Source organism: Catharus ustulatus, chromosome 4 (assembly GCF_009819885.2).
Source record: "Catharus ustulatus isolate bCatUst1 chromosome 4, bCatUst1.pri.v2, whole genome shotgun sequence".
NCBI classification, from domain to species: domain Eukaryota; kingdom Metazoa; phylum Chordata; class Aves; order Passeriformes; family Turdidae; genus Catharus; species Catharus ustulatus.
Genome location: NC_046224.1, coordinates 19452050 through 19740407, shown reverse-complemented (window position 1 = coordinate 19740407; position 288358 = coordinate 19452050). Strand labels below are relative to the sequence as shown.

The window sequence follows — 288358 nt, the reverse complement described above, 5'->3', positions numbered from 1 at the left end:
TAGATCTATAAGGCTACAAAATCTTGGATGATTACTATGAGGTAAAAAATCAATAATATCCAGCTGTAAATATAACTCTTCTCTCTCTTGTACTAATTGTCATCATAGAAGAACTCCACAGTCTATTTCATGAGAACTTTAGCAAGCAAAAGCATCAGAAATTGCATCCATAAAAAGAAATAAAGGATGCTTCATGTAGTCTCCTGCACGTAATTACATTTTGATGTCCCTGATTAATGTACTTGAGATCATTGTACTTCTAGTGGATTTATTTTGTTGTTGTTCATAGATTGCCAATGAACAGAAACTGAAGAAATACTAAAGAATATTATGTTGTGTGAGGATTTTGTAAAGGGATGTCTCTAATGGAAATACTGAGCTGTTTTTACCTAGGCTAAGGGCTAAAAAGTCCAATCAACCTATATGCCCAAACCTGCTGGGGAATAAAGCAAGTTCCCACAATAGATCCAAAAGTGTTTTCATATTTTCAGTGCGTCAGCTGGAAACCCAGCCAAGTAACATAGAATAGCAATTATACCTCTTTTTATTAAAATGTTCAGACTATTTCATGTTGTACTGTTTTTTATTTAAAAAACCCATCTACTCATAGATCTTCAATGCTTATAGATCAATGGAGTTTTGAATCAGAAAGCTGATCAAATGTCTCTGCAGGTGACAATGGGTGCAATGGCACACCAAGTGTGTGCCCAACTGCATGTAAAGTATGTGCAGCCAGTGGACACGTGGTTCACAACAGCAGTGTACACTGAAATGTCCTTCATTTTGCTATCAAGACACTGTAAATATCTTTTGTGAATTAGAACAAAAATAGCAAAATATTAGAATAAAAATTTTCCAGCTACTACCTCAGTAATGTAGAAGTTGAGTTGATTTTGTTATACTGCAAAAAGTACTGACCCAGCAAACTGTCAACAAGTAACAACTGTTGATATAAACCTTCACCTTCTGGAGGAAATTTCTGTTTCTTATAAAATATTGCTGTTGAAGCCTCATTGTCACTATCACCTACTGAACCCCAAATGCCAGACTTACTCTGTTCTGTGATGCTGTGTCATCAGGTGTCTAGCTCAGGATAACTCTCTGTACAGAGGACGTTAGCTCCTGATCTGATAGATTTCTTCTAGACTACACTAACAGAGGTTATTATCCTGCATCCTTCAGCACCAGTTCATGTCTTGGGAGCAGTCCAGTGGATGCACTGACATCTATTCTGATTCTCCAGCCTCTAAGAGGCATCATCTGTAGAGCTGACACTTGAATTTTATAGGGAATTTCTTCACCTCCTGGGATAAGGATCTTGAGTACTTTACAGATCAACAGCCTCTTTTGAATTTACTTAAGCTGATCTACTGACTACTCCTAAATAAAGCAGGACAGAAGCTGTTTTCTAGCTCTGAGTTTGTGTCCTATCTAACATTGGTCAGGCATTCAACCTTCTCAACCACAATTGTCACACAATATTTAGGAATAGTTTCTGACACGTACAGCACATCCAAACAATGTCCAGATATAATGTGAAAGAGGAGTAGTTTGCATGAGTCAGGTTTGTGTTAAGGGACCATGCTGATATTTAACCAGTGAGGATGTTTGTGAGCTGTGGACTGTTTAGTGGTACAAGAGCCTATGCTCAGTTCTGCTGCTGTTTAAATAGATCTCTGAATGGGCACCTATGTGATCCTCCTCCCAAAGTACTGAAATAATGAGAATATTAGCATAGCCCCAGAGCCCTCAGCTTGACAAAGCCTCTAAGTATTGGGCCCCATGCAAACCTTTTCTGTGCAAAGCATGTCTCACCACAGTGACTCAAGAGGATTACCTTGTCCTTCCATGGGTGGTGAAGCAAAGAGAAACTTTAGCCTAAAAAAAAAAATTTAGTGATGAGAGAATCTTGTGTCAGCAGAACCAAGTGAAAACAAAACTGCATTGTCCTAGATGGCATTACTGCAGATGTTACAGTGAGGGCAGAGCAATAAATTTCATTTCAACTTTGCCTCTCTTAGTTAGCACAGAGCTGAAAGTCAAAACAAGTTAACAGTCTCCCATTGCAAGGACCAGGACAAAATAAAATAAACTAAAAATGTAGGCTTTCTATATTTGCTCTGCAAAATGTGCCAGTGAAGACACTGAAATTCTAAGAAGGTTCCCTCAGTCAAAAATATGTTAGTACTGCTTCCTGGCTGCCAAGGCCATCCTGTCACCTGGCCAAATGGGGCAATTGCCTTGGGGACAGGGAAGCTGTTGATAAAATTTGCACAGCAGTGCTAGCTGTGACAGTGCAGAAGGCACAAAATGATTTCTTCAGGGTGATGAACCAGGCAAGGTTCATCCAGGGGTCCTCTGTGGGTAGTGCTCTGTAGCCCATTGTGCTTCTTAATCTAGAGTAAATTAATGAATGCTTCCATTGTCTAATAACTAGAAGATAATTAGAAACAATTGAAATTGTATATACAGGCATATCCTTCTTTGGCTTACTTATTTCAATGATTAACATATTTTTAGGCATTTGTAAAGCAGTTAAAATAAACACATGAGGTAAGGAAAAGTGGCTCATTTTGGCCACCATAATGAAACTCTTTAGTAGCATAAATGGAGCAAGATTACAATCTAGTGTGAAGGTCTCTTTTTCTGCCCTTTTCCAATAAATCATTGGTCAACTGGTCTTCTTTTTACTTTGCTTCTAAACTGATATATCCAGGGAACAAGTACATAAGTTTGGGTATGTCTACTCTAATAAAATCTGTAAAAAAGAAGCTATAGCTCACAGAAGCTGTATAAACTAAGCTTATAAACTAAAAATCGGTGCTGATGAGAACAGAACAGAGATAATGTGAACAACAGTAAAGACAGAAAAAATATGTGAGAACTTCAATTATAGAAATCCTTACTTTGTGTTGTGTGTTCCATTACCTCTTGTTCAACCAAAGCTGGTTGCAGGAGAGTAATAGAACCAGAAGTAGCAGCAGGTGGTGGGTCCTCACAGTATGTGTTGGAAATTGCCTAAATTAAGCTCTGAGTGTTGAGTAGCAACAGCTCTTAGGTTTGAAGTGAGGTGGACAAGAAATTGAAGAATGAGAGTCTAAAAATTTTTGTGCTGCTTATGAATGGCAAATTAGCTGCATGGAAAAAACTAAACCAAACCTGATAAAACTCAATGACTGTGTTCGGGAAGAATTTTCTTTGCCTTCCTCAGTCCAACACTTAGGCATTTTGCACAATTGGCATGACAAAACAAGCAATTTATGATATTTAAATGGTTTTATTTGCTTGCTCCTAGTTTTTTTTTTGTTTGTTTTTTGATTTTTCTTTTTTGTCTTTGGACTAGTTACTTACCTAACTATTTCTATAAGGCAAGCTAGCAGATGTTAAGTATGCAGGAAGGAAACTTGCCATTAGAAGCTGCAGGTATTCCCTCCTTAGGAAATAAAACCACACAGCATCATTCTTGGAAGACATCTACTCTCCTGTAATATAGATTACAATTTAGTATGCAAAGCGTGGTTTTTATCTCATTAATCTATAGTGAATTAAATACCAGAATTAGAGCAAAGCTTGGGGCCTGTTCTGAAACTAAGGCTGTTTTTTCTTGTAAGTCAATGCCATAGCTGGTAATCTTCTAGAGAAGCCAAACTTTTACTTTCAATGATTATAGATGACATTTCCTTAGAAAATGAGGAGAATGTGCATTCTCAAGAAAGAACATTTCAATATGCTGAATTTCTGAATCTACAAATACTTTGTACGAAATGGAAATTTTAAAATTAAAGTCTGTATTAACCAGTAGTATGGACTAGTAGGAGCAGACGTGCAGAATGAAATAGAGATGAGGAAGTATTTTACAAATATAGATTCTATGCTTTCCTTAACTTGAAGCTCACTGTAGTATGCTCCATTGGACCTAGTGCCCACTGGTGACTAGAGGGCACTTGGTTTGATCCTGAATCACATGTTCCAGATTAATATCATCCAGAGATTTAAGCTCAAGAGCTCTGATGTATGACCAATATCCTGACTGTCAGAAACACACTCCTTGCCTGAAGTAAAACATTTTTGTTGATGAGTTCTAAGCTAACTTTTAGGCTAGGTTAACCTGGCCTGGGTTGCCAGCTGCAGAACCTAAAACAGTTCAGAGTTCAGTATCAGAGCCTGCAATACTTTGTTTATTTACTTCTCAGAAGCAGTACTTTAGATAATAAAAGATAGTAATTCTGTCATCTGTAACTTAATTTTTTTCCCCTCTTCCCCTATAAAGACTTTATGGGGCATATACTATTTACTTATGTGGAACCCCAAATGAAAAATATACTTCTCAGATAGATAAAGACTATGTAAATGAATACATTTTTTTCAGATATGATTCTTATACATTTTACGTGTGCTACACTGATTTTTGTGTCAATAAGGTTGTGATTAAAATTGTCTAGTCAAAGATATTTTAAATTTCACAAATAAAATTAGAAAGTAATTTGAACTTGGACTAGTATTAAAACAATTTTAGAAAAGCAAAGTTCCGAGGCAAGGCCTCAAAACACCTTGAAAACCTTATTTCTTGTCCTGGATTAGCAAGACTTCATAACACCCTGTCTGCACTTGCAAATGACAGAGACGGTCCTTTAAATAGGGGAATGAAGAAAGTGATTTTTGCAGATGCCTTCCAGCTCTACTTGTTTGAGTTTAGTTGCATAGGGTTCTTTTGAGAACTTCACATTTAGTGTTTATCAGAATAAAATTAATGGGCTTTAAAGAAGTCATATCAGTGAGGCTTTTTATAGGGTCTTAAATATTCACTTCCAGTTTATATAGGGATTCATGCTTGATCTTTAATTCCACTGGAAGATGCAAGTAATATAGGTTTTTGCAATACCAAAACCAAGCAAATCACAATGACACAGATGTAATATGACAAATTTTTCTGATTTTCATAGAGACAAGTATTTTGCTATTGATCTCTCCACCATTCCCAGCCAATGGACTTAGGTTCATGTGTATATTAGCTATAATCACACAGACTTCACAAAGCATTATATGTGGTCCATATGGACACCACGTGAATGTTTTTTGTGCCCATACAATGATCACCTACCCTAAGATAACTTACATTTAGTTTTCTCTGGAGTACATGAAATGTTGACAAAGGGAACAGCATGTGCTGAACATTAATTGGCACCAGACAAACTCATTATTCTCTGAAAGATATTGTTCATCAATAGGGAACCATCTGCATTGTATTTACATAAGTAACTATTAGTTTCTCTTTTAATATCATGCTGGATCTTTGACAAAATAGCAAGATGTTCCTAATACAACCACTTTGATTATAAATTCAGTCGAACCAACGAGGCAGTAAAGATGTATAATTGTGAGTTAATTTTCTGATGGTCAAATGAGTTTCTGTCAAAAACAGTATGGAAAAAATGTAGTAAAACATAAGAATGTTTACTTTGGTGAAGAATCCTAGGTCAAAAATCTGTCCCTGGTTGTGACAACTAATATTTAGGTAAAGGATATAAGACAAAGGTCCTCCTTCCAGCTTTAGATATTTGAATGCTTAGAGATTTCTTTAAAAAATGATGGGATCTATGACACTGTATTTGATAATCCATGATATCATTTTGCCTACATAGGCTTTTTGACATGAATGAGAACATAGTTTTTAGGTGTTTCCACTTTGCTAGAAAGTTTCTTTTACTTTGCATAATTATTTCCAACTTCAACTACATCTACTGCTGCATCATGAGCAAAATGCCCTTGTGCATGGTCTTATGGACCTTATTGTGTAAGCTTGAAAAACGCTCATTCAAATGTTATCTAGTTGGATTCAGTCCTACACTTCCCTCTATTTGCCGGTATTCAAAGGTCACCCCCAATTCACTCCACCCTTATCTAGGCAATTTATTAATTATTCCACTCTTTCCTCATACAGGTGAATCTTTGCCTGGTTTTCTCTGGCATCAGGAGCCCATCTACTTTACATCTACTCCAAGTTTGGAATTGTAGGGGAGGATATTAGGATAGCTTGATAGTAGAAAAATCTTCCTAGTAAGTGTGCTTAATTTTGTTTTCATCTAAAAAGTATAAAATCCCTTAATAGTAAATTTTAAAATGTAACCCGCTATTTCTGAGCCTTTAATATTGATTGAGACAGTAAAGAATTTATCACCCCATTTTTGAGAATAGGACATACCTCTTTTTTACTGGGCTTATTATGGACAACTTCTATTTTAAGTTCATGTCAGACATGGTACAAATCATAGAGGAAGGTCATGTTGACATTTATTGACATCCCAGTTCATTGGACAGTTGGAAGTAAATTCTTATGAATGAAAAATTACTGCACAATTGGCTAGCACCTTTTGATTTTCTCAAATAAGCTATACATTACATCTAATGTTAAATTCTATTGATTAGTTGAAACTTTTTTAGGGTTCACTTTACTGTGAAAAAATGTGTAAACCCTATACAGCTTATTGATTGCTGTCAATTTTTACAAAAACATCCTGATGGCTCCTGAGGGGAAAAATGTCTGAAGACGCTTTCAGGTTCTTTACCTTCATTTGAGTCCTGGTGCTCAAAAAAACAAGTAATAAAAATGTTTTTAAGAAAGAGCAGTACAGAGAAATTAAAAAATCCCTGTCAGTCTGCATTACTTACTGTGACTGTACAGTGCTAATGAAATTAGATACTGACAAATATTACAGATACAATGATGAGCTACATGGCAGAGTTCACACTGAAAAAAACATATCCTAATTAGCAATGTGTGTACACCAACTACACTTGATAGGCTTGGCATGCCTACTATTATGCTAAATGCTTGACATTTGCCTTCTGTTAAAAGGCATGGTTTTTCATTTGGTACTAGTGACTTCATTGTGAGCAGAGCCTTTTCCTCCTGCTTTAATATGATCTGGATCAGGCATCTTGTGTGGTTCACACTGCAGCTGCACAATGAACTTTGTGGAGCTAGAAGACAGAAACAGGCATAGAAAGCAGAGGTTTGGTTGTTTACTGTGCCACGTTACAAATTTTTATTGTGGTGGTGGAACTACAGCTTTGGAGTTGTTCCTCATTTCACTGTTCATCTCGAATCCTGAATTTCTAAGCAAAATACGGCACAACATTTCCACAGAGCTTAACAGGAAAAGTAGCTTAACAGTAATTTAAATTTGGTATGCTAATAAAAATAACTAACATAACAGTTTTCAATGTTCAGGTATATCCTTTTGAAATTACATAAATGCACCTCAGAGTCATGACACGGCATTAATACTGTACCTTGTCCCCTGTCTTTGTGTGGGCATTAGGGAAAGAAGTATTTTGTCCTAGACTTGCAGGAACAATGACAACGTGTTTTTGTAAATGATGCTCTTTAATTAGGTCATAACTTTGTCAGTCTAACTCCCCCAGGGATCACCTCCCAGTGTTGCTTAGAGTATAGGTCTTTCTGTCTTGCACATTTCCATCTCCTAGCAGGTGGGGGAGTGGGCAGCTGTCATTCTTCACCACTCCAAACCCAATTTCAGTTCTTTATTTTGACTCCTACAGTCTTCCCATCTCTAGAGGTTAAGAGGTGAGAAAGAAAGAGACCATTATTTCATTTTCCTGTGTGAAGTGAGAAGTGCTGCTTAATACTGTTATCTTTGCCTGAATATGAATGAGCAGTTGGAAAGAATTGTTACTTTAACCCAGACTTACCTGTTTTATTGCATGCAATGAAATAATGGATAGACCCTGTTAATGGGAATCAAACCACTAAAAAAATGCAGGGTTTTCTTACTCAGGATGAATTACAATGGTGATTTCTGCTGCTTTCCATTACTTCTTTGATGATGTTAAAACTATCTTTGACAGGACCACTGATGAGAAAAGTGTTTTGCAAAATTTTTGATGGAGTCTAAGAATCAGAGTATTCAAGACTTAAAATTATCTGTCACAGTTAAGATAAACAGGGCTACTATTACCACCAGCCCTTTAACTGGCATTCCCACCAGTCCTTTATACGCAGTCTCTACATGCCTTCTGTTACAGACCTTTTCCTCATGCAACTCTGACTTCTACTTTCAAAGACCTCTATCTGATAACTCTGACTTCTTGTCTTGTCAGCAGCTTCACACTGTACTGATTCCTTTTCTTATAGGCATCTCCACATAGCTCTGATTCCTTCTTTCATTCTGCATGGCTGGCTAACCCCAAGATGTCCCTTTCCCAGGCACCTAATCCTGTCTGTCCCTCACACATCTTCTCACCCTATCCATCCCTTAGCTCCTCACAGCACAGCCAGCAGCCTCCTTCTCTTACTCCAGCAGGCTCCCAGTCACAAGCCACAAGTGTAAGTGCAAGTGCCTGTAACTGGGGTCCAGCTATTCTACTCCTTTATATCCCCCAAACCCATTGGCCAGGCACAGATGCTTCCACTCCTTGGTGATCAGTACAGCTGCAAGCCACTGGAGGAGATTACCTCTTGCACTATCCTTTCAGCCTAGCTCTCCACAATTATCCTTATAAATTTCTTCTCCTGTAAAACTGCTTTTTAGACTATTTAATGTAAGTCAAGTTGTCTAATCTTAGAGAAATTTAAGGGTCCAATTCCATCTTAAATGAGCCTAGAAGGCAAATATCTGGTTTAGAGTTTGAAGAGATTTTTCTTACTGCAAAATAAGTTATTTATCTTTAAAAGGCTCATTTTTGTAATAAAGGTAGGAAAATGATTTTGTGGTTATACCTAACTCTTACTTTTGAGCATTTTTTTCGCTAGTGCATGTATTCTTATTTCATATGCATGAAAACGAAATAAGGGGTGAGCATTGAGAAACATTTATTTTTAGGAGAGAAGAAAAATAAATTTACTTATGCAATTTGAATCTGAGGGGCAGAAGTCTTGGAGATCTTTTGCAAACAAGGAGACTTGTATGATGGTATCTGCTTTTGGTGGTGGTCATGAGAAGCTGTGTTGCTGATTTTTGTTTTGTATTTATGATACAAAGCAAAACTTGGTTATATCAAAATGCTATTTTAGTTTGGCTGCTACAGGCTTCTGTATAAATTGTGAGTTTTAATAATGCCTCTTTTCTCCTTGAAACACAGAAAAAAGAGTATAAAGCAATGAAATAAAGAAATTGATCAAAATGTTACCTTCTGATTTTATTGTGTCAAATTTTGTCCTGGAGTTCTTGTAAGCTCTTTATCAATCAACTGAATTTGAACAACATAAGAGGTGTTTTTAAAATGGGACTTTTTTTTCCCTACAGCCACTATAAATACTGAAGCATATAAATTCAGTGTTGATAAATGATTCCCTGTTTACAATATTCAGTGAGTAGACCAGGTTGCTCAAATCCCCATCCAACATGGCCTTGAAGACTTTCAAGGATGGGACATGCACAGCTTCCTGGGCTGCCTATTCCAGTACCTCACCACCCTCAAACCTAAAAGCTTCCTCCTAACACCTGGTCTAAACTTACTCTCTTCTGGTTTGAATTCATTCTCCCTTGTTCTGTCACTACATGCCTTTGTAAAAAAACCCTCTCCATCTTTCTTGTAACTCAGAATCATCCTGAGTATCAGTTGTGAAGGTGTTTTTATGAACAGATTACAAGAGTTGGATGTGTACGTACAAGATATTCACAGATTAATTTTATAAATCATGAAGCAATGCAGTGGGTGGACAGCTGAGGCATCACTAATTTTTTATTGAAGCTCAAAGTTTACACTGGAGAGCATCAAATGGCCTGAGAAATTTTCACTAGCTTTCAAACATGCTTGAAGTTTATTTATCAACAGTGGTATTTGAAGAAACAGCTCAGAAAAGTATGTGCTGCCTTTGCTGCTTGGATATGAAGTCCTGTGCTAGCTAAGCTGATTCTTTATCAGGAAGCAAGGGCGTGCTGCTGTCTTCTAATCCTGCTGACACCTCAAAGCCAGCCTGGTGTGTCCTTCCTGAAAGCAGAGAAACAGGAGAAATGTTCTGCCATATCACTTCCATTTCCAAGGATGCCTATTTATGTTAACTGCCTTCTTCTATCTTCTCCTAAAAGGTCTAACAGAGTTTATTCTACACAGGGAAGAAGCTGCATAGCTCACTCATACCCACAGTACTTTATTTAATTAATAGTAGAAAAAAGGTCAACAGAAATGTACTTTCATTTAGTTTGCTTTTTCTCATTACTTGCCGCGCAGTAGAAAGCTCAGAAGTAAAGAGAAATCCCAGTGCCTGTTCCTACTGATTACATATGACAGTGAAGGTTTAGATGCAGCAGTGCTCTGCTACCCTGGCAGAGCTCTTGTGGATTCTGCAATACGAAAAATAAGGCCACTGACAGTCTTTCAATCTGTTTAAGTGCCTCTGTCCTAAAATTTTCTACAGGCTGTATTTCCCTGTTGCTGTTTGAAGAGGCCAGTCTTTTATCATACACGTCTACTTCTTACTGGACCCTGGGAGCTGTAAAGTTTTGAAATAAGGGGTATTTAATCTGTGCAGCAATAGGTAGGATTGGAGATTAAAGATCTAAGTGCAGTTTAAGCAGCATGTCTTTTATACCTGACACAGTAGGAGAGAAATGGTAATACAAGTTAGGCCTGAGGCTCCTAAATCTTTGGAAAACCTTTTAAAATGTACTTTTTCTGTTGCAAAGGGAAAAAGCAACAGAGTGATTCTGCCGTTTCATATTTCTGTAGAAGAGCCTACAACAAGTATGGCTGGTATATTCCCTTTCTGCAATAGTATGTCTCCCACAATATCTTATCTATGTCTTTGTCCCTCCTTTGCTTTTAAGTCCTGCTTAAAGTCCTTTTACTCATAAGACTCTTGCCCTTCTTTATCCCTTCCTTATGGGAAATTCAACATCCCCTTCTTCTGCCTTTTCTGATAGAACAGCACCCACTCAGTTTTGCCTCCTTCCACTAATGTGTACCAGCTGAGACTCCCAGGTAGCCGTGGATTTTGCCAACTGTGGTTGGATGGATATATTTTCTTATTAGAGGGTTTTCTGATTGGGACCTAGGTTGGGGCAGGTCGAACAGTGTTCAGTGCCTCTCAGGGGCTAGGAGATTAATGCACTTTTAAGATCATGCATAGAAAATTTATGTAGGCCTGTGCTAGACTGAAGGCTAACTGATGTGCAGATACATAAAAGGTTGAAAGGTAGGATACCTGTCCCTCTGTTGAGAAAAAAGGGAAATTTGTAAAATGGGTGGGACTGAGCATGAATAGAGACAGTCTTTACTCAGAGAAGTAGGAACTGAGAAGTTCCTACTGAGATGCTGAAAACGCAAATTTGGAGTAAGGTACAAGTTTTCAGAGCTGCACAGTGCCAAAGGACACATGTTAAGCTTTGAAATTTTTTTGATCCCTGTGTATCCTCATACAATTTTGGTTAAGGACTGCACTGCAGAATATTTACCACTGATAGTGTTTGTGATGAATTCACAAATAGCTTACAACAAAGCAACCATAATGATTATCAGACATGCATCCCATATTAGCAATAGAATATCCAGGACATACTGCTGTAATGTCTTAGAAAGGAAATATTTTGAAAGTTTTAATGGTGTTTTAGCATGTAGATGTTTTACTGTATACCATGGTTGAAGCCTGATACTGAGATTGCATTGATGACCTTTAAAGAAGATAAGATTTTGTTACTAACATTAAAATGACTGACATTCCTGAATATCTCTAGGATTTTATTTGGACAATGAATGGGTATTTTTCAATTTGACACCAGAGTCCTCTCACTTTTCAATGTAAAAATATTAGTTAAAAAAACGTTAGTACTGAGCCCACACTTTAGGAGTTGCAGTAGTCCAAGCAATAGAAATTGTGCACTTGCACATACAAACTAAAGACCTTGCTTTTTGTTGCCTGTCAAATGCAAGGACATTGCAAGTTTTATATAGTGGGTCTGCTCCAGCTGTAGGAACATTTCTCTTCATCTGTTACTGCCTTTGCCACACTCACATCAGAGATTCTTGGCAGATATATTTCAATTAAAAATTTGCAGACAGCTAACTCTCCTCTAGATGGTTCCTGTTCCTCAGATATGCTGACTTTTCTGGGCCTGCTGCAAAAGACATCACTAGGGATTTTGATGTAGACTCAGAATATTCTTCCTTCCAATAAAAGAGAATATGTGTTCAGCTCTGTGTCTGGCTTCTTGAGCTTCAGGCTGATTCTTTAACTTAATTTTAATGTGTGATTAAGTTCCATATGGAGGTTAGAGGCTTTCAGGGTTTACATTTCAGTCCAGCTAAACACAATTAATGAAGCAGAAACCATGTTAAAAATAATGTTTGTTTTGTTTTGGTGGTTTTTTTGGTGTTTTTTTGGTTTTTTTCCCCCAGGAGGAGCAGAAATCTAATTATCTTACCCTCTACTCCCATTCTTGCACAATGGAACAGTTGGAATGGTGATTCTTTTCTTCCAAAAAAAGAGCTGACCTGTCACTTACTGCACATTAAGGATTGCTTAGGACATTTGCTCCAGTCATATCCGAATAATGTAATGCTCATTTTTGTTATAAACCTAAAGCTATTTGAAGGCTGTTTTGCCAACCACTGGGTACTGCAATGAGCTCTGTGGGCCTGATTATGAGATCCTGAACTTGTACCAGTCAGGAACAAACCTTACTCTGCATTTTTGCAATGCATTCAAGGAATAATGAAAGATCTTTATTACAAAAACTTTCTTTTGTTAGATTGAGGAAAAGAGGGAATTATTTTTAGGCAATGCCACTCAGATAAGGACTGAATAATCTCCAGCAATTTCCCATATATGTAAACTTATGAATATTTTCAGCCTAAAATATGCTATGCAACACTATATACATTTACACAAAATAACCTGGTACTTGAGCTGTGTAAAACTGCTATTTTTCAAAAGAGCTATCATTTGTGAGGAAGATAGAATTGGCAGTTTACCACAGAAGGGCTTACTTTGTGTCCATCAGCCAGGTGAAATCTGATATATTGCTATGACTAAATGTATACATCCATAATGCAGTGAGGCGGCTTAAAAAACTCAAGAAGAAGGCTTTTCTAATATTTTCTTGAATTTATTTTCATTATCTGAATGAGTATCTTGCTTGAAAAAAGCTTCTTTGTCCAATGTAATTATTAAAATCCTGTTTATGGGAAAAAACATAGTATACCTACATATGAAGGAAGGATTTATTGTTAGTAAAAATGAAATCTTAGCAGTCTAATTAAAGAATAATCGCTAATCAAATTGTTAGCCAAAGTTATTTGCAATTATTGGGAAAAAAATCCAAGGGAAAAAATGAAAAATCAATTGAAATTGTTATGCACATCAGTTTCTGTCCCTCATGATCGTATTATGCTCCATATTCTCCTGTTCACTGTAGAAAATGTGCTGTTCATGGTACCAGTTTTTCCTTTCTCATTCTAGGTCCATCTAGAATAATTATAAATACTTGCTGGTGCACTTTCACACTTTTGCTCTTCCCTGGTGTGCAACTGCATGTTACACCTGAATTTACTAGGAATGGCATGATGGTGCCATTTATATTTGTTAGATACTATGTGCTCCTTCTTCTTGTTAATTCTAAAACCAGGTTTGTCTAGCTCCAGATTCACATTTCTGTTAGTTCACCACTGGCAAATTGGTTATAGTCATGAGGTTTTCAGTGTCAAGTTTATGTCCTACTTCTTATCACATGAATTCCATTTTGCTAAATAAATTGCTAGGTAAATGTCTCAGCAGCCTAAAGCAATGATTTAAGTCAAGTAAGGTTGAAAAAAATGCTCAGTTGAAATTCTTATAATTAATTGCCATTTTTAAACTAAGTTTCACTAACTGCCAGAACAGTTGGCTTTATTTGAAGTCATACCTCTTTGAGCTGTTTTTTCAGCAACACCAAAAAAATTTATGGGATTTTTACTAATCAAGGAAATATGAAAAAGAAATGACAACCAAACTTTTTTGTTTTGTCACTTTTTTCCTATTCTTTTGTCTGTTGCATGAACAAAAACCAGTTTCAGAGCAAAAAGCAATTTGGACTTCTCTCTGCGGACAGTTTGCTGAAGTTATTTTGGCCTGAATTCTTTCATTTCTGGAATATACTCACTTATCTGGGCTTAGATGTCTGCAGAGCTACCTATTCATTTTTTTGCCTCCTCTTCTCTGAAACCATTATAAACATGGCTTGGTTTTGAGAACTGTGCCAATTACAAAAAAATATTCAAAAGGCATCTTAATAATAGTATTAAAAAAATCTGTTTAAATATGACTTAAAACTGATTGCTTTTGGTTGGTAACTTCTTAGAAGACAAAATGAAGTGAGGTTTACCTATGACTCAGTAGGATCTTTATTTTTCCAAAAAGCAAGGAGTCAAATAGCAGGAAAGAGTAAGAGATAAATAGGAAAGATAGGAAGGGAGGAGCTCCTGTTTTTCTGCATGTGTGGAGTGGATGTTTAGTTTCCATTCCTCTTTAGTTTTATCAACGTGCCTTTTGACTTTAAGGAAAGTAATGTGGTTTGTGTGCTAAAATCTCAATGTCATTTTAAAGTGGAGTATATTTCCATGCCATTCAAAGTCTGCAGCTATCCTGCTATGTTTAACTTGATCTTTATAGAAAAAACATGGCAATTCTGTTAATGATGAGTCTGATGATTGGCACAGAGACACTTATCAGAAGAGTTTTTTCATTTGCTATCAAAGGTCTCATCTCCTCAGCCTGAGAAAATCTTAAAACTCAATTCAGTTTTCAGCTCATATAACCCATATAGATAATTTATCTCAAAACTTTGTAATGTACAGTAATTTCACGAATACAAGCCGCACCAATTTGACCAAAAGTTTGGTGGAAACCCGGAAGTGCGGCTAATATTCGAGGGCGGTTAATACATGAACAATATTCTAAAAGCTACCAACACGGAAGTGAGAGCCCGCGGCAGCCCCAAGCCAAGCTGGAGCCCGGCCGGCCCCGGCTGAGGTGGGAAAGCCTGGCAGAGACGGGGCCAGCAGTGTGGGGGGCGGGCGGCTGAGCCTGAGCCAGCAGGGCGGGGCAGGGGGGGTGGCAGAGCCCGGGCCAGCAGGGCGGGGAAGCCTGGGAGAACTGGGGCTAGCAGTGCAGGGGAGCATGGCAGAAGCAGGAAGCCCGGCGGGTGGGGCTGCCTGGCAGTGGGGGAAGCCCAGCAGAATCGGGGCCAGCAGCGTGGGGGAGCCCGGCGGTGCGGGGGCCTGCAGTGCCGGTCAGGGCGAGGAAACGCGGCGGCGGTGCAGACGGGAGGGGGCGGCCGGTGAGCCTGGCGGTGGCCACCCTGCCGGCAGAGCCTGGCAGTGGCGGCAGCCCTGCCGGCCGGGCGAGCAAACATGGCGCTGGGCGACCGGTGTGCCTGGCAGCGGCGGCGGCGGCTGGCCCGCCGGCAGGATGAGCAAACGCGGCAGCGGGGCGGTGCTGACGGGAGAGGGGGGCCAGTGAGCCCAGCGGCGGCTGCAGCACCACCCGGCCGGCCCCATCGGCAACCATGAGCGGGCCGAGCCTTCCTGGCCCCGCCCCGAGCCAGTAAAGCCCGCTATGCCGCGATCCTGTTACTAATTGGCCAATTTGTGAAAGCTGCGCACGGATTCTCGCGACGAACGAAAGTGCGGCTAATATTCGGGGTGCGGCTTATCTATTGACAAAGACAGCAACATTGTCGAGGCACCGGAAGTGCGGCTTATACTCCGTGTGGCTTGTATTCATGAATCTACTGTAATTCCATAGTTATAAGTAAAAAATGGCCTTGTTGTTTTGCTACCAGAAATCAGGGTATAACAGAGCAGCCCAGAGGACCATGTCTGCTTGTAGGCCTTGATGCATTTTTGTGATGGTCTGATACTGTATGTACCAGAAGGAAAGGCAACAATTTGAATGGAGGAAAAGAAGCTATTAATTCAATTTTTTCTAGTCCATTGGAAATTTAAATAACACTTTCTCTTAGACAGGTGGATCTCAGTCCAGAGGAAAAGTTTGAAAGAAATGCTGTCAGACAGTTCTTTTGAATGAAGCATTTTGTTTCAGTTCTGCAGGGATGATGAAGTAGCAGGAGAATTCTGTTCTATCCCAGGCCAGAAATGTACACCTACATTCCTTGCTAGGCAAAATTTCCACCAAACATGCTACTTCCTTCAAAGTTTATCAGTGTGACTTTTTTTTTGAGAATCATCTATAGCTTCTGAAGTAAAAATTCCATGGCAGTAGTCAGGAAGATTGAGTAATGGCAGCCTGGTTAATGGTCATTGCTCAGTGGAAAAGAAGGAGCCGTGGGATATCTCATCATGGGAGGTGCTACCGAGTGAAACAGCACAGATGTGATACATGGAATTACCCTTCTACATTTCATCTAGCCTCACAGCCCTCTACAGTAAATATTTTCCAGTAACATTTATGCTCTTTTTAAAAGACCTCCATGCTTCTTGTTTTAGTATAAGCTCTAGCTTGAGTATTTTAAAGGACTCTTCAATTGTATCAAGGGGAATAATTTAGGAAATGTCTTTTTTTGCTGCGGTTTTATTTACACTCCAAGTTTGGAATACGATGAACAAGAATAAAACACTCACTATAATTTTCTGTATAATTAAATTTTGTAATAGATCAATTAATCCCATTAAAGTAAAAAACTACAAGAAAGTATTTCTTTTATAATGATTTTATAGCACTGATTGTATATTGAATTAGATGCCATAACTCCTGAGCACAGTTTTCTTAACTCCTGATTAAGAGTCATATGGAAAAACATTGATGGAGTTAATGATAAACTAATCTATTCAGGAGGACAGAATGTTTATACCTAATTTATCAGTGACCTGCAACACAGTGTGAAAATTATTTATTAGTGATGTGCAATGCACAGGAAACAAGCACAACTATTTTTAGATTCTTATTAGTTTACTGTGATTATAAACGTGTGCCTCTTCAGTAGCTACTGAAGACATGTTTTATAGTGTGACTGAGCATTGTTTTTACACTCTCTCCTTTCTGTTTTTAATTATAGTACCATCATGTGAGTGTATCTGGAATTAGAGGACTGCAGCTTTAGGCCAGCAATAGCTTAATTGTCCAAGATCCTACATAAACTAATTGTTGCTTTCTTTAGAAAAGATTGCATTTCCAGACTGAAGGAAGCAGGAAGTAAATGAGAGGATGCTAAAAATAATTGTAATAAAGAGTCACAAGCTTTCTAAATTAAGTTCCAGAAGGCTATTTAAAATCACTCATGCGCTCTTCCATTTAACACTGCCCTTCTCACAACTTTCATTTTACTATATCAATGATAGTATATGTCTTATGATGCCTTAAGATTTTCAATATTCAGGACAGACATTTCAGACTACTGATTTTGGTCCTGAAAATGAACATATATGTACTTGCTTGGAATTATCTAACACGTTAAATTTAGTTCTTAAAATTGCTGAAATCAGGAAAGTATCAGGAAAGCAATCAGTTACCACAGAAATTTAAAATTTAATTGAAATATTGAAAAGCTTTTTCAAAATATTTAATTGCTAAGCAGCAATAAAAATAGATATTTGCTAAATACTTGACACCTACATTTTGCCTGTCCTAACTGAACCCATAATATTTACAAAACAATTTTTAAGGCAGGCATTGTATTACATCTACTGAGCATTTTGACACTTCAGGCAATACCTGGCATTGCAAGATATTTATAAAGCATATTAAAAATATTTCCAATGAAAAACGTATTAAAATTGCACTGAATAAACAGAAATAACTATTTATATTGTTTGGAGGTAATAAAAGATATGATTCATCACATACTGAATATGTAAACATGGTTTTCTCTTGAGAATTGTGACTGAAAAATGTGTCAAGGGTATTTTTGTGAACATCTCTGAATGCCAGTTTTTTGAAGGTCTCAATCTTTTCAGTTAAAGAATATCACTTTTAGTAACTTTGATTATTTGCTGGGAGCCTGTTATCTTCCTTGTCTGAAAGGTTAACTGATTAAAATGACTAATTTTTGTAGCCTTGTGATCAGGAAATCTGGCCATGGATGTATGGGGTAAAGCATACAACAGAAGATACACTTATTTCTACTCTTACCTAAAAGTACCTTCTTCTTTGCTGAAAGATGTGTGTGAGTTGGAGGGAATACAACACATACACTAACTAAATTCCACTAAAGAACTACCCAATCATTTGGGGAATACAATTGTAAGGTACTGTTTGCATAGGAATGTTTTGGAAGACCAAGGCAGCGGCTGTTTTGGGTTAGAGGAAGTTTGCTGTTTTGGGTTAGAGGAAGTTTGCTGACTGTATATCTGTTATTGGTTTTCCACTTCAGTGCTCAGGTTCTTCTGCTCAAAACTCCAAGCAGAGTAGGAGATGAGCCCTAAGCCAAGAAATTGTAGCTGTAGAGGAAATTGAGAAGCCAAAACAGAATAATGGGAAGAAAAAACACAAGAGTGTGAGTAAAGTGTTAGTTTGAAGATATTGCATAAACTTCTTGTTGTATGAAAAGTAAGAAATGCATTTTTTTCCTGTTTGGAAAAGGGAAAGAACTGATTTTCATCTATTTTATTATATCAAGTAGAAAAGAAAGTAAAAGGAGTGGAGATGCACAGGAAAAGGAGAAGGCACTCCTTTTTGTAGAAATCTAACATTCATCTCACATAAAGCCCTTGCTGAAACTCCTTATACAACCATTTATGTGAGCACACTCAACTGAACTAAAATTCAGCATCAGTGGCCTCTCTGCTTTTCCCACCATGATCTATTAATCTTTCTTTTCTGAAGTGCTTTACTGCTTTATCTAAGGGAATGACTTTTTCACTGACACTACCTCAAATGGCTGCCAGTTCCTTCTTCACACAGACCACTTCAATAGCAGGTTTTTTTTGGGTGAATGCTGTGTCCAGCTAGCTGAAGTGTCACCCACTGCCTCCTTCTCTACTCTATATTCTGCTCCTCACAATTCTGTGTTCCTTCTCCAAGATTTCATTCTCTCAGCTACATTTGTCATCAAGTTTTCTCTCCCATCACTACTTTCTGCAAGGTCAGGTTGACCCATTCAACTAAATATCAGGATTTCAATTTTTTTTTCATTTTCCATTATTTTTTATCTCTAGCATATTTGAATGCAAATGAATTTATATTCATGTAATCCACATCACTGGGAAGGTCTGTTCTGTTTTGAGAATCCACACTGGAGGTGTTCATGGACTGCAGGCTGTGGGAAGGACCCACGTTGTAGCAGTGGAAAAGTGAGATGAAGGATGAGCAGAAAGGAGCTCTTATGGTCTGACTAAAACCATCATTAACCACTGGGAGCTGAGAATGAAGGCATGAAATTGAGCCTGGGAAAAAAGAAGAGGCAGAAAATGTATTTAGTTTTTGTCTGTTTCTTGCTATCCAAATCTATTTTAATGAGCAATAAAATAAATTAATTTTCCCAAGGTCAAGTCTGCTTTGCCTGTGATGCTGACTTTCAAGTGTTCATCTTGACCCATGGGCCTTTTCGTGTTTTTTCTTCCTCTATTTTTTTTCAAGATGGCGAATAAGAAAGTGGGTGTGGAAGTGTTTGGCTGCAAGTCAAGGTTATCCATCACATGTGCATAAGCTCTGTAATCTCCCAGATATGTTTGTTGCCTTTCAACTTGGTTGAAAATGAAGCACGAGTGCTGTTGAAATGGAAGCATGACTGGATTCAATTTCTCAGCCTTTTGTAGGTGGAAAGATTGTTGATTGAGTTCTGAGTCCAAGCCCGACATTGAGTCTTCCCTGCCTTAGTCATGTCTCTTGCCTTCAACAAAGTTGCTAGTTTTCAGGGCTTACACTGTGCTTCATGAAACTTTATTGTATGCTACTTGCAATACTTTGCAATGTAAAAATGAAAATCCATCACAAAATTCCCCTGACATTTGTTCGGTTTGTGATACACAACACAGCTCCACTGCTGTAAGCATGGAAGGACCCTGGGTTGCTCACAGTTGCCAGATAGACACTTTTCCCTTACAAACACAGCTAAATAAAACACAAGTCTTAAATTTTATGGATTTTTTTTTCTCTGCCTAAGTAAATGTTAACATTGTCCTAGAGACCTACAGAAATTTTCCTATGCTTTTTTTTCCCATTGATTTGGATTTCTAATCAAATACATTGGAAGAGCTTCTGTCAGATTAAGAAACCTAAGATGAAGACCTTATTGGGGGATTTGGATATTATAAGCATATGAATGCTTGAGTGGGCATTGCTAATTATGCATTAATATGACTTGAAATTAGTTTCAGGATAGAGTCCTGAGAACCTCATGATCATGGAAAATGTGAACACTTACCCTTTTCAGATGATGGGAAGGGCAGAAAAGTCTGGGTGCCAAATATGCAGGTTGCATATGACAAGCCCTTATGTTAAATCTTATTTTAAAACCTGCAACGTTTGTCACACTGCTTGAAAAGAATATTTTTTGTTGCTCTCCTCTGAAAAATAGTTCTCCACATTATAGAGCTGCAAGGTCTTATGATTAGGTTTAAGCACGATAAACTTGCAGCAGGACTAGCATTCATATTTCTAAATTTAGCTATCTTGTTGCTGTTGGTTGCTGATAAGCTAAAATTACATCCTTTTGATTTGTCTGCCATTTAAAAATATTTTAGAGGATTATTAAGTTCATAATCAGAATTATCACTGTCTCTCCACACTGAATTTAGGTCCTGTAGCTGACGTGGGATTTCATACTTGTCTATCTTTGTTTTTGCAGACAATATGCTTCATAAATTTACTCAATGAATTAACTTTTAAAAGAGTGACAAAATGGATTCTACTTTTTAAAATTGTTAAAGGTTCTTCAGCATATTTTGTCAGAATAATGGAAAATATGACAGACTATAATTAAATGTCCAGAAAACCTTACCATATGGAAAATAGTAGCAATAGTTCCTATAATATTTTCTGGATGGCTGCTTATCTGTATAAATTAATAATGCCTTTGATAAATATGTGCAAAGTTTTCTTGGGCAGAGAATTTCTGGAGCGCGAAACCTGTTTTTATATCTAAACTATTTGCCAATGATGGACTTTTGTTCTTACTTTCCCATTCCTATCCCTTTCAGACATTTTCATAATCGTAACTCTGTAGGAAATCTCTAATAAATCATGTGCCTTTCCATTACTGACTGAGCTAAAAGGAGTCAGCAGAGATGTCCTGGAGGTCAGCTCTTTGGTGTTTCTTTTGTGACCCATTTGTTTGCCACCTTTCGCAGACAGGGTGAAAGCAGCCCATGCTACAGGGACAACTGATGAACCTGTGAACTCCTTAAGGTTACTGGGCAGATGTAATAGTCCATTATAGAATCTTTGGGATGCTGCAGTGTTGTTCATGACTTTGTTTCATCTCAGTGAACAGCCCCAGTTTGTGGAACTTTTGAAGTGGAAAAGGTGACAAATTGTTGTCTTCCTGCCACATAGAATGCTTTAGGTGGGATGGCAAAATAAAGAGGCTGCAACCCTGGCAATACACCTTTACCTAAATTTCCACTTCTTCATCCATGAATGCTAATGTTCTAATACAGCAAAAGATGAAAAGATTGTGTAATTTTCACAAAACATAACAGAGAAGACTAAGGCTCATTTACGAGAGACTTCCAGGCTATGTTTTCACAGCAGACAGGATTTACTCATAGCAGTCCATTTCAAACTATGTAATAGAATCTGTATTGTCACTTCTGAGGTGGAAGAATGAAATATGTCCATGTTTCAAGATATTTCTAAAAGCGTCTGTGATTCTACTTACCCTTGATTTGCAAGACTGTAAAGTGACTTTTCTGTTTTAGAGCTTCTCAAGCGTTTCTATGCCATAGAAGCAACTGATGGGATCTCCTCATCAGTTCAGGTCCAATTCTTAAATTTGTTAATAAAACAGATCAAGACTACTCTGTTTACAAAGGCCAGTCTGTCTACTCACCAAAGAATTAAAATAAGGGAGCATCTTTATCACCAGTTTCTGGGGGGTTTTTTTTGTTGTTTTTTTGTTCCCTTTCACACAACGTCTCATGCTAAAGTTTCCTGCTCCAGAGTTCTGACCAGGTCTAAATTTAAGAGGATGATTTCTTTCGCGTATATATACTACTAATAGTCCTTGATTATAAGTATACTGTAGGTTACATTGTCACAAATAAAAGTTCTAGGCTGAAAAAGGACAAGTAAATTACTTCAGGTGAAGAAATAAATTAATATTTAACATTGTTTATCTCTGGAAAGTAAAGCAGGTTACTATTTGTCATAGCTAACGTGGAATTTCTCAAGATATTCCAGATCATAAAACAGTCTAGCACAAAAGTCACCTGAAAATGCTCTTCTACCAAGTCCTGCCTTGAACGTGAACATACATTTCACTGGAAAATAATTCTCTCTTTTGTATTGTAGAAACATGTTTAGGTAAGTAAATAAACTTTTGAGCCTCATCTTCACTGAATAGAAATATGTTGATGTTGTCCTGGCACGAGTATGTCTGAGGTCTGCCTGTGAATCTGTACAAAGAACTCCCTTTACATGAAAAACAACTGAAGGCTCAGAGGAAAGAATTTAGCTGAGCTTAAATATCAGAGCCATTTGCTTGAAAATTAGTATTTTCTAATACTAATTAGAATACTTATTAGTATTAGTATTTTATAATACTAATCTGTGTTCTTTTGTAGTTTGGTTTGATTTGGTTTGGTATTTAAGGATTTTTTTTTTTTTAGTGCCAAAGTTTGCTATTCAAATCATTGTCTTAACACTGAGGCTGTAACTACTCAGATTAAAATATATATATATAATTATATAATGTTGAACTGTAAAGGGTAGGTGGGATAAAATAAAATTAGGGTTAGGAATTGTCATATATGTTTTAAGGCTGAAACAGAAATTTACAGAAATAGGGAGTTTTCTTCCTAACCTGTGAATTTATGCCATAAATTCTTTAGCACAAACTTTAAAAGTAGCAGAGCCATATTTTTTAAATCCAATTTTGAGGATATTTGATATGATTTGTAATAAATAAATGAAGGTATCTTGAAAAGTTTTCCCATCTTAGATCATTCTTATTTTAAGGCCAGTTGTAGATTTAATAATGAGCAGTAAATATTACCTGAGCACTGTAAAGAGTTTAAAATATCAGAATGATCTTTTCTCATTGTCTGTGCTCGGTTTCTGTTACAGTAGAATTTGTAAGTGTATGTGGCCTTTAGAGGGAGAAATATATATTTTTAATATATACTGAATACCCTGTTTGCTGCTGCTGCTTTTTATCTCCAAGCTTTCTCTCTCCTTAACTCAGCTGACTCAAGAAAGGTAAGCTCTGAATATTTTATAGCCACATCTTTTTAGAAAACATAAGCAGGCTCCACGTGTTATTTGGCTACAATTTCTGTCAAGGTATCTATGTCTTTCAGCTATTTTGGTTGTCTATCTTATTTTTGCCACACTGGAAATTAGAAACAATATATCTTTGCTTGTAAGCAACTTCTTTCTTTATTTTGTAAAGGCTTGATAAATAAGTGTCCTTTTCCCTCTCATATGATGTAATGCAACAGATTCTAATTATGTGAGGTAAAAGATATTTGCCTTGTTCTAAAAAGGCACTCATAGCCCAGCCAAGAGGCAGTGGTCATCAGTGTAAGGAACATGTACAAAATGTGAATTAATTTTGGATCAAAATCTAGGTGAAGTATGCTAGCTCTGATTTGACCTCACATACATCAAAAACTTAAAGCCATATGGATTTGAAGCAAGACCTTCAATATTTCTGCACAAAAAAAGCTTAAGGAGCACCAAGACAAGAGTGTTGTGGTGGGTGGTTATAGCATGAAGCCCGGTTGCCACTCTTGATGCCTTGGTGATTATGTCCTTTCCAGAAAGTTTTCAAAAAGGATTTTTGATTGTCCTTATGGTTTTCTGGTGTTTTGGAAGAGAGAACTGGATGATGCAAAGTACATTTAATGCATATTCTATACTAGCAAGCTCAGTATGTCCAGGTATATTCCTGAATAAAGGAGATGTCCTGCGCCTATGGTAGTATTTGTGTCCACCCCCAAAATGGTCAGGCTGCTCATGAGCTGCTCATGCTGAACGGTGGCCACCTGGAGGAGTGTGAGCTGGCCCAGGCCAAAGCTTGCCAGGGGCTGCTGACTGGCAGTCAGCTCAACTCAGCCAGTGTGGAGCATGTGCAGTGCTGGGGCTTTAACAACCCGTGGAGATGGATCTGTGCAGTGTCTGCTCTTGCATCCAATTCTCCCTCCCTCATGCTCTCCAAAATATTCAGCTCACTCACCAATTTGTGGCACAGCTGTAGGGGCTCTACCTGGATCTGGCCACGTAGCAACTACTTCCTCTGCTTGCCCTCTACTCTCCAATTCTACTGCACTGAGCCACAACAGAAGTCATCTGTAATTTATGTATTTTTGGTGACAATGGATTCTCAACTCCAACATCATCATTGACCATGCAAAATTAGGATGCACAGCTATTTTTCTAATGATGTAGGGTCAAAAGGCAACTAAGGACAATGAGACTGAATTTGCAGTGACATACTTATTTTTGCAAGAGGTTTTTTTTTGTTTTTGTTTGTTTGTTTTTGTTTGTTTGTTTGTGGGTTTTTTGTGCTGAAGAGTACAATAGATCAGTCAGACAACACTATATCCACCATTGTAGCCATACAGAGCTATGGTAGAGTAAATCCACACAGGTGAGCAGCAAATTGACCTCTGGTCAATTTGACCAGAGCTTTGGGCTAGTGTTTTGTTCTTGTGTATCCTCTTCAGGCTTAAATTTGTTATTAAGGCTTATTATTTTTTATTAAATTTGTTATTGAATTTGACTGGTGTATGGCCAACCTTTGCTAATGAGGCCTTTTATTCATCCTGAATTTACTCTTTTACCACTGTTGAAAGTTTGAAGTTTTATTTCTCTGCAGTGAAACACCTCAGATTGAATGTTTTCCTGCTGGTCAGGTAAACTTCCATCTCTGCTTCCTCCCTCCATCTGGGACTTTACCTTGCTTGTTCTTTCATTCCCTTTGATTTCTCTGCTTATCTTCTTAATTAGTTGTGATTTAGGTGAATGCAAGCTGAAGATGCTTCCCCTCTGGGACTGCTATTCTGTCACTGGATCAGGTGCAGATGGCAGAGCTCGTGTTAACTTAATTGATTATTAAAAAGCTGACATATGGAAGGAATTGCTTTCTTTCACTTTTCAGCTTGGGGAAATCGTCATTCTATGTGAATAAACTTTGGAAGTTCCTGAAAATAAGAGTTATCAATTTGTTAGAGGGGTGCTTTTGATCTTCTTATGGGTTCTCACCTCTCAAAAAATTGGAAGTTGGCACTTATTAGTGCCATGTGGAGTTGCATTTCTGATAAGTTATGTATGAAAGGAGTTTGTGCGCAGAATTAAAGAACTTCCAGCTGTCTTCAGTGTATTTGGATCCTATGAAGAAAACCAAAAAATTAAAGATGTAGAAGTAGTCCAGGGAACACAAGAAAGTTGGAGAAGAGATATTGTGGACAGAAAATGTTTGTTTTGTCACATGTAGCAATGTATGAAGTTTGTACTTCCTTACTGCTATTGAAAGTTCTGATTTTCCTCACTGTTTTTATAACCAAACTGACTAAAGCTGTCATGACCTGAACCTCAGTTCATAACCTGAACATTCATTGGAACCTGAATGTGTTGAGATTGTATTCATCCAGCTTTAATTTCTGGATAAGTACCTCTGCTCACATTATGCATATATAAAGTATTGTCTTCATTAGGACACTTCATGGACTATCCTCATGCATACACCAGGACAAGTTGCAGGCAGCATCTTCCTCTGATGTCAGCTTGGATCACTTGTATGTTGAATTTTCTATTAGCTTCACACTTTTTTCCCTGCTGCCTCCATACTTAGGAAGAACATTTTGTAATACTCGAAAACCTACCACATTATTTAAATTATTAGTGAAAATTTTCCTGTGAGAAATCTAATAGCCACTAGCCTCTCAGAGAACTGATGTTAGGGCTATTATGCTGAGATTTGTCTTGTTTTTATCACAGATATTATATTAGAAAAACAGACCATAAACTCCTTGGGGTGGAAAATAATGTCTTACATCTGTAGGTTTTTCAAGAGTTGGTATAGGAGGATCCTGGTCACAAGGTATTGCAAGAACTTAGAGCTTTCATCTTCTCCTGTCAACAAATGAATAGGAAAATCTACTCCCAGTGTCTTTCTTTTTCACAGTACCTAATAATTAAACAAAATTGACAAATTTAAATTGAAAATTTTTGTCCATTTTTTACTATGCTGCTAAAGGCAGCATATCCATGTATGATTGTGTAGTAATTTGAGTTGATGCTGGGTGAAAGAGTACCTGGGCAGTTGGAAAGGCAATCTAACAGTGCCATGTTTTCCTTATTCTGGCTGAAGCCTCCTAAGCAATGTTATGGAAGGGAGAAAACCCAGTATCTTCATACAAAATTCTGAAAGTGGAGAATTTGCACTTCTTACATTTGGGGGAGCAATGATTTCTTTGCTTTATCATAGCAAGTCAGTAATTTACCATCCCTATGGGACTGTCTTTAGACTTGGGAAAGAGGATGACTTCTGGTGTGCAGGAACAAAGAAGAAAGAACATGCTGGTATTGTGAGCTGGGAATTTTACAGCACTTTTCTCTTCTGTTATTGTCCTTCTTCTTTCTGTATGCTGTACTTGTTTCTACCATGTTGTATGTAATGACCTGCTAAACTCTTAAGAGAGTATAGAGCTTGTTACCAGTCTAATAAAATACTTCCTGACCATTTGCTTAATTACAGTATGACAATCAAGCCATATTGTCTAAATGGGACTTTCTGCAATTTGAACCAAAGCCAGATCTTAAATGTGGAGGTGTCAATGTAGAATATTATCTAAGAGAAAAACAGCCTCTTTTTATATTTGTGAATCTGCAGCTGTAGAGAAAAATATGGAAACATCAATTAAGCATAACCATGACTTGTTGGTAATAAAACCAGAAAGGTAATGAATGCTTTAATCAATGGCAAAATGCTGTATATTGACTTGTTAGCAAGCATGTTGGCTCTATCAGCTTATCTGAAGTTCCAGTGTGTTGAACACAAATCCCTACCTCTGTGTGATTGACTTAACAGTCCTTACTCAGTGGCATTGATACATTGGAGTCAACAGGCAAAACAACATCAAAATACACTTTATTTTCTTGTCCAAGGAAAAATGGGTGAAATTTTTATCAATTAATTTCTGGAGAGAACCCTCTATTCTTTATACTTCAGTGAGACCCAATGACATTGGGTTCAGTGCCCTGATTTTGAATGAACAGAGACTTTAGATTAATAACTATCATTTATTATTTTATTTCTCAACACTAATATCAGAGGAAATCACAGATACGCATCTTATTTAGCAAGTTGAAGAATGGTCATTGAAAGTTTTCCAAAACAAGTTCTGATCCACACAGTTGTTTCCAGAAAAAAAAAAATTGTGCATAGAAATGCTCTAAATTAATACTATAAGTACAACTGTTTTTTTATAGAAAGGCAAACCTCCCAAACCTCAGTCTTACCTGTTTTGGTCTTGCAGCTGGTCTATTTGTAGTGCATTCATGCTTGTATTCACAACTGTGCCAGCAGAAAAGTTTGTGTTGGAAAAGGTGTCCCAGTAAATCTCTTCTCTTGATGATTATTAGATATCTAAATGCAAAGTTCATTACGTTAGTGTAATTTTTAATAGGATTTATTAATGTATCGATTCATGCTTGTATCCGTGAAAGGTACGAGACTTTTAAATTTATTATATTGAAGACAAAAGTTCCTGTTGTAAGGGGAAAGGAGGGCAGTATCGGTTGTATCGAAAGCTAAACTATTAAGATGTGACACTGCTCATAAAGACAGTCTGGGTGGGGAGAAGGTTTCCTGATTAGTTTCTTGGTAATTTAAGTACCAAATATGCTCAGATTCAATAAAAAAGGATTTTCTAGCTGTTAAGCAATATCTAAACCAAACAACAGTTCTTCTGTAAATGTTTTCATCTGCAATAAAGGTACTGGAGATAACCCATACCAACTTCATTGTATCTTCTGACAGTTAATTAGCAAATATTTTCAAAATACAATAGATTCATAGAGTCATGGAAGGATTACAGTAGTTTCACAAATACAAGCCGCACGGAGTATAAGCCGCACTTCCGGTGCCTCGACAATGTTGCTGTCTTTGTCAATAGATAAGCCGCACCCCAAATATTAGCCGCACTTTCGTTCATCGCGAGAATCCGTGCACAGCTTTCACAAATTGGCCAATTAGTAACAGGATCGCGGCATAGTGGGGTTTACTGGCTTGGGGCGGGGCCAGGAAGGCTCAGCCCGCTCATGGTTGCCAACGGGGCCGGCCGGGTGGTGCTGCAGCCGCTGCCGGGATCACTGGCCCCCCTCTCCCGTCAGCACCGCCCTGCTGCTGCGTTTGCTCATCCTGCCGGCGGGCTGCCGCCGCTGCTGCTGCCAGGCACGCCGGCCACCCCGCTGCTGTGTTTACTCGCCCTGCCGACGGGCCAGCCGCCGCTGCCACTGCCGCTGCCAGGCACACCGGCCGCCCCACGCCATGTTTGCTCGTCCGGCCGGCAGGGCTGCCGCCGCTGCCAGGCTCTGCCGGTGGGGCGGCTGCCACCAGGCTCACCGGCCGCCCCCTCCCGTCTGCACCGCCGCCGCGTTTGCTCGCCCTGGCTGGCACTGCAGGCCCCCGCACCGCCGGGCTCCCCCACGCTGCTGGCCCCGATTCTGCTGGGCTTCCCCCGCTGCCAGGCAGCCCCACCCGCCGGCCTTCCTGCTTCTGCCATGCTCCCCTGCACTGCTAGCCCCAGTTCTCCCAGGCTTCCCCGCCCTGCTGGCCCGGGCTCTGCCGCCCCCCCTGCCCCGCCCTGCTGGCCCAGGCTCTGCCACCCGCCCCCCACACTGCTGGCCCCGCCTCTGCCAGGCTTTCCCACCTCAGCCGGGGCCGGCCGGGCTCCAGCTTGGCTTGGGGCTGCCGCGGGCTCTCACTTCCGTGTTGGCAGCTTTTAGAATATTGTTCATGCATTAGCCGCCCTCGAATATTAGCCGCACTTCCGGGTTTCCACCAAACTTTTGGTCAAATTGGTGTGGCTTGTATTCGTGAAATTACTGTATTATTGGAAATGGACCCCTGAAGTTCATCTAGTTCAAGCCCCCCTGCCATGGGCAGGATGTCATTCACGGACTGTGGAGTGCTGTGTCCAGCTTTGGACCCCTCACTTCAAGAAAGACATTGAGGTGCTGGAGGGTATCCAGAGAAGGGTAATGAAGGTTCTGAAGGGTCTGGAGCACAAGTCCTATCAGGAGCAGCTGAAGGAGCTGGACAAAAGTAGTCTCCGGAGAGACCTTACCACTCTCTGCAACTGCCTGAAGGAAGAGTGTAGCCAGATGGGGGTTGGCCTCTTTCCAGGCAACAAGTGACAGGACAAGAGGAAATAGCCTCAAGGTGCTCCAGGAGAGGCTCAGGTTGGAAATCAGGAAGAATTTCTTTACTGAACAGATTGTCAAGCATTGTAATGGACTGTCCAGGGTAGTGGTGGAATCACCATCCTGGAAGAGTTCAAGAAATGACTGGATGTGGCACTTAGTGTTCTGGTCTAGTTGACAGTGTGACATTTGTACAAAAGTCGGACTTAATGATCTTGGATATCTTTTCCAACTTTAGTGATTCTGTGATCATTAGATGAGGTTACAGGGTCCCATCCAACATAGACTTGAACACTTCCAGGGAAGGGGTATTCTCAGCTTCTCTGGGCACACTGTTCCAGTGTTTACTATGTGAGTAAAGAATGTCTGCCTAACATCTAATGCAAACCTGCCTTCCTTCAGTTTCAAACCATTGCCCCTTGCCCAGACACTGTTTGCTGCATAAAAGGTTCTTCTCCCTCCTTTTTATAAGCCCACTTATGGTACTGGAAGACCATAATGAGAACTTCCCAAAGACTTTTCTATTCCAAACTGAACACCTCCAGCTCTCTCAGGCTGTCTTCATAGGTGAGATGCTCCAGCTCGCTGATCATCTTTATGAAAATTTTTCGTATTTGCTCATTGGAAAGTTCCTGCTTGAAGGTGAATATCATCAAAAATAATAAATACTGTTAAAATGTGAGTGAACAAGTAACAGTGATTGACTGTTGCTCACGTAGTTATGGAGCTGTCATATATTCTCTGAGAACCTTAAAAACCTTGATTTCTCTCTATCTACTGGTGTTGTCAAATGCAAAATATAAAATTTCAGATACATGTTTTCCTTCCCTAATTCTTCCTAATAAGAATATAAAATAGTTAAGAGGACAGAGAACAGTTTAGAAAACCTTTTCTACAAAGCTACCCAAACTGTCCAGCTCTCCTGAGCCAATGGACTGGAGCTGTTGACAGAGGCTCCAATAGAGGCTGGCCAGGGAAATTGAGGCCCACTATTACACTTGGGACCCTAACCCATGCAAAGAATTACTAGTTTCATTCTAAGAAATGTTGCTGTGAAAGAATTTAATGCACACATGCCATGATATCAGAATATTCAAACTAAAAGCACACTTACACACTCAGTGCTGTAGGTGCACTGCAGGTATCCTGAGAGTATGACACCAGTCCATATCCCTGAAAACTCTAGTAGCATACATGCTAAATTGCAAACACTTGCAAACAAAGCTAAAGCCATTTTGTTCTCTCATGATACAGCCCAATCTGAAATGTGGCATAATTAGATATTTGAGGAATCTTATTCTCTGTTTAAATTGAATGGACTCTTTGTCATTGAGTTAAGTGTGATTAGTGTAAGACTTATGCTCAGCTGGAACTAACTCTTGCTTTGTTAGCAAAGGAAACTCAGTCTCCTTGATGTATTTTAAAACAATTAAGATTTTTTTGGCACTGAAATTTGAAAATAAATTCAATATATATAATAGATGAATTTTTAAGCAGTTTAGTTTAATATTTATGCAGCTTGAAGATTATTGTATTTTTGACGTATAGGCGTTTTCAGTGTAGTTACAGATTGAACTGTGCATGTTTTGCTGTCATTTACAATAATTTCTAGTTGTCTATGCTTTCTGGAGAAGAATAATTGCATCTGTTTTGAAGAGGAGAGGAAGTATCCTACCCAGAATCATGCAGCAAATCAATTATGAGCAGGGAATTGACCAAGCTCATAACTGAAAAGCATGCTCACCCTACATATTTAATAACTGATCTTTTTTTCAACTAATGGATTAGATCTGGTACTTATGGATACTCAGAATAAATCCATATAAATTTTTCCTGACCGTAAGAGGATATGAGTGTGGCCAAAGGCAAAAAAAACCCCAAAACTCAAAACCTTGCAAGGGAAGAGAAGAAGGGTGGGAAAGGCTTCCTCAAGCTCAGAAAACTTGTAACACACAGTAATTATATAGTGAGGAAAGTGGCAAAAGTATTTAGTGCTGGATATGATTTGCTATGGAGTACATTCATGGTTTTCATAGAAGGCAGATGCACACTGAGTAAAATGGACATGTATGATAGTGATTTAAAAAAATGCTAATAAATATTCTGTATGTTCTGTGGAAATGCTTTGCTGTCATTGTTCTTGTATTCTACTTCTCTCTCCAGGCTCACTTAAATGACTGTCTTTTATGAGATGTATGCTTCCATTTATGTGGAATTTCGTGAATAATTCAATTTACTTGACACATCTAGCCTCTTAACCACTTTAGCTTTCCAGCAGTATAACATGATACCTGTGAATTTGCTTGTTAAAACTCAAGTGGTTTTTCTTTGCTTGAATATATGGAAATAATGTTCTAACTTCACCAAAAAAACTCCTGTTTTGCTGTTTTCTTCAAATTTTATGTAATGTTATAGATTCAAATACATATTATGTTTCTTTTTGTAATCAGAATTAAAGTAAAAGATGCCAGTGAGTTTTACTTCTGATAGCTGGCTAGATTTCATAAAAAATTAAATATATACTATTTAGAAATATTAAAATCGTACCGCATTTTATATAATGAATATATAATGAGTAAAATCAGTGAAAAAAAAGTTGATCTTTTATCTTTCAATCATCTATCATCCATCTGTCTATCTGTCTATCTAATCTATCTATGTACATAATTGTTTCTTTCCCTTTACTGTTAAAACTCTCGTAACTTTTGAATTTGTCTTTTTATTCCTGGGGTCGTGTGTTACATTCCCATTCATACGAGCTATAAAGTCTGAGAGTTTATTTCCCTCTCAGTTTAAAGTAGTGAGTATATTTTGCATATTCATCACAGGGATACTGATATCCAGCTCTTGAAGTAGCTTTTTTAAGAAGCTAATTTAAAAGCGTGATTAAAAGATTAAAAGCATGTATCCTCAAATTAAAAACATTTATTGAAATCATCAGTTTCTGGGTTACGTTTACCAAGAGAACAGGACTTTCCTGAAAACCTGGCGACAGGACCAGAAGGCAACGCAAAAAAGAGATGGAGGAATGGGAGGAAGGGCAGAAGGAAGTGCCAAGGGAAAACAGCTGTTAGACAAGGCTTCAAGGGAAACATGAAAAGACTGACAGATGTGCTGCCCTTGTCAGAAAGCCCTCCATGGACTGAAATACAGCACTCACCTGCATAATAAGGGCAGACTGCAACTCAGCATGCTTTCTCCTCTCTTTGATAAGACTCAGGATACTTGAATCTACCCCTCTGCCACATCCATCTTCTTCTTTTCCATCATGTTTGAACATGCCAGAGTCAGACCATAGTTTCACCTGAAAACAAAAATAAGGGCTGATACTCAGCTCATGTTCCAAAATACAATTATTATTTTGCTTTGTTTGGGTTTTGTTTCTTATTTTTCTGGTGTGATACAGTTTAAATGACAACCTCTGTTACCAGGCTCCATTTTATAAATTATATTTTAATAATATTGTCTCTGTCCATAATAGAATTGACTTCTACATTATTCTTGACTATTACATGTAGAATGTACAGATAATTTCTTTGTAGCTGTTACAGTGTTGTATTTTGTATTTGTGTTGAGGATGGTGTTGATAACACACTAATGTGTTTTTTTGCTAAGTCATATTTATCCTAAGTCAAGACTTACAAGTATCCTAGTTTGTATAAATATTGAATGCTGATTTACTTCTGTGAAATTGGAGATGATTTTATATGTAGATGATTTCTAAGCTACAGAATTAAAATATTGTCCTAAGATTCTCATCAATCTACTCCATTAGTTGAAAAGGAGGTCTGATTTATACATATAGGGTGAACATCCTTGCAATTATGAGATTGGTCAATTCCCTGCTCATAATTGATTTGCTGCCTCATGATTCTGTGTATCTGTTTGTGTAGGATACTTCGTTTCTTCTTCTGTCACCTTTGTTGGTTTTTAAATTTTGGGGGGTTTTTTGTTTTTTTTTTTTAGAGCACTTTAGCTCTTTGTCAAATAGAGGTGTTGAGAAGTAGTATTTTAATTCATTTTTTCATGTTGGCCTTTTATTTTAAGACCGACTTCAACTCCAAACATACTCTTCTAAGTATATTAATATTAAAAAACTGACCGATAGATATAAATTATTACCAGTTGAAATACTGGATTAGCTAATCCACTGTTCAAAGGAGTTTGTAGAAAAATAAATTTAATATAATTTAAGTAGGGAAGTTTCAGTGTATCAGATTCTCACAAAATAAAGTAAGTAAATGGTGGTGAGGGCAAGAGGAGTAGTTAACTCCTTCTCTGAAGAAAGTTGGGGAAAGTTCTTCCTCTTCATTTGGAATACATGGAGCAGCCAAATATTTCCTCTAATCTTGGGCAGATTGTAAAACCATTCTTACAGTAACTACAATTAAAAACTCTGAATCTCCGAAGTCTACTTGCTGAGTGATAATGAGCTTTTATTCCATCTCTGAAAACTTTCTCACAGTGTAGCTCCATGCTCTGGCTCTGAAGCCCTTTAGTCCTTTGTGTACCATATCTTGCCGTTTTCTCCAGTTCATGCTCTCCCATTTGTGATGGTGTTCCCCCAAAACAGTCATGTTCCCCAGTCAGACAAACTGATTCAACTTGTTGTACAGGATCCAGAGCCAGGTTTGGCCTTGCAAAGCCTCTTCTCATTTATGGGAAGACAGTTTTTGATAAAGAATTTACTGAAGTACTTTGATATTTCTGTAAAAAAATGCAGATCTCTGTGGTAAAAAAAGTTATAAAAAGAAATTTCTTTTGTAAGGAGCTATGTATATTGAAGTTATAAAGATAGCTTTTATGTATAATAACATACTCATTTAGAAAAAGAAAGTAGATCAAGAAGTTATTTAACTTACCACAGTAGTTCGAAGATTGTCATGCATACAGGGCAGAAAATGTGATAAGGTTCTGGCACAGAGTGACTTTGTGACACTGGTTATTTTTTTCAGTCAAGAAAAAAATGCTTTTGTTTCTCTTTCCTGAGTTTTCAGGCATAATATACTGGCTTTTTTGCATTTATAAAGATGTGCTTGAACTTGTTGAGATATCTTTCAAAGAAGAGGTGTACTCAGGGGTAGCTTGCAAAAGAGACTCTCTGGAGAAGGATTGAAATGGATGTGTTAAATTTAGAAAAAAAAGATCACAATTTTTACACCTTTTGTAAATGCTACCCATATTTCTTCCAGGACATAAAATTGTTACAAGCTTGTGGAAACTATAAGTATGTGCCTGCACAATATTATTTTTATGTCAAGTAGTATCCATACCAGAGTAATAAGTACAGTGTGTATTTACACTTTTATAATAGTTTGAAATGAAGGTAGGTTGAATGCTAAGATGTAATGGTTTATTGTCAGACTGCCAGCCAACAAAACACCAATTTATTTTGGAGAAAATCAATGTCTCACTTGGCCCGCATGTGTCTGTGTATGTGTGTATGAGTGGGTGTTCAGTTTTGTTCTGATGGCTTATCAGTTTCTCTTTGATTAACAACAGTCAGCTAAGTTCTGTCTTTGCACCTAGAAGCCTCAAGACAAAGAATGGAAGGGTTTTTTTTCTTTTAGTCTTACTGATGTAAAGCAAGAAACAATGGACTTTACCACGTATGTATGTTAATAGGAAATACATGCAGTCTATAGCTTTGAACACATCACACATAGCTGCAGCTCTGTGGACATCCTGCCAGCTCTAGCAGCTGCTTTGTCATGTGTTATGTATGATCTGCAGGGTGGGGTTGTAGGACTTTTGTAGTCCTTCATTTGTCTTTCAAAGTGGAACTGGAGCAAGGTAGAGAAAGGTGCTAAAGGCAGGTGGCATTTCAGGAAAAAGGAAAACAGTGAAGCACTGTGCTCCTCCAGTGTCCTTCTGCAGGGCTGCTGTCAAACCACAACCTCCCCAGGGTGCCTGGTCACAGACCAAAAGGCAAAGCATGTTTGATTATATCTTATGTAGGGGATCTCCACACACACAGAGCTGCTCCCAGGGCTGTCACAGAGGGTGATTGGCCATCAGAGGCTTATCCACACAAACGTGAAAGAGTGCAGATATGCAGGGAGAACAACCTCAGCAGCCTGGTGAGAGGCAGGGACACTGCCCTGGCTCCTTCCAGGAGAGCTTCAGCACTGATTATCAAACACTTCAAGACCAGTCAACAAGAGCAGACCTTAGGAGGACTGTGCAGACTGAGTGACGTTAGAGGATACAGTGAAGATCATTTAGGGATTGTTCAAAGCTTAGTGAGAGTTGATCATGGGAGGGAACAGAAGTGGATACAGTGAGGGATGAGGGTGATTAGGGGAGCAAGGATCAGGCAAGAGAAAGTAAAAGGATAAGAGGTTAAAAGTGTCTGGATGTGTTTAAACTGGGCTTGTACCCTTGTCTCATAGTGTTCTGTCCCCAGTCACTGCTGTCTGACCTGGCATCTCAGTACACTCCTTTTCTATTTTCCTGGGTGAGGGGGTCTCTATTCCATTGAGTCTGTGTTAGGGGAGGTCTGAGTGCCAGCAACTGCAGTTGAAACAGCTATCAAAGGGCTGGGGCTTCTGGGACCAGCACCTGGAGTGAGGATATGCACATCTGGTGTGATTGCTGGTAAATACCAAGCTGGACTAGCTCCCCAGTAGGTTAAGTAGCTTGGTAGTCATGGTTTAATGTGCATGTTAGTCTAGGGCAGGTACGTGTGTGTGTCTGGGGAGAGGCTGGCAGCTGGAAGGACAGGTACATTCCAGCCACTGGGGAGACTCTGGAGTCTGGGAATTGCTTAAGACACTCATTTGTGTCAGCCATACAGTTCTGTCTCTAAATACTTTTTCCTAGACTTGGAATCCTAAATACTTCTGTCATCACAGAAGTATCTCTATTTATTCTATTAAATCTATCTCTATTTATTCTATTAATCTTTCTCTGCATCTCTTCACATTTCAATATATCTTTTCTGACCATTAGTCATTCCAACTGTGCTGGTTCCAACTGAGGTGTCATCAGTGCTTGCACAAGACACTGATCTTTGAATTGGCCTTTTTATGGTGTCACCAGGTGAAGATGTCAAATACAGTACTTTTTTCTATAACACCTCCCCCTCCCCCCACCAATTCCTAGTCAAAAATGTACCATTATATTCACCAAGAGGATAGCTGGTAAAATATTCTTCTACTAAAAAACTGAAAATAGTTGAAATTATTGCAGATTACAATGCAACTTTTAAAAACATTATAAAAATTAAAAAATCAGTTTGAAAATGATAATTCAAGTTTTCTATAAGCATTTTTCATGTTTCCAATAAGCAAATAGAAGTGTCATGTGTTGTGCTGCTTGCATTATTTTTCAGTGTCAACCAAAATGAATGAAACCTCTCCTCTACTACCAAAGAAACTTCAGAGTTAAAAAACAAGAGAAAGAAGAAGGTCATATGAGAATAGATTTGTCCTACTTAAAATACTTTAACAAAAATGAATGTCATTGCATTTTTTCTTGCATGTATAAAGATTTTGTCTGCTGCACAGCCTGTGGGATATCTTGATTCCCATTAGAAGGAGATAGCTTTTTTGGGGAGTCTGGGTCACAAGAACAAGCATCCAGCTACTACTAAGCATGCAATTTTGGGGAAATTAGTTTGTGAAGAGGTTAAGGTTCCAGTGTGGGGCTATAAGAGAGAACTCAAAGTAGGCATCACAGATGGCTAAGACTGGTCATTGCACAAATAATTGTAACTATAAAGCGTTAGTATTTCAAATTCCTATGGGTTCCACCAGAGACTGTTCACATGTGATTTATTTGCTCACATTTTTCATTATTTCCATCTATAGCTGATTGACATCAGAACAAATGTATTGATATATTTTAATGTTCAAATTTACCTTATAAGATAGGTGACTTCTTTTTCTTTGAGGGACAAAAATAAAAATAAAATAAGGTAAGGAATTAATTCATTTTTAAGGAGTACTAGAGGGCAGAGAGTAGGCTTTTTGAACCTCTAACTAAACCTATTTTTAGGAACTGGAATTCTTTTGCTTAGCATATAATAATACTTACTGTGAACTTGTACTTAGTAAGTGATGCTTCAGAAAAAACTCTTGACATACTTTTATATGAACATTCTTTCCTGTGAGAGAAGGCTGTAAGAATATTTCAAAGCTGTCCTCAGCTAAATAAGGGCTAAAATGTACCACTTAAAAGAGGAAAGAAAAAAGTCTTTTCATCTAACACATCCTACTGCAAACTGACAGCTGGAGAAACAACTGGGAATGAGAGGAGAAGCCTTGATTCTAATCCTCCCAGGTCCAAAGTATAGAAAGCCACGGCTGTACCTCAGATGGGAGGAGTTAACTTATTGCTGCTTCTTTCTCAGAGCACAGGTGAAGGAAAGGTGTTGGTTCTCCTTACAGCTCTTCTTTGGGTGCCTAAATTACATTCAGCTCAATTCTAGTCCCCTGAGATAGAAGCTATTCACTATAAAAAAAGTCATAATCTTTCAGAAAAATATACAACAGTATTTCCCCCTTGTTTCTATCTGTTTAAGGAAGAAATAAAGTTAATGAAAGGTTGAAAGAAAAATAGTGATAGAAAGGGAGGAAAGCCTTAGGAAGAGAGAGATATGCTAGGATAAGAAACCATGCTCTCTCAATTTACAGGAATACATGGGAAACAAAAACATTTAACAACTTTTTATTTTGGCTCTCAAACTTTTTAAAGTGCTCAGTTATGAAGAAATTGGAGTTTGTGAAAAGGATTAACCATCAGGTGTTCTTGCTAAAACCTCTTCAATTTGCAGAAGATGACTTTAAAATTGTTTTCCTTATCATTTTGGAAGAAGTAAAACCCATTCCTCCGAAGCTGTCACAATGTGAAGACTTGCTGTTCCACATCATATCTACATCTGCCTAGCCATTTTCACATGATAGCTGAAGTATGGAGTAGTACATGTCCTGAGAAATCTTGATTATTTTTCTTTAAACTGGCACATGGCTACACCAATTTTAATGTGCTCTTGGTTAATTTTCTTGCTTCTAGCATTGTATGCTAAACTGGAGTTTGTGCATCATCTCTTCTAGATCACATTTCAATTACAAAAAAAAAATTATGCACAATATTAATTATGCAGAGATGTAACATATCTTTATTGCCTGCTTGAATTCTGCATTTTTTCAGGTACATTAACTATAATTACTGTACTGACTTTTCATACCAAAATATCACAAAAATATGGTTAGAATTTAATAATGTATAAATAATCCTTTTAGCAAACACATTATATGAAAACAGAATTCCATGTGATACCCTACTAGTCCTTGCAGCCAGAATAAGCATTTCCATTGCAAGAGTCTTACTTTTAGTTTCCATAGAAACCTTTTGCTATTGAATGTAAATTCATTATTAATAGACTCCATGTGTTTTGTTTTGCAGTTTTGGGTCAGTTTTACAAATGCCATCCAGTTCTGAATTTTGCAGTTAAAATTCCCATATGGATTTCCTTTCTACATCTGCTGCCTTAAAAAGTGAAAGGAGGCTTAAAATATTTACTCAATATTCCTCTTGAAGCTGGAGAAACTGCCTCACCAGCCAAATTTGATGTACTTTCAGGGTAAAGTAGCTTCGTGAACAGTCTGACCCACTGTTCTGTTACTCTACTTGGTCTTCCTCTCTGTCATCTGAATATACATATTTGTGTGTGTTGTGTGTGTGTTTGTGTGTTTATAGACATAGCTGACCTTCAGCTGGAGATTCACCGAGGAGAAAAACTGCGAGGCAAGATTGCAAGTGCTTGGTTTCCATTTTCTGTGGATGATTCCAAATGTAGTTTTTCTTGAGTGTGGAATGGTTTCTTATTTGAATTCATAAATTAAAGAAAAGTTCAGCTATTGGGAACATTTGGTCCTTCCAACAGCTAACTTGAACAAGTAAGTTTGTCAAAGCAAAGTGTCATTTCTCAGTCTAAATATAGTGTTTTATTAGTTTCTTAGAGAAATGCCTTCATTGAATCAGCTGGCTATGCAATATTATTATTATTATTATTATTATTAGTAGTAGTAGTAGTAGTACCTGAAATTGTGTGTAACTGAAAAAAAGGAGTGGTCTTTTCCCTGGAGCAGGCCTGTGACCCACAGCTGGCCTAGTAGGGGTTAAACAGTTGTAGCTCAATGAAACATGCCTCCTGCCTAAAGCAGAGGTTAACTACTGTTGATTTCAAATCTCAAGAACAATTGCTCATACATTGACACTGGGCCTTCTGGGCAACTGCAGAGTAGATTGGTCTATCTGAGACATCAGCAAATAAAGCAGAAAAGAGCAATGTAATGGAATGTAAAATTAATATTTTTGCCATGCCTTTCAAAAAAGAAGTTTATAGAGCAAAACAGACCATCTCAAGCTTTATTTTTTTCCTTATGCTATGGTATAATTGGAATTAGATTTTAGATTATTGATAAATAGAAAACAGAATTTTTTAGTGCTCTTGCTCAAATAAAATGCAGTTACATCTTTTTGACAGATGTAGTGGAACAGGGTTGAGACGTAATCATGTTCAGTGTCCAGCTGCTCCTCCAGAATCTGGATCTGCTTGTTGACCACTGAGGCTCCCCTTGATGGCTTTAGGGACACAGTATGGCATATATGACTTGGATGTTAGCATAGCTTAAACTGATATCCCAGAAAAAATGTGATTTTTATGGAGTCTTTGAGATTATAAATAGACTTATTTTGGATGCAATATAAGTCTGAGTTTTATTTTGACTGAATTTGCCTCTTTCCCCCTTCCCATAATTGTTAAAATTTTATAAGGCACTAAGGGAATTTAAGATATATGCCTCCCTTTTGAAATTTACAGCTGCTGCTTTGTCATCCATTCAAAACAATGCTTGCCATGCCCTTGTTTTAATAAAAACAGTTTGGGTATTTGCAGTAGAGAAATGATATTACCTTGAAAGATGATCATCTTTCTCTGCAAAGGAAACCTGACCAATTCATGCACACACTTTCACATATTGTATTAAAAGCTTCTAGCAGCATTTCATGCTTTCTTTTAATAAATGTGTTACAGAGGAATTCTTGTTTGTGCTTGGCTGGAGTGAAGCTTGCCTGGATTAAACACAGGAAAAGTTTCAGCTCATTTGTCTTCAACCATCTGAAATTTTGATGTCTAATTTGCCCAATTTTTCTAGTTTTCCTCTATAACTAAGAGCTAAAAAGAGAAATTTCAGATAGTGATTTTTCTCAGATAAAATGTGTCTCAGATGAGATAGGTTGATTTGTGGACATACAGATGTATTTATTTTCCTCTTCTGTTTTACAGAGGGATGTAGACTAAAACTATTAAACTAGATATAGAACTTTTGGCAAACTGAAATAAGATGATGCTTATTTTAGGCATTCATCTTGAATTAATTTTGGTGTATAAACTAGACAGAATTTCTACTCTGTAGATAGTGCACTTTTACTCTGTAAAAGTGTTTCTGTGTAGGTGAAAACATCTCTTAAAGGAAATAACATTTGCAAGAAAGACAGAAGTGAGGAAAAAGAGGGAAGGGAGAGAATGATTTTTTTTTTTTTTAAATAGAGAATTAAGTAAGCCATTCTGTTTTCCCTTGTCCTCTCCATTTCCTGGACAGACTGCTCTGTACTTCAGCTGCACTTTGTCCTATAGGAATTCTGTGATTTCCCACAAGAGAGCTATGGTCAGCAGAAGAGCCAAAGTGACGTGAAGCAACCAGCCCAAGAACAGTTGAAAGGTTACTGGAACACACACATGAATGCTTTGTACCACACTGGCTACTTTAATTGGTTTGGAATACATCAGATTAATGAAAATGTCTGGTTTGCTCTCCAGTACAGTTTGGTGCAAAACATGCTCATTCCTTATCAGTTTGCTTCACTTTTAAAAACTTCACAATTCTGTCAGAAGTTTCTTTTTCACCTCTTAAATTTCTAGCTGCTTAAAATATACCTCAAGCTGCTTTAAGATGCTTAAAACTTCATTCATGGCAGAGATTTGAACAACTTCTTCCAAATACCAGCATGACAGACAGTAAGGGGAGCTGTGGTAGCATTTCTTTTTCATTTTCTAGGAGAAATGTCAAATTTTTCAAATAGACTGAAACACCAAGGAAAACAAAACCAAAGTAGAAACTGGTAGTATAATCACTAGGCATTAATAATGTGTAGAAATGAATAAACATCAGTAAATTTAAAGGATAAGCTTTTATACAGTGAATGTATAACAGAAAGTCTCATCAGAGTCAATGATAATTGCTTAATTTTTAACCAAGTAGCTTGTTAAATCCAGACGACATGTTCCTTGCAAGCTTTTATTCTGCAGAGAATGAATCAGTACTCAGGAAACTTGGAAAAGGATCCCAATTTTCTCTATTTTAATATATCTTATCTTTTTTGGTTTTATCAAAGATGAGAAAATCCATATGTGATCCTTAGGCATCTAAATCAGGGCTTTAAAACTTTATTCCACATAATGAATTTAGACAGGAGGGTTTATATACACCTAATGCTCTGGGCAAAGAATACCTTTAATAAACTAAATTTAAGAATAAGACACAGCTTTTCTTTGCCATATCTCTTAGCAACCTGATGTGGACACCAGCAAAATACCAGAAAAGCTGAAGTGGTAATGAAATCTGGCTGCTTGCCAGTGCCACTGACTCAACTCAGTGCAATGCTAAATCTTATGTAGGAGCCTATGGCACAGTGACAGAATTACTTTCAGCTTGGCAAGAGCAGTATAAACAGACCTATGGACTGAGACTACAAGTGCACAAGAGAAGTGTAAACAACTTGACTTCAAGAATCCCAGCTGAATAACATATCATGTTCTACTACAGTTACAATGAATGCAACCTTCACAAAGGATAAAAGCCACAGAGAATGTGGCATGTTTCACATTTCTTTGTGTATCAAACTTAGAGGAGGAAAAAAAGATGTTACTTTGAAAAAAACCCAAACCCCTCTACTCTCTTCCACTCTTGCATACACACACAAAAAACCCCAACAATAACAAAAAAACAATAACAACAAAATGCAAAGAAAAAAAATTTCTACAAATTGTCATAATTTGCACCGGTAATTAAAATATTAATCTATTTAAATCATATTCTAGATATATTCTATCTTTGCTATCTGACCCCAGGGACAAAAAAAATTACCTGCTTTCTCAAGAATACCAGGTAGGAAAGGGCAGCTAATGATGTCTGTGTTTTCTGTGTAATGATGACAAAGAATAAACAGCCAATTGTACAGCGACATCAGGAATTTATTTTCTTTTTTGTAAGCTTAACATCAATATGATACATCACTGTTTCATATTGATAACACACCCTTGAAACCATTTCTTAGGCTATGCTGCGAAGTGTCAACTTTTGTTTTGCCTAAACATTATGAAACATGTCTGTAAGCACTTCTGCATTTTATGATAATTTAATGATTCAGCAGGTATAGAGGGAATGCAAAATAAAGTACTTATTTTTAAAGAAAAATCTCTAGTTTTTCAGTACCAAACTGCAACTGCTATAGCTGCAAGCGTTTCTATTGAAACTACTGAGACTGAAAATTATTTAATGTGACCTGCCTGCAGGTTTAACTACCTAATAGTACATGCCTGCAGATACAGACAGCACCTGTTAGAAACCCCTCAGGTGTGCTGAGGCAGGCCACCCTGATATACATCCTTCAGTACAAAATATATGGGACTTCATGTATGTGTTCTGATACTGCACACCATAAGCAGTGCATAGACAGGAGGCTGAGAAACACTATTGTACTGCATCTTATTGGAAATATAATTAGCATTTTCAGACTTGAGGCAGAAAAGTAATGCAGCTAGGAAACTATTGACCCACTGGAGAGATCCTGTAGGCTTCTAAGAGTGAGTTATATATAATAGACTGCAACTGTTGGGGTTATTTTATCCCTTAAGTGGCATTGATATAATTTTAGTAATATATTTTTCATAAAGGGTTCATTATTTTTCAGAGTTTTACTTGCTAATTAGTTCTATAAGCAACCCATATAACTCATTTGGCCTGAAATAATAAAATTATAGAATGGTTTGAGTTAGAATGGCTCTTTAAAGATCTTCTAGTCCAACTATCATGCAATGAGCAGGGACATCTCCAACTTGATCAGATTTCTCAGAGCTCCATCCAACCTGACCTTGAGTGTTTCCCTTGAGTGAGGGATGGGACATCCACAACTTCTCTGGCCAAAACTAGACCCAGTACAAACCAGTAATTTGTGTTTTCTTCTCAAGTGATTGTGATAAACTGAAAAATAAGCTATGACTTGTCATAGGAAAATTAATTGTTAAAGATGATTTGGGGATATTATAAATGTCTCTAACCTATGCATCAAATTTTTATCACTATGAATTCTGCAGCACAAAAAGATGACTTGTGAGTCCTTGATGACTCACATATAATTTATGAATGCCTTACTGGAAATTCTGTTTAATAATTAGAAAATTAATGATCTACTGTGAAAGCAATCACTAAAATATTGCACATAATAGCAAATACATTGCTAGGCAAAATGCAGAAACCATAGAGGAAGTACAAGTGGTAATTGTTCTGCTATTAATTTGTAAATTATCTTTGCTAAATAAAGGCCACACATACATACGGCATTTTAAGAATGTCTTTGTGGATTGATTTTTAAATTATCACATCATTTTAAGTCACTTGTGATGGCCTGTTTACTTGGAGAACTGTTATTCTTCTCCTTCCCTCCTCTTTATTGTCTTTTTGACCACTACTGATACTCTAAGCAGTAGTGAAGGCTCTAAAACATGGCTGTAGGATAGAGAACTGATGGTGGAATTGGGATATTTTTCCAAGTTTGGCCACTCTCTTCATTCAAAGACAAGAGCTGGGGGCCTTTAAAATTTTTAGGACATTAAATTTAATATATGGAATAAATTCTACTTTTGCCATAGAAAGAAATTAATTCTGATTTTTAACTTCTGATAAGCAACACAGAAACTTGAGGAACACTTTTGAAGTCAGTGCAAGAAAGGGCCAGGAGGACATTCAGCTGTCATTGGACCTGGTGTTTCTTAACTCTTTAGATACTAACAGATTTCTGCTTCACTGTGCAATACTCACTGTAGTCCCACTTGCTTAGTATTTGTGCCCCCTTAAAAATGAAGTGCAATTAATTACATAGAAAAGTTCATGAGAGACGTTTAAAATAGGTACTTTCACATTTTCTTCTAAGCTTTGAACTGCAAAAAGTTCCATCTTCCATTTGCCAAAAGTCATGTGAGTTCTAACGGACAGGAGAAACACATCTTCCATCCTAAATTTTTTATATATTTATATAGGGGAAAATCAGGTTAGCTATGATAGTCAGGATTAATATCTAATGTACTACTGCATTGCTATGATTTTTAAGCTAACACGAGATATTTCTGTGTCTCTAGTATAATCTGTGAGACAAGAGAACTTATGAAAACATGTAAAGTCTTGGAGAACCTACTTTGCTGGACTGTCTACTCATTGTGATAGGGTTATGGAGCAGGATCTCAGGGATCCTCCTTTCAAACTCTTGGCACCAAAATAGGTCCTAAAAATTGAAGGAAAATATTTTTAGTTCTCTAACTGATGGTCAAGGGATGAAGGATGGATGGAAAAATGAAATTTTTTTCCTTCACTATAAAGAGTACAGTAAATTCACGAATACAAGCCGCACTGAGTATAAGCCGCATCTCTGGGTGTTGGCAAATATTTCGGTTTTTGTCCATAGATAAGCCGCACCCGAATATAAGCCGCTTTGTCGTTCGCAGCGAGGACCCGCGTGCAATTAGTAACAGAACCGCAGGAGGGCAGGGTTTACTGGCTGAGCTAAGGCTGTGCAGGCTCGGCCCGCTAGGGGCCGCTGACGGGGCCAGGTGGTCCAGCACGGTGCTGCAGCTCGGGGCCGGCCGCCGCTGCCACTGGGCTCGGTCACCCCGGGTCGGCGCTGCCCCGCGGTGGCAGGCAGGGACGGAGCTTCCCCTGCTCCTACGGCAGCGGCGGCGGGCGGGGACGGAGCTTTCCCGCGCCCGTGGCGCCGGCGGCGGGCAGGGACGGAGTTTCCCCGCTCCTGCCGCGGCGGCGGCGGGCGGGGACAAAGCACCCCGTCGGCTCCCCGAGCCGCGGCAATGGCTGCGCGGGGCTCCCGTCGGCTCCCCGGGCCACAGCAATGGCGGCGCGCGCTTCCCCCCCCTCCCCGGGCCACAGCAATGGCGGCGGGCGCTTCCCCCCCCTCCCCGGGCCGCGGCAATGGCGGCGCGTGCTTCCCCCCCCTCCCCGGGCCGCGGTAGGGGCGGCCCGGGTCCCCCCTCTCCTCCCCGGGCCGCGGCAATGGCGGCGCCGGGCCCCCCCCGTCTCTCCCCTGGGCTGTGGCAGAGGAGGAAAGAGAGCTCTCCTGCCTCTCTCCCCGCCCCCCGTGCTTCCTACAGGGAGCCAGGCTCCACCCGCAGTGCAACAAAGTAGCGATTTGTAACAATCGCAAAATGCCGACTTTGCAGCTGCTCGGCTCAGCACTCTGGCAGGCACTTCTGAGGTTGTATTAGCCGCTCCTGATTATTAGCCGCATTTCCGGTTTAGGAGCAAAATCTTAGTCAAATTGGTGCGGCTTGTGTTCGTGAAATTACTGTACTTAAACAGGGATTTCCCAAGAACACTCCCTTAGTTTATTAAGAAGATGGAAAATACCTTTGTCCCAAAATTTTGACATCACTGAATTTTCTTTCCCTCATCCAGAACTAGAAAAAAATGCTACAGCTCAAAAAAGTAAAAACTTTCTTATTATTATTGGTAAGATAATACGTGTGTCTGTGTCTTAACCCTCTAAAACAACTGCCTTTCTATTTGCTAAAGTTTGTGCAAGAGATAAAACTTGAGAAAGAGTTTTAGTAATGAAAATTTCGTCCCTGGTGATCAGGCAAAGTAATAAAAACTGAAGAAATTACATGTAATATAAAGTATTGGTAAAGTAATTTTAGCCTAGCAGAACCTTTAGTTCTGCCTGTTATAAATGGACACAACTGAAACATCTTGTTCCTTTTTTTTCTTCAATTTTGTTTTATAAATCAAAATTGAAAATAAATGTCTGGTACATATTTATGTTGTCTTATACTCTATGTATACATATATTAGATATAGCTGCATGTTGATTTTGTGAAAAATTGAAGCTGTCTCATAGTATGAGAAAAGACAAAACTGAAGAAAAATATATTTGGGGATTCTAGCAGGGTAGGAGCAAATTAAAATGAAATTTCTCGTATTGAAATTCACATTCCTGGTTTTATGCTGAAGTCAAATTAGTGTTGGAAGCTCATAGAGCTGATTCCAGGTGCCAGTTTGGTTGTGTCAGAAACCTCTCGAGACAAGCTGTGTTCATAAGTTTTGGCCTGACATAAAGTACCAGTATCAAGATTCACTTACACAAGTTTTTGCCCTTTCCTGTGTAGCAGAAAGCTTTCAAAAACTGGGCAATTTCAAAATGTATTCTACTTGGGACCTATATCAGGGAACCATGAAACCTAGTCCTGACAAACTTAAATCACAACATATTCCATTCAAAAAATTTTCACTTTTGCCAAAGATATATATCAGTCTTTATTATATATGTAAAATTATCTTGTAAAATTCCTCCTTCTAGAAATGGTAATATTTACATTAATTAAAAAGCACAGCACTGTGCTTGCTATTGCATGGACATTTTTTTTGCATGTTAAAAAGCAGTTTTAGAATAGCGTGTAGGAAGCAACAGATTTGTTTTTTGTTGTTGTGTTTTATTTCTCATGTACAGTATTGTAGGACTTGAAGCAAGTAATTATTAGGGTCAGGGTACTGGAGTGGAAGTTTTTTTGACCCAGTCTTTCAATCTATGGCAGAAATGTGATCTCAGATCATTCATTTTGCACTTGCGTGAAAACAAAGCAGAAAACCAGCAAAAGCTTATCTGATTAGTTTAACTTTTATTTTAAATTCTTCTTTGCATCTCTTTATATGAAAGCAGCAACAGATGCAAAGGCATAATGTACTATCACTTAATCATGGTATAAATGGCCTAAAATTCATTATTGAACCACAGACATAAATATGTAAAGTATTAATTCCCTCTCTTCCTTTTCTTATTTTTTTGGGTTTTTTTTTTGTCCTTAAGTGCAAATACTACTAAATACATTTAAAAAAATATTTTAAGGGTTGCCGTTAGGGAAGACTACACATTTGTGTCTTTTGCTTTGTTCTGACCACCTATCTTACTGTATTATGGGAAGTTACTTTACAGATCAGTTAGCAACATATTTTAAGTAAATTGAATTAATTAGTTGCGTAAATTTTTAGGTTTTCAGAGATGGGATTATTAATGCAGCCTGTGATATAAATTCAGTTTAATAGTAATGTTTTTCATCTAATGCTAATATAACAGTTATTGTAAATGGAAGTTTTCCCACAACATCTGTCAAATTCATAAATGAAACCAAAGCAGTGTTGTCAGATAACCTTCAGTGGTCTAGAACATAATTTTCAAACACGTGTCATAACTGAAATTTCCAAAAAGCCTTTGAAGTAGATTTCCCTCAGGCTTCCATCCAGCATGCAGGCTGGAAATCAAAGCTACGTAAGGAAAGATGGTCTTGCCTGTAGGATCTTGTGTCATTTCTTACAGAACTTGGTGGATATAAAACAGGTGCAGTCAGGGACTGCACAAAGCCCACCCTGTGAGTAATACAGTTAAATCCTGTCTCAAACACTAGGACAAAATCTTTCTTGGTTATGCCTTAGAGATGCTTTTTATTGCTTAAAAGTTGCCTTAAACTTTTTCTGAATGAGTTCTCTGCAAAACTGTTGGTAAATGATCCTTGAGTGCATATAGCCCTGAGCAGGGCTACATAGTTCTAAATATCCAGGACTTTTCATGCAAAAAAAGGCAAAATGTTTTGGGTTAGGAGGTATATAACAATTTGAGAAATAGGTTGTTGTTAATTCCTTCAGGAAAATATGTTCAATATATTTCCTTGCACAGATTTTGAAAAATAGAAAGAAAATGTTATTTTCAAGTTTGAACTCATAAAGAATTCTAGAGTTCTGGACCCTATTTACAGTTGGTAGGATTTTGGTTTTTTATCATTTGCTTCAGTTTGTAAAAATTTAATCTTACTTTAAATTGAAGGAATTGACTATTCTTGATTAGTTGCTTTGCAAATACAGCAATTAAGTGCTGACTGTGTTTTGAAACAGTTGGGGAAAACAGATGCTCATCCCAAATAAATATTATAGAAAGAGCTCTATGTAATTACAGCGCAACTTTCTAGTAATACATTGTGAGTTCACTACGAAGGCATTTCACTTCCAAAGCAAGTGCTGTATATTAATCAATTAGTTTGCTTGAAGGATTTTGAAGAGCTACCTAAGTGCTAATAGTAATTTACCCTATATAATGTTTTACTATGTGCCAGACAGAAGTATGGTTGCATAGTTGTGTCAAAAACTCGCCAAACTGTAATTGCAGTGAAAGAAAGGAACTGGCCAGGCACTCAGAAGGTAGATATTGAAGACCTTGTTTAGTATGTCATGCTTCGAAAGAATGAAGACTTATTCAGAAAATGAATAAGGAAAAACCTCCCAATGAAACAACCAAACCCCGCCCTCCCCCCCCCCCCCCAAAAAATTTCCACATGTATTGCCTGGTAAAATTCAAATTCTGCTAAAATTCCAAGACTTAGAGAACTGTTCAAAATGTATTAAAAATAGTGATACTGGAAGTTGGCAGATATCTTTTTTCCATCATGTTAGTACAAGGAGAATGACTCATGATTAAAGCAAGGAAGATCTAAGACCCTGAGACTTGATGGAGATCAAGAACTTGATGACATTTTGAAAAGATTACTTATATGTATCACAGCCATAAGAATACCCATTTTTAAAAAGAAGATATGAAGTGTAAAGGAGGATAATTGAATTATAGACACATTTGTTAAAAAAAAGGATGTAAATTTTTTACGCAGTACAAATATATAATAATTATTGAAGATTTCTTCTGGTTTCCCTTTCGTAATTTATTCCAAATAATTTTTTTTTTTTATTCTTCTTCACTTTTCAGCAGACACCATTTGAGTCACAACAGTGATCTTGTGATAATGCATTTGAATCCTGTAAGCCAAATTCTGCAAAGGTTACCTGCCAATACATTGGCGTTACTAATATTGACAGGAATATTGTCATGCTTGATTCTGTCAGAAAAAGCAGAAACCTTTGATTTAGGCATAGGATGCTCACTCACTCAGGTTATTTAATTTAATCATTAGGTTCTTTTCATGTTTTCCTGTTGACTTAATTGAGGTCATTATCTGTCAGTATAACTTATATTAAAATATGATGACATTGATAATGTTGGCAATATTGCAAAGAATAGAATTAAATACTGGATGAAGATATAGAGGGGAAATGACAATGCATTTAGTGTAGCTATACTGGACAAGGTTAACAGCTTCAATAATACAAAAAGGGCATATGAGCACATAAAAATGCTACTTGTTTTGCAAATATCACAATAGAATTGTTACGTATTAGTGGAGTGTCTTACAGAACTGTTAACATGTGTTAGATTGTCATTTGAATGATAGACAATTTAATGATGATGGCTGACATATACAAAGTTTTTTAAAAATACACATTGTGCTACACTATTTCCAATGTCTTCAAGCTTGAAGTATTGAACCATTGTGAAGAAGGAGCAACAAAGAAAGGAGAGATTTTATTTTCCACAACTCCAACAACTATAAAGGCTTTGTTGTTAATGAGAACATTCAACCTATTGAAAACTTAGTGACATGACCAAGAAAGTAATTTTAGAAAAATTAGTGCAAATATGGAATATATTTGCTGGATTTTATAAATTAGAAACTTTGGTTTTTTCTGGTTTGGAATGAGATATCATTAAACTATTCCTAGACTAGAGCAAGGTTAAAACAATGCACACTAAAGTAGCTGTTCATAAACTTCTTTTTTACCAAATGAAACAACTTTTATAATTTTTATTTTGGAAGAAAGAAACCAAATGTGACCATTAATGATTGATAGAACCTCTGAAAGTGACCTGTCATTTCTTGGAAATCTCTCTGAATACATGGATCTTTCAGCTGAACATTGCCTGATTTAACACAAAGGCCAAAGTGAGGTCAAAGTACTGAGGGAATATAAAACATTAATACTCCATAAAAAGCTAAAGATTGTTACAAATCTAAGAAATAGAACTGCAGAGGAAGTAGAAATGACTTAAAAAAATCAAATGAACTGCAAGATACTTCAGAAGACTGGATAAGGAATAACTTGAGTAATTTTGAAAGTGTACTATTCAGTTTTAGAATACAAGTGTTTGATTATGTCTTTTCATCTTTTTATCTTTGTTAATGTTCATCACTTGAGAAAACAAGAGAACTAACAGTTTTCCTTGCTGTTTTAATTATTTTAATTCTAACAGCATTAAAGAAATTATTTATTGATTTTGTTGACATTTATAGTGAATCAATTTTTCCAGTGTTTCAGAATAAATTATCTGTTGCAATGCACTTTGCACAGTAAAATTCTTCAAACAGCTAAAATAATGTGGGCCCATTACTAGAGCAAGACAGGATTGTTTCTGTTTGGAAAATACCAATTCAGTTAAATCAAATTTTGCAATAGAAATTTATTCCTTCCAGCAATGTATCTGAAAAAATTATTTTGAAGGTCTTGCGGTTTAACCCCGGACAGCAACCAAGCCTCACACAGCCACTTTTCCCCTTTCCCACTAGCAGGACTGGGGAGGGATCTGTAAGGGTAACTGTGAGAAAATTCATAGGCTTAAATACAGTTTCATAAGTAAAGCAAGAGCTGCACCTGCAAGCCAAGCAAAACAAGGAATGCTCCCCATGGACAGTCAGGAGCCATTCCCAGGAAAGCAGACCTTCATCACCATCAGTCCACGTTCCTCCCTTTCTCCTTCTTCCTTCCACTCTATAAATGGGCATGGTATCATATGCTCTGGAATATCCCTTGTGTCAGCTGTGGTCACTTGTCCAGCTGTATCTCCTCCCAGCCTGCCATGCAACCCCAGTGTCCTTGCCGGAGTGCCAGGACAAAGAGCAGAAAAGGCCTTGGCTCTGGGTAAGCTCTGCTCAGCAATAACAAAAAACCATCTTATATCATTAACATTGTGTTCAGCACAAATTCAAAACCAGCCACTATGAAGAAAATTGACTCTACCCCAATGAAAACTGGCACAGAAGGGAACACATTTTTGGCCAAAAGTGAGGGAAAAAAAATCACATATTAAAAATCAGTCTGGGGGTCATAAACCTGAGGTATGATAAACAAGATGAAATTCCTTTTTTCTCAAATTCATAGCATGTACTTAGATGTCTCACAGGGTGAGTACCCTAATCATTAGCTCTTCCATACACTGGCTTCCTCCTCTCTAAGGCTTTGTAAACTGTTCTGTAATTTCCCCAGTCTTGAAAAGAGACCCATATCAGTGTTTTACAGACTGGAAAACTTCTTTCCCATCCATCTTCATCTACAATCAAATTTTTAATATATTCTTAGGTTGAAAGTCTTTAAGTTTTTGAAACATGATGAAAGAGAGAAATCTGCAGGTATTATTCCATCCTCTCACTTTCCAGTAAGTAGACTCACCGCCACTTGTTTTTGGCATATGTTATGGGTCTAAAGAGGATTACTCTAAAAAGCTCTAAGAGCCCTTCCCTAAGTCCCACGGAAAACAAAAAAGTTCTTTGATGCAGCTGACTTCACAGAGCAGTGACTTACCATGACTGGCAGTTCACAGATATATAAATTCTGGGCAGATGTGTTGGGGGCTTGATATACCAAACCCTTAGCTCTTCTCTCCTTCGTATACACCAGCTTTTTACAGTTCAACTGGTAGTTGGTCATTTATTCTCTATTAGTAAACCTGCCATTCCACTATCTTCTTGACAATGTTTCCAGCTGAACTGCTCTCTGAAGTTAGATTCTTAGTAATTTAAGATAGAATTAGGAGAAAATATACACTTTTGGGATCAAGGAATGCATGTTCAGCAAATACCACTTGTAGGTTTTTATTACAATTTATAAATAATAAGTTCTGAGAGAATTAAGCATTTATTTTTAATTTTGGGAGACTGTAAATATATAAAAAATGTTTATTGAGTCCTTTTGGAGACACAATCACTATGTTTGTGCTGGGAAGCTAAATACTTCAGGAATGGGTTCAAGAGTTCCCTGTGTTTAACAGTACTGTTAATTGTTAGCATGATCCCTAGCTTGGTTTTGTTCTGTGCCAGCTGTACCTGGGCACACTTAGGGAGTCACTAGGGACAGGAGATCATTCCTAATAGGCCATTTGGACTTGGCCACTGTGTTCTGGGAGGGAAGAGTGCTTAGCTCTATGGACCAGTTAGAGCTGTGCACTGCCAGCTGGCCTCAGGTCCACAGAATGATCCATGGCCCATTTAATTTACTGGTGTTGATGTAGCCAGTAGAAATGTGGCCAGCACAAGAACAGATGAAGCAAGAAAGTTTCAGTAGTTCAAGATTTTTTTCACCTCAATATGAGCAGCACTTCAAATTGCTTTTTCTAGACCTGCATAAAAGCTTCTATTCTTGAAAATATAATTTTGAGGTTATAAAAAATGATCTTAGCCCTTTTAATTTAAACTGCCCAAGCTAGGGAGTGCTCTGGGGAAGCATTTATATGGTGCTCTGAGTGATTTCATACTTATCTGTTTAATTATCTTCACTTCATAATAAACTCTACCTTGTAACAGTAGGTAGTGCTCTACCTTGTTCTAATTAATGAATCAGTTATGGACAGTTAATGGACAACCTGCCGAGTCAGAGTATGCTAATTTAGAGAGCATCCAGTTAATTTGTTGAAATACTGATGCTGTTCAAGCTGCCCAACAACTGGAACGATAAAGTAATCCTTCCAGATAGAAACTGATAGTCACTGTCAGAAAAGCCAGAGTAAAAGACAAAGTACTGTTTCTTTAAATCTATCACAACGCTGAGACATATCACCCTTCAAAATGATGCTTCTTTAAAGACATTTAATGAATAATACATCAGAGACATGAAGAGGATACCTGTGATTGTGTATTAGGGTATAGTTCTGAGGCGTGTGGCTCTTGGTGCTGACCTGATCCTTGTGTACTGACATCCGACAGTTCTGGGATCCTGAGGCCACAGTGGATGTGCAGTAACTTCAGACAATAAACTGGGAGCAGAGTGCAGTGCTGACAAGCACTCAAAGTTTCTGTGCCTGTGTTTTGGAAGGGAGGGTATCATAGATACCAGGCAAGGCTCTCAAAATTGCTCCAGTCAAACAGATGTCTTCCAGGATATGGAATACTAGTGTTGTGACACATAAAACTGGTGATGAAAATGTGTAGTGGTGAGATGAAGTTGGAATAGCAAATAGCTAAATAGAAAAAAATAAATAACATTTAGTGCTACACTGTAAACAGAAAAGCTTCTAGAGATTTAATTGGTTGGTTTGCATGAACATCAGGGAGAGCAATTAAAGAGAACATTACAGGGAAGATTAGTTATTTCTACCCCTTGCAGAGGATAACCTCTTGAAAAATAATAAGGATCAGGTATTATCAGAAATAAAGACAAAAATTGATTAACTGATGAGCAACAGATCCTGAGCATGGGACTGTACACGTCTGAGTGCTGGAGTTTGAGAGAGAAGCTGCTGAGAGTATAACAGAGGTTTGTAACTTCTAATTAAAGTGATTTGTAGTTATTAATTCTCAAGTTTGTGTGACTGTTTGAGTGGATGATGCAGATATCTACAAAATTGCTAAAAGAAAGATTTTGAGCACTAAATACTGACAAGTTTTCTTTGAATAGCTGGTACAATGGTTGAAACAGTAGTTCAAATATAATTTCTAAAACTTCCTGGTGAAAGGAAAATAAACAGACTTGACTTCACACAAGAATACAATGGGGGCTTGGCTCTAAAGACTTTCCAGTGTATGCAAAAAATGGTAGAGAAAATAGCTTTGGAAACACTGAATGGGGTTTTCAAAGTGCTTTCTAAATTCCACATGGAAAGTCTTTGGGGCAACTAAATAACAATTGGTTCACAGGTTTGCAGTACTGTCATGGAGTAATAACCTGGTACAGGCATTCAAATTTCATCCAAAAAAGAGAGTGAGATTGCCTGACCTTTCATTTTGTTAACGTACAGTTAAAAATATTCATACAGAAGGAAAGAGCAAAAAGGTGGCAAAATCTGTATATTACACAGCTACTAATATTAACCAACTCAGGAAACTTCAGAAAGAGCTAAGAACATTAGAATGGCTATACTGGGTCAGATTATAAATCAGCTTTCTCCAGGACTCTATTTCTGATAGTAAACATGTAAGAAAAGAACATACCAAGAAGAAAGAATATTTCTCCTGGTATACCTTCCTAGCTTCTAGCTATCTGCGGCATAGAAACTTTAACAAGAGACAATATTCATCTGAGACTTTGTATTCAATAGATTCAGTGAATCCAATGAGTTGTGCAGCTTGATGGCAAATGGAATTCAATAAAGATAAATGCTAAGTAATGTATATTCCAGTAAATAATTTGATTTATACACATTACTGTATCAATTAGCTGAAGTCACTCTGGGTAAAATAAAAAAAGAATTTCTAAGGCACCAGTGTGAACCCTTTACTCTTCATCATTTGTATATTAATTATTTGTATTGCAACAAAATCTCCAGACACTGATCAGGCTTCCACTGTGCACATCCATTACATACAGAGAGTAAAAGTCTGTAGCTTGAAATACCTTGCAATCTGAGTGTACCAACAGACAGGCAGATGTGGGAGGACAAGGAAACAATGAGGCAGTATTGATCAGAAGGGTAAGCAGTGGTGTCAGATTAATTGACCTTTGCTCATTCTGCATTGGTGGTCAAAAAGGAAACAACATGTTAGCATGTATAATGCCATTACATGAATCAATGAGTTCTAATCTTACCATCTCAAAAGGATACAGCAAAGCCAGAAAGCATTTAGAGCCAGAAAGCAGAAATTCAGAAAATAGAAATGTGGGATTCAAAGTTTGGGAATAGTTAATTTAGATGGGAAATTATGGTTTCAAGATGTGAAATGATAACGGAATGAACAATAATGACACGTAAAGACTGTGTCAAGTAGATGTCCTTAATTATCTATTTACTAATGTAGGGCATAGCAGACAAAAATTTAAAAAAACAGCATTTGAAATGAAATTTTTCCTCTCATACTGCTTACTTAATATATGGAATGAGCTGTTGTTGTCTAATGTCACTATGACTGATTGTCACTTCAGTTCTATTCAGACTGGAGCTGCAGGGTTATCTGGATAATGCCATGTGTAATTGTGATTCCCTTCTTTTAATAGTGCACATCTCTATGCATCCGGACATCCTCACTATCTCCTTCCATGAAGGACAGGAAAATATTTTCCTCATGGACATTTCAGCCAATAATTGTTCAGCACTGGGTTTCTTGCTGCTCTCTCTGAAGCTCTTCATGCTAGATACCTAATGTGAAAGTAGCAGTCTGATGTAGACCCATAATTGCTGTGACCTTTAATGAGAAATTTTATTTAATCTCAGAATTGAGATTGTAATGTATGCCTATAGATAACGGGCAACATTCAGATTTAACCTGCATTTAGTTTCAATTCTGGCTCACTGCTGGACCGCAGAGATAATTTCAGGGATGTCTTTACTTCCGCCTCCTTTCTCTAGTACTATGGAAGGAGGGAGAGGAGGGAAAAATGGCAATGTTCAACTGATTTAGCTACAAATGGTATGGCTAACTTCAAGAACAATTAGAAACTGCACAATGAATAATTCAGCATTTTGTCACTTCAGGGGTTTCCCATTCTGCCTTTATAATTCAGAACACTTCCTCCCCTCCCCCTTCTCATTAAGGAGAAATTGTAGCTGGAGAAGCAGTCTCCAGGGCCTGCCTGCTGCTTACCATGCAGGTGGCATTCCCTGGGGGCTTGTGGGCAGCCCCAGCTGGAGACATGGACCCTGTGCATGTGGACCTCCATGGAACACAGGGCCTGGCCATGCTCACACAACCACCACACTTAAGAAGGTGTTTTCTGTTAAAATTGTTTTTCTTTCTAATTCCCTACATTGTTTGAGGATCAGGATGTAAAATGAAATTAAAGGGAAATTGCAGAGAGAATCCTGGAGTGCTAATAATTTACAACAAAGTTTATATGTATACGTATATATACATGTATATGTATGTGTGTGTATATATATACATATATATATTTTAATTTTTTTTTCTCTAGTAGAGGAAGCTATTATTCTGTAACAACAAGGTCTGATTAAAGACAGGAAAAGTGAGTAAGAGATGAGTGGGGAGACAGGCACATACTATAAGTGCAACGATTTTCTAGCACTTATTTTATCTGAGGAGCTGAAGACCTCTTGTTGACCTTCAAATGAAATTTCAGGCAATCAGTGATGTTTTATGTACAAAACACCCAAATTAACAAACAAAAACCTTCTCTGCAAAAAACTCTTTTCTGCTCTTGCTACTACTCTCAATAGGAGCATTGCATTGTAGCGACAAAACACTGAACAAAGAAAACCTGCACTTAAAGAAGAGCTTTAAAATAGGCTTCCAAGGACAGCATATTGTTCCCGCTCAGAATAGAACTCTGCTTTTTAAAAGTCAGGGTTTGCAAGTCAGTCTATTTATAGTTCCAAGGTTTATTATTGTGGTGTTCAAATTTATATACAGAACACTAAATATTATGTTATAAGGGGATAGTCAGTATGACCAGATGAGTGCTTATATTTTGTGATTTGTTTATGTATTTTTGAAAAATTGTACGAGCACAAAGCCTAGTTTCTAGCATATGTTTTAAGGAATTATTCAAGCCACATTTTGGTCCGTAACAAAAATGGGGCCAAAATCACTGCACCTGATTGCTGCAACCAAGATATTAATGAATCCTTATTCACTCTGATATTTTTGCGTCTACGTATATATTCCCATATAAACATCCTTCTCACATACTAATAAAATGGTTTGCCTTACTAAACACCTCTACAGAGCTCATGAGCCACTTCAGTTCCTACAGAGCACAGAAAATGTGATGCAGATTAGAGCAGATATATTTCTTAGCACCTCTTCTGCAGTCCTGTCTTCCTAATGTTTCCTTTTGGCAAAGCACAGGTAAAATACAATGAGTCGCTTTTTGTTGAATTATATTAGAGCTATGGTTTCATAAGCTAAGGCTGCCCTGTCTGTGAAAGGAACACACTCCTCCTTTGCTGCCAGACAAGGACTCTCAAACCACTCAATGTGGTCATCCAGATCATGAAGTTCATCCTATTAAGAATAGGTGAATCCAGTGGAAAATAAGTAGTTTTTAGCAGAATGGTCTCTGAAGAGTCTGATTGCTTGGTGGCACAGTGCGTGGGGTGGAGATGGACAGGAACACCACATGGGCTGGAGTCAAACTTGCATTTCAGATCAGCTTCCAACATTAGGCAGTTGTACCCTCAGTTACTTCCTTTGCTACATCTCTATTCCAGGACTTCACAGTGTTCCTAACACACCAACTAAACGGACAAGATGATTGTACTCTTCAGTGATGCCAGGCCTTAGTTTATAAGATGTTAAAACTCGTGAATACTGAAGTCTGAATATACCCCTGTGGCATTTAAACACTGCATTTGGTGGAATGTTATGCTGCAGAAAATGGCTTTTCAGAGCTTTTACATATTTGTAAGCTATTTGTAATGTGAATTGACTTGTCTAGATAGTAGAGAATAACATATGCCTTCAACATTACTGACAGTTTTGCCAACTTTTAGTATTGCAACACTTCTGCAGATAAGGCTATAAGAGTAGGTTGTTTCAAGAACCACAGAACAGATGAAATTAGTCATTAGCTGTGACTACCCAAAGCTGTGCACATTTGTGTTTGCCAGTCAGTACACTTGGCTGACTGGCCAGTAGGTACATGTGTTCTGCTGCCAAAACAAGACATGTAACAGATGAATTCTGCCTGTCTTTCCCTTTCTGGTGTTCTCCTTTAACCAAGCCATATTCTTCATGGAACTTGAAGGAATTTCATTATCTTTGACACCTCAACTTCTCTTTCCAATTCACTGAAAGTTAATCAATAATGAAAAATGTCATGAGTGTGGTCTGACAAAGAAATGTAGCAGTAGTTAAGCTGCATATGATTTAAGAAACCAATGTGAAATACACATATAAAATAAAATGTTGCAGCAATATTGCAGAGATTGAAACATAATGTTCAAATCAATTGTTACAGACTCGAGCAGAAAACAGTCCAGCTTTGAAAGGCTATCCAATAGCTTTCGTTTCAGTGTCTTATCTCCATGTCTCTTTTGTCTATACATTCCTATTGATGATTAACCACTCTCCTGTATATCTCCAATTGCTGTTTTTTACTGCAGATCACATAACTTTAGGCACTGACAATACTATTGTGCTAATATTGTTATAATATTCTATTAATCAGTATTATATAAATATTTCATAAATTAATTGCCTGGAATTACACATACCATAAAAATCTTATAAGAGGAACTCCATATGAGTAGAGACAATGCAGTCTGTTTTCCTGCTCTGAAAGATTTTGTCCTCAGAAGCCTGTCCATTGCTTCCCATTATGTCAGGTAACCTGATAAAAGATAATTCTTTTTACAAAGTCCATTCTTCTCAAGTGCCAACAACTATTTTGTCTAGAACACTCCTGTGTGATGACTAACAGTGCAGTCAGCCTCTGAGCTATGCTGCCTTATGTGGGAAAAAAACTTAGCTGATTTTGGGACCTCTGAGACAAAGATGCAGCTTAGGATAACATTTGTACTACTTTAAATTACTTAGAGAGTCAGATTTCATAAGAAAGCAGGTCCTTATTTTTTTTTTTCTGCAGTCCTAGCATCTCTTCCCTCACTTTTGTCCCAAATGTGTTCCCCCTTGTGTACGTTATTTTTAAAAGGTCAGTTTCATTCTCTTACATATTGCATCACACTCTGTGAATAGGTTGTTCCTAATGAAGTGCTAAACTCTCCTGTGTTTCTGATTGACAGCTAGTATGTGGATCTGGAATCTGTCTTTAAAAGGAATTAATATTTTTTCAATGTCTCCCTTAATTTTCATGTGTATTTTCATATTTATATATTTTCTCTTGACAGATCATCTTTATTTTTTCCTCATGCTTGAATAAAGAGCATTAGCATAGGCCTGTATGTGATAGGGAACTCCTGTATATTAGTACAACACTGGGACAATGGATACAATCATAGAATATCTCTAGTTGGAAGAGACCCATAAGCACCACCTAGTCAAAGACCCAACTATATAAATACACACATGAATGTATGTCTAAGAGAGGAAAAAATATTCAGTATCTTTTCCCTTATCTTGAATTTTGTTGTGATGATTCTGATTTTTAATTCCAAAGCCCTGTGAAATGTGTCAGTACCACTGACAGATGGCTGACGGAAAGACACCGAGATCTACTCAGAAAAAAACGTTTAGATGGAATGGCTGAATTAAGCATGCGCTTTGTGAAGTTGGGCAGAAGATAACAGAATGTTATGACTAGCACATTTCAACAATCCATTTTTAGAAATGTCAATTGCTCTGAGTTAGTCAGAAAACAACAGCCCCCGGCTGTGGCCAAACCCTAACCCTGAGTTTGAAGGACAGTCGTGGCTAGCAGTTGCCAGCAAGCAGTAGGTGTGAGGCTGAGCACCTGAGAATGTTTCTCATTGTGCGTGTGGCTGGTGTCTAACCATCACTGCAGGTTATACACCATGTGCACAGGGAGCTCACATCACACACAAAGTGCAGATTCATGTCTTAGGTTGTACAATATCTGGAATAACTTTAATACAGACCTGACATCCAGTGTCTCAGCTCATTCAGATTCTTTAAATGGTCCTGTCTTTCCAACATTGAATCGTTCCTTGTCACAAAAACAGAACTGTTCTTACTGAACTAGTCCTATTAGCACCACACTTTCTTAGTCTTGTGACTAATATATACATGTATATTTAAAGTAATTTGAGCAAGAAGTCATTCAATAAATAATTCTGCCCATCATGCAAATTTGACAGATCTCCATCTGCAGAAAGCAGGCAGGGGAAAATATGGGGAACATGCAGTTATTTCCCTATTCTTGCACGTGGTGGCCTGTTCTTGCCCTCTTCTTCCATTCTCCTGGTGAAGGCTTATGGTTACTGGATTAGGTGAACTCTTGGTCTGAAGCAGTTAACCTGTTCTTGCCTACTTTAACTGCTTAGTCCTGTGAGCCCCTGAGTTCTGTAGTTAGCTTTTAGTCTGATGTGGAAGTTCATTGAGCATGTGTGTTTTTCTCCAGAGTAAATGCAGAATCAGATGAACCTCCAACTCCTTCAAAAAATCCATTCTCCTTCAAGATTTCCAAACAAGCCAGCTAATCAACACTTCTCATAGTAAATAAGAACATTTGCTTAGGCATTGGGTGACCCTACTTCCTGGGCAACTTATTGTCTCTGACATTCTTGAATGCTTGCACATACTCAGTCTCCTAATATGTCCCTAAAGCTGCAGCTTTCTTTTTGTGAAAAGGAAAGTTTGTTTAGATGCCAAAAATATTTCTGCCCAGACTGTAAAAAATCCCTGATTTTCAGCCCTCACTAAGAGGTGGAACTGTCCTGGTTTGTTCAGGCTTTTCTCCTTGAGGCACTTAGCATATATCAACAGAAACCCGAAACTTTTTCTTTCTCTTTTCTCCACATCTACAAGCAAGCCTACTCTCACAGACTGTATCACAACTACCAACCTTGCAGCTTTGGAAGATTAACTGAGAAACCCCACAGAGCCTGCTAACATCATATAATTGACTGAGGAAGCACTTCTAAGGAGTAGTATAAGGAACTCCCTCCCCTCTAGACTCTCAGCATTGGCTGTTTGCTTTTGAAAAGCTTCTTTTTCAGGAACGGAAGGGTGCAGGGGTGGGAAGGAGAATGAAACCTTGACTACACTTTTCACTGCTTTCAGAAGGAAAATCTCAGCTGTATTCATGCAGGCTGTTCCTGTTTTGTCACTTGTCTGGATTGTTTGCCTTTGCTTGGAAGAATTAAAGCATTTTCAGAAAAGTAATCTCATCGCATGAGAAGGCAATTAGACATTTCGTAATCCTATCACCCCTGTGCTGAAATTACCATGCCCAGTTAGCAATAATTCTGCTTCTACGGACAGAGTGAGCAGCAGCACAGCATGAATTATTTAACTCAATGCTGCGCTTCCTGTTTTCTAGTCACTTGAATAATAGTGGCACCACAGACAGTAATTATCCCCAGCATAGAGCAGAAACAGTTAATGGAACCTGCCTTTTAAATCAATATTATTAATTCAAGGAAAGAAACAGCATGTACTATCTGACGCCCATGGAGTTTTGATCTGGGCTTGATGTCACGTTGAAGTAAGTGGTTACCATGGAGATTGGAGCTTGTGTCTGCACATCCCTCCCAGCCAGCGAGCTGCGAGGAGTGTTTTTGGAGAGGAAGTGCCCATCTGTAGTCAATCACTATTGTTCTGGCAGAGCCACATGCCAGCCTCGCTGCAGCCCTCCGAACTGCGTCACGACACAGCAGTGCCAGTCCCTCTGAATAAAGACTCCCTGTTGGACCAGATTTATCCACCCTACCATTTGCACTGTCACTTGATTATCTGCTTGTCTTTTCTGGCTGCGTTAATGCAGCCTCTTAGCACTGTTATCATAGGATCCCTACAGCTTGATACCTCGCAGTTCTGGATGGATCTTCTTGTGTTTCCTTGCTTTCTTTGTCACCCTCTTCACTTAATCAAGGGAAAGCACACATACTATATCAACCAATTCGCTTGTTTTCTCTCCTCTGAGATGCAGAAAGCCTGAATGTGCTTTCTCCCCTGTACAAATTCATAGCAATCAAAAACTGCTTGTAATAGATCCTTTTATTAAATCATCATTATTAACTGCCAGCATATGTTTCTGGAGCAAAGACTGGCAGTTTGGCACAGTCCACCATGATTATTGAATATACCTGTTTATTAACCAATTAAGTAATGGGATAGTATGCCAGTGGCATATGAAATCAGGTCATTATTACTAAATGGAAAATGTCAGACAAAATTAATTCTGCTACCTGAAGATAATGCAATGAGACATCTTCCTGAATACCGGCTTCAGTTTGTATTCTTATTTTATTTTCCTCTTTAAGTACAATACTCAAAGTAACATCTGAAAAATTTCTGCCAGAAATTCTGTGAAGTGACTGTCTCTAATACTCTGCACAAAATGAATCAACTATGATGGAAAAAGAAGATTTATTTAACTATTTTCCCCATTATTTTACTTCACTTGGCCCTCATTTTTCTCTTCTCTATTTTGTTTATCTCTCATGTCAAGTGAAGATGCATTAGAGCTATCTGGGGTTCTCAATGAAAGTAATGCAAGAGGTTTTCAGAACAGCCATTGTATGTATCTTCTGCTATCATTCTTGGAAATGACTGAACATTTTTATCAGAAACATCAAAATTAATCAGCTTTAAGCAGATACTTGGCATGAAAAACTGCAGGAAAAACAATCAAAGTTTAATAAATTCCAATAAGGATAAACATTTTGATTGTGAAGAATGTGCCTGCCAGGGATGCTGGGTTCTTACCTAGCCACTGAATATTGTCTACATACACTGCTACCAGTGGTAGGTCGATTACCACTTGCATACTCCCAGCCTGGGTTCACGTGTAGCATTCAAACATCAGCTTGCATTGTGTGCTAACTTTCCTAATTACACGATTAATGCAGTTTCATATTTGCAATCTGCCCTACTGCTGTAAACAACACAAATATTTCTTTAGTTCTAGATGAGGGGGTTCAGGCAGGGCTGCTGTGGAATTGTGATTGCCAACTGCAGGGATGCACAGGAAAAGAACAACAACTTCCCCTCACTACCATCCTCTCCAACATGTTTTATTTATATGCCTTCTGTTCCAGCTGGCATGCACACTGGCAACTCTGGGATCTCTGACCCTGAACTAAACTGCTGCAGGGCTGATCAGGGGACTTGACAGGTACTTGGTGAAGCTGAATTGCTCAGCAAATGCTCTAACTTTACTGACTATGAATTTTAAGAGAAGATTGTAAGGGATGTTTCTGAACACTTACCAGTTCTATAAGCAGCATGTTTTTAGATTTCCAGAAGACTTGTCACATCACATGATTTTTCATTGTAATTGTGGCTGTTTGCTGTGTTGTGAGGGTTGACTGATGATTTTTGAGCTTTTGAGGTAACCAGTTTGGATGAAGAGTCCAACCACACCTACACAAACAAAGCTAATTTGCAAATAGACAGGCAGTATATCTAAGCTAAGTAAGGAAACAAAAGCTTTCACTTCTGAAAGTGAGTGGCAAGTTTGATTCCTAGTCATGGAGGGAAAAAAAGGAAGCATTACTCTCCAGGTGAGAATCCCTGGTGCCTAGAAATCACGTAATGTTAGCAGGGAAATAAACAATGTTTGGAGAGGTGGATGAACTTATTTTAAAATATATTTAAACTATGCATCAGAAATGCATAGAAATTGGCATATTCTTATAGAACATATAAATGTTACTGAATTTTCATTTTTACAAGACTTTCAATTAGAAAACATCTACACAGATTTACTTTCTTCTATACAAGGTTGGGAATTTTTCACCTGGTTGACTGGAAATCCTAGCATATCACCTACAGGAGACCTTTGACTATTTGTTTTTTAATAATTGCTCAGAGTGACCACCTGACATCTGAGATATCTGGGGTTTACTGGATCTCCAGCTTTAATGCAATCTGCCAAGGGGGGAATCCAACTGTGTGGGGAATTCATAAATAATTTTGGTAACCAATATGATATTTTTGATAAAGCAGAACTTATACAAGTAAAAGTAACATAGGATTCTAGACAAGGATATTTCATCCTCTAAATCAGGAGTTCTCACAGGATACTTGTCACATTTGAACCACATTCACTGATTTAAGTTAAATATGTTCCTTGGGCAATGTTCACCTCTCGTACAAGAGATGATTAATTCCACAGGGAGGAAACTTTTTGTTGTTTCTCCATTTTTTTTTCTCTCCTATTCTACAAAATACCACCAGGAAAGAGGTACAACTGCTGAATATAATTATATTGTAATTATTTTAATTTTAATTTTGGGGGTTTTTTTTGGTTTTGGGGTTTTTTTTGTTTTTGTTTAATTTTTTTTTTCTTCCTTGCTGTCCATTATATAGCAGAGAACTAAGACTTTTCATAAACTGAAGGACTTTGTATGAAGGTTAACAACCAAATATGTTGGTGTTGGTCAAAAATTTTGTGTCACTGAGGTGTGAAACAACTTTCTAGTTGCTTTTTCAGAAATTTGACTACAGAATTCTTCTAGAGTAATGCAAAACATTTGAGCCCCTTTGCGATCATATATCCTGTAAGTCCTAGAATTCTGGATTCTAGAAATGCTCTCTGATAAGAAAGCTGCCCTACCTTTGTTGAAAAGCTTTTCTATTTCATTATTCCCAAAGAAATATTTTTTTAAAGCAATTTCAATTAATTTAAATACCATATTTTATGAACATTACCAATTTGTTAATTCATTTTATTTTTAGGAAGTTAATATTTTTAAAGACATGGACAACTCTTAACTTCTATATTACAAACATAGCAAAGACTTGAAGTTTGCTCCAAAATTAAAATGAATTAAGAATATAAATATTTTATTTTTTCCTTGTTTATACTATTTTTCTTAGTCCATTTGTACTCTTTAGAATCTTTTCAATGCACTCAGAAGGACATGTTCAACCTCTGTCAGCAGTCATGGCCTCTTTTATGTTCTGAAAAGACTTGCCAGAATGGCCCCCTCAAGCAACAAATGGCCCAATTTATTTATGACAGTGCCAAAAAAACTATTTCCAGGATGTTCGTAGGTCAAGAGCTCTTCTGAAATAGAGAATGCCTTAAAGACCTATTGCACTGTTTTTTATTTAGTGTGTGTGTGTTGCACTCATGCCCCAGGGCCACAATCAAAATCAAGGAAGTTGAGGGAGAATGAAAGAATGATGATCTTGCTTGCATTTTGAGACTATCCTCATAGATTTATCCATCTATGTACTGTCATCTCCTCTAAGTCATCAGTTTACCCTTCAAACAATTTTCTTTTTAAAAATCTTCTTTCATTAGCCACCTATTTCTGTTTTTTACCTGACAGCTGTCTTGAGACACCTATTTTACTGTAGTGGTTACATCTGGTAAAAGGATGCTTAAAATGGGTGATTCATGATTTCTCTTTTTATATTCCTTCTTCTTTTGCATGCTCACAAAATTGTACATGATGTGAATTGAGTATCTCAGCAACTTCTTGGGGTTTAAAAAGATTTCAAGATCACTTTATAGGAGGTCTTTGGGAAGGGATGTGCTGCTCTGTGTACAGAACTGCCAGGCACTGTTCAACTGTCCTAATGAGAAAGTCCAGCAGACCAACTGCTTGTAACAAAATCCACTAATTCTGTTTCTTTGTTTGACCATCTCCTTCCTAGTCCTCCTGAATATTCCTTCTGTTTGACCTTTCCTTCAGCCATGTAGTGAAATCATTCTCGGTGACTAAAACCTGCCTTCCTGGAAAGAGAAATTTTTCAGGGAAAGAGGAGAATTTGTGAGCAAAGCACTGATCATAAAAGTATAAGAAGGATCTATAAGAAGGATCTAACGGTAATGAATTTTTCAGATTGTATTTTTTGCAGGAAATAGAGATTTCTCTCTTTTTAAACAAATTCTTAGAAATCACAGTGCATATACTGCAACAATTCAATAATGTGAAAAAAGCCAATTTATAAGTATTTAATATTTGCCAGTGTTTGTGCGATATTATGGTACTTCTACTTGCATAGCCCAAATTTGTAAAATATTATAATATCTATTACGAATAGGATGAATTCAGGATGAATTTGTCATGTTTATTCTTATTGATAAACCCATTGCTAGGAATAATGTAACAAAACCAAACTTTTAGGTTCTATAGTGGAACAAAACATATGTGAAATTTTTCAGGTCTCCAGAATTTACATTGCCATTTCCTGCTTTTGAGGAGGAAAGATGGCTCTGAAGGGACAACAAGATGAAGGGGAGTATTTGATGTAATTTTGGGGAGTTAGACAAGCGATTGGGCAATAGGAATTAATCCATATTTGTTCTGGTTTAGGGATAAGTTTTGCAGGGGTTAAATAACATCACACACTGTTCATTCCTTTTTTGTGGAAATGACTGTTAACCTTTAAGTTATTTTTTCCTAGTGTAAAATTTTGTTCACTTGGGGTCCAATTACTCATCATGTCTGGAATTTGTATTTCTAGTTTGACTTGCTTGAAGTCCTTTTATGCTTACATTCTGAGTCGGCACAAGCAGGATGAAAAATGAGACTGCAGAGCACTGAGACCAGCAGAATTTTCAGCATCTGCATGCAATAATGTGATTTGACTGATTTGTATGGACCTCAGCCCAAAAACTACAGAAAGGAATCATTTAGACCATATTAACTGAGCTGTGGAAGATGCCCCTACTATAAAAGTTATGTTGATTACAATAGGCAATAATTTTCAGAAAAGCAGATAGTCTTGTCTTGGTTTTGTGCCTTAGCTTATGGTTCTCTAGCCAGTTTTCATACTACTGTATGTAAAACAGCCTGTACATCTTTAATAATCACATAAAATTGGTTAAGAAAATATCCAAAATTCTATTCATCTGTACTGCATGGAGGTTTGGTTGATGAGCTTCTGAAGAGAGACAGAGAGAGAGAGAGAGAGAGAGAGACAAAGCATACAAAGTGTACTATATCTTCAGTACAATCCAGGTTACTACACAGAACCTCCTACTCACCACACTTTAGTGACTCACACATGCTAAGCATAATGAATCCTCTATTTTTTTACAGTGCTTTCATGCTAATTTTCTCATTTACAATTATAAATGTTACATTCACTCTAAAAAATTTGACAAAATCAGATTTCCAAAAATGTAAAATATAATGGAATAATTTTCACTCATTCTCAAATCAATTTTTAAAACTTTTTGTACATTATTGTAGCTTTATCACATTAACTTTGTACAATTTGTGCCATGATAAAATATTGGGAAAGATACTATTGACTATATTTTTCAATGTACTTTCTGTGTGATTAAATTTCATATTACTGAATTTGAATAAAACATTGATCATTTAACTGTCGAATGAAACTTCTACTAAAATCTTGGGTGAAAAAGATTCCTCTTTGATTGCACCTTATTATTCTTCTTTTCCTCCTGCTTTGGAGTTATATAACAGACTTCTTTCTGCCTTTTTTGATGTAATGTTCTTTCTTAATATTCCAGGAAAATGAGATTATGAGTTCACTTGAATCCAAAGACTGATTTCCATGTTAAAATGAAACCAGAGAGCTATAGAACATATATCACTTTTAATGATTTGCAGTGATGTACAGAGATGTAGCTTTATAGTTAAAGAAAAACCCCAGCTCTATCAGCCAGAAGGAGCTTTTAGGTGATTTTTATGATGTGGATAAATGTGTACCTACAAAATCAGGTAAGGTGCTGAGAAAGGCAGTAGTATGCAAGCAGAAGGCAAAGTATTTTCTTTTCAAAGGTTGTCTTTGAAGGATGATAAAATTCTGCCTGGGTAAATGGAAGTTGTGCCCTGTTGTGTCTGAACAGTCTTCCTAAATATTAGAGAATTTAAATTCAAAATATTACAATAATGTAACAGAACGTAACAGCTTTGCAAACTTTAAGATACTATATTTTTTCAAGTTCAAATTTTCAAAGAGCCCATGGGTCTTGCTATCACATACAGTGAAATGGTGTTCAAAGGTGCCCAGTGTCGCTGTGATGGTAGCACTGAATTCTGTCAGAGTATTCTGTCCCCTTGGCATGAGGCCTCACAGAGAAACAGACATTCTGAGATGTTTGAAGCTATACAGTAAGTGATGTTTAGTTGCAGACTTGATTAAAATTAAGGAAAAAGTTTATTTTCTTTTTGGAAAAGACCTGAACTTGTTTTTCCGGTGTCCAAACTCAAGATGATACAAACAAGTTCTGGTCTGTGGGGGCTGTGGTTGATCTGCTTTGATAAGCTCTGATGGGTGCATGGCAGTGTTTGCTTTGGAGTTTGTAAACCTCCTGTTGTGATGAAGTGCAAGTAAAGCAAGCACAGGTCTAGACATCACACTAAAGATTTACAGTGCATTATGTAAGGCCAGGACTCAAATACACAGTAGCCCCTTGACCCAGAGGTAAGACTTTCAGAGATAAGGGGTTTCCCTTCTTCAAACAGGTATGGCTGACAGATAATACTAAATTAGAGAAAACCAAACACCATGATATATCCTTAGGCGCATTGTGCAATAACTCCCTTTTTCAGAGACTATTTGCACTCAGAAAAGACTTTGAATGAGCCTACATAACTCATAAATCAAGCATTATGTATTTTTTTAGGACCTTCATGGTAATAGCTCCCAATGTGTTCTGCTGCTTGTTTTCCCTTTGAAGTCTTTCTGCTGATCAGTAAATTATTTGTACTGAGGTTCTCAGATGCCCCTCAACAGGGGCTAAGTCAATACTGGTAATGATTCAGTGCGAAATAGTGCTAGGTCTCTTGGACCCTTTCACCACTTTTGTCTACCTGAAAATTGTTTTTTTTACAACCAAAAAGTTGTGCTATTTTCCACTGTACTCAGTATAGAATCAGTTTTAAAACATGTTAAACCATTAAGTAAGATTAATAGAACCAAGGAACTATCTATGCCCTTCTGTTGTCTGGAGAGGAAATTTAACAACTACCTTGGATTAGAAACTGAAGGCAGGCTTCAACAGGCTAAACATATGTATTCATGCAATTTCTTGCCCTAGAGTATTTCAGATGTCTGCAAAGCCAGTGAATATGTTTGGTGGTGTAAATAGAATACAGAAGGAGCTAGAAACTGCTTGGACAACACTAAAAGCATTAAATATCTGTGTTGAGACAGACTGAGAAATTAAACTTACACAAGTACAGGATGGTAACTGCACGTGAGCCAGCTGTTTAAATTTCTGCTATAATCAATGAGGGTGCAACTCAGTTGCCGACCACATTACCTGAGGTGCCCAGGGTACACAGCATAGCCTCCAACTGCTGTAACCAAAGGGTGTGGGCCACCCTCCAGGTGCCATGCCATACCTGACAGCCTTCAGCTGACATCCTGGGCTTCTGGGGAATCTCAGATGGTGCTCAACACCAAAGGTTATTGTTGCCTTCGTTGGGGGAGAACGAAGGCAAGTGGCGACCTGGCTAGAGCGGGCCACGGCGAACACACACACACACACTTTCACAATCCCAGTCGCCGGACAAATCACTCGCTACACTGATGCAGTCGACGGTGAAATGCGTTTATTTCTCGGCAAACACGGGCTTAAGTAACTTCGATACAGCTGTGATTGGCTAACGCCATGGAGAGGGCGGGGCCTAACTCCTCGTGCATAACGATGTCTTCTGAACGAACTTTCTAGCTCACCACAGGTTATACAGAGGTGAATGTCAGATCTAGTCCATATAGTGAGCAGAAGTTAGAAAGTTATTCATCTCACCCTGAAATAGTGACTCACTTTTGACAATCTCAGGAGCTCTCTGTGCTGCCCTGAATCAGATGACTAGATTAGGGAGGAATATAACTCAGCTAAGACACTGAATGTACACCTTGCATGTCTGGCTCTGGAGCTGAATCCACCCATAGCTGATGGAGTTCTGAAGTTAGGTGAGATGAGTCCCTTTCTCAGCAGCTATGACAAGAATACATGACAGGCAATTCTCCCACCCTCATGTTAGCACTGTCATCCTCAGTTTGAAGAGGCTTGTCAGGTTGTTAGCAACAAGCTGTTTATTTAAAATGTCAGTTATGTAACTTTTGACTATTTAAATAGCTTTTTCTTTATATTACAGCAAATTAACATCATTTAAGAATTACTCTCACTTCCCACTTTATTCACTCTGAAGTTTACGGAGTTCTGATTTTTTCTAAGATGTCAGTGAATACAATAATTTAAGCAGTCTGAAATTTCAGTAGCTGCCTTTTCCTCCAGTTTCTGTTTGGGTTTTTTTTGTTGGTTTTTTTTTGTGTGTGTGGTTTTTTTTTAAATTTTTATTATTGTTTGTTTTGTTTTTTGGTTTTTTGTTTGTTTGTTTGTTTGTTTGATTTTGTTTTTTGGGGGGGTGGTGTTGATTTTTTGTGGGACAAATACCAAATACAATGTTTGGCAAAAACAGATCACTTGTAATAATTCTATTGGATATGCAACTTTGGAGAGATTTTTTCTGCAATGTTCTCTGTGTGAAAGAGCCTGGGCATCCCTTAAATACATTATTTCAAAGATGAAAACCTAGCAGACTAGATGACAACACCCTCCCCCACAGTCTGTCAGGTATTGAACTTTACATTGGATTAATTCCAAAGAGTAAAATCATGTATAGCACTAGGACAAATCAATGGTACAATTCAGTTCATCTAAACACTAGTTAGTTGTCCTAGTTTGGAGGACAGGTGCCTGCTAAGAGAGGCAAGAACTTCTCTTTGAAATGGAGAATGTAAACCCCCTCCCTCCAAATTGTTACAATTTTGAAATCAAGAGGCTCTCAGGAAAAGATATGGGAATTAGGAATAACAGTTCTTTACTAGGGAAATTAAAATAGAAATACAATACTACAAAGAAACAAACTCCAAACCCTGACAAAGTCAGAGTACAACCTGATACCCTATCAGGCAGGGTGTTGGTAGCAGTCTCATTAAATGGTGGCTGCATCCTCCTGCATTGACAGATGTGGTTCTCTTGAAGCAGTGCTCCTGTACAAGGTGCAGTTTCCCTCTGAAGGTCCAGCGATGATGTGGAGAAATCCGGTTTTCCTCTGAAATCCAGTAGAAAAGGGGCTCCCTTGGTGTCCTAACTCTCAGTTTTTATCTAGGTAGGAAAGGCTTGGCTCTTTCCCCCTGGCTGGAGCAACTTCCAATGGGATGCAGTAATTTTATCAGTCACACAGTGGGTCTCAATGGGCTGTTAGCAGAAGATAACTGTCTGGAGAAAGGATGGGTTGTGAAAAGACAAAGAACAATGCCCCGCCTGGTTTCAATGGCTGGCCCATTAGCAGAATATCTGCCATGGAGATAAGGATCACAGTCCCACCCAGTCTCAACAGATGGTGATAGAATAGATACTTTTGGTCACATCCTGTATTGCAACCCAAGACATTAGTTCATACAGCCATTCTCAGAAAACAGAACTTTCATTAGAGTTACTGGCATAGGGATTGTCATTGCTATCAGCCTGAATGTAAATTCAATGAGTTAATTCAGAATTTTATGAATATAAGTGGAGAGAATATATCTGCTCTTGATACATGGGCACTTTCATTAGAGCAGTGATAAACTCAGAGGTGAAATAGAGCAGTCACATGATCAAGCAAATTAATTCTCTTTAAGACTAAAACTGCTTATCCTTAGTCATGCCCCCATTCTTGCTCAGAAGGGTACTTTTAAAAGTCACTTCTGATTTAATCAGGCTGTTGAAATTCAACATATATGTACATAAAACCAGAGTGCAGGTAAAAACTAAAGAACAGATTTAGCTACACAAGAGCACAGAAGAAAGCAAGGACCTGATCTTTTAAATTTATGTGTCTATCTACATGATTTGAAAGTGTACTTTTGTCTTCTCTGAAGAAAGGATGTAAGATGCAAGAAGCTGTCTTGGTTTCTTGGTCTACACAGCTGTGGTAGGATTGATGTATGTGATTAGCAGTATCAAATGAGACCTAAAAGCAATGGGCAAGTGGATTAAATGATGGCTTTTTAATTTCTTTCCTAAGGGATTGATGGACAAATGCAGCCATATGATACGCTGTGCTATACTACACTGAAAAACCTAGCTCCTAAAGCATAATAGAGTTATTTTTACAAACAGATTTCCTCCTGTATTTTTCCATTTTCTAAGCATATTTGTCTTCAAATCCACTGTGATGTGTGCAATAGTATTTGGTAAGAAGACAATATTCTACAAAAAGGCTTTTAATGTATGCATAAAATAGAGACATGGGAATATGTTTTGTAATCATGCTAAACCTGTCAAAAGGCTTGAATGATACCAGAATGTCAAAGGCAGAAAAAGACCCACACTGTTTATGGATGTAAACTGTGCTACAATTATCTCCGTATACAAACATCTTTCAATAAATTTCCTATCATTTGTACACACAGACATAAATTGGACTCTCCCATTGCAACAGTTCTGAAGTTGTTTTATATTTCATTCTGAAATTTCTTGATCATTATGCTCTCATGGAGTTGTCTATGAAAGCTTATCCTGCTTGTAACAGTTGTGTTCTGCTATACACTTTAGATACACAATGAGGAACATTTAAACTTTTAAACAAAACAGACAAAGAGCTGATAGAGCAAAACCCATTTCTGAAAAGCAACACACTGACCCCTAATACCTAAATTAAAAAATAAATTACATTTTATCTTCAAATTGCATGTTGAGAAAGAGTGAGGTGGAAGGAATGAGACAAGGCAGTTTGAGGGGTCTTGTTCCACAGAAGTCAGAGCTAACTGCAGCATTGTGTGTTTCTGTGTATATCAGACACCTTGGCCAAATGCTCTTATAGAGTGTGTTAGAGTCTAGGCTTCACAAACTCTTTCTCTGTGCTCTGTAGTACATTAGCTTGTACTAATGGTATTTGAGATCTAGTTTAGGTATCCAGCCAGCCTAAGCCAAGAGCCACAAAAAAAAAAAAATCTGTTTTTCAAATTAATAAGGTATTGCATTTCTTAGTAACCACAGAGTAAAATTTAGACTAATTTTATTCATTTTTGAAGTTACTGTGGTATTCCAAGGTTGCTCTGTATATGGAAAAAACCTGAAAACTGTTCAAGTAAAAAAGGATTAATGCTTTTCATACTACTACTGCAGAATATGAAATTTTACTTGCCCTCACAATACAAATTTGCCAGTTTTTACGGATAATTAGTATGGTGCTCAACAAACAAGAAATGAGGGACAAGTAATATGATTTAATTTAGGAAAGCTGAGATAACAATGGCACCATTTTCAGTTAAAGATGAAGAAGGAATATGAGTTACAGGTCCAGGAATGAAAGAGGTTGTAACTAACAAACAGAAAAATCATCAGTGAAATCACATTTACTTGGAGCTCTTAAAACTCAGTTTACTCAAGAAGAATCCAGAAGACAAATGTTTATATTTGCTCTTTGCAGCCATGTTTGATTCATGTATATATGAGAGATTGTATTTCTACTACAATATTTACCTTTTCATGTGTTACTATGACTGACCAGTTAAAATTAAAAAAAAATCAATGTAGAGGGAAGGAAGGAAGAAAGGAAAAAAGGAAGGAAGGAAGGAAAGAAAGAAAGAAAGAAAGAAAGGAAGAAAGAAAGAAAGAGAAAGAAAGAAAGAAAGAAAGAAAAAGAAAGAAAAAGAACAAAAATGTTTCTTTCATGATTAGTAGCATGGACAAAACTTTTTTTTCCCATTCTTTCTTGTCCCTCCTAGGTTTTCTCTTGTCCATTAAGGGATCAGTATTCTAAAAAGCCTCTTCAGATACTTATAAAGTATTATTCTTGCTTGCTTTCTTTGACTTTTTAAGGTCTTAATTTGCTCTCTATTTTCTGTGAAACTTACTTTTAACAGGAGATCAGATTCAAAACCTGTTTGGTGCTATGACTGGAAGCAGTGTGTGTGTGTGTGTGTGTATGGAGATATACATTGGGAATGCTGCTTATGAATTTTAGTGCCTGCTATAACCACAGAGACAAAATCTCTGTGGCAATCTTAGCCCCTGCTAATCTCTGTTCACTGGTTTTGACAGAGACCTAGCCCATTGCCTTTTTATTACTGTCCTAATTGAAAAATGCTGGATTGGATAAGGAATGGAAACATGGTTTTAGAAAGCAGCAAAACCCAGGAAATAGTGTGTCACCTTTTTCAGTGGCCAATATTTCCATCTAAATTTTTGCTTTCAGCTGACATTTTATGTTATGGAATTCTTTAAAGCCTGCAAAGACTCAACATACCCTGTATGTGTGTGGCTGCAGAGACACAGAGCAGTTATAAAGCCAACTCAGTAATCTGAAGTCAGTGCATTTATGCCCTTTAACTGAAACGAAATATTACTCACTGATCACAGTGAATGCCTGCTTGCAGTCCCTTATTTCCAGTGACATCCAGGGATAAACATAAGGTTTTCCATCAAATTGATTTCTACATAAATGCAAACTTTCTCCTCCCTATCTCCCAGTACTTCTGAAGTACTCTTTTACATTCAGTGGTTTCAGGAATTACTTTTCTGTATGCCTAATTTTGGATCCTGTTTTTGAAAAATTTGACAAAGAAATGGCTTATTGGTCTGAGCTCTGGCCTGAATTTGCTAGAAGCATACTTGCTGCAGCCATCACATCTTTCCAATACACACAAGCTTGCTGTTAACACGAAGAAGAGAGAAAAATTACTCATCACAGAAGAAACAAGCACAAGTGGGCCCCAGCAATGCTGGTTGCTATATTTAGCTTATAATACTAATATTGGAACGTCATAGTCATGCCCTCTTCCCTAATGGTAGCCCTGTGAGATTCTATCTAGATTTTATGATCTTATATGGAAAGTAATTCAGCTATTTGGGGAGCTATGCTGTGTGCATACAAACAGTGAGACTACTTACGTCTGTTCTCTGTGTTATCAGCACCATTAAAAAGTCACATCAGTTGGGAGGATATGCTGCTTTATAGTTTCTGCTTTTAATGTCTCTAAGGAAACCACTTTACTTATCCACACTTAACTGTGCTTGCCACATTCACAATTTACACACAGGCAGGGCAAGGAGAAATAGTACATCAGAAATTCTGTTCTTTATGTAAACGTATCAGTAAATGCTTTTTAAGTTGGAGACTCTGGCTTAGCAAAAGTCCTGCATTTATGTAGGTTTCCACAGGAGTGATCTGGTACAGAGATACTTTGCCACAGGCTTGGTCAGCCTTTTGGGGAGAATTTTTCTCTTACTGAAGGCCAGAAGGACTAGAAAGAGCTATGTTTTGGTAAGATAGACAATGAATATAGGGGGAAATGATGAAACAGTCCAAGTTTAAAATGTCCATTAAGACAATTTGAGTTTTCTCCTTCTTTTTTCATTTCATAGAAAGACTCCCTGTGTTTATGAAATTTAAGGGGAAACATTTTTTTTAGAGTAGAAATTCATACCCATGACAAGACAAAGAAACATTCTTTTCACCTAAATCTACTTCTCAATGATTTCTCAAGTGTCCTGAGGGACTACTTTTGAAAATGACAGCTTTTGCCACACGCTGCTGATTTTACATATTTCAAATTTTTTTAAGCTTAAAACATTTCAGGTCCAGCAGAATCTGGGTGTGCTTATTATGTGAATGAGGTAGGCAACATAACGACACTGAAGCTGCCATGGGCATTTTTGGAATAGTGTAGCAATTTGGACAACACTGTTGGGAGTTGGAGGGAGCTGGAGTTCCCTCCAAGCATGGCCTCCATGGTGTACTTCATTTAGCAGCCCAACTTTAATAAAGGCTAAGGAATCACTATTTTGCTGAAGAGAAGAGGATTTACTAACTTGTGACCCTGTCTTTAGGAGTCCTGAGAAGTCTTATTTGAGAGAGATGGTATCATGTCCCTTCACAACTTTGTCAGTTAAAACTTCTGGCTTCCTGATCTATTGATCAGAGATATACTTGAATTATGGTAAATATTCTATGTATATGTATATGTTTACCCAAAACACTGTCTGATTTCAAGCATTCCATCCAGACAAAAGATGTAGAATATATTGTACTCATGGAAGATACAATTTTAATACAACCCAGCAGAAAAGAATTTAATACCAAACAGAGATTTTCTATTTTTTTTTTTTTTTTTTTTTGGTGCAAGTTCAATTTATTTAAAATAAATTCATAAGTGTATAAACAAATATTTTTGTTTTAATAAAAGGTTTGGGGTTTTTTTGCAGAAAAAATATTACTGTATTTCGATATTTTAAAAATATCAAAGAGCAATACATCATTTATTAATGTAACTAGAGAGGGATTGACATAAAATTTTATTATGTAGGAAGAAAAATACCTTTGTTTCTGGCTAACACACAGCAGAAGTAGTTATAATAACTATGCATTGAAAGTCATCTATCTTTTAAGCAAACATTTCAAAATGGTGATAGAGGAAAGGCAGTACAACAGTTTATGTAGATTTCCTGGGAAGGGTTAATATGAAGCTTCCATTATCAGGGTGCATAGAAATATAACAGTAACATATGAAAGAATATTGTACAGGTAGAGATTACATCATAAGGGTTTACAGCTGCAACCTAGCTTGAGTGTGCATTTATAGGTACAATAAAACCCTTAAAATTGCCTTTGTAGTGTTTCATAGTACCTGTATTTAAAAGCATAAAGCTGACATAATATTAAAAATGTGACTCACAAACACATTTCTGAAAAAGAGTTAAATTGATTTCATTTGTGAAATATTATGTACTATAGGTATTCAGTCCTCATATAGTATATTTTAATATGCTTATGAAAGCCTACAGCTGAATGTAATTTGGTATGAATGATGATCTGTTTGAAAGTTCACTCATTATTAGCCATTTCTCATTTGTTATTCCAGTCATACTGTCAAGGAACCAAAAAATGCTGCAGTTCTTAGGTAAGCAGTCACAGCAAGATTCATTTTCAGCATGTGTGGGGAAAGTATGTCCCATGGGACAATCACAGATTATCAGGGTAATGAATCCCATGCTTGTAAACTATTATAATGCTTGCAGAAATAGGGAAAGGTTTCCTGATAACCTGAGAACAGAAATGCTTGTAATCATGCCAGCTGTGCTATAGCTATTGTTTTAACCAGTTTCATGTTCTAAGATGATTTCTACACTTTCTCTACACTTTGACTGTACAAAGATATTTTGGAAACTTCAAGGTCCTTGACGGAAGGAGACTGCATTAGCTGGTTTCTCCAGGTCCTTTTTCTACTCTCCTAGACATAAGACAGGACAATTTCAGTGCTCCAAAGTGAGACTTTGTGCAAACTTGTTTATTTGTGGCTTAAAACAGATGTAAGCAGATAGAGGTTAGCATGTTTTGCCTGGGACATGACATAGTCAATATGATTGTGTAATGCAGACCTTTTTCACAAGCAATAACATCGCGGAAAATATGACACCATAGATTTTTAATTGAACCCCATATCATTAAGCAGTAGAGTGAAAAAGTACATGCAGTATCCCTGCACAGTTACTTGATGTTATCTGTCTGCCCTTTCACATGAGCCAGGAGGAGAACAAGAACATTAACAAATAGCTTCTATTCTCACAATTCAAAGCAGGGGAAAAATAACAAGCTGTGTAAATGGAAGTAATATTAGACTTCGTGTTATTCCTTTCCTTTTCCCTCTCTTCTGAAGTGTTATTAGTAACTGAGGTAAGTAAAAATGTTGCAGAGTTTAGTGTCCTATTACCTGCTAATTCTTATGTCTTCCTCAGTCACTGAGATCTTACAAACAGCTATAAGGAGATTATTTTAAATCCTTTTCCGTCACAATGAAGAATATTCTTAAGGGGACCCTGGTAGGAGTTGCAGGTTCATATTTTGATTTGGAATTTTGGAATCTGGTTGAGAGTTGGAATTTGTAGAGTCTTTTCAAAAATAATTACTTTTTTCAGGTATTGAAAATAAAACCCAAAACCCTGATCTTATGAGTTGTTACATTATGTTCTTTGCTCAGCAGAGAGAGGATTATTAAAATAGGTATCTTTCTTTTTTTCCATACTACACTAATTTGGCTTATATTAAAGATTTGTGACCTAGGACTAAAAAAACCCCAAAATGTTACAGTAGGACACTCTATTATTTCTCTAAAATAAGAACTGTCCTGCATTTCCCAGCAGGATCTGCACAACTCTTCCTGCATCCCACCAGCCCTAACAGTGTCTTAGTCACAAGCAAATAAGAAACTCCATTGTCTCAGAGACTCCTGCTCACCACTAAAACCTGATGGAACCAGCTGAAGAACAGCATTTTCAGATCCTTTTTTAACAACTGGCTTCACATGCTCATTGTCACTTACCGTGATGACTTCTATATATACAAATAAACACAAACACATGAATACATGCAAAAATCATTTAACAGAGTTTTTAATAAAGAGATAAGCTATCATTGCAAAGATGGCCAGTTCATTTCCTATCAAATAGATGCTGTGGAACTGACTTTTGAGCTCACATTTGCCTACAAGACATAGACCTATGGCAACATGTTTATCTGTACTCTTTTTATAAAAAAATTATAAATGACCACTAATAAAAGTGTACTTTTATTTTTATGTCTTTAAAACAGAACTGATATGTGTAAAGTCTGCTTTTACCAGCCCTTGCCACTGGTCCTAAATTGAATGCAATATGGCTCCTGCTGAAGTTTCAGGTAAGTCCATCTTTTAACTGTTTTTTTAATGCCATATGGCCAGAAATACTGAAATATAATACATTGTCATTTACTGACTTTAGGGAACTCTTTCTCAATTTGATTAAACAGGATAACTTGCTAATGCAAGTGCTGCCTATTAAGCATGAGGAGTCTAAAATGATAAATGAGTTATAAAGGAGGCCCTTTGTGTAAGCTGAGAGAAATCCTTTTGACTGAAGAGATGGGCTCTCATCTGCAAATACAGTAATTTCACGAATACAAGCCGCACCAATTTGACCAAAATTTTGGTGGAAACCCGGAAGTGGGGCTAATATTCGAGGGCGGCTAATACATGGACAATATTCTAAAAGCTGCCAACACGGAAGTGAGAGCCCGCGGCAGCCCCAAGCCAAGCTGGAGCCCGGCCGGCCCCGGCTGAGGTGGGAAAGCCTGGCAGAGGCGGGGCCAGCAGTGCGGGGGGCGGGCGGCAGAGCCCGGGCCAGCAGGGCGGGGGAGCCCGGGAGAACTGGGGCTAGCAGTGCAGGGGAGCATGGCAGAAGCAGGAAGGCCGGCGGGTGGGGCTGCCTGGCAGCGGGGGAAGCCCAGCAGAATTGGGGCCAGCAGCGTGGGGGTGCCCGGCGGTGCGGGGGCCTACAGTGCTGGCCAGGGCGAGCAAACGCGGCGGTGGTGCAGACGGGAGGGGGCGGCCGGCGAGCCTGGCAGCGGCGGCGGCGGCTGGCCCGCCAGCAGGGCGAGTAAACGCAGCAGCGAGGTGGTGCTGACGGGAGAGGGGGGCCAGTGAGCCCGGCGGCGGCGGCAGCACCACCCGGCCAGCCCCGTCGGCAACCATGAGCGGGCCGAGCCTGCCTGGCCCCGCCCCGAGCCAGTAAAGCCCGCTATGCCGCGATCCTGTTACTAATTGGCCAGTTTGTGAAAGCTGCGCACGGATTCTCGCTACGAACGAAAGTGCGGCTAATATTCGGGGTGCGGCTTATCTATTGACAAAGACAGCAACATTGTCGAGGCACCGGGGGTGCGGCTTATAGTCCGTGCGGCTTGTATTCGTGAAACTACTGTATTTTGTATTTCTACTTTTCTGACAGCCAGGGGTGAGCTTCTATAGATAAACAGAACCTTTTAGCTGCTGAAAAACTGCTGGTAGCTTGCATTGGATTAAGATAGATTAATGTCTCTTTACTTAAATTCCTATTGACATTTTTTCAGTCACGTACTTTACACTTTACACACACACAAAAATGATACTCATAGTTTGCATTTTTTTTCCTGAAGTTTTGTATTTTGAAGAATCCCAGTTCAGGTTATTAGTGTCCATGTCACAATTTTTCTCTGACTGATTGAATGGGATCTCATGTGAATTATTGCACATGGATGCAGCAAGAGCATAGATTAAAGCTGACATCTTTCCTCTTCTTGCCCTGGTATCTTTAGTTTTCTTGATTCCTGTCCTTGAATCCCGAACTACATAGAATCAGAGGGCACATTAGGGTTTACCTATCTGGTACCAGAAGAGAACTAGGAACCAAATCTAAAGATCAGAAGGATCTAATTTAAAAATTGGCACTATAGTTCAAATCTCTCTTACAAAATACTGTGAAGGACTTCATTTTCAGGCCAGTACCAGAATAAAATATTAGAAATCTAAACCGTAAGAAATGTAATAAAATAAGAGCCTTGTCCTCCAGAGAGCTCTAGTTCAGGTATCTTCCAAGTATCTGAAATGTCAAATACAAATCCCTGGAATGGCCCAAAGTGATCTGTGAATATGTAATTACAGAATCACAGACCACTTTGGGGATATTCCAGGAGTTTTTATTTGGCATTTCAGAGAGAGACAAGCTTTCTTACCAGAAACAAGGCCAATGGAACTGGAATGTCAAGAAGTGACAAGGCATGAGAACTGGTAACAATATGGTGATGCCAAATATGTTTGAGTGGTTTGTGGCTTCGTATTTTCTAACATTAAGTTGCTTTATTGTCCAGTTTACATATGAAATAAACTGGTAGTATTTTAGCTATGTTCACCATGAAATTTGTCATTAAAATGAATGCCTCTTCAATGAAAATTGCACTTTGCATTTATTTCAAGGGGTCTTCATTGGAAATTGTCAGCATGGCCTTTGCAATATCCTTCTGAGAGTCCACAGTCTGTGCCTCGCCAAAAAAATCCCCAAAAACCCTCAGAGAAATGGCAGCCAGATTTCCACCACTGAGGCCCCATAAAGTAGGATTACGCATTTAGGGACTTAAACAGGAGTAATGGTTGCTACATCTGTCTCAGAATGAGGGCTGCCCCTGCTCGCCCCACAGTGTCTCTGACAGCATGAGAGCATTATTTCTCAGTGCCACCTCCTTGCATTGCCTTATGAAGAATTTATATGTTTTAAGTTTTCCTTCATGGCAGGAGTCCAGCAGTGCTGTACTATAAACCTGCCACAAAGAGTGAAAAAAGCGCAGTTTTCAGTTCAACTGGGGGCCCAGACTGATTAGCTCAGACAGGCTGAACTTCTAAAGGTTAGTGAGTCTGAACCTCAGCTGATTCACCAAGCACCACCAAATTATGTACTACTAAAGAGGTAGAAAACATTTTAAAAGACTAATTACTTGAGAAGGTTGTGGAGGGTGATTAATACACTCAAATCCTTTATTAGAGTTCTCTTGAGGAACCCTAATGAAATAACAAATTCAGAGAGAGGACAAATTATTTTCCTTTTTTGGCAAGTAGTTATTTGCGCAGAGCAGCGCTGCCAGCTGAAGGCATCATTAAAGCGGTGGCTTACTGTTGCACACCAAAACCCCTACTGTGATAAATGGCAAATAAAACATGTCTTTCATGCACACATCAAGGCAGCTGAGGACGGGCAGAGCAGGGCTAGCAGGATCAGGCTCTCGGTGTTACTAGGCGCAGATCGCCTGTAGAGGGCTCTCAAGGTCCTTTGCTGAGCCTCCTAACCCAGTTTCACGGGCTGCAGCTGGAGGTTTTCTAAGGTCACCGAGGTCCGCCTCAAAAGAGCGAAACAAAAGGATCCTTCAGCATAAGCATGCATTTTTTCCCCCTTTTCTATGGCCTTGCTGTTTCTATGTACTATCTCTAGCCACAACTTTGCCTGCATTATTAGCTTTAGCAAACAGATATTAGAAAGCCGCTGCTAAATATAACTCTCTCCTGTAACAGTAATTGTGAAAAAAAAAGAGGAAAAAATGCAACAAGCTTGGAATAGGAATGAACACTTTCAGTATTTTTTGCTTACTGACATCTTTGAGGCAACGGTGCTATAGACACACAGAACACAGATTACTTGTTTAGATTTAGTTAGCTTCTTTTGTTCAGTTCCTAGAATGATCTGGGGTGTGCAGGAACACAAATGTTGCATTGAATACCATTCTTTAAAGCTGACCTTACTGCAGAATGCATTTAATTTTTGACACGTAAAGTGAATAGCAAAACCAGCTACACAGATTACTTATTAAGATGCTTGTGTTAAAACCAAAAGCCAACCTACAAGTGCATGCTATACATGCACAAGAACATGAAGCCTGCAGCAAATTAAATTTACATATATATTTCATGGCAATGAAATTCTTGTCTTGTGAGTTAATAACATGTTTTAATTGCTTGTAGCCATGGTTTTCTTTTCTCAGGATACGGCCTGTACTGAAGGAAGAAAAATGCCCCTTCCCCTTTGACAATAGCTGTGTTTTAAATCCAAAGTTCTTGCTGTGATTATCTCTCCATGAAGATCTGGAAAATTCAGAAGGAACAGATTATTACAGCAACCTTAGTTCCTGTCTTTCCTTGTCTGGTTATACTGAAAGGAAGAACCCTCTAAAATTAGGATAATTGGGCTGTTTTTCATTTCTAGTAGATTTCCTTTATGGAAGGGGACATCCTGTAGAAGTCCTTGATAGCACCTTCTGGCATTACTTGTTTGTTTGCCTTTTCAGGAAAAAAAAAGGTTTTTTTCTATTTTATTACCTTTACTTCATGTTCCTATTTCCTTTCCTTGTAATACCAGCGTGGCTTTTGTCCTATAGCTAGGGCAAAAGTTGTATATGAAAAACCTACATCCTGTTTTTGTCCCAGTATACAGAAACACAGCTGTAGAAGTAGTCTTGTAGTTTTTCTTTCTTACAGGATCTCTGAATAAGCCATTCAATGTACCAGTTGGTTCTATTCTCCTTAACTGTATTGGCAGCTGCCACTGAGTTTCTGAAGCTGAATTTGCTGTGACTGTGCAAGTAACTACTGGAAAGAAAATACATGACATTAAGAGAAAGAATTGTAGGTAACAACAGGAAGCTATGACCATGTCAACAGGTGTTAGAGACTGCACATCTCAAGGCACTGCATGACATGCACAAAAAACCCCATAACTCTTCAGGTGTTCCCAGCTTTATAGACTTCTGTTACTTTTTCTTTTCTTTAGATCAACTAAGGGTAGAGAGCCCTTGCTCTCCATGTTAAATAGCTGTGGGCAGTGAGATCTGTATGTGGTAAGACTGTCAGGCCCATGCACAAACTGTTTCTTTGGACTGCTAAATAAGCATCTGTAAGTACCTACTGACTGGTACTGTTGAGAAGATTTTCAGTCCTAAGTCTGCAATATTGTCAAATTTTATGAAAAATCTCTAACTCCTGAAGTGAGGGAAACTGTAAATTCCTTTAAGCAGGCAGGTGCTGTACACATGAGGAGAAATAGTAGACCTCTCTTATCTGTCATTGCTCAGGAATCATACAGCACATGCCACAGCTGGAGGATTGGAGACAGAGTAAGGCAGTGGCTAAAGTTTTCTGAAAGTGTTACAGCATATGTAAGTTTTCCTAGACAGGTTCTGGTTATTTTGTGCAGAGATTTTCTATACAAGGATTTTGAAGACTTAATGCATTTTTCCAGGTCCTAGTAGGCCACAATCCACCAACCAAGAACCATCTGGAATTCTTTAATATACTGCAAACCAGCCCCATATGCATCAAATCATCTGTAGATGTGCAATGCGGTTTGTTCTGTGCATGTCCAGGAGGTTCAACATGTCCTAAAAATTCTGGGTTTACTGTGGCACGTGTAGAAGACATATGCAGATAGATTTCCAGACCAGATGTACTGAGATGCTCTGCATTGACAGTGAGAAAGGTTATATGGGAAATTTAGACTTTTGAGAGCTTTTATCTGAAGCATATTCTAGCCTTCTGTGTTTCAAGCACTACTCCTTCATGCCATCTTCTCTAGGTATTCCATGAAATGCCAGTAGACACCAGTGATGTCCTAATACCAGTGGCGCAGACTAACATAATGTCCATAATGCCAGTTGGGTACTGTCAAAGGCACAAAGGTTCATATTCATGGTGTTTCTTCCATTCAATGCCCATTCCCAGGTACCTTCCTGGGCATTATGCCCCATTCTCCTTGCTAGATCAGAGAGAAACGAACATTGCTTCCCAGGAGCATGTTCTCTTGGGACAACACGACCAGGCCTGTTAGAAGAGGCTTTAGGAGGTGTCAGTCCAACCTGCTGCTCAAAGCATGGTCATCCTGGCCACACTACTCAGTTTGGTCTTGAAAATATCTGAAGAATGAAAGGTTTCTATTCCTGAAACCATTGCTGCTCCAGACTGTAAATCCCAGCCCTTGGCTTCTCCTCATGGGGCATGAAGTGCTCTATCTCCATGCCATCCTGGTCTCCCACCACTAAATTCACTCCAGTTCACTGAGCAGTTGTGTACTCTGGAGTTTCATACTGTACACAGTTTTCAGAGCTGTTAAAGGACATGGAGTAAGAGGCACAATCCCTTCCCTTGCGGGTGTGCTGCTTGCTGACACAGTCCAGGAGCTGCTGTTTCTCCTTGCTGCCGGGACCATAGAGTGGTTCATGCTCAGCTGTCTGTGTCAGGGCACAAGAAGGGCTGGTTGTCCCCTCCCTGGGGGAATAGGAGGCTGAAATTTGAGCTCAGTGTCTGGCTTGCAGGGCAGGGCCTCTCCAGCCAGGGTCTGTCCCACAGGACAGGAGTGGGGTGGGGCGGGCAGGCCTGGACATGGCGCCCAGCCTCAAGCACAGCCGGGTGTGGCCAGGCAGGTCCATGGTGACAGGGCAGGTCCTAGGGCAAGCTGGGGAATCAGTCGGGCCTTAGCTGGCTTGCCCATCAGGTGAGGTTCAGGAGGCCATGGACAGGCACTGGCACAGGCCTGGATAGGTCAGTGTGTGACCAAGAGAGAGAACCTCGAGTGAGAGCAGCTCCCAAGAGTCAGAGGGTGGAAGTCCTGCTGTGTCTTCCTGCAGCTCCTCTTCCACTAAAGCTCTGCTCAGCCAGCTGGCCTCAAATGCAGCCCTCTGGCACCCAAACCCTGCGAGGGCTGGGGAGTGCATCTGGGATCCTGACAGCTGTCTGTGGAACCCCCAGATCCTTTGCAGAAGAACTTCTACCCAAAGTCAGTCTCAGCCTGTACAGCTGAGTACATCTTTCAATTGCATGTACAGGATTATGGATTTGTCCCTGTTGAATTTCATAGGTTTCCTGCTTTTGCATTTCTCCAGTTTGGATAGGTGCTTCTATATGGTGACCCAATGATCCATGGAGCACTTTACTATCATCCACAGACGGCATGAGCGTGAATTCCGTCTCTTTCAGACCAATGATGGAGATACTACACTCAGACAATAGCAGTATAGACCCTTAAAGAGCATAATTTGTAACCAACCTCAAAGTGTGAAACATCAGCTCCACGATCTTGCTGATGTTCAGTGCACTACTTGTCCATCCAGACCATTACATCAGTACCTGGATAAAACAGTGCTGTTGGGGAGCATATCTAGAGTGCTTTGGAAGTTGAGTGAGTGACATATACCAGTTTCTCATCAGCTACAGTGCTAGTTATTTATCATAGCAGACAATTATATGAAGTCTCTTATGACCACATAGCAACTCTATTCCTTACTTGTTGTTTTTTGGACACTTGAAAAAAGATTAACTAATGACTCTTTAGCCATTTTTTAGCCATGATATGTGTATTTTATTCCTCTAGTATTATCTTCAGAAAAATACATGAGGGAAAAAGGACAGGAACAGATAACAAGGAAACATCTTGTGATAAGCTTGTTAAACTCCTAGATTTAATAAAGAATACAACAACGTGGCTTTATGGATCAGATGCTCTTGCATTCATAATTCAGAGATTAAATAGGAACATTCTTTTTATTTCAAAAGGATAGGATAATCACTTGCCATTTTATATGCTCAACTTTTGAATTTCATTTTAGAGACTTTGAAGAATATTCCTCCTTCAGCCTGAATGGCTTTTAATTTCACTTTTCAAACTTAGAATTCTAAAAAATGCATAACAACATCTCTATTTCTTGTAAATCTTCTGTACTAACTTCATCAAAATAGTGGTGATCTAAAGCCCATTGAAGCACAAATCTTCCTTTAACATAAGTCATTTCTGGATCAAGCAGTAACTGACAAAGCATGCTAAGTTCATTATAAATTCTTTTACCTATGGTTTTCTGATGAGGATGCACAAAGCCATACATAGGATGTAAAAGAAAAATCTGCTGTGAATAGCAGCTTCCCTTCATGTCCCAGATGCCTGAGCAGAGGCTATTCTTCTTGAATTACTTGTTACACAAATTTAATTTAATTTTCATGTTTGTATAATAAGTTAATTGTCTAAAAGTTCTTTTGAATGTTTGATACCTGATTGCAGGCAGAAATCTGCTGTCTAGTTGTGAGTTACCATGTTTGCCATGTGTTGATTCTTTGGTTAGAGTACTAAAGTTCAGACTACTAACATCATGTGTGAATCTGGAATATAATCAGGAAGACTCTAGATATCTTACAAACAGCAGACAGAAAAACAGGACAAGGCATTTTAAAAAGTGTTAAACTGCTAAGGATAATCAGATGCAGTTAGCTCTATAGTGCTGTGCCTGAGCTAACAAGCCCTGTGTAAAAGAGGGACTTAATTGTTTAAACAACACTAATGCCACTAATTGTACTAATAGCAGGTGATTCTTGTCTGGTGAAACAGCAATAGTATCTGCGTATGGCCAAGAGGATGACTGCTGTGTATTGACTGTATAAACCAACCATAAATTCCCAAAGTAGTGTCCCAAGGAATGGTATGTTACTTCTACCTTCAGTGGTTTGAGAGGTACTATAGAGAAATATATATATTGCCACATGTTTATGGCAAAAATGTTGGATTTCTGCTTTGCTGGGTTTTCTTTGGAACTTGAAACACTAACAGTGCTGGGTTCTCAGTCCCAAGCCTGGTACCCTTCCAGAAATTCAGGCACGAATCCAGTGAGATCTTGTCAACAGTAGACATATTGGATTAAGTGTCTGGGTTAAACAAATCATCACATACCAATGAGATTTTTTTATTTTCAAAATTCTCATTAGCACTACTAGTGAGCTCTTCCAGCTCACAAAGGGTAATTCCAACACACAGTCAACATTGCTAATGTGCTCTTTGTAAGGAATTTCAGAAAACTGCCAGGATTTGTGAAGTTTTTTTCTAAAGCCATGTCCAATAATACTTTTGATACAAATATATGGATGCACAAATTTATATTTGCCTTTAGCAAGTATTTCTGTGGACGAAAATCAAAACATGTCTGAAACTAAGTTACTTTGGTTAGAGCACAGAACATCCTTTTTTTATGCTAACACAACTGTAGCACAAAACCACTGTGTTATTTTGCTACAGGACAAGCCACTTGAAAACAAAGCCAAACAAAAAGCATCAGGTATTCCTGCCTGGATTTAGATTAACATTTCAAATTAATACCAAGGGATTACGATTTCTGGAATGTATTATGCATGATTGCTACCAAAACGTAGTGATGGTCTGAAACCCAAAGCTCTGTGCCATTTCTAAATTTTAACTCAGGTATGAGTTCATCGCACTTTCCTAGTGATGTTATAGTTTGGCATTGGCTTTGAATAGATCCTTTACTTTGCTTTTGTCTTATAGAGGCAACTGTGTAGCACTCTTTAGATGGAAATTCAAATGGCAGGCTTTCTGTGACAGCTGCATGTACATCTGAATGCTGTTAATGCTGTCAATGCCAGTGCCACAAAGTTTTCTTCCTGTAGCAAAAGCACTGGATATGAATATGTGGATAAATTCCTAGACAAATATTTTTTTTGTGTTAATTAGTACAAGGGATTAAAAAAAAAGAGATAGATTGCTTTCCTTACTTTTCTGACGCACTATGATATTTTGACATACTTATGCAGATAAATATTTTCTTTTTCTCTCTCTTTTTTTGTTTTGTTTTGTTTCTTAGCTTCTGCTAGAAATACTTAAGGGTGCTCATGAAATGAAAAATGGAGAATTTACCTTACCTGTGTTACATTTTGGAAAAGTCCTAGAAATTCCTGGCTATAGGATGTACTGAAAATTTCTCTTTTGCCACATTTTTTTGCCTCCAAATCACACTGCTTAAGGTTTCCTTTAATCCTGTTTCATGCAAATTTAAAATGCAAAATAATCTTGCTGCAAACAAGCCTTTAACGACTTCTCTAAGATAAAATTTTTTAAAAGCTGCTATTTGTATCCTTCTCTCCCCAGCCTCATTGCTTCAAGCCCAAATCTGTGTTTTCTGTTAAGTCTTCCTGTATAAACAGAAGCTCCAGTGGTCTTCTTGCTTTGTGGAGACTGTAATACCATCCTTGCTGATATATGGCTTATTCCACAGCTAAATGGCTGATTATTAACATAAGAATTCCATGCTAACTCTGGGTTCTACCAATGGATTTCCGAAATCATCATGGTTTTATGGAAATGAGAAAGACAGGAACACTTTATAGGCTCAAAATGACTAGCTAATGTCTAGAAGCCGTACATGTCAGAGCACATATTTTTACAACCAACTTGAAATTATTAGATGCTTTTAATAACAACTCTCGATATACAAAAGCTGAAACATCCTAATGGACAGAGTTAAGATTTTTTCTTCCTTGTTTTCAGCAAATTGAAATGATTGAAAGAGAAGCAGAGAAAGAGTATTTTATATCTGAGCAAAAATAGGAGACCCCTTATTAGATGATTTTAAAATGCTGGCGAAGGTCTTGTGACTAATCTAATTTCTGTGAAAAACATTAGGACCAACTCTATTAGACCTAATAGCTTAACCTCCCCCTGCCTTCCCTCTTTATTGTCTGAGAGTGCTTTAGATTGTGTGCTGTGAGGGAGCAGCCCAACTGCTGATTCATAGAGTGTGCTTTGGCATCAGCCTCTTGACTGCTCTTAGGACTTGCACATGAGCACTAGAAGAGAATAAAAGGCTGTGTTTGGCGACCAACACTCCTTTAAGTCATGCAATTCAAATCAATGGCCAGTACATCTGGGTAGAGCATATGAGTAGTTGAATAGGGGAGAAATTGAAGTGGCAACACTGAGCTCAGGTGTTCTAATAAGGAAAGCATAGCACTGAAGAGCGAGCCCCTCATATTTTTGCTTGATTTCATCTCAGATTTGCTGGAGGTTTGAAAGAAAATTGAAATTCCTTTTAAAGAAGCTTATTTGGATCTACCTTACAATACTCAAGTTGGCTCCAAACCCTATGTGATTTTCATGTCCACTGGAAATATATTTCTTTATTTAACCTTTATTATTTCTAGAAGTTACATTTAATTTTTAAAATAATGTATATAAATTATCTATATTAGTTGTAATTAATTTATTGCTAAAACTACTTTTCTTGCTCAAAGTTGTGTGAAATTAAATCCATATTTGGTATTTACGACTGAATTTGTACATGAATCCTTACCACTATTTTGAAAGAGGTGTGAACAAACCTTGAATTAGAAATTTCAGCTAGCCAAACCAAAACCCAAAAAAACCAAAGAAACAAAAAAACCCCACAAAACACCCAAAACAATAAAAAAAAAAATTGTGCAATTATTAGGTACTATGACTTTAGGGTGTAGCTCACAGCATAATTGCTGGGTTAAGAAAGATCCTGGCTGGTTGGTACAGCTGTCAAACCCAGTGTAAAGTATTTCAGAGACTCGCTTGAGCACGTGAGTCAGTTTAGCTTTAAACTGAAAAAATTTAGCCTTGCTTGTCTACTTGGGTTAATTAGCCCAAATTAGAGATAATTAGTGAGCTAGCTCAGGTGGAACAATATCCTGCTGCAACTATCTAGTTTCTAGTTCTGAACCTGGTTTCCCCTGAGGCAACTCAGTGCTCTCTGCTGAGCTCTGTGGTGCGAGCTTGCCCTAAATAACTGGTCCAGGTTCAACTGAGTACAGCTCAGAGCCAGGAATAGAACTGCCATCAATTGACTTCATGACCTGCCTGAAACCATGCTATTGTTGGTTTTCTCAGAGTTCTTGATTTTATTTTTAAAAAGCCTTCAATTTTTCAGCTGAGCAGCTTGAGGCACAAAGAGGTCAGTTAATGGCACTACTGGGAGTAGCACCTGGTATCCTTTGGAGACTATTCCCAGCTCTTCTGCTCTAAGCAGCAGAACATGCAGCCTCCTTTAGACTTACTCCAGAAACGATCTATAAATACAACAGCACCAGGTTTGTTTTGAGCCCACACATAAGGAGTTTATTTGAAGGCACCCTCAGGCAGCCTTTTCAGTTATGAAATAAGTTCTGAAGCTGCTCTGCTGTGACTGAGACTTTAGATAGTCTCTGGGTTGTACAGTAAGTAGTACATCATTTTACTTGCCGTTTAAGGTTCCAGAATGTGGCAGTTGCCCAGATCTGTAAGATAACAAGCTGGCATTCTTCTTCCTACGTATTTATGCATTCTGTCAATTGCAGCTCCTCCTCCCCCCTTTTTTAAAAATTTCTCCTCTTTCCTCCTTGCACCCTGCTGGGAAAAGGAGAGCTGACAGAAGGCAGGAAAGGTTAGTGTGAGCTCCATTACAACCAGTGCCTGTTGATGCTTGCTGTTAAATGAAGTGTGAAGCGGATTGTTTAATGGCCCTTTTTTTTTTTTTCTTTTCTCATAATGGATTAGTTTTTGTCTTTATGATAGAAGAGTGATTCACATACACATCACCATTCAGTTCCAGACACTCAGCTTTATATATTCTGTTTCAGATCCCAGTTGGACAAGTGAGGTTTATTTACAAGCAAGGGTTAACAGACTGCCTAGCAAACAAGATTTCATAACTGTTTTCTGCTGGGTTCAAGGTAGCTGAAGGCTAAAGCTGTATGTGTATCTACATTACTTGATGCAGCAGCTTAGTAATCTTTTCACTGGTGCACTCAAGAAACATGTGATCTTATTAATCTTGAAAAATAGTAGGAAAGAAGCTATGTAATGGCCAAATATATCGTGCATTAAGTAGTGGGTAAATTCTCAAATTGTGGTATCTACATTGTGGATGAGATGTTGCAATATTATATCTGGATAGAAATTTATTCAGTTTAAGGATATTTTTGGATGTAGGCCTATGCATAAATCAGCTAAAAAGTCATACAGTTCCTTGTTTTTTGCTAAACAGAGATGCACTATAAGCCTGTCACCTAAACTCCATATTTTATACTGAAGTTCTGCTTCTGGATATCCCAGAACACTGGAAAAGCAGACAACATAACGACTCAAGTGAATCTTACTGGAAGAGGACATTCATAATATGCATAATTAATAGAGGAGGAGGAAATAATTTGGACAAATAGAAAAGAATTTACCCAGCCTCACTTATAAGCAAGCCTAATAAGTATTTAATGGAAGAATAATAAAAAATGTGAAGTTTTGTGGAAAATAAAGCAAATATTAAACGGGTTTGTTGTAGGTAAATGGTACTAATCTAGCTACTAATCTAGCTAATCTAATGTTGTACTAATGTGGTACTAATCTAACTACTCTAAATGTTGTTCATTTAGAACTGTTACTTTTATACAAGGGAAACAGAAGGCTCTATCTGCTTATAAAAAGGTAAAGTCAGTGCTGTGGTACAAGCCAAAAAATGGGATTAGTACTAAGATTGTAAAGTAAACTTGAGACTGTTGAAATGAATGACACCAAGTTACCATTAGGAAAATACCTGAAGAAATTTATGACTGAAATTTCTCAAGGCTCAATCTTGGAACCATTACTTAATACTTTCACTAATTTTCTTTTTGCATTGAAGTCATTAATTCTTACATATAGTGTTGAACACACAAAGTTAGCAATCATCATCAGATCAGAGGTGCACTGGGATATCTTGTTGAAAGAAATAGAAAGAATTGAGGTAATTGATATGGGACAAAATATTAGAATACAGAAAGCAGTCTGTGCTGAAGAACTAAAATTTCTGTTCAGGGTGATCAGTGGACTAGAGGGCACATTTTACAATAGCAAATAAAAAGATCTTGGCTTAAACTCACAGAATGGAGGCTGAGAAGGGACAATTGCATCAGAGGGGAATAAACAGCAGGGAGGGAGGAGAACTAATTAATCTAAAGGACATTGCTGGCACAAAAATTAAGGTTCATTATAAAATTTAAGTCAGAAATTAAAGGAACTATCAGAGGAATGAGGAATGTCCTTCTGATAGAAGTAATGGAATCAACTTAATTGAAGTAGAATCTACTTAGTTGATAACAGTAATTCTATGATACGATTGCAATAGGAAGCAGCTAGACCATGTGAGTCAGAAGGCCTGGGAGAGTTTTATGCCCAGCCTCATCTTCAGCAACAGCATTGATATTTCTGTCTAGAAGTTCACAGAGGGGACAACACAATGGTCAACCATCACCAGGTGTAACCTGTCTATACAAAAAAAGCTTTTATAATGTGGTGATAAATTTCACATTCATGGACTCCCCTAGAGGCAGGAGGGATCAAGGCAGAATATTACCTTGAAATAAATAATGAAAAAAGGATCTTAATTTTAATTTGGTTCAAAAAACCCTCATAAAGTCAGTCAGTTATGAGTGTAATGCCCATATTTGAGAATAAACACAAATTATGGCAGAGGACTATAACAGTGTAAGTCAGTCTTGCACTTTATATAATTACTTTTCTCTATTGAAAAAAAATGTAACATGTCTAAGATTCTATTCATTATGTTCTACTTATCCTTCATCCTTTTCTTATTTGCCACTTCCCCCTCCTAATCTCAAGCACTGTTAAAAAAAGTTGGCTCTGATCTCCTATGGATGGGCTGAGGCCATTAAAAACTCTTCTTTTTTAATTTTTTCTTAGTGCATTGAAAAGTCAGAATAAATAGAAATCACAAAAATAACTGTAATTTTATATGTCTTTGCCTATTCAGTACCTGGTGTATCAGGTTGCTTGCATTCTAAAAGGATAGAAAATAATGACCCCTTTTTTTTTTCACCTTGGACGATGCAGTTTTTTTCTTTAGAAATCAGTAATGTTACACCACTTAAAACTGGCAGAAAAATCAGAACCAGTGTCCATAATTGCTGCTGAACAACATTAATTTTATGGCTAAACAAGGATTTTGGTTTTCAATATTGTCAATCTGGCAATTTCTGCAAGTCATACATTGACCTTTTCTGTAGAAGTTTAATCATTTTTTTCCTCTTTTGAATGCAAAAATGTCCAGTCTTTGTCCTCAGTTTAATTCAATGTTTAAAAAAGAAAACCAAAGAAAAAAGGGTTGATCTGCCTGTCAGTACACATGCATTGACCCTTTGTTGCTCTCTTGATCTTTATAAGCTGGTAAAATAAAAAATTCAGAACTATGGTACTACACAAATACTGGTAAATGCAAGGCATTTAAGATTTTTTTTTACCTTCACCCTTCTACTTTCATTCCTCTACCATTCATGCAGTTTGCAGTGATGCTGTTTTTATAACTACCATTACCTTATTTTTTTGTGATATATGATTTACTGAAAGTAGTGACCTAGATTGTCCAAATGTACCAAGACATTCAATATTTTATAACAAACATACTAAAACTATCTGTTTACATACATGTTTTTTAAGATACACATATCTAAAAGTCATAACTAAAAATAATTTAAGGGTCTTAAAAGTGTTTCAAGTTTTTCGTATGTTTTAAGAAACTTAGCTTGGGGATGCCAAAGATTTCCTTCATCACCTCTTCCTCAGACATAAAAGAGGAATGATGATGGGAGAAGAAAAATCTGAAACTGTTATTACCATGCAGAACAAACTCTTAATTAAAAACACAGTATTAACTGAGTTACGTGTCTTATCTTTCAGGGGATTTATATGAGTATCTTCAAAGGAAAAACATGCAAAAATTCACTGTTCTACCGAGTTTTTATTCTTAGTTACACTCCATACTTTCCAAACTACGTTCAATAATTTTCACAGAGACAACATTCTGATCTCAGAGGTTTCACAGTGAATGGGAGATGCAGGTATTACCTTCAAAGAGTGTTGACATACTACTTGAAAGGCCATGAACTGAAAAAGGCAAAGATCAGCTGCTAGATAGAGGATTACAAACCCAAAAAGTTTGAATTTATCACAAGAGCTGAATAGAAAGAAAAAAGTCCCAAATTGTTTTATTAAAAAAAAATGTTTTATTATCAATCATATAAAGTGAAAACTTTTTTTAAAAATTGGACCTACTGATATTTTTCATATTTGTTCTCAGTACTCTTACTAAATAGTTTTTGAAAGAGACAGCCTTTAATAAAACTCAGTTCTAACACTGGACAAAAAATGCACTCCAAATGATACTTCTCTGCAGAAAAAAACTAAAGTGTGTAACAGCTGAGATTTTTTTGTGCTGATTTTCATTTACCTTGTAGAATAAGTAATTAACTGTTCCTAGACAAGGTCACTGTCTGCATTTCAGCAAATTGACTTTATAATTGAAATATAAAAAATATCGTACACAGAGTACAGTAATTTCACGAATACAAGCCGCACGGACTATAAGCCGCATCTCTGGGTGTTGGCAAACCTTTCGTTCTTTGTCCATAAATAAGCCGCACCTGAGTACAAGCCGCTCTGTCGTTCGCAGCGAGGACCCGCGTGCAACAAAGTTGCTAAATAGTAACAGAACCGCGGCATGGTGGGGTTTACTGGCTCGGCTTGGGCTGTGCAGGCTCAGCCCGCTTGGGGCTGCCAACGGGGCCAGGTGGCCCAGCTTGGTGGGGCTGCTCAATGGGACCGCTCAGGGCCGGCCGCCGCTGCCACTGGGCTCGCTCACCCCAGCCCGACACTGCCCTGTGGTGGGGTGGCACCCGCTGGCACCCGCGGTGGCAGTGGCGGGTCGGAATGGAGCTCCCCCGCTCCCACAGTGGTGAAGGTAGGAGGGGAAGGAGCACCCCCGCTTACCCCACGGGCCACAGGGATGGCAGCACAGAGCCCCACCTCCTCCCTGAGCCGTGGGGATGGCAGCACAGAGCCCCCCGCCTCTCCCCCGCCTGAAGGAGGGAACTCCCCTGCCTCCCTCCCCCACCCCACGCTGCCGGCACTGAGCTGGCCCCACCCGCCACGCAACACAGTAACCAATTTGTAACAATCGCAAAATCCTGGGTTTTACTGGCAGGTGCTCGGCTCGGCACCCTGGCTGGCACTTCCGGGGTTGTAAAGGTCAGAAAATTATTCACATATTAGCCGCTCCTGAGTGTAAGCCGCATTTCTGGTGTGGGAGCAAAATTTTAGTCAAAATGGTGCGGCTTGTATTTGTGAAATTACTGTAAGTATTAATTTTTAGTGATACCCAACCAATAGTCTAATTGAAATGTATTTGATAAAAGAATGCACCATCCTATGAAATGAAGAGTTGTACATTATGGGAATTTTTGAGTAAATAAGTTTGTAAAATAAGTAAACATAAGCTACAGAGCAAATTCTCACCTTGAGCTGTGTAGGTGTGCAGTGACACTTGTACTCCGTGCTATCAAGCCTAATAGTTATACCGGCAGAAACTGTGCTCTTATATAAACAGGGAATACTTCTGGATTCAGTCAGGAAGAAGACTCTGAACACAGAATGCTTTATGCTGGAACATGAGAAGAGTCAACAGCTCTAGGAAAAGATTTGGAACAATGCTTAAAAACACTTAATGATCTAGTATACTAACATCTGCATGAAAGTTGTAATTGTACTGACACAATAAACTTGTGATACATAAATATTGAGAACACTCTGTTCAGGGACACTTGAGAATGTTGTGTGCTGATTTTCTAATAAAAGATAGTATAACGTGAGAGAATGCTGTTTCCAAACTGTTTATTAATGCAGCTGTTTAAGCTGATCAACTCCATATTAAAGCCTAGTAAAAGCTGAGGGATTTTTTTGCTGCTATAGCTGTTTCAAAGTATTAGGAATACAAAAAAACCTGACTTTTGGAGGCAGATTTTGTTTGGTTGTATTTTGGGTATGTTTTTTGTGTTTGTTTTTCATTGACACAATAGCGACCTGAGGCTTCCAGGGACTGACACCTTAAAAGAAATAACTGTTTTGGGTAGAATGCTTGGCAGGTATTTGGGATACCCCGGACTATTCTGAGAAAGAGGAGAATATATTCCTAGTGTCAAACTTTTTTAAATGCACATCAATGTATTATGGATGAATGTAAAAACTACATCTCCTTAAAAAGAAGAAGACTCAAGCATTAAGATATTGGTCCCAGCTTTTCCTCATTCCAAGTAATTTAACTGAGTTATCTCTGAATATATAAATGAATAGCTGAGGAATCTTCTAGAAGAGTGAAGGCTACTAGAGCCTCGTGCTTGTTTCAGTTAAGGAAAATGGCAAGATTCCCCAATCTTTTAACAGGACAGAAAATGTGCATAATTGCCTTTTAGACTTTGCAAAAGAAAGCCAGGGGAGTAAGACATTTAGAAGTGTACTGGTTTTCCCTGACCTGGTTTTTGGTAGTGAGGGGCCACAGAGGTGGAGAAGCTGCTGGAAGCTTCCACCATGTCTGGCAGAGCCAATCCCTCACCTCTCTGAAGATGGATGTGCTGCTGGCCAAAACTGGGTGAATGAGGGATGCTGGTAATACCACTGTGATAACAGATTTAAGAAGAAATAAAAAAGAAAATTTGTGGCAGAGTTTTAAATTGTGACTAGAGATGAGGGGAATGAAAACATATGAGAACAGCTCTGCACACACAAAGGTCAGTGCAGAAGGAGGGGTAGGAGGTGCTCCATGCACCAGAGCTGGGACTGCTCTGCTGGCTGTGGTGAGACCATGGGGAAGCAGCAGTGCCCCTGCAGCCCATGGGGATCCATGGGGATTCAGAGATCCACCTGCAGCCCATGGAGGAGCCCCACATAGGAGCAGGTGGGTGCCTAGAGGAGGCTGTGAAGCTGTGGAAGGTCCATGGAAAGAGAAGCCCATGCTGGATCAGCCTGTCCCTAAAGGACTGTGCCCTTGGGAGGTGACCCATGCTGCAGCAGGTGCAGGGTGCTGCTGCCCATGGGATGAGCTCACACTGCAGCAGTTTGCAGGGAGGTATTGCACATGAGATGGACTCATGTTGGAGAAGTTAATGAAGAGCTGTATCCCATGGGAGGGACCCCACGGTGCAGAAGGGGAATGATTCCTCTGCCTGAGCAGCAGGAGAAACAAAGTGTGATGAACCGACCACAACCCCCATTCCCATTGCCCTGTGTCTCTGGGATAGGCAGTCGAACTGGGAAGGAGGAAGGGTGGGAGGAAGGTGTTTTTAAGTGCTTGTTTTACTTCTCCTTATCCTGCTCTGATTTTGTTAGGAATAAATTCATTTTATATCTTTAAGCTGAGCCTGTTTAGACCTTGATGGTAACTGATGAGTGTTTTCTGCCAGGTCCTTATCTCAGCTCATTGGCCCTTTGTTAAATTTTCTCTCTGTGCAGCTGCAGCAGGGAGTGAGTGAGGGGCTTTTGTGGGTACCTGGTGTCTGGCCAGCGTCAACTCATGACAAGAAGGTTTGATTTTAAATAAAAGAACCAGGCCTTACCCATTGCAACCTGGGAATGAGATAGACTGGCATAATTAGCCATCCTATTGCAGTTTACACAAGCAGAAGCCTTGTCCTTGAACACAGAAGCCAGTAACATAGCTGCAAATAAAAAGATATATTGCAGCAGTGGAAGCAGGAGACAGGAACTCCATGGTGAATTCTGAGCATAAGTCCCTCTATAATGTTGCATAAAAAGGTATATTTGTCTGGACAAAATAGAAAACAAAATTGTCTGATACAAAAGATAAAGATTATTTTCACACAGGTAAAGATTATTAGGGAATGTTCTTCAGACCTGTAAAGATTTACAAATTTAGTAAAGGGAATTTTCATGTACTTTCCATTGTTCTAATTCTTCATATTTTGATTAAGTCAATAATATACCTTATGAAGGATACAAGTTAAGGATTTTGAGCTTGATTTTATGACTATTTAGCTATATGTATACCTGTTTAAAATGCAAATGCAATTGCATGCCTGGTTTCTACATGTAGGCAATTACCTTAACAGATATAGAGACAGCATAATTGTATCTGCAAGTGTGCATAATTCAGTGTGTCTGTGTATACAGTTATCTGATTTGCTCATGTAACTGCAATAATTGCACATGCATATGTCTTAATTACCTGAGAAATTTAGCCTCATGTGGGTTTTGTGACTTCCTTTGATTTTATTATCTAATGAAAACAAGCAGTGTGTAAAACAATGAATATGTGATAAAAGTATCTTACATTGTTAAATACGAATCCTTTTCATATGATTGTGTTTTCCATGTTCTAAACATAATACTTAACTTGACACCATTGTTAAAAATGTTAGGTATAAACAACTGCAGACTTTGCTTGTTCTGTAAATTGGACAATCTCTTGGACAAAGCAATCTATTATCCTGGGCAGATGTTTGCTAAGGCACTCTTGCACAATATGTGGGCTTAAAAATATAAACGATGAAAACTGAATTTCCAAAACCTTGTTTCCCTACTAAAGAAACTGCAATTACAATTTTCACCAGTGTCTTTTTGTTATTGCTTTTAATTCAAAAGAATTCAAAAGTGATGAAGAAAGCATGAGCAATTTTCAATTTACTTGTGATGATATAATGTCAGGTGGAAGCTTTTTGAGATTATTTTTTTCCCTGTGTGGAGACCATGATTGAAAATAAGAATCTGGTAAATATTCTGTTCTGGTAGACAAAAAATTTGAAATCATATCTATGAGGCTCATTGTTTCTTTGCACATTTTGCAGAGACACTGAATGCATTTCTAGCACGATCTATTTTGCTAAAATTTCTCTAGTTTTGCACTCAGGAAGTATAATTATTCTTACATTTATTCTGGTATGCATTATTCACTTACTTCTTCTAAATAATTTTTAAAAGAAAATTCCCATTATTGGCTGTGAGAAAGCACTTGTCTACCAAGTCCTGATATATTTATTTTAAATTCTTACCATGCTCCTTCCTTCTTTTGATATTACTGGTAATATGAGGGAATACAAATAGAAAAAACTTTCTGGAAAATAGCTTTCTTATGAAACTTCAAAACATCCTTAATGTGGGAAAAACCTAAATGAATAGAAAATTAATACTGAAGATAGGGAAAAGAAAGAGCTATATTTGATTCTGCTGGTATACTAACATACGGAAGAAAGTATTTAGTAGTTCTTTTCAGGGTCTAATTTCATTTGTCATGCAGAAGATAAAAATCTACTGTCAGGCAGAGACAAGTGAAAATATATTAGTGGGTTGTGACTATGCATTTTTCTTGGTAAATATTTTTCTGTTCATTCATTCCAGTGAACACTAGAAGGGCAGTACAGAAATTCCTTGCATTACATATCCTGGATTAATTCCATGAAGTATTTAAATCATATGAAAGCAGCTATTGTAAACCTTTCCTTTATTGTCCCATTAAAAGCCACCAATTAAGACCAGTAACGAAGTTATCCAAAATATTCCTGAAATTACTGGCATTCCTTTATTGCATTAAACCTAACCTAGAGACAAAGAGATATGAATTACTTTATCACATCAATTAAGTATTTGAGTATCTCATCAGATTTATATTGGAGGAAAAATAAAGACAATCTCCAAATCACGCTTGTGGATTTTAACTGCAAAAAAAATCTTTAGCTACATCTACTCTAACTGCTGGCCTGCAGAAGTTCCATTATAGTTCTCTTCAAGGTCCATATTCAGTTCATAAGTTTAGTTTGGTTGCTATTCAGTTGTATCCTTGTTTTATGTATGGAATGTTTTATGCCTATTTGGCAAAAACAAGCATATGCTTGACTAATTTCCCATGTAAAGATGAAAATTTGAAGGAAACAAACTCAGTGTCTGCATTTGCAGCTGTAAAACTCTTTATGCAGCTAGGCGAGTTTGTAGTGTCACCTTAGACTAATTTAAGCTATTGCCGGGGAAGACATGTGTTAGATTTTGGTGTGTACCTGCAACTGGGAATCTGAAGGGCTATGTAATTTTGAACACCTGTATGATAAAGGTGGGTCTGTCTGACAAACTAATTAATCAATTATCATTATTCATTTAAAAATATCTGCAACAAATTGAAGCCAACTCCCTGAGTCTGATTAGATGTGCAAATGGTTTTAATTAAAATACACTCTCCACATATATTTACTCAGTTTCTACTTTGCAAAAATGATTTTTTTCTATTTTCATCTAAAATATTTTCATAGCCACTAACCCTTCAGTTTTTAAAAATTAGTTACTCCTTCAGTATTTAATCTGTGCAGTTTGTTTTATAGTATTTTAAATATTTCAAATATCCATAAAGATTACTGAAGTTTGAGGGTAAGAAGTTGGCTGCAAGTAATTCAAAGCAAATTGGAAAACATAAAAGAAATGAAAAAACATCCCTGGTTCTTCAGCTCAAGACTTGACACCTCTTTGAAAGATAAGTGTTAGGTAGAAGAGAAATTGTTGAAAACTGTGCAAGAATAAGGAGTTGTAATTCAAAGATGTGTGTCATGCAAGACATCTAATGGGGCCTTCTGGCCTTGAAAATATGAATCCACGAGTATAAATCTCTGAAACATAAAATGAAATGTTATCAAGATTTTGTCAGGCAAAATATTTTGTCACTTTTCACAATGTCAGCTGCAGCATTTTCCTAGAATATAATTCTCAAGAAGATGCTACTTTATTTGCAGAAAGAAGTTTTCATTTTAGCTGGTTAATGAAGCATTGTGTTTAGAAGTGCTTCTTTTTCAGTAAGCTGTCAATCTGCTTTGCTTAAAGGGTTATAAAAGCATTTATCCATTGTGTGAATTCACACTTCCAGGTATTTTCAAAATCTGTTTTCCTCATCACCATCTAGGAAGGGAAAAAGAGGAAGGGAAGACCTTAGGGATGTCACAGACACTCTGTGATACACTTATTTGAAGTGTGAATGGACCTTGGCATGCCCTGGCCCTTCTCCTGTATCTTATTTGCCTTTTTGACAGTATGAGGGAGACAAGAATGCCAGAAGTCTTGTCTATCAGTGCACATTACCAGGCTGAATTCTTACTGGAACAATGTGGAGAAGTGTAATTAGATTTTGGAAAGAGCTCGGGCTTAGGCTACAGCTGAAACTAAGTAGTTCACATAAAAAAAGAGAATATGGCTAGTTGGGACACAACTGTAATAACAATACCTAAGTGCAAGATATATGAGGTCTCAAATTTAATACCATAAGGCCTTTGAAGTCTAAGAACCATAAAGTAAGAGTTTGCTGTAGTGCCTGTCCAAAATATCTTGTACTTCATGCCAAGATTTATATTTCTAGACATATGTTCCTCTAGTTCAGCCCTTTTGATCAAGGCCTTTTCCCATCTGGTGGATTCTGCATTAGGCGGTGTCAGTTATTTCCTTTTGTGCTTCTGAATCCTATCTGCAATCTTGCATTTCCTCCTGCAGTGGTATATAAGTGGTAGGTGGCATTGAACCTTTCAGTTCCAGAGGCAAGCAGAGCCACCTCCTCCAGCTCCTCCTTGGACACCCAATGGCGAGAAGGGAGCTGGTCGTCCCTTCCTGAGGAAGAGCTTGGAAACTCATGTTCAAAAAAGGCAGCCCAGTCTAGTATGTGAGCAGAACTCCAGGGAAAAGGCAGAATCTCATTGTTCATACTCTTTAATGATTTTTCTGACCAACTTGACCCTCGGCTCTTTGTGCTAGCTGTGATGGTCCTGTTCCCAGCTCATGTCCCATCCCAGCCTGCATGGTGTGTGCTGTACAGTCTCTGCTGGGTGGATTCCAGCACCAGAGCCACAAACCCAAATCCAGACATGGCAGGACTTCAGGTATTGGGTGAGTCATTGTGCAGCCCCAAATCTTTCTAATTTGAATACCATTTGACTGGTATTTTAGGACAACTAAAATGGCTTCTAGAGCATGAATGTTAAAGGCCTTGAGTTTACAATATAGCTGTTTCAAACCACACATTTGTGTATTTGTACTATATAAAATATATCATAATTAAATTTTTAAATATGACACATTGCTTTTTGGAAGTACTGTCCTTTTTGGAAAATCTTAAACATTAGGGAAAAAAAATAGTATTGGGAAGGGCATGATAGAGTAAAGATAGATACACGTGTGCAAATTCCCTCCCTGCCACGCTCGCCAAGGCAAGAGGAGTCTGTTCCAGAAAACTACATGGGAAAACCCTGCTAATATTTGAAGCTTTAGAGTTTTATTAATGAAAAAATAAAGTTATATTGTCATTCCTTTTAAGAATAATATGCAGAGCTCTTCTAAACCAGAGAATATAGTGAAAATAAAAGCCTGATAATGGACCTTCCTTTTGTCTACCAGCAAATTCTAATCTCCAATGCAACAGGCTGCAGAGGTTTCTTTTTACTGAAAATTAATCTAAGACCTGTACCTTGTTAACAATAACACTGAAACCAATGTTAAAAATGGCAGTTCATTTAACATGGGACAGTAGATTTTTTTTGTGGTTGCATGATGGCATGTAAAAGCCCCCAGGCACTGAAAGCAGGTATTTTAACAGTTTAAAGCAAAAAGGAAACACTAGATCATGCATTTTACCTTGATATGTCAGATGGAGAGATTTCACACGGTAGGGTGTGCTCTGGGCAGAATCAGGGATAATGCTGATCTAAAACTTGGGGGTTTTTTGAGTTGAACTTTCCATCCAGACATATCAACAGTTATGGAACAAGCCTTTTATCTTGATACTTTTCTTCATTAACATATTCCTGGCAATATTTGAAGAGTGCTCATGATTTCTCATTTGAATTTGTCAGGTTTCAGCTTTTTGCCACTGGATTAGACACATTTCAGAGAATTTCTGCACAAGAAGGTTTTATACAATGCATTCAAATTCCCTTTCTGTATGCATTTTAAGAAAATAAACAGAAGGACTTGTTACAGTCTCTCACAGAAAGACATTTCCCCCATCTTTAAATATGTTTATGGCTTGTTTTCTGAATGATTTGATAATGTCATTTGAAAAAAAAATAGCTAGCTAGAAAATGCTAGCCTTAACTGACTCTGCAGTGTTACAAGTATGCTTTTTTTGCCATTGCAGAAAACTGTTATGCAAACCACTGTAAAGTGAATGTGAATGTCAAATTGCTCATCCAGCACTTCCTAGCTGAATCTCAGCTTTCCAGGATATAGTCCATCATTCTGTAAGTAGTTACCTCTTTCTAGATTTTTTACTTTGTGTTTAGTGGTGTTTAAATTAATTCTATGAATTTAATAAGCAATACAGGAATTCTTTATGTGTTTGTCTTGGTCCACTAATTATCCATTCTATCCAGATGACTTTGCAAAATAGACTAGAATCAATACTGTGTTTCATTCCTGATCAATGGCAGAGATGCTGAATAATATTATTGATCACCATAAAATGGAATTCCCACACTGAAATATACCTATAGACAATTAATAATCTGTTCAATGCACATCTTATTTTGTATAGAGCCTTTTTTTAAAAAAGTGTTGTGTCATGCAGTACAAAGTTAAACCCCAGTGCTCCTGACAGCCTATGTTATGCAATTCAGAGGCAGATGGACATTTAAAAAAACGGAATGGAAAAAAAACCAACTTGTCAGGCACTCTGCTTCACAATGAACAGCTGAGAAATCATGCTGGTTTGACAAGACATACTTCTGAAATAAGCGTTCTGACTGGCCTTGATTAAATCTTTCTCTTTCCTGATTTTCATTTGATTCCCAGGTCAGATTTTTTCCATTAGTCCTTTAGAATATAATAAAATACCTTAAATTATAATTAGGTACCATAATTAGTATTAGATTCATGTTTACTTTCTGGAATGCCTGGTATGCTTTTCAATCCCCACCAGTATAAAGAAACATAGGATAACTGACATATTTCAATTTTTAGTCATATGCCAATGATTTGAAATACGAGTTTTTAAAAGAAACCCTGGAAAAACATTAAAATTTATATTAAGCATTTTACTTTCCTTGTAAGAAAGGATCTTCAATGTATTTCACCTAACTTTTTAAAAGTAGGGATTTTTTTTGGTTGTTTTGCAGATTATTACCAAATGTTTGCTATGGGCAGTGAAAACCTGGCTGCCATTGGCTATAATGGTCAAGAATGTAGTTTTGTCGAGATACGGAATATTTAATGTGGTATGATATCAGTTTCATATGGGAAAATACCATATGCTGCTCTCCTCAGATTTTAGTCTCACAGTATGTCAGCTTCTATGACGACAGCAGCATAAAGAATTTCCAGCCTCTTCACGTCCTCTGCTGTGCTAACATAAGCTTTCATGAGGTTGGACTTTTGACTGAAACAGTGAACCAATGCAGGCCAAAACATTTCAAAGGAAAACTGTTGGAACCCAGAAACCTGGGAGCTTTGAGCTTTCTGTGCTTTCTGACACTGACCCCCAGGAGAACACTGCTTTTGACCTGAGACCTTGGAGAAGGCTTCCAAATTCAGGGGATGGAGTTAAAGTCATGAGTATGTAGCTAAAATAGAAATGTGTAATTTCACATGGTGAAGGGTTTTGAATTTAACAGTTTTAGAATATAGTAATAAGTACGGAACAAGAAGGAGGATTTTGGACGTTGTCTCCTTTTTTCTTCTTCCTTCTTCATGATTTCAGATGGTAGTTTCTGGTTGGACAGTTAGTGCTGCCAATGGGAGTCACAGGAAACTGGTTATTGGGTCAAAAGTATAAATAATATAGGTGTAAATTCTCTATTGGACTGTTAACTTTAAAAGAGCTTGTAACTAGCTTGATTCAGGCCTCCATTTGCTCACTTTTAACTGGTAGCTAGGAGTGTTGCAGAACTCTCTGTACTTTAGATAAGATTTAATAAACAGCCATTCATCTCCTTTGCGTTTTTAATCCTGACCCTGAATGAGGACAGAAGAAAATGAAGACAAGCCACTAATGTAGTGGTGCAGTTATCACATTTACAAAAAACATTTTACTTTCAAGCCAGGTGAGTTCAGTGATCATGGTGACAGTGCAGGCCTGCAAAGAATTGTGTCAGCTCAGCTGTGCCTGGAGGTGGGGTGGGGGCACACACATAAGCAGCTGGGACAGAGATGCACACGTGGACCTTCTTGTTCTTCTAATTAGGCTACACAAAAATGGCAATGTTAAAGCGGTGTGTTTTAATTAAAGTTAGGTGTCAGCCAGCAGCGTGCCAAATGCCAAGTATCAACATTTCAGATCAAGATTTGCCTCAATTTCTGAGAGGGGAATTTGTGTTTAAATTACTATCTTAGATTAACTGGCATGCTTAAATACAAAACATAGAGATTTATGGTCAATTGTGACAAGGAAAAGTAGCTGCACAAGTCTTCCATTCATGTGTTGTTTAAATCATTCAGGTCACATAAAGGATCCTGAGATCTATTCTGTCCCATGTAAAGGAAACTTAGGTTCCTGTCCCCCAAAGCTCAGCCTGCAGCTCTCCCTGCAGCTGCACATAGAAGTTCCTGCACCAAGTGTATTCCTCCACACTAAACAGCATCATGCAGTGTTAATCCTGAGTGCAAGTAATGTGGTAGCATTGAATAAATGTGCCTTAAAATGCTTACATTAAAATCAAGATCTGCTATGATCTTCCTAAATTTCTGTATAGCTGTAAAATTAAAAAAAAATCTTGATTTAACTTAAGTTGTTCATGTTTATCTAAAAGCTACCCCAAGATATATAACTTGTGTGGCCAGTGGACATATACATGTATAATTTCTGCTGTTTTCTGTCTATTATTGCTAGTTCAAAATGTAAAACCCCAGGATCAGAATTTATATTGGATCATATCCAAGTTATCCATCCCTATTTCAAATAATCCAAATTTTATATAATGCATTTCCCAATTAGATAGCTTTTTGAATTTTTTGGCAGATTTCAATAATGTAATTTGTCCAGAAGATGCCATATTAATTACATGTAATCAGATTACACATATATGCATGGCAAAATAGGTTTTTATTCCCTTCTGTTACCTAACCAAAGAGATAAGGAATTCATCTAGTAGGTGGTTGAACCTAAAAAGCCACTTTCTTGCCACCAGTTTATAATACTCTATTTACCCTGTTAATTGCTGGGATTTTACTTTTCATTTGCTCAAAACACTTGTTTGTGAATGAACATAAATATATTTTTTCCTTTATTTTGCCAGGTTTAATCACATAATTCTTCACAATGATGTTAACTAATGTCAGAATGATTTATTATAATGATTCTTCTACCTGTCTTGATTTTTATGTATTACTATTATGATATCTTTTTCCATAATGAAATAGCTTTGTCTCACCTTATATAAATTCAACCACGTTCTCTCAGTGTCTCTGTAAATATTGAAAAAAGAACTGGATATTTGAAACAATTTTTAAACTATGCATATTGCATATATTTATGCAGAAAATGGAGTGACTCTAGTAATAACTGGCAGAGACAAATGTATCATGAGCAAATTTTAGCAGCATAATTTTTCACTTCATTATATGTTTTTTCTCTTCAGTTGAAATAATTTAATGTCCATTTTCTTCCTATTGTTTGTCAACCTGTTTGTTGGTGTGAAGAACTATAATGTGTCTCAGCATGTTGCCATAACAATTGTTCTATTTTCATGCATTTAATAGAAACTTGATGAGATTGTGAGACTACCATATAAGCAGTTTGATGGACGTGTGTCTGAGATGTATGATCACAAATATATATGGGTCCATGTTTTCTATATTTTCTATGCTGTTTTATTACAAGACTGAGCCTAATTTGAACCATCTTTAAGCTTACTAATAGCTTGATTATAATGCTGTTGGTTTGAAGAAACAGAAAGCAGACTAAATTTCATAGTGGGCCCTATGGAGATACATGGTGGTTTAGTTTCTCTCCCCACCCCTCTTCAAACCTCTGATGAGAGCAGGGCATCTGTGGGTTCAAAAGTGCCATATGCAAATGACCACATTCTTCTGCAGAAGTAGCTAGACGTGATGGTTGCTGTTTAAAGGTCTGGCTGACACTGTGATGACTTATGTATGTGACAGCTCTGTTGATTTCAAGGCCATTTGAAGTCAATGGGAATACGCACAATATGAAAAGACAAAATGCAAATTCTTCCTCTGTCACAAAATAATTTCACACAAAGAAAGGGTTGCACTGTCAAATGGCAAATACAAACTCTAAAATGCTAGCGTTCTAGAAAGAGAGTATCTGAAACCAGAAATTGAGAGTGTCTGAAACCAATGCAGCTGATCATTGTTTGAGTAATATTTCTGAGTGAAAAGAATTTCTAGCAATGGTCAATATGGAAATCCTAAGCAGAAATGTTAAATAGTGTGCATAATTATAATGTGAATTATGTGAATTAATTTATTTTTCTGCTATTGTGCATTTTCTAGTTAGGCGTTTGTAGGGCAATATCATACTCTTTGTAGACAAAGTGAGACATTGGGTCAGTTTTACCCATTGACCTAGGAAAGGTCTACACCTATCTAGAGAAACTAGATAGGTGCGGGGTATCCCTGTGCCTGAACTGAAATCAATTAGGCATTAATATATTTTGAGACAATATTAAAGACAAAAGCACTTGCTGCAAAATCACATTTACTCAAAGAGATTGATAACAGTGAATGTTAATCCAGCAGTTAACCAGCAACTTCAGCACGAATTTTTGTCTTTGTGTTGGTGCTATGGATTGGAGAAGGGATTTGCAGATTTTGCCGTTCACGCAGTGAAAATCACTTTCTTGGACTTTACCACCAGAAGAGACCAATTCATGTAGTCAGTGCTGCCCACACAAACCTGTAGTACTTCCTCTGAATCTGCCTTCAAGAATAATAGTGATGGATTACTTAGCAAACACCTTTTGGAATCACAGAAAATCTTAATACTTAAAATTCTATTAGAAAAAAATGCACAGATCCACTGATGGATTCTTAACTTCAAATATTTTTATCTTCTTTCTTGCATCTTACCTAAGCTTCCCTTCACCAAGATCTTGTTTTGTTGCTATTCAGTCTTACAGTGGACATCAATGACTAGAGGCTTCTGCTTCACCTCCACACCAGGTTGCTGTAATTCATTTTTGTGTCACTACTTTCATTTCTTCTTCTTGATCAGCAAAGTTTCAGGTTGCAAATCTGTTATATCTCTCTAACAATGAAATTCTTTAAAATAATGTGTGGGTTTTTTTTTTTTTTTTTTCATTTTACATGTACTTCATACAAGCATCTACAGGGATAGTCATCCTGATTTCTCATGTAAATGAGCAGACAGAACCAGCACTAAATATGAGCCCATTTAATGTTCTACGTATATAAATGTGACTTGTAAGCACTGCTTACAAGTTGTCAGTGACAACTAATACCTCTTCATTTTCCTTCCTCCTTTTATCTGATCCCTTCTTAATGGTTGAAGCAGTGGTTTCTAAATATTTAATATTTAATCACACAAAACTTCCCAGAAGGATTAAGTTGTATTATGTAGAATTTACAACAATGAATGAGCAATTCTGCTTTCGGTCCTGTTTTTATTGTATTGGTGGATAGGCAGCTAGAACTGCTGGGGGATTTGCTTGCTTGCATGTTTTTGGGGTTCCTCTCAACGAAACCAGCCATTTGGGTAAAACAATTAATGATTTCTTAACTTAAGAAATTGACTGTGCAGTCAAGTGGAGACCTGATGGATAACAGGGAGGGCACAGCAACTAACGGTGCTGTGTGTCACTCACCTTCCAGGGAGCCTGGACATATGCCAGAGGTGCTACTGAAGTTGTTACTGAAAGTGAATGATGCAAGCCAATAAACACCAAGTATCACCTGTTTCAAGCTGTTCTTTGCCTTGCAGATGCATCTAAAGTCAGTCATGGGAGGGACAAGTTAGTTTAATATACAGCATTTGGGTCAATGCATTGAAATGTAATAGCTGTGAAATTGGGAAATATTTAAACCAAGAGCAAATGGATGAGCAGCAGCATAGGAGCATAAATGCCTGGATAACTGCAGGCATTTTGGTGATCATGTTCAGGTCAAATTTCAGGAATCTTCCCTCAGCAGCAATAGAAGTCTTGAAGAAATAGTTCTCAAATGGAAGTTTCATAAAGGTAAGGTATTTTACAGAAGGAGAACTTTCTGAATGAAGAAACCCTGCTGAAAAATACATCATTGTGAATTGGAAAAGGATGGTTAGGACTTTTATTGCCTTTTACTCACTCATATGACATACCTGTGTAAGACATTTAGAGAATAAAATATATCGAAAATCAGAAAATAGTAAACTATCCTCATTCTGCCATTAATTTAAACTGTTCTAAACCAGGAAATAAACCTGGAAAGAAAAAAAAAGTATTTGGCTTAAAACTTTTGGGGCTTTGCTCTTTTACCTTTTTAATCTCTGACCTCACTTAGAGGTCAGAATTTATAAATGCTTAAGAAGTCAGGTTTAATACCTGTTTAATGAAAAAATAAAATTAATTTCAAGATCAAACAACAAGAGAGGGTTTCAAGTGTTACTTATCTCTACTGTTTACAAAGTTACTGAAAGGGTTAAGTAGCATGCTATCAGTCATGCGTATGAAATTTGGAGTGAGTGGAGGCAAGTGGATTTGAGGTTGTTCTCCTTCAGTTCATTCAAGGTTCACTGAACAGGAAAGTGAATTTTTATTATCACTTCCTGTGAATGAGCAGTTGACAGGATCCATCAGGGAGCTGCCAGAAACCTCAAGAGTTTTGAGCATGAAGCCCAGAGTCCACTGCAAAGTTTCCATGACAACACACTCATTAAAATAAAAGGAAATTGTGCCTGATATTTACAGCTTTCAGCATACAGTTGAAAGCCTTGTATCTCAGATTTCCAAAGTATTTACACCTGGGACCCAAGAATGCAGGCTGTCAAGAAATAAAGGGTAGATGTAACATTTAGCTGTGAAAGTGGAAAGGTTGTTTGCAGGTTAGATTTCAGCATTCTTCAGTTTCTTGAATTGTAGTGAGCATCCCTTCTGTTTCTTTTTATGGTGTGCTACAGGGTGAAATGGACTTAATATAAGCTTGAAAACAGACTTGAGGGAAGGTTTTAGTGAGAGCAGTTTTACTGAAGATAGGGATATTCTTCCAAGACAAGGCACTTAGCTCTGAAAATAATAAAACTAACTTTATTTAGATACAAATATCTAAATTGCAAAAGGTAAATCATCACTGATACTTGCTCAGGCTTGTTAGCGATCACCGACATTATGGCGAATAGCCACAGGGATGAAGGGCAGCAATCATAACATAGGTTGTTTATTTGAAGCACTGAGGCCCACTGAGTTATTCTCTTTAGTATCCCCACTCCTTTCAATGCTCTTTTCCATTCTCTCCCTTAACAATCATGTTGGCTCCCTTTTTGTCACTTTATGCCAAGTTATTTAATTTTTACACAGGTGAGAAAGCTCAAAATAGGGTTAAAATAATTAAGGGGAAAAGAACAGGAATGCCAAGCCAGTAACAGAACTAGAAAGTATTGTCTGACCTGGGCCAAGAACAGCTCTTATTGTCCCCAATTCTTCAATTTCTGCAATAATATAAAAGGTCAGGCTATAATATTACTGTTGTTTATTTTGACCTTTGAATGAATGAATCTCTTATCAGTTGACAGTAATCAAGTACATTGCTCTTAATAGATATTGTAAAAGAGTTAAAGAAAAGCAAAGCACCTTAAAGATAGACACAAGGACATGTAAATATACTTCAAATTACATAATTGCCCAACATACACCTTAATCGTATATTATATTGAGTCTTTATATTCCCTGACTGTAGAAGTGTCTTTATGCTGGCTGCTTGCCCAAGCAGGTATCAAATTGCAGTGTGTGAATAACATCTGAGATGAACAAAAACATCAGTGAGGGATGTGTGTCAGCTGCTTGGGAGGATATGTTTATACATGTGATTATATCGGAATTAGCCTGTTTATAGCTTCTGATTCGGTAAATTGCCTGCAAGGTCAGACAGTTGGACTCCTCTTTTTCCCTTGGTCCCAGTGTTTGTGCTTTGATGCCCTTTGGGACTTATTCAATGCAGCAGCATTTGCTACTTTCTTTTTTTTGCATCTGGTCAGTAGAGACAGATCTCAGCAAGAAATTGTTGTCCCTGACACTGAAGCGTCAACAATTCTGTGCCTTCAAAGGAAAGGAATACATTTTTCTGTCTCCCCAGTTCATCAAATTTAGCCATTTTGCCAAGCAATTCTTGAAGAAATCTTGCAGTTTTTCTCTTCTCTACCCTAAGTTTGCAGTCTTCCCCTGTTATTGATAGCTGATTTTGTTCATTTATAGCTGGCTGTTTTATTTTCTGTGGTTTTCATATTCACTTGTCTTTGCCTTGCACACTAAGACAACACTCTCTTCCCTCTGGCTTCCTAGAAATCCTCGTTCCAGTACTCTGGTCATTGGTTGATTGCAGACAGAGTAGGAGCACTGTTTTGTCTACTGGTGGAAGGTAAAAGTTCTTCTAGTCTCAGAATGGTCTTTTTCTCACCTGCAAACTCTCTGAATGAGATTCCCTACCAGAACCCCTAGACCCTACTAAGAAACCTCTGAACTCTTCAGCTCTCTTTGTCAAAGTGCACTTCAGCATCAACTACTAATTTTCTTAATTTTACCACCTTCATGCTGTTAGACCACAAACCGTAGCCGCTGCATCAACTGACATCTTGCATGTATGTAACCTTTTCTTCCAGACATATAACTGTGACTCTCTGGTTCCTCTGACAGGAAATACGAGGCAAGAATGCACTCAACTGGTTGGTTGTGTATAAGAAAAGAGTCAGCCAGTTCATAAAACCCAAGTGTAATCTTAAAGTGTTCACAAATCAATTCTTAAAAATAAGCAAGTAACTTTTTCTCAGAGTAGAGATTCTTGACAGTGTTCTTCTATTTCTAGGCCCTACACGGAATAGGTTGTATCTCAAGTCTTTCTGCTTCATTTCAAGGCTTGTCTGATCTCTAACAGAGCTTCTGACAATAAATCTTATAGGAGCCAAAAGACCTGTAGCCCTTTGCACGCTGCTGCCTTTTTTTCCTCCCTGTACATGAAAAATGGCATCAATCTTCCCATCCTTTGGTCATAAAAAAATATATCCTTGAGATATTTTAGAAAAGAACAAGAAATAAGCTTGGAAAGACAAAAAATGTTATGAAAGTTGGTATAGGAAGTGAGCTGGGAGCATCATCTGGAGAACAAGGGGATCTCGATAATAAGTATCCTTTTACGATACTGATTTTTTTAGGACTCAGAAGGATACTTAGAATAAATTAGCTGAAATATTTGATAGGTTGTTTCAAGTATTGAAATGGTTTTGAAAATATCAGAAATGCTGACAGTATTTCTTTAAATGTTCTTTACATGCTCTTCAACACAGAAGCCACTGACTGTGTGGAGGTGAGTGTAAAACACACAAGAGGAATCTTAGTGAGGAAAAAAAAAACTTTGGTACATGAGGTCTTTTAATACAGGATTTAGTTCAGGATTTTTAAAAATTGCTGCTGTCAGATGAAACCATTAGGTATCCCTTGGAAAATATTTTCACAAGAACATCCAGCAGAGCTAGTACTAAAAAAACAGTCCTCTGTTTTTACAGTGATTTCATTGTCTTGATGGTGTAAGTCAGTGCAGATTGAGTTTCTGTTTTCCCAAGATCATACATCAGTTTTATGGAAGCACTTCACAGAGTAAAAAAAAAAAAGTTAAAAATCTTTAGAATATGACACCACAGTGAAGAGATTCACTAACAGTACCACTGTATTGCAGATGTCAATAGCTCCTCAAGCTCTAGTATTATGCTTACTGTTTGCTGTGTGCTGTAGACCGGCATCACCCACTCCATGGTGCTAGGGGGAAATTCAGGGATGTACACAGTGTGGCTCAGTAAGTTTTCCTATGGACTTGAAAGATTAAGAGATTTTAAAGATCCTGGATAAATTCTATTCCAAGGACTCTTATGGTGCTGGGGAAGGTCAATAAATGTTGCAAATATCAACAGGTTTGTGATGATAGACTTAACTGTACTTGCTGCAAGTAGACTTACAGGATTAATGTGTGTTTGCCAGGCCAGGTGCCCCTTTGCCAGCATCTTTGGAAGATTCCCCATTTTCTGAAGTAACAGCTGTCTCACTTCTCTGGTATTTGTGCTTTTTTTCATCACAAGCATCATCTGACAACACTCAGCCAATTAGCATCTTGTAGTTAGCCTCTTCCCATACTAAAACCAAAACATCTTCTCTTATTACTTTTCCCCGTTCTCTATTAGAGTAGCTGTCCACAGACTTTTGTGAAGTAATTTGAGTTTGGTATCTAGAATTTTTGGACCACAGACAGAATAAAAGCATATGGAGGATGAGGATCAGAGGGCATTCACCATGACTGAAGAAACATACACTCCATGCACAGAAATCCATTCATGCTGTCTTCTAGGAGGTGGTGGGTAGGCACCAGCATATTTTATTAGGATTTATTTTATGGAGTAGTGATCAGACTGATAGACAAATTTGCCCATTTTAAGCTAGGTTAGAAATGCCATTTTGATATGCTTTGGATAATGCACAATTATAAGACAGAAAATCCTGATGTCACAGGAATACTCATAAGGAAGGCTTTTGCTAGAATTCCTAGAGACTCAGCTCCACCCCAGGGCTGTGCATTTAAGGAGTAGGAGGCTGTGAACACAAGAAGTTGTGTTAAGTTCTAGGAAGATCAGGAGAGCTTCTCTTTGATGTCCTGTACCCATAATTACTCTCTCCTGCACAAATCTTCATGCTGTCCCAACTACAGAACAGTAATTTTCATTTGATTCAGTTTAGCAGTCAAGTGGGTGATCTATGTCCTACATTGCTAGATCTGAAATGGAAAATGATGATTGCAGGAAGGAGCATGCTTAAGGCTACAGGGTTTTTTCATTACCCTAGAAAACAAATTTTTGGGGTAATATATTATGTCTAACTGTCTAACAAGAACTTTGAAATCTCTCGTTTTGCATGATCTTATTTTCAAGTATGTATTGTTCTGGATGTGTTTTCACAAGACATTTTTGAAAGTTTTGATGAAAAATATCTGTGTAGAAGAACTTCACAGCACCAGCCATGCAGTTCTGGCTCACACTAACCGTATGTCAGCATAACTTGGAAAGAGTACTGTGCAGAGGAATCAAAGATATTGGGAACTGGATTTTAAACTCCAATACATTAATACAAAATTCCATCAATGTTGGAGTCAGTGAGACAAGGGCCTGCCTGAATCCTTCAGGCAGAAGCCAGAGTGCAGGAATTGATTAAAACCCTTGGATGGATTGAAACATGTTAAGCCACCCACACATAGAATGGGAGTTTAAGTAGAAGAATAAGTTTAAGTTTAGATGTAAGTTTGACTTTTAGAATAAATAAGTAAGTAAGTCAGTGAGTCAGTAAGTTTCAGTGGGACCTGTAGTGTTTTAGTAAGTAAAAGGTGCAGATAACAGAGTAGAAGAACAAGTTCTAGTGAAGGTTATCAAACACACTAATGTTTTCAGTAGAGGCTCCAGAAGCTCCTTCTTAGACACTAATTAGACAAAATAGAACTTCAGTGAGAATATTGCTTTCATTTTTCAGATAGAACAAGCCAGATCGCATATATAGTTTATACATAACCTAACGTGTTAAGAAATTAGGATTTTCATACGTTGACAAGTAGTGGTCTGAGTTTACATGTTAGCTTGCTGGAAAAATCCTATATAAGATTATGTACTGGGAAGAGTTGATGCTTTTGCTTTTTGCCATTGCTTTTTGTTTTTGCCACTGCTTTTACCACCGCTTTGCCATGCCTGCCTGTGTCTCCAGCACCCAAGAAGAAGATTGGAGCTCCAGCAGCAGCACCAACCCTCTCCAGGACCCCCAGGGACGGCTCCTGCCTTTGTTCGGGACTTTAGGCCAAACTTAGCATGGACTTTAATGTCTATGACTGTGCCTTAGAAGACTGATGCACTTTTACAATAAATAACCTTTTTAGCGACTACTAGCTGCTTTAATCATTTAGAGATAACCCGGCATGAAGGATGCATTGAGAGTACTGAGGGGGATAACCCCACACATCAATATTTAGTTGGAAAATGCTAGAACTATCAATATTGCCTTCTCTTTTTGAAAAAAAACCATAGAGGCCTGAGTTTTGTTTACTATGATTTTTTTCTTTCACTATTTATTTTTCTCTTTGTTCATAAACTTAACATCCAACTAAATCTTTATTCACAGATGGGGACTTGTGCATGTCATTTTCAACACATACCATTGTGCAGACACTGTAAAGAAAAGTAGTCCCTCTCCTTACATTATTTATGTTTTTTTCATGCAGAGGTGAGACACATTAAATGGTTCAATAACTGTCTTCTATTTAATTGTGTCAGCAAGAAGAGTCTATTCTTTCCTGTGTTTTCCATTCCCCAGTTTTCTGATTTTCTTCTGGCTGTCTTTGATCTGTAAAGATACAACCCTGTCTTCCTGAAATTGTATCTTCAGCAGGGATAGTAAGTGAATTGGATCAGACAAAATAAAACCTGATCTGAGCACAACCCTAAAACTCAAGCTGAATCAGAATAGCTACAACTGGCACCAGTGGCTCTTTGACCTTCAAAATCAATGCAGCAAAGAAGTTATTACATTCCTAAATTACATGGATGTCATTGTTAGTTAGGCACATTTCAAAATATAAACATACACAAAGCAGTTTATTAAATTTCCCGCAGACCTGGAAGCTCAGAGTAAAACCAGCCATGAAAACATACTGCAGATGTATCAGAATTCTCATAGCTTGGGGGAAGATGAACAGGCACAGAAAAAGCATTAAAAATCTTCTGTGGTGCTTTTGCTACTAGGGCCACTGTCCTTAAAATGCATACACAAATTTTTCTTTAGTTTCTTACTAATGAAATAATCTGTTTCCTGGTCAGTGTCATGCTACACAGTAAGTAACCTACTCCTAAAACCTTGCCCTCATAGGGATAGTACTGTAGTCACTAATCAGTATCATTCTTTTGGGATAAATTTATATTTTTCAAAGTCCAGCCTCTATCAGATGAGAAAACTAGCAGTGAGAAGTGTGTCACTGCACCCATTCTTCCCTGCATCATGAGAAAGCCCCTGGAGGTGGCTCTGGCAGGTGCTGTGACCCCAGCAATGGGATTTCTTCAGCATCATAGATGTCCTCTTCACTCATCAGTGTGCAGGATCCTTTTATATGTTTTTTCTGTGAAAGAAAGCAATGAGAGTACAACTAATAAAACATAAGAATAGTTTGAATAGATAAAAGCGTGATTTTATGTTGCCTCATTTGAAAAAAAAATTAAAAATTTTAAATTGTGTTTATAGAACCTGTTAACCAATTTGACTTTTACAACAATAATTGTAGGAGTGATAATAACTGTAATCATTGTACTATGGAATGAACATTGAGGGAAAAGGCTGTGCTAACAATAATCACTGGAATAGACAGCCACTGGAGCACATAATATAACAAATCACTGAAAAAAATCACTGTAACAATTCTCAGATCAATAATACAAATTGTTTGGTACTTACATAAGTGAAAAGAACGAGATCAATTAATTCCATTGCTGGAAATCATTGATCATCTACCTTAAAAAAAGTTTGACTTTTAAAACTTAAAACAAAAATGCCTTTGTGTCATGAGTCCTTGTACTAAGCCATTGAAATTTGAAGTATGTGCAAAGATGTATAAATTCATTGAAGTCAGTGGTATCATGGCATTTTACATCAAGGACCTAAATATCTTCAGTTTTCATAGAGAAGCCTAGAAGAACACTGCTAAGTGGGTGCTTCATCTTTATAGCAATGGCTGTGTGGATATTGTTTGGTTTCTTAGGTAACTGGATGAGCTGGAAGATTCAGAAAAGCCTCTGAAATAAAGGAAAGAACATTGGCCACAACATAGGGAAAAAAAGAAGGAAAAAAGTACAACATAACTGAGAGAACAAGAGGGAGAAAGCATGAACCGCACTTTCAAAGGTACCTTGCTCTATCTACTTGTCATAAAGAGCAGAGTGAGTGATTTTTCAATAATTTACATATTTTGGGGTGGTCACATTGACAAGAACAATTCTGTGTCTAAACTCCATGCTTGGGCATGATGTAACAGAGGGTAAGGCTGTTTGAACTCTTGTCAGGTCACTCCCAGTCCATTGGCAGCTCAGTTTGGAAAGATGCTAGCTCTCTTTTCTCACTTTTTTGTGTGGAAAATAAAAGGTTGGGTAGCATTTAGCCTGTGTCTGGGGCCCAGGCAGAATGGGAACAAGACATCACCTGGCATTTAAACTCCTGTGAAAATTAAATGCCTTCCAAATTTAACAGCACCTGACCAGTGATGTGTGGATTTAAAATCTGGGATTATGCTGTAAATCCTAGCAGGTTGCACAATGTTCCTTTGTGGATCATATCTCAAAGGTCTTTGAAAATTCTGCAAAGTGTCTAACACACATTAGCAACATTTAAGTTTAGTTTGAATTTTTAAAATCCACATGATAAAATAAGCAAATGAACAAACACCTTAGTTGAAGATTATTTACTAACCAGTTCAATACTTATATACATTCTTTGTGCAACAGTGATATTAATCCAAAAGTATGAACTGTTATGTTTCAAAGGAACATTTGTGTTTCAATGTCTCAGCTTCGATATTTTCAGCTACTGGAATAATTATATCTTTAATAAAATTATTGAGTGGGCCAAATTGATAAAAAAGTTACAATTAAATGGCAAGGGATTCAAGACCAATGATTAGGACAACTGAGTTTTAACAAATTTTTACAATGAATTGTTTTGCAAATTGTAATCAGTAATATCTGCTACAAATCAAAACTTATGTATTTCAATATTTTGTATGATTTTTAGAGTTAGAGCCTATATAAGTCTAATCATGAATATTCAATCTTGGATGGCTTTGTCAAGAGGAGCAAGTTTCCCTGCTATTAAAAATATCTAAAATGAACGAATCTTTCATATATACAAAAAGACACCAAACTTTGTCGCTATGTTTCTGTAATATGAAAGACAGTAGAGGTAGAAGTCGATGGTAATTTTTCATCTGGAGGGAATTACCTGCATATACATTGCCAAGGTAGCAAAATAGAGCTGTAGAAGATTCTTTACAATAATTGCATTAGTTATGTAATAAGAGCAACAAAGATACCATAAACAGCATCGTAACAGAAGCCAAAGCCTTATTCTTTCAGTTATATTGGATCCAAATGTTTAGTGGAATGCTTCTCTTTTTAGTAGCTTTCATAAGCAAAAAAGATTGATGAAGACTAGAATGGGAAACAAAGTTAAAACAAATTTTTCATTGTTACAAAACAAATCAGTGTCAGAAGCCAGGAATAAGATAGCCAATCTTCTTTCTTACAGACTTCTTTTCATGTTGTCCATCATAAGAATAGCATAAAATGATTAAAATGAACTAGTAGAATGCAAATTAAATTAGCATCTGCAGGATTACCATTAGCAAATCATGTATGAATTTTTGCCTAATTGCTACTTATTCTAAATGTAAAAAGAACTACTCAACTGCTTGATGTGCAAACCTTGATTCTGTATTATTTGAAACATTGAAAATAAAAAATAAAACTATGTTAAGGGCAGTTATCAGCTGGCTTGACCAAAGATCACATTTGTAGAGATTTTAGGTATTTATCAGGCAGCTTTCTGGACTCTGATGTCCATCTCTCACTGCTCTATTAGTGGGATGTATTGGTAAATGAAAGAGAAAAGAAGCAGAAGCAACAAAAAATTAAGTGATGTGCTGAAATAGGGAGAAATAAATTTCTCCATAAAAAGTCAGCCTAAAAACTGTGGTTTCCAATTGATCTATATGCTTTAAATTTCTGTACTGGTACTGAACTACTCAAAATCCTTTTATCTTCCCATATTATCCTCTCTTAATTCCTCTCCAGGCTCATCTAAGCTGTGCATTAGCTGATTAAACAGGTGGGTGGAGGCAAACAAAATGTGTGATAAGCAAGCTTATTGTGCCTTTCCTCAGTAAGAGCTACAATTGGCCTTTATTTCCCATACAAAATTTCCACAAAAATTGCTCAAGTGTGACTTTGTTACCTTTGTCCTGCTGTCAAACTGGACTAAAATTGTCCAGTGGGTTCAAAAATCACTGCAGACAATCGGACAGATATCTGCACAAAGAGCACAAATCATATCAAGATTGTTTCTTTAGGAAAAAAAAATAGCAGAAAATAGATGTAGCAGATCTTGCTTCATTTTTTTTATTCTCACAATTTACTTCTTTTTTCATGTTGCAAATGTGAATCGTAAATGGGTGGTGATTATTGTTCTCATGGAAGACTTTGGTTTTATCTTATTCATGTACTGGGAAATCTATGCGACTTTGGTTTCTCAAACAAATATCCAGGGTGATTCAAATACAGCTCCTAGATTATACAAAACACTGAAGTTTAATTAGTTCACAATTATTAAAAAAAAAGGAAACTAAATATTTTTAGAGCCAATGTCCTAACTGTATTGTGGACATTAAGTTACATCTCAGTTTTCTGCTTATTAATTTTAAAAATAAATGTGAAATTTTGCCAAATTATGAATCAAATATTTTCTTAGGTTCTTTCATTTTCATTCTTTCTTGAACAACTGCAATTTATCTCAGGACCAAATGTGCTGAAATAACGAGGGATGATATTTGACATAATGAGGGGATGGTATTCAAACCTGAACCTTTGCAAGAACACTGCATAACAGTTCCAGCCCAAATTTACCAAATTGACAAGTATTTGTCTCAAGTTCTAAAAAACATGCAAAATGCTGATGGTTTCTTGAGGAGGAAGAAACATTTTATGAAGGCGGCATTGAGAAATATAAGTGATTTTGGAAAAAAATGGGATTCCACAGAACACAGGGAAATGGGGAATGAGTAAATGTTGCATTTACTAACAATAGCCCTATTTGGTAATGAAATATTCTGCCCAGAAAAGTGGCAAAATTAGACTGGATGAAACACTGAGGAAACAATAATGTGTTAGCTAAAAGGACAAGATGATCTACCCAGTGGACACTTGTAATTGTTACAATTCAGATCAGAGTCTGCTGTAACTGAGAACGTCTAGAGTCATTGTGCTCCTTTAAAAGAGACAGAGATGCTGCCAACTATGGCAATTGCCCTGAAGTACTACATTCACTGAAAATCTCAGCCTGTTTTGAAGGGTAACGCAGATATTTCTCCATCCAAGGTTTCATTTATTTTCACGTGAAAAGAAGGAAAGAGGAAGAGTGGAAGAGAGACGTTTCCGTTCACGTATACCCTAGCCTTCAAAGGTGGAGACAGGGCAGGAGGACTCAAAAGAATAAATTCAGGAATAAGTGGAACCTGAAAATGTATAAAGAGCTGCTCATCCTGAACCTGAGGAGGAGAGTTTCATTATTGACAAACTTCTCTTTATAATTTAAATGGTTTCACCATTGAAGAACTGAGCTGTTCATGCTATCCAATGGGAAGGCTTTAATAGTGATATAAGAGCTCTGTGTCATCTACAGCCACATTCAGCTGGCATTTGTTTATCCTCTGTAATACAACAAACCTGCCGGAATGCTCCTGCCCCCAGCTCCCTAAGGCTCCTGTCCTTGTGTTCTCACCTGCAGAGTAGTCCTAACAGGGACTACAAAGGTTGCACAGGTGATAGGCTCACAAAAACTGCTTTTTTGCACAACTGCAAATTAACTCCAATATCTTTGCTCTGTAACAACTGTCCACGTCCAGGATCTAGTGATACATATCACCCAAATTTCTCTAGCCCTATATTAGACAACTAAAGCAAATGATTCTGTCTGACCCTATGATCCCTACAGATACAGATGCCAGCAGGGGAACACTCATTGCATTTGAAAGTAGGTGTTTGAATACAGTGAAATCTTCTCAGGATGTGAACAACTCTGCTCCGCTGACTGTAGAAGATCTGTATCTCTACAGATATCTGTCCATATCTATTTCTATCCATCTATATCTTTCTCTCCACCCATCCCAATCCTCCACCTTGTATCTTCATCATCTCTGTAAGTGAATTAGAGGATTCAAAAAGTTTTCCAAAAGTTAAAAATACTTGAGGCAAATTTGAGCTTCATTTCGATATTTTTCCTTCAACATAGAATAATTTGAGATTAATCTAACAACAAATGGGCCAAAACAGTAACTCAGAAATTCTAGAACAGTTTAGAAGCCTTGGTTTATTGCAGCAGTCCTCTCATTAGGCATAGAAATGAGCCAAGACCCAGACTGTCAATCAACAACAACATGAAAAGGGTCCCACTTTATTCTTTACAGCTCAGCCATCCTGACTCTGACTGCAGCAAGCTCCTACTGTTGGGTCCAGATGCAGACTCTGGTTATTTCCTGCTGGACTGTGACTGCCAGTATTAGTTTGCAGACTCTGAGCACAGCTTTCACCCAGCTCAGCTGTGACTGCAGGCTCTGACCCCATCAGACCCAGATTGCTGCAGAGCAGCAGAACTTCTACAGCAGTGATCCCTACTTTGTTCTGTTCTTTTTTGTGTCTCTCTGGATCATTCTTTCTTCCTCAGGGCTTCTCTACCACCTCCAGGTCCTCTTCCTCCAGACCCTCTCCCTCCAAGATCCCTCTGACTACCCAACCCACCCCTTTTATCACACTTATCTTTATTAGTCACAGCTCTGACCCATTGAGGGCAAGGCTTTCCTCTTCTTTGGTAATTAGTACAACTGTGACTTATCAGGGGTGAGATTGCCTGTAATCTCTTCTTCTCCACCTACACGGTTTACCTTTTCTCTGTGACAGCTGGGAAACCAGTCGCATACTTTTTCAGGCATACCAGTAGCATACTGAATAAACTGGACCATTTCCACTGCTTTATGCAACACTTGGTTTCTAGGAACTGCATTGAAAAGACTTTCTAAAGGGCAAAATGGTGGTGAAAAGCAGGTTTGCTTTCCCATAATATTATATGCACTAGCTCCTCTCCAAGAATATCTATGAGAGAGGACATGGTGCAGTCAACTGGGAAATGAAAAATGGGAGTACAGAATTAGATTAGCAAGGTAAAGATATTCTGATCACAAAGGGATCTTTTACTTATAAAGTAAGGGCACTGCTGAAGCCTGAATCAAAGCTAAAGTAAATTTGGCCAGTCTTTTGGCCACAGACATCCTAATAAAAACCTGAAAGTCTCATGTTAGCAATCAAGAGACTGTAATTTGCAGTACAAAATAAATTCATGAAATCATTATGAAACTTCAAAACAAGATCTCATTCAGAGTCTCCAAACTGCCTTCAGTAACTTTATTTCCTTTACAAGGGATAGAAAACTGTAAGGCATTGAAACAGAATAAAAATGATGAAGGTTTTTCAATGGGTTCATTGTAGGAATAAAGAAAATAAACTATCAAACTGGTCTTTATTGTCAAGGTAAAGAGACATTTTTGTGCTGAACGTTTCTACACTGATTTGTGAGACACACTGTCTCCATGTAAAGTTTACATCTATATCCTATTCACATTTTGGTCCTGAATACAGCACGAAAAAATAGGTTAAAATAACTGGGAATTATTCTCCAAAAAATTATGTCACCATTACCTCAGAGTAAATGTGTCTTTAGTTTTTTGTTGCTCCTTAAATAGCGTTTTTGTGCTGCTAGAGTTTAAGCACTGCTGGAACTCTGTCAATTCTTGACCTTATTTTTTTTCTTGCCTAAGTAAGGAAAACTCCCAGCTGATTGTAAGAGTGCTCTGTTGCCATCACAAAAGACCCTCTTCTTTAGGAAAAAAAAAAGCTGAATTTCCGGTGTGAGATCATCAGGTTCAAGAAAAGGAGAAAAAATGTTCTTAAAAAAATAACTGAAGCAGACAGCAGAGCAGGAATTGGTGATTATCTGGCAGACAGTCAGATCAACAGTCATGGCAAGGAACGAGGAACACTGGCTCTGCAGCTGCAGGCTAAAAAAAAATTGGTGAGTCTAAACAGTGAGCATTTATCAACAACTGGAAGCATTTAGACAAAGCAACTAATTTTTCATTGTTCTCCTTTATATTTTTTTTCTCTGCATTTTTCTCCAGTCAGAAAGGCAATTAGCATACAAAGTTCTCATCAGTCCTTCTGAGAGCTTTCTTTCCTTTCCAGGACTGACAAAGTAGAGCTGGTTGCACACAAGCAGTTTTTGGCATGACTAAAAGATCTGGGGCAAGGCAGATAGTCTGCATAATTTATTTATTTTTAAAGGGATAACAAAGGCACTGTTCCAAACAAACTGAATTCTGGTGGGAAAGAGCTTGTTCCTCCCCAGTCATGCTCTTTGTTTGAAGTACTCTTAAAAGTTTAGGGCCTTAGCCAAGTAACACTTGGGCCCTTTCAGACTGTACTGCTGAGACACAGAGAAGCAGAGCTCATGGACTGATCTCTTTTCATGGAATTTCAGTTTACTGTCATTGGAGACCTCACAAAGTTGAGAGAGGCACCACAGGCTTGCTCTCTCCACTTACTGCTGTGGCTTTTCAGAAGGAGGTGTACACTGGAGTTATTGAACATTATGGTAGAAAGAAAGATGGCAGCATTTAAAAGTTATGAGTGGTGAGATGTCACACTGATGACAAAGTTTAGCTTCTACTCTAATCAAGAGAATAAAGTCATAGAGCGACGACACTCTTATCATGAGATATCCTTTGGCATGTGGGCCATGCATGTGCAATCTGTCCCTATCCTCAGCATTTAATAGAGGGTTTTTTCCTTTTCTTCATTAATTCAGAGGCTGTACATAAAACATGGAGGCAAAATGCTTTGGAAAGTGCTGTGTTACAGAGGGAAAGCTCAGATACATGTCAGTGTATCCCAGGCAAGAGCAGGTTTTGATTTGAGGGAAAACCATCCCTGTCAATATGCCTTGTGGGGCCTGTAAAAGAAGATTAGATAAACACACACACAAAAAAAATGTATGTCAGAAAGCAATATTTTCCTATGGGAAAAATGACTGGATGTTCTAACCGTTTTTTATTATCTTCTGTCAGATACATCAACTGAGGGCTTGGCCCTTCATTTATACTAATTGTATGTAATTCATTGCATTGAGAATTAACTAGGTGGCAGTAATCACTCAATGATCTCAGATGCATATCATAAAACTTATGAGTTTTCTTGTCAGATTAAAATTGGGCGAGGGGGAGGATGGACAAGTTTCAGGTTTTAAAATAATATTTTGTCTTAATTGAGATTTGCAGCAGCTTATGGTAGCAGATTTATTACTAGTACAAAGAAAGCATTCATGGGCCCTAGTTCCTCACTGGCATTGCAGATGCACAGAGCCTTTAACTCTGTGTGCTATAAAGAGCTGCTGAATTTAGAGAACTTTATGTTTACTTCTCAAATTATTAAGAGAAAATACATACTGGGCAGAATATTATTCACTGTTGTTCCATCCTCACAGGTTCCGCTGTTCTTTACATTAAATGTGTGCATCATAGAAATGCATGGGTAGAGAAAAATAGGAAGAAAAGAGGTGGAGTTCTGATGGAACTGACAAAATAGTTAAAATTTTGATACAAGTCTGTATCTAATAAAAACCATTTATCATTGATTTATTATAGACAAAAAAAAATGTCTCCAGACTGTGACAGTAGCAGCAACTTGGGGAACAAGAAAAAAGTAAAGTGTAAGCTATAAGAGCCTCTTCATTGTACAGCTACCAGGACAGAGGTTCCACTAGAAATACAACGCTGTGAAGTCCTCCCTTCACAATCTTTTGGTGGGAAGATAATAAGCTTCTGCCTGTGAAAACTCTAGGGTTTATTTGTCCTGCAGTCCATAGTTTCCTCTGGAATGTTAGGAGATTGGCCGATTTATAGACAGATGTGAGAAGGTTGCTTGATTTTTCGTGTAAAACGTGTAGTTTTAGTTTTCTCCATTTTGAACTAATGTGATTCAATCAATATCTGTCTAGTCTGGAACTAGAGGTTTTCAAATGGCATCTGCGAGTTCATGTTACACAACTCTTATTAGTTCTGTGATGACACTTTAGAATATGCTTCTTGACTAGTATGAAAAAAGAAAATAGTACACCAGACAGAAATTCCTCTGAAGGAATGTGAAAAAACCTGCACTGATATGAGGGCAATGCTTTCTATTCACAACAGCATGTATAGATGGAAGGAAGCACAAAGTGCACATCTCAGTAGGTCATTTAACATGAAAATTCTTGAGTAAGTTAGGATCCTATTTTGGAACTGACTGTACTCTTTCTGCAATATGAATCCTTGAAATTCATTAATATTTTTTGAAATAAGTGTACTTTTGCTCCAAATAAAATGACAAAATTAATGATTGGTTGCATCTGTATTAATGAGTAGGAAGTTGTGCCCAGTCTTGCTGGAAGTGATTTGATAAAGTTAACTGTGAATAAGCTTCCTCAGAATTTTTACGCAGAAAATTTTTACGGGAAAACAAGATGAGAGAAAATGTGTCTACTCTTTGAGTAAAAGAAGAAACCACTGGCATGCATTTTTGTGGATGAGGTATTATAACAACCAGCAGTAGCAAAATATTCACACAAGTTGCAGCATGGAAGTGTTTGGGACTGATTCTCTTAAAGAATCAAATGTGATATCTTATTAAATACATATTAAAATAATTATTTTTCATGACTAAGGATCCCCTGTGAAATTCACAATAAAACTTTGGAGTAAAAACGAAAATAATCAGAAGTAAAGACATGTATGAAACTTCTAAAAACTGAAAATAAATTATACAGTTAATGTAGCAGATTCTTAAAATAGCGTATGACTGAGTAGAAATACTTTTACACAATAACTGCAATGTAACAGAGACACCCATATCACTTTCCCCCTCTCACATTGTCCTTGATTGAGCTCATATTTTTTCTTTTTGTCATAATAATATCATCAGGAATGTAGAAGGTTTTTCTTCTTTATTAATACACTATAGTCACCTATTTTCCCACTGATTATAAATGAGACATTGGTTGTGCTTCACTGCTTCTGTGTGGTGGTTGAAAGGTGGTTCTTTATATTATTGCCAATAAATAAAGAAATAAACAAACAAATAAAATAACTGTATGCCAAAGGCTGTTCCATGTATTTATTCAAGGCTCCAAATTAGGAGAGAATTTACAAGGATCAGTACAGCACCCGATCTCTGTGCAGTGCTGACAGGGAAGAAGTGAATCTCAGTGTTAAAGGGAAGGGGAAGTAGGAGACAAGGGAAATACAAGCTCTGCACTGCTCTTTGGCATTGTTTTCCACTTACTACACGCTGACTTATTTACTCCACTCCATATCTGAAAAGTGTTGGGTACATTTGTTTTTTCCACCATGGATATCACTGTAGTTTACTGCAAAGAGTGTGAAGCAAAGGAGAAGATTGCAACAGTCTTTCATCATATCCCAAATCTACATTGCTTTGCTACCAGATGACATTTTAGCCATTAGTTTTACCACAGTGAAGATTATAATCACATATTTGGAGTAACATGCATAAATATATATGTATGTGTATAGGCATATTTGGGGGACTAGTGACTTCAATTTTGCAAGCATGAGAAAGTATTGAAGTTTGAAAATATGTTTTTCTCATTTTGTCTTTGACATTTGTGGGTCTCAACAACACTAGATTCAGTGTTTATATTTTGAGTTTTCTACTTCTCTTAAATGTTGCCATTTAAGTAATATATTTATTACCAGACTACTATATTTTTATCATACAAATCTTTTATTCAAGAGATGCATTTTCCAAAGTATGTTGTTGAATAAATCTGACATATTGCCTCCAACCTTAAAAAAAAAACAAAACCCCATTTTTTTTGTACTTCTTGTCCTACGTCTGGTATGACTATCATGTATGACTTTTAGTGTGTGTTTTCATCTTCCTTTATTTCCTAAAATATCTCTGTAACAACCTTTTTTCTTGTTTTACAATTTACCAAGATAACAGAAACCAACCTGGTATTTTCTTGAAGGATTCCATCTTAATCAATATGTCTGATACTTCTCATTTATGAAAAAGAGATACATTGCTTTACTCATGGGATGCTGTATTACTTAATTATATTTGAAGTATTTTGAAATTCATCAATTGTCCATGCTTGGGAATAGTTAAGAATGTTAAACTTGATAAAATTTTAGAGGGCTTTATCAGTGATTATCTAGTGAATAAAAAAAGATGTGTCTTACTTTGCTAATACTTTGGGAACGTAATTTAAATACCCCAAATTGAATCAATTCCTGTTTATTATAGGGGCAGGTATGTAGTAGTTATAATATTATGAATAATATGGTAATGTCTATTTGAGAAATCCAGTAATGAGGATTGTTAAAAGCATGTTGTAACTAGCCCCTTACCAGAGAGGGACAAATAGTCCAACAGCATAATACGTGAAAGAATAGAAATATATGAAAGTACATTATGATTTGCTTTCTCCCTTCTTCATTGTGGATCATGGGTTAATTAACCGCTGATGCTGTTTGGTTCTCTCATTCAATTCTCCCCAGCTAGTTCTCATCTTTGTAAGAGAAGCCAAGGAAATGCTAATATAGAAGAAATACCTCCTCTAGATGAAATCACAATATATATTTCAATTGGCTAATTATTTCAGCCTGGAGTGGTCAGTGAGTCAGTGAGATTTCTTCTGAACACATCCTTCTTTTTCTGTATGCATGTCAAGAACTCTGCAAATTATATGGTCTCTTTCACTATGAAAAAATAAGTGTTATACAACAGATAAAAGAAATAAAGTAGCCACATGATAGTGCTTCTGCAAGATATATTATTGCAAACAAAAATTTTAATATAATGAAAGGATTATCATATTAATGTGTTATGATTTAAGTATTCAAAAATATCTCTTGTTACTTTGTTATAGCGATGACACAGAAGTATTGCAATAAAAATCTTAATTATAGTCCTTTTACTAATTTCTATTATATATTTTAAGAGCATTGGTCAGTTTAGGTTAAATCCTGAGACTCCTTGTAAGAAAGGAGAGAAAATTTAACTATATTCTAGAGTCACTTCTATTAACCTTATTGTCTTCTGTATCTTCTTAGTATTTTGCTGCTACATCATTCAGAGATCACCAGATGATCATTCATTTAATATTAAGATCTTCATAATATCTGCAGGATTTTGAAGTTAATTTTATTTTCAGGAAATCCTGCCAGGAGAGAGAAACACAACTAAGCTTAACTTTTATTCTTGTTCTTTTCTTAATTTAAAATAGACACTTTCTGACTGAATGCCTCTTGGTCTGAAAAAAATATTGTTACGAGCTGAGGATTATCATATAGCTTCTATGGATTGCTGCAAGGGTGCAGTATTATGTGAGATGGGAAATTTGCTGAGTCTTGAAGTCATGCTTGCAACTGATTTTATGCCTACATTTCCCTTCATAAAAGTTATTGCTTGTTCAATCCTTAAGTGAAATTTCCAAGTTGAAACAGGCAAACTGATGGAAGCCAAGACATCACTCGAATATTCCAGCCTTAAACACAAAATTTTACATTTTATGTTTATAGCAGTTTGTTTGAGGTTGTGTTATATTTTAATTCCTTATTATTTGGGGACCTTATTATATGATCCTTCATCTTAGAATTAAAACGTCTTTGCTGTACCTTTGCACATCTTTGGACCTGCATAGAATAAAATGTACCAGGAAGACACCAGGACTTATAGATTGTTTTCTTTGATAATATTTCCAGATGAATTTTCTTGGCTCAGATAGTATCACTAAAAATTATTAAGATATATAAGGATAGATTATTTTGAAGTTAGGGCTTATCATGAACGGATCTGAAAATCCAAAGCTGTTAAACTCAGCTATCCAAGATCCAGATTCACACTTTGTTAAAATTTCACCCAACTGAATAACAATTGTAGATATATTTACATCAAATTTTAAAATATTTAATGACTGCATATTGCCATTTTCAAGGCAAAGAACAGCAGAGTCATAAAGCACTCATTCTGTTAGAGGTAGCCAAGTCATTCTTTGAAGGAGAGAGTTGAATAAGTTAGAATATATTGTTTCTATTTTAAAAGTGATGTTTGAGGAGGGGTGTGGAAGGAAAATGGATGAATGCCAGTTGCACTAGTTTGGAAATGATTTGTATTTTATTATTCTGATCTCTCTGCACCAAGATTATAAATTGATAAGTTACTGAGATTCATATAAATAATACATAAAATCTCCAAAGAAATCCTGCAACATTAAAAAACTATGAAAATTAAAAAATGAAATTCCTGAAACAGGAGAATGTGACTACTTGAATTCTAGCCCTGTGCACTTGTGTATTACAAAGCAGCCTTAAAATCGCATGACAATTCACTAGTCACAGTACTTTGTGATTCTTACATCTTCTAGGTCAGACTGCTAATTTATAGTCTTTATTTTCTCTCTGTGCCGTCTGATTCAGCTTTTGCTCCATCTAGTTTACTTATCTGCCTCCATACCATACTCATCCTCTGATTTACTGATTGCTTTCACATCTCAAGTCACCATCAGTTTGGTTCAATTCCCTTTTGTGTTTGCTATTCTGATTTTAGAACCATTTGCAGAAGTACTGACCATTTACCCTACAATTGTGTATGCACAAATCAACTCTTTAGGTTGTGGTGGGTAAGAAGCCAATCTTATCTTAATGAGTGGTTACAAAAGCTAGTTTGGTTCCTTCCTCTGTATAAAATGCAGACAGCAAAATTTTGTGTGTCTTATAGATACAGCATTTCTGGGACCAGAGCCAGTCTGGGGACCAGAAGAGACTACATGAATTCACTGGAATTGGAGAATGACTATCTGGAACTCTTTGGACCAAAAATCCCAATCCTGTGCTGAACTGTTCCTTTATTGAGAAAAAGTCAGGAGCCAGCATACTCCTTTCCCTAAGCAGCAGGGCGCTGTGTTCAAAAGAGTGCTTGCAAGAGTGATCCTTTATTGCAGACATCCACACACCATGGGTGCAGGTCTCTGCTGCCTGTCCTTGAGGAGTGTAGTTGCTCTCCAGCTGGTTAGCATTTATGCAGCAATCAGCAGGAAGAACTAAGTGGAGCTGCAGCGTTCCTGTGTAGCTCAGCAGAAAAATGTTCTGTGCTCTGCATTCCTTTGGACTGCTCAGATAAATTCTAATCGACAGGCTTCAGCAGCACAGCCATCACACGTGCACTCGCCGTTGCACCAGCCAGGGAGAGGCTGAGCTGCATGCAGTGCTAAAAATGAACAAGCCAAAGCGTCTTGTGGAGGTGCAATAGTGAGATTTTAGGATCATGCACTTCCATGGATTTCCACAAAGTATTAAAATGATTATTTTTTAAAATAACCAGGAATGATTATAATGTGGGATTCTCTTTTGGTTGGTTACTTTGTTTTTTTTGGCAGGAGGCAGGGAAGCATAAATGGTATGGAAGCAGGTCTATTAATTATTGAATATAACACTACTGAATTCATAAAGGACAAGATAACTTTTTTCCCCTTGAAATAATTTAGGGCAACTGCACTTCATCCACTGCAACGGCAGATGGAAGTGGGAGCGAGTTCATGCTCTCTGACCATGCTCTGAGAGACGGCTGCATGAACCTTACATGACTGCCCCTCAACAGAAAAGAACAATTTTGTAACAATGTGAGGGATCCACCCAAGAAGAATCCTTTGAGTGATCAGCATCAGTGCACTACCTTGTTACTACACCTGCTTCTTCGTGAGACCTTTTGCCCAGTTCTTCCAAAATGCAAAATGCATTCCTGTCTGGCCTACTAGTAACTGCTTAAAATAAATTCTTCAATGAGAATCAAATTATCCATGGCATCTTCTATCCAGTGCAATGCATTAGCTTAACCTGCACAAAATGTGATTTCATGAAATCCCTAGATGAAATTTGACTGAAATATTCTAGGGAGTCATTATGAATGTCTTATGCAGAGAATCAGAGAGAAAAATAATTGTATCCACTTGACAGAAATAAATGCTTGTAAAAAACAGTGATTTTATCTGTTACACTTGAATACAAAATAGATTGTATTTACTTTATCTGAATGGAAAAGAAATCTAAATGAAAAATCTTCTATTGGTGTTAATTTGGTTCAGTTACTTAAAGGCTGGGTGTCTACAATCCCCACTTAATATCTTCTTCTCTGCCAAAATACTGTAAATTCTGCAGAAACAACTAGCATCCTGGCACAATTACCTATAAAATTCTTGTCTTCCAGTTTCAGTTGGTTATTATTTTTTTTTTCTGTAGGTACTTAGACATCAACCGTTTTACTCTCAACTTCACCGGTGTAATTAATGCTGACAATTCTCCTTTCTTTCACTTATATATTGGTTTCATTTATTCTTGCTGTCAATCTTTATTAACTACAGGACGAAGCACTTATTATTATTGGCATTTAAGCCATTAGAGTTAACTGGGCAAAATTTTATCACTTGCTCTTTTAGAATTTGCAAATATTGGATGCCCTTTTCTCTACAAACATTTCATGTTTTTTGTCTCTCATAACATGTAATTATATATAAAATGGTTTCTGTGGTGGCACAAAGAAGCTTTGTGGATATACTTACCAACACCATAAGACAGTTTCTTTGTAGATTAACAATGGTAAGAATGCACAGGAGTTCAGAGTTCATAGATCTAATGCCTATAAGTGGCTTTGAGTTAGAAGTTTAAGTGCTAGCTACTCACATTTTTATAATGAGTCTGCAGCTTTGAAAAGGAAAGCAAATAATGATTAACCACACTGTATGAGAGAAGAAAGAGAATTCCCTCTGTGGGAAGAATGTTATTGTGGAAGTGAAAAAGAAAAAAAAAAAAAGTTCAATAATATTCCTTGTTCAATGGCTGTTTCTGGAAGCCTACAATCTTAAATGCAAAAAAAGGCTCCTATAAATATTACGATGTATAATCTCAAAAATGTATAGAAGGTGAACACTCTTATCCTGTGGTGTGGGGAATTAGATACACCTCTCCAATGCATTCAGAAGTTCTTCTTCTTCTTCGTCTTTGTTTTCTCTGCTTATTCTTCTTTTTTAGTATCCTGATAATGCTCTGGAGTATTCCTCTTTAGTCTTTCAAGAACACATGAAAACTTATGTTTGTGAACAATCCAGAACAAATAACTCTCACAATCCTTTTTATTATATGGAAATATTATATTGTATAAACATTTTGCCTGAGAGGCAAAATTGTCCAAGATAGACAAAATTCCTATAGATTTATATGAAAACAAAATCAGAAAGGATAGATTAGTGGCTATTTTGCTATCTCCTTGATTTGTTTGTTTTTAGATTTAAAACTATTCTTGGTTTACCAAGATTGCTTTGCATTTAATTCCTATGTGCTGCTTGCTACCATTTTTGCAATCATGACACTGTTCAGAACCCCAGGCACATTATGACACATGGCACATTATGGTGTTTGTCAGTGCAGAAATACAGAGCAGATAAATGGTCTCTGTAGCACTTTCAGGGTCCCTACCTTTACAGCCTATTACCTACAATAGAAAAAAGGAAATGTAGGTTTACAGAGAAGCAGAAAAAAACGTTTATCTGGTCTTGTCCTTGGCATGTTTGGAGTTTAGCAACTGTAGGTTTTCTTATACATATTACAGTTGTAGAGAGTATTAAGGATGGATAACAAACAAACAAAAAAAAGAATGTGAAGTCTTACAGAGAGTATGGAAGAAAGCTCAAACAAGAAAAATGATCGTGGACTGACTCCTACAAAATGAATGAGTGGTAACAAGAAGAAGTGACATTACCAAGAGTGGAAACAAGTATCCTTTCTTCAATGCAGCAGGGAAGTTGTGAAGAATGTACAGTCTAAGCTGATGCCTGTAAGAATGTTTTTGATAGCTGCTTCATGGATGGCTGTCTTCATGGTAAGATTGCATGCATCAGTGACAGAATAATCAAGCCACAAAATACAGAACAGAGTTTGACTTGTTTAGTTGCCCAAAAGGATAGGAAAGAGCCTCCAGTGTTTAGCTATAATGAGGAGATGAGGACTATGAAAAGATCTTAATGTAATTTTTATTTATCTTATGATCTTCCATGGCAGTCTCTAAAATGACATTTTTGCCACTGATTAATAATAATTATAATAATTAAGTTTAACCATACTTTCTGTAGCATTTTTTTCCATATTTTGTAAGACTTCCTGAAGGAAAATACTGGAAATTTGTTCTGTTTCCTTCTGGTTGAATTACTGAGTTAATGAGCACAACACTTCAAGAGGTAGCTATGGCTTCCAAAACTACTTTCTGAGTATGTTTCACTGCATGCACAAATGTTGTCATTAAAGAAATGGCAACTCAAATAGCAATGCTGTGAGATGTTAAAAAGAGTTGATATGAAGTTCATATGGCTCCCTCAAGATTTAATGTGATATAATCTGTAATGATAATGGACTCTTTCCCACTGTGTATTTGGTGTCACAGCTGAAGCATTTTGTTCTCATAGTTAGAAAAAGATGCATGTCCAAGTTGGGCCTTGCCAGTTCAGTAGGAAGAAATAACCCAGAAAGTATTGAAGATTAGATTTGTGCCATTTTTCTGTAATATGTTGAGCTTTTCACAGAAGAAAAGTGGTTATTCTGGGGCAGCATTGATAAAGAGAGATAAACAACTTTCTCTTTGCAAGATGTGGCTCAGATATATTCCCCATGGTTACTACCAGTGCCTGGCAATTGCTTTGTGCTGGCAGGTTTTTCTTTCATTCTCAATTTCTATCCTGTTAGATAGATGTGCAACATACTTCTGCTCAAATGTTTTATCAAAAGCTCTATGCAACATAACATATTAAATCCAGCAAAGTAGAGTGCAAATATAGATTAGGCCTGGTATGTTCATGTCTTGCTATTATGGCCCTGTACACTGAACGAAGTGGTCTACATATACAGAAGTTATATTTATGCATCTTGAGTTTTGCTCATTAAAAGGTAATGGGATTAATTCTGTAAGGTAACAATAGCTTTACTTCTGGCTGAAATCAAAATCAAACCGAGATATGAATGAAATACACTGAAAATAGGTGAAAATCCTAAGACAAACTATCAAGAGGGAGTAAGTTTTTAAGCAAAGTTCAAGACATAAACAAAAATCTTAGCACTTTACAACAGTTCAAGAAGGTTCTGAGTTCAGAAATCAATGTATCGATTACATTGATCTTTATATGACAGTAATATTGATACCATTCTCCCTGTTACATAAACATTGCAGAACATTTTAATGAAGGCAGCCACTTTTTTCTATTGCATCTCTTATTTGGTAAATCCTTTTTAACAAAATAAGCAATTAATCTAAACCAGCATCATCTAGGAGACTTCAGGAAGGACAACCATTTATTTTGATCAAAGAATTGCTAACAGGAATATTTATAAAAATTAATAATGATACAGAGTATCTTAATTACTCTGTGGAAACTTCAGATGAACTTACCATATGCACTGGGGAAAAAGAATGTTTTGGTAACTTGTCATTATAAAAGGCAGATAAATATAGAACAATTATGAATATTGTTCACTTTATCTATATTCCCACTCCTGTATCTTAACTGTAACAACCAAATTATAAAATTTCAAACTTTAAATTCTATTTATTTCAATTAAATTATTGCTCTCTACCATGGCTTGGGCCATTTAAACACATAATGTGCATATAAAGATCATGAGCAAGGGATAAACTATTGGGATCATCTATCCGGAATATCTGGGTTATATAGGTGTGGTGAGCTAGAAAGTTCCCTCAGAAGACGTCGTTATGCACGAGGAGTTAGACCCCGCCCTCTCCATGGCATTAGCCAATCACAGCTGTATCGAAGTTACTTAAGCCCGTGTTTGCCGAGCAATAAATGCATTTCACCGTCGACTGCATCAGTGTAGCGAGTGATTTGTCCGGCGACTGGGATTGTGAAAGTGTATGTGTGTGTGTTCGCCGTGGCCCGCTCTAGCCAGGTCGCCATTTGCCTTCGTTTCCCCCCAACGAAGGCAACATATAGGAAATGGGAAAGTAGATTAATCTGTCCTAATTCAGGCATTTAAAGAACTCACTCTTTAGTTCATGGAGAGAAATATAGAGCAAATGATTCATTTCTTCCTATGTCTGAAACAAATCAAACTTACCACTCCCTAGTGAAACCTATTTCTTTCCATCGACTATCACATGAGTCCAGGATGCCTGGCTGCTCCTTAAACACCTAGTATGAGGTGAGAGAAACTCATACCTTGGGACTCTTTCCTACTCAAGCAAATTACCTTAGCAGTAAAGCTGTCTTTCCATTTCGGGTCTGAAATTGGAACTAACTCTAATCCCTAGACCCATCATTTCTTAAATTATTTCTTAGAAATCTCAAGAAGTTACAAATTGTCAGTGTGGAACCAGAGAACTGAAATGAGGACAAGGAAGGTAGAGCCATAAAACAAAGTCAGGACATTATATCGAGTTCAGTTACAGTATTGATGTGTGGGCAACCGTATGTGTAAAAACTTTTTCCATGATTGGGCTCAGAGGACAGTGGTTAACGGTTGATTATCTACCTGGAGTTTGGTAAAAAGTGGAAGATTTCAAGAGTTCACTGTAGTCTTTATCAATGACCTGCAGGAAACATCAATGTGCACTTTTATTAAGTGTAGATGACACCAAACTGTGGAGGATCAATCAAGATGCTCAAGTGCAGGGGCACTCTCCAAGGGACCTAGATAGGCTGGAGGAATGGACAAACAAAAATCTTATGAAATTCATAGAGGATACACACAAATTCCTGCACCTGGGGAGGAGGATGATACAGGCTAAGGACAGAGGGCTGGGAAGCAGCTCTTTGGAAAGGGAACTTAGGGTCTGCTGGACAGCAGGGTGAGCATGAGCCAGGAATGCCCCAGCACCACAGCCTCAAGAACTGCATTAATGGTATCAAAACCAGTCCATAACAAGGAGGGATTAGCCCCTCTGCTAAGTTCTCATCAGTTTCAGTCCCCCCAGCACAAGGTAGTCATCAATATCTGGAATCAGTGCAGCTCATGGACACCACGATGGCTCAAGGCTAGAACACTTGCCCTGTGGAGAGAGGCTAAGGGAGAGTTGTTGTCTAAAATTAGATTACTTTGAGAGAATTCAACCACATCACTCAATACCTATGGGGAGGCTATTAAAAAGATGGAGCCAACCTTTTTCAGAATCAGACACTCTGAAAATCGTTAAAATTGGAAGAGAACACACCTCAATTATATAGTCCAACATGTCTGCTGAAGAAGAGTCAGCTAGTGAAGCCTGCCCAAAACTATGTAGTGAGACAATGACACATAAATTGAAATAAGGGAGATCCAGATGGGTGTAAGGAGAAATATTTTTCTCAAGAGTACAGTCAAACATTGGAAGAAGTTACTCAGAGAGATGATGCAATCTTTTAAGAATCTTCAAGATGCCACTAGATGTTGGACTTCCCGAGGTTCTTTATAATCTGAATAACCCTGCAAGAAATATCCTTTTCTGAATATACATGGTCAAAAAAAGAGCTATAGCTAGTGGCCAAATTTTTGGTTCATTATTCCCTACTTGGGCACATCATGAATTTGTCAAGGTGTGTAAGTTTTTCCGGTTCTACTTGAAAAGGTGCTAAAGCTCTTGTTTAAAGACTGTTAATGTTGAACATCTGTGCTCTAATTGTTAGAAATCTCTTTCTAATTTGTAGCCTAAATTTATTAATGGTTTTTATGTTCTGTTTTTGTGCCAATTTAGTGCTTAAACTTAAGTGACTTCTGTTCCTCCCAGGCATTTACCTACTTGGTGTATTTATAGGCAACAGTGATGTTACTTTTTATCTTGTTAGGATGGATAAAGCAGACTCTTACATACCTGTCTCAGGAGAAATGCTCTCCATTCCCTTCTTCATGCTAGCTGCTTATTTCAGTACCTACCCCATTAATTTTTCCTGGACATGGGGCCAGGATTTGGTGCTGGTCTATGCTCCCAGAAAGATTTTAGTAGTACAGGATGACACATGCTACCTTCTCAGACAGACAATCTCTTCCTCCTTGAACAGTGCCTTACAGTTTCATACAGACATTGCATAATGCTAGGTGAAACTAATCAGATTTTGGCTCCCCTGTCCTGCCTCCTTGCTTAGCCTTGTGTGCTGCATTAACAAGGGAGTATTTGAGTATGTGGAGTGTTAGGGCCTGTCCCAAACTGTGAATTTGGATGCCTCAATATTTACATGTTCAGTATATGAGCTCACAAAAGAAATAAGTCATCTCCTAAGTGTGCCATCTGTACTGAAAATGTTAGACTTTCTCCAAAGCCAGCAGTAGCTGGGAAAGAAAATTACTGAAGGCACTCACAAATCAGCAGGCATCCAGTTTTTCTGGCCTCCTCAGTGAGTTTTGACTATCTGGAATACCTTTGAATAATGAAACACCTATTGTGAAAGCATGACAAACCCAGTGACCAAAACACTTATGACACAAGTCCCAGTTAGCAATTTTTTTATTGCATTGGCAAAATGCTAGCATATAGAGTCCCTTCTTCGCTAAAAAATGTGTAAGAACTAGATAAATTATTCATGTTGAACTTTTGTGAATTGCTTCTGATTCAGTTCTTTGAAGTCTGAAAAGCACATCTGGACATGCATCAGTAAATAAACAGGCTAGGCTTCCCTTGAAGCAGCTTGTTCTTTGGAAATAACCACATAATTTGAGATCAGGATGACCCTGGTGTTTAGTTGAATAGTGTTAAAACATTCCATCAACAGGAATTAAAAGATCCAAGCCAAGATCAATTTGCTGACCTGATGAAAACTGGGATTTGCAATGTTGATTTGCTGTGATGGCAACAGCCTTATCCAGTTAATTGCATAAATAAAATTATCATTTTCCCCCTTCAATATTACAGTTGTCCTTAAAAATTCTCAAAATTGGGGCAATTGCAAGCCATTCTGGAAAAAATAATATCTTACAGTATTCAAGTGTGTCAGCATATCTAAACTCACGTTAGTATGTCCAACAATGAAGGATAAAAATGGAAATGGTAATCATTATAATCTTACAGCACTCACATTAGATATGCTTCCTATATGTAAAGTTTCTATTTTATGTTTTATTAAGATGAAATAGAATGTAGGTTTCAGAAGAAATGAAAAAAACAAACCTGAGATGACACTAAAAATAATAGGGACTTGCAACTACTTATACATTACTTGAAATTTCCACCATTAACTCACATATATTCTTTTTTATATGAGAAAGGGGGAAATTAAGAAGTCACTTTGTTAATTTTCTTTTAGACTAAACACTAACATTTTTTTAGAAATAGGGTAATTTTTTTCTGTATACCTTATGTTTCCTTCCACCCACAATTCTGTATTTTAGGACAATTTAGTTTTAGATAAAAATAAAAGCTAAGGAGTTCAATATAGTTTTGTTCTGAAGGCAATGCCTACTAAAGGCCAATATAGGCCTAAAGTGATGCAGAGATTGTACATTAATTGCTAAAATCACAATCATGGTTTTAAAAGTTCTTGCTCAGTTGTCCTTTTACTGTGTTGATCCTCCTTTAATTTCTTCAGCACTTTGCACTGCGTAACATAGAGGCACAGAAGAGTCTGAAGCTCGCAGCTTTAGTTCATACCTGAGCCTTGGTGGAAAGGGTAGGCTGGATTTTTCTTCACGTAATTCCAATCCTTCCATAACTGTAACATCAGTGTTTAGTTGCTGGCTCGTGTTTGTTTAGTCATCTGAAGAGTCCTGAGGTATCCAAGCCGTCCATGCAGCAGTAGAGGGACACTTATTGCCTTTCTGGAACAGTGTAGGGAAATCAAAAATTATGTAGGACATACAAAACACACTTACATGTAGAATACTGTGCAGACGCTGCATTTTGCTCAGATCTTATGAGTGTTTTGCAATCTCTAAAACATTGGATGAAAGCCAGATAGGAGACCTCACATTAACTAACACGGAGCCGGAACCTTATGTTTAAACAAATGGATATTACACCAATTTCCTAAATGGTGTGCATCTAATGCTATTTACTGTGCCATAGGGAATTCTACCAGGCTCTATCCACCACCTGGGTAGGGCATGGGTTTTTTCTAGGTCTGATGTCACAGTGTCTGACCAATGAGGCTGTCTGGGACAGCCCACATCTCAAATAGCATTGGCTACTTTTGTTCAAGTGACTAGGTCAAGCCCAAAATGAGAATACCCTATTAGTGTGCAGGTTGACACTGAACTGCATGCATCTATAGGTATTGTCAGCCTGTGAGCTGGGTATCTCTTAGTCTATAATTACAAAGGAAGTCTATGAGTCAGTGAGGAAGTCTAAAACATAGAGAATTATTTGGCTGACCACAAGTAAAGACCATTGAGCTTCTCACACAACTGGCTAGTGACATTTGAAATATCCTAAGATATAAGAGATATCAACATGGAGTTTGGAGATTTGACATAGGTTGTATGGGAGGTCCATGCCTTTATGGAACAAGGTGAATCCCCATGGGATAGCTTGTAGTTGGTGTTTAATTTAAGAGCTGATTCCTGTGCTTGAGGACAACATCCAACTTGGTGATCCTCTTTTCTCAGTCAGTGGGGAAAAAGGGAACTTCTAGGACCTGACTTGACAGCTTTAGTTATCTCCCAATATGAGATAAATTACATTGTAAAAGTGACAAATGGTATGAACGAACTTTAGAAAGCTATCTTACTCATACTTGTGTTCATTAGAGCCATGTACTTTTTGTCATGTTGAGGAATACCTCCAGTGCTGGTAGCTTGGTATCCAAGCTGCACTTTATGCTCTGGGTGGTAAGAAATGGCTGAAGCCCCCGAAATCAGCTGTTGATGGCACTGACTTTTGGCCTACCAAAGGGCAAGCAGAGCTACATCACTGGCTGGACAGGGGACTGGTCACCAGAGACCCTGCAGGACCCAACTGGAAATGAGAACAGCCCAGACCAAAATCTACTATTGGACCAAGAGGTGAATGCAAGACACACGAAGAGTGTTTGCATAGACTGTAAGGGTATAAAAGCCTAGAGATCACTTTGCTTGGTATCCTCCCTGAAGGCACCAGCTTGAGATATGTTGCTGCACCATGATTTAATTACTTAAGAGAACCAAATGAGTGACTCTGAGACTGCTGTGAGAAATCCGGGGTTGAACCTGTGGGGATCCCAGGTCTGACTACGTGAGGCTGGGCTGTGTAAGGAGTCAGGTGAGACCCATTTACTCCCTGGAGCTTCCCACTATAAAGGGGCTTTGGACACACAGTTAAAGTCTTGGATGGGGTGACTGTAAATCAGAATGGTGCCTGAACTGACAGTAAAGAAAGCTCCTTAAAAAATAGATGAATCTTGCAGATTTTTGAAAATCTTCAGCAGCTTTTGAACTCCTCTGTGAACTTTTAAGATGTCTCCATCCCCCACAGAGCTCCCTTGTCTTCCTTGAAAACCATTCCAGTGTGTCACAAAGTGCAAGGTTCTTAGCCAAACTGGGCCTGAGACAATTTGCCCCCATAGCTTCTGCACCTGAGCAGTTGCCTAACCTTGGCAGGTTGGCATGCAGAACTGCTAGACCCAGCAGAAAAACACATCAAAACCCACAAATTGTAACAGCTATGATTGCAAGCACTGCAGCCTGGACGGCTCTGAGACTTTTTTAAAGGATTTTTTTTTGTTTGGTTGGTTTGCTTTTGGTTTTTTTTTTGGTTTGTTTGTTTGGCTTGTTTTTGTGTTTTTAAAATAAAACCAGATAGAATAGTCGGTAAATTGAGGTTATTTCTGTTAGAATGAGCTGATATATTCATAACGCTATTTTGATAAATTTTCTTTCAAACCAGTGAGACTGAGAGACATTCTCAAACACGTACATCATGAGCAAGGCAAATTAGTTCAACACTGATTTAGAATCATTGAGTTGTGTTTGTGCAAGCTAAAGTGCAATTTTCCTTCTTGTCTATATTCAGCAATTTGTGAGACTGCTTCAGGACACCAATCAATAGTGCAGTAGGTGCTCTTCAAGACCAGCTGTTCAGTGTAGCCCATGAAACTATGGTCCAGAATATATGTTATATACATATATAACTATAGATATTTTGTTATAAATGAAGAGAAAAATTTTGAGAGGGTTGTAAAATAAACAAAATTATAGATATCTGTTGATATTCAAATGAATCAATGTTTGCAGCGTGCTCTACATTAATTAATTTTCTTATAATTGGCATGGTACAACTAAAAGAAGGCAATACAAATTTTCACCACTCATAAAAGAATTCTAATGTACATTTTTATGCTATAATGCTGCCATACAACTCTCCCTCTTCCTAAAGATTTTAGATTTAGGCTTTAGAGGACCAGTAGTAAACTAGCTTGCCTGTTGGAGATGGGAGGGATTTTTTTAATATCTACTCAGGCAAATTTCTTTGGTTTCTTTAGACATAAATAGGAACTATAGTGTTGAAATTTACATTTTTAAAATGTTGAGGGTTTTAGAGTTTCAAGCATTTATAACCAGTTACAATTGAATGAGGGATTTACTGACAGATAGAGTAGCATTAGAATGCTTTTTTTTGTAAGATAACACTGCTAGCACAACAGAATACTTAACAGTCTGTTTACTTTTAAAATTTATTTGCATTTCCTTTTTTTTTTTTTTTTTTAGGAGTAACCAATTGTCGATATCTAAGAGTAGAAGAGACTTACGGCAAGTGTAACACAGAGCCTTCCAGCTGAGCTTTTAAGACTTGCCCTCATCAGTCAGCATTAGGCAGACCATCCCTGAGAATAACCATTGCCAGCGTCTGTACTTCCATTATTGTTTGCTGGAATCCATCCCAAACATGTTGCTGTAATTAAACAATGTCTACCCTCTAATTAGCAAAGCTGAATTATGATAAAAATTGTTGGGAAGACAGTTGCAAGATGTAGGACTTACTTTGAGTATTCATGGTTCCATGTACATTGTGGTGGGCTGACCTTGCCTGGCTGCCAGATGCTCCCTTCAGCCACGCTTCTGCTCTCCTCATTGAGAGGACAGGGGAGGAAATAAGATCAGAAAGCTCATGAGGTGGAATAAGCACTGGGAGGTCACTTACCAAGTTACTGTCATGATCACAGGCTCAACTTGGGGAAAATAAATTTAATTTATTGCCAATTAAAACAGATTTGCATAGTGATAAACAAAATTTAAAAAATGAAAACACCTTCCCCAGCCTGCTTCCCAGGTCCAGCTTGACTCCTCCACCTCCTTTCCTCACCTACATGTCTGCAGGTCTGTCGATCACACTTTTTTCCTCACTTCTCTTTCAATACTGCTCTGGAGCACTTTTTAAAATGCACTTTCTCACCAGTGTTGTCATCTTGGCTGAGGATCTCAGTCATCCCCTACTGTAGGTCTGTTCTAAAACTGTCTGGAGCCATCTGGAACTAGGTTTGTTTGGTCTGGGTCAGTCCTGGCCCCTCATCACAGAGCCCACCCCAGAGCCCCAGGCAGCTCCTGGGCACTGCACGAGGTACACACAGGGAAGCGTGAATGAGAAATGTGAATTAAATGTGCTAAAAAAAACAATAGCTGCAGCTTCACTTGTGACTTGCAGCAGCCGAGGTTGATCAGATTTATGCTAGTTTAATGGATGCTCAAGACATGAATGGAACCTGTTTTGTTCTAGGAACTTTTAGTGATGTCTGTGCCAGGTCTCTGAAGGAAGGTTTCTCTGGGTCCTTCTCTGTGTGGCTTTACAAATGGAACATGATCTCAGCACAGCTTAGACATGTTTGCAGTATCTGTCTCAGCTACTTACATACTTCCCCGTGGTCACACTGAGGTTCTGAAAACTTCCCAAAACAAAGCAAGCAGAAGTAGGTGATAAACATTTAACAGATTCTGTTTCTGGCAGAGTGGAAATCAGGCATGCTGTGCTCAACACACATTTTAAAATGTTTCCTTAAAATCCTTCATTGTCATAGGTGAAGATTGATACTTTGATTTCATTTGCATATCTTAGCCTTTTATCTCATCAGTTTATTTTATCTTAAATTTCAAAAATTATCTCTCAGAGGTATTTGGACAGAAATTAGAAGTATCAGCATTCTGATATTTTATCCCTTCAGTTTCTAAGGGCCAAAATATACAATGATTTATTCAAAATCAATGAATAATATACTTTGGAAAAGATCTGTGGAGAACAAAACAAAAGGATCTCCAAACATTGAATTTGTATCAACATTGCAATATACTCATGCAACATTTTGTAAAATTGTGTACCAGACCTTTGAAAAATGTAATGAACTTTTGGATGAGGGAAAAAATTAAGTTCCAGAGTGGCATGCAATTTCTCATTACTTTAATATGTTGTTGTTAAGACATAGACAGACATTTAGAACAGTGACAACTGTGGTTTGAAATAATTGGAAATGTGGCATTCATAATAAAATAATGATTTTTTTTTTAATAAGAGAATTTAATTTGATGAGCAAATGCAGTGTCACACAAATGTAAGTTTTGGGGCTGGATCAAAGAGCAGCTGTAAACCTTTCCAAGTGGATGCAGCTTTATTCAGAGCTTAATGGAGTATGATTCACAGCCTGCCATTCGAGCCTCTATCACTGCAGAGATGCAAAAGAACAGCATGGCACTGGAGTCTGGGATGAAAAAGACATTAGGACAGTTGAAGAGAGCAATTACGCATGTCAATGAAATTATCCTTTGTGCTTTGGATACAAGGGTTCAAAGGTTACAGTAATAATCACCCCATTCTTCCAAACCACTGCTGAATCTGTGTAAAATTGTCAAATTTTTCTATACTCAATAGTCTGCCAGTGCCCTGCATAAAGGCACTGGCAGGCTGTCATTGACACTAATACAGTTCAAAACTAACATGTACTGAAAGCAATTCTCAGGATACCCATGAACTACATCTGTTTCTTTAGCTCTCACAGCTTTTTTTCATGTGTGTGTTACATGCTAAAAAGTCTGTGACTACAGAAATATATCAAATAGGGAAATGTCTTCATAAAAAAGGCTTATAAAAATATTAGCAAGGTCATTCCTATTGGATGGTAATAATTTCCTATGCCATATCTACTCCTTCTATATCCCACAAAATTTATAATCCACAAAGTACCACACAGTAGTATAATCTGACTTGATTTCAGGTTTGCTTAATTGTCTAAGACTTGCCAACAATTTTTCTAAATGCCTAAATTTAACTGCTTAAGAATGCACAGAAATATTATCCCTATCTCTACTATACCTTTACAATTATACAGTTTGAATTGCAACATTGTCTGTAGTCTGGCTATTTGCTGCCTATATTTTCAAGAATGTCCATAATTAGGCCACATACAGAATATGGTCAAGAGCTATATTATGTGATATTCACAGCTTGTTTATCTCTGTTAGCATATTCGAGGTCAAATCAGATTCAATTGTTTTGAAGATTTCTTAATTTTTAAATTAAATTAATTTAAAGACCCCTCTGCATCAACTGACTGTTGGAGAAATAGAAATGACAAATGATGGCTGGACAGCAGTCAGATTACTCATCCTCAGAAGCCTGGATAATTTGTAGAGCATGGGGACCAAAGAACAGAAATGGACACTCTCTATGAGTGCTATAGACTAACGTATATATATAATCCAGTATATGAGCTGTGGTAGCATCTGCATTCCCATGTTTGTTTTTTTTTTTAATTAAGAGCTTGCTCCTCTCAGGGCTCTTTGGTACTGACTGCTAGGAGGATGGTTTTAGTAGCTGAGGAGAACCTCTCTTCTGGAAATGCATCTCTTTGACAGAAACAGACTGGCTCAGCTGGTATGAAGGAGGTATATTGTTGCTACATAGTCACTGGAAACACGTTATATCTTGGTTATATCTACTTTAGCAGAGAGTATAAATCAAAACAATTGTATCTGCACAGTGAAACAGGTGGTGATAAGGTCCCAACATCCAATCTTAGGTGTTTCAGGATTTCTTGCTTAGGATAAACTCTACTCTGATTCCACGGACTGGATTCTCGTTAGCTCTTGGATTGCTTTGGTCTGCACTCCAGGACTGTGTGATTTGTCTTAATTTCCTCCACACAGGGTCCCTCTCAAAATCTGCTCTGCCATGCAATCAGTGTCCAGTCAGTGCAGATGACTGAGAGATTTTCTCCGAACACAGTAACTCCTGCTCTAAAATTTGAGCTAATGTAATACCTTAATCGGTTGTGAAGAACTGGAATAGGTGACTTACATTTTCTCAAAAGGTTTTCAGGCTATTAGCCTGGTGTGACTCAGCTGCCTAGGGAGAGGCATCTAATGCCATTTAGTTTGCCCTAGGATGTTCTCTGGTTTTTCCAAATGTCTGTCCCTCATGGTAGATGTCTCATAAATCCTGCATCTCAGTGGTCAGATCCACCTGGGTGTGCTCAGGACTGCCGGGTTTTTCAGATGAAGATAGATACCTGCCTTTAGGCAACTGAATGCAGTTCTTAAATACTTTAAGGTGCTCTGAGTGCCTTTCCCTTCTTGTTTTACAGATGTGTGAGTTCTGTGTGTGTCAGTCGTGTCCTGTCTCACACCTTACTTGTAAAGATACTAAGTGCAGGAGGCATAGCTCAGCATCTTCCTTTCCCTGTTATAGATTATGTACAGGGATGTGGTGTTCCCATTATTCTGAAACAGTTTTCCATTAAATAGACTATAGAGTCTGCTGTACTCAAGTTCATATATATGATTAAAAAGATTGTAGGAGTGGCTGAAAATTTTTCCATCTGCATATGGAAAAACGAAATCATTTGAACAGAAATAATTTTTTGTATATCTCCCAACCTGACAGGAACTCTAATTAGCAAGATCTTGATTCTTCTATGGATGAGCAGTAAATATTTTGAAATTTTGCTTTCACCTTGTTTAACATTAAAAAAATTAAATAAGTTAATCTTTATATTTGTTTATTTCATAATGATATCAACCCTCTTCATGGAAAAGAGTTTCCCACAGCCATATTCACACAGCCAATCTATGCTACAAAGAAAAAAAAAAGCCAAAAAGCCAAAACCAACAAAAAGTGTGTCAATATCTGTGCCTGCATATAAAAGAAAGACATGCAGCTTCAGTATTTCATTTTCTCTCAGATATCTAGATCTTAAAAGTTTGAAATTATGGACAGTCACTTCCATTCTTCAGGCCAGAAAATTGAAAGGTAAGAAGTACTTAATGAAGAAATTAAGACTATAAAATGTGAACATTTTTCATTTTTCCTGACAGTAGTCATGTGCCTTTGTGCTTGCAGCTGCATTATGGAATTTGCATTCTTTTCAGAGATAATTCTGCTGGTGCCAGACTGCTGCTATGGAGGGACAGATTGATTTGCAGAGCATCCACATAAAATGCAAAAACAGCACTGAAGCACACTATGCATTACAAAATCATGAATGTATTACTTTTCCTTTATTGTTGGATTAGAGCAAAAGCTTGAACTCTTAGGTCAGATTATTTCCAACCCATAAGAGTTATCAACATAATCCTCTAGAGTTATTTGGAAAACACTGTTTTTCTTGTGGCAGAAGGTTTTGGTGTTGTTTTGTTTTGTGATGTTTTAACAGAATGTGTAATATTCATTTCATAACACAGTGAAATAACTCCACCAAAAAAAAAAAAAAAAGTGTTTAGATTTGGCTGAACTTTTGATTTGTTAAATGATTGTTCCTACTCAGCAGTTTCTCTTTGAGAAGTCACATAGAATCAACATACACATAGTATATATGATCTACAAGTGGTAGATTTTATGCAGAATTCACAAGAGTACTTGGTACTTTGTGAGCTTTGCTGTGCCTTGAATGGTCACATTCAGTTTGCCCTGGCAAGTACAAAGGGCTTCGTTTCCCAATTCTGAACTGGTGGTCCCTGTGGTGGTCACAACAGAGATGAGTTCATTAATTCAGTGAGGATTGAGACAAGATAGCTGCTCAGAGCTCTGCAACCCCACATGATTCTTGTTGTTAATATCTAGCGAAGGTTTTCTCTGTCAAAAAGTCAGTAAATACCAATTTTAATTAAACCTTTCTTTTCCCTCCCACTGATGTTTTTCAGATATTATGAAATATATTTACTGGTGTTAAATTTCAAGTACAAAATGTTTTATGATCCTCTAGGAACTAGGTACAGATATCTATTATATTAAAGATTCATCTTTTGTGTAAAATGTCACCTTAAGCATATAAAAAGTGGGGAGGAAGGATCTTTTTTACATTTTTGCAAAAAAATCCAAACAAAGCAAAAAACCCCATTTTGTACAGTCACACTACTCTATTTACAAACATATTTGCTGTGCTGTGCTGCCCTTATGTTCTAGATTGTTTGATTGTTAATTTCCAGGGCTAAAAGAAATAGGCTGAAAACCTTCATGATCATCCCTCATTTTCTTATATTTCATTGTAGGAGTGTCTGATTTGATTTTATGAAGACCCATAAGTTAGGTGTATACCTAAAATTAAAATGTTGTTTTTATCTTGTGTTTTTCATTTTGATTATTGTACTTTATTTGTATAAGCCATTTTTATGTCCTCAGAGTTTAATAAAAAACCTTAAATAGTTTCTTTTTTACAGCCTGAAGAAGCAAAATCTTTGTTAAAATAATGTGTTATTTTAAATTTAAAGAGTTCATTGTTAGTGGGTTTTTACTGCCTGTTACTTGTAATGGGTGGAAAATTGTTTCCAGTAGCCTTATTTGAGACCAGAGAGGCTTTTGAAGCCTCACATTTCTTTGGAACGCTTCTAAAAAAAGATATTGAAAACACAAAATTATGTTTACCAGATACTTTGAAATATAGGGTTTTTTAAAATGGTGTTGTGGAATAGAGCAGTAAGACTCTTTATTTATTTATTTTTGGGGAGATTATCTGTCCAATTTTTCAATAAATGAATAGAATATGGAAAGAAAGACTTTTCTGTTCTCTAAAAACAATATGACTTAGAAACTTTTATATGAAATAGTTACATGCTGAGCCAAAGTGTTATGGATATTTCCAACTTGAATTCACTACAATCCTTAGAATTGGAGTTCTAATCAGTCATTAGAATCACCAACATGAAATAAAGCAACCCAGGAGGAAATCCTCCTGCATGAAAAGCTTGTCTTTAGATTGCCCTGCATCATTACTTGAATCCAAGGAATTCTAAGACCTGTATTATTCTTTTGTGAGGAATCAAATGGATCTCTGTGACACTAAAAGTGCTTAGGCACAACACCTTCCCAAGGGATGGAGTGTATACGCTAGTAACCTGTTTTGCAGCCTCTAATATACTAAGAGGAAAATGAAGAACAGTGGAAGTAATTATGTCTCCTCACTCTTGCAAAACACAGAACAGCTCTAAAATTGAGAAAGAACAAAATTCAAAGACAAATGGGTGATTAACAAACCAAACAATATCAAACCCTAAAATGGTGTGCACATTTAATTGCAAAAGAGATGCCTTTTTACTGTCACTCACAAGCAGAATCATCAGTCTGGAAATGATCATCTAAGGATGTAAGCCAACCTCTACTGCCTTTTAGTTCTCTACTGTGACAAACAGAAACCTGTGTCCAGGAGAGAGTTCATTGATACACTTGGATTTAGAACAACAGGATAAATGAAAGGCCTTCTACATCGCCCCCACATAGATTATGGAATGACTTACCATTTAAAATATAACCCATTTCTAAAACAGTTAAAAAAAAGGAGAAGTTTGGTTTTGTCATTGTAATTTTCTTAAATTTTGCCTATGAAAGCCATAGGCAAATCTTCTACTGAGCTTTGCATAATGTATGAGGGCAGTTATGTTGCCCGGGAGCCTCAGTGACAGACATTCTGGAGAACTGTAGTCTCATTAGAAAAGCTTGTTAAACATTGTCGGCTCAAAAAGAAAGAATGTAGTATTACCCAGATCTAAGTTTATACCATACATCAAATGTGAGAAGATTCAGCTTTACAAATGCTATGCTATTTACCTTAAACAGCAACAGTGAAATAAACAAGTGAGATCTGTATTCTGAATAAATCCCATATTGAATGTGCTTAGTTTGCCAATTGCTTTTCTTCCCTAATGCCCTGATAATGGGCATTCTGCAGGATAGAGCAAACCTTTGCTCTTCTATCATGCTCAGATTATTCCTCAAGGAAAAAATCCATTAACTAGCAAGATGGATCCAGATGTTACTTTCAGACTCCCCTGTGCTGGTGGCACCAACGTGGTGGAAAAAAACCACAGATGTTCTGTCAGCATTTTAGCTGAATCTCTGGAATTTGTAGTTAAGGGAAGCCGAAGCATGGTAGAACTGCGTTTTAAGAAGCCGGTTAGTTCCTATTTCCGCTATATTTTCAATTTCTACAGATGTACAAACACTAAGAAGAAAAGAAGTGAAAATTTCCCTGTAAACTTGAGAAGCTTTTTTTCAGTGTATTACAGATTTGAAGTAATTGCAAAACATCAAAGTAATTCACAATAAAATGTTTGCATTAATGTGTTTTTCTTAAATTGGAAGGGTATTTTTCTGACTGCCTATGCATTTTAATATAGCCATTTGTGCAATAACACATTACTCTAAGTTTTCAGTGACGCTACTCAAAGAATATTTATTTTAGAAATGTCATTATTTTTATTTTATTTTTTTTTAGTAAAGGCAAGTAAAAACAATTATTCAAATGTCAAGTCTGCATTGACATCCTGGTTCATTGGATATTGCATTGCAGTGGTTACTCATCAAAGTGAGTTCCACCATATTAATTTTAATGTGTTCTAAATTGGTTGTTAAAACCTTGATGTTGCAATAATTTTGCGCAGAATGAGGAGGGTGTGATTTTACGTAATTGTTGTGAATTAGAAAACAAACTGGATATTATTCCAAGAAAAAAAAGAGAGATTGAAAGACTGGAGAAATTATCTCTTTATTATATTTCATATAATTAGCATTTATAACTGAGGAGAACTAATGATCTAGAGGAAGGAAATTTTTATGATGTACAGTTGTAACTTTATATAGAAGTAGAAACATTAGCTGTAATGTGAATACCTGACAACTTTGTGTAATATAATAGGATTATATTAGAATGAGGAATATATAAGTATTTTTGGCATATTCTTGATTTGAATAAATATGTATCAGAGATATAGGGATATGAGTTAAGAAAACACAAACCTGCTTGAAGTGCAAAGTTTCATTCTGTTTAAGAATCTCAGTAACCTACCATTTCAATAAAATTTATAATTCTAATTTTTCTTTAGGACTGCCAGAATTCAATAATGATGAAGAGTTTGGGTTTTTTTTTTCAATTAAAACCAGTCACTTAGGCAACTTTTTACACAGTCCAAATTTAAGGCTTTCCAAAAAAAAGGGACTGTGATCAAAATCCAATTCAAAGGTGAGAATTGGGGTTGGAGACCTAACTGAACCTCAGAGTGAGCAGACAGAATAACCCATTCTGCTTCATAACCATGATATGCCATGTGAGAGTTTCTTGTGCCTTCAGTACATAACTGTCTTTTTGTGGAAAAAAAAAGGCTCAATTGCATTTGTAAGTGAGCAAAAGCAAACAGCTGGTGATAGTTGGATGATTTTGTCAACTAAATCCTATTATAGGGTCAATTTAGATTAGCAGGACTAGAATAAAAATCCATAAATGTACTGGATGAATCAATAAAAAGCAAAATTATTGCAACTTCAGTAGATTTCTTCATCAGAGCAGCAGGCCTGCTAAAACAATAGCTTCAAAAGGCCCCCACAAAAATTATTACTGGTGCTTATGGGTTTCTAAAACCAAGGCATAGATGCTACTGTTCTCCTTACGAGTGCATTTGGTTTGCTCACATGGCAGGAGCAAAGCTAAAAGCTTCAGGCTCCATGAATGAATCACTCCTGGCAGTTCCAGAGCTCTCCAACCTCCTGCCTCTCTCCTGATGGACCACTGCTCCTCTCTGCTAATTTGCAGATGTGTCTACAGCCATTTCTGTTCTGCCATGTGTGAGTGCCCCAGTCAGGCGTGCCTGACTCTGGGCGTGCCAGCAGTAATCCACACCAGCTGCTAACAGCCATTCTGCCAAAGGCACAGCTCAATAAGCCTATGATGGAGGAACTCCTTTTCAAAGTACTTAAAAGCTTTAATGGTGCAAACTCTATTTCTCACCAGTAATTTATGTCTTGCGACAATCCTGAAGTTGGAGCTTGCAATACTGTCATGAAACAGAGGAAAGACAAAATCACTGTGTCTGGATGAAAGACCGTTGAGAACATACTTTCATAGCCTGCAGTGAAGAGTGAAATTTTGTTGATTGAACAGCAAAAATGTAATTGAAACATAAAGAATATTACTTTCCTGAGACAAAGGTCATTCTGTCACTGGAGTAAGTATGTATATGTCCATTTTGCATGAACCAGCTTGTGACTCTGACCTCACTATAAAAAATATTCTGTGGTCAGCTCTCCCTTAGAATTATGGAAATTTTATTTAAAAAAAAAAATCTATTTTTTTTACCTCAGTTCTCCAGTTAGTGTATTTACAGAAATATAATAACAGAAAGCTATAGACACTCTATGAAGATGACACAGTGGCCTCGTGTAAAGTCACTGGCACGTTTTAATGTCCAGTTTAAAACAATTTTCTCTGTGCTCTTTTAGCGATAGCAATAGAGATTCTGATTCTTCTGAGACCGCTGGCAAGTAAAGCATAAATTATGTATGTTCATTCAGTGCTTCACACCAAGAAGACAGTGCTCTTTGTTTATAGTTTGATTTTTTTATTGTTTGTGAACAAGCAAAGATGATGAAGAAGGAGTACCAGTCAGGAAATAACAATAGAGAAAGACTTTGGGTTGTCTGTAATGGGAGGAACTATTTCACAGGCAGGAAAACACAAAAAAACCCCAAACCGAAACAAAAAAAACCCCAAAAAACGAAACAAAACAAAAAAACAACCCAAAAAAACCAAAACCAAACAACCGAGGGAAAATAATTCTTTTTATCATATACTTTGTCTGCTTACACTATAGAATTTTGTAGAATTTGTGGTTATTAATGCTTGCACTATGGGAAGTAGGCAAGCAGGAAGACATTTGTGTGAAAAAGAGGACTATTTAAAGGCCAGAACTATTAAGAATCAAATATTTTGGACAGATTTTGTTAAAAAACAAGTAAACTATTAGCAACAGCTGTGAGGATTCCAAGGGAAATTTTTTTTTTTTTCAAATGAAATAAAAATTTTAAGCCACAAACATATCTTGTTATATCTTTTCTATATTTTCAAAATATTACATTTAAATGAAATGTAGTGAAAATATATTTTTTCCTATTGTAAACAGACCTAGAATACCAAGTTGCATCCAATAGCCAACTTTTATGTCAGAGCTAAAAAACAATGAAAAGATAGTTCTACAATATTCTACAGGAATATTGACAAAACACTAACTCCAGTGAAGTGGCAAAATAGTACTCTAATATCAGCTAGCAGAGCATTAAAAACTACAAAAAGAATCAGCTTGTGCACCATGATATTTAAGACTAATATTTTTCAGTGCTATTATGACTGAATCTTATAATCTTATAATGAATACTAGTCTTATTATCACTGAAAATTACTAGCCTTTTGCTAATTTTGCAGGTTTCTATTTTGAACATATTACATTTATATTCATCCATTATATATTACATGTCTTTTAATACATATAATAATTAGGCATTTTATATATTATCAAGCATCCAGCCAACAAAGGAAATATTTGCCTAGAGTATCATTCTGAAAAGTGTTTTTAAGACTAAATTAGAGTAATTTTTTTTTTTTTGAATAAGTGAGAAAGTGAAGATGAGGGAAGGGCGTAATTCTGGTTGCTAAAATAAATTTATTCTTTATTGTTCAGAACTATATGTGAATTAGCATAAAAAGAAAATTTGCATTTGCATTATGTTCATAGAAATATTAAGGACTCCTATGCTTACACAAAAGCCCAATTTAGCTCTCCTTTTCCTAACAACATGAAATGTATTAATGTTGAAAGGCCACCAAGTATTCAGAAATAATGAGCTCTGAAGCTTCCAAAGTCATCTAACCAATACTCAGCTGAGTTTTAATGATGAATAACTAGGCCAATCTTTTTTTGGTAACACAGAGCTCGGGATAAAACTTGGCCAAGCCAGAAGGAAAATGAAAGAGAAGCTTTGTGAGCCCGTTTACACTCCCTGCGCACACCATCCACTGGATTGCTGTGCTGCTTCCAAGGCTGCTGAGCCAGGTACTCTGAGCCATGCCTCCCTCCCTGCTCGGTGCCCAATACATTTCCTGGCCTCAGGTTGTGCGTTTAACATTTCTTCCCAGAAACAAGACGTCACAGCCCAGCTGCTCTAGACTTCATAATTAAGGCTGTCTGCTCCATTTTCCTGCCACCTTAAATGTACATTTTCCCAAAACCTTACATGCAGTAGCTCTTCAAGGGCTTGGGTTTAATGCAAGATGCTTCCATCTGAGCACACCACTGCATATGAAATGAATAAACACACCCAGAGGAAACGCTAAACTGAGGTGTATGTGTTTGTGTTCTTCAGATAGACTCTCTGTTCTGGAGCACTTTGTAGCTGGATAAAGGTACTTTGCAAACTTTCACAAAGTCTCCTCATTTTCCTTTTTTTTTGTAGCTTTCAGCAGTAATATCCAGCTCCGTAAATTTTTTTTCTTTTATTTTTTTTCCCCAAATGCTTTTGCATCATGGGTATGAATTTACAGACATGCTCTTCACAGAGTTGTTTCAGTACCTAAGCTGCAGCCTACCAGAACTTGCTAGGTAATGGCAAATGCCTTTGCCAGAATATTTTACTCCATGCAAAAATGATTGTAGTACACTTTAAGGTCTCCAGCAAAAGCAGAGCTTGACAGATAATAAACCAAAGAATTAGAGAGTCACTGGGAAAATGTATGTTAGATGTCATAAACCCCTAAACCTCAAGTCAGCATGATGTTGTTGAGGCATTTCTTCGTTTAGACAAACATTTGCTGCATTTAAAATTACAACAAATAAACTCTTCCCTGCTTTTCATTGTAAAAAAGAAATTTTATTTTATTGCAGTTATTTCAGGCTTCTCCACTCCACTATGAAAAAAAAAGGTAATCTGAAGGGTACTCATAAGTTCTTTGGGAAATTCTAGGGGGTTTAATGCTGTTTGTTATTCTGCCTTTATGCCAGCATTATGTACTGGTTTCCTTAAGCTAAAAGGACACATATTTAAAACACAAGTTTAGCTACATTAGCCCTGCTTAAGTCAGTAAAACATTTAAATCCTCACATGCCTATTTGAAAACATAACTGGTTAAGTTAAAATACAGTGGTAGATTGATTGTTTCAATGCCTTGAAAGAGAGAATTATATAAACAGAAAATGCTTTAAATTATTAACTTGATGTTTGCAAAGGCTATATGGAGAAAGAGATGTCTGTTAAGCCCTTTTAACTAAGCATAAATCAGGAGAAAGAGATACCTGTTAAGCACTTTTGACCAAATACAAATCAAATTATACACCTATTATTAAGAGAAATGTAATATGCAAAGTCAGAAAATCATAAAAGTACATTACTCTAACTTTTAGTTAATCTATTTGAAATCAAATGGAATGAATTTTAATTAGAAATGTTTAAGTAGTTGTTCCTCTAATATGAACTCCTGTGAGGCTGTAAATCAGCCTCTAGAGTGTATGTTGTATGACTATGAACTGGAAAAGAAATTTGGCAATTTCCAACAGGTGTGATGTTAAAAATTTAAGTTAGTTTACTTTGTACTGAAATGGAAAAGAATCAAAGGTAGCTGTGCTTTGGGTTAGAAAGCTAACCCATCCTGAAATTCCACTGTAATATAAAACCAGATGCTGTAATGTCTTGGACTCAGCTGCAAGAGATGTAGATAGTTCAGGGCCTTTGGAAACTTTCAAAAAAGTCAGAGTTTTCTCTGGCCACTATTGCAACGCAGATATGTTGGTCACCCATAGTCAAGATTTTAGGTAGATCATCAGTGGTGTTAAGGAAGTTAGCCTAGATTTATTTTCTTGCAATATGTCACATAAAGGATATTATATACAACTTTCCCAAACAGATTTTCTCCCAAGCAGGAGGGATTCAGTTCATTCCTCTCCGTCTCCACAGTGAATACAAATTCAACACTTTCAGCGTGGCATGCTGAGTTTGTCTTAGAATTCTTTACAATAATCTACAGTTTTAAAAGCAATGATTAGCCTGTCTCACTTTATAAAAAATACAAATAACATTGTGAGGGTGTATGTTCCATTATATGGTCATTCTCAGAGTAATGAAGAAAGATTTTATGGCATAAACACAGAAGTTTGTTTAAAAATCAGTTTTAGACTAGTCTTATTGAGCAATAAGCAATAATTGGTTCAGTATAAGGAACAGAAATCTCAGATTTGGAATGTCAGCACGTAATAACCTTGTCTAGACCTGTATCACCAGTCAGACATACAACAGATAGCCAAGTGTGACTTACAGAGGACTTTCTTTAGGCGGCCAAGTAATTTCCAGGTCCTTCTAGCAGTTCTGCCAGGCTGTCTTTGCTGAGGTGAGTCAGCACAAGTTAATGCCAAAGCAAAAAACCGTTTCTCAGGAATTCTATATTTTAGGACAACTGAGTCAGGAAGAACTGGCTAGCAAGGACATTTTGGAGGATGGATTTGGGTTTAAACCAAAGAAAAAGAAAAGCAAGCAACTAACCAAAAAAAAAAAACAAACAAATTCCAACAATTTTCCCCAATGCTTAGAATACACGTCTGTTAATTTGCTTAACTATACGACAAGATCTTACATCATGGTTAAAAGTTAATATCTATTTTCTAACCGAGTAGCAAATCTGGAAAATGTTTCTTGGTTTCAGGCGATCTTCAAACATACGTTCTGGGAATGATATTGGCTATTATTATCTTACTTTTCTTTTTAAACTTCCCAGTATCTATTTTTACTGTTTCATTTAAAGGAGATTAACATAGGACTAGTGTAACCACAATTTCTTTTTCATAAATTATTTTTTGCTAAATTACTTCAGGGAAGCATTTTGGATAGGAGAGTCCATTCCAGCCAGCTAAATATCACGCCTTGAAAGATTGTCTCTAGGAGTGACATTCTCATGGACTGGCATCATGTTAAATTTTGGTGTGGTGCCAGCATGAGAGACTGATGGGCACTTACTGGCCTTGACTGTAAAAGAACAGCTGGACAAGCCAAGGCCAACTCACCACCCCTTCTGAGGACCAGCTACATACCCAGATGATTACTGTTCCTCTGGTCAAATCTTGGAACTCCCAAGGCTCAAGAAGACCTACAAAATCCCACTATGGCTTTTTTTTTTCCTACACAGATAATGCTACTCTCAGTCGTAGAATGGATCCTACTATGTCTATGATGAAGGCATTAATTAGTATTGGTCCCACCAGGAACCCTTGAGGGACACCACCCATTACTGGGTTCCACTTGAATCTGAGCCATTGACTCTAACTCTGTGGACATGCCATCCAGCCAATTCCTAGCCCATCTAACAGTTCTATCTAATGGAAAACCCATATTTTTGCAATGTAGAGGTAAGAAAGTTGGGGAGGGTTGCATTAAATACCTTAAGGAAGTTTTGATACATGACATCCGTAAATCTTCCCTTGTCCACTGATGCAGTTGCTTCACCATAAAAGGCCACTAAGCCAATCAGGTGATGAAGCCATGTGTTCAGCTCCCTGTATTCCAAATATTTTGACACATCTTCCAGGAAATTCTACTTCATGAACTTATCAAGCACAGAGGTGAAGCTGAGTGGTTGGGAAATCTGCTGCTCATCAGTGAAACCTGCCACAGCCCAGGTGTTCAGTCTGTTTGTCAGCTGGTTCTTAAATAAGGCAAGCCCAGTGTGAGTAAATAACTGACTAGGTTTAAACTGACGCTTAAATCACAAATATAAAAACATACTATTTTCTCAGTTAAGCGATGAATTAAATTTCCTCAATGTGTACTTAGTACAAACAGGCAAAACTAGTGCTATGTGAAATTTTACCAGACTAAGAGTCACTGTGGAGTAGCCTGGGACCTGATTGTTTCACAGGCCCCCAGTGCCTTTCAAGAGTGTGCTTTGGCCAGGACCACAAGGTTTTTTCTCTTGGTTCCTCCCTACTCTCCGGTCTTACTCAACACAGGCTACTATGTTCCACCTCTGCTATGCAAAATTAATTTCTTCCATCTAATAGGGACTTTATAGTATTTTCCATGAACAGTTGATCCCTACTTTTTATTTTCTTCTAGCTGTTAAAGGCTCAACTGAGAATACCTCAGTTTTGTCTCTTGGCATCATCTACAAGTAAGGCAGCCCTAGTTCCAAGTAAGCTTTTTTTTCTCTTGGCTGGTAACTTTCTGGCCAGGTTGTTTTGGTCTCAGAACATTTTCAGCATAACAATGGCTCTCGTTAATTACATGAAGTGTGTTGCAGCTTTCAATGTGCTACAGAAAACATTTATGGGTATCTAGTTATACTGCATCCCCTAGTGACAATTTATTATCTCCACTACTTCTTTGTCAAAACCTAGCCTGAACAATCATATTTTGTCTCCTTTCTTTAAACTTCTTTCATCTCTAGAAATTCAGAAACCTACAGTGTGCATATCCTCCCTATAGAAAGTTATACATGAAACAGAAGAACATGCTCCACAACAACCCAAAGAAAAATATTGAGAAAAATCTTTGAACCAGGAAGTTGTGCTTTGGGGTTTTTATTTATTTGGGTTTTTTCCTGCATATCTTACCCTGCTATAAGCTGGGAACTTATTAAGGAAGGTAGGTTGTTTTAATGTTTTTACTTTTAAAATTGATTTAATTGGGATTCACGAAACAAACTGCAGGGTAGAAGAAATAATTGAAACTAACAGGATGCCTGCCTGCCTTTCCACTTGATCCATCAGTGACTATCTTCCATCTTATTTCCCTATATAATCTCTTCTGTCCATTTGAAGCTCTTAGTTTCTGGGAATCTGCCATGTCAGGTGTTTGGAAAATATCTGGATGATATGTCTAATGATGCATCTGCATGCTTTGGAACTGTATGCATGCTACAAAAGCAAACAAAATTACAAAGGGACAGTATTTTAGCAAGGAATTGCACTCAGCATGCCTCATTTGTATAGGTTTGGTATGGCAATACAAAACACTTCTAAAAAAGGGTTATTAACTATCCACTTAGATGCTGGGAATGAATATTTCTCTCCCCATTATCAATCTCCTTCCTTCTACTTCATTAAATATCTCTCTCACTGCTCTTTGTTTGTAATCCACTGAAGCAATTTATTGTGTGATAATGAGCAGCATTTGTGCTGGGGCTTTAAACAGATTGCTGTGGTAGTCCTTTTAAAGACAAACAGAAGAGTCCAATCATAAAAAATCTATAAGGTCATCAGCCATCTGTATAGATGCAGCATATGACTCAGCTCCTGATTGACTATATTTGCATCACATTGATATATATGTGATGCTGATAATATTGAAGCCGTGTTCTTAGGTGATACACAATAACTATCAGTCTGCTCTCCACCATGTCTTCTAATAGCTTCCTAAGTGACTTTTACATATTTGACTCCATTACTTTGCTTGCAGGTTTATTAATTGAAGTACCTCTACATAATCCTGTTAACCCTTGCATTTTCTTTGAAGCTGTGTTCATACCTTTGGTTTCTATAAGCCATTTTTGCTTCTAAGAGCCCTGGACTTTATTTTTTTTTTCCAAGAGAATATAAAGAATAGTTAACCACAAAAAGTTGTTCACACATATTACTTTACTGTCCATTTCCTATATCTGCTAAAAATGTTCCTTTTATTTATACAAGTTTTTTCTTATAAGCAGTCTGAAGCTGTTCTGGTTCACTCATGTCTATTCCTCCTCATTCTCCCACAATACATGGTTGTGAAGAGCTTGACTTTACCTTGGTGTCTCTTTCCAGATGCAAGGGGGCAGCTGCTTTTCCTACCTGCGACCATCTCTGCTTCAGGCTGCGCCAGCCTTTTTCCCTCAGTGTGTCCTCACAGGGTGGGTCTTCCAGCCTCCAGTCACCACAGTGGCTCTGTATTGAACTTCTTCAAGTTTATCAATGTTTCTTTCAGGCTAGGCTACTCAAAAGTGGGGACAGTGCTTTAGCTGTGGTCTAAGCAGTGCTGAGCAGAGGGGGATAATCCTTTTCCTGAGTATGCTGGCTCTTTTTCTGCCAATGCAGTCCAGGAGGCTGTTGGCCACCTTTGGTACCTGGGCACTGCTGGATCATCTCATGGCCCTTTAGGCCTCCACGCTCTTTCAGGTAGAGCTCAGAGGTTTTTCCCAGCACGTCAATCTCCACCTTGTAGCATTGCAAGACACCTTCCTCCATTTACAGGTATTTTCTTTGACCTTTCTGAACTTCATAAGGTGCCTCTTGGCCAATTTCTCCACCAGGTCCAGGTCCATCTGGATGACAATCCTGTCCTTGAGCATATTAACTGCTCCTACCAGTTTTTCATCATCTGCAAACTTGCAAGAGTGCACTCCGGTGTCTCTTCCAGGTCATGGGGAACTGTGTTAAACAGGACAGGTTTGAAGACAGGCTCTGGGGATACTCCACTTGTTACTGTCTCGAGCTGAATTAAATGATCCATTAACATCTTTTTGATCCTGATTAGTTGATTAGCCAACTTTTTTTTTTTTTTTTTTTTTTTTTTAATTAACTTGTTTTTCACCTATCCCAATGGTAACACCCTAAATGGCATAAAGAACATTATGGGAGACAATATGAGGAGCCCTTCTAAAGAACAGTCCTTTTCTCATCCACAAATCCTGTTGATTCACTGCACAAGGCATACAGTGGAAAAGAAATTGTTGAGATTATTTGGGTGTAAAGCTAAAACTAGATATGGAAGGTTTTTTGGGAAGTTTTTTTTCAACTTTCTTGAAGTGCATTTGTGGTCCGCAAAAACTGGGGCTGTTTCAACACACAAGACTAACTGTTAAGTCCCTAATTCTGTGACATGTTTCTGTGGACAGCTTTGTATGTAAGACCCACACATTTGTGTGGAATGACCTCATTGAACAGGGCCTAAGTCTCCCACAATTCCATGTTGCTTTATGGGCAATTATTGCAATCTCCTTTCTTTTTTGCCTTGACATTGATTTATGTGTAGATTTGAGACACCTGTCCCTTGACGTTAAAGAAAATTTGCTTGTTCTTGGAATTATTTATATAATATGAGTACTATGATGAGTAGTACCCTTTTAAAATAAAACCAAATAAACCAGCTGCAACTTGTTACTCTCAAAGCTTCTGGTGACCAAATTTCTTAGCTTGGAAATTGTACAGCTTACTGCAACCAGTCACTGCCAATGTGAACATGCATTTTAATAAAGCCAGGAAGGCTGCTACTTCTTTCCTCGACATCAGCTACTTTTATCCAGCCTAACAGAGCTGTGTAATGTATTTCCACTTTCTGAGGTTTGAGTTGGTTTTGTTGTTTGTTTTTTCATTCTGCTACATTATGGAAAGAGGAAGACTAGCAACTTGATTTCTCCACCTCACCTTTCAGGTGTAGCCTAGCCTTTCATTGGTCTCTTTTTTTTCTCTTGACTCTCTTCCTTTAGCTCGTGATTTCCAGCTCAAACTCTCATCCATACCCTTTTTTCATGCTTTCCTTTTTGTGCGCTTTTATTTTTTTTCCACTTCTGCCCATGCTCAAAGCTATTGCAATCTCTTATCCTTAACAAGTTGTTCTTTTGGCATAATGCACCCAAAGTCTTATACTTATGAGCCTCAGCCTCAAGTATTGCAGTGATACTGTATATTTTGGAAAGAATCTGTATTGAAAGGAGTCAGCTAAGCCTAAGATTTTTTTTTATTCAATGGCATTAATATCTGTGAAAAATATAACAAAGAAACTGGAAAATGAAAGAAATAATGACAAGAAAACTGTTAATTGTTTTCAAATGGGAAAGTAGCCATATTTTAAAAGATTAAAAGGAAACCCCACGTTGCCTATCTTAGATTAATAAATATCTCTGAAATCCACAAAGAGTGACAAAAAATAAGCCTCTCATACGGGGGATGTCCTCAGTCTCTTTTTTCTTAAGTTTGGTCTGCAAGTTGAAGCCATGATCCAGAGAAAACATGAAATTAAATAATAATTCATATGTACAGAAAGAAGTAAAAATGGATGAAAATCATGAAAAACTTTAGATATTTTTGGCCCCCTGGACACTAGTACATGAACCCATATATCATCACCTGAGCTAGGGTGACATGATTTGTACACTATTATACCACCCAGCTACAAGCAACAGACACAACTTCATGCTCTAAGAGCAAGTATGTAAGTATGTTGTGGAACTAGTACATGTGATTAAATCCTTTCTATTTTGAGGAAAGCTGGATGTTTTCATTAGTGGAAAAGTATCTTCTTCAATATATTATTCTTCTGTCTATTTTTAATTTGGACGGGAAAGTGGTACTTTCCGATGCCTTATCTCTTTTCACCACCTCTGTTAGCTTTACCTAAAACTTTTGCCTTTGTACCTTTATTCCTGAGTCTTAATTATGATTAATCAAATGTGTATGCACTCCTATCAGTTATGCAATTTGTCAGTGCAAGTGTGTATGCAAACACATGCATGTGTGACAAGCTTCAGAATTTCTCTGTCAGAGAACAATGTTTAAAATAAAATTATGCTTGAAATAACATTACCTTTGAGTTTGCACAACTTTACAGCTGCCCCTTTGACAGTACTTGTAAGTTATGTGACTCTTCTCCTCCCATTTTGCTTCAGCTAAACACAAGATGATTTTTTTTGGTGTAGAATAAGTAACAAAGGCATGCTTCTGTCACAGGGTCAGAAAACCTCAAGTCAAATATATACCACATGCTGCCTTGGCCAAAAGTACATCTTAGTGTAATAATAGAGCCAGTGATCTGACAGCTTGTCTCCTGGGCCCTTGGAAGGCCACCTTGCCTCTGAGTGCACATACAAAGATATCTTGTGCTTTCCCTTTGAAAGTTCCCCGGAGAATTTTTTGATAGGATTTTTCTTGTCCAGGATTGCTTTTGAAATGTGCAAAGGGACATGCAAACAGACAAAAAGAAATCATTACTGCAGATATATATGAAATATGTATTCTGCTCAAAGCTGTTGCATTTCCTGTGCTCACCAAACAGTATGTCCTTTGCAGCAAGGAGTATAAATAAACAAAACTAAAATCCAAAGGAATCAAAACCAGGGTACAAGCCTTTAGGTTTTATAAAAGAGAAGCTCCTTTGGAGATAACTCACCTCCTGAACTTGATGTCAAAGCATTTCAAATTGGATACCTAATGAGATACACTAAAAGATCATGTGCTACAGAAAAATCGTGTGCAGCCACAAAAGAATTTCAAAATCTGAATAAAGAAACTTCATTAAGTTGTAGCTCATTTATTGTCATTTCCTTGAAGATTATTTTTTCTCTACTGGTATCTGGAAAAATACTTTAATAAAAAAAAACTTTCCAAGTATTTAAAAGAAGGAATATCAAATCTTCATATTGCTACTATATACTTCAACATTCAGTGTTCAGCATTCAGCATTCTTCAGATTTCCTGGATACTAAATGTTGCAGAGGCCTTTGTTTTTTGGGTTGTTTTTTTTTTTTTTTTGGTGGTTTTTTTTTTTTTTTTTTTTTTGTTTCATTAACACGTTCCAATGCCTTTAGGCTCTGAAATATGAAAATACTAGCCTCAGCAAGTTATTCCTCATTTTTGTGGTATGTTTAATGGTATTGTCTAAACCTCTTGCATCTGCCTGCCTGAACTTGTGAGGAATTAGTAAAATGTAGTATGCAATTAGATAAGGTCTGCATGCCATCATCCACTTCAAGTTTCATTGTCTCTTAACAATTGGCATTAAAGAAATATTTTCCTTGTTGATTTTTCAAATATTTTAATTTTAATTAGGCTGCATCAACAAAAACAAATGAAGAAATTAAGGGAACGTTTAAAATTAAAAACACCCACTTAATTGCAAACTTATGTGAGTGGATTCAGTTTTCTTAAAAAAAGTGCATATATTAGTTCTAGAGTAAAAAATTTTTCAGTCATACCAACCATGTCACATTTTCCATGTAGCCCATACATAAACAAATTAACTACCTTTATTAATTCTTTAATTTTTGGTTTAATAGTGGATTCCCCAAGAGGTCTGAGATCAAGACCTGATCACATGAATAAACTGAGAATTCCCAGAGTCCTTTATAGCTGTACTCCCACTAATAACATCAGACTTTTCTCTACATTTCAGCTAAATAAAAAGTAAAAGCCAAGTCTGCCAAGACTAGAAGTGTAAGACAATGCAGTTCTTCATCAGACTCCTAGGTTAAATCCAGTTGAAGTTATTTGACTTGATTGGAACATCTGTTCTATGAAGAAAGATCAAGACAGTTAGGGTAGTTCAGTCTGGAGAAGTGAAGGGGCTCTGGGGAAATCTTACTGTAGCCTTTCAATATATGAGAAAGATGGAGAGACTTTTTACCTCAGGTCCGCTGTGCATTCCATGTAATGCAGTAGTTGCATTCCATTTACAAAACCTTTAAAGGTCCTGATGTTACAATGAACATTAAATAATATTTTATGGAATACAGGTCATGGCTACTTGCAAACTTTTCAGCTTCCAAGAGTTTTTGTGAGTGTGCACACATGTGTGGAAAAGAAAAATCTTTTTCACATATATGTGCATAATCGCAAAAAAGCATCCAAGTATAAAGTAACTGACTCATCTTAAGAACTCTAGAAGTATTTTATTACAAGTTATGTATAATGCAGTATTTATATAATTTGTCTGTATGTCTGTATTTAAACTTCCTTTCTATATACCGAAATAGCTCGTCTTAGCAAGACTGATCTTTCATGCAGCATTTAAGTATTTCTCTACATATAGAAAAAAATTTTACAATCTTTGTAGAAAAAAAATAAGAAAAATAAAATAGAGCTTATGTTTACAGCACTTCCCAGAAATGCTTGGCTGTGGTTTCCAGTTTTGTTCAAATGGCTCATAAGAGACGGTTTTATTTCAAGAAATAGACAGGCAAGGGAGCCATCATAAATATAGAAGGCACTAAGTAAGAATGCTGAAACCATCTCAATGGGCCTTTCTTCATTCCTCATAATACTCAGTAACGTTTCTGTTGAAGATATTCACATTTTGTTTCAGCCCAAAGACCTGTTTTTTTATATTTTCTTTTCTTTTAAGAACCATAGAGAAGCAAAGGAATAATGGCTCCATTCACCTCTATCTCTCACTCTCTGTATTTAAATAATTCCATACATACTCTTTCTAGTTCACCTGCAAACAACTATTTATGTGTTCAACTCAATCCATGTGAGTTAGTCCACTGAAGCTTCACAGACATGTAAGATTTAGTGTAAATTTCTTGCAAATAAATAAAACAAAGGGACATGGTGAGACCTCTAAGAAAACATATCACTCTGACCCTGCTCAAAGACAGAATCAACTGTACTTGAGCACCTTTACATGGCCATTTAACATATTCTGAAAAATCTCTAAATAAATAAAACATAAACATTTCAGTAATTTACGTAGTTGTTTACTAACATTAACATGATGTTGTTTTGCCATATTATTTTTAATTCTTGGAATTGAACCAGCTTACCTATCCCTTCATCAGTGTTCACATTTGCACATTTATGAGTCCCCACTCAAATCAAATGAGGTGTTTATACACTTGAGTATCAATGCCCACAATTAATTTTTCTTAAGAAATTGCATTATTTTTATTACTGTTTGCAGATTAGAAGCAAACTCTTGCTAAATAGCTACATTTTGGCTGTATTTTTAAACATGATGTTACTAGTCTGTCTCCTCAAATTATCACTACTTTCTGGAGAAGATTTTTCAGCTGATGGTTACCTATTTTAAAAAGAAACATAGAAGAACCATACTTCAATTTAACTGTGAATTATCCAGATACTGCTTTCTGTTGTGAATTCCTAAAAGTTTATAAGTAATTCTTGAAAATAGATCCATGAAACATGGACAAAAATGAACAAAACCCCAAAAATCTCAAAAAAACCCAATCAACTAAGAAAGCAAACAAATTTCTTCATATTTGTTCAAATTTGTTCAAATTTGCCATATAAAAGTCTTCATCTCTGATGAATTTTCATATACCTTGGTTTACGTGTTCAAGTAAGGGATGGAATCCAAATGTTTTTACATTTGGGAACTATGTTAGAACATATTTCGCTTATGGAACTTACTTTCAAAATAATGTACAAAAATGAAGGTCACCCCATGACATTTTCTGCATGGAAGCATAAGACAAAATAATTTTTGTCCTTAGGGATGCACTGCTTCTGTAGATACAAAAGAACTGCTGCAAAGAAACCTGAGTCACGAAAGTTAAAACCCTGCATTAAGCATTTGATGTGCAAGAAAACAATGAATAACTGCCTGGAGGCTTATTTCCTCCATGCAACCTGGGAGATCACCTTACAGAATAAAGACTAAAAATATTAGGAAAGTCTTATGTTAGAGGACAACGTGAACCCAAGCCTCCTTCATTTATATATAAATTATATATATATTTTAAAAAAATCTTACATAATGTCCCGACACAAAACATTACATGCTGACTAAGAGTTTTCCTGACACAGGTCTTGCAAAGATTTATTTGTTTCCATTAATTCAGCAGCTTTCCTTTCCCTTCTTATCGCTGAAATCCACATGCACATTAATTATGTTTGCCTTGAGTTAGATATCTAGGCTGCTTTGGAAGGAGTAGGGGATGATTATGCATTCTAAGCAGTGTTTCTTAAGCTCTTACCACTCTAAATATTTCTCAGAAATATTTATCAAGGAGAGAAAAATCTTTTAAAAACTCATGCAGATGGTAAATCAATGGAAGAATGATTCTAAAAAAAGTGTGTGAAGATGGTTACAAATTGACTCTTGTTAATCAGTATACACAAAAGTGGATAAATATGTGTGTTGGCATTTTGTCTGGTTAATTCAATATTTTTCTGTTGGCAGATACCCTTGAATCCTTATGCAAATTCCAAGTATGAATGACCTCAATCCCTCATGGTAGTAACATGAAAAATAATTGTGAATGGATGTACTTATATTTTTGTTTTTTTCAAATGTAGATGACAGAAAGCTAAGTTGTAGCACAATGAGAAATCAAGCATAAATCTACTTCAAGATTCTTTCATCATTACCTCCTTAAAAAAACTTTTTCTAAATTTTAGCAATCTCTTTTTACTTGAAATATAATGTATTTTTTTGTTTCCCTTGTCTTTCTCCTTTTCATCTTCTTGCTCACAACTCTGGCCCATAATCATATAAAAAAACCCCATAGGTGTCTCCTATGTCAGTATAACAAATTGAAAATGTCATCATAAACACCCTACCTCAGACAACTAAGCAATAGTTTCAGGCCAACATTGCAAATGTCCTGCTGTAAATCAGCAGAAATTGATTTCTTAAACCACGTTATGTAAACTTAAAAAAAAAAAAAAATTAATCTGAGATTAAATTAAATGTCATGCCTTTATCTGATGTCTTGATGTCCATAGATAACATGACATAAACTGTTTCCCATAGGAAAAAAAATATCTGATAGATGAGTTACAGTCTAATTTTGCCACAATTGGAACCTGATGAGTGCTAGCCCAGGTGATCTACCCAGGAAGAAATTTGATCAACAGCTCAGATTTCTGCCGTGACTCCCGTCAGACACCATGACATCCTGTCAGGGTGGAGTTATTACTTCAAAGGTAGCCAGAGGTCCTTGGCTTTCTGGACACACGTCAATTAATAAACTGTGTAATGTCATTAAATAATTTCTTTAATTAATTGACATACTTGCACTAAATAGCTGAGTGAATGTTTTTTCTTGCCTTCCAGTTCTTTTTCCATTACACACATTGGCAGAGAAGAAAAGCTGGATAGATGCTTTAGAAAAATGTCAAGATTAGAGAAGCGCCAAACTATGTACAAAGCAGGGGCAAAGCCAACAAACTGACACACCTATTTTTTATGAAACTGTTTCTGGTCTGTTATTTCTAAAGAATGAGAATATCTCTGCAAAGATCATGCAGTGTAACAGCTGAAAGGAAAGGACTTCAGTCCTTGTGCAACTCATCTGCCTCCTTGTACATTTGCCAACCTAGTTTGCAACTGTGGCTAAATAAAACAAAAAAGAAAAATGTGTGGATATTTTTTAAACTTCTGTGAGTTCTGTACATGCTCATTGGGTGTATATTCTGACTGGGGCCTTTGAATGCAAATCAGTAATAATAACACTGAAAACCTGCAGGAGTCAGTTAATCTTACCTGATGTCCAAAAACTAGACATTTAAGTTGAAATAAATCATAAACCAAAATTAATCTGTCCTATCCTAAACATCTACATTAGGACCAGACTGTTCTCTATTTAAATTTCTCTCCACTGATAATGTGTCAAGAATGGTGTGCTCAGGGTATAGATGGTTTCAACATCCTAATTGGAGCAATGTTATTCTGTTTATTTCACAGATATCTGAATCAGCTATAGCTTTTAGTTTTCAACAGAATAAGGGCAGTATCCCATGTTTGTAAAGTTGCATAAAGGTTTGTGTGTTAGTTTATAACTAGTTTATAGTTTTAAAATTAGTTTTCTTTCCCAGTTTTACTCCTACTCATGCAAAAATCAATGAACCTTAAAGATATATTCCTACAGGTGTTGACTCCATTTCTATAGATCTTGCAATTTGCAGTATAAGTATTGGAACTACAAGGGACAAATAAGAGTGGTCTTACCCTTATTTAAAGATCAGGAAATGAATATATTCATGAGATAGGCATAATAACAGTGACTGAAGAAAGACTAAGTAGCTTTCTTAAGGTCATACAGGAAGTCTGTGGTGGATCTGGAGCTTAACCCAGACTTTTCTCCTCAGATCTCTGTCCTGAATTTGGTACATGAGAAAAATTCCCTTTGAGGTGAGTCAATATACAGTCTGAATAAGGATAAATGGAAGGAAAAATGGAAGTATGGATATAGGCTCATGTTATTTTCTTCATAAAAGAAAAATCTTTCTTAGTGTAACACCCTCTTCACACAGATTTGTGGGCATCATTACACACCACACATCAGCAGAAACATCTGAACAAATGTGATTTAAATTTAGCTGTTTTTGCCTTTCCAGTGTGTGGCATTTGCTGTACACATAATTTTTAGAACTTGCTATCCACAAATGTTTTAGATCAAAACTGGAAACTTTTAAGGTAATTATCAGGTCACATTACAGACATGAAATGGGTGGTTCTGCTAACCAAAGGCAGAAGCATAAAATGCTTATTTCTTTCATTATGAAGCTACTAAATGTTTCCATATTTATGAGATTAGCACCATTCAAGTCAGGAGGGTGGTGGGTTGGCAATTTCTTTTGTTTATCACCAGCTATCTTTGCTCTTGATTTCGAAAACAACAAACTCAACTCTCACGTTTGTATATTTTGAGAATGTGTGTTGAATATCTGTAGCATATGGGTAAAAGATCGTACTGCAGGGAGGAATTTCTACAGATGCATTCCACACAGAACTATATTTAAAACACTACCAACCCCTTTAAAGGTGAGGTCAGCCAAGAGATGCAAGTGCAATAATAGGGATCTCTATTAAAACTTAGCCCTCACCTCTGATAAAGATTAAAACTGGAATACAAGAGGTGTACCCTTGAACATTTTCTTAAAACTTTGCAAAATTTCATTATTCTCATATTGGTATTGTGTTTAGGAATTTTCAGATGTCATAAAATACCTATTAAAATCTGACTGTGCAGCTCAAAGACCATCTGATCAAATTTCTCACCTCATATATTTATATTTTTAGTGAGAGGCTGTGAAACCTTTTTTTTTTTTTTCCATTGACGAAATTCAGAATATACCTTGAAAGTTTGGGCTGACAATGTCTTTCTTTGAACCAACTTTATCTAAAGCCAATAACAATCTGTGGATGCACAGAGAAGGTCGTAGAAAACTTGGTCCAAAAGTCAAAAACAAATTTTGAAGTTAGCTTCAGCTGAAGAACATTCTTCTGTTTTTGCCTTCATGCCATAATCAATCACAATGATGTAAAGTTCACTTTGATAAGCCCAAACAAGGTGCAGTCATGCTTTTGATAGGCAAGTTGCTGTATTTCTGTTAAATGCAACCTGTGCAGCTTTAACATTAACGAACCAGAGAGTGCCAAAATTATATTTTCACAAACTTGTCTCTTGAATGCCTAGTGCAGGCATTTCTCCACTTCAGTACAAAGCAGAACTTCTCAAACCTAGATCAAATTCAGACAGTCTAGTCAAGGTAAACAAGAAGCTCAGTTTGGGCTTTTTTTCAGTATGGCAAAGCGGTCCAAGCATTAACCAAGCATCCTCCTGAAATCTCGTACTCACACTCCCATGTGAGTTGCAGGTTGCCTGGAGTGTGTCTGTGCTCCATATGCATTGTCAGTGTCCATGTGGTTAAGGTTTGTTTTCCTCACAAGGTTCCTGTTTCAGCACTGTGTACATTTGCTCATGCAGGACAAGGAACATATCCTCTGGAGAAAAGATTATAGTAAGAATTGACAGGTATTGTAGGAGACAAAACATGTTATTTTTCTGGCCTTTTCCATGTTCATTTTTCACTCTTAGTATTTCTTTAAGGTACTGAATATACTATTCTTTTTTTCCTCAAAGAAATGAATTAAAACATGTGACCTTATCTGATACAGATGTTGTTTTGCAGTAGAGGCCTGGTTTCATGCAGAAGCTAAATTGCATTCACCCCACAACCTGGTAGCCAAGAAAAGTACAGCAACTAGAGGATGCCTATCTTGCTTTGTTCCAGCTCCAGCTCTGATTGTAATATTAATGCACAGGTCACAGAATCTGTAGTCCTTGTAATAAGGCATTTGCAGCTAAAAATTCACCCAAAGCAACTTTGGAGTATAAATTCTGCTTCCATAATGGTTTATTTTGAATTTTATTTTAATTTCAGTTTATCTTGATATATTAAGATACATTTTTAAAAAATTATCTTAATTCTTATCCCTGATAATGAAAAACAGGTCTATGTTCTTTTTCTGCAACACTCTCTTCAATTTAGTATCTGTAAGCCTCATACAGGAGCCTTGGCTGCCCTGGGACCCAGCTAAACTATCAGTATGTACTGGGTCTGGGGGTCAAGGTTCTGCTAGCAGGGAAACTATAGGGGTGGCTTCTCTGAGAAGCTGCTGGAAGCTTCCCACATGTCCCAGAGCCAATGCCAGCCAGCAAGAGGGACCCATTGCTCGCCAAGGCTGAGCTAATAGGAAGTGGGCTTCTGTGATAAGGTATTTAAGAAGCTAAAAGAAATTATTGCGCAGAAGTAATTGTGGCCAGAGAAGAGAGGAGTGAGAACGTGAAACAACCCTGCAGACACCCAAGTCAGTGAAGGAAGATGGGGAGAGGAGGTGCTCCAGGAACCAGAGCTGGGATTCCCCTGCAACCCCTGGAAGAGCACAGGGAAGCAAAGATCCTCCTGCAGCCCCTGGAGGAGTCAACACCAGAGCAGATGGATGCCCAAAGGGGGCTGGTACCTCATGGGAAGTCCACACTGGGCGTGAGGAAAGAAGAACCTCTGGACTGAGGAGAGAGGCAGGACTTCTGGCCCCATGGAGAGAGGAGTCCAGGCTGGAGCACGTTTGCTGTCAGGATTTGTGACCCTGCAGAGGATTCACAGTGGAGCAGTCTGCTCCTGAAGGACTGCACCCCATGAATGGGACACACGCTGGAGCAGTTCGTGACTGCAGCCCATGGGAAGGACTCATGCTGAAGAAGTTTGTGGAGAACTGTCTCCTGTGGCAGGGCCCCCATGCTGCATCAGAGGAAGGAGTCCTCTCCCTGAGGAGGAAGCAGAGTCAGAAACATCAAGTGATGAAAGGACAATTACCTGCATTCCTGCCTTCCTGTGCTTATGGGTGGGAGGTAGAGCCTGAGGAGGGAACAGTGGGGAGAAGGTGGTTTTAAGATTTGTTTTACTTCTCATTATCCTCCTGTAATTTTGCTTGGAAATAAATTCAATTAGTTCACCAAGTTGAGTCTGTTTTGCAAAGATGTGATGGTAACTGATAAGTGATGTCTCCCAGACTTTATCTCAGCACGTGAACCTTTGACATTTTCTCTCCCTTATCCAGCTGATGAGGAGAGTATTAAAGCAGCTTTAGTGTGTCCTGGTATCCAGTCAGGGGCAACCCACCACAAGGCAGATATCCCATGTACAGTAATTTCACGATTATAAGCTGCACTGAGTATAAGCCGCACTTCTGGGTTTCAGCAACTTTTTGGTTTTTTGTCCATATATAAGCCCCACCTGATTATAAGCCACATGTTACAATACAGAGTGTGATAAAAGGTATCTGTTCTATCACCATCTGTTGAGGGTGGGGACAGTGATCCTTATCTCAATGGCAGATAATCTGCTAATGGGCCATCCATTGAAACCAGGAGGGGCATTGTTCTTTATCTTTTCACACCCCATCCTTCCTCCAGAGAGTAATTTTCTGCTAATGGCCCATTGAGTCCCACTGTGGGACTGATAAAATTACTGCATCCCATTGAAAGTTGCTCCAGCCAGGGGGAAGAGCCCAACATCTCTTACCAAGATAAAAAACACAGGTTTTGGGACACTAAGGTAGCCCCTTTCTCCACTGGACTCTAGTGGAAAACCGGATTTCTCCACATCACCACTGGACCTTCGGAGGGAAACTGCACCTTGTACAGGAGCACTGCTTCAACTGAATCACATCTGTCACTGCAGGAGGATGCAGCCACCATTTAATGGGACTGCTACCAACACCCTGCCTGACAGGGTGTCAGGTTGTGCTCTGACTTTGTCAGGGTTTGGAGTTTGTCTCTTTGTAGTACTGTATTTCCATTTTAATTTCCCTAGTAAAGAACTGTTATTCCTAATTTCCACATTTTTGCCTGAAAGCCCCTTGATTTCAAAATTATAATAATTTGGAGAGAGGGGGTTTACATTCTCCATTTCAAAGAGAAGTTCCTGCCTTTCTCAGCAGACACCTGTCCTCCAAACTAAAACAGCAACTTTTCGTTCTTTGTCCATATATAAGCCACACCTGATTATAAGCCGCACTTCGGGTGCGGACCAAAATTCTAGTCAAAATGGTGCGGCTTATAATCGTGAAATTACTGTATTACTAAACAAATTTCAGGTAGGATGTGTCTGTATAAACAAAAAATGTTGTAGTTAAACTGAATTAAATCCTGAAATAATTTTGAGAAGCAGGAACTCTGGTCATGCCACCCTCCTTCCCACTCCAATAGTGCAATTGTTTTGCAAGATTTAAGTAATGTTTTCGGGTATTATGAAAAAAAATTAAATATTAATTAAATCGATGCTGTATGATCGTTTTAATTATTCAGTCTGTCCAGAAAATTGATAGAGAAGCCATTTAAAGAAGTTCTCTGAGGCTTAAAGCTGAAATTACAGTCTTTCAGTGAAGCTTTTGATAAATAGACTTGGTGATTGGCATGCTCAGGGAAATAGAACCTCTTTGAGTCTGGTAAGTGCCTCTTTTAGCATGCAAGATTTTTAGATTCTCTATGGCTTAGCAAGCAAGAAACAGAGGCATTCCTTATGTTCCACTCTTTTTAACAGAAAAAGCTTATGATATGTTTACATATCTTTGAGTAAACTGTAAAAATCCTCTTGGAAAAGATTTTAATTATAATAGCACTAATCTTAATTGTACACGATTTTTCTCAAAGCTTCTAGGTTCCTCTCTGCATATAAATTAGTGCTCCTACCTATCCACAGGATAGAAGAAGTTGACATTGATTATATATTTTTTAAAAAGTTTAAATGAATTTTTTCCAAGACAGTTTTGTACTGTATTGGAAAGGTCTTCACTCAGATGGTGCCTAAGTCAATGCATATTTCATGGCTCTTCACATCATTTACTTAGTACTACAAGTGTTGTTTTGTGTGTTTGACCAGCTGTCAAAGTGAATATGTCCTGAATTAGTAAAAAGAATGAAGAAACTGAGCACCAAACCCAAGTAAACCCCCATTCTCATTGTTTTAACTTCAAGGCCATAAAGGTCTAATGAAAAAGCTGACCTTTTGAGGAAATGGAATTATTATAGCAATTATTCCATCATACCCAAATTAAATTCTAATTAAATATGCTAATAAAATAATTTTGTTCCACTTCACTTACAGAATTGTTTTGGATGGAAAACCAATAATTTGTTCCTCCGTTTAATTATTCATTAAAAATTCACTGACACAGGTAGGTCTGCATGTGGAAGCAGAGTCTTTAACATGCAATTTTAATCCTACAGATAATGCCTTTTAGCTAGTAAGTCTTCATAGTACGTGCTACTCTGATGAAGCACGAAGTTTTTAAGCACCTGAAATCCTGCTCTGGGCCTGTGGGCTGTGGTAACAAATTCCATCTTTAATGGATGTCAGTTGAAACACTTTTGCAATCATGCATGATCCTGCCTATATTCCCAAGCTGCAGACTAAACATCTCAATTGACTTCAGCCAGTGCCAGATCATGTGAGGGCTGCTGAATGTGTGGGCATGGACATTTGTTTACAGGACTTTGTTCACAAAATCTTTGTCTCTTCAAAGAGTGCATTTTCCCCTTCTGTGAGCACATGCAGGTATCACCCCTGCCTTACAGGAATAGCAATTCAAGGAAATAAGGGCATTTGCAGTTGCCACAGAGTCCAAGCTTCCTTCTCAGTAAAAGAGATTAAAGGTATTTCTAGAATTTTAACTACCCTGAGGATAAATTTCCCCTCCTTGACAATGGCTGACCCTTTTGTGGGGAGATTGTGTCAAGTTGTCTGAACTGATGGGCCTGGTTGGATAAAGGATAGGTCTGGGAAAAGCAAATTTCCATCTCGGGTGACAGAAGTGTGTCTGCTTCTTTCCTCAGGTTGCCACAATTTAAGGAAAAAATTTGTAAAAATTGCATTCACGTTGTAAAGCAGGTTTAAGATTTGCTTGCCAGAACTTTGTTTTTGAAAGATACCACGAGAATTCTTATGAGTCTTCTTTAGAAGAGCTACAATGTTTGCTTAGTTAAACAATGCTATATTGAATGGGAATGGGCAAAAAATGTCTGACTGAGAATCAGTATTTTTACAGTAAGTAACAAGAATCACTCTTTAAACAATATATAGTGTAAGATATTGATACAAACATGTATTTAATTAATTTCCACAATGAACTGTTCCATTATGGAGAAAAGATAGGCCACATATATTTTCAAATTATTTTTTATGGTAAATTAGAATCAAGTTTCCTTTCAGTTAAACATGTGTAAAAATGCCTCTTCTTTATTTTAAATAAGAATATTTCAAGAAATCATGAAAAGCAAGAAATGTTACAATTTTTTTGCTGTGATCTGTAATTTTGAGTCTCAAAGACTTGTCTCAAATAATAACACTATGGTTGATCACTGTCATTCTCCATCAGCTAAAGACTATTTGTAACTGCATTACCAAATTTCTTTCAAAGAACCGCATGACAGTTTTAAAAATTACCAGTGTGTTCAGTAACACTAATGTTTTCATATGTTCCGTGTTTTGAACTTGAGCAAATCTTTGGCTCATAGTTCTCTTTATTGCTAATGAGCAGCCTACAGTATCCCAGGCTGGTACTGCAGTCAGGCAGTGTGCACCATGTCTGAACTGGACATGGCATATAGCCAGATTTTCCTATCTGCATTGCTAGAGTTACTTCATAATCCAGATATTTTGGGAAAAAGTGTTTGGAAAATGCAGTTCTGTAAGTAGTCTATTAAAGGGAAAATTAGTAATTTAGGATGGGAATCCACCTTTGCTGGTGGAAAAACCCACAGGTGCTCACAGCCTGTGATCAGCCCCAAAGATCCAAACACAACATTATTTACAGAGCTAAAAATGTAAATTTGATATAAAAGTTTTATCCTTTATATTTAAAGACATAGTACAAATCAATTGCAATTCTCATTCTAGACTGCCAAGAATTGAATCAGCTGTGACTTCAAAGGCAGCTAACTGCAAGCAATCAAAATGACTCCTGAAGTTTTTAAAGATATTTTGGATTTAATTTCTGAAAAGGCAAATTTCTGTATATTGATATTTCTCAAAAATTTTTTTATGTACTAACACATCAGTTATTCACTAGATTTCTTCAGCAATAAACACTTTCCAGAAAATCAAACATCAGCTGTAAAGGTTTTGATTTTCAAGGTTGCTTGAAGGACTGAGGAACAGTGTCCATTAGAGTAAGTGAAAATATGTTGCTTACTTGCTTCAGAAAGATCTCTAGAGGTGTTAAGGATGTTCTAAATGTGATGAAAACAGGGATAGAAACTAATTTAAACTTCTTGAGACACACCTGGAATTATATTTGGAAACATCATTTATTTTTGAGAAATATTCCATAGCTTTAAAATAATATCACCCAATAAACTTCAATAAACTCCGGTGGACATACATTTTTTCAGGAAATTGGTGGGAGTGAAAAATAAAATTATGGAGAAACTTTATTAATTTTTAAGGTGCTTGATAAAATGTTGGAAATTTTAGCATTTTTTCCCCCATTTTTAAAACTTTTAGTTCAAAAATGCTTCACTATTTTTAGAGCCATGGAATTGATGGGATTCTTTTTGTTTCTACATGATTTTATTCTCCTTTAATATAGTGCTCATAAAGTAATGAAAGAACCACAGCTGATTTTTCAGATGGCACAGTCATATTTATTGTTCTATGCCATCATATAGAAACATAATAACGAATTAGAGGTGCCAATTATGGGCACTGAAGGAAGAAGTTTTTCTTTGGAAGGACTTAAGCTGCACCCTTGTGTGATATTATCAAACCTTTACTGTATGTTCCTTCTGAATGAGAAAAGCATGCAGTTTGGCTTAATTTTTAGCTGTTCAGTATGTGCTAATTGCAAACATTGATATTCTGAATTAAATTATCTCTAGAGTAGCTCAGTGATATTATGCATAACATGGCCAAAATTGTTTAAGCATGCAGTAAGGAGGGAAGATCAATAGCTTTGTTAGTGAAACTGGAGGTTTTTCTTTGCTTTTCTGTGCCTTTTTTGCATGTTTTGGTTTTGATTGTGGTATTTTAGTCAAGCAGGCTGAAATTTATATCTACTTTTTTGTGTATTTAAAACCACATATGTAGCAAATATTTACATGTGTTCTAAATTTTTTTACAGTGAATAATGCCATTATTTCAATGAACCACAAGAACACATATGTAGATAATTGTAGATAAGTACATATATAAAACTTTTATAGAATCAAAACCCATATGAACCCATGTACTGTAAAATTCATGGTCCTCTGTCTAAAGTAATATCTTCATTAGTTATGCATGATTTACACCATTTCCTTCCTTTAAAGCATGACTTTCATGACACTCATTAAAGTCAGAGAGAAATCATGTTATCATCCTGTTCACCTGTGTAAAGCATGCATGTTTCTCTTACTCTCTTGTAAGGTCAAACTAGATCCTTTCACAGACCATTCACTCTCTTTTTCTTTTTTTCTCTCCGTCTTTCTGAGAAAGACATTTTACATGTGTTTTTGCTACACCTTTTTCTCTTCCTTCACTTTCCCCCTCACTGTCTGTTCTACTTCCCTAAACCTCTCTTTCCTGTAAAAAGTTAGTTGAATCTGCAATTTTCACACCTCTGTGAGAAGTCAAACAAGAGTGAATCCTTTATTGAAATGTCCCTGAAATATTTACTACATTGAAAAAAAAAAAAAAAAAAAAAAGAAAGAAAACAAGAAAAAAAGAAAAGAAAGAAAAAAAGAAAAACTTTTGGAAAACTTTTGAAAATTGAAAATTTATCCCAGCTTGTTGAAGATACTTATTTAGATGCAATCTCTTTACAAATTACCCAGAACATCATACTTAATTCCATGTAGTTTTATCCCTTGCCTTCACAGTTTCTGGGGGAAACAATCTCTAAATGTATTGCATCACCACCCGGGCCACAGTTGCTACCTAGAACATGCACCATTATTCTGTGTGATAAATACAACCATTTTCTGCCTGGGGCTGTTCACAATGGAAATTTTCTACCCACAAACAATCTTGTTAGTTTCATAATTGCTTCCCCCTTCTAATGAATGCAGAACATAATGAATGCCAAAGCCAATCTTTTGAGTCCAAATCCAGGGATCTTCATCAAGACAATGAATGTACATTCATTAAATAGAACCATGTTGAAAGTGCTTCTGCCATAAATACAGTATAATACATTTTCTTTAATGGGAATGTAGTATTTTAGCACATTACTTAATTAGGGATGAGCAGAAAAATGGAGTTAATTCCTTCAGCTTCAGTGAGTGCAGCAGAAGCAGTACATTTTCATTCATTGCTAAGGGACCCATTAATTACATTATAGGCGAAAGAAAGAAAGAAAGAAAGAAAGAAAGAAAGAAAGAAAGAAAGAAAGAAAGAAAGAAAGAAAGAAAAAGAAAGAAAGAAAAAGAAGGAAAGTATTTTAAATATTATGTATGTTAAAGCATAATTTTATAATTTTAATGCTTACTGAAAGGATGAGGCTGGATGGAAGTGGTGGTATCATCCTCTTAAGTGTCATATCTGTGGAACTGATAAAATTTCAGATTATTTTTATGGTGTTGATTCTCTATTGGTGCAAAGCACTAGAGAGTTACTCATTTTGGGAGAACAGAAAGAGTCATAATCATGCCATTCAGTAATTAAATCCATTTACAGACCTGAGTAGGAAACTCTGAGCTGGACAAGCTAAGACTAAAGCTTTTCTTAACAGAATATCGTGTTAGTTAATGTGAAGTGTATTTATAGTTTAAAAAGTTAGAGTGCTCTGCTTCTAAAAGTCAACATTTCAACTGAATGTAAAAGTTCTCATTACTATTAAACACTCCAGTGTTAAATCATTGGGGATCCTTTATGCAAGAATCTTGACCCCTTAATATGAAAAACTGCAGTTGAAAGGAAAGAGTCACTACTTTTTCCTCTGAGAACTGTAGTGATTTTAATAAGTTGGTCCATAAAGCCATTTATTCACAGAGCAGTGACACAGGAACAGCTCCAGCTGGTGCTTCTGAGAAGGGACCCCCAACACAGGAATCCTTGGGCTTTTACACCCTCTCGGTCCAGCTAGGTGCAAGACTTGCTCTTCCTCCAAGCCTTTGGCTCCTGCTGTGTCTCCTGGTGTCCTGGTTGGGCCACCCATCCTTGTACCCTTTGTTATTCTGTCTTGGGTTCCACCAAGGAGCACAATGAGCTCAATCTCCTCATTCTGCATCTTGCACTGCAGCTTGCAAACTGAGATACCTGCACCTGGTGTATTCCTCAACACTCAGATGTGGTGAAACACAAACAGGTTGCCCACAGAGGCTGTGGATGTCACATTTTTGGGAGCATTCAAAACCAGGCTGGCTGGAGCCCTGTGTAATCTGGTCTAGTGAGTGGCATCCCTGTCCATGGCAGCTGCGGTGGAACTAGATGACCTTTAAGGTCTGTTTCAACCCAAACCATTCTGATTGTATGACTAAAGCCAGATGAGAGCTTAGTTCTGTATTCTTCTGTCTATCCAAACATAATCTGTCATTGTTTCTGCAAAAAGGTTCTATGTCAGTAACTTATTTTTTTAATCCCTTTCTTTCTCAGCCAGTTGGATCAAATCTATTCAGGTGATCACACCAAATAAATTACTACTGAGGTACAGGAGAGGGTGGCATCAGTTCATGCCACATTCCACTGAATGCTCAGCTCTAATAATGATATCAAATAGAATAGAAAATCTCTTTCTACAGTAATAGGACTGAATTTGTGATGATATATATGGACATGATTATAGCTGCGATGATGACTGACCAATATTCGACTATGAAAATGTATTATTTTTCTATAATTTAAACACTATATTAGTAAGCATAAAAATCTGATAGTAGTATTGTCATCTGTCTTATGTGGTGTCTTCATTCATAAAGAGGTCTCAATGACTCCATGAAAGATTTAATATTTGCATATTCAGTTTATTGGCTTCATGCCCATATTGGACATGTGATGTTTTATGAGCATGATAATAAATTACAAGGCTTCACGACTAATAAAAAAAACCTATTAATTGAAATATCACTTATTTTTGTTATTTTATTTACAGGAGGAGATGATATAAAGTAGATTTTTAACTTCCAACAGCAAAGTAAAATTCTTAAACACATGAACAGCTCCAGAAGGAGTTCTACTAAAGGCTCTAAAGATGCCGGGGCCTTGGCAGACAAACAGCAATGCTGTTTCTCAAAAGACTGCACTTTGGTTAAGTAAAATTTTATAAGTAAGGAAGGTGAGCATTTGCTTCTTTAAAATTTACTTAACTTACTTGAACTTCCATTAAAATACATAGAAGCTCATTCTGAAGGAATTTTCAATTAAAATGCTGGTAATACAAATATTACATAAGGTAAAATATATTATAAAACTTGTTTTTCTGGTTCATCTTACCCTGAATGCTGCAGAACAGATTATGTTACAGCTATAACTACAGTTCCAATATTAGATTATGAAGATGCCATTTATCAGTAAGAAATGAAATCACAGCTGCAAGGAAGTGAAAGTTCCAACTGAGAGATCACATTGGTTTACATTGTCATGTCATTCTTGAATTCATCACTGTGATATGTATGATATTCTGGATGATTAAACATTGAAAATAAATTGTATCAGCATCAAGATCTATTTAAATGCACGAAAAGAAATTCACTCAATTACTGCTCAGTAATGTATCTAGTTGAGAAAAGAAATAATTGTTCACAGGGATCACAGAATACACAAACATTTGTCAAACAGAAGGTTGGAAACTGAGCTCAAAATGTTTTTTTGTTTCTCTTGAGCATCAACAGACTTCAATGTAGGAAATCAAGTATAAGATGGAAGTGTTATGAAAACCGATATAAATTTATATTCATTCTACAAGGTAAAAAACTTATCCCGGCCAGAAAGTTTATAGTAAGTGTTTTGAATACATTTCCTAACAGTTTAAATGAACATGGCTTCTTACAAAAAAATGGTGGATTAATGTTAGGAGTAAGTACTCTTGAGAGTGATATAGGCCCAGTGGGAGGTACAATACATTGGGGGAAAAAATGCTGCTGGAGTATTTGTGAGAATGAACATGAAGAGAATCAGATGCAGTTCTCGTAGAGCTATTGAATTCACAATAACACAAGTGTGAGGCAGGGCGAGGTATGAGATAACCTGGACAAGCTCGTCCTAGGGCGCTTTCAGTTGGAGGGATGGCAGCATTTTCAGCACACAGGTGGAGGTGCTGTTCTTGACAAGTGAAGCTGATGTTGCATGCTGCAAGGAGCTTCTGTTGTCAGTTGTCTTTCAAAAGAAATTCCACCCTCTAGCAGGCACACAAGTACCTTCCTCCCATCTTACTTTCCCACACCCTTTCAGCGGCTTCTTTGGTTGCACGAACTCCATCAGGTATTTTCTGAACCTTTGGGAAAACTTCTCACTGTCACTTTTAGGGCTAGCTTTCTTGTTTACCTTCTGAAAAACTCTCAGATCCTCTTAGGGATCCATGAGGATGAGCTTTTGCCTCAGGCTTCTTCCCAGCTCTGCCACTGTGCCTCCCCACCCTCCTGATATTTCTGCCAGCCATATATGCTTATTTGTCCTTCCAAAAGACATCATTTCCTGCTTTCCAATGGACATACAGGCAGCCTTTTTGACAGCAGCAGTTTTAACACAAATTTGGGCAGTGTCCAGAGAATACCTGCAATTAAAAAAAAAAAACAAAACCATGTGCCATATGCTGCTGAAGAAATCTCCATATTTGGTGGGGTCAGTGTGTTTCTGACCTGCAAAGAACCACAATCCTTTATTTGCTTCATTCAATGCTCTTAGTATTGAGCCTTACTTGTCTCAAAATGGCACACTCAAACATCTTTAGAACAATTTCTTGGGGATTTTTGGCTCATCATCCCTGACAGCTAAGCTCTAAGGAGCACACTTCTCTCCTGCTCTAGAGCAGTGAGCATCTGAAAGAGGCAGTGTTCCTTTGACACTTGAGGGGAAGACCTGGAGATGATAAAGAGAAGAAGGTATTTTGTTAAATAGGTTTAAAAAATTCTAAGGATTATAACAACATATAGAAATCTTGGCTATTTTAAAATATGAATATTTCCTAAGGTTTGTGTTTATCCTAACCATAGTCAATTCCAATATCAGGATGCAAAGGCTAGCTCCTAGGAATAGGAGAAAAAGAATAGGAGAGCAAGAGACTTTATGTAAATGCATTCCATGGTGTTAGAGATGCCACAAGACACTGAAGGATTTCCTGTGAGCTGGTTTTTTCCCCTTAGCAAGGTTGCGCACATTTTCTCTAGGAGCTGAAACAGAAGTGTTAGCAAAGACATAGGAATGATGGAGAGGTAGGGAGTGAGGAGCAGCACCAGGCAGAGGTGGTGGGAGGAGATGCAAGTGAGGCAGAACCAGGATGGCAGAGAAGCATCATCAGAGGCAACTCACTACACAGAGAGCCAAGTGAGCTACAGGCAGCAGCTGCAGCAGGGACACAGCCAGCAGGAACAGCATGAACAACAGGCTGGATCAATTTAAATCAAACCTTGATCCCCAATGACAGTTAAAAATGTTAACAACTGACTGAAAGCTGCTTCAGGGGAGAGAAATCATCAGTCTCACAGTAGTACAAGGGAAAACTATCAGGTTTTATACTTCAGAAACTGTTTATATTGCATTTGTTGGAATTTTCTTTTGGAGTTTCTGCTTTGTTGCAGTTTCATTACTTTAATAAAGGTATTGTTCGTGAATACTTCCGATTATGTTTATAAGATGAACATATTAATCATCTGAGCACTGGAATGCTCACTGTACTTTTATCAGGTTTCTTGAAACAGAACTGACTTGGTGTCTTTTTTAATAACCATTTAAGATTATTTTTTAGCTATGTCATATATATTTTTACTGGCTTCATAGCCTTTTCATCATTCACAATTTAAATTTAAAAGGATTATCTTTTTTCTCTATATGACCAGACCTTCTGTATGATGATCTCCATTCAAAATAAGATGAGCAACTCAGTCCTGGTTCTGTTTTACTCTTTGTTCTTTTTCACTTCTGGAATAAATTGAACTCATTTGAAATCTGTCAGTAAAATTATTTAAGGTACATTTAATGCATTTCATATGACTGACTTTTAACTGAGGTAATCTAAAATTCATTATTTAGCAGCCCTCTGAAGTTGTGTAAATAGTCCATTGTAATGTATGACTGATTGATTTATTGATATATGTGCCTCCTTCAAGGAGGAACTGGGATCAGTGTACATCATGCAAAAGCTATTATGTTGAGCCTCATTGCTTTCTGAGGGTGTAGTTTGACAAAATAGGTTCCAGTGAGTTGATAGGCTGAGTAGTGTATCTGTTTCAAGAGGCAGGGAACATTAGCATCAGTGGAGTCTTTGAAAGTAACATTGGAATGAGTGTAATAAAACCCGAAAATAACACTCAGCCATGCAGTGCTGGCAGATTACAAAATCTCCTACCATTTAGAATGTGTGTTTTGCAGCCCTGTGAAGAGAAAAAGTGCACCAAGACATGACTAGAATTTACTCTTTTATGGTCTTGGTAGTGACCTGCATGCTAATCCAGAAAGGAAAGTGTTAAACACTTACTGTGTGTGTAGCAGTGCTTAGCAGTGAACCTTTACATCCAGTACAATTAATACCCCCCTGTGTGTTTCTTTGATCCTAGCCCTTTTGATTTTAACTCCTGTGATACAGATGTCTAGACAAACCCAAATACATTTACAAAAAATGTAATCTGCTTTGAAGGACATATGGTTCTGCTCTAAGAAGCACTGACAAGAACTGGTTTTTATAATGTAGTCTATCCATCACTTCTAGGTAGGAAAATGCAGAAAACAGCCAATCCCCTGAAAATGAAAGTCTTTGGATATTTTTTCTTTGTATCTGTAAGTATGTAAAGCAGGTAGATACAAAGCTGCTGAGGGCAGATTTATATTTTTAATCTAGAGTTCATAGTGGCATATGGTCACACAAGTTAAAGCTGCGCAAGCTGACAGCAGTGACAGTTCTCAGGACCTTTAAACAACTTTGGAGAACGTTGTTGATGCTCAGAATCTCCTGAAAGCCTAGAGATCACCTTGTTTGCACAAACAGTAATCCAATTTTAAAGAAAACATATACTACCTGACACATGGTATAATCTTTGAAACAAACAAAACCAATGCAGGAAAATTTTAAGAAATGAAAAGGGATAGCAGAGAGATACTATTTTGATGGAAAGTTTGGGATTACATTGAAGGTCTAATATGTTCTGAGATAAGGCGAATCAAGCTAGGATAATCATCTCCCTCCCCCAAAAAGTTATGAACAGATGCTGTTAGCAAGTTGGAGTGTTTAATCAGCTGAGTTCACTTCATAGCAAGAAATCAGTAAGTACATGTTTGGTCATCCTTATTTTTACAGTCAAATTTCTATTTATGGGCAAAATGTAAATGCAATTCTATGCAATGAGATCATTCTTACTGTGAATGAAATTTAAGTGGTAAAAACACTATTCAGATCTATTTGTTGTAGAAAAAGAAAGAAGAAAAAGGAAAGAAGAGTAAAGGAGGAAGGAAGGGGGAAGAAGGAAGGAGGAAGAAGAGGAAAGGTAGAAGGTAAAAAATCTGACTAAATACCAGTTAAATGTGTTACATATGATCTCACCAGCACATATTCCTTTCTGTCTGGTGTTCAGAGGATCAAAAAATCATTAGCATAGGAAAAGATGTTTGACCCAGCACTGCCATACTCACCAGTAAACCATATCTCCAAGTGCCATGTCCACACACTTTTGAACAGTTCAAAGGACAGTGATTCCACCACTTCTCTGAGCAGCTTGTGAGGAGAAATGAGAGCAGAAACAATATGACATGTGCTGTAATAACCTGACTACAACACCCATTCCCCATCCCCCTGTTCTCAGGAAAGGAGGTAGAGAAACTGGCAGTGAAACTGAGACCAGGAAGAAGGGAGAGGTAAGGGTAAGAAGTTTTAAGATTTGGTTTTGTTTGTCATTACCCTCCTCTGATTTTGACTGGTAATAAGTTAAATTAATTTCCACAAGTTGAGTCTGTTTTGCCTGTGATGGTAACTGATGAGTGATCTCTCTCTCCCACTGTCCTGATCTTGTCCCATGAGCATTTCATTCTGTCTTCCCTCCCCTGTCTAGGCAAGGAGGAGAGCAGTAGGGTGGTTTTGGTGGGCACCTGGCATCCAGCCAGGGGCAGCCCACTGCAACCTAAAGCTGGCTTGGCCAGATTTGCTAGTCTCTATTTCTTTACATTAAAACTGCTGAGTAGTTTATAGCCTGGAGTCTCTAGCACCATCCTGTGCTTCCTGACTGGTCATGCCATGGTTTGTTCTCCTACACACTGCGTCCTATGTCCCTGCTCTCAGGCCAAGCTGATGTTCCTCCACAGTGTATCCATCATACCTAAATATGTACATGCTGGAAGCATGCACAGAACAACTACTTGCTGCTGCTCTTTGTTACAAAGGTATGTTAAAACATGGAGAGAACTGTGCACATAAAACTCAGGCAGACGTAACCCTCTGAGCTTTGCAAAAATTACTGTTACAGCTGAAGAAAGTAAAAGAGAGTGGTCAAAATGAGTTCAAACAGAGCAAACTGAACAGTCTTCAGTGCTTGGTCCTTGACTAGTTAATTCAAAGCTTCTGGACACTGACCAGCAAGGGGAATAGACACTGAAGCAGAGTGCTCCATTATCTTCTTTCAACCTTGAAAACTCTGTCATCTTTATTATATCCCTAAAAGGATGTTGAACCTAAAGGGATCAGCACCCTAATTCTTCCCACTTTCTTCACTAATAATTCATTTCTTTTTGTTATCTCCACATTTACCTGGCCTGCCAGAAAAAAAAAAAAAGAAGTCACTTATTTTCCTGTTGTCAGATATAGCAGGAACAGTATCTGGTAATATTTATCTCAGCCTGGAGAGCTGTCTTTTAAAATTATCGACATTTAAACTTGTAGTGAACTCCTTATTAAGGTCTGCCAGTGACTAGTGTCAGCAGTAGAAATCAAGGACTATTTTGAGTGGAGATGAATTTTATTCTGCTGAAGAGATTAAACTGGCAATTTCAGAAAGACCATTTAAAAAGCCGCTGTCTTCAGCTGGTGGGAAAAGCTGCATTAGAGTTATCTTTGAAATGTTTGGTACATTGCCCACAGTTGATGACTTGTGCTTTAAAGGTGGTATCCCTGAACTCTCATCTTGTCTTTACTATCATGGCATCTGTCCTAAGTAAGAAAATGTCTAAATGCTCCCAGCACTGATGCCTGCGTTATGACTTAGAGGAACATCAAGTAGGAGCGTGCAGCCTGTGACGCTGCAGGACCATCCCGGGCTGCAATGCCTCTCTCAGCACCACTGCCAAGAATAGCATTTGAACCTTGATTGCAGCCTTGCTTTGCTCAAGTGTCGCTTGGCAACAAAATATGTATGCAGTCATTAGTTTTTCCAACTTAAGCACGCTTTGTGGCTGAATTTACCCAAAGTTCTCTGACTTGAACATTTTCTGCTTGGTTAAAAAGACAGCAAAAGCTTAGTCACAATGAGCTATTTTAAAAGGTACTGAGCTTTTAAATGACTGTAATAAAGTACTACATTTGATGCATTTCTGCCATGCATTTGTATTTGCATAACTAAAAGGGAAGATTTATATATAGAGAGGGGTTTTTTTATTCCTTTCCTCTAAAGTTTTGCACATAGGATGCCTGTGCCTGATGCTTTTGGCAGAAGGCAGAAAGCTGTAAGTTGCATATTTGAAAAGAGGAATAACGCCGAATATTAAATGAATACAGTTATAGGTAAGCAAAAAAAAAAAAAAAAAAAGAATGTAAAAAAATTAAATACTCCCTTTCTATCTGTAGATTGGGCATACATCTTTAGTTCTTACAATGAATCTTAGATTCATTCTTAACCTTACCCACTCTTGTTGATGTATGCTTTTGTGGGCGTATGATATATATATTCAGAATTAAAAGAAATGTTCAACAGATTCCGGTACTATTAAGCTTCATCTTCTAATCCTGTATTTTACATCTTCAGTTTCTGTGGCAATAACTTTCATCCCACTGATGGATTTATTGCCAGTAACAATATGAAACTGCCAGTTTATCTAAATTCTTCTACTGTTTATATATGGAAAAAAACCCCAACAAACCTGAGATCAATACTTGGAAAATGCCTGAGAGAAAACTACCTTAGTAGGGAAAGGTGTGGGAAAGGGCTGGAATCAAACTGGATTTGCCCTAACAGGGAGGGTATGGTGGGAGCTGCACCAGGTCAAATATGCCTGCCTCTGAAACATGAGTTGTAGCCATGCAGAGAAAGCTTATGCAGGTAGCATAGTGAAATTTCTTTCTTCCCTTTTCTACATGATTCCTTATTTTCCAGGGTTGTTTTCAGGATCACTGCCTTAGCTGTTCCATCTGCTTACCCCCAAGTGGCGAGCCTGGTATTCATCAACCCATCCCAAACATCTAAGCCCCTTTTCTAGGAAGCAGTACAAGCAGATGGGCAAACAACTTAGGATCAAAGCATTATTCAGGTTGGAAAGATTAAAATCAGGTCCAATCATAAACCTAACACTACCAAGTCCACCAGTAAACCATGTCACTAAGTCCCATGTCTACATATATTTTAAATACCTCCAGGGTTGGTGGCACAACCACTTCCCTGGTCAGCCTGCTCCAGTGCTTGACAAGCCTTTCAGTGAAGAATTTTTTCCTTATATCCAGTCTAAATTTCTCCTGGCACAACCTGGGGTCATTTTGTATTACCTAACTTGATAGGCTTTTGAGTAAAAGCACAAAGCAATGCACCAGTATCTCACACTGAGGTGACTAAACACATGATAAAGTAGGGAGCTGATACTAGTGACAGCACTTGTGAAAAAGCCGTAGATGTTTAATGACAACAGCCTGTGAAGGACACAGCCTCAGCTTTCAGCAAGTGGGGAATAAATGTCACGTTTGACTGAATCTTTCCCATCTCATACAGGCTTTCCCTCTGCTTTTATCACGCGTGAGCAGAGTTTGGCACAGTAAAAATGGCATCCTCCTCCTGTCAAGTGTATTTGCTCCTACAGTGCCTGTGAATAGGCACTGTCCAGGATGATTCAGAGTGGAGCCTCCTCCAGATAGGCATCAATTGTGCTGCTTTGAATCAGACATGGGATGACTTTTACTTACTGCTGTAAATTGACTTTGTTTGCATATCTATGCGTCAGTTTTGCCTACATACAGAAATGTTATCTGCCTCCAGTTCCTTCAGAAAGGGAAGGTGCGTGTCTCAATATACAAGGACTATTCATCTAGGGAGCACTCAGGTCATGGTCTATTTTGAAGATATCTTTCTCTACTGGAACTGCTGTAAATCCATATCCTTCAAAAAAGTATTTATTGTATACGGGTTGTTAGCATCAGAGTACCACAGCTGCTTAACACACATTAGTGAAAGAAAGTTTGTAGAGATTGTTTAGATGTTTCAGGTTTGGGAAGGTGGTGGTAGGAGGGAGAGAACACACAAAGAAATACCCTTTCTGATGTGGTGAATCCCAGGTGGAACACTTGTGGTTTCATCTTACTATTCCTTTTACATCCATCTCACAGCCGTACAAACAGTTCAGTTACAACCTGACCCAGGATCTCCAACAGTATGGAAGGTGCAGTCTCTGATATTAACTGTCTTTTTTTTTTTTTTTCCTGACCATTTGTTCTAATATCTTTCTAAGCATTTAGAAAAAAAGGAAAGTATTTCTGGATGTTTTGCTTTAGTGCCAGTCAGTCAGTCTGCCTGGGTGTTCAGTGCTGCCATTAAAGGCCCAGCAGTCAGTCTGAAGCTCTCTTGTGTTGTTGCACATAAAATTCAGAGTGGGAATGCTTCTCAAGCTGGATGCATTATAGCTTCCTGAAGTGTGAAGAGGAGATGAAATGTCAAGGGTAAACTCTGCTGCATTTCTGTAATTATTTTATCATCATTTATGATTTACAGCAGATGTCTGTGAAGCAATTATTGGAAATAATACTATGTATGTGCATTTTTGAGTGAGAGAAAGAAGGAAAAAGATTACTCTTTAGTAACACAGTGATGTTTATAAGTACTGGTAGTAAGTACTCTACATGCTGAAGTGATTGATGTGTCTGGTGACACCTTCCTCAACCTGTGTTTTCTTAGAAGCTGTAGAAATTGTTATGAAGAGGGTGTTAGGAGCATCATAAAACAAAATCAGATCAGTCTTTAGAATACATAGGATACCTTTAGAGACAGCACTAGAGGAAAACTGATCATTTATCAGAGAACAGCACCGGGCATATAACACCATTTGTTAAAGATAAAGATATATATATTTGAATATTGTCTCCTTACAGGCCTGAGAAGACTAAAAGGACTGATAATGCACAAATTCAAGCAAGGAAAAATGATAAATTTTAACTTTGAAGTGGAAAAAATAAACCCTTTTAGCAGGTTTCATGAAAAAACGCTGAAGAGAGCAACTTCCACAGTTTCATGGTGAACTAGAGATCACAGTCTTTATTTTTCACCCTTTAGTCACTTTGATTCCTGACAGGAGATACCATTTATCCTGATGTCAGGGTATTTCTGTTGTTATAAAACATCAGCATGATTTTCTAAAAACACCTCTGCAATAGATCAGGACCCTGTTCCTATTTCCTACGGCTGTTTTACCTCTCCCTTCCTGTGTCTTTACTTCCCCATCTCACCCAGTGCTTTCCTGACACTCAATATTATTCTCACCCACCCTCAAAGCCATGATTAGGTTGGTTTCTGGCTACAGTTTAAGCCTCAATCAACCCACTGTAATTCAGTCTCCCTTGTCTCCATCCACTATTCCTGCTTACCATTATTGTTGACTCTGTGAATATATTCCTTCCCCTGCTTTTTCATATCTCCTTTACAGATATTAGATGTTTTCCATAACATCAGTTCTGGACTTCAGTCTGTTACATCATATCTTTGGGGTGTAGGATGCTTCAAGCATGGAACTGGGGGCTCAAGAGCATCACAAGGCTGCAGTTATTCACTTATTTAGTGCTAAAAATAACCCATCACTCATGGTTTTCCAAGGATTGCACTTTGGCTGAATAAAATGGCTTTTCATAGGGGCAGTAGAAGGTGTACCTTCTTCAAATATGGATTGTGCTAATACAGCAAGGACTTGCTTCAAAGCACCAAGGAGCTAAAGGATTCCCTCAAGCAGAAAAAAAAAAAAATTGGAAAATTTTAGTTTCGTTTCATATATTACCTTTTATCTTTCTTTGTTTTTGGAATTCTAAGAAACATTTTGTGTAACATTTAGAAAGCAATGCTTAGCATGATAGATCCCTTGGATAAGAAAACTATGGTCCCGACTTTAAATGTTTCATTAAGTTCTAAACTCAGAGAAAGCCTTTTGCTGGGAATTGTCAATGATGGCAGCCCAGTTTACAATCTAAACATCTTTTATCAGTCCTTCAAGGCAGACATTGAATATTCTTGCATAGGATTTAAGTGACTAGGATTTTTTAGCCAGGGGAGAGAGCAGGATCCTGTAGGGCCAAATTCTGTGAGACTAGGAGTTGATCCTGCATCAGACAGAACCAGTTCCAGCTCCAAAACAGACCCACTGCTGCCCAAAACTGAGCTCACCAGCAACGCTGGCAACACCTATGTGACAATGTGTTTAAGAAAGGGAAAGAAATTATGAGCAGCAGCTGTGAGAATGAGGTAATGGGATAAACAATTCTTCAGAGGCCAAGGTCAGTGAAGAAGGGGAGGAAGGGAGTGTCCTAGGTGATGGAGCAGAGATTCCCCTGCAGCTCATGGAGAAGATCATGTTGAACAGATATCCACCTATGGCCCATGGAGAAGACCATGGTGAGGCAGACTGTCCCCTGAACCCACACAGGAGCATGTTGGAGCAGATAATCATCTGCAGCCCATGGATACCTCCACGCTGGAGAAGGTAGAGTTGCCCTGAAGGAAACTACAGCCTGTAGTCATTCACCACTTCATAACTCATGGTATTGAGTTTGATCAGGTACATCGTTACAAGGATATATTTGATGTTAATGGAGATATTAATGTGAAAGAAGTGATCTACAAATGGATTGAAAAAGATCTGGAGCAGTACATGAAAGCGAGGGATGACATCTGTGCTGAACTGACTGGTTAACCACAAGAAGAAACTTCCTAATTACATAGGAGGAGCGTATAGATTTGTAAAATTATGTTAATAATATGAAGCAGTTTATTAAGTCATATTAGCAACATTTTTGTTTTAGTGTAATGGAATACTACCAGAAACTTGCTTTTTAAATCACTGCTTTTCATTTTAAAGACCCTTTTTTTTCCTACTGAAGGTGTGCATAAGCTTATACGGATGTCAGCAGAAGGACTTTGTTTAAAATAAGCATGTAACCCACATTATCATTATGGTGTAGTAATTCCATGCATCATCAAAAGCAGAATGTGCCCCCAGGTGCGTTCTACTGTAAACTCTACAGTGTACTGTACACACATTTTGTAGCTAATTTTAAAACCTGGAGATAATATTTTTTATGGGAAAATTGCAGATTTGGGAATGCATTATATATCAGGAAATGTTATTACCTGATCTAAGCGTGAATTTCATTGTGCTACAAAAACCTATGAATGTCCCTTTACACCACAGTGTAGAGTTGCCAGTAAAAGGCCAGAGTGAGCCCAGTTGTTCCAACTGAATGCCAGGTTTGTGGAATCTGTAGATCTCAGTGCAAAGGTTTAGATGGTAGCCTGTGTGTATTTAAGATTCTGGATGACTTTTGTCTCCATGAGTCTGCTTATCTGTATTGCACCGTCTCTGTCAAGTTTCTCTTTGCAGGATACTCTAAATCTCCATTAACTGTTCAGTTAATATTTGACTATTTCAGTTTTTTACATATATCACTGATGTTTAGGGCTTTTTCATAGTAATAAATGAAGTTAATGCTTTCTGACCTCTTGAATACTCTTCCCATGTAGTACATAAACACTTTACTTTCCTGTACCAGTTTCAGAGATGACATCACTAAGTATTTTAGATGACTTCCTGGTTTAAGTGATACTTTCTGTCTTGTTGCTTTTCCTTTTGTAATGGTCGTCCAATAGCAAAAATTTTTGCATTTGAATCTTTGGTATACATGGCTTCCCACAAAAATGATTACATCAGAGACTAAAAGTATATAATGACAATACAGAATCACATATGTCAATTGTGTTCTTGCTCAAGTTTTCCCCTAGATAAGCAAAACCCTGTTCAGCTGACACCCTACCCACAAGCAATGTGCAACAAGACTGAAAGGCAACTGTAAGTTAGTCCTTCATCAAAGTATTAAAAATAGTAAGATGTCTCACATTTTTTCAGTCATTTTGCTGGTAGTTCTAAATTCCATTCCAGGTCAGGGCTCTCTCCATCTGATTGACAAGGATCAAGCCAAGAAACTTAAATAAGTAACAGGAAAGAAACACATAGGAAAAATGTGTCTTAGCAAAAGTAGTTTTGTTTGAAGAAGAGAAAAACTTTTATTTTATCTTCAGGTATCAGTAGGAATCTCGACTTCATTTGTGACTAGGCCCCGTGGTTTTCCTCTAAATTACTTCCCAGTGGCCAGTCAACCCAGTAATTATTTCACACCATAGATGCTGAGACACCCAGTTCCTTAACCAGACAAAAAGTTTCTTGAACCTGTGCTCCTCTCTTTATCCCATGAGCCTGTCTGGATCCTGTGAAATGCAACTAATTTGAATACAGCATATGTCAAAGGCAGATAGCAAATCTACTATTGAGTAGTTCAAGTGAGGGAAATGCCCAGTGATAACTCCCATCTGAGGTGGCTTGGTGACTGATTTTAAATGTGAATTCTCTGCTAGCTCTCTATAAAACAGTTTCATGGCAGCTACTTCACTAAACACAGATAAATAAATACAGTGGTTCTTCCATCTGAATCCCAGCTTCCCACTTAAGCTACAGCAGACAGCTGTATTCAGCACTGGTATATGTTGAATACATGTAGCCAAATAAAGCTGTTCTTTCTGTATTGGAAGCAATGACTGTTACAGTAAATCTATAAAGTCTTAATAGATTCAAAAAGAAAAGAAGAAAAAACAGAGAGTATTAAAAGTTGCATTTGTACTTGGAATCTCCCTATTATGGTACAACCCAGTATGAAACATTTATTCAAAGCAACAGGCTAGAATGAACTATTATGTAGATAGCTAAAAGGTGCTGCAGCTAAAACCAGGATAAATTAAGCTTAATGTCCCCTGGTAAATACTCTGGAACAAAAATTTAAGTAATTTCTTGGTATGAATACAATTTTTTCCCTCCTCAAAGCGAGTACAAGCTCAACTTTCAATATATCATGTGTCTATTCAATGCCACATTATGTAAGTACTTTTAGTCATGATGTTATATTTTGTCTGTTTTGTAGGCAATTGCTTAGAGGGTCCTCAACAAAATTAATTTGAAAAAAATCAGAAAGCAGAAACACAGTGGGTTGCACTGTCCACTTCTTAACCCTCTAAACAGACATTAGAGCACAGAACTGGTTAGACAAATTTTGTTAGTTACAGTGCACAATATTTCAGCTATTTATCATCTTAATCTGTTTAAAAAAAATCAAACATAATGTTGTGACACATTGAAAATAACCCTAATAATTTTTAAAATATATAAATAAAAGCCAAGAGAACTCATAGGCTTGCTTTTCTTAGTTAATTTTAATTTCTTCAAATGTTTTCACAGATATATAGGATTTAATCTATGGCCTTGAGAATCCCACACAGGAACTTATGCTTTTAAGGAACCATTTATAATGTCAGAACTACCTGACAATGTTTCTAAACTCAAGAACCTTCTTTTAGAAGATACACTGGTGTATTCTCCTTGCCAGAATTTTCTGCCTGCTAAATTTCCTTCGTGAGTTACTGTTGGAGAGTGAGAGAAAGAAAGTCCTACATTTTGAGCGACTAATTGTGTAATCACATACCTGCAAAAACTGAAGCTATGTAGAACCTATTGAACAACTTACTAACGGAAATATCTGGAAATTTATTTAATTTAAATTAATGAAGTCACATTTTAATAAACTAATCTATGAGTGGAATATTTTCATTTAAGCTGTAGCCACTGAAATTAGGTATCTAGTCTAAATCAGTTGTCGAAGTTCTTTTCTATTCCACAAGGAGTTAGACACATCCAGAGACAGTGAGTATAAATCTATCATTGGAAACAGTTTCCTCCCTTCACTTACTATGTAAAAGAACCCTGAATTTAGCCTTGACCAACCTTTAGAGTGCAAAAACTAGATTATCTGAGGCCCATTAAATGCTTTCAAAGGGGGCTACTCATAGACTTCACTCTTGGAAGATAGTTACAGTTCTCCTTCCTGTTAAACCCTTTGCTTTCATGTTTGATGAACAATTAGATGGATGAATTGCTTGTGTTGCAAGATCAGAATTGTTGATTAGCACTAATACAATTAATGGAGACCATAGTTCTTTCATAAGTGGATTCTCTATGAACTTTACACAACAATTCATTAATGGTGCTAAAACAGCAGGCCTGAGAGCTCATCATGTAAAATCCAGTGTATATGAAAAAGAAATGAGGGAAATGGCCATTTGTTTTGAAATCTACCAAAACATCTTGCAGCAAAATAAACAGGGAGAAATTACAAGGCTTGTTTTAAAAGTAATGAAAACAAAGCACAGAACATAAAAAACCAGAACTTTGTTACCCATTTTCGTTCTCTTACGCTGAAAAATGTTTGAGAGATACAATGAAAGAGTCTGACACTGAAACAAAAATACGCGTAAAAATAATAATAAAATAATTCCTTAAAGAGAGAAACTGAATCCAGTTTACACTGAATCAAAAGTATTGAGAATTATATTAACAGTTGTAAGTTAACTTTTCATGGATGCCATACCAGTACTTTACATGCCTAAAGAGACAGAGACTGCAGCTGAGTTTCTGAGTTGTTGCAGGTTCTGTTAAAACTTTTTTGAAATTGGACTTTTCATTATTTTAATGAAACCAGAGCATGAAAAGGATAGTTTCCTGAAATGTACAACAGATATAATGTGGCAGAAAGAAAAACTTCAAGCAGGTAAATAATTAGTTTGAATTTTTGTGTCCTGCAGAAGTATCCTGTTTGTGTCCTGTATAAATTTAGAAAATAATTATTGAAAAGTTTGCTTAAGAGTACTTACAAAACAAATTCAATAGTTTGTACACTATAATGTTTTTGTAATAAGTGTAATTAGAAGACAACATTTTAAAGCATACATATAGTACAGCATCATTAGGTTAAGACTAAGGAAAACTTTATTTGCCTTTGATTTTGAAATGGAACATGTGAGTGTGACTGATCAGATCTCCTCATACTAGTTCTTATTAATTACTGATTAATTACTGAAATGTTGATTTTCACATATTGACTAATCATTTATATGAGATTTCATCTCTGAAAGAACTTTCATGCATCTTTGCATAGAGCCTCATGTGGGGATGTGCTCTCCATAAACATCTACCAGCTAATATATTATGGAGATCCAAAATGCTTCTTGTTAATTTAAAGGCTAAAAGAGAATCTTTAGATTAATTAAGCTATTGTAGCACTGAAACTGTCGTATATTGGACTTTCTGCTGTTGTCTTTAATTTTGTACCGGCTTTGTGTGTTTGAGTCCAAGTGTCTGTTTTCCCCCATGTAAGTTACAGTTAGAGGGCTCACTTTCTCTGTAGAAAATCAGAGAGAGTAGGTGTTAGTAGATGCTGTCCATCTGATTGATTCTAGGCAGCATGGTAATTAATAGCAATGGATGAGCTAATAATTAGTCAGCTTCTTCAGAGTTTGGAGATAGTTTCTTCTATTATTGCTATGGTAATACTACAGTATTTCACATTAGATATCACACAAAATGTTTAGTTATACTGGGGCAAACCAAAGATTCACACAACTCAATTGTCTTCAGACATGAGCAGAAGTAGATGCGTAGGGGAAGCACAGATTAAAAGTTCTGTAAACTACACTTGTTCTGAGTATTCTTCCAGAGACTCCTGTTACAGGCTCAGAAGTCCCTGAATGAACTGTTGTTTTTCTGTATATAAGAATCCTCTGAAGACTTCTGTGCAATGAACGTGACAATTGTCCAGTTGAAAGCGTGTACATTTTTGGTGTTATAAAGTCTTTGGCAATGCATTCCGCAATTTAGCTAAGTGAAATCATTAAAATTAGTGTGATATTTCTTCTACCTGAATTAAAATTAGATTTTTTCATTGTAGTACACAGTTGTCAATGTGTTGGACAAGGTGCTTATTCACATACTTGTAGCTTGACACATATTTCTGTTCCCTTTGATATGCCATCATTTAAACAACGTATCGCATCAAGATTCTGTCCTTGGCACTTGCATTGCTGCTTTCAAAGCAAAATAAAAAATACAACTGACAGCATTCTGCAGCTATAATGGCTTAGTTGTAAACTGCCTTCTGTTACCTAGAATATGAAAGAGGCAATAGAAAAAGTTTGTTCTATCCCCAGAACAATTCCTAACAGGATCTCGCAAGATCTGTCATTTTGATGGAGATGCTATGATACATTATCAGGACAGCTAAATACAATCTCTGTGGACTTTCACTGAAGTTTTTCCATCACCTAATGACATAATAAAAACAATATTAAAATATTTACTCTCTCCTGAAGTGGTTGTTTTGGCATCAAAAAACACAACAGTTTTGGACATGGAAATGTCACAGAAAATTCATAAGCCACTGAACATGATGCCAACATTTATATTCAAATTATCTTCAGGATTCCATGTATTTCTTTTTAAGGAAAATTTCATAGGAATGAGGAATGGGTCTTTCCCATATTCAATTTCCCCTAGTTTTGCTGAAAGTTACAATTTGTTCCTCTCTTTTAAAACTGACCAGGGGTTCAGACCACAGATATCAAACCATTTACAGAGGATCACATAAGATGCTCAGCTTTGCCATAATTCTTGACTTTTGATTTGCTTGGCAGTCAAGGTGGTCCTTGTTCATACAGTCTTCAATGAGCATGTGTCAGCTTCTGCCAAATTACTGTGATACCAATGGGTGATTATTGCTGATCCCAAATGGCACCACTCCTAGTGAAGGCCTTTATGTAGAAGGTTATGTGGCCCTTGGAAGACAGAAATGGACTTTCTAAATTTGAGGAAATGGTGGAGTTGCAGCAGCACAGTTGGATGATTCTTGCTTTCCCTATGCAAATGTGGAAGGCATGAGTAGGCCCTCAATCTGTAGGTGTCCAGGTTATTATCTTCTCTTTGGTATTGCCAAGTCTATTTAAAAAGGCTGAAAAAATATGTGTTGGTGGGAGTTTTTCCTTCACTCCTCTCACTCATGAATCAAGAATTCCTGATGTAACCAAGTGCTCTCCCACATGCACTGACAGCCACCTACTCATGGCAGATATTGAAGTGAAAAGAAGAACAATAAAAAATAGAAAGCAGTCTTCAAGAAAAAAAAGTAAAATATTGCATAAAGGGGGAGCACAAGCCCTAAACATGAAACACATTTTGATGTTCAGTAAGCCCTTGAAAGTCTTTCTGTTAGGGATGAATCTTATCCATGCACCAGCATAGCCCTTTAAAACATAGCAATTAAATTTTAAGCATACATCTGTACCCAGGCTGACTATACCCTTTCTATCTCCATCCTAATTTCTTGTTGACACCTTGCACTCCATTTGCACTTACCACTGTGAGCAATTATTGACAAACATGTGGTTCTATGTTGCTGGAACAGAAACTGATGGTCTTTCTAGGATTTTGTGGCCAAAAGACAAGCTATGCTCAGCCATAAAAGAACCTTTCCTGCAACCATTTACTGTTCTTTGTGTAGGGCTTTGTGTAAGATTTTCTGGTAGGCATAGGTATCTAACACTTTGAACTAAAGGAATTAAAAGGTGAGATGAAGACCAAGTAAATGAAAGAGACAACAAATATACAGAAAGTTGTCTTTCACTTATTAAATATTTCTTATGAATACTTTAAAAAGAATATTTTTCCCCCTTTATATTTCAAGGTATTATTTGGAGTATGCAAATGTGCTGTGTTTCACAAATCAAACTTGGCAACACATAATCACCTCCTGCTGTATATGATTTGATATTCATAGACAATCATTGCCACTGACAAAAGCATGCGTGTGGGAGAAGTGTCTATCATTCTGAGACACAAATTAATCAATAAAAAAACTGTGCATGAGAGTGCTATGAATAAAAGTAGATATCAGTAGATTTTTCCTTGGGGAGATAGATAATTAATTTTTCATTTTTCACTCCATGTCTCCAACTTGGATATTTTCTTCAATGTGTAGCTTAAACCTTCTTTTTTTGAGTTTTCTTGACCCTCCCTTTTTCATAAATCATAGTATTTAAATATGGAAATATATACTAAATGCAGAGTATTTTATAATATCTCAATAATTTGCCAACTAAGTTTCTTAAAATGTGTTCTCAAATTACGTAAAATATCTACAGAATGATTGATATAATATTTTTTCTGATAAGTTTTCCATTTGAAGGTAAGATTAGATTAGATAAATTTTACTTCTTGAAAGTTGTCATGATGTTCTGATGTTATAAGATCCTTTTATCTTCTCCAAAGAGTCAGCCCAAATGGGCAGTGCTTCCTCTTATCAGATTGAGCTATGTGTTTTTTTGGGTCTTAGGAAAGCTTTGGTTTCTCAAGCAGGAAAATTAACATTGAACTACCTTTCAGATTTACTCAGTGGTCCCCATGTACAATGCATTAAAGAATATTGTTCTTTTCTTTGTTATAAATTTTAAATATCAACTTATCTCATGTTCCTTCAATTCTTCATATTTTGTAAAGAATTTCATGTGGTTTTTAACACTCTTTGGGTGATCCATGGGTAGATATATCAGATATCCATAAACTGACATACACTTTGGATGACATGCGTAAGAAAATTTTCCCAAACCTTTAAAGACTGTGTAGAAGGTAGACACTGATCTGGGGTGAGGGAAGAAGGGACAGGAAGCATCGGAGAACTTCCATGACAGCAATACCTGTAAGGAAGCCAACTGTTTTCAATAAGCTGTGTGGACAGCCATATCCTCTTTCATGTCAAAACTTACCTTGCTTTTTCTATTCAATACAAAGTTAAAAACTGTGCCCACTCTTTTGATTATAAGGCTAAAGAGACTTTCACTGGCATGCTCCAAGATCATTCTGCAAATAGAAGTGATTAGCTTACCTTCATAGAGATTCTGTTTTGATACAGAAGATATGTATTTGTATTTTCTTTATTCAAATGTATTCTTCTATGCAGAAAAAATAAGCAGAATTTTTACTTTTGTAAACTAGACCACGGCTCTTGCTATGAAGACCTGTTCTATTAGCCAGTAGTTAGTATATTTTAGCCCAATGCATCCTTAAACAATCAATGTCTTTCTATATTTTTTTCTGAAATAAGGCTAGACTATCATCTGTTCCCCATAGCCTCTGCCTCTGCCTTCTGTCAGTACTGGAGCTTTGCTTCCTTCAAAAAGTAATGGCTAAAGAACAACTTCCCTGTGCATAATTAATTTAGAAAAAAAGTAGTGTAGAAATTAAAGTACCTATAAATATTAGGCTTTCAACCTGTTCCTATCTGCAGCTGTACTATGCTCAGATTTTAGTCTGAACACAAAAAATGTATTAACTTTCCATTCTCTGATGATGATATCCTATGTTGGCTGTCATGTGTTTTTAATGAGGCTAAGCTAGCTTTTCACAAAAAATTACAATTTCTTGCTTTTGAGCTTTCCTGGGGTAGGTGGCTTTTTATTATATGGCTATAAGCATCTGTTATGCATTCAGAAATAATTATCTGTTGCTCTTTTTTATGCTGAATTCACAAGGTCCCTTGTTAACAAGGTATTATCAATTTTTTTCCCCTAATCTTTCTAACTAGAAGCCTGCTGGCTGCATACATAAACAACAACATTTTGAAAAGGATACTTTAACATTACCGTTGCAGTGCATTAAAAATTTGACTAAACTTCAAACCATTTTTCATAATCCTGTTGTTTCTTAGTGTTTTAATTCTAGCACTGGAAGGGCTTTGCACTATTCTACCTTAGGATACACCACCTTTTGATTTTTGTGTTGTGAGGCTTTTGTGAGATGGTTTGGACCAATTTAGTTTATTTGTAGAAGTAAACATACTAGGAAATGTAATTCTCCTTGCTCTGATGAGCCACTTCAGACAAATTGTTCCTGGCCTAGAAGTTTACCCATGGATTTTTTAAAATTCCTTTTATTATTACTTCCTTTTACCAGTCCTTACTTTACCCAAAATACAGTACTTCAGAGGGCAAAAAAATTACAACTAGCCGTTTATAAAAAGTTAGATGAAATTCTTTTATTTTAGTATTATTATTATAATCACTACAACTGTGATTATTTATATTTGGAGTCCATCTGCAAGAGATCTCCTAATTGATAGTTCTTAAAAACATAGATATTCTATTCATTCTATTCTATTCTATTCTATTCTATTCTATTCTATTCTATTCTATTCTATTCTATTCTATTCTAATGTTGCTACATTGACCATTCTGTTCATTGGGACAACTTTTGTGAGCAAAGACTGGAATATGCTAGAAAGAATGTACTAAAGCGACCCTCCACTTTTTCCTGATCTAAAAATGTGGAAAGCAGTGTAGGTTGTGGTTTTAACACTAGAAGAGAATTATAAATAAGTGTTACTGCAATAATCACTCTAGAGCTACCAGCTATAAATCTAGCCATTTATAAACTATGAAATATAAAGCAACCCTCATTTTAGAAAAGGGGAATACATTTGGTGTAAATAAGAGATCAAAGACACAAAGTCATAATTATTTCATGTCGAGTTGCCCCAAACATTAGAGTTTGTCATACTATAAAAATTAATTCTGTTGGCTCAGAAACCTTTAACATATGCAGAAAATCCAGGCCATTCCTGTTAAATTCAACAAGTTCTGAATTTCACACATCACGGTGTAGCAGTGCTCGTTAGCATATAATGGGATCTAAATTTGGAATATGCAAGTTGTAAAGACAAGAAGTGGCTTAATGAGGATGAAGATCCTTGCTGTCAGTCTTTCTATAACATCAGTTTTCATTTGGCTTTGTAAGGATGGCTTTTGTAAGAATGAAATCTGTGTCCCTGAGCAGTCAGTACTGCTCAGGCAAATATAATGGGTCCTGTTAGTTGGTGTTTGTAAAGCCATGACTCTTTCAAAAACAAATGTGGTAGACAATACAATGTGCATGCTACACAGAAAACTAAAGAAGAGTAAAATGGTTTTACTGTGTAAGTAATAACATTGAAATGAGAATTTTAAAAAATTCTCATTTTATGGAGCACACATTTGAATCTGAGAAATGCCAAAAATTGGAACACTGCTAAATATGGAGCAATTCCAGTAACATTCCAGTACTGATATAGGCTGCAAAGTAGTACACAGTTAGTGAATTGTAATAAAGAAAAAGTTGACTGGTGAATATGATTTTAACATGTTTTCAAAATGACTTTTTTATTATGTTCTGGTTCTTACACCACACCCTTCATTCTCATTAATCATCCAATCTATCAAAATATTAGTTGTCTAGATATTTCTTTTCAATCTAAATAACAAAAATTTCACAAAAAAATTAATTTATTCAGGGACTCCTATACATATATGACATTTTTTGTTGTGGATGTGAAGTAATGACATGGAAAGAACTAACTACCATGCAAAATGGAAAGAACTGGAGTGAGTTTCGGCAAGGGAAAGAGGCAGTAGGATTTAAAAACAACAACACATAGGAATTGTTTTCTGCCTAGGCAAAACATGCATTGGCTGAGATAACATTTTCTAGTTGTTTCCTCCTAGTGGTGCCATTGAGAGAGATTGGGATAAGAAGTGCTCCTTTGAAATCAATTACATGAGATTTTTCCTACTAAAGATTTCTTCTGTCCTATATATAAAAAAGCAATGCTTAAAACTGTGGATATCAGCAATCCCGTAAAATTGCATTTCTTTTCAGTAAATTCAATACTTAATTCTTCTGTGAGTTTAATACTGTGAAAAAAACCAGCTCAAGTTGTTTTCAGCCTGTGACCTCTATTTCTTTGATGTAATTATGCCTTTCAAACTTGTATCTACATCACAGAAATAATTTCTAGTAGATTCTTAGAAGAAACAGCTATGTTTCTAAGCAGCTGGAAAGAAAAAATAGTGAAAGCTATTGTTTCAGCCAAGGCCATGCAAAATAACTAGTTCTGCAGTAAATGTTTAAATTTTAAAATAATTTTTACTTTCTTCAAACCCAAACTGACATTCTCAGATCATACCTAATAGCCCAAGCATGGCATGGTAAGAAAGAGGAAAGATCAGCGGATTCATGGCTGGGTGCAGACAGCTGCACACACGCAGATTTTGTGCAGTGCTCTAGAACTGCTGAATGGCTTTAGCATAATGTTCACTGTAAACTGGGATATCTGTCCTGTTAGTGGGGCTGGTTAGCTCAGGCTCAGCACTGTTCTGCTGCAGCAGCCTGGCTCAGAGTTCAGCCACAGTGGACACATACACATAGTTTTACCAGACATGTACACTTACCCTCAGGCAAAGTGACCTAAACATTGCATTCCCAGCACTAGGATTTCATATTTCTGTTCTTTGAAATTAAATCAGACATTGCTCGTCAGATAAGATTCCTGTAACTGTTACGTTTGGCTAAGAGAAAGAAAATGTCTTCTCCATCACTGAAATTCAAATGATGTCATATGTGGGCTACTTAGAAACTGCATAACTAAATGATAGGCGCTGCAATTTGTGTTCAGCTGTAACAGGTTTTGTGAATCTTCAGCAGCACACACTGTCATTAAATTTCTACATTCACATTTTAACCTTAATATTCCAGCATCTGAGCAAGTTTATTGGAAAGAAGAGAACAATCTTGACTCTTGAAAGCTTGTAATGTGAAGAGCAGAAAATTATGCTGAAACTACTCATGGAAAAGAAAGGGACTGTTTCCCCTGCACTAAGGAAACATGATTATTACGAGACATAGGAAAATGTGCAATATAGCGAATTTACTTACTGTACTTGGCTAATTAAAAATTACATCCATATATTTGGCTAACTCAAGAGTGGTCTGAACTTTGAACTTCTAACTCATGACTTCAGCTGAATCTCAGTATAAAAGGCAGTTCTACCAGAAAAAAAGGCCTTTTTTTAAAAGAGCCTATGGCAGGTTCTAGGCACAATGAAACCAGTCCTTGGTGAAATTCAGTGGGAACATCTGTTTGAAGAACCTACTTGGAAATTAGCCCAGACATTTGGACAAACCTAAGTTCAGTGTCCAGCTACTACGGTGCCAAATAGTGTAGGAGAAGAAAGACAGGAGATAGAAGCAAAGCAAACCTGGATAATGCATTTCACATATCATTGGACTCTCAGTTCTACAATTAAGGGGCATTATGTACTAGGGAAGATAAACACTTATAAATGCAGGGAACAGAATGAAGGATCTAAGTTTAACAGAGCTGTCTTTCCTTGTAGGTAGGATCTTTCTGACTTAGTAAAAATCAAGAGAACAAAAACGTAAAATGTGTTTATATAATGTGAACTGTATGAGCTTAGATAGACAGAATTGAAAATACCACATTTTGTAGCAATTGCCAAATTGTGTCAAAAGTTATGTCAGCCCTTATTTCAGATTATAAGCAACAAGTAAAGCAGAGTTTTCAGTGTTGTACACACAGATAGGATACATATGCAAATGTTACGATGAAAATAGATTTGAATATTGTATGAAAATGATTTGCAATTCAGCTAAGAACTTTAGCTTTCAATATGAAATTTCTAAATCGTTCTTCATGAGTAAGGCAGAGAAGGTGGTGATGGAGGAGGATATAAAATAAAACTGTTGATAGAGGATTGTTTAGTCACCAGGCTACAGTGCTACACTATTACTAAGAAGAGAGCTATACGTGCAGGATGCTTTAATTTAAATCTGTATTTTCACAGCAGGGTGGGATACTAATTTAGGGCAGGCTGGTATAAAGTGAATCACGTCTAGGTTTTTACCAAGCCCCAGGTATATCTGCTGACTTTCTAAGGCAGTATCTGCCTCAAAAATCATGAACTGGTCTTTTTGGTAACTTTGGTTAAAGTTGGTTTGATATAGTAATTTGTTTTTTTCCTGCACATGAAAACTGTGGTGTATGATGTTTTAAATAGTTCTCTTCTGCTTCCCAACAATGCTTAATATAAAAAGATTCAGTGAGAAAAAGATAAACAGGATTCCTCCACGAATCTACTTTATCCAAAACCCACTTCTCCATTTCCATTTACTACACAGAAGTCCTTATCCACATCACCCCATTCATTCACTGCCACTACTTTGAAGCGCCAGCCAAAAGACCACATGGAAAATCTAAATCCCTTTGAGCATTATCCTTTAACTCTGAGGGACATGACTGCCCTGCTGTCAAGTCTGCAGGCTTAGGAAAGGGGTTGTCAGCTGCTCAGCTGTCTTGATATTTTGTGATCTCTGAATCAGGAGGAGTCCTGGTGTCAAGTGGGAGTCTGGATTTTGGTTAGTTGATTTTTTTTAAGAAGGTTTTGCACTATCCTCTCCCCTCACCCCCATCCCCTGATCTGTCTTTGGGAGGTTGACCAGTCCTTGCACATTACATTGCTTCTTAAGGCCCCTTCAGACTTCTCAGACCAGATAATTGTTTCTTGGACATCATGTATGGGGAAAAGGCCTAACAATAAAAAGCATAGCTAAAATTGCTCAGTATATTTTAATTTATGCATGCTGTTATTTTGGGATCCAGATTTGGTAAAAACCAAATTACAAGTATTGTTTATTTTCTATTCCTTTTCATGGGGCCAAAGAAGAACAAAATTATAATCCCTTAGGTGTACAAATAATATGTTCTGGTATTATAACAGCACTGACAGTTCCCATCTGTGAGTAAGCCTCCCTTCTAGCAAACCATACCAACACGTACTCTGAATCACCCTGCACAATATAAAGTTAAAATAAGCTCATACCAATGAAAGAGATTGCTGAAACTGGTTTCAGTTAAATCAAGCAGCTGGAGAGGAAACAGCAGCAGTTCAAAGGTCAATGTCAGGTAAAACTGCATCCATTGCTACATAATAAATATTTTTTAATCTCCTTAATCAAGATGATCATAAGAAATAAATATTATATTGTGGCCAGATGCTGACAGACCTTACCCTACTCTATTTCAAGCCGTCCAGATGTGATCCAGCTCAAATCCTGAATTCAAATAGGCACAGCATCACATCACTGGGCCTGAGCCAGATGAAGTGCCCTTCTTCAGGACACTTGGATCTGATGATGTCTTTTGAAGTAAACATGTCTAGACTAGCTCTTTGGTGTTACGTACAGAGATTACAGGAAACTAAGCCTAGCATTGGTTCAAATGACCCTTGGAAACACAATGACTAACAGTGCAAAGTTATCTTATTTTGCCTGCTGTTGCTCAGATCTTATGAAACACATTGAAATTTCTCATGGTTTCCATCTGAAAACATTAAAAAACCCTCTTGAGTAGGCAAAACTCAGCCAAAAATGTCCCAAAAACTGAACAGACTTCAAGAAACACGTTTGCGAACCCGCACAAACATCTGGATTGTAACAAAAGACAAATCTAGCAAATGTAGCCAAATGCCAGCTTTTGTTACAGAAATTTCTTGTAATTGTAAACAGAGTCACTCATTTGATAGACAGCATCTGTTGCATTTTCATGAACTTTGAAAATAAGTTCCCCACTTCCTGGTTGGTTTCACAACTTGATGGCAACCTCCCTTTGCTTTTTATTCTCATTGTCTTGCCCTATTTGTATACACAAGATCAGTCTGTTAAAAATTCAGAAAAACAGTCTCCTGGGGCATCCAGCAGTAGTCCATTTTGACTTGTATTTGTTTCCCAATTAAGCCTGTAATCCTATGAATGAATGATTCTAATATAATTAATCAGAACTGCGTGCATTCAGTTCACTGCTGTGGACAAATGGCAACACAATTGTGTTAAAGATCTTTCACTGAACAGCTAGGTCTGGCTACAGTTGCAGAACTTGTACAATGTTAAAAATGGTGAAGGTCATCGGGTTTTTGGAAGGAAACTTTATAAAATATAAAACTACAGATTGTCTGCTCACTATTAACAGTACACTGGGCTGGCACCCAAAACCCAAGAAATGTTTTCAATCACTGTCAGAAACATTGTGGAGAATTGTAAGCAGCTGATAAAGGTCTTTTGATCTATTTCTTCCAAGCTTCCTATTAACTGTCTTTTGTCCTTCATATATAATTGGAATGTATAAATCCAATGCATTTTAAGATTAGCCATCCTGAAGAGAAAGAAAAAATAATTTTGAAACATTTCTCATACTCTTCTAAAACACAGTGGAAAAGTATAGTAGAATGGAGTTAGAATTGTTCAGGTTGGAAAAGAAAATCATTGAGTTCTAACCATTAACCTGGTGCTGCCAAGTCCACCACTAAACCTTATCTCTAAGAACCACATCTTCAGGTATAATACCACTGGGGACAGGGGCTCAACCACTTCCCTGGACAGCCTGTTCTGAAGCTTGGCAACCCTTTTAGTGAGGAAAATTTATATATCTAATCTAAATCTAATAGCCAATCTTCTGTCACAACTTGAGGTGGCTTCCTCTTGTCCTATCACTTGCTATTCTCTTGATTTGTTCCAAGGGACCAGAGCTGAATAAAAGATTTGAGGTGTGACCTCACCAGTGCTGAGTACAGAGGGAAAATCACTGATCTGATCCTGCTGGTCACACTGTTGTTGATCCAAACTAGAATGCTGGTGGCCTTCTTGGCCACCTGGGCACACTGCCAGCTTGTGCTAAGCCAGTTGTCACCAAAAGATATACTAGAGATCGTGACTGTTTTGTTCTGTTTCCTTGTGTTGTAAAAGCACAATTCCTTGCAATCTTTCAAATTGCCAGGTGCATGAATGCAAGAGAAAAAAATTGTGCTGTACATATTAAATGGAGACAGATACTTCTCTTTAATAATCCGAATAATCAAAAAATGAATTAAATTGAAGCTGTACAATAAAACTTCTAATAATACACATCATGTATCTCACCAATGCAAGGACTTACTTAGAATACATTCTGTATGATGGAAGGTAGAAGATCTGTTCCATGCATGTACAATTTTTTCACCAACATGTTTGAATCTCATTCTTCAAATCCAAGGTGTGTTTTCACAAACAATTTATTTTGAAGAATGAACAAGTCCAGTTTCTGAAAGTAATGCACACTGAGGTGATGACAACACCACCTCTCTCAATTGAGTGAAGCATTGCTGCAACTTCGCTGTTTTTACTGCTCTGGTTAAAGAAGGAGATATACTAGAAAACAGACTAACACTGTTTTCTTCTTATTTGGGTTATTGTTCATAATCTGGGATTATATATTACATTTGATATATATTATGTGTAGTATGTGGAGATTGTGATTATATTATATTGTGTACAGCAACATCAGAAGACAATTAAAATTATTAGAAATTCTTCTACGGAGCGTAGAAAATAACCTAGCAGATTGTGTAGGTTGGAAATAGATTTGCTGTTTTACTTTTACCCCAGTGTTTACCCCAGGATGATTCACTGCCTGCTTTCATTTTTTTGAATACTACTTTTGCCATAATGTGACATTATTTGTTCGCACTACCCTGTTGTGTGACCTGAGTTTGCACTTAATGCAAGAGAATTTCAAACTACTCTGGAAGAATATGTAGAGATGCTCAAAACTGCGTAGTGATTGTGAATACTTCATATAATCATAGAACACTGGGTTGGAATAGCACCCCGAGGATTGTCTGGTTCCATGTTTCTTGGCAAAAGCACTGTCTGTAACAGTTTCTACTGATAAGCTTTAAAGAAGTTTGACTTCCAAAGAGCAGATCCTTCCTAATGTGAGACTAGTACTTCAGCAGTCTATAGTTAATTCAAATAACAAAGCAAGATGGAAAAATTTGAAATCTATTCATGAAAAGAGCAAATTTTCCTTACTTTCTTCTATGAAGGATAGTTAGATTGTTAAAAACAGGTGTAGGTAGGCAGCTGTTGAAGAGATAGATCTCTGGCAGCAACATTTCTCAGTTTTGAACTCAAAGTGATGGTCTCAAGGATGTGTCTCCAAGGCTCAGACTCAACAACTGCTCAGGGCTTGGTATTGCCTGAGAATCAAGGCAAGCTGCTTGTTTAACATTTCTAAGCATTACTAAGGATTTCTGTGCCTTTGAATTATTGACAGCTATCTGTTAGAAACTGATAGCAGGCACCTTTGGCAAGAAATGATTTTCAGTGACTACCAAAATAGATAAAGGAAGCAAGAAGATGTGTCAGAATTTTCAAAATGGACCTTTTCAAAATAGAGACAAATTCCTTATTTGCCAAATATATTTAATACCCAGCAGTTTCCATTAATTTCTTTTTTTCTACCATTGTGTCTGGAAATTTACTGATAATTGATAAATCCAAATACCATGATTAAGGTGCCTGAGCTGCTTTCAGTCTGTACATTTGATATGACTAGCACATTTATATGTGGATATTTGCTTGCCATCCTGGGAAAGTCAGCTCATGGATGTAGTTTAAAGAGGTCACTTAAATGGTTCCTGATGGATGAGTTCCTCTGTATAACACTCACATCCTGAATGCAGAATAAGAACATTCACAGGAATTCTCCAGCTAATATATTTAATAGGTTGTATTATTTGTTTAGCTATGTTTCTAAATTAATTAGTCTTATCAGAATGAAATTATTGAAATTGATAGAAACATTTACATAAGACCTGTCTGTCATAAAATATTTTGAGATCTGCTAAATTAACCCATAAAATCTTTAAACATTGTATGAAAAGTGAAGTATACACAAACTTCGAAAATTGCATGCATTAGACGTACCATCTTTTTCTTGTGGAAAAAGGTCTAATAACAAAAAAAAAAATTTGAACTCTCCTTTTCTTCTTAGAAACAGAAGGCAGTAAAAAGTCATAATGCATTTTATTATTCCTAACTGAAGTTTGTATCCAGAGCTAAAGGTGAATCCACAAGACAAGATTGCTGAGGACATTTGTGCTTTATACAGTGTGCTATACCACTGTTTCTGTTTTACTGGACACACATTAATTCCTGCTTTCTTTTCAAGCAGCACTGCCAAGAGAAAACACCATTTATATCTGTCACACCACTTGTCTCTTCATCAGCTTAGTCCTGCCTCCTTGCCATGCATTGCTTTCCTGATATAGTGGCGGAGGGAGAGAAGGAAGAAGTCTATGCTGACATTGAAACTGCTCATAGAAGCTTCTTGTGCTGGTGGACAGTATGTCCACGTAGCCTGCACCTGCAATGATTAATGCTCAAATCAAAACTCAGAAGAGAAAGGATACATATTTCTCTCACTGACATTAAATTTAAGAGTAGCAAAGGGACTACCTGATAAGCTGACATATATAAAATACAGAAGTTTTAAATATCTTAAGAGACTTTCAGACATTTTTTTCTTCTAATTAAATTTAAACACTTTGATTTCCGTTAAAACATATCTGTAGAAAGCCTGTTAACATGTGTTCAGATTTTAAAGTGTTTCGAAGAAATGCTTTGGAATTACCAGTACTCTGAAAATATTATGAAGAAACAAATTTTCCAGAAAGAAAGGGAAATTTCCCGAGTAAATATCAAGTTCATCCACTGATTAGTTGGATATTCATGTACTGCCTGAACTATCTCAGTTTATCTTTCAACTCTGATTTGAGAGCAATAATGAATATTATCAACAGATTCTTTCTCTTCCTTTGAACAATATTGGGTCTGAAGCAGTAGAATAAATCAGAGTAGAAGCTGTAGAAGTCCTGCAATATGCGCAGGATTAAAGAATGTCGAGCCTCCAGATTGTAAACGAAATGTTTGACAAGGAATGTGTCTAGCATCTCCTATTCCTTTTTAGTTGCTAATATAGCTTATAGAAGCCAAACTCATATAGGACAAGTGACCTTACTCCATTACTCCATGGAGAAATAGTCAATTAATGTTTACAGGACCGAATTTAATTTTTTTTATATTGTATGCATCTGAAAAATGAAATTAAAAATTGAGAGTTAAAAGTGAAATCATGGTTCACTTTGATGCATGGTAAGACCCAGTAATTCCGTTGTATCGTCAATTTAGTTATAATACTTGAAATTAATATAGGTTACTTAGTGTCAGACACAGATGCTGTTGAAGGCAATTTCTTAAATGGGAGAACACACAATTCATTGTAAAACTGACTGCTGCACCATTCAGCTCAGAGGTTTCGGTTGAGTGAGAAACAAAGTCCTTGTAGAGAGGTCTCGAACAATTTGTGTTTTATTGTGACAGTTACATGCAGAGGAATGGCTTAGATGCTACAAGGGGCCTTGTTGAAACAAATGACTCACATAATGCATTTTTTACTCATGAGCATTTCTACAGGAAATATAGCCTCACACCAGACATTTTCTACCACAGTTATGTTTCTGCAGGAGTAGATGGAAATGAGAAAATAAATATTATGTATTTCTTTCTGATACCAAATGATTTGATTAACCTGGCTTTTGAAGGCAAAACTGCTAATCTGGTATATGCAATTTTTATTTTAACATTTTTGAGACTTAGTTTTTAGCAAAGTCTACTTAATATGGAGTATCTGGAGTCAATCACTTTCTTTTCCACGTGCATACTGGGCTAGTAAAATGAAATACCACCTGAACAAAGAACTGCAGGATTTAGCTTAGCTAAAACTAAACCCAAGGATAATTAATGAGTAACAGCAACATTTCTGTATTATTTTCTAATTTATCATACAACCATGAAACTCTCAAAGCAATCCCTTTCTTTTCTCTGTCCTTCTGTTCATGTGTTGTGTTTAATCGTCATAATTTTCCCTTCAATATGCTGTTTTCCTCCCCTAAATATTTGGCTTCCAGTCTGTATTCTCTCATTCTCTCTTTTTCCATCTTCTTCCCAGCTTCTGTGTGGTGAATCCTGTTTTTCTTTCTGTATTACCATGCTGTCTGGTACTCTTTCTTTTTGCCAGTAATTTCTCTTTTATTAACCCTATTGTGATATTTTCTGACACGTCTCTCACCAGCCTCGTAAAAGTCCTCAACACTGAGACTTGTACTCATGTCTTGATGTTACAGGTAAATACAGTGTTTAATGTTCTTTCCCTAAAAGAACAACAGACGTAGAAAAACGTGATTTTCCACAGACAAAATTATTTTAATATTTATTAAACTATCAAGAAATAAATTGTATACAGATTAGGGTTTGGTGCTTCTTAGGCCAGATATGATTAGATATTAAATTCTTGATTTTTTATTGTATAGTTTTCCAAGAAAAATATGTTTCACTCCCAATACACATTTGTGTATATTATATAATATCATAGCTATTTAAATATTACTACCCTGTATGGTTTTGCAAGCTTTTACCAACAGTAAAGCTGGCATTACGTCAGTAATGATTTGGTAAAGACTCTGGAGACTGCTCAGTTATCCAAAGGCACATAATGACAATATGTGGATATGCCTCAGTATCCTACCAACACCCCATCTGTTGATTCAGAAAGCTACAGGTCTCAGACTACCTAGGGCACTCCAGGTAGCATTATGAAACACTGATGTGTAATTCAGTGAGCTGAATTTAACTATGTGCCTCAGATATTAGCTTATCTTTCTGTTGCCTTAGTTTGGAGCTGAATCCCCTCCTCAGTGTAACTTCCCACATCGTTTCAGTATTACAGTTTTCTCTGGTTCTGTTTCATATGTGACATAAAATAGGGGTAGTGGTGTTATCTGTCTACTAGTGATTACCTGGAGTTCACAATTTTAGCTGCTTTAACCTGTGCTACGTGGAAATTCCAGATTTTTTTTTTTTTACATTTGCATTTATTATGATTTAACTGATAAAATAATTCAAAAGCTCTGGAAGGTAAAAATAATGACTACTTCAGATACATGTGTGTGCATGAATCTAGCTTTGTAATCAAAGGGAATTAATGATTCAATGTAGACAGCAGAGTTGCTTTTTATAATTGAATGTTTTATTCACGGTTGAGGGAATAATAATTTTGAAGTTTTTAACTGCTACATATACATGAAAAATCTCAAGAATAATATTTTTCAAAGTAGTATATGGATTTATGCACTTCAATTCTTTCGTTTCAGAAGAAGGCAGAGTTCAGGTAAAGTAAATCAGGACAGTGGCAGTGAGGAGGACCAAAGCAAGATTACCCTACTTAAATGTAGAGCATGTTTTAGGGCATATAATACAAAAATACAGAGGTTACATCTGCAGTTATTGGTTGGTGCTCACTAAGGCATGTCTAGTTTCTGTTCCTCCATGTAGCCAGGTCTCAGATGTACTTGGTGGAGTATACTATAGTTCTTTTCAGTTTATGTAGCTTCCTTGTATTTGTAAATCCATGTCCTGCCCACTTATGAAATGGAAATCCACTAAGGTGTGTTGTCAGACTAAATGCAAAAATGCTTCTGTATTCTGTGGTCTAGGTGCGGCCAGAACAGCCTAAAGCAAATGGTCCCAAAGTGTCTCCTGGCAGAATAATATATTTGGCACCTATTGTAATCTTATCAGAAAATTACAGGTTTCAGGCTTCCCTGCCCAACATTGAAAGTGAATTTTTGCCTGCCTCATGACATGATTTATTTATTTTTCCGGTGTTATTTCTAGGTTAAGCCTTATTTGTGAATCTCTTCAATGTGTGGCAGTTCATACTAAGGGTCAAACAGGCTGGTCAAATAATTCCACTGCCCTGAAAATATGGTTTCAAAAAATGGCAAGTCAAATGCTGAAGATTTAACTAATGCCTGAATCCACAAGTAAGGACAAAACAAAACAGAGCAAAACAAAAAACAAAAATAAAAAATTAAAAATAAAAAAAGAGAGAGAATTACTGTAAAAAATAGAAAGCTCTCGTTGATTTCTTTTGGTTCAGAGGAAAGGATAAGCTCAACTTCTCTTTGATAGTAAGACGCTCACTGTTCTTTGATCATGCTGCTAAAAAAGACATGTGTGCTCTGTTGTTTGCTGAAACTGGCTATTATTCAGCAGAACTGAGCCAAAACCCTTAAATTCCCTATGAGTACTCCTCAGTTGAAGATTTACCTCAGATCACTGGCAATGGATTTAAGTGGAAAAAAATTTAAAAAGGAAAAGATAGGATAAAATCACCACCAAATCTGCTGTCAGATTATTTTAAGAAGTCAGTTCCAGTCAGTTAAACTGACTCAAAAATATGTTGGTAAAAAAACAGTATAGTGGAAATGAACTTAGTGAACTCAAAAGAAAAACAATAGCATCAGACAATGTAGACTGCTTCCCTGAGCTTCCTGTCATACAGTTAGTCCCTAAATCCCAACAGAGCCAGTGAAGGCAAACAACATTTTATAAAGCAAACACAGAAGTCTGGGTCTTTCCTGTTTTTCATAATGAGGTCACCTGAAAAATGAGCTAGATATATCTCAGGTATTTGTTTTCTGTTGTCTCCAGCAGCTGTTATGCAGAGAAAGGAAGAGTTTCCTTTCCTGTTATTTGGTTTTTTAACAGACCCTGTGCATGTCAACACTGAAGAAAGAAAGCAAGCATGAAAAAAAAAAAAAAGCATGGGCTATGCAAACAATTTTTCCTCATACAGGTCATTGATGCCATGAGTCAGAAGAGGAAAATGGAACTCAGGATGCCGGGCAAACATTAAAATTACTCACAAATGACTTGTTAATTACCCTGTTAAAGAGGTAACAACAAGTTTGTATTCGATGTTTGAATAGCAGAATATTATTCAGAACTGCTTGCTATTGAGGGTTGAAACTATAATAACATAACCTCATGTATTGTTCAAAAGCAAAGGGAAGTCCCAACAAAGTATAATTCTTATATACATTATAATTCTTATAATGAAATAGCAAATTAAATACCAAGTTCTCAGATTATAATTTAGAAAAAGTTCTAACTCAGGTAAAATGTACACCGGGTCAATTTATACTTTACAGGAACTAGAATTTGGCAATCACTCACCAAGAAAAAAAATTCTTATTGCTATCCATGTGAGAGAGATGTTGCACAAGTAACATTGATCCAGGCAGCATATAGTCACTTGAAATGGGATACATTTTCCAAAAGCAACTATAAAGTGGCTGTTAAAATAGCCCAGTCACAATGGTGGTCCATAAAAGATAGGAGAAAACAGCTACAGACCTAACATAAAACTTTAACGGGGCAAAAGGGAAATCTAGTTCTTAACACTTAACAGCAGTTTTGCACCAGTATAATCATTAACTTCAGTGTGGCTGCCTCTTTTGTTCATCCATGTGAGATGGGGAAGGCCCCAGCCTACAGGATCTCCCTGAACATGTTAGCAGTCTGTGCAATAAAGATGAGTTCTGTTAATAGTTCCTAAAACTGTCCTTTGAGTATGTGAATTCCTCAGCGACTGTGTCCACTGATGTCTAGGTACATAGCAAATTAATGCTTACCTTTAGATGATGTACATGACTTCACCTAGAACATAGTAAAGACCTTTCAGAATATAAGCTTCAGTGCAGAAAAGTAGGTATTGTGGTTTTCTATATTGGGAGCTTTTGAGGTGGGATCTGTAAATCAATAAACTTCTTCATGTAACTGTTTCTGAAAATGGCATTTGATATCAATAAAATATACACAGAGATATTATTTTTATGAAGTTCCAAGAAAGACACTTGCTTTCAGTTCTCAGATGAAAAGGAGAAAAGATTGAAACAATTTCTATTAAATTTCATAGAGTCATTGTGTTTTATGCCTTGCTGAAAAATGAGAAAACAAAACCCCAAAACACATCAAAGGTGATCATATTCATTAAATTTTAAACTGCAGATATATGCAGACATTTATCGCCTGATTGGATTCTGAAAGATTAACTTAGCATAGGAGCCACAAGTTCAGTTAGATGGCTATAGTGGCTAACATGTGGTTGATTTATTGTTCTCAGGGGACAAAAGGAATTGAAATTTGACAGACAGGATACACTATATCCACTTACTGGAAGAACATTAATTCCCAGAAGTCAGAATGTATGCATTACAAGCAATGCATCTTTTCATTTTGTTTTGTTTTTCAAGCAGTATACAGCTCAAAATAGCACAGACGATGCCTGAATGCCTAAGTATCTCCTATAAAGTGAACTGGTGCACAGGAAAAGGAAGTGTGTCTGTCCAAGAAGCACTTCAAGGAAGCTTTGCAAGCATGCTTGATTTAATGCAATGTACTTGCCAAATCTCTTGAGCTATTAAGCAACACAAGTCACTTTTTTTCTCGGAAAAAAAGCATGCAAGATAAAGAATGTGTGAGTTATGGATATAAACTAGGCTACAAGTTGAGAGCATCTGTAAAACGTGATCCAAAAAAATGCTTAGCATACTAATCTACATTCTTGTTTATTGCATTTGACTCATCTAAATCTTGCACTGTACTTGCCTATGAGAAAAAAAACCCAAAGTGACAGTACCATTTAAACTTCTGACTCTTACTTGTATAACCAAGTCTTCCAGATGCATAAAATCTCATCCTTTTAAATTAAATGCATTTTAAAATATGCTCAAAACATTTTAGTTGAAAGTTGTCTTGGTATAATATATGGTAGAGCCAAAAGGGAAGATTTTGTTGGGACCAGATGCTTTTTTGATAGTTTGATACTAGTTATTCTATGCAAATTAGATCAGCTTCATTTTGATAGAATAGAATCTAGTCAGAGTAGAATCTAATCAGATCCATGTATTACATGTCAGCATTGGAAAACAGAGCATGCTGAGACACCTAAGCATATTCAGGGTGCAAGCTCACAGGAAGTTTGTAGTAAAGACTACAAGAGGTAGCAATGCAAAATTCATATCCTTTGGAAGCATTTCTGGTTGCTATCACAGTACTTTGTCAAAGACAGGTGATGAAATGTTTTAGAGCAAGCTAGACATAGAGAACAGCTATCATCAACAGAAACCCAGAGCCCTTGCTTCAGTCCTCTCCACTTTTTCCCAGGTTAGCTAGGATTTCAGATGCCACCTAGCACTCAGGGAGCCACCATCGCAACCGATCAAGAAAATGGAAATTCTCACTGAGATGTCTTCAACCACTTTTCCTGCAACTACTTCATTTTTTCTTCTTCCACAGTCTATTAATGCCTGCACAATACTTCATCTCTGTTTTGCCCTGAAGATGGAGTGTTTGCCCCAGGTATACTTATTACTGGAGTTTTTCCAACTGTGGGATGCTGGGTTTAGAGATCCTATTTCAGCTAAAAACAGCTTACACTCTGTGAGAGCATAAAATATTCTGACTAGATAGTTACTGATTTATTGTTACCAACAGTGGTTTTCTAATTCCATTACTATAATTTCTAGTGAAAATTCCATTTACAGGACTCTATGTTTGGACTCCAGGTAAATGAAAGTTAGTAATTTAGTGCTGTGAATGTGCCTTACTATTCTAATCAACATTTTGCTTGTTATAGACCTTCTTTCATTCATTCTTCCTAGCATTAAAAAAAAAATATATATCTCAAATAAATAATTGCCACACATTTTTAAGAAGAAAAAAAATGAGAGGACTTCAAGTGTTACACTACATATATCACATAAATTATCCTCTGTTCTTAAAACACAGTGTGCACTGTAATTTAAAGCCAACATGCAGTCACCTATTTTCCATTGCTGCTGAACAGGATTACCACCTGCCTTGTCTCCATCCTTTGGAAGGCTGCCAGCATTGTTACAATTTAATGCTGTATCCCACTGTGTCAGGAAAGACATGCCTCCCCAATCTCACTGTCAAACAAGTGCTTGTCAACATCCCTTAATTATTGCTATTATTAGGAATGAAGGTTAAATACATGTGCTTTGTGAGTCGTAATTTCTATCGTCTGTTTTAGTTTTGTTAGCTTCAGTTGTGTTACTATGAAATAAAGATTTAATTGAAAGGTGATTTTAGAGTCAGGTCTCTCAGTTTATATATCATTATTTGTCGTGATTTTTGTGCAAGCTGTGTTAACATTTACATTTCAAAATGCTGGTACAAGAGTGAAGAACACAAGTTCAGGAAAAGCCTCTCTCTCTCAGTAAACAGAAAATAAATGTCAAATCTCCAGGACACTACACTGGCAAAGAAGGATACAAGAGACATTTTCCTTTCAGACAGGATGAAGACTATGAGAAAATTGAAAAGAGGATGCAGCTTCATTTACAACGTCTTTGTACCCAGGTGAATGGTTACTTCTAGAAACTGTGGCCATGCAACTGGTCCTCAGAGGATGATAGGTGAGAGAGGGGTTTTTTTGTCAGTGGACATAATTAAATTCTTGTATAGTTTTCTCAGATATGTTTTCTCAGATATAGTTTTCTCAAGTTTCCTTCCGAATTACTTGTTTCCTACTTGTTTCCTATTTGTTTCCAGAAAGTGGCCTATAAATGCTGGTATTTGAGCAACACAAAATTATCATTTTCATTGTCAAAACATATCAGTAAGAATGTGCTGTAATCACCTCAGCATAAGGCAAGATGTTGGCTCTAGAAGCAGGTATGTTGCCCGTGCTGGCATATCTGCTCACCACAGAGCTGTTCAACTGCTTATTGCTTCCAGCCTCTCTTCTGCCAGTGTAGCTCCTCTCTTTATGTAGTTCCACCTTCTGTCTTCCTGGCTCTGATGCACATCAGAAACCTTTTCTTTTCTTCTGTGTTAACTTTCTCTTCCATTCATGAATTCAACTGGCCCGTGGAGGGAACTGCAAGCCATGGCCAGTGCAGGAGAGAGGAAAAAGAGTTTAGCCAAAGAGAAGGAGGAAAAAAACCTCCTGATAAATTCACCTGAGCTGTATTTCAAACAAATTGTTTAACTTCAGACACATTGTCTTGATGCACAGTTTAGGTCAGAATTATTTCCGTGTTCATCTCCTGCTCTTCCTTTGCCCATTTCATCATCACTACACCTTCCCTTGCATTAGATATATATATATATATGAGGCTGTACTGCCTGTGAACTCAAGGAAGTGATGAATGTCAGTATAAAAGAACCTGCTTTCAAGTTGTACCAAGTCAAGTTCAGCGTGTGATCAGTGTGATCACAGAACTTCCCGATCTGGAAAGATGGGAGTAGAGGGTGTGTGGCAGTAGCTTAATCAGACATCCTTATGGAACTTGTCCCTTCAAGTTGTCTCTGCAGCTGGCTGGGCCAGGTGACAACACCTGACAAATAGGTGATACTTCCAGCAGGGTGATCCACATCCCTCTGTGACAGCCAGTGATCCCAGCAGCAACTTGATCTGCTGCATACATAAATTAGGAGACACTCAAGCACAGCCTCTTTGCAAAGGAGGCAACTGAGCAAGAGATACACAATGCTTTAACCTAAACCCCAGTGGACTAGAAGAGCTTCTTTGCTCAGTCTAGACTGAAATATTAAAATAGTAAAGGTGTTTCATGGCATCACAGGATGATTCGTGTTGAAAGGGACCTTAAATATCACCTAGTTCCAACCCTCTTCTGTGGGCAGAGGCACTTTTATTTGGACCAGGTTACTCAGAGCCCTATCCAACCTGGCTTCAAACATCTCCATTGATGGTGCATCCACAACTCTTTGGCAACCTGTTCCAGAATATTACAAATCTAGCTAGGTAGGTGGAAGTAATTTCTAAAAGGTGATCAGTGAGTGAGGATCTACTCATGCATACACAAAAACTGGTTCAGAGCTATACATTGATAATTTCCATCTAGCTTGGGTAGCAGAAATTACAATCCTTTTCCAAAGTTTGTTTCTTACTTGAAACTAAAGAGTTTAAAGTTTAAATGCATCCTGAGAAAGAGTTGGAAATGGTACCAACTTTTCAATGGTAGTCAGGTACCCTATATATTCATCCAGAAACAAGGAGGTCTAAGTTTAACCTTCTCAAAGAAAGGATTCAAACTTCTATTTCCCCCTTCCTATGAAAGCAATGCACATGCTGCCTATCAAACATCCTTTGCAATATTAAATGAAAGTGTTGGTTGAATACAGACACCTCACCAGCCAGGCAGAGTGTAAGAGGAGGCTTATTGGACTTACGAGTCAAAATTCCCCCCAGTTGCTATCTTAGAATAGCATACTCCTAAAAAAGATGGTCTTAACACTTGAGCCAAAATATTTCCCTTCATTTACAAGGAAGACCAGACGAAGGAAGTATTTTAGTTTCTCACATGGTTGTTTTAGAGACTACTGCCTTCAGTTTCTGGGTTGTTTCTCTACAGAAATACAAAAGGGAAATGGAAATTCAAATCCATCCAAAACATTTCAGAAATTTGAAAATAAAGTAATAAGTCTTCTATAGCAATTATCTTCAGGCTTATCACAAAAATAGGCATAACATGATTTTTTTTTTTTTTTAAAAACAGGAATGTGCAGCTGACTAGACAGTGGCTAGTTTGAAGGATATAGGAAATAGATAAGAGGTCATTTCATAATCAGTGAATACACAGTATTTAGGATAGATGAATTAGGGAAAACAAACTGAAAGGATGTAGTATTTTGTTAGTTGATGTATCTGAAGAATGGCTATCATGGTTATATCTTCTGCAATGAGTATCTGCTAATTCTGCAAAATTTGTTATAAATCTGAACAGTAAAACATCCCTAGAATTTTGGGAGTTTCCAAATATTTCCATTTGAGCACTGATAAAGTTAAGAATTATTTCTAATATTCAGAATCCTTTATATTCTATCTGGACCACGTATTTTTCTCTTGCAGAAAGCAAATTATAGTTTTGATGCATTAACTCCACCAACCTATTAGCATATTCTGTAATCTGGAGTTTAAAATATTGCTATCAATCAAAAATATAACTTTGTTCTGCAAACACCCTTTTTTGTCATTTCATTGAGATTAAATCCATCCCTTAATACCATTAATAACTCTTCCTTACTTCAGTCGCACTGATGTTTCCCTCATTCCTTGTACCACTGAACCTACAGCTGTTTTTCTGAAATACAATATCCTACACCGAAGTCTATCTAAAGCTAACTTTCTGTGAATAGAGCAAAGTTAACACATGGTTTGTTTTCACTTGTTTTCAACCCACAGCACATTCTCATTGACTGTACTGTATCCTTCAGTCATGGTCAGTCCATCACAGACTGTAACCTGCCATTCACCTCCTTCCAGCTGAGTCAGTGTTTTCCTCTATGTTCATTTATGGACTGATCCTGAGAGGTACAAAGAACCTGCATCTGCAATGAAGTTCACTACACTTCCTGACAGGATCTGACACTTGATTATTTCTTCCTCTTTTGCACGTAGTGCATCTGTCTATGTTGGCTCCCATTTTATTCCAGTGGTTTTCTGCAATAATTATTGTGCCTTTTCCTGAATCCTTCTATGTTTAGCATGCTGTCTTATTTGTCATTTTCAGTTTTAAATTAAAATCTTGAATGACACTGAATGTAAAATAGCCTCCAGTATGAAGACTTCCTGCTAATTTGATGATAACATCCCAGTTATGCTTTGTGATTAACCTTCTAGCCAAGAAGCTTTTTAAATATACAGTATTCCTATTACATTTGCATCCACAATGTAAATGAAAAATACATGATATATGATCTCTTTCAACCTACTGGCCTCACAGGATACTTCAATCTGCAGTTTTCCTAAAACTTATTTTCCACACCTTATACTCAGTTAAATTTCTCATCATTCAAATCAGTGAGTAATATAAGCCTAAGGCATCGGAGCCAGTTGAAAATATTTCCTCTTATAATGTAATGTTACTGTTCATCTAATATTTATTTTGTCCTATATCACCAAACATTAGAACCATCCAGTGTGATCCGCTGTTCATGGTGAAAGAGCAGAAAGAACCCTCTGCCAAAGAAGTGGTGTGAGCAGGGCTGCTCCCTGAGGGATGAAGAGCTGGGAGACAAGGGTGACCCAATCCCACAAAGGCTGGTCACAGCCTGCACACAAGTCACTGGCCTCTGAGTTCCCTGACAGCCCCAGACCAGGCAAGTCACAAGTCAGGGCAATGCCCAGTGGAGGGAGATGAATTGGGAGCAAAGCAGATGGAGTTTGGGACAAGGCTGGAGTCTGTCATCCTAGAGCAACACCAGGGCAGGCAGCAAGAGCATTGGGATGGGGCTGAAGTGTGGTCCTGAGGAATCATCAAGCAAGGATAAGATTAGTGATGCCCTCAGGGCTTTGACAGCGCCTTGTTACTTAGCATTTACTGTATTTTTGTATTGCAAGAGTCCCGGTATGCAATAAAAATATAATACACATCATATGATATAAAAATGTGTGTTTCCAGGCGCACTCTGATTTTATTTTTGTGATAGATACATGATATATTGAGCACTAATTTCATGTGATTTTTTGCAGTCCTATTTTTTCAATATTTGTATTCAATATCTTTCTCTGCTACACTAGTTATAGAATAGGGCAGCATATGAAGAAAACATTTCTTGCTGACATTGTTTCAAGTTCACAGACCTTTACATTAAATGAGTTGTTTATAGAAACTGTTGTGACCCATGAGTTAAGTATTCAAATAAGTACTTTGTCAACACAATACCACAGTAGACAGCTCTAACAACTCAGTTGTTTGAGTCTCAAGTCCTCATGATTATTGTGCTAATACACATTTTGTTCTAAAGCATGGTCAAATTTCACTAGAATCTCATTTAAAATAGCTGAAATACCCGTGATTAGATGTAAAATCTCAATTTGTTAGTTTAAAACTTTAATACTTAAACATAAAATATACTTTTTGCTTCTTAGTGTCATACAAATACATTTCTACAATTTCTCCTCTTTGATGAGAAAACAAATTGCATTTGGAATAGCAGAATTAATAATTTTGAGTGCTGCATCCGCTTTGCAACAATCATCCAGGAACACCAAACCAGCTGAGATACTGACTGGATGCTCTCTGAATCCCTTGTGATGGTGCTGGAAGCTGTTCACACTCTGCTGCCTCATCCCCACCTAATCTTGATGTCCTCCCTTTACTTGAAATACACTGTTTTAGCAGAGTTCTTCTGAAGACTTCATGGACAGGTGCAAGGTGAGCGACTGCACTGGTGAGAACAAAGACCATAAAGTGTCAGTAGATAATTTGTTGGGTGCACCTCAGTGACAATGCAGTCACCCCATTTCAGCAGGAATGGAAAGAAAAATTTTTTTAAAAAACATTACTGTTCATTTTTGATGAAACATGGAATTATCTTCGCTTTTCTGGTTATCCTTCACTCCTTTCTCCCTTTTGACACCTTTTTAGAAATTCTTCGTATTTAAAGATTTCCTATAAAGAACAAAAAGTTAATTTTTAAGTAGAAATTGATCTAAACTTGGGTTTTGAAGGAACTTTTGAGTACTGTGGGACCAGTCTTTTCTATTTTTATTTTCTTTCTTCATAATTAGATACAAGTATCTTTGGTGTGTTTGCTGTTCATGTACAAGTCAGTTCACTGTTAACAGTAAGTGAAAAAAAGAAAAGGTTAAAAACCTTTTCATCTCTTTGCAACCCATGGTTTAAGAACTAAGCAACCCCCTGTCTCTTTACCTCTCACATAAGGAAAGGCTGAGAAAGACTTAGGCAACTTAAAATTTTTTGCAATGACTCAGCAGACATATTGGCTTTAGTAAGTGCAAAGTTATTATTATGAAACCGATGCATTAAAATTCACCATATTTAGCTCATATACTATTGCATTCTTAACATAGTATAATGGAATATAGGAGGAACAGCAAATGTTGATGGATCAGAAGTTGCGATTTTATGCTTTATAATTTAACATACACCTAATTTTTCTCCCAAGATGTTTCAAAATAAAAAAGGCCTTAATTATCCAGCTTTAAATGTTGGGTTTTTTTTTTTCTGTGAATATATCCATCCTCTATAGTAGATTCTAGAAGTATCCATTGGTGAAACTATATGTTCCTACATTAGAAAATGTTGCATCTCATCACTGAGAAGGCTTAATAAATTAGTGTCTTGGATTACTTCGTGTTCAGGATTTTCTCAGCACTTTAAATTACCCATTTATCCAATGTCTTAATCCAGAAATCCACATTTCATTTTAAATTCAAGAAGTTCTAAGCTTATTTTTTTTTCTATGACAATTTCTGTTTCATCATGAAAGTTCAGTGACTTTGGTATACTGGATCCACTATTTTACAGTCAAACTTGAAAATCTTTATTATTAATGATGTTATTGTTATTATTACAGACAGTCAAACTACCTAAGATAAGAGTAATTCTTTGTGTTCTACGGAGATAGAAACAGAGACTGTGCTGCACTAAAGGACATAAAATTTCAGGCTCAGTTCCATTAACATCCATTTATATCTGCAAGCTCTAACTGAATTTGAAAACTGAGTTGGTGTTGACAAAGAAAAAGCTGGAGAAAGGTGGTCTGATAGTCTACTGGTCCATTACTTCCATTTAGTCAGTTGTCTCTGGAGAATCAGAAAACTGGCTGTTGTAATAATCATCTTATACTTCAGTGGAATTCTGAGTAACTGATTGCCTGTGAGACTCATGAATTATCTCTTAACAGATGTTTTGTGTTTGTGCAAATGCACTTGCTTTTCATTTAAAAGTAGCAATGTCACTCTTATTTGTAGGGTCTGTTTTTATCAGTGTTAAAAACAGAAAAAAAAAGAATGCTATTTAGCCAATGACTAGCATATAAGATCTAAAATACCTGACTTCTTTTAGCATCAAAGAGACTGAAATTTTCTTTTCTTTGCAAGAGAGTAATTGTATTTCTCTGCATGGGTCTTCCACAGCTGACACTAGAGGAAATGGCCATATGGCTGCCATCACCACAGTAGGGAATTGCCATATCAGTCATCAAGATAAGTGATTGAACTGGAGGCTAACTCAGGTATGGGGCAGCATTGTAGTAGTTAATACAGAGTGTGGTGATGGACTTTTTAATGTAGGGTTTTTATTTATTTATATAACTACCTACATAAATAATTATGATTTTTTTCCCCCCTGAGAAGACCTTTTCCACCTTCAAAGGAAAAGGTGGGAGATATTTGCATAGATAAACACCCTGAACAGGCAAGCCCTAAACACTCACAAGAGTCTGTATCTTCAGCTGCATTTCTTTATGTGTAGGATTTTCTTCACTGCTTTGAATACTTAGTAACCCTATTAGTTACTGGAAGAAATTCTTCAGTCAGTTACACCAAAAAGGTTGACAGCTGCTAATGATGTGCTTGATTCAGCAAAATGAAAACTTGGGAAATTTGGTTCTAAAGTGAAGATTATTTTATACTCAAGGTGTACTTCTTATTCTGTCCATAATGCACCTTGTCCAAAGGGTCTCTGTACCATTCTGCAGCAAAATCTTTTATTCTGAAGTATATTTTCTGCTGAAGATATGATAGAGGATTCATACATACACTCTACATGGAGTCTTGACATTTCTTCTCCTACTGAGGCTACAAGAAGATATGCAGGCTGCAAACACATGAAAATTCTCCAAACATGGAAACAGTATTACTGGTCCTTGGCACTCTCACTAGATGGTGCTGCAGAGCAGTTTTCTGAAAAAGAAATAAATAAATAAACATAAAAACAAAGCAAATTGTTCCCAGAAATTGCTGGTTTACATTTCACTTTCATAACTGTTAAAATAGTGGAGCAATTATTAGAGGGGGAAAAAATCATAGGTAATGTAGGTGTAATGGAATTTGAATTCACAAACAATCCAGATGTCTAAACTCTAGTCCTTTATGGAATTCGTACGTCAACTAGACTGTAACTTTGGAAATTGGAATACTAGGATTGCAATAAGAATCTTTCAGGACAAGTTTTCATTGTGTCATCAGTGCTCTGCCACGGCACATTATTTGTTCTGTCTTTAAATACACAAGCTAGTGTCCTTGTCGAAGACCTCAGCAGCACAGTGTGTTAGTTAGATATGTAGGACTCACAGTTAGGATTTCCTCAAGGCACTCTTTCAGATTCTTCTCTAGAATCTCTGACAGACCCAATCTAAAGTTCAGTAACCTCAAGAACACAAAATGTGTTATTCAGAAAAAGAGGAGGAAAATGTGTCTTCTGTAAGACAATTGCTGAAAGGTTTGAACAGGTTGGCACGGACTGGGAGGTGCAGATATCCTGTTTTCAACCTGAGCAGATGGAAAGGTCACAGACTCTCTCCACACAGAATGTGACAGGCCAGGGATGGCAAAAGGGTGAAGGAAGAGAACACTTGACCCATTGCTGGAGTCACATCAGTGTACAAGGAAGAGAAAGGACTAAGCACAAAATACAGGTTTATGGTGTAGTTTATTGGTGAGAGTATTCACAGGCATGAAGTTTGAGGAAAATAAGAATCATTTTGGGCTCTGATTAAAACATTTTTAATACTATTTTCATTAAACAGTGTTAGATAAGTATGGAAGCTGCTGAGGACAAGGACTGGAGTTCAGGCATTCTAGAGGAGCTCCTCACCACTGATGTACATGCTCAGGTTCCTTCTTATGCTCTCACTTGTACTCTCTTTCCTGTCTTGAAATGCATCCCAGGGGTAAAAAGCTGATTTCCAATAAGGTTGTGAAAGGAGAGCCTTGAGACTTGAACCTTAATTTCCATACACTCATCTAATACGGGGCTACAGGTGAACAGATGGGGGAATTCTGAGATACACACTTTTTTCTTTAGCATTTCTAATGATTGTTTTCCTTGTTTATCATGCTATGCATGTGCATCACATTCTGTGGTCACTAACTAATATACTATATAGGAAATACAAGTATTTCACTCACATCCCATTTCAGTAACTGGAACCTAATAAGAAAAGTAACTGAACTCATGTGAAATTCTGCTAAGAAGACTAGTTGAAGTGCTAGAAAAGAAATCCTGACTGCAAATCTTTTCATAAGATTCCCAAAAGAAAGAAACCTATCTATTTCCTCCCCAGCCAACTTTTAAAATTTAATACATCAAATCCATTAGAGAAGCACTGTTTCTTTTTTTTTCCTTGTTTCTTTTTTTTTTTCCCTGATGCCTGTTAAGTCCTAACTGTTCTGAGTGCAGTGCAGCTTACTGTACATCTCAGTTGTGACTCTTTTTTCATGCTTGTGTTGTTTGGGTTTTTTTCACTTTGACAAACATAGAAATAAATATTAATAAACTAGCTAACATAACTATTTATTAGCAATCTGTCTGCCTATATTGAAATCAGGGTTAAAATCAGTTTAAGAACAATTGACAGCATGTCCTAATATTTGTGGGAGGCTAAGTATTAGGAAATATACTGCATATCTTTGAACTGGCACACAGGGGAAAAATGATACATCCTTGTACATACAATAACAATACAAATGCAAACACAATACAGACATATGTAAAGCAGATGCACATATGTCTGGTGTAAGAATGACACGTAGGAGCTGATTTCTCCCCAATGCCTGTTTTAAATCTGATTCCATTAATTGCCAGCTGGCTGTGAGCTAGGAGAGGGCTGTCAATGGAAATGGCAAAAACAGATTCATCTCTTGATTTAATAAGGATGGTTCAGTACACATAGTCTATGCTATGCATTTATTCATGCACTTTTCTAATTGGTCTGTTCAAATTGTAGAAGATGATATAATTTCAGTCAAATCATATGGGAAGAAGACATAGACCAAATAGAGAGAAGGAGATAAATTATTAATTTATATTTTAATTCACCTAAATGCAGTTAGATATTTTTAAATGTTTAAAGTTAAAATGAAAGACAAATGAGAAATGCTTTGATTTTCTCTTAACTCCCAACAGCTATCCCATACTGGAGTCTGGAGCACAAAGCAAGCTACATCATGTGTAAACTAAGAAAGAACACATGTTGACATAAGGTGACTAACAGGAAAAGGAGTTAAAAAACATGAGGTAAAAAAAAAATAAATAAATTAGGATTTTAATTGGCTCAATGAAAAAATTTCACATTCTCCTCAAACTCTAACACCAGTTTGATTTTATGCGAAACCAAAGAAGATAAATATTCTGTCTCCCAGAGCTGCATCCAAAAAGACATCCAGGTATTTCCTGAAGTCTAAAGAAATAAAGTTATGCTTCAGTGACCATATATTTAATCCTACTGCAAAACTATTTGGTAGGATTACAAGTCCTGGGTCCTGAGCAGGATATTTGGCTGTTGCTTTGTGTACAAGATCCCTAATTTAAGCTGCAGACAACAGATCGTGATTCATGTGATGAAAACTAAGTCAGATCTACCTTTGTCAGCCCTCTAATACAGTTAAATACATAACATACTTAACTTGCAAATAAGGGCAAAGGAAGAAAGTCACCCAACAATATCAGTTGTGTGCATGTGATAAAAAGTCAAGGTATCAAGACCATGCCTGACCATAAAGGCCAACTCTTTTCACTTTTGACTGTTTCTTCATTTGTATGGTATTTTTTTATCCTGTATATGTAGAAGTGGAGCTTTTCTGGAATACCTTTATCCCTCCATTTGGAAAATTTTCCCCTGTGAGAAAAGCCTTTCAATTCTATGGATTGTTGCCACTTTATGCAAGACATTCTTCCAGGCTAATAGGGAGAAGTACTGTATTACAGTTGGTCTTGGAAAGTGACAAAGTTAAAAATTTCCAAGACACTTTCCAGCTAAAGTTAAAAAATAAATTATGCAACTGTGAAGTGTTATTCTATTCTATATGCTCAACCTTCTCAGTGAACTACTGGGGTTTTAAGGTGAAGTTTCAGAAGCAGTAAAGTCTACTATATGATATTTAAGAACATTTGATAAACTGATGAGAATTGAATATCCAGAAGACACTTAATGTTTTGTGTATTATTTTAGGGTTGGATGACATTTTTCTTCACTTTGATTAAATGAAAAGGAAAAGCAATTTGAAATATCAGGATTTAAATGCCTGGTCCCCCACGTTCATGAAATTTTCACCTTCACTACTATTTGCTTGTTGCTACGCTCAGTGATGATTATTAAGTGTAGTAGAGTAACATTTGTCTAAAATGAAATTACGAAGCATCTGACGATTCCTTTGTCACTGATATATTTCAAAAGCAGTTGTCTTTTTAAACATGTAGCAGCACTTTCTTTGAATCATTCAGGTTTTCTGCAGATCTGAACCCTATCTTACATTTATCTACACAAATATGTGAGTAAGAGATATATTTTTTATTTTAAATGAGGTTTCACAATTGCATGGCTACTTGAAAATTCACATTTGTACAGCTATAAAATTGCACTATACAAAATGCTCCAGTAATAAATGAATTAACTGTGTATAATTTCAATGTTAATATGTTTATTATTTTATCTGTAAACATTACTGAAGAGTGCAGGTTTCTGCACAAAAAAACAAAAAAAAACAAACAAAAAAAAACAAACAAAAAAAAACCCAAAAAAAACTTGTTATGTCTTGCAGAATGAAATGCCAAAAATAAGATTTTTGCTTTGCTGTGCAGCATGCACGTTTTGGTATTATCAGGGTGTTCCTTTTACATATCCTTCTTGCACACAGCAGGGTTTGACATCATTGATGTGCAGGGTTTCAGCAGTCCTTGTTGAAGTCAATAGGACCTTTTCCATGTACTTAAATGGATATAGGAAGAAGAGGACTGGTTACATATTTACAGGATATATCCTGTTAAATGACCAAAGAACGGTTTACCATCTGTTTAGCAGGATACAGGCCTTTTCTTCTGAATTATTTATTTTCCTGCCATGTCACAGCTTTAGGACAATTACCAAGGGTCTGCTGCAGTGCCTGCAGGCCATGGCATGAGCCACAGGGTTCCCCCACAGACATTCTGTGGGCAGAGGCTGTTCACAGCATAACTGGGCTGCACTGAGTACCTTGCCACAGCAAATTACCCAGGGAGTGTTGAGCTTTCTGTACCCACCTGTAAGAGCAAATGCCTCTAAACAAAGACCAAAGGACTATGTAAAAGCAGCAAGAACTTTTAATTTTAATTCCTGGCTGACTGTTAGAGACCAAAACCTACAAATCATGAGTTCATTACACAGCTTTTGCCAGCATCAGTGTATTGACTTTAGAGGAGGTATTAAGAGACTGAACTGCATCTAGCTCCTGTGGCAGCAGTCCTGCCAGGTCAGACACCGCGTGTGAGTTTGGAACTGTCTGCCTGTATTCATCTACATATGCATTTTAGAAAGGCTGAGTTCTGCAGTTGTGAGAGTTCATTAAGTCACTAAAGCACCAGCATTTATTCAAGAAAAGAAGGGAAACTGCAAGTGAACTTTTGATAGCAAAGCACAAATATGAGGAAAAAAAATTTCAAACCCTACTAAATTAGTGATGAGTGGGAATGAAATGTCTCATATCCTTAACGTGAGCTGGGTTTGTTGTTTAAGTCTCCCTGTGACTCTTACCCAATAGCAATGCCTCATTTCTCATTGAAGTGCATCCTGTAGGTTTGTGTGTCTCAAAACACCAATTTAATGATTCCAAAGCAGCCATGGGCATTGACTTGAGCTTTTGGACTAGCTGTAGTAATCACAGTAGCCTGAGGTAAAATGCATTAATTGCACTTCAGCATTGTCTGATAGTATTCCATTTACTACAAAATGTAGTTTGGTCTTTGATCGGTGGAAGGAAGAGATAAGAAAAAGAAACAGACAAAAGATGGATCCCTGTTATGAGGTGGCATTTTTCTTTCTTATCCTTGCTACTTTTATCCAACAAGTAGCTCTCCAGCCTGAAAACAATGCTTCCCAGATGAGAAGATCATTGCTGAACGATTGTGAATTAGCACAAATTGCTAATCCATCAGGAACTAGCTACTTTTTCCTGTTTTGCAGAGTTTGTAAAGCATAAAATCCTGAAGCCTAATGTTTCCTTGAGAGAAAAACATCATCCCTCCGGAAGCAGACACTCTTGTTTTCTGTCATTAAAATGGTCTGGAGAGAAAAAATTTAATTGTTCCTGTCTCTTCAGGTTTAAAATAGATCTCTGAAGTTGTTGGCATAACCTGATTCACCTCTGTGTCATTTACTGTCAAAAGAATATTACCTTCTGGAACAAAGTTCAAATTAGAGAACATTACAATGAGACAGGAAAAAATGTTAATGTATAAGTCTTTTCTCCCTTTTTATTCTATCTTGACCTGACTGCAGCTTTACTGTGTTTTCAAAGATACTCAGATACCTAGAAAAATAAGACACTAATGTCAAAAGAGCATGGAAATCTTTGCTGGTTTTCTCTTTAATTTTGTCAATTTTTGGTGCTTTATCTATTCTATGTTATCTATTATTCTCTCTAAAATAAATAGAGGGATTGCTTTTTTTAAATCAAATGTACATGTGTTTTAAATCCTCGTTTTAACTTACCATGCAGTTATTGTCACAGAGTCCCTGACAAGGAGAGGACTTGACAGTGTCTTTGACCCCAACAGAGGTGAAGGAGATACTAAAAGTGTCCACTCAGACTCCTCACTAGTGACTTACCAAAAAGAGGAGTGATGACAACTAATGTCTCCTGTTTATAAAAGGCAATTTGGAAGACTAGGGATAGATGTTAGATCAAAGATGACAAGCACCAGAAGGATGTGTCAGGAATTTAGGAGTCTCTGAAATCACAGAGAAGGTTGCTGCATTTGTGACTCAGTAGAGTTTCTGACTTGACTTGGTAGTGGTTAAAGATGAAAATCTGTTCCTTATTTATTCTAAGGCCTCTTTCCATGGCCTAATAATTTGCCTGTTCCTCAAAGTTAAGCAAAACTGAATTTGCTTTAATTTTACAATTACAACTGTTTAAATTACCCAAGCTGTAAAAAGAGGATATGGTGTAACAAAAACTAATTCCAAAAAGAGAGATACATAAAAAAATGTAGATTTGAGAACATTTCCTTTTACTAGATGTGACTTCCACATGATGACTTGAAAGGATTCATAGCCTAGGTTTGTCATCCATGTTTCCAGTTCACTATAAGCAGAGAGTGAAGCTGAGTGGGATCTGCTGATATGAATATATCAAGCAGAGCCTTACTTTTACCTCACATCTCTAGTGGGGCAGGCCTGTAGCACTGAGCAGGATACCTGTTAAATATTGGGCTCCATTTCCCCTCTCATCTTAGGTGTTTATGCTACATGTTTAAATTTAGGTTATCAACTCACCTAAATATTTATCTCACCCATCCTGTTCTCTAGAAAACTTAAGTAATAGTCTGACAGCTGAAGGACTTGATCAGGAAATTAAGGATCTTGGTTCCTTCTCTGTCTGAGCACAGCCACATATGTGGTAAAATGTGTGAGAGATGTTCAAATGGGAACAGGATTTCCACTTGCCAGATGAGTGGCCCTGTCACTAACCAGAAAGATAGGCACCATCTCATCTGCATTCTCCTTCTCTGGATACCATTAATGTTAATTTTCTTTCTTCATTGTAATGTCAGCTAAAGAGAAGACAGTAATGTTAAATAAGTCACATTGAGCCTGATATTCAGGATAATGGAAAGGCAGCATAGTCAGGACAGATCACACTGAAGACTTGCATTATGTACAATTTCACATCTCTTGGGTGAATTATCAACTACCAATTTCATTTTCTGGAACATGGATTGCCATTCTCTAGATATGCTTTTCAATGGACTTTTCTACATGTGCTTTTTTAGAACTAAGTATATAATAGATAAATTCTAGAAATCCATTCAAGTCAGGATTTTCATAGAATATAAATATAGCGACCTTCGGTCCAAAAGTGAGAATGATATTTTGCAGCTTAAGGTGCTACAATATGGGTCTATATAAAACTACTTGTCTAGTGTTGATAAAATCACTGGAATCAGTGGACAACAGAGACAAAACCATCTAGACCTCATATATGACACAGACATTTAAACAATTGTGCTGGTGAAATCTTACTTTCTTCCATGGCTGAGCAAAGCTTTTGTGGAATCCTAATCTTTCACTTAGGAAGCTGAGTATCCCATTATTCCTAGTAAATTTAAGGAGACTGTCAGATTTCTAACCTGCTGACATTAGCAAACTGACATGCTTAAAAATATCAATGTCTACATTTTGCTAGTTGTTTGAAAATAGAAGCACTTTACTGGTTGCCTATCAACATTTTAGTCACACACCTGTTACAGGTTGGGTTCACAAGCATTTGAGAGTTTATCTGTGTCTTTCCATTCATTGTATGCTTCATAAATAACTAGTTTGCAATATATACATTTTGCATGGCAAAAAATTGTTGTAGTGAATCTGAGTTCTGTGTTCTGCCTTTAATAATCTTTGAGCTAGATCTAACCTCTAAGTCATGTTGCAGTTGCTGCCATGCCAAAGGGCTCAAAATTTTAAGCTCTGCTGAGTGTCAAAGTTTTTTAGCTTGGATATGGTGCTGCACTGACACAAATATGCAGCATCTGGCCAACAGAGAGGGCAGGCAGGGAATGTCTGGATATACCTTCAGAAGGCCTTGCTGACTTAAATTGGTGCATTTCTTAATGGGAATGCATGGATGGAGTGTCTAGTTCTCCATCACTGGAGTTAGGGCTGTGGAATGATTATAATCAAGTGCTTTAAAGAATTTGAGCCAGGAAAGGTGGGAAATAGCTGAGCTTCAGGCCATGAGAGAAGGATGGTAGACTAAAGAAATATATGACTAGGACTGCTGTTATTGCATATTTCCTGACCCAAGACATGTCATTTGGAATTTGGGATGATCTCTAATCAGTGCAAGAGTATTTTTCCATTTACTGTGGTCGGGGTACTGCAAATTTCATACACAGGCCTTGCTATCAGACCCCCGTATCTGTATTGTTTTGAGATGATTTTATTGTATATAACTCTGTATAGGACCGCCCACCTAGAAAATAAAATGAGGAAGAAGATGAATGCTATTTATTATATAAGGTGTGATTCAAAATACTATATAGTATATATACTATATCTACTATACCATAATATGCGTATTATTATATAGTGTGTCATAAACAAAGTAATTTGTAATTATGGAAATCTGTATCATTAATTCCTAGTCTTGAGCTTCTATCCCCAGCTATCAGCACGCTTAACATCTTAACTTGAAAACTTATTCTTTCAACTAGATTCACATAAATGTTTATAAAAACCTATTCACTGTGATTTCTTTACATGTTTTTAAATCTCATTTGTATCATCCCTTCAGTCATTTAATTTTCTTGTGAGTTTTCATTTCCTTAAATTTCTTCCAATTTTATAATTTTTAAATGCAAATACTTGTGAAAATAACTGTTTCTCCTACATTATTGGAAAGTGCTTTTATTTTACAAAATACAGATATTATATGTTTCATATCTGTATGATATACTCCTGGGCTGATTTAGATTTTCATCATTTATAATTTGGAATCAATGAGAGAATCTGCATTTAATATTCCTTTTATTAGACATCCATTGAATCTATTTGGTAACTTTTTTGGATATGACTAATCTAAACTTGTGTCAGCATTTTGTTTCTCAGAGATTTAAGAAGAATATTATTCAATATGATACAATATAAAAGTGCTTTTGTATAAAAACTCTTTTATGTCAGTATTGAAGTCAGTGTTTAACCATGTGGATAAAGAAAAAAGAAGTCTCTTTACTGACTTGCTGAAATCATAAGTAAACTGTGGCACACTAAAATCCTGAGTATGGAGGGCACAGGCTTTATTCAAAGGTTAACAAAAGGTGGCAGGTTAAATTGCTCAGACACACATTAGGAAACAGGAGGAGTCAGAAATCTCAGCTCTCAGACCCCCTGCTTGAACCACTAGACATAGTCCCACCTATAGTTCAACTTTCTGTCAACCTTGTGCCTATAATTAATCTTTCCTTTAACACAGAAGAAACTCTCTATAGACACCTATGATTTATTTCTTGGAATCCCACCTTCTGACCCTTTCCTGGAGGTCCTTTGTAACTTGAAATAATTTCACTTCATGCACCAAAGACATCATATCATTTCTTTCTGATGAGATGTCATATACTTACAGGCACTAGTAATTTCTTACATAGCACAGCTCAATAAGACCTAGCAAAGTGAAAAACAGGGAATATATTTTCTAGTCTTCAGTAACCTTATAAGCAAAGGCATCTCAGTATATAAAATCAACCTTATAAATATGTATAGATCTTTACATATTGATGACTAAAATAAAAAAGAAACCGATAAAATTTGTGGTGTGTCATTTGAAATCATAATATAAACATTTTGCAATGTGAAACATGACTTTGAGAATATTAACACTGTGTGCATAGACCTATATTTGGTGTTGTTCACCTGCTTACGATCCTGAGTGAGAGCTGATGGCTAAAACAAAAAGCAGTTTGGGGAGTTTCTAAGGTATGTGTAAGGAAATTGAAAGCTCCAGACAGCTCACTGAAATCTGTACCAAAGTCAGGTTGACCTTAGCAAAGGACCAGATTTTGCTAATGCAGTGTCTGAAATGTGCAGGCAGAGGTTAAGCTTTCCAAATCAAACTTCAGGTTGTTGGCAGGCAATTATGGGGAACTCCCTTGCAGCTGTTTGTACCAGACTTGGCCTGTAGTATATTTTGAATAAAGGACTACAGTTTCCACTGCAGCGTTCAAACAGTAAATGTTCACTAAGTCAGAATTATTTATAATGTACTAAAGACTACTTAATTTATGTGGTGCTGTTCTTGATTCCAAAATCTCCATCACATAAAGTGAATGTAACTATTCATAATAAATTAGATTGCAGGAGTAATTTTCTAACAGCCATGAAATCTTTATAATATCTCTCATGTATAAGCTGATCTAACAAAAAGAGAACAAAACTAAACTGCTTTAAACTACTGTATATTTTCCTAGAGTGTACCATAGCAACAAATGTACCTTACTGCTCTGAAGTGTCTGATCAAATCAGAGGGTTGTAATGATCTTAGATGTTGAATCAATTAAAAAATAGTTAATTTAAACAAAAATGAACTCTTTTGTCATGAGTAATTCAAAGCAAATCAGAAGGGAGAAGATTTTAACAGGGATCATTCCAGAGGATGCTGGTAACATGATCCATGATTCCAGAATCAAATTATAAACTGTTAAGTAACGAAGTAGCACATTGAGGAGTGGTTTTATTTTTGTACATGATTCATAAAATGTATTTTTTAAGGCCTTATGCTGTCATTTTACTTCTTACTGCTGAAGATAGAAACTGAATGATGGATTAGAGAGGATGCACATTTCTCATTCTGTTTAAGAGTCAAAAACATTCACTATTCATGTATTCTTAATTCATTAATCTATCTGGATACTAATTTGCATGCTTTGTTCAAGGGAAAAAATCTAGTTGGTAGTATGTCATTATTTTTCTAAAGATGCATGAATAATTTCTGGTGATTGAATTCCTGCAACAAATTAATTTTTTTTTCTTACTAAATGTCAAGACAAAGTCACAATTTTAGATGCAATACCTGGTAAAAATATTAGCCTCATTATTTTTCCATCAGTAGTTCCTTAAATATTCAATAGGCACATTTTGTTGGAGGTACCTGATCAAAGAAAAGGTCATAAAGTTTTGTTTTCTCTCCATAAATGAAGGAACTGTATTCTGCTTGTCACGTCACTTCTTCATATGTGATAGATTTGTGGAGATGTAAGGTGTGTGCTGTCACATTTTTAAAGATAATGCTTTTGTTCTGGTCTTATTGACTAAAGATGGAAGAGCTGGAGCAGAAAAAAACCCACAACTGTTTCCAGTTTCCAAGGATTCAAGGATTTTCCATGAAAATAAACACTTATTCCATAATACTGAATTTTCAGATCAGAAAGAACAATCTCCACCACCACCCCTGAAATCTAGGCAGTGTTTCAATATTGTTATTGACACCATTCAGATTAATTAATATTTTCACAGTGATAGTGCCATGAACTTATTGTATAGGTGAAATTTCTGAGAGTAGCACAAAAATCCATCCCCAGAAAAAAACAACCGTTTTCAAAATCTCAATTTTGCTATGAAAATTGCTTATCACTAAATACATTGGTTTGTATTCCTGACAGATCTTTTCAGTGAAACTTTCAAACCCTAAAACTGTGGCAGTTTTATCTCACTAAACAAAATTGCAAAACATGGAAAATTGTGGAAGAAAAAAAAAAAGGGGAAAAAATATGAGAAGAGAATTTATGTTACAGACACTTCTTTCTTCTTCTGAGATCTTTTGGAAGTAAAAACAAACAAACAAACAAAAAAAATCAGGATAAGAGTAGCAAGCTTTTGTGTAGAGTGTTGAGCTGTTAAGTAGTTAGTCAATTCAAGACTCATGTAAATGAATTTCTCAAGGATTTATTGCTGGTCATTCCCTAGAGACAAAGCTGGTCATCTTAACCAAAACGATGGATGTGATTTTACAACTTTATTATGGAAATGGCTGTAGTTTCCACTGTAATTACTGCTTGTTCTTTCATAGACACAGCTTCCAGAATGCTTTATACACAGTTGCCGCGTCATACACTATGTAAGGAAATTACACTTTTCTTTATGTGTTCCCATGTTCTCAGTCTGGTGATTACTTGCACATCATGGGGATTAAAAGGTGTCATTTTTTACAAAAGACAGAAAAAGAAAACAAGAAGAAAATAAATAAATCTATCGATACGCCCATGTTATAAATGCTCACATTACCTTTAATGGCTTTTAGTGCATTGAGCTAAACCCCCTTTTTTTTTTTGCTACTCTTCATGAAACTCTCTTGGGCTTCATAAATACCTGCTCCCTTAGCTAGTCTTCCCTATGATCCTGGGCTTCAAAGTCTGGTTTTATGGGGAAAGCACACTGTCTCCCTGTCTCAGCGTGCGATCTTTCCTGTCACCCGCTCCGGGGGCCTGCTGAGCGTGGCTCGCTGCACACAGATTGTTTGTGAAGCTGCCAAACGGAAGCCAGCAGCTCAGCTCAGCTGAAAGAGATAAAAACAACATTATTTCATAGCTATAAAAAAATCACAATAGACTTGTAAATGGTGCCTTGTACAAACAGGGTTTTTCTTCAGGAAAACAATAGGTCCTTCAACGAAGACTGAGACATCTGTATTGTTCATTCAACTCTTGTGCAATGAGTTGCTATTAATAGCTCTGCATTAGAAAATCTTGCTATAAATAACATCTGAAATCTACTCTATAACACCCTTTGTCCTTCATATGCCTTCTTTGGGACATTTATGTATTTACCATGAAAAAGAGAGCAAAACAACTTAGGACAAAAAAAAGGGTATGACTATATTGAATGATTCAGTTCCTCGGAGGGCTTTCATTTTGTGGGAGGAATAGAAGGGAGAAGAAAGATATAAACAATAAACATCTCTCTGACTTTTCTCCAGTATTCTAGCTAGACTAACAGGCAAACAGACACAGCTTGACAGACAGATGATTGTCTTATCAACTGAAACCAACTTGGAAAGAGTATATCCAATCCTCCTAAAATAGCTAATTAATTGGGAACTAGTCCCTCTGTTCTCTTGATATGGGAACTTTTCACAGCAGATGGTCTGTTCCATGATACAAACTGTACATTAGTTTTCACATCTTCCTGAAATGGAAGTCACTTAACAAGCCCTTCCAAATGAACGGTACCAGTAGGAAAAGCTTGATGGTTTATCTCATGAGGTAAAGATTTGACAAGGTGTTTTAAAAGTTTAATTTGTAGTTTTGAGTCTTTTAGTTTGCATAATGGTTTTGTGTTGTCTTTTGTTACTTTTTTTATTTTTTTATTTTTTTCATTTCTGAATCCAAGGAATGCAGTTTGCTCTTCTCTGCTTTTATTGACAGTAATATTTTTGCTAGGGTGAAGCTGAAGCAAATATATAATGTCCATTACTGGTTATTAATCTGAAAGCAAAAATTTTTACTGAATTGTAGCTTCATCGCACCTTCTCCACTTTGTGTCTCAAAACAGGCTAGATTTTTTTTAGTTGAGAACATACGAATGTGACTACTAATCTTCACAGTCTTTAGAATAAAGGATTAGAAGAAAAGAGTTTCATTTGGAAGAAGGAACATTGCCTTGCTGAAATCTTTTTTGTCTTCATTCATACACAAAGCTTACTCTACCTTTCATTGTTAAATTGAATCTGACTTTACAGCTTTTGTAAATCTGTAGAGAAGCTCTCCATAAAATTGACACCAACTTGTGCTGCAGCTGTTTGTTACAGCTTCTTGTTTGTTGTTTTGGTGGAGTTTGGGATGGGGGATGGTTCGAGAAGAAGCTACTCTTCATTCCTTTCAGATGGTTTCCTGCATCCAGGATCATAAAAAGTTTTACCGTTTTTAATCACTCAATGGTTTTGTAGCTCACCACAGTTCCTCCAGGTGTGTCTACTGTGCACCTAGAGGAAATGTTTTTGTATAAGGGTAACAAATTTGAGAAATGTGGTATAATTCCTGAGCCTCCTTTTTTGATTATATATGGAAAATAAAAATCATCTGGGTATGATATCCCACAATGGTACAGCAATGCAGTACTGCACCTAAATCCTAGGCTTTCAACTCTCTTTTGTAAGATGTCTCACCTGCAGAAGCGCAAAAAATAATGTTAAAACAAACTAGTAATAGGGACAATATATGTCATGTTATCTCTTATGCCTTCAAGTGATTGCAAGCATCACATTTCTGTTCAGCAGTATTTCTTTCCAGACATTCCATAGTGCATATGCGCATGCATGTGCACGCAAGTGCCTGCGGAAGCAAGGTTTGAAATACTCCAGTCTGCACTGCAACTCTGTGGATCCAAGATCATCTACAACTCAATTTTGTTATGAAATCCCAATTCCTTCTTTTCACACCTTCATCTGTTAGCTGTTACGGGTAGGCAACAATATACTGTCAGTCTATAAGTTAGTAGTTCAATACTGTTTATGCAGCTGTCCAAGTATGCTCATCATTAGGCAAGGCTCCTATCTGATGGATTGAACATGAGTAAGAAGTAGTTGGTGAAAAGAGACCACACCAACAACATTTTGCCCAGCAGAAATAATCAGGTGTTCAGTGAAGGCATTCAGCTAAATCATGTGAGACAGACCTTTACATGTGAATAAATGCTAAATGCAATATCTTTGGGAACTTTGGCCCTTTCATAATTAACTATTCACGATGTGGAGTCTGGGCCTAAAATTTATATTTGCTCTTTCATAATTTAAAGTAGGTAATTGACAATGTTGAATAGTCTTTGGTCAGACCTCAGTTAACAGAGATAACTCATAATAATTATTGCAATACATATGATTTTTCTAGCAATATAATAGAATTTGCCATGCTGAGTGTGATGATAGAGGGGCATGTTCTAGTATAAGTGTATTTGGAAAATATTTCAATGTCTCAGTTCTTTAAATTAATACTAGATTATAAGTAATTGTAAACAAACATAAAAGGAAATTAATTTTTTCCACATTATCCTTAAAAAAAGTCCTGAAAGAAGCATATTTATTCATAGCAGGCAAGCAATTTTCATCACAATAATTCTTATTCTAAACAAACTGTTAACTTGAAACAGCTATGTTTCCATGGCTGTAAGGGATCTTCCCAAATTTTGTGAATGTACACCCAAATAATGCTAATTTTATGTTATAAATTTGAATTGTGAATTCTATTTTTTTGTTAAATAATACTTCAATTTATGGAAAAAAAGGTATTAAATTAAAAATATATGGTGTAGCAAGTAATTCCAACTCTCTTTGTTTGCTGACCCTCTGATAGACATATATAAACATATATTATGTTACATATTATATACATGTTTGGTAAAACACAAAGCCAGGGTTTTGGTTTGTGGAATACTCTTAAGTACTGTAGGTATATTATTGTATGTACTGTAAGTAGCTAGGGTCAATAAAGAGATTTCCAAAGAAGTCAGCTTGTCTCTGTTTGTTTAAACAGAAGAGAAAAAAATAATCCCAAAAGAAATCAAGCAGTGCTCTAAGATGATAATGAAAATTTTACTTATTATCAGCAGCAAAATTCTTTACCGTTTTGTTTTTCATGGGAAACATCTTTTACAGAAAAAGAAATTTTTAGTGATGCATTCTGCTTTTTCTGACATTATGAATGATACTAAAATTTTTAAATCAACATTCAAAATAATATATGGAATATGAATAAAAGACTGTGTTTCTCTCTCATGAGATCGATAGTTATTGAAGTGGGTTCAAGAGGATGTATTATTTGTGAACTGTGGTCCACAAGTTACCTGATTTTCTCAAGTAAATATTGGAAAACTTAATTATGTTGCATGTCATTGCTAAAAAAAAAATTTAAAAGTACTTTAGAAGAATTTAAATTACAACTTTTGATTACTATTTTTGCACCTCATATTGAAAAGATGGATATTGGCTATCATGAATCCGTACTTCTAGGGCTTTGAAGAAGCCATAAATTCCTAAATTGATCTGAGATCTATTTACACCAGATTTTAAGTGTCACATTTTAGCATACTTTAATGTTATGTAATATGGACTATTTTGCAGTGTGTCTCTACATCATCCAAATCATGAGACTTGTTAGAAGATGTTGGAGTTCTCTAGTTTATAATTTCTAAATTTATATATTCATTCAATTTTTTTTTTTTAGGGAAACCAGAGGAATTGAGAAGGACGGACAGTTAGCACCCAGTTCTTACCTCTGCATCATGCCCATGTTCTGCGTAGTCTGTACATGCTTCTCAAGTTTCATGTCTTCTGGGGAAAGAGCCTTTCCTCAAGTTTCAAATCTCTTATTTGTCTTCCACAACATGATATATAAAAAATTATTTATTTGTTTTGAGCTTTGTCATTGGTGAATATGATAGATATAAAACTGTTTCTGAATTAAATACTCTGGCAGGTAGTCCCCTACCAAAAATTCACCAAATTTTTAGTAATATCAAATTTTAAAAGTCAGATAATTGTACATGAAAGCACAGAAGGAAGAATCTGAGTTCTTAAGAAAAGGGAAAGTTATTGCATGAAGACAAATGTTTTATGGAAATCTAAAGAGATCTCCATTTACAGTATAGACAGAAATATATTTTCCTTTTTATCTGATTAATCTAGAAATTTTGTTCATGCTCACAAAAATGACATCCTGGGGTGCATTAGAGAGAGTATTGCCAGCAGATGGAGGGAGGTGATCCTGCTGCTCCACTCAGCCCTGGTGAGGCACATCTGGAACACTGTGTCCAGTTCTGGGCTCCTCGGGACAACAAAAGCATGAAGTTCCTGGAGTGGGTCTGGTGGAGGACCCCAAAGATGATTAAGGGATGGGAGCATCTTTCTTATGAGGAACAACTGAGGGAGCTGGGTCTGTTCAGCCTCCAGAAGAGATGACTGAGAGGGGACCTCATCAATATCCCGCAGGCAGGGTGCCAAGAGAATGGAGCCATGCTCTGCTCAGTGGTGCCAAGCAATGGGACAAGAGTCAATGGGCAGAAGTTGATGCACAGGAAGTTCCACCTGAATGTGAGGAAGAATTTTTTTTAATGTGCAGTGGACCAAGCACCAGAACAGGTTGTCCAGAGAAGTTGTGGAGTCTTGCTCACTGGAGATATTCAAGAACTCTCAGAACAAAATCCTGTGCAATGTGTTCTCACCCGACTCTTCTTGAGCAGGGAAGTGGGACCACATGAACCACAGTGGACCCTTCCAACCTTATGTGTTCTGTGATTCTGTGATTTACTTATAAATAAAGTACATGGAATTTGTTCTCATTTTCTTCTTGCATAAATTCTCTTTTAGCATATATTTTTTTAATTTCCTTGCAACTACCTGTACTTCTACAAGTATTTGTTTGCTCTTGTAGGCATTGCCTTCAGATAACTTTGAGAATAATTATTCTTAGGAATGTCTACTGGTTTTCATTTCAATATCTAGGCAAGTTATATTAAAGATTGTTCATTCCTGTTTTATTCTGTTTCATTTTTCTTGTAAGGCTTAATAAAAATCAAGTACAACAGCAAATGCTATCACATATTCTTTTTCCAAAACTGATTATACCCTTTGCATTTTCCAGAGTTGCTTTGAGTTTTGAAACTGTCTTGACACTGTATGTGCTAAATATAAGAGCAACAGGCAGTGATACGTACCAAATATACTGCACAATCCATAGTTACAATCATTTCCAGATATTTATGTGGTCCCTGTGAATTCAAACCTCTGAACTGTGGCAAATTTCTATTTTCTGATTTTTCTCAGTATAAAACCAGGACAACTCGACCACCACCAAATTTTTTTGACCATATCTTACTTTCTTGTTAATACAAAAGACTCTAAGAATATTTAGACAGTAAGAGACAATAGTTTTAATTTGAACCTTTGAGCAAAACATTGGTTTTATGCAAAGGATTGTATTAATTTCAGCTTTTACAACATTTATAAACCCAACTCTCTCAGAATTCAACAAGAGAAAATGCATGGGTGATGCTTAAGCCAACTATTAATTTTTTTCTAGTGAATTCACATCTGTTTTATGTGAGTGGGTCAAGATAAAGACCCTGTATATATCTATGCAGTAGATCAATTCACTTTTAGTTTCATAAGCACATATTTTTGCAAGAGTGGGCTTAAGAAATTTTTCACTCACTGCTGGCCACCAACTGCTACTGGAATGCGTTGCATGTACTTGGGGATTCTTAGTCTGGTAAAATAAAATATCTGGGGCGTGTTATATTATTTTAGTTGTTATTTTCAAAACCAGAAGTTAAAAATCATGTGTGACAGCACTACTGAACACCACTTGAAATTTCTTACTGATTTTACAGCCCACTGTAGAATGCACATACATTGTTGAATCAGTGAAACAGTGTTCAATCAGAATCCTAGAATTTAGCCCTTTATGTTTCTGTATAGTTCCTGCCAATGATGATGGATAGCAGAGGTTTAACATAGCAAAGCAAATAATCATGATGAGGTGCAAGAGAATTCTAGTAGATTATTGATCCAACTGTTTTGAAAATCTCAGAATACATATTTCTGGCTGTAAAGGCAAGTTTTATATTTTAAAGAATAACAGAGCTTATTTTGTACTGAAAATTTTATACAAACTGAGAACAAGCTCATTCCTTAAGACTAAATGTGACCTTCATTATTGATCTGTTTTAATTTTCTCTTTGGTGTCAAATTATCTTAAAATTTAATCATCCTTTCATTGCTGCTTTTAATTCTGCTACAATCATTCTTCTTAGATTCTAGTCTTGTGATTTGGAAAAACAGTAAGGTCTATGTAGTGTCTTGGAAAACCAATGAGGAGAAGCAAGAGATAAAATTAACTTAAACATTTTTGTATGCATAAATATAAAAAAAGAATAGGTCAACTCTTCTGTCCATATATATTAGATTCATACCTGAGAAGCTATTTGGCCTTATGAACTGATTGTAATCAGACACAACTCACGGTCCTTTCTACCCCAAGCCCTGACACAACCAGGCATTAGTATCATTCCCAGTATTTATTCCATCAGTACAAACTTGCTTGGATATCAGAAAAAAAGAATGTGAGAGAATGGAAAACAAAATGCCCTTATGGTGGATGTCTGAGGCCCTCTTACTGTGGTCTTGGCTGGAGTCTGGAGCTCACTGTGCAAAAGGATTAACAAAGCTCAGGAGACAGTCCTTGTATTTGTTCGGAGGCATACAGGTAATCCATTGACCTACACATGACATTTGACAATTTCACCCCTTATTTTCCAATGAATTTTCTTAATGAAATGAACCGTTAAGGGCAGTGCATGAATATGAACTGTATATGGCACATTACCTATGCTGCATTTTAGAGCATGAGAAATGCGAACATGTTCAGGCATCTGTGAACAGAAATTGGAAGTTGTGCAAAATAAACCCCTTTGTCCTAAAGAGCTTTCAAGCAATAATTCACTCTTATAGAAAGGTCTATCCTAAGGTCATGCTACCTTTATTTCATAATCCCAGAGCACTGCAAAGAAGTGAAGCTGGACATGACCTCTTTCAACTCCTGTTCATCAGAGCAGGTGATAGAAACAGCACAGGCCTTTCACTGCAAGGCCTCTGAACAAGCTGGAATCATGGTATAATTTTGCCAGCAAGAGAAATCTATCAAATTGGAAGCTACAAAGTTTATTAACTTGTGTTTTTGTTGAAGTTATCTTTACCAACAATGAATTACTGTATAGTTTTAAACAAAACCCTGGTGTCAGATAAAGCATTCTCTAACGTTTCTCCACTTAAACGAAAATGTACATTAAGTTTTTGTAGTTTAGTTGTCTGTTTCTACCTAACCCCATTATTTCAGTGAGATTAATGCTATTTCACAATGAATAGTATCAGAAGTAGGCCATGGAGCTCTAAGGAAGTTAAAATCTTCCATTCTGATTTTATATACAGAGACAGAATCAGTCCTTGCTTCAAAAAAAGCAGAGTCCATTTCCAGGAGACAAAGTAACCAAGAGAGATCAAGGTAACAATTAATCTTATTTCAAGACAGGTAGACTCTGGACTTTATTCAGGCACACTTTGTGTTAATTCAGTGTCTGTTTTCCCTGCTGTGATAAACCAATGAATGTCCTACAGACTGCTGCATTGGAATCCATACACTGAGAATCATAGAATCATAGCATCATAGAGAATAATAGAATGATTTGGGTTGGAAGCAGCCTTAAAGATCATATTGTTCCAACCCCCCTGCCTTGGGCAGAGACACTTTCACTTAGACCAGGTTACTCAGAGCACTATTCATCCTGTTCTTGAACATCTTCAGGGATGGGAAGGACATAATTTCTCTGGGTAACCTGTTCCACTGTCTTATTACCCTCTCAGTCAAGAATTTCTTCCTAATGTCTAATCTGTACCTGGGGCCTTCTTCATCTTGAGGAAAGATTCCATCTTGTTCTATCACTACATGCCCTTATGAAAATTCCCTCTCTGGCTTTCATGTAGCCTCCCTTTAGGTAGTGGAAGATTGAGTTATGATCTTCCTGGAGCCCTTTCCCAGCTGAACAACCACAAATATCTCAGCCTGTCTTCATAAGAGATGTGTTGCAGCCCTCTGATCAACTTTGTAGTTCTCCTCTTCCTCCAACAGATCAACCTCTTTATTGTATGGGGGGTCTCAGGCTTGGATGCAGCACTCAGGTGGGCTCTCACAAGGAGAGAGTCAAGAGCCAAAACCATCTCACTTGACCACCTGCTCACACCTCTTTTGATGCAGCTCTGGATGCATTTGGCCTTCTGGACTGCAATTGCACTTTGCCAAGTCATACTGAGTTTTTCATTCACAAACACTAAGTCCTCCTTCCCAGTGCTGCTCTCAATTCATTCACCCAGCCTGTACTTGTGTTTGGGATTCTCCCAACTCAGGGCCAGGACCCTGCACTTGGCCTTGCTGAGCTTCATGAGGTTTTCACAGGCCCACCTCTCAAGCCTGTCCACATTCTTCAGGGTGGCATTGCTTCCCTCCAGCGTGTCAGCTGCACCCCACAGCTTGGTCACTGGCAAACTTGCTGAGGTGCACTCAATCCCACCGTCCAAGTCACATACAGAGATGTTAAAAAGTGCTGGTTTCAACACCAGTCCCTGAGAAACAGCACTCAGTAACATATTTTTAGCTGATGATTGTCAATCTTCCACTGTACATCACTCAGAAAACAGACTGAAGAGCAGAGCAAAACCTGAAAGCAGATAATACTATTTTCAGTTTATTCTTGAAAAGTGGTGATTGAAATGTGAAGCACTCCTGCTAACCTTAGGAAGTGATCTTTCTTCAGCATGAAACTGTGAATTTCCTACCTATTTCAATCTGCTGTAGGTTTGAACTACTGTTAGGGTAAAACACCAAGGTCCTATTAATTTCCACAGTGCAAAATTATAGAAAATTCCTGAATACAGAAAGCATGCCAGAATTGGCACAGAGCAGATATCACTTCTTGGTTCTGTTCTTGGAAAATGGCACAAATAGCCTGATTCTGCACCTCATGCAGTGATTCTCAGTGTCTTCACTGAGACAAGTGAATCATCAGCTGCAAGTTGATGATTTACCCAAGCTGCAGCAAGGAGTGTGGTACCAAATGCTTTGGTTTAGTATCAGTCTGAGCTTGCAGAGTCATTCAGTGCACTGCAGTGTCAGGATAAGGGGCTAGATCATTCACAGCAGCATTGCTTTTGGCTAAATCTTAAAAGATCTCTCTGGGAGACTTATCAGCACCACACTGTACCTTTAATCTCAAGGCAGAGCAGACTCTACTAATCTGACCATTTCTAACCCCTGTGCTATCCCACTGCATTGGTAGGATAGGATAGGATAGGATAGGATGGATAGGATAGGATAGGATAGGATAGGATAGGATAGGATAGGATAGGATAGGATAGGATAGGATAGGATAGGATGGATAGGATAGGATAGGATAGGATAGGATAGGATAGGATAGGATAGGATAGGATAGGATAGGATAGGATAGGATAGGATAGGATGATGGTTTGCGGTCTTTTAGCTTGAGCAATGCCTAAAGAGATGAAAAATCTGGACATCTTTCAATATACCTTTTGAGTATTTGTGATTTTTGTCTATATACAGTTTTTGATATGTGGTATATGAAATTCTGAAAGGCTGTAAGGTGTGGCCTAGGAAGACCACACCACTTTCATTTGAAGAGAGACATCATTAGAATCCAGCCTAACAAAACTTTGTGTATGTTAATTTTCCTCTTTGTGTAAAAATTTGCTAATGGCAGACACAGCTACGTTTCTGGTTATTACACAGCTTTGGTGGTGTTGGTGGTCGTGTTGTATTTGTTGCCTTCTATTTCATTTTGTTTGCTTTGTGGTGTTTTTTCATTCCTTCTGCAGATAGATTTTAGGCTTTTCATTGTTTACAGAGGTTCTGTAAAAGACAAACTACATAAAAGGTGATGATGATACTGTCTTCTGATTACTTGTAGATCTGTGGAACAGATGACACTGGATATATTTTAGAAAACACATAGGTAGCTGGCTGGAAGACTCAAATGTGTGGGAACCTACTTTGTAACACAAAGGAAAGAAAATCTGGAGAGCAACTCAGACACTTAAGCATCTAGTGATTTTGACTACCAGAAAAGTATCCTCCCTAGCCACAAAACATGTAAATAAACTCTAGTTCTATGCATTATATGTCAGCCCATGTCCAAGATGTCTAGGACACCCTTGAGAGTCTCTAATGACTAAACTATTCTTTTTGATTATTAGGTAGATTGCAAGCATGGAAAATATACATCCTTTCTCCTTGTAATGTGATCTCTATGCTTTCCTTTAATATGTTGTTATAAAGAATTACTCCCTCTGTGCCAAGGGATATGTTTGATTCAAGGTTTAAATCAACAAAATGCTTGATTTCAGAAAATTTATTGGAGAGCTCCCCAAAATTTTACTAAATGCAAGAGGTCTCTGACTTCTGCTTTCCATCTGTTCTGTAGCATATCTGGTGCCTGTTGTACACATGTGTATTGGATAATCAGTTTTTTCCCGTTAGTCTGAGCAATTAATTACCTCTTTATGTACAGATTTCATGCATCCATAATGTAGATGACAGGTTATAATGCAAGTATTCTATTAATTATTCGTATTTAATCAGTTGTATGCTTCAATCACAATTCTGTGAATAAGAAGCTATGCACAGTTCCAATCCCATGCTCTCACACTCTAGAAGTAGCAGTTTCTTTACCTCACTCCACCTCCAGGCAACATCACAACTGTCTGGAAAAAAATAAACAAAAATGCTAACTCATTTTTCTGTAGTTTTGTTACATTATTATTATTATTATTATCATTATTATTATTTACATACATATTATTAAAGAAAAATTGGATATGAACTGTATTAATGGTTTGCTTGAAATGAGTTCTGCTTTAAAATGTGAAGAGAATGTGCATGTCTAAACACTCAAGGGTGTTTAATCAGGAAAATTTTACTTCTTTATTTCTTCTATTATTTTCTTAAAACATTTTAGGCTTATATAATACTTATTCACAGCAAAGATGTATTTTCAGTGATAAACTATTCTTTAAAGCAGTCAATGGATTGTTTCAAGGCCGATGTCCTCTAAATAATTTGGCAGAAACTGCTGAATTTCTAAAGAAGTTTCATTTCATCTTATCCTAAATTTAAAAATTATTTAAATAAGTAGAAAATTACCCACACACACAACACAACTGCACTGGCATTGTTTTCTAAGTGCTGCAATCATGCTACATGTTCTTACTGGTACCAGAGCTGGTGGCTCAGAGTGGAGAAGGGATTAGTTTCACTGCATCATTGAGAAAAGTGATAATGGTGCTCTGAGATGTGAAAGCGATGTCACTGCACTGTAGCACTTTATACCAATTAAATGGGAAAACTGATGGGGTACATCAGCAAATAGCTGTGGTGAACAACTAGTGAAAATTTGAAGGTTTTCATCACATGTGGATTCTAGCGTGTAAGGATTGGGGTTATTTTCCCTTTTTCTTCCAGTGCTTTGTCCATTCCAGTTCTTCTGAGAACCTTGTACTCTAAGACTCCAGAGCTTCCAAAACTCCTTTTTTTTTTCATATAGAAAAGAAGGATTATATTGCCTGAGCCAAGCTGATGCCAAGATATTTGGTTTCTGCACTCTCTTTTTCCATCTTTTTTAATATCTAATAATGCATGACAATTTTTTAATGGCTTTGTTTTGGCTTTTTTTAGGTTTCTGAAATCAAGTCTTAGAGAGGGACTCTGGTTGAATCCACTAGGTAGCATCTAGGTAATTATTGAAGAGGTTCTGTCTCTGTAGTCATTGAGTCTCAATGCAAACTGGATGTGATGCAGCTGTGCTGGAGGGGCGAATGTTGGGGGGTTTTTATGGTAGCCAGCTTCTGGAGAAATTGAGATTCAAGTGCCTGCCTGAATTTTGGAATGAGTGTCCTGTAAAATAAACAAAAGCTTACAAGACATCAAATTAAGTAGGAAAATAGTGAAAAAAAATCTAAACCCTTTTATCTGTAAAACCAGGCTATTTAGTCACAAGAGACTTTAGCTAGGGTAACATGTTGCAAAAATTGAGCCAATTTGTGAAAAGAAAATTTTGCTACCCTGACATAAAAGGTACTATGCTTGCCATAGTGTAGCTTTATGCAACCTAATTATTTTTAGATTAAATCTTGATAGAAATACTTAAATAAATATCTACCAGTATGAATTTGTTGATTTCTGGGGTACTAGTGAGCCGATTACTGATGACTTTCCATGTACAATATAATACAACAACTTATGCACAACATACACTAAAAAGGAAAGTCCAATCAATAGAGAATGTTTTATATCAACAAAGAGACTTATTTGAGAAAATGGCTAAAAATGTCAAGATCTCATAATCATAAAAAAGAACAAACTTTGATGCAAACTCATTTGAAGCCAGAGCAGGGAGGACAAATCAATTAGATATGAGAAAGCAATTTACTGCTGACAGAAAGAAAAATAAATAGCTGTGGAGATAAATGAGAAATTGAAATGTGTGGAATGAAAATGGGGAGGCATCAGAGATGTTAATGATAGAGTAAAAGAGTAAAAATAATAAAACTTGTGGCAGCTAGCAAACATCAAGTTAATTTTAGCTGTATTATGGATCTCTTCATCACAAAATTACTAAAAAGTAACTTAAAAAGCAATGTGCAGCAGCAGCATCTTTGATTTGAGGAACAGAAAGCATAGCAATGCATTTCCTAACAGATTAAGTGCTCTAAACCATAAATGATGACTTTTAAATAACACCTTCCAGTGATTACTACATTTTTATGAATATAGCTATGTAATGTCTCTATGAATTTAGAATGATCTGAAAAAGGGGACCTTTCAGTCTGCTGATAGTTTTTAACACATTTAGTAATGTTGGAGAAGTACTAAAAGAACAGGAATGTGTAGATCTTATCATAATATTTAAAAGAGCAAACATAACCTGAATAGGTATAGCTGGAAGGTTTGCACCAAAGCAGAACAATTAACAGACTCCTTAGAAAATCCAGTGTCACAAAAAATTATTTTATACTTCAGCAAAAGAGAGCATTTACAGCACAATCTTATTCTAAAAACAAAGAGAAAGAATGTGGACTTAAATTTTTTTTGGTTTCCTAATTATTTGCATACTCATTCCAGTTACAGAAGAGCTGATCCATTCTGTCAACTTTGTCTTAATGTATTTAATTTCCTTGCCCAATTTCAGGAAGAGTGAGGTATTTTCTTTATCTAGTGGCTCCACATATAACTCAAATGTAAGCTGGGGGTCAAAATTCATGGTTTTCTGATCAGCTGAGTGTCCTCACCATTAAGCTAGTGCCCTGTGCCGCCTCTTGCGTATTCTTGACCTAATAATTCTTGAATTCTTGCAGAATGGCCTCTCTGCTTCAATGTGAGGTCAGTTTGGGACAAGTTCAAAGGCTGCTGGCAAACCATAGGTCAGATCAAATGAAAGTGTTTTTCCTTATGGCTTTAAACATTCTCTGCCTCTTAAGTCTGTGTGTCTTCACTGAGGAAAAGCTTATCTCAAATTTACTCAATAAATTTTCCCCCAACCTCACACAGTTGCTGATAAAACAGCTGATAAGGGCATCACAGTCTTCAGGAAAAAGAAGGCCATTTCCTGGAAGTATGATTTGGCATATCACAGGGAAGGGAACTACCAATGAAAGTTTCAGTCCAATTCTGTTAGGAATCACCATCAAGTCGCTCAGATCTGTCCATAACAAAGCAGAACACAGATTCAAAAGGTTATCTATTCTGAGAGGTAGCTAGCTGATTAATACTATCCTTTCACTTTCTGCACTATATGTTGAAATCTGGTTACCAGAGCTAAAGAAATGCTCAGTCTGCAACCTGTATAAATAAGCATAAGATTTTGTAATTTTTTAGGTAAGTGTGAGTTCTGGGCTGTGGTGAGGATTTCAAACTCTCAGATGTCAGAAGATGAAGAGCTGAAAAACCAATTTCTTTCTTCCTGAACTTCTGTGTTAGTATGTGTTCCCCATTAATCTCTTTCAAAGCTGACTGGAGCGAAGAAGTCCTCAAACAGCCATTGGATCAACCATTATTAAGGACCAATGGTTCCGATCAAGAAATCAATGCAGAGATTTATCATATGATATCTAGACTAATATATATACTATTGTATGTCATATTATATATATATATACACACAAACATATATATTTGTAACACAGGCTGATGATAAGCTATACAGAATTTTGGGAAAAAGCGTGTTTTACTTCTGTCCAGGCTTAGTTCCTAACAAAGTTTAATCAAAAATGACTCTTCCTGTAGCTGCATACTCAAGAGAAAATGTTGAAAAACTCAGAAATCTAATTTGAAATTCATAAGATTTGAAATCTACCAAAAGTTTGAAGTTGGTCTAGATGTTTTTACCTACTCTTCATCACATTTCCATTCTGCTTACATGGCTGTAACTGACAGGCAAAAAATAAATATATGCCTGTAAGTAGCAATGAGATAGAATCTTTGAATTCCCCTCACAGCTAATGAGTTGTAACTTTGGAGTGGTATAGAAGTTCATACAAGTGTGCTCCTGGAGATTTACTATAAAATGAGAAACAAAACTTGACTGCGTTACAGTGTTTATCCATGGCTGATTTATAAAAAATGGCTGATGACCTTCAGGTTTTAAATTAAAATAAAATTTAAAAAATTTTATTCACAGATGTCTTGAAACTTATTTCTTGAATGAGTGTAATGTTTGTGCCTTATAAGTATCATGGGTCCCTCTCACCAACATAGTATCAGGTGATAGGCACGAAGATAAAAAATCATTGCATTTATTACTAGATACATTTTTCTATTCTACAAATATCAAATAGCTATCAAACTGAAAAAGGAAAATCTGCAGCCATCATTCTTTTGATCTAGCCATTCTTAACTCGCAACATTGTAAATGTAGTAAGTTAGCTGCTCAGTAATTTTTCTCTATTTCTGTGCTTAGTGGATTGAGTTCTGAAACATGATGATCTGCCATTAGCGTGTCAGTTTTGATAAAATAGTAGGACACTCATGCCTATGACTCTCTTTTGAAGGACATAGAATCACTAAGGACTCAGAGATCACTGAGTCCAACTGACTCTCTTTTGAAGGACATAGAATCACTAAGGACTCAGAGATCACTGAGTCCAACTGTTAGCCCAGCACTGCTGTACTCATCATTAAACCGTATGCACAAGTGCCACATCCACACACCTTCTGAATACTTCAGAGATGGTGATTCCACCACTTGCCTGGGCAGCCTGTTGCAATGCTTGATAACCTTTTCTATGAGAAATTTTTCTAATATCCTATTTAAATCTCCCCTGCTGCAAGTCAAGGCCATTTCCTCTCATCCTGTCACTTATTACTTATGAGAAGAGACTCAACCCCAGCTGGCCACAACCTCCTTTCATGTGGATGTGGAGAGTGACAGGTCCCTCCTGAGCCTCCTCCAGTCTGAATAACCTCAACTCCCTCAGCCACTTCTCATCAGAAGTGCTCCAGATCCTTCATCAGCTTTTTTTGTCCTTCTCTGCACCCAATGTCTTTCTTGCAGTGAGGGGTCCAAAAAAAGAACATGGGATTTGAGGTGCAACCTCATCAGTGCCAAGTACAGGGGGATGATCACTGGCCTGCTTCCACAGATCCCACAATTTTTGATAGAAACCAGGGTGCTCTTGGGCTTTTTGACCATCTGGACACACTGGGACATCATTTATTTGATTTTCAGTGTCACCTCTTGTGGCATGTGTTGTTGTGGCATGTTCTTCACTGCAGAAAGCATTATCTGAACCAAAGGAAAGAATCCCACAGAATTTCAACTTTACCACTTGAACATATTTCCATTGCAAGTCCTCTGCTTCATTGTTGTATCCTGCATCTCATTTTCAGATCTTTCATACTGGGAGAGGTGCACAAACTTACTTGTTACATGGTGTATGATTTTACCACATGCATTACAGAAACTATTGAATATAGACAGCTGATTATCTCCTTGTGGGCAATTATTTTTTCTTGGGGTCTTTTTTGCTTTTGTTATGAAGTCTATTTTCCTGAAAAGAAAAAAAATTAAGATGGCATTCATTCTATTCATGAGAATCTCCCACCTTTTCTTATTTTCTCTTTGAAACCTATGTTTTGACTAGTATTCTTTACAAGATGCAGCAAAATTAGTACCATTAGCTTCTGTCTACACAGAATCTGACCTAGAGACTAGAGCCCTTTCTTAATCATCAGCCTCACTAATTGACCCTTCTTTTCACAAGGGTTATTGTAGTTAGGCAGCATTTCAGCCTGCTAGCCTCTCTAGGCCATTTGCTTCAATAAACTCAATGTCCTTTTTGTATAAGCTGGGAGATAGGTAATCATGTTGACAAGTCACATTATATAGCTGTTAAACATACAATCCTCTTTTATCTCAGCCTAAAATACATCTCACTGACAGTAAGACCGCAGTATTTTTAACAGTACAAGCATACATCATAGGGAATCATAACAGGGAGAATAATCTGTTCCTTAAACAAACATTCCTGGACGATTTTTAAAATTGGAATGTTATGTTAGAGGACTTGTGTATCTTTTTACCCACAAAAGACACTTGATTATTAAATTCACATTTGAAAATGAGATTAAAAGGTTAAAATCTCAGTCTGCTTTTTATGGTCAATATCTTGATGTTATAACTAGTTGAACAATCTGGGTTTTTTTTCCCCCCTTATATAGTCTCATGCTGCTTTATGAAATTATGAAGAACTATGCAGACTTCTTTTGTTATAGGAGGAAGTGGCACAGGGATAAGATGTGTGATAACTACTTATCCATTTTCAAAAAAGAAAAAAGGGGGAAAAACCCACCCTGAATAGAGACACAAGTGAAATGTTTAATGAAACTCCTCATCTGATTATTCTGAACCTGTATCATACCAAACACTGCTCTTCCACCTGGACCCACCTCTGAGAAAGTCTGATGGTTCATGATCAGACTGATGGGCACGGGCACAGTGTAGGAAGCTGGGACCATTCAGCTTCAGAGCCAGGACTGCAGTGTCAGTCTGTCCTTCTGTGCACCTCCCATTCTGGGGGCAATGCTGGGGTTCATTGGTAACAAGTTTTCTCTTCTGTGCCCATCCTAACTGCATAATTTCCTCAATATAACCTTTTACTGACTTTGTAATGCTACTCTCAAACCTAGACAGAGACAGTCTGTGTCCTGAGGGGGTGAGAGTAGAATCTGGCACTTTTTCCCTGCTGTAGGAGAATCAGCAATTTTAATAATTACACTAAAAAAAAATTACATCTGTGTATTTTATTAATTTTCCATAATTTAATGTTGCTTCACAAAATTCTATTCAGTCAGGCAAGCAATTTTTTCTTTTGACAGACCAGTAAGAGACCATTAATTTTTCATTCTCATCAATCACCATGGTAAAGGCCATCTGAGAAGGTGTTGTGCTTTGGCTGGTAATTTGTCATGACAATTTTGCAAGGTTGTTTTAATGCCTTCTTTTAGCTGATTGAAAATGTCTTATTTACTTCAATTAGTTTTACCAGCGAGACACTACGGTTTTATATAAAATGAATTGTTAATTGCTCCCCAAAGCCCATGTAGACACCTGCTTTTCTATTAAAACACAGATCAAACTGCACATGTGGTGAGGGCTAAAATTAACTCTATTGTACAGGCAAAGAAGAGAGACTTAGGGCCCTGTATTTTGTAATAGTCAATCTTATTTGTGCCATAAAATATTTTCTAAATTTCAGTTAAGTATTAGTCTTGAAATACAGAAAAAAAAAAACAAGCAGAAGCTTGTTTTGTTTTTAGTTTTTTTCTAGAGACTACTATACTAAATATATATTTATGTATATATCTGTATTTCCCTAAGTGATAGGTGTTTCATAAATCCTTTGTAAAGCTGCTGAATTAAACAACCTTTCAATGACAATATTTTAAGCTTAACTACTCAGTTCTTTATAAGCTATTTAATACTGACAGATGATAGAGAAAGGAATAAAGAAGATTTAAACACCTACATACAATATTTTCAAGGACCCACAGTCCAGTCTCTAATCATGCAGTAGTATTTGTTTTCTGTACATACTGTATGCAATTCTCATAATGGCATTAATATTTCCACATGGTGAGGTCATACCACCATAGTATGGAAAACAATTGTCTACAGCTGATTTCACTAGGTCACCAACACATTCTGCAGCTGGTATGAGGCCATAATTAGTGAAATTAATTAGCCTTAGGAAACTAAGCCATGTGACCTATACTTTAATACACATACTCGTTGCTATGGTAGCCCAAATAGGAGTATGTCTCAAGCTGTTAGAGGCCCTGGTTTCCTTTCAGAATGAACAGCAACTGTGGAGGTGTAGACATAGCAAATCTATTTGTTGGATGTGGTAAACTGCAACAAATAATAAATGAAGTGAAACTGGTACCCAAAGGCATAGCTTGATAGAAAACCAAATGTAGCATTTAAGCTCTGTGATGAAAAGCTTCATTATTTTCAAACTTCAGGCATTACCAGAATTTTATGGCACTGGTCAGAAACACTAGAGGTAAGTTAATGTTGTAGTAATGCTTTTCCTTAACGGTACTGATTTCTTTCTTATATTCAAAATTTTTCTAAACACAAACAAATGAAAGCTCTTGGGCAAATGTGTCAAAGAGATCTTTTAAATTTTGGATTTATTTTTTTTAAGCGTCCCACCACTTTCAGACTGTTCCCTTATACTCACCTCATTTTTTGCTTCCATTTCTCTACAAAATCATGTTCACCTACTGGCATCCAAAATCTGTTACAGAAAACCCCTTGTTAAATCAATGATGAAATGTCACCAGGAAATGTATTCTCATGTACTGAAGCATTTATTAATATTGTTTTTCAATTGTGTGACATGGCAACATTTTTCAAGATGCATGTTCAAATATATCTTTATTTTGAAAAATTAAGCACAGACATAAGACATTCATGGAACTTTGACTGTAGAAAAACTTCATTTTAAAAGAAGGTCCCAAGACTATTCTGCAGCTTTATGCATTTTGAATAAAGTTTGTGCTTGCAGACCAAGAATTTCTTGATGTTGGGATTTAAAGCATTGTTTTCTAAATTATTTTGATTTTATCACCTTGACTTTATTAATCAGCTCCAGTAGTTTCAGAATCTTTTAAAAAAGACATAGATAAAGGAAAATTTTGTTACAATTAGTATAGTGACACATGTTGAAGAGATAAAAATAGTACTGGGAGGTGGCTTGAGGTCTCATGCATTACACCTGTTGGAATACTCTATATAATTAGTCAAATTTAATTGTTGGTTATATTTAGCCCCTGCAGTATAGGGCTGGGTAGTTTCCCAAACACTTACTGAGGTAAATGATTTTCTTTCTAGCAGTAGCTTACATAATGCCTACATTTCTGCTGAGATCCAGTGAGGCAGTTTATCTCATTTTTATAACTATCTGAAAGAGAAGCTGGGTCAGGTGCCACTCACCTTGTGAAGGTTCAATGTCATCACTGTTAAAAAAAAAAAAACAAGTGACTTTCCTGAGCATTAAAAATAACTGCGTGGTGAGAAGCTCTTGAGAAGTTCATGAATAATTCTGGAATACGGAAAATACACCCATAATTTTACACATTCCTTGTGCAAATGCAAATATTACGAAATTTCTGACTATACAAATTTAAACCTTGGTGATAAGGAAAGGGAGGGATTAATTTGCAAGCCAGCACAGCACCATGGGTGGGTGCTGGCTCCCTAAGGAGAGTCCTGCATTGCCCTGGGCTGGAGGTGTCCCATCCTAGCCAGCCCAGCTCACCCACTCCAGGGAACTGCCAGCTGTGAAAATGCATTTAAGGAAGGGCAAAGACATGCCACAAAGGCAGAGGAAGAAGGGAAAACACGTGAGAAATGGCCTTGCAGACAGCAAGGTCAGACAGGAGGGAGAGAGATGGGGTACCCCAAGGGCCAAAGCAGAGATTCCCCTGCAGAGACCATAGCAGAGCAGAGCAGGTTTTCAGCAGGAATTGAGGCCCAAGAAAAGCCCACTCTAGAGCAGGATTAACTTGGAGAACTCCAGCCACTGGAAGGGCTGATGCAGGGGGAAAGGGCCCATCCAGGGATTGCTTTTTTCCGGTGAAAAAAGAGGGAAGGAGCAGAGAGAGGATGTTTTACAGAGTGTTCAAGTGCCAATTCCCACCCTCTATGCTGCTTGGAGAGCGTAGAGGAGTCAGGAGAAAAAGAGTGAATGGGGAGAAGGGTGCTGTTTTGACATTTGTCTTTGTTTCTTACTCCCAAAATCTATTTCAATAAGTTCCGCTAACTTTCCCGAAGTCAAGTCTGTTTTGCTTGTCATGGCAATTGGCAGGTTCTGTCTGTGTCTTTACCTTGAACCAGGATGTTTGACATCCCACATCCTCCCCCTGCCCCTCTGAGGAGAGGGGTGGATGAACAGCTGAGTGGGAGTTTGGCTGTTGGGCTACCCCAACCCAACACAGTAACCGAAGAGCTTGGGATGCTCCTCCAACTTGAAGAAAACCTGATGCAAACTTTTAGCCAAATGCATGTCTCCCTCCATCTAAGAAACTATTACAGATGCTAAAGTACCTTCTCTCTAATGATAGCAGTTCTAGTTGGCATGACAGCATCTAAATTCAAATTCCATCTATAAATAGTAGTATATTACGAAACTGTAATGTTGAATTTTATATGGGTGCTTGAAGGAAGGTTCCTCTACGTTGTATAGCAGTGAAATTAGACCTGAAGTTTTACTCTCTGCTACAACCAAATTGCAACCAAACTAGCTGATAAACCAGGCCTGACACTGATTTCACACTGATCTGTACCAACTGTAACTCCAAATTATCTTATTTATGTAGTCAGGAGTCAGAAATAGGACATTATTTATTTATTTTTGGCAGTCTGCATGAATTAAGTCCGTGGCAAAACTTTCTAATGATAGCCAGGTTTTCATCCACTATGTTTGTTATGTCACAGTTACTAATTATAAAGCTAAATAAAGCAAAATAAAATACAGCCCATTGCTCGTCTTTTCAAGGGAGATGTGAATTTTAAAAATTTTAAGACAGGGCATTGAAATCTAGTAATGCAGAAGATAATCATGTGTAAATATGAATGTAACAATTAAGGAATTAAAGAACAATAATTTCTAAAACGCTTTTTGGAAGATGCATTTTGATAAGCATTAGGAAGGGGGAGAAGCCTGTGATGCACAAGAAATTGAAAAGTGACTAGGGATCAAAAGGAAGGTCAGAAAGAGAAGGGTAGAAAAATAAAGGAATTATAAGAAGCATGTTTTTTGAGTTGAAAAGAACACAAGGCAAAAGTGACAGACACATAACAGTAGTATTAGAATGAATGCGATGGGAAAATCTATCACTGCAACCCAAACAACCAAGAGTTTAAATTTCAACAAATCTATCTATAAATGAATTATAAATTCTACAGAATGAAACATATATATTGTTTGTCTTGTATGGATAAATAAACCATGCTCAGCTGATGCCTTTATGTACAAGAATTAAATATATAGAAATTAAAAAATAGCAAACATTTCATTAAAAAAACCCTAAAATGCAAATTTCTATCAATAAAACTTACAATATGCTTTTAAAGGTTTAACAGTACTGTAGTGAAATAGTAATGCATCAGATTTTGGTTAACCAACAGTTAAGCAAATACAACTAGTACCACAAAAAGTAATAATGTAAAACAAAATACACACCTTCAATAATTTTAAAGAAATATTCTTATCTAACAGTATTCTCTGAAGATATTAAGATCATCTGACTTCCTCTTTCTCCTTTTATAAGGCACTTCAATGTCTTCAAGGAGATCACTTAAAGCTCCTGAGGCTCAGCCCATCTTTTTAAAACATATTGTCTCACTTCTGCCACTGACTTGCTAAGCAAGACTGTGCCTCTGTTTTCCTACCTGACTCATTCTCCTATCTAATGTGATAAATTCTCTAGGGTGGAGACTTTCCTGGGTATATGTACTCCAGTTATGCCACTGCTAAGCAGTGGCACACAAATAGCAATGAATATATTATCCTAATATTGGTGTCATGGTTTGAGTTTGTGACTGTTGTCCTCAATGCATGTTGTTATACAAGTTTAATATTTCCATTTTTCAGAGAAAGGAGAAAACAAGATAGAGGTGAAAAAGATTATTGATTTGGCAAATACTACATAAGAACTTATGGTAGGGCAGAGAGCTCTATTGATATGGAAACATTCACTTCCACCTCAATACTAACATTACACTATCACAATCCTGTCAATATATTTTAAGAAAAATAGTTTTTCGTCTGAGATTAGTTACATTTTTTAGATCATTCACTCGCATATGGCTAAATAAAAATGCACCTGCAAAAACTATTATTTCTAGAATAAAGATAAAAGTGTTCCTAAAAATGCATCAATCACTAAATCGAAGCCTCAAGAGTTCAATAATATATTCTTAGGAAATTTTTCTTTTTAAGGAAATTTCCATTGCTTTGAATAGCAATTTTGCTTAAGGAATATATGAGAGTACTCAAAGCGCAGTGAGGCTGTCATGCTCAACAGTTGCTTTGTCCTGCAGAGCCAAGGGTTAGAGCATTGGTTCTCTTTTGATGCCAGCAGCTTCTCTTAATGTCTAGTTTTCTCTTGTCAAATGCCAAACTGGTTTAAACTATTCAAGAGACTCTTCTCCTGATCTCATAGGGCAAGTGAAACAAGATAAATGAGTGAGAGGAGATCAAGTGATTTGCAGAGGTGAGTAAAACATTTCAAAGCTAGCAGGTCAATGCAAATGCCTGACTAAAAGAATATCATTAAGTTATACTAAAGTAAATGTGGCTACCTGGGTGCTTAAATGCAGATAATCAGGTATGTGTATTATGGTCATTTGCTGAACCCACAGGATCAAGTGATTAATGGTTCTTTCATTAATGCAGTTCTCTTAATATTTGAACTGTTTCCCAAACACTGTCTAATTAGAGAAACTTAATGTCAATTTAATTAGCCAATGATCACACCCTGTGTGATTAATAAGTGTTTTATAAATAATTCTTGTATCTAACAAAGGCACAGGGACATCAATATTGGGACTAGAAATCAAGATAATACTCATCAGCCTGCTTCTCTGCCTGCCTTCCTTCTAGGATTGTAATAAGAAGTTAAATCCAACCCATTTAGAAATGAAACTTAGCTGCTTCTGAGCCTGGGAGAGCCCAATGTAAGCATCAGGCTCTTCTTGGCAACTGTCCAATGCATTCTATCAACCACCCTAAAATCTGTTATTGGATTAAACTGATGTGTCTGCCTCTTAGAGCTCTTCAGTAGCTTCCCAAAGACATCTGTCATGATTGTAACTGGCTATGCTTGCCTGTATGCCCACCACTAGCTGCACTTTCACCTCTTTATCCCTGCCAAACATTTAATCTACTGCCATTATTTGATAATTTATGGGACTCAAAGCTTAGCCTGGAATATATTGTGTCAAGCATTCTGTATGTTTATGCTAAGCTACTCTCTGCAATATACAAAATAGGAGAAATTATAATTTCTTTGTCAGCATATATACGGACACTGATAGAGTGATACCTAGCTCCATTTGGAATGCTATTACCACATTGTAAAAGATTCACAACAAGGAAATAAAGATATGTGTCTTAAGTTAAAAAAACCCCAAAACACTAATTCAAAAAACTCTGCCAAAACCTCAAAGCAAATAAGTATAAAGTGTTGTCAAGATAGCAAGAAAAAAATCCCTGTATATTATTATCTACATTCATGAGAAACATTGCAAGTATGCAATGGTATCTATTTCAATATGTACAGCCAAAAAAGAAGAGGATCAAACCAATTTTTAATATCTTGAAACTGCACTAATTTGGTTTAATCCAGAGAGTGCTGACTGCTTGCAGGGACAGAGAGCCCAGTGGGGTAACAGATAATGTACTAGAGGTGATCTCACTTTACAAAGGACATTGAGGTGCTGGAGTGTGGCCAGCAAAGGGCAGTAAAACTGATGAAAGGTCTAGAAACATCTTAAGAGGAACAGCTGAGGGAGCTGGGTTTGTTTTGTCCTGAGGAGGCTCAGGGAGGAGCTCATCACTTTCTACAACTCTCTGAAAAAGGCTGTGGTGAGGTGCAACCAGTCTTCTCCACTGGGCTTGCAGTGAGAGGACCAGAGGAAATGGCTTTAAGCTGAGACAGGGGAGATTCAGAATGGATAACAGAAAAATGTTTTCACTGTTCAGATGGTCATGCATTGGAATAGGTTGCTTAGGGAGCTGGTGGAGCCACCATCCCTGAAAGTGTTTATCTGGATCTGGCACAGAGTGGTTTAGTGGTTTAGGGGTTGCAGTGGTAGTGCTGAGTGGACGGTTGAACTGTGGACTTCTAACCTTGACAATTCTATGATTCTTAATCAGTTTTTGGCCATGTATTCATGAAAACCTCAGTAACACAAAATTTTCTGGTAGCTTGCCTAACATGAGTTAAGCTTCAGGTCAGCTTCTCATTTGGACTCCAGAAGAAGATTTGAAGAAGCTTTTTGAGATATTGCCATACATTTCAAAGCAAGCTGGAGCATGTAGAATTTGAAGGCAAAGTAAACAAAAGTGTTGGTAGTTAGGCCATACTTTAAAATTTGCAAGTGTCACCAGGAAGTTTTAAACAAGGAGGTATTTGTGGAAATTGGTCTACAAACTTACTCTCTCAGAAGGATAAGTGGATGTAGAGTGTCAAGAATGGCTAAGTAAATTGTTCACTATTTTGTGGCCGGCCTGCAAATAGAAGATGTGGAAAAAGCTTCTTTAGTGGCAACTTCATAGAAAAGAAATGGTTCCTAATTGATGAGCATTATGCATGTTCAGACCCTGCATCAGAGGCATAAGATGGTGTTAATGAGAGGTGACATTAAATATTATGTAAATTATGCTTCATGTCAAAAAAAGTATGACACTTTAACCATGGTTCAGGCACTTTTCACATTCTCTTGCTGCATTTACAGAATACAGCTGTCCAGACTAGTTATATTTATTCACATGGAATGAAACTGCTCAATGCAGATGAACTGCACAGGAAGAAGCACAGCAGCAGCACTGTGACACTCTGGCCCAGCAGTCTTGTCTCACACTTACAAAGCTTCTGATTTGAGAAATGCACTGCTGTTTCTTCAGTAAGCTCAAGTTTGTGCAGTAGAGGTATCAAAGCAGACCAACAGCTGAGATGTCAGCCTATACTAAAGCTGTGGTGGCTTTTTGCTTGTTTTTTTGTTTGTTTTTTTAATTAATTTAATAAGGTAAAGGATGGACAGGGTGCAGGTGGTCTCATAAAAGTCCTCTAAAAAAACACCTATTGTTAAGAGTCTCTGACTTTATTTTAATTTGTTCTGGCTTGAGCCATGAATTGGGAAATCTTGTGTATTCACTGGAAGGAAAATCCTGACTTCTATGAGTTTCCCTGTAAAGCACTCAGTTAATTGGGTTATTTGTGATGGGTAAAAGCAGGTCTTTCTTGGAAACACTTTGTCTTGTTTCCAAATACATTATGACATTTTGGATTCAATGAAGCTCTCAATTAGTTTATCTGGAGCCCATTAGCACATGTTTGTCATCACCCGGGACTGAAACAGAAAATGGATTTATTTCTTATTCCTAAGAAATGCTAAAGTGTTAGGTGTGATAGTCATTAAGTCTCCTGATGTAGAGGAAATGACAACAATGGTGTTTTTGTTGGGGGATGGGGAGTGGCAGGAATCATGAGGCTGTACAAAAACTGTAATCTCTTACTGGAATGTGGCTTTGGACTGTGCTAGGAATTGCTTACTCATGCTGAGCTGCCCCTGGGAGTCATATGAGACTTTTGTTGTGGTCACATGCTTGCAATCACCATGGTGTAGGATGTTTATCAAAGTCACTGAGGGAATAAAAGCACTGCACTTTTTAAAGCCCGGCTTGTGGTATGAAATACAGTTGCTTCATTTTCTGTAGAATAATGAGCTCACAGAAACTTTTACCAATGTTCATTTGAATATAGTCATCACCTTCCCTTATTTTTTACTTTAAAAAGGCTCAGTTACAATGTGCTTATTCTTACTAAAGTGTTAAAAGCACCATTAAATTATATAAGATTATTTACATATTCAGTTCTCAATTTAATGTTATTTGGATGTTAAAAATCGCTACAATAGATTAAAAACTATTCTGATTATGTAAGTATACAATGAGGACTGGAACTATTTCATTAGTAAAATAAAATTAACTCTGTATTTTAGATTAATACTTTTTTTAAATGAATTTTATCCAATGGGCTAAAAGCTCACAACAAGATATTTATATGCATCTAAAAGTAAAGAATCCTAGAGATAAATTTCCAGTGACTACATCTGCTTTCTAGAATACCTGTGGAGGTGAAGACAAACCTTTCTGTGATAGATGCAAATTGCCTGTGTAAACATATTCACAATTACACCTCATGCTGAGATCAGAGGCCTGAATAAAAATCCTACATCCAAATATTCCTGGAGCCCTGTGTTAGATGAAAAAAAAAAAAAAAAAAGGAGATTGGCTCATGTTAGAATTAACATAACAAAAATGGGTAGATTCCGCAGCAGCAAAATTTGACCTGTTATTGTGTGACCTCATTTAAAGGGTTTGAAATAGTGGTTTACATTCTCCAAAATATTTTCTCACTTGAGTAGTTCATTCATTTTACAATTTAGTTCTCAACCTTAAGCAAACATTGGAAAGAAAGTCTGCTCTGAGTACTGATGAATGGGCCAGTGCAGGGCTGGCTAGGTTATCCCAGTTAGACTGTTCCTGATATTCAACACCTTTAATATTTCTATAGGTAATATACTAATTAGAGATATACTCTGCAACAAAAATAGCATTATGAGAAGACTCCACTGAATATCAATATAGGAGCTTTTCTCATGTGCAGAAGTCTTCTGATAAATGCTCACGGATGTCTCTGCAACATTTCTGCAACACAGAAGAAGTGAGTGCTTCCAGAACTTTACATAAATTAAAAAATAATAAGAAAAGACGATATCAAGAAATTAGACCCCTTATGCCAAACCTGTAACTAGGGAACCATAGGCCATCTTTCTGGCTTGATTTATCTGCAACTATTTATTAGCAGACACGTTCCTTTAGCAAAATTAACAAGCAGGAGATTTAAAGCAGTTGAATTTGTATAAGTATAGAAAAGGACATGTAGGATAAGAAAATTTAAATAGGTCTCATCCTACTTTTGCTTACCTCCTTTTAATCTTTAGACAAGAGATATTTAAAAGCATCATTTTAAACTTGGCTCAGGATAAATATTAGTATAAAAATGTATATAACAACTTCATCATTTTTAATCACACATTGCAAAGGCATACATATGACTCACTGAAAAGAAATGTACTCTCTAATAAAAGAATGATGATTAAGCTAAAACCATACTTTTTAATGATTAGAGATTACTCTCAGTGTTAGAATCATAGAATGAATTAGCGCTGCAACATCATAAATTCAAGATTTAGAGACTGCCAAATATAAGTGAGTTTACTTCTAGTACCACCTCTGATAACCATATCTGTCTGAAGGCTATCAAACAAACATATAATTAAAGAGAAAAGTTCCTGATTGATCTGAATTTTTTTGTTAAAGAACGAAAAATATGGAATGAATGAAGCACTTTGATCTAAGAAACAAGTTTCTGCCCAAAATAGAATTTATTTTTCATGGGCTGATTTTTAACAGCTGTTTTAAACAGTCTGAGTTTTGTCTCATATAAATTCATGTGCATCTGGATTAGGTATTCTTTGGTGCAGGACATGCAATTATGATGACATGCATGATGAAAGAAAGTAGTCAGTGTGTATCCTGATTGGCTGCTAGAAATTTCAAACCGTATCATCTCCCTGGCATAAGATCAAGTGTCACATATTGGATGCTCATCACATGTGAAATACCATGATGCCAACTGCTTCTCATTTAGCCAAGCAACTCTTTGGCCTTCTCCCAGCAGCTGGCTGGTACCCATTCAAAATTCACAGGTTGGTGGGACTGTGATCCCAGCAATCTTTTATTCCTCAATTTGCTTCATTTTTTGCTCATGGCTTTTCCCCTCTCTCTTCTTGTTCCACTGATGATTGCTAGTTTTCTTCTTTTTTTTAGCTCATTTGTGCATGCATGTGTGTCTTCTACTCCTCTGTACTCCATAATCTCTGACTTTTCCCCCTTCTTATTTAATTTTCTTTTCTTTTTCTCCCTCTTCTCCTCCATTTTTAGTTCACTATATTTTTTCTTGCATGCTATGTTCCCTCCTCTGCACTTTTGTCTAAAATTTTGGTGTGTCATTCATTCAGTTTTGCCTTCCTTTGTAAATCAATTCAAGTCAAAGCACACAAAATATATTACATTATCATATATTGTCAATATGTGAACTCATGTACACATACCATCTGGATAGAGGGTTGTGATATATTGTAGTTCAAAACCAACTACATTAAACATCCTTCATTTTGGGGGTTTAATCTTTCTGGCCATTAGTCTTTTCTTCAGGTAAGACCGAACTGCAAAATTGCAGAGTTCAACTGCAGAGGAGCTCTCCCTATTCTCTAGGGTTATGTGCTAATTTTCTTAAATTCTGTCTTAGGAAAGTCTTATACGATGTTTGCAGTCATCATAGCATTGATGATTTTAAGATCATTTCACATAAGATGAGTTTCCTGTCTTCAATAGTCCTCGGAGGTCATTAAATGCTTGTAATATTCTTATTATGCATTTTTACATGCCACTTTAAGAGTGTTGTGAGATATCCATCATATTCTTCACAGCAGTTACTTTTAGACCATTATAAGTTTTCTCAGTAAGTTTTCTCTGCATTGTTCAATAAATATTGACCTCTTGAAGCTACATGATTAATGAGTGAAACAATGTTATATTAGGAATGGAGTCGAACACTGAGCTGCCGTATCTCATAATTTTGTCCCTGAAATTGAACAATTCATGTGGTTGTTATTAAAATATTAGTCATGTGAGCTCTATAGAACTGATCCTGTGAGCACTAGATTTTCTTAGGGTTATTATTACCTATTTCTACAGCCATGAGAAACTATAATTAGACAGTCTAGAAATATCGTTCTTAAGTTCTCAGCAGTAATCAAGCAATCTGGAAGTCTAAGAAGCAGTAAGCTGCAAGTGAGATTATGTTTGCTTCTGATAACAGATGATATTTCGAAGAATGTTTTTATAGATGCACATTTCCAGAATCCTCCTGAATTTGCATAAAGCACAATCTAAGTGAAGGAGTCTGAGTCAACAGGTCACCCTTGGAATCATATACAACACTTTTTTTTTTTTTTTAATGACAAAGGATGATTATTATTTGAATAGATTGAATTTATTATTATTTGAATAAATGGAGAATATCATCTATTTTCATGAGTGCACTCTTTTATTGTAGTTTAACATGATGTATTTCTATCCTGTATCTTCTATGTATGAAGTGGCAGGATGTTTTACCAGCCGATACACTCTGAACAGCTAAGTACACTGCACATTGCCTATATATTGTGTTTTGAGGAGAAAGTTACAGCAAACTGGATGTTCAGAGACCATTTCACTTCTCAAAGCCTGAATATCATATGGAAAAATCTCATTTAATGAGTTTTTAAATCATAATCTTAATAGTCTTTAGAATAAAGTGTTTAGAGAAATATTTGGGAAAGAAGGATAGAAATTACAGCTAATTAAATTTCCTAAATTACAGCTTTCTTTCTTGAGGCATTATCCTTTGGTCAGAGCTAGTGTGGTGACAATTGGTTCTAACAAACTAAGCAATTACCCCACACCTCTAGAAAACATTCATCTCATCTAGCATTACCATGAAAGGCTTAAGGAAGGCCAATCTAGATGAACATTTTATTCAGAGTAATCTATAAATCTACTGTTGCCTCCTGCTTTTGACTCTTACCTAATCACTGCCTTTCTGCTGTGGTAAATTAAATGGGGGATGAAGTGTTAAACAAAATTTCTTGTGATATATTTTGTCCTACTTCATCAGCAAGTGAGGTATGTGTTCAAAATTGCACTGATAATGTAAAATTCCTTCTAAGATTTCGTGATATAATCTCAGTGACTGAAGCATATAATTCCTACTTAAATAATGAAAGCTTAAAAAAAAAGAAGATGGTATCTGGGAGAGTCAACTATTTTCTTTCCTGTCTGAGCAGAGAGAGAAAGAAGGGGAAAAAAGAAAATAGTATATGTGATTAATATTTTCTTAAAATTCTTCATATGTGAATGAGCAAAAGCAGTACAAGATTGTAGTAAATAAAATATGTATATTAGTTATTTGATTTGAACATCTACAAAGCAGAGGACTGTATTTGAATTAGTCATCCTTGCCTCCCCTTTTAGTCACTCACTGGAGAAAAATAGGAACTTCTAAATTGTAATTCATGTGATTTATTTTAAGGTTTTACATAAGGATGAGGATGAGATATGACAGAAATGCCCTATTTTTATCTTTCAACTATAAATGGAGCTCTGACAACCACATTTCAGATTATTATGTCTATAATGTAAATGTGGTATCTGTGCATCATAGTTGAAGAGGTGGACCACTACATAAATGGCAGCTTTCTTGGAATAGGAGGGTAATTATGGTAATAGGGAGGGGAAAAAAAAAGTTTCCTGCAGACGCAGACACACAAAAGCACTTGAGCAGATGGTGGTGGAAGATCAGCCAGAACTCCATGTACCTACATAGCCAAGAAAATGTGCAGATCATGCCTTCTTCCTTTTCTGAAACAAAAGTATTGTATCAGAGGAGAGCTATCATTCTGTTAATGAATTAATGGATTTACTGTTAAAAAAGAAAACAAAACCAAACTCAAAAAGCTATTGTAGAATTTGCCATTGTTTTATAGATCAGAGGTTACAAGAAATCCTGATTCCTCCAGATTGAGGACTGGAAGTTAAGATGTGGAAACAAGTGAATGCAGTGTCTTGCAAGGACTCACACACTAATCAAATTCAAGACTGTAGTATTCCCAGCACACTGAATTGGGAGTTTTCTTAGCTTAAGAATGGGTGCCAGGAAGCAATTACATATCTCATACTGAAATAGTCACAGGAATAAAGAATATTAATGCAACAATTACAGGAACAGAAAAGGATCAAACCATTTTCTGTTCTAAGTAATACTTTGGTATTTTATATGGCAGCCCTATGCAGACATCTTTACTTGTTAGATTCAAAAAACTACTCATAAATTTCAAAACTGCAAGCTACCAAACATTTGTAAAATGTACCAATATTTTCTTGCTATTTTCACAGCAAAATTTTATTTGTAAAACAACATACTCTTTTCTACTGAAGTTAAACCTTTGTATCTGTGAGAATAAATCTTCACTAAAATTTTTTAATCTGTATGTTTTCCTATGAATTAGGTTAGGTTAGGTGAGGCTGTTTTCTCAGCACCCATAATTTCCTTAACACAGCAAGAAAAGGCCAAAATCAAGTGCAATGGGGATACATCTAAGGAAAAATATACTGGAAAGTGATCAGGGTGAAAGAGGAAAGGGTGGTGCAAGACAAAGGACAGTAAATGACGCCAACTATCTTTTTAATTCTTAAATGTAACACAGAATTTGAAGATATTATAAAGTTATCATAGTTTAATAATATCTCTAATTTTCAGGATAATACCTGGATTGGTAATGCACCCAAATCCCATTGCTTCCCAGAGCTTTGCTAATGGAGTTCTGTCCTTACAGATAAGAAAATGTCATCCAGTCTGTCCAATCTACTTACCAGAACAGTTTACTTTAACTTATGAAATCTTTTGTTGAAATATTTGTTGAAAATTCTTGGTTTGTTGCCTGCTTTTAGGAGGCATGTTCTTTCATTTACCCAAAAGAGTAGTGTAACTTTCATAAGTAGTGACAAAAATGACAAAAGCAATATCAAAGTGTCATTGAAAAAGTAGTACAAAAGTGCTGATTTGGACTATAAATCATGAATGGATTTACAGTGACTCCAGCTTCCAATTATCTAAATTCTGTTAAAGCATTTTATTTCAAAATAGAGCCCTATATGGGCTGGAGGTGAGATTTGCTCTCTTCTTGTCTTGAAGGTCAGTTATTGCCAACTATTCTCATCCTCAGTTTCTCCATTAAAGGAAAAACCCACTACATAAAATACAAGATCATTCTATTTCAGCAAAAATATATAATTTATATTCTCAATGTACCATATGCAATCGTTGACTGTACTACATGGATGAAAGAATATGTGAATAACTTATGTTTTGGATAAAAAGTAGTGCATAATATACAGTGCAATAGCAGACCATCTATTTCAGAAAAGAAGCAGACAGAAATCTCACAGAAACTAATAAACTCCCCAAACCCTTGGGTGTATACTTTTGGGGGTATGCATAACGTTTTGTATAGTATCTACTGGAAAATACCAGCTTTTATATTTTAGATTCCAGATTTACATATCAATTCACATCAGAAGAAGGATAAAACTTAAGGATGTCCAGTTACTTCCAGACATGGATATCTATTTCAACATAAATATTCAAAATTATTTCAGAATATATTTTTAATTTTTTTCTTTTACTTCCTTATTTCTCTTATTTAAAGCAAGTCAACTTTCACATTACTTTTCCTTAAAAAGGTAGTTGTTAATGATCTGTATCTACTGATCTGTCTTTTCTACACTATTTTCTTGACACTGTTTACAGTAACAGCTTCTGAGGAAGTTTCTGGTGTACAGTATATATTAATAACTTCCTTGGAAACTCAGTGTACTTTCTACTGGCACTAATTGTCTCTCAAATGAACTGATGGTTTCTAATTGGAAAGCACTCACAGAATATCACCACGTTTGGCACTAATTGACACTTCTGTTCACATCATCAGCTGAGAGGCTAAAGACAGAGTGAAGACTGAAATAATCCTTTAATTTCTGGAAGATGTTTTTATATATGTCAGAGTTTAAGTGCATGAGCAGTGTAAGACAGGGATCTAGCTGATAGAGAAGGACCTTAAGACTGTAAGTGTTTCAAGCATTTTTGCCACAATTATTTTGTAACCTCTTTCCCAAATGCCCAACAAGGAAAGCTTTCTATCTGCCCACAAACCCTTAAATGTTCTAAATTTGTACAGGAGATAACCATCTGTCATGGAAAATTAAATTATGTAAAATTTACTTTATTTCTATGAAATTGATACATATATATTTTATTTATAATACATGAAATGATAGTTATCTTTTTGGTTTTAAGGTGTTTGAAACCTGAGGATCATACATATAGTGGCCAAAATGCTTTATTCTGGCCAAGAACAATATGAACTTTCAAAGTAAAGTATGTCATACATACTGAAGCTAAAATATAAAAGTCTTTTTCATTATAAAATACCTTCTTGTATTTGTGGATACACAAAGGCATGAACTTGCAAATTAACAATGCATATGAAATCAGTTTGCATACTCTGGGTTTTCATCTGACAATCAGCATTTATGAGTCTTTTGTTTCAGCAAATCTTCTTGATATATCAGTTCATAAGCTTTGTTAAAGTGTTCGTGGAAACATCCAAACAAGTGGTAAAGAATCTTTTATCCTTCAGGATTTGAATATCCCTATTTATGCTGCTGCTCTGTGCACTTTTCATTATGTTTTTGTAGTTCAGTGTTCTACTAGATACAACACTGTACTGTGTTGGCTGGTTACTTTTTAAGGTAGGATAAAACTATTTCCATTATACAGACATTTCCTCCACAGTAAATGTAATTAACACGTAATTATATGCAACAATATAAAATTTATGTGATATTGTAGCAGGTGATAAGACAGGTATGGAATGTTCAGCCCAAGCAGGAGAAAATGCAGATTCCATATTCAAAATCATAGACTCCCAAAAGAAGCCCATTTATCTCCCAGGCAAAGGAGAAGCAGAAAGCAGAAACAAACATCAGGAAGATGATGTTGAGTTTGCCACCAGAGATGTTAGGTTTTGTAATGGAGACAAAGAAAGAATCAGGAACAAATTAATAGTAAAAGATGTTCTCCAAGGGAATTGCCAGACCTATAAAAAAAGAGTAAGTCTTCAGAAAGAAAAAAATGGCCACACGATGTGAAACAGATCATAATTTGACAATAACACTCATTAATAAATTTCATAAGAAAAAAACCTAATCTGTTATGAAAGTTCAGTCACCTGTTTTTGTTTCCAGTTTTCTGGACTCTGCATTTGTTGTGCTACTTTGTGGCTGCTTTACATTTTTCTTATGTTTTATTTGCAATAAATTTCTTTTAATGAAAATGCCAGTTTAGGTTTCATTGTTTTTTGTTTTTTGGTTTTTTTTATTATGTAGGAGTAAATTCATATAGTGCTATTAGTTGTGCACACACTGGCAAATTAACTGACACGGGTTTATTTGATATCTTCCCTGATGTAAGAACAGAAAGCTTTAGCTTTACTGTGCAGTAATAGATTGCAGTTCTTTTGTTATAGCTCTTCCAAGATATGCTTCAGAATGCTGCCTCTCTGTTTCAAAAATAAGATTGTTAGAAAAGCCAGATATTAGATGTATTTTTAGTTGCTGGTAGTAGCAATAATTTCATGATGTGTACCTGTACTTGCTAATTGCATCTTTTATGTTGCAGTTTCCCTTAACATCCTGATTGACAAACAGATAAATAACTAGAGAGGTGGATTGAAAATTGCCTAAACTGCTAGTCCCAAAGAGTTGTGATAGAAGGCATAAAGTCCAGTTGGAGGCCCAGCAATAGTGGCATACCTCAGGAGTAAGTAACGGCACTAGTACTGATTAACATCTTCATGAATGACTTTGATAATAAGGCAAAGAGCATCCTCAGGAAGTTTACAGATGATACAGAATTGTAAAGATTTATTAGTACACCATAGGGCTGTGCTGCCATTTAGAGGTTCCTCAAAAAACTAGAGAAATGGATCAACAGGAGTCCCATGAAATTCAATGAAGGGAAATCTCAACTCCTGCACCTGTGGAGGAAAAATCCCATGAACTGTTCAGAGACTGACTGGGTTGACAGTAAAGGGCTGGAGATTCTGGTGGACAGCAAGGAGAAAATGAGCCATCAGTGTGTCCTTGTGATACAGAAGGCTAGTGGTACCCTGAGCTGCTTCAGGAGTGTTGCCAGCAGGACAAAGGAGTTGATTTTACCTCTCTATTCAGCATTGGTGAGACATTTCTCATGTATTGTGTCCATTTCTGGGCTTGTCGGTACAAGAGATTTATGAAAACATAAACCCTATAAAGGAACACTGAGAATTGAATGAGAACAAGCTCTAATATGGATTTGCCTTTCTCCTGCACCCAGCAGTGAAGTGAGGCGTTGTAGAATAATCTCTGAGCCATGCCTACAAGGGCTCCAGGCTCTGCACCCTCATGAGTACTGTAAAAATTTAACTGTCCTGGCAGGTACCAGCACATTTTATTATCACACATACTCTTCAAAGTGGTTTATCTCTCTTGTTAAGCAATGAACTCAAACATGCATAACTTTAGGAGCAAGATTAATCAAATTCCCTAAATAGGACTATTCGTATTTTAAAACAAACACATATGCTTGAATCAGGGTCCACATGCTTCAGCTATTTCTCCTAAGGTTGTTTTTAGACTGGATCAAATCATGTTGTCATGAGCCTCATGAGTAATCACATAATCATGAATCATGCATTCAAAAAAACAGGACAAATCATCAGTTTTATTTGTTATGCAGATAGATCATCTGACTAGCTCTAGATGTTTCTGAATGAATAATTGATTCTTTCCCACTATTCAGTGCTGTTACCTAGTCTGAGGTTTTTTGCCTCTATAGTCCTCTTTTAATTGGACTATAAAGGCCATTCTACATGATCAGATTTTATGGATAAAACTGTATCTTTTAAAATAGTAAGCAACTTGAAACTCCTTGCATTTAAACCACTGGAAAAATATGAAAAACAGCAATGACCGTGAGGTTTGGCAGATGGGGACATCATAGAAAGATGCCTTCTTTTTTGAGACTTCACAGAAATTATTTTTACTTTTTAGAGTGAGTCAAAGCTCTGCTTCTCCAGGAGAAACAGCTGCATATAGTATTCTGACTTAAAAATGCCACATATGTCAGCAAAAAAATCAATACTACTTTGTGCAGATTTTTTTCTAGCTCTACATCTGCACCAACCCTCTGTACACTCCTCAAAGAGCTGGTAAACCCCAGACTCAGTCTGGCTTATGATCTTTTGAGTGCAGCAGTAGTACATTTTACTTCTATAAACACTTTTTCATCAAATCTGTCCTCCTTGGGTTTCTGGTTAGTTTTCAGGTCACTGCTTTATGCTTTGAGCTAAATGGGCATCCTTTGACCCAGGTGTTGTTTTTTGCATCCTAAGATGTATTATCCTCAATGGATCAGGTTTTGTTTGCAAACTGCATTACTTTGTCTAATAATTTCAAAGCTTGCTTAAAATTATCTTTTATTTATAGATGTATCTTTATGCTAGATTTTGTCTGTCTTTAAAAGCTGTGGTAACCACTTCACACAAAAGAATAACTAAAAGAGGCTATGCTGTATGCAGAACAGCCTTTTTTTCTGTTCAGTGCTCTGTCAACAGCTAAACCAGTGTGGAACACTACTGCAAGTGCACTGCAAAACAAGTCAGTGCTTCTTTTATCCTTGGTGCTTCTGTTTCTCCCCCTTGATGTCCCATTTACCTTTGACCAGCAGCATCTGACAGTCTGGATTTATCAGGAAACTCAGAGTAGAGCTGCTCTGTGTCACTGTGTCTTCCTGCTCTCAAAGGAGCTGGGTGTAGAAGAAAACTGTGTACAGGGCATTGTGACCATATTCAAGGCTGGCAGAGCACCAGTAGAGATCAAAACTAACAGGTCTTTTATTTAAAATGCTGTATAACTGTGAAAAGTTACCCTTCTTTATGAGGTAGCAACTCTGCTGTTGCTATACTGTCACACTGCTGCATAAATACCTCGAAATTATAAAAAGTAATATGAAATCATTCCAGCAAATCCTTTTTGTTTTGGTGGCTGTGTTAATTAATGACTGCTGTTTTCCCTAATTTATTAAAGAAATAAAATAAATCATTTGACCCATTTGTAGGTGTTTCACCCTCAGCCTCAGTAAGAAACACTTGTCTCTCTGCAATAAAACCTGTGCTGTCAGCTCCTCCTACCCCCTCCATGACAGAGGCTGCTCTTGTGGCAAATGTCTCTTCAGCGTGACTGGCTGCACTTTGTTAATTTACAGTGAATCAGTTTGTTACTCCTTCGATTGTGTGAGCTCTGGGGCACTGTCAGCCCGCAGCAGGCAGTGGGCTATGCAGAAAGGTGGTTCTGAGCATGCAGTGGGAGCACTTAGGCTTAAAATGCTAATTTCTGCGAAATGTGAGCTGCTGACTCAGAGGCTAACAGCATCTACAGTTTCATCTTTCACAGCTTTACAATTCTCTCTGGCACACACATAATTTTTGAAATAGCAATTTTTTTTTTTTTTCAGCAAGTGTATTGCTCACAAAAAATGGTTTATGCTTCACCACCACTTCTTAAAAGATTAATTTTTTATTACACTGTTAATCAAAATATTAACACATGGAAAATTTATGTGATTCAGTGACTCAGAAGGGGGCTATGGTGGATTGTGAAATAATAAATGTGTGGGTGACAATAGAGAAAAATTAAAAATACTGTATTTAACTTTGGTATATCCACTATATTGAGGATTGAAAATAATTCATAGGTTATCAAGCATTTCATATACCTAGATTATTATTTTTCATGCATGGTGCACTCAAGTTCAAACCATACTGCTACAGTCAGTTTAAGCTAGATATATGAAGGGAGAGAACACCCCTGGGAATGAATGTCTCTTTCCATTTTGTCGCTGAAGGGGAGAGAACAGAGTTGAGGTGCAGTGTGACCAGTGCTTCTGGGGCATAGGAGCATCATACCATGCAGAGAACTGTGGAACAGGGGAATGATTGGGCTATAATGGTCAACCCATGGTTACCTGGTTCAACGTGAAGCTCGAGTCCAGGGCCAGAACAGACCTACTCCATTTTCGCTATAGCCTTCCAATGGATGAGACCATATTAACCTTTAAGATATCCTTAGCCTCCTCCTCTAAGAACAAATCCAGTTTTCTCAATCTCTTCTTTGCGCTGTGTGCTACAGCCCTGCCTATCTTGATTGTCCTGCATTAAACTCACTGCGGTGTGTTTCTTGTACTGGGGATCACAAAATGGACACTGCAATCTTGGATTCTTGAGTTAAATAAAAATATTGATTTTAATTTTACCTCAACATGTGCAGCCAGAGATAGTGGTTACAGTATCATGTTATCAAGCCTGCAGAAAACAAATTTAGTAAACATCAATATTCATTATCCTTTGTTAATTTTCATATTGTACACTAAAGCCAGTTATCTGACTGTGCTAATAACTCTGTTGGCAAAGATGACCACCATTGGATATTTTTCTCACCTATGGTAACCCAGATGGTCCTAAAGAATCTCAAGGATGCAGATAATGTGTATTCACACTTACAGTAACTTTATCTAACTCATCACATCTCAAGTCAGATATTTACATCAGTGGAAACACTATGAGGATCAAAACGAGATTAGAGCAAACAATATTTTGGTATTTCAGAATACCTAATGGATGAAAGAGAGAAAACTTAAAAATATCCATCTTTAGAGCTGGAAAAGAGTGATTTTTGACTGTAAAAACAGAAATTGTGGCATTAAATATCCAAATATGATTTTACTCATGCAACAGCTGCTAATACCCCAGTATAATAAAACAATTCCTGAAAAGGATTCATGCAACACCGGCAAATTCAGCTGGAAAAGGGCCAGTAGGAGAAACTACATTTCACCTGAGTCAAGTACAAGTGACTTTGGAAATCGCTAGAAAGTATTTCTGTGTGCAGTTACTTGCTTCCATTGATTTTCAACTATTGCATTGTGAGACATTATCTCAACAGGAAGGAAGGAAGGAACTGCAGTACCATTCAAAAAGGATGAAGGCCTAGGAAACCATGGTCAGTGACTGCTAACAGCATAAAGTTTGTGTGGTGGCAAGAGTCCTTTGTGGTCATTTACAAAAAAAGAAAAGGATTTTCTAGCAGCCTTCCACATTTCTTCATAACAAAACCATAGCAACCCCCACGCAAAGTATGTGAATGAACGTGTTGCTGAATGCTTGTTTTGTGGGGAATGGCTGGCAGTTTTGGAGCTGAGGCCCTGGCAATAATGATGCCTGAGAGTTTTCTATAAGTACTGGACTGTCTCAGACTCTCGGAGTGAAAGAACAGAAAGGATCATTCTGATAATTTACCCTGACTGACAACATATTCCAGGCCATAGAACCTCCCTCAAGCCTTGTCTGCTTTAGACCCTTAAATTGTGCTTGAACTACAAAGATGCTGCTTTTCAATATTTATGGCACTACTGTGCAAACATGCTTGTGAGAAATAGCCATTTTGACAATTCCATATCAGTTAGAAAAATCTGTGACCAGGCTCTTAAGACATTTCATAGCCTTTTGTTAAACAACCAAATAACAAATTACAAAAAACCCCCCAAAAACCAAAAAAAAACACAATTAAAATATAGCTAGGCAAAGTCTGTAGGAAATAATGGGACACACCACTTATTAGAAATCCATCCACACTTAGGGAATACTAAAAGAGGTACAGCTGTAAAATACTAATGTTTGCCTTTGACATAGATTAAAGAACTGAACACAATGTTTTAGCTGAGAATCCTTAAAAAAAAAAAAAAAAAGCCAGGGCTCATAAGTATCTAAAAAGAACTATAAAATTAAGAAGACAGAAATTCCCGTTATTATTTTCTTCATTTATCTGGAGCAGTAATTAAATTGCTGAATGAAATTGCTGAAAAAAAAATCTTTAAATAATTTGTAAGACAAATAGTTGTGATTTTGTAAGACATACCTGTGTGACTCTACACCTGCAGCTAAAGGTAACTGATTAATGATCAACCTGGTAATTTCTCACTCACTGGACAGATTGTTGGGGGTTTTACAAGACATAAGGGACTAATTTTATAAACAATGGCAGACTCAATAACTAGGTACTATTTTAAAAAAAAAAACAACTAACTGACTAACAAATAAATGCCTTAGGTGTCTCAAATCTTCATGCAGAAAATTTGGAAGGAATAGTTCCAAAAGACAAAGGACTGTAATGCAAGACTGAAAGAAGGAGTTAATTTTCAACCTCAGCTTCTTCTAAAGGTTGAACTAGAGAATGTTTTGAACTACAATGATGAGACTTTCAGAGCTCAAATGCTTATAGTGACCACCGTCTTAATTTATTTAGTCCTTGAAATAATATTTTGTAAGGTTCAGACGTCAATTTTTGAATTCTCCTTGTGCCTGGTCATTTCTTAGGGAATAGAAGTTGTATGTAGCAGGGATTCTATATTCTTTTTGAGGATTTATCTCTAAGGAAGCATGAAGATGGTCTTTTCTACATCCTCTTTGCTTTTGGGGACACCTCTTGGCAGTTCTCCCCTTCATCACATGACTATGATTCCCTTCTAACACCACCTTATTCTGACACCACAGTCTCCTCTATATTGTTTATCCAAAGGTACTATAAATTTAATTTTAAAAACCTATCAAACTTAAAATATTACTGGTTTATCTGATATGCCACACTTAAAATCCGAGGATTTGGTAAATACAGAGAGCTCTTCTGCCTTTAGTGCCTATGACTTTCATGTTCATCAGCTGGAGAGAACCATTTATTGCCTTGTAAACTTGCAGGCAATTACCTTTCTGCTATCATACTGCCACATAAAATGTTTCTTCTTTATTCTTTCTCTCTGTGTCTCTTAGTTTCATTATCATTTGGCAGAAATGTCTCTCACTCTTGGGATGCCTGTATTTCCAGTGTTCCCATACAGAACATCTTCTCTAAGAAAGAAATTAGAATTACAAACAGAAAACAAAATCAGAATTACTGGACAAAAAGAAGTATTAGCTATTTAAAATATTAATTAGTGGGACAATAAAAATGATATTTATTTTAAAAGTTGTTGTTAGCCTAATAAAATTAATCACTGTGACATCTATTCTCTGCAAATAATCAGTCAAGCTCTCATGTAGCAACGTAGGTTATTTTGACTGAAATTAAAAAGTATCCTAGAGGAAACATGTAGATTATGTGTTGAAATCAAGTAGGACAAATCTTCTGCTGGCATCTAGTGATTTAGCTTCAGAAAATATCCTGGTACCACTCCTTCTGAGCATGTCTTGACAGGTGTGGTTGGGTTGCAACATGAAAGAGGGGACAATTCAGTCCACTAAAGAGAGCTATGCTTCCTATAGTCGGTGGGCATTTTTTCAAATTTCTCCTTTGGAGTACACTTAAGGGTTTATAAAAGAGTGAAGTAGTGACAAATGTGTTCTCTTGTCACCTGCTTGGAAAATTGAGTTCTGTTCAGTGTTCTGAATAGAACAGTAAGAACACAGTGTGAACAAGAACACCAAGACCTGAAAATCTCACTTTGATCTCATTCTTAAGAACTAACCAGGAGCACTGTGACATTCTGTAAGGAGGCGAGATTTTTCAAAAGTTGTAGTTGTGTATGAAGGTGGCTTTTACAAACAATGGAAAAATCTCATTTACAGTTCACAGCACTTTTTTTTTTTCTACTGGATAGTATTCTGTATGAATCCTGTTTTCTTTGCCAAAATCCTACTGGGGCCCTCATAAACCAGGTCTACTGACAAGATCACAAGATCCTTTTATTTCTCTTATTTCTCTTTTTTTTTTTTTTTTTTTCCAAACCACATAACTATGTGAATTAAGCTCTGTACATAGCTCTAGCTATCTACAGGGTCAGGCCCTCTTTAACCCCAAATTTTATTTCTATTATCTAATCCCTTCATGCTGTCCTGTTCCATGCTGCACATTCTATAGTGTTCAGGAAGGAAAATGCAAAAGATTATGAAAAAAAACACTGGAAATTCTCATGTGTGAGAGCCAGTAGGTGATATATATTTTAACAATGTCAGGAATGGAGCAGGGTAAATAAATGTGTGGCATGAACAGGTCTGAATGCAAAGGGAAACAAAAGCAGTAGACTTTAAATTATACCAGCTGAATGATACAATACAGCATATTTCTAAATGCGTGAGCCCAGAAAAGGAAAGAAAATGTAGAGTTATTTTTAAGAACCCTTAATTTGTGGTCTTTCTTAAAGTCTTGGGAAATATTTTGAAGTTTTTTTTCTTCAATCATTTTTTTCTCCATATCTATTTTAAATGTCCTTTTTGATCTCTCAATTGTTCTTCATATTTCTGTTGCAGATTATTTGCATACTCAGTTTCTGCATAAATGTTTTGTAAGTTAAGTTTTTTTTAAGAATTTGCACTTAAACCAAAGATGAAAGTGAGCTATACTGATGAAGAAATTACATCTAACAAAGCAGGCTGGCCTTATCTTAGGAAACAATCTGTCATTATGGGCAGATTTAATTTGAATTATTGAAGTAGAATTGTTAGATATTAAAAAGACTCAAAGTGAAAGAGTCATACTCATTATCTTTTAACTGGAGTCTCCAGATGTTACCATATTTTCATATGACATAAAGGTCTAGTTCCAATCTTTTATTGCTAGCTTGGACTTATCCATCCTGCAAGAAATTACTTTTCAGATTAGCCTGAACTTTATTAGGCATTTTATCATATTTTTTCAAAATTTGTAACACAAAGGAATCCCTAGGATTGTTTAGTGAAAGGATATTAGATAGCCTTCCTGGAAAATTCCTACATAACTAAAGTCCATTAAACATTTTGCTTTACTTTGAAATACTGTATAGAACTCCACTCTAGAGTAGAGAATTCCATGAATAATTATATAAATCTTTACAAAAAGTATTGCCTGCTGTGTTCCATAAGTCTTGGCCCTCACAATCTGTTAATGGAGAATGGAAGTCTGAAAGACAATTCTGATCACAGAAGAATTCACACTGCTTATGTAGACAATTTGATATGAACCAAATAGGTGGGTAGTCTATGCCATTTTCCAAAATTCTCTGTGAGTAGACTGTGACAAAATTATCATGCTATCCAGGGACAGTCAAGATGAGTACATCTGGAGTAATGCCACATGAAGCAGATATTCTAAGAATACTACCAGGAGGCTATTCATAATTGGAACAGACATCAGATTTTGTATTTTAAAGAAAGAATTACAGTAAATTCACGAATACAAGCCACACGGAGTATAAGCCGCACTTCCGGTGCGTCGACAATATTGATGTCTTCATCAATAAATAAGCCGCACCCCGAATATTAGCTGCACTTTCGTTCGTAGCTAGGATCCATGTGCAACTTTCACAAATTTGCCAATTAGTAACAGGATCGCAGCATAGTGGGGTTTACTGGCTCGGGGCGGGGCCAGGAAGGCTCGGCCCGCTCACGGTTGCCGACGGGGCCGTGTGACCCAGCTCGGCGCCACAGCTCAGGGCCGGCTGGGCGGTGCTGCCGCTGCCGCCACCAGGCTCGCTCGCCCCCCGCTCCCGTCTACACCGCCGCCGCGTTTGCTCGCCCTGGCCGGGCGGTGCTGCCGCTGCTGCCGGGCCCACTCGCTCCCTCCCCCCACCATCTGCACCACCGCTGCCGCGGTTGCTCGCCCTGGCCGGCACTGCAGGCCCCCGCACCGCCGGACTCCCCCACACTGCTAGCCCCGGTTCTGCTGGACTCCCCCCCGCCGCCGGGCAGCCCCACCTGCTGGGCTTCCTGCTTCTGCCATCCTCCCCTGCGCAGCCGGACTCCCCTGCACTGCAAGCCCCGGTTCTGGCGGGCTCCCCCACCCCGCCCTGCTGGCCTGGGCTCTGCCACCTGCCCCCCCGAACCTCTGGGCCCACCTCTACCAGGCTCTGCCGGGGCCGGCCGGGCTCCAGCTTGGCTTGGGGCTGCCGCGGGCTCTCACTTCCGTGTTGGCAGCTTTTAGAATATTGTTCATATATTAGCCGCCCCCGAGTATTAGCCGCACTTCCGGGTTTCCACCAAAATTTTGGTCAAATTGCTGCGGCTTGTATTCGTGAAATTACTGTACCATAGCTTCTAGGCAACTGATGCCGTATCTTTGGGCTGCCGTATGCAATCAAATCAGTGGTGACTCTATCAGTCACTTCCTCATTGTGCCTCTTAGCAGTGAGTCCCATCATAATGTCTTATGCACTTCAAGTGTAATTCTAACAGAACCTCCACAAATTATCTCTTTAGGCATTTTCTCTAGTACACACAGAAAACATAATATTAGGCAACTTTAATTATGGTCTGCTTATATTTTTTAAATATCTGTATTGTGAATAGAACACATTGCACAAATAAGAGTTCAAATGACTGAAAAGCAAATTGTAGAGTTTATAACAAGGTTCTGCAGACAGTAATTATTAAAAAAGTCTCCAAACCAATCACATTTCCTCACTCACAAGCCTCTTCTGGTACTTTGGCTATCCCAGAAACCCTAATGGATTTAATTTAAAAACAAAAAAACGTTGTATCTCAAATTTTAATTATTTTTGGTTTTGTCTCTGTAAAATTGGGTTATTAAATTGCATTGTTCATAACATGCTTCTTAAAAATAATTTGTTCTCTGCAAAAGTCCTGAATGTGCCTGCCGAACTAATGAGCAGAGTTTCCTAAAGGAATATATTGTCTCTGTAGCCAATGTTCTGTGTTTGGAGCCAAAAGATTTTCATAAGATGAAAGTTTGCTTTTGTCTAAGAAAGCATTAAATAATTTTGATTCAGTTTATACCATAAAAATCATGCCATGATACAGCAGTTTCTATTACATGTGGGGCTCATGGTAGTAGCATTTGGGAGAAGACATCCTTACTGAAGATTTTTTAAGAGATTATTCATGTGAGCAGGCTACCTAACATGTATGACTGAAAAATGAGGCACAAGGCAGTGATTCTTCCTTGACAAGGAGGTTGGACTGAATGATCCATGTGAAATGTAGATTATTTATTACTTAAATTTCAGTGGTCTATGATGAAATTGCCATTATCTGAATCCACGACATTTAATGAAGCAAGAAAAATATTCAAAACTCTTGCCTTCCAAATTATCAATACATTTCTTGGTGCACTAGTATTGGGAATTACTGACTAACAGTAAACTATTTTTCAATCACAAATAGTTGTTTAAAAAGCAGTTAATTCATACACAAGAAACCTGTAAATCTCTTACTCCCAGTATTTTCAGCCCTGCTTTTCTATGCCCATTATATAAATGTGTACATAGTTGTGACTAGTTTTTTGGCTGCCTTGCTTATATTTGTAGTTTGTAAAACATTCGTTTTGAGTCAGTTGACATTTCTTATTTCAGTTTATCTGTAAGTTACTTGTCTTTCCCCAACAGATCCAAAGAACTTCATGGCTGTTCTTAGCAACTGACTAAAATGCATGAGAATTTGTGAAAGAGTGCCAAGGAATGTTAGACACTAAGTGTTATTTTTGAGAAACAGTTCAGCAGAAAGATTAGGTGATATGCAAAAGATGGAAAAAGTGTGATTTGTCCACTTAATCCTAATTTTAGAACACTGAAAATGTTCAGATGCATCAGAATGAGCAAACAGACCTTGGAGGTATGATACACACTAACATCTTTGCAAGCCATAATATTTCAGTACATTGTTAGGAGTACATGGGCAAAGAAATTGAAAAGCAAAGTTATTGTTGGAAATCTTGCCAGCAAGTGATAGACATTTTTTAAAAGACAATAAAAATTGTACTCATCAAGTAACATGATCTCCTTTTCTATACTAAAAAAAACTCTTGGTAGTCCTGGAGCCACTTCTCTGTGATGTGCAGTGATGTGCACTGTAATGCTGCAAGATGTACAAAACTTCTCTGAGGTCATAAAGCGTTGAATGTAATGTCTGTGAAGTTTTCTGGCTGCTCCTAGTGGTGAAACTCTCTTACAGCACCGATGAGATATGCTTAAAATAGAAAATTTAATTTGGGGAGTAAAAGTGGTTTTCCATTCTGAAATTTTCTAGCAAACCAATAAATAGCGTAATACTCTCAACACCATGTCCTCAAATTTTCAGGCATACGTTCCAGATATGGAGCAAGATATACAACAGATATTTTTATGCCACACTCAGATTAATGAGTAGTAAAAATAAATCATGTTCCCGTTACTACTGGCATTTGTATAATCATTAGCAGTAGAACTGGTAATGAGACCTAAACTGCAAACATGATCCACATGGAAAGGTACCATGTAGCTGACCTCACGAGTGTATATTCTTTTATCTTTATTGAGACTTAGATCTTAATCAAATCATTCAGTGATCTGAGGACTTAGAAATGTCTGTGTTACATCTAGAATTGAAAATAAATTGAGGTTATCATTCAGTCTTATTCTAATGGTATAGCTTAAACAGACATATTAATGGCATGTGCCATACAAGTCACCAGAAGCAGAGATACCACAGCTGAGGACTGCTGTGTGCACACATGTTTGGACAAAAATTATCTGAGATAAGGTAAATGCTGAATTATAAGGGTATTTGCATGTTTCAAGTTATTGACATTTTCTGGGTATTGTGTGCAGAAGGGAACAAAGGGGTTTCAAAAGTTTGGTTTTTTTTTTTTTCAAAAACATTAGTTATAATTCATTTTCCACCTTAATGAGGTCCCAAATAACCTAATACAGTCACTGTGGTTACCCTGAATTTTCAGTGATCAAAAGATATTTGATCAAGGCTTGTTGTTCAATTGCAATTTGTAACCCAGAACACTGGTTAGTTCTTTGCAGATTCATATTTCTTACAGGCATGAGGCAACACATCGAAAATTCTGAACTTAACTATTACAATCCACTAAGTTGAAAGACTTGCTATGGAATAGATTAAAGTATCTGAAAAATTCTAAAATGCAAAGTCCAGGGTTTTTAAATTATGGAAACATGTTTTGACAACTATTTCAGAACTTATTTTTAGCTTCTGTTTTGGTTTTGGTGTTTGTTTTTTTGGTTTGGAGTTTTTTTACATTGATCGCAGTCATTTGATGGTGTTACAGTAGTGGTTTTTAATGGAAAATAAATCTATTTTCCAAACTGGGAAACACTAAGCCAGTTCAAAAAAAATGATGAAAACGTAGTCCTCTTATCACCATAATTTTTCATTGGAGCAATATCAATTTTTTTCTATGTGTTCCTCAGCGTGACAATCTTCATTGCAATGCAGCAATTGTGCATGAGTCTCTCCCTGAGTTTTGCAATTTATTTTTGCTTTACCGTCTAGATGAATTCCTGAGCCATATTAGTGCTTCAAATTATGACATGACTGACTATGCTTTTGCATTTTAATTAAACAATTTTTAAAATTTCCTAATTATTGTTTATGAACTCATGAAATGTAACTCTTTGAAACTCTTGGACAAAGGTCTATTGATTCCATTGATCTGTGTGATTCAAGAGCCTAAGGGGCAGATTCTTGTACGCTTGCTCACCATTTCAGCCTGTAAGCTAATTCTTTTAATTAGTATTTCTAACAAATATGGTCAATCTTCTTATTGGTACAATAAGAAGTCAGATATTCATATTCAACCTTCAATTACAAAAAGTTGTGAAAGAACCTGCCCTTTCATAAGGTCATTTTGAATCACTAATTTTCATGTGCTTTCCATTATGAAAAAAAACCCACACAAACAAGCAAGAAAACCCCAAGAAAAGCAGATTAAGGAAAACAAAACCTGAGTTAAAGTTTTGCAAAATCATCAAAGTGTAAATATGGTTCCTAATTCTCATTTCCACAGACACAAAACACTCCAATTGTTCAGAAATAGGTATTCTAACTTACACATTTCAAGTGTTGAACTGTGCTTTTGACATTTTAATACTGATATACATGATGCAAAAAGAAACAATAAAAATTCTGGTTTTGTTCTTAAATAAGCAGAGGATGATGATTATGCTAAATATTTTGTATGCTCCATCTTACAGAGAAAGAAGGCAAAACCAGACAAGATCAGCTGTTGTGAACTTTGTGTTCATCACAGAAGAAAGTTGAATAAGGATCACAAAAAGAAATGCAAAATTGTAATATTGAGCTAAAGAATATTTTTAAAAGCAAATGCATTCAATTCTCACATTGCTGAAGCAGTTTCTGAAAGCACTAAGAATTAAAAAAATTTGCTGTTACGTAAACATTTGAGCTTACCTAAGTAGAAAAAGTTAATCTACAACTTATGAAAATACTGCCTTGTGTTAATCATTTATTATTATATATATATGATAAAGGGAAATTTGTCCTCAGTATGAACAAGAAGCCTGGACTCAAATGGAATATTTAATCTATTAACTTCACAAGAATAAAATAGATTGGACAAAAAATGTTTTGTGTGTTCAGGCTCAAACACCTAATTAGCCATCTCAAATGATATGAATTTAATATAGGCACAAGTATCTACATTCCTGGATTTTTTCCATGGCCAGGTTGAATAGAGTTCTAAGCAACCTGGACTAGTGAAAAGTGTCTGCCCATGTCAGTGGAGTTAGAACAAGATGATTTTAGGGTCCCTTTCAATGTGATGAGCCTGTGAATGACTGGGTTTGATTGTCCCACTATTTAAAACCTTGATAAGTGTCTAGTATTCTGTTTGAAATCATCAGTAAATTTCAGTAATAAATAGAAATCACAGATACTCTACTTGAGGTACTGTTCCACATTTACTAGTCCTGAAAAGCAACTGCCTTTCCAGGATATGTTTTGAAGACTAGGAAATTCTCCTTTCACTGTAAAGACTGAAAATAGAGAGAATTGGATTTAATGGGCCTGTGAATGCTGAAAATTGAAAAATGCCCAGTATTGAATTAATAAATTCATACACACACAAACTAAAAAACAACTGAGAGTAAACAACACATACCTAGGATAATCTGGTATACAACATACATCATAACCTAGAAGACAGAAATAGGTGGGCAAAATTTCATGATGGCTTGGTATGCCCTGCAACTTGTGGAGCTTCTACACAAATGTGACTGTTTTACAGACTAACAGATGGAAAATCTCCAAGAGGTAGGCACCAGAAGATGAGGAAACAAGGACTTGTGCTACTTCTGAAAATCCAGTGTTCTTGTGAAAGTGTCACAAACTTCCCTGAGAGCTGTGGGACAGCAGGCCAATGGTCAGAGCACAGCCTGAATGTAATCAGCCCAAGTAGTTAGAGACCAGCAATCAGGAGCAGCTGTCTAGAAATAATAAGATAGCCACACCCTCTCCATATCCCACACAACATGTATTGGATGTGTGTTTTCTCTTACTCCCTTGGCAGAACAAATTACCACTTTGGAGTGATTTTTCTGGTTTTCTATTGATCAGCTGTGATACGGAGCTTAGAGGTGGATCTGTCAACCCGTAAGTGCATAGTATTATTTTCCTTCTGCCTGGAAGCAGGAAAAAAAATCTGTACATAGTGTTTTTGGGAGTGAATATCTGTGGGGCTGAGTGGGGTATTAAAAATTAGTGCTTATGCTGACAGAATATTACATTTTCAATTCACAGTCTCTGTTATGCAATGGTTGCTCTTCATAAGAGAGACAGAGAAAAAGAAGCTGTAAATCTAGTAGAAAAAGGTGCATTTTATCTTGAGGACACATCTTGAATAGTTTTACAACAATTCTCAAGAAAACTGTAAGAGTTTGCATGAGTCACTCTAAATATAAATGGTAATTAAACTAAGTAACAAAAATATTAATAAAATTATCTCTAAAAGAGAGGAAAAGGAAATTATTTAATCCCTTCTGTTGCCCTGTGATGTCTCAGTGCCAAGCTGCATGAGTGTGAGGGGTAGGTAAACATTAACATAGAAGAAAGATAAGGTCATCCTACTCAAGCTTGGAGAAAGGGCAGGTCACCCAGGGCAGCCACCCTGGATGCTGCAGATAGTCTTCTTCAACAATAGCAAAAAGAATGAAGTAACCAAAAGAACTCTCTGGGGCCAAGTGTGCATTGTATGGGCTAATTACCCAGCAGTGACAAAACAGATAACTGCTGGAACACCCAAAGAGAATCCTTTTTGCTAAATATAGCCTCAATACTGATACTTTGTCATATCTTTTCATGACTCCTATCTCAAATCAGAGTTTAGGTAAACACCATTCTACTCTTAGACTTGACTTTGAGATAAGATTGCTCCTGGGTAGTCTGACAAATGAAGAGGCATTGTATCCTTGTGGGTGTGCCAGTGGTTTAAAGCAGGGCATAGTACATAACTCCTCACTCTTTGCTGACCATCTTGGTATTTTTATCCAGAGTATCTGAAGAACTGGAAGACTTTTGTTGCCTTACATTTGTAAGGCCTCACAGGATTCTAGACTTTCTGAAGAAGTCTGTGATCAATTTCTGACACTTTCTGAGATCTAGGAAAGATTTTTTGAACATCTCCAGATTCTAGAGAAAAACAAACAGAAAAGAAGTTTAATCAGATATCCACATGAGTTAATGGAAATCACTAATAAGTCTAACAGTACCTGCTGTCATTTTCATAAGCTCTATCCAGTGTGAAATCACTTATAATGAAGTACTGATTTAGTTCTTTACAAATACATAATGCCCTTCTTGCCATATAAAGTGCTTCTGCTCTACATATGTTTTGTGGGTAGAAGAGTCATGTATTGAAACTATGTGATGTCAAAATCTTTGTAAAGGAAAGAGGAAAATAGTGAATAGAGAGCACAAATGGATAAATTATTTAAGGATTAGAGAGAAGTTCAGCAGAGATTTTTATAGAGTTGAGTGCTAGTATCAGCAAAGATGTTTCTAGCTGGGGTGAGTGGGTGGGTAATGCAGACATGAACTGCATGTAACCTATACTGAAAGTCTGAACTTCCCAGAGGGCTGACAAAAAAAAAAAAAAAAAAAAAAGAGAAAAAAATGTAACCAAGATCCATTTGGCCTGAATCTTTAAGAATGAGAGTCAATAAATAGAAGAAACTAAAACTAGTAAACAGTTCTGTTCATTAAAGATGCATTCATTCAAAGTGTATATACTATAAACAAATATAACAATTTAAATTTATGGCTTTTTTTGTCTAGTTACCACTGGAGACACATTTATAAACTATTCAACTAATTATTAAAAAACAACAGGACATTTTGTTTAATTTTCCTAACTAGCCCTATCTCTTAAATTCTACTGGTAGTCTGCCATTTCACTAGCTATTTTCTTGTTCAGTACTATTAAGGAGAAAGTGCAGTACAAAGGCAGAGTTCTATTTGCAAAGAACAGAATCCTCTTGTGCTAATTTAGATAAGGCAGGCTGTGAGTAAGTACACAGCCATATTACAACAAATGCAAGATCCTAAGATTAAATAGCACATTAAAAAGTTTCCATTGTTTTTTCAAAAATGATGTAAGTTTACAAGGTACAAGTGCTAGGTTGTTGCTTGATATGCTGTTAAAAATAGAATTAAGTAAACACACATAGCTAAGAAATGTTCAATCAACTTG

At 37.0% G+C, this 288358-nt stretch overlaps 1 long non-coding RNA gene across 1 annotated transcript; it reads left to right on the top strand.

Annotated features, from left to right (window-relative positions):
• The first annotated feature begins 103482 nt into the window (after window positions 1-103482).
• Window positions 103483-241674, top strand: LOC116996111. The gene is made up of 3 exons (XR_004417869.1): window positions 103483-103625; window positions 117322-117464; window positions 240381-241674. It is a non-coding gene; the product is annotated as an uncharacterized LOC116996111 (long non-coding RNA).
• Window positions 241675-288358: the final 46684 nt, after the last annotated feature.